At 40.5% G+C, this 288,358-nt stretch overlaps 1 protein-coding gene across 2 annotated transcripts; it reads right to left on the bottom strand.

The window, feature by feature from the left end:
• Window positions 1-50,426: 50,426 nt before the first annotated feature.
• FAT4 (FAT atypical cadherin 4) lies at window positions 50,427-198,575 on the bottom strand. 2 transcript variants are annotated; one of them, XR_001602480.2, is made up of 18 exons: window positions 192,735-198,575; window positions 132,477-132,608; window positions 119,733-119,994; window positions 118,088-118,438; window positions 111,638-112,560; window positions 110,388-110,562; window positions 93,441-93,621; window positions 86,758-87,008; window positions 80,468-84,817; window positions 72,216-72,320; window positions 67,676-67,983; window positions 64,710-64,795; window positions 63,797-63,976; window positions 62,619-62,743; window positions 60,853-61,070; window positions 56,363-56,624; window positions 51,382-54,247; window positions 50,427-50,693 (listed from the first exon to the last, which is right to left on the bottom strand). XR_001602480.2 is itself a non-coding variant. In XM_016203322.2 (17 exons), the coding sequence occupies exons 1-17, from the start codon at window positions 197,910-197,912 to the stop codon at window positions 52,383-52,385; spliced, it is 14,952 nt and encodes a 4,983-aa protein (XP_016058808.2). In that variant the 5' UTR covers window positions 197,913-198,575; the 3' UTR covers window positions 51,251-52,382. The 2 variants fall into 2 exon arrangements, 1 of the variants encoding a protein (XP_016058808.2); XM_016203322.2 differs by lacking the exon at window positions 50,427-50,693 and having other exon boundaries at window positions 51,251-54,247.
• Between the last annotated feature and the right edge of the window lie 89,783 nt (window positions 198,576-288,358).

The following is a 288,358-nucleotide window of genomic DNA, read 5'->3' as shown; positions in this document are numbered from 1 at the left end:
CTTTTTAAATGTCTTCTAGATTGTCAACAGATTGCATAAGAAAAAAATAGCATGAAGTGCAGTTATTAGCATTTTGGGTTGTTTGCGGTCTTAACAAGACTAAATAAAAACATCAAATGACTCTTAAATTACTACCCCTCAATTTAAATTAATTTAATTCAATATAATACCAATTACATATCAAACAACATATTCTACTGGCTGTGCAGCCCCAGCAAGCAAGAGGCAGCCCCTTATTAATCATGCAGCCTTCTCGTGCTCTGACCAGTCTGGGCGTCAAGCCGTTCACTGACTCAGTGCGTGGCCATCCAGCTCTGTGTGCCAGGCACTGTGCCCGCCGGGGATCCGGGGACCGCTGGCATAGACACGGGCGTTTCTCTCGCAGTGTTTTCTGTCTGCAAGGAGGACCGACATTCAGAATGTCTCTTTACATGTTTGGAGACACATTTTTCTATCATTCATGTTAAAATATCTAATAGCTAATATTTGTTAAAAGTTTAGGTCCCAAGAATCATACTGAGGATTTTCCCCGCATTAATTTGTTTATTCTTTAAGATGGTACAATGTGGGGCTGTAACATAATTCACATATTATAGAGGAGGAAACTGAGGAACAGAGGTCTATTGTGGGAATGTTTAAGGTCCCAGAAAATCACCTGTGTTAATTTACATGCAACACATAAAAGCATAAATTAATCTGTGGATAAAGAAATCATAAAATTACAATAATAATAATGGAGGTTTTTTGACTATTAAAAGTTCACGCAAAAGTGTTGTATTTTTAAAACAAAGAGTTAACTGTTCCCACTTGGAATAGTCACTAAGATATATAAAATCCAATTTTTAAATGAAGAACAAAAATTATGATTCTAAAATTGAATGTTTAAATTTTATTCTATAAGAACTGAAAACTAGGTTTTTGTACTTATACTAACAGTATATGATCATCAACCTTCTGACTCATCTTAGTAGATTTAAGTTGAAAAATAATAAATTATAAGGAAATCTTTATTTCTGAGGCATTAACTGCTATAAAATATTACATAAGAAAATCATTTAAAAATAAAATTTAGTTTTTCCCACAACAAATTTCCTTCATATGATCATACATTCATTTAATTATTCTTGGTTATTCAACTCTATATTTCATTGCCAAAATAGTGATAGAAAATTGTCATTTTTTCTGTTAGCTGCATACCATGTAAATGAAAGTATAAATTATAAATCAATATTTTTTTAAGATTTTTTATTGATTTTTAGGTAGAAAGGAAGGGAGAGGGAGAGAGAAGCATTGATGTGAGAGCAAAACATCAATCAGCTGCCTCTTGCATGTCCCCTACCAGGGATTGAGCTTACAGCCCAGGCAGGTGTCCTGAACTGGAAATTAGACCAGCAGCCTTTCAGTGCATGGCCAACCAACTGAGCCACACTGGCTGGGGCTATAAATCAATATTTTTATTCTTGAAAGGCTTTGGCAGACGGAGGGAAGGAAGGAAGGAAGGGGGGGGGAGAGAGAGAGAGAGAGAGAGAGAGAGAGAGAGAGAGAGAGAGAGAGAGAGAGAGAGAGAGAGAGAGAAAGAAAGAAAGAAAGAAAGAAAGAAAGAAAGAAAGAAAGAAAGAAAGAAAGAAAGAAAGAAAGAAAGAAAGAAAGAAAGAAAGAAAGAAAGAAAAAGAAAGAGAACCTAAAGGTTTTTGCACACATGTTATATAACAAAGTTAATGTGACACTGTGAGTAGAAAGATATTTCTCATGGGTGGAAAATTACTAAAATATATGAAAGAACAAACATAAATAAGAACTTGTCTTGATATATGGTCCTCAAATATCTTCCACACTTGGCTAATAGAGCTGGTTTTATCTAAGATTTGTATAAGTACTCTGGAAGAAAGAGCCCTCCAGAAAATCTTCCCATCTGTAGATAGTGCCTTCCCGGTAGTTAAATACATGCCAATGTAATGAAATGATAGACTTTGATCAAATGAGTCACTTCTCCAGTTATGCCGTCTCACTAGCAAAGTTTCTATAAATGTGATGAGAATATGACAAATATATTTAATACTTATTCAATGTTATTAGTAAACATTATTAAATAATATATATCAACTACTATGCATTATACTTTTCGAATTACGTTAAGAAATTACAAAAAAATAAGGCACGGTCTTTACCTTGAAGGAATATACAGCCTAAGTAGAGAATATTTTCCTAGTAGAGAATGGGCCATAATGTTAAAATGAGTGGTGTTAAAACCTAGATCGGGACCTTCAAAACCTCAGAGATGCCCCTGGGCTGTTGGGAGGAAAAGGGAGGTGCTGATGAGAAGATACTATAAGGAAACGACCCATACTTCAACCCAGATAATCAGGTAATTAAATGAAAAATAATAGAATAGTTTGAAGTTTGACTCAGAACTGGAAGGCAGATTTTAAATCCCACCGTTGTGCTGTTAGAACCCTAAAATATAATCAAGAGGGACATAGTGCGTACACTGCTCCTACTAGCACTAGACCTACCACCACCCTGCTGCAGTCGGCCCTCAGGGTCCCCGGTTTTTCGCACCCACCCAACCTCACATCCAAAACAGGATTTTTGGCCGGCTGATACAGAAGGCCAACAGTACACGTCGCTCCATGCCCGTTTATAGAAGGGACTTCAGCGTCCGTGGATTTTGGTATGCGCGGGGGGTCCTGGAACCAATCCCCCGTGGGTAACAAGGGGTGACTGTGTACTATCCGATACTGCTACTAATAATAATGAAAGTGGAACCAAATGCTTCAGTAGTCCTCACTATACTATAACAGGAATATAAGTAGGAGCTTCTTGGATGTCAGGATTAGTGGGTTTTGTGCTTAAATCAATTAACTTGGCCAGATGTTATGGGATTTTGAACAGAGAACTGATGTTCACTTAAGAAAAGATTAAGCCAAAAGATTTGAGTAACAAATTAAAGTTGGGGGAAAGCAGGGGAGGGACTAGATAGGCATTTCTTGCAACAAATAACCATATATATCTGAAAGAGATTGTTGGCAGTCACAATAAGGCAGATATAATATACATGAGAAACACTGGAATTTCCATCTGTACCATCTGACCGTGAATTAGATGTGGGAATCAGAAGGGAAAGTCGGGATTCCTTGGTTGCTCTGGGTTTTCTTGCCTGAGAAGTGGATGAGACAGAGTCAGGGTAGAGCTGATTCTGGCAGGAACACGCTTCCTTTAGAGTCACTTTTGGAAACTAAAACCTCAGTGATGCCTGGAGCCATCACAGCAGAGGGTTCCATGAAGGGGATCATTTAGATAGGGAACCGAGGAAGGAGAAAAATTGGACCAATGCTCAACTTCATGGTCTAAGAGAGAAACGCAAGCCAAGTGCTGCAGAGAGCAGATGAGTGTTTCGAACTGAGCCAAGAACGTTTTTGACTTTTGAAAGAGCAAGCTCATTTGCCAGAGGGAAAAGTCATTATAAGGCAGTAGAAATAATGATATACTTTTCCCAAGCACTCAGGAATGCCTGTATTCTGTGAAGCCCAAACTGCTTGAATATTTTAGGACTTCATTATCTGGACCTAAAATGCACATCTGTACTTATCTCCAATTAGTCTCAAGTATTACACAAGCACAACTACTTTAAATTCCTAAAACTCTCTTTCAATAACCTATCAGTGAAATACCTTGCTCAGCATCTTGTCATGTCTTTAAAAGCTCACTTAGACAACCCCAAAATAGTCTCCATTTCATCTCTTTTTCCTTTTTAACTTACTTTCTAATTATATCATTAATAAATGATTAGGTATTATCATGTCATTTTAATCATAAACATATATTTAGTGGACATAATACTTTAAAGATTATCTCGCCCCCCAAAATTTAAAATAGTCTCTTAATATCATTGTATAGCTATTCTGTTTTTATTTTTCCATAATTGTCTCAAAAATACCTTTGTACAGTAATATTTTTGCATCACCACCTCAATCATTTCTATTTTGCAATTGATTGGTATATCTCCAAAATCTATTTTAAGTTTTTTTTGGGTTTGGGTTGTTTGGGGTTTGTTTGTTTTTTGTAATTGTATCATTTGTTCTGGAAATTTTTGACATTCTGCATTTTTGTTTGGCTGAATGTGTCCCCTTGGTGTCATTTAATGTATTTTTCCATCACCTGTAATTCCTGCACATTGGTAGTTAACTCTAAAGTCTTGACCATATTTAGGTCTTTTTTTCTATTCTCTTTTTTTTTTTTTTTTGGCAAGACTATTCCAAAGGTAGTGCTGTGTACTTCCCATAGTATTTCCATAGGGAAAAATACAGTGTCTGTTTGAGTCACTTCAACTCACTTTTTGAGGCCCACTCCTCATATTACTTCTCCAGGAAACTTTTCTGAACTCTCTTACTGCTCCTCTGGACATACATGGCCCTTATCAATAATAGTTCTTTCTACCAAAAACTAAAGCTGTTTTTATGTGCGCGTATTCTGATGTCCTTGATTGTAAATTTCTCCCCCATAGTGACCATGCATTCCCCACCTTTGTATCTCCCGTGTCTAATATTGAGCATTATGTGCCACAGGGCCTGATTTGCTTGGGATGAAAAAATTGGGCTATATCCATATAATGCTTAACACAACTGCGCAGTCAACCAATGCTTAACAATTGCATCCTGATTACATTATATATGCTTTGACTTGTTTACTACTAACCATCCATCTTTCCAATATTGTTTCAGACTACACCTCTTTGCCCAGGAAGCTCTGTTCCCTAAGTAGTCTCTGATCAGGCTCTAGAGCTTTGTAATAGGTGTGGTTTTTCTTGTTGCAGGTGTAGCAAGTTACCACAACTTAGTGACTTAAACTAATACATTATTATCTCACATTTTCCACTGGTCAAGAATACTGTACAGTTCAGCCGGTCCCTCCCTTCAGGTCTCGCAGCTGGAATCAAGGTGGTGCCAGGGCTGTGACTCTTTCCCCAGCTCACCGGTGAATGGCAAAATTCATTCCCTCATGGTTGCAGGACCAGGCTCTCTGTTTTCTTGCTGGCTGCAGACAGCAGGTAACTCTCAGTTCAGCATTTTCCTTTTGTGTTTTCTTACTGGAGGCCAGCAGGAGCCCATCCTCTGCTGTTTGCCGCCAGCCAGAGACAACTCTGCTTTTAAAGGGCTCACCTGATGGCCTCAGGCCCACCCAGATGATTTCTGTATTTTAAGATTTGCTGACTTGGAACTTCATCTCCCCAGCAGCACCTTCATTAGTGTTCAGTTGTATACACAGGGGACGGGAGTCTTGGCACTGGGCCATCTTAGAATCTGCCATCCACAAGCCTTTCCAACAGGACCTTCTCCTTGGGGCTCCTTTGCTACCATCACATCTCCTTGAGCTCTTACCCAAGCTCTTCTCCTGTTTGGTTCCTTCTCTTCCTTCCCACCCCAGTAAAAAGATCACCTCCTCAGAGGCCTTCCTTGATTACCCTCTCTAAGTAGCTACCCCGCCTCACTCTTTCTCTTCCCACCACCACATTTTTGTTTCCTTCATAGCACACATCCCAGTCTCTGTTGAGTTAAATGACTTTGGGCCTGGTGGGTGTTCCTGCTTCCCTGCTAGAACATGGGATCTACGAGACTAGGACACCTCTAGACCTCCTTGTAACTAGGATACCTCTAGGCCTCCTTATAACCCCCAAGGCCAGCTTCCTGAGTGCCCGGCACCTAGTAGGTGCTTGCGAATGATCTTTTATTGAGTAAGTGAAGAATACCACTCTGGCTTTAAGTTTCATTTTATGCTCTGAAAAATAGCCAATTGCTGCTCACAATGTAAAACCCTCACGTGAATGGAATTGTGAAATCCTCAAAATTGAATTTCACCTTCCTTTACCGCACATACATCAAACCCAGCATTCGTTTTTAACTATAAAAGTAAACGCCGTTTCGGGATAAAGACTAATCAGGTAAAAAGCAGAAAAGCACTAAGCGGTCTATGTCCCCTGGATAAACCGCCCCGGGCGTGACTCGCTGCTGCTTGCACACGCGTGTCCTTCCGGGCCTGCCTCTGCTTGGGAACAGGATAGATTAAGTCAGCGCTGCTTATTGGGGGGTTAGGAAAGGAAGTCATACTTTTCAAAACTGGTGACCGGAACTTATTTCCCCTTTCAACCAGAGGCTGGGATCTTCACACTCCCATAATCTTGTTTTTTAAAAATACTGCAGCACTTAGAGTTTTGCAGAGCGGAGTGCCGGGAGCAGGCGCCCCTCTGTGCATCTTTGGTCTTCTAGCCCAGGAAGCGGCTATATTGGGGGTCTAGCTTTGGGTTGTGTCCCATGCACTGTTTTTCTCCCCCCCCCCCCCCCTTTTGGAGAATTAAGCCAGAGTGATCTGCTATCCTTCGCAATGAGCAGGAAAGCTTACCTCGTTTGATGCAATGTCACATTTATTTAACAAACCGTATCTTCAAGGCCGAGGAATCGAGGGCATGGATTCCTGGCCCATTTACTCCTGACTCTTCATCATCAGCTTCCTGACGCTCACAAGTCTTTTATTGGGTCCTTCCTTTCATGGGGACATTTGAAGAGGCAACGGGGTGGCTGCTCCTTTGTTTGGGCCCTGGGCGGCCTCCTGTGCGGCTCGGGCAGCCCGGCTCCTTCCCAGTCCGCTTCCCACCCCGACGGCAGGAGGCCCGGTGGCTGCGAGAGGCTGACTGTGTCCCCCAAGCCCTCTGTTATGAGCTGACTCTTCATAATGACAAGCACCAGGTATTTGCCCTCTTTGTCTTATTTAGTTATTTTTACCCATATTACTACCAAAGTTTCACCTCTAACGCTTCTTTCTCCCTTATTTTAAATGCTCCTTTCCTCGCTCCCATCCCCCTGAGAGGAGAGGTCCTTTTCTCTGACTCTCTGCCTCCAGTGGGGTGCAGCCGCCAGGTGCTCCCAGAGAAGGGGAGTCATCCTGGCGCGCCCGAAACGGCAAAACGATCGGCCGAAATGTTGCAGATGTGGCGCTTTTCATAAACTCATAGCTGCCTTTCAACGTCTGAGGTTTCCTTGTTTTCGTTATGAAGAAATACACACATATCAAATGCAGCATGCATATTTTTAATTATGTGATAATAGGTGTGATAAAATTAGCACAAGATATCCATTTGTTGATTTCAAAAGAAATCTCCTTATGGGTTGGGTATGGAAGGGAAAATATAAGAAAAGCCACATGCTATTTGAAGATTTCCTGATCACTCAATTATAGTGAGTTTGATTGAAGCTAAAATGAGAGCCATTAACCTCAATGACAAGAGTTCCGGAGAATTAACCACAGAGACCTGACCCTCGCATACGTTCCTTACCTCTCAGCTCACAGAGGCCATAAAGGCAACTTAAATTTTGATGAAGGCTATTTCTCAGAGTACAAAATGGTAAAATAATGAATTAATATTCCACATTAGCTCTATCGGTTGCTTTACTCAGCTCATATATAATAGTAAAGCACCTTATATTCCCAGGTTTGTGCTACATCTATAAACTGGCATGTGAGCCAGAATAAACAGACTTAATGTATTGATGATGGATCATTCAAATTAAAATGGAAAATTCTGAATGGAGAAAGAGAATCTCTGTAAAAATTAAGCATCATTTACACCTTCTTTAGCGGTGGTGAAGTATGTGTGCACATTAGGTCCGTACAAAGCTCCAGGCACTTTACAAATGGATTACATTTATATAATTGCTTTATCAACAAAGCAATATCATGAAATAGATCTTATAATTAGCACCATTTTTTAAAGAATAAAACTGAGGCACAGAGAAGTTAAATAACTTGTCCAAGTTTACAAATCCAGAAAACAGTCACCCCAGAAAATAAGCATAGAGAATTTGACTCCAAAGAGGTGTATGTGTTCCTCACCCCCCAACACACACGCACACACTCACACACACTCTCACACACACACTCAGTTATTTTTAATAACATTTGCCACCATACTTGCTACTATACCTTGTATATCCATTGTATTTTTATTTTCCAGTAACATTGTAAAATAGGTATTATTTTCATTCCCATTTTACAGCTGTGAAAACTAATATGTAGAGGGGTTAATTAATTCTTTTAGAATCACTAAGTGAGTAAACGCAGTTAGGATCTGAGCCCAGCACTTTTTCCTAGATGCCACTGTCTCATTCGTGACCAGATTTGGAGGCCGTCTCTGGAAATTTTTAAATGAAACTATGCAGGACTCCACTAATGGGATTTCAAAAACTGGTATGCCAAAGTATAATTGTGTAATTCTAATCCATTCTATTATAATTGTATAATTCATACCAGTTTCTGGTGGCTGATGTAACAAATCACCATAAACATTGTATCTGAAAACAACAGAAATTTATCATCTCACAGTTTTGGAGGCCAAGGGGCCAAAACCATGGTGTTGGCAGGGCAGCACTCCCCACAGAGGCCCTGGAGAAACTTTTCCTTGACATTTCCAGCTTCCGGTGGCTGTCGGCATCCCTTGGTTCATGGCTTCATCGCTCCAATCTTCAAGGTCACCCTCTTCAAATCTCTGTTCCGTCTTTGCATTGCCTGCTCCTCTGCGCAGAGCAAAATCTCCCTGTGCCCCAGCTTGTATGGATGTGAAGGCCCACCTGTATGATCCAGGGTAATCGCCTCGCCTCAAGATCCTCCATTTAATCACAGCTGCCAACACTCTGTTTTGTCATATAAAGTAACATTCACAGGCTCTGGGGATTAGGAAATGAATAAATTTTTCAATATATATAATATACTCCAAATCAAAATTATTAATAGTTTAGCCATGATTACCACATTCTTTTGGACCCTAGGAAAAGAGCAAGCTTATTTCTTTGCAAAACTCATCCTGTCACCTGGTACTAGAGATCCCATTTCCTCTGGTTTCACCCCAGGACCTGATCCTGTCAGTTATCCCCTTACTCTCATCATCTCCCAAACAGGTGCCTTCCCTAATGTCTAAAATCATGCATAAAGCTGTCCTACTGTTAAAAACAAACAAACAAATAAACTGTCAACCTCCATTCGAATTTACCTTTCTGTCAGGACTCTGCCCCATTTCTCTTTCCTTTCACCATCAAATTTCTTAATTATATCAGCACTTACAATTCGCGAACAGTAAGATATCTGATACTCCCTCATTGCTTTTAGGATTAACATTCAAGTTCTTTTTCCTGACAGTCAAGACTGCTGCGATTCCGATGTCCACCTGCTGTGCGAATCTCATCTCCTACTCACTGTACACTCCTGTCACCTCATTTTCAAAATATGCATATGATGGATTAAACAGAAATGCTAATCCCTTTACAAATACCCCCCCCCCACACACACACACACACACACACACACATCTTTCATCTGGATAGGCCCTGTGACTGTTTCCATCATTGCAAAATGATGAAATGACACTGTGTCCAGGCTCAGGCCACAGCGGATCGGCCGCTTCCACGTCAGCCTCTGGGGGACTTCTCCCCCAGCAGTCCTAATCCACCATGTAAGCGGCCGGACTTCCCTGACAACCGCGCTTGAAGGCCAGGCGTTGTCACTGTGATTAATAGCCTACGCCGGGTCTCCCTTTCCTGCCATCTTCGACAAGGCCTCGGGCACATGAGTGACGCTGCTCTGTGCCCTCCAGATTAGCCCGGCCACCAGCTGGATACTATTGAGGGGCCTCGATCAGTACCACATGGAACAGAAGATTTGGCCTGCTTGAATTTCCGACTCACAAAATCATGAGATAAAATAAAATTCTTATTGCTTTAAACCTCTCCTTTTAGAGGCAACTTGTTGTGCAACAAGATGGAATTTGGAATCTGGAATTATCCCTGACTTTTGGGCCAACAAGCAAAGTTGGACGAGCCTAGAGGAGATTCTTAACAAAAATCTGGAAGGTTCCCGATGAGATTGTCGGTGAGGGCTGCAAGGACAGAGAGGAATTTGCAGTTGGTGGTCAGAGAAGATGATTTCCTGCGATGTGTGGCAGAAAACTTGACAATACTGTAGAAAACAGAAAGGGTACCTAGGTAACCTATGGGTCTGGCTCTGAAGATTTCCAAGCCGAAGGTAGAAGGTGCCAACTCATTTCTCTTCAACGCCTATAAGAAAATAGGAAAGGCGGCTGTGAACCTGAGCAGGAACTACTCAGCTTGTGACAAGCAATGTAAATGAGCAAGGGCTCCCTGGGCTGCAAAATCAATCCGTTTCTCTCCATAATCTCCACCAGCAAAAAGATACTCGAAGTAGGAAATGGCTTTCGGATAAATACCAAATCCAGCAGAGAGCTGCAAGATCCTTTGTTAAGGCCTCAGGACAATCTGCGGTGATGCCACAGTTACTGTTCCAGGGAGCCAAAGCCAAAGGGATCGCCAGCCGCATTCATCTCCTACAGCAGCGCCTCTAAAGACGCTGCCTCAAGAAGCCTCACGCAGCAACGCCTTTCACAAAACAGAGACGGGTCTATCTAATCGAGTGATGGAACAATACTCATTCAAGGCCTGTAACGCTTTTAAGAGAATTACATCCTCAGAAGCAACAACAGCTTGGACGAAAAGGGACAGAGACTGTACGAAACGAAGACCCCTCCCAGCCCTGCTGCCTTCTAATCAGGCGTAGGAGGCCATGTGGTCGCAAACGTGGGCCAAGAAGGATAGTTCAGAGGACGGAACCGAACACCCAGGGGACAGAGCTGAGAGCCAGAGAAAATATTCCCAGAACACAGGACTCAGCCCTAATCAGGGAATTGGTGACATCTTCCAGGCTGAGCTGCAGAGCTGCTATGAAACAGGGACTTCCATATGCCTCAGAATTTCCTTCTTTTTGATTAGAAATGTCTGTGGTGGTTATCTCATCTCGGTTTTATCGCCAAGCAGCGGGTTTTCAGGGAGAAGGGGTACAGCAAACAGCTTACCAAATGAATTCCCACACATTTAGAATGAGAAGCTTCATCCTCAAGAAATGACCCCAACACCTGTGTCTCACTTTCGTGATAAGATCCAGAACTTCGAGCTGATGCCGTATTGGGATGACACTCTCAAGGCCTTGGAATGTAGTGACTGTATTTCTTAGGGGCAGGAGGTCAGAATGTAAATAATATGTGACCGGGGGGAGAGCTACAGTGTACTAAAGACGACCAAACAGGCGGGGCCTGCTTTCCCTACCCCTCAACTACGGGAGGCCTCTCACTGCTTTGACCGACAGAATAAGACGGAAGGGAGACTGCTAGGTTTTTGTCTCAGCCCTTAAGACAATGACAATATGTACATCCTATCCTTCCAAAGACTAGCTTTTAGATCCCAGTTGCCATGTTGCAAGAAGCTAAAGCCACTTGGAGTGCCACAGGCAGGCGCCCGAGCAGACATCCCTGGGTTGCCAAAGGGCAGCCAGGGTCCGCTGCCAGCTCCGGGAGTGAGCCGTCCTGGAAACCCATCCAGCCCAGCTGAGTTTTCAGATGCCTTCGTCCCCAGTCCCCAACGGACTGTAACCATGAAAGATTCTAAGTAAGGAAGACCCATCTGCTCCTAGCCCATCCTCAGTACCAGGGGAAATAACTACAAATTCTACTTTTAAGCCACTGTTTTGCGGAGGTATGTCGCACAGCAGTAAGCAAATGGAAAAATGAATGAACTGATTTTGTTGCCATTGAACAATTTCCACAGTGTCTCCAAAACTGCCTGTTGTTTTTGCTAGAAGGAGTTGTGCAGACATGGGCTATCTTTCGCAGACCTTCTTATAGTCAGAAGTGTCCATGAGATGATTTTACCAAATTGAAGGTGAACAGAAATGAATTACCTAGTCCACCATGTCTCTGCTCCAAATTTCATTTCTGCTTGGAATAGTTCATTATCATTTTTTTAATCAAGAAAAACATTCAGGTTTTTTAGGATCAATTGAAATCTCACCACCTTCTGGAAGATCCCGTCTCCCCCCCCTCCAAGCAGACTCTTATCGCCTCTGTCACATTGGAATAGTGCCTCTTCCCCTGTTCTCCCATCACAATTTAATATTGTTATTGTTATTTACTTCTTTATACGTAGTTTAATATATCTCCTCATTATTGTTTGTTTTTGGGGGCTACTGTAACCAAATACCACAGACTGGGTGGCTTATAAATAACAGAAATTCATTTCTCACAGTTCTGGAGGCTGGGAGTCCAAGATCAGGGTGCCAGCATAGTCAGATGATGGCTCTAACTTATATCCTCAGATCACCAAAGGGGCTGGGATGCTCTATGGGATCTCTTTTATAAAAGCGCTAATCCATTAATGAGGGTGGAGCCTCTCAAAGGCCCCACCTACTAATTCTATTACCTTTGAGGGTTAGGATTTCCACAAGATTTGGAGGTGGGGAGCAGCAGGGACACAAACATTTTGACATCAAGGAACTAAGTTTCAATGACTACTTAGTCCAAGGCCAGATGCATAGTAAGTATTTTAGCCATGTTGAGGAGAAGATGAATATATTAATTAGCTAATTAGCTACAGTTTTTATTTAAATTCCTTAGAATATATTAAATTTTAAAAGCCAAATTTTAGATATTACATTTTATATCCTTTTAGTCCAAATAAGTAATACCTTTCAAGGAGCTCCTTGGCGGTTTCTTCCATAAAATGAGGTCTGAAACAAATGTTTACATTATTGTTTTGAGTAGATACAAGTGAAGGGATGAAGAAACATATTGAGAAATTTACTTGAATATGAATCCATTTCAATTATCTCCCTCCACAGAAAACTTTCACCAAAGTTGCAAAACATTTAAAATTGTACCAAGTAAATTGATAAATTATTACACTTGAACTTACAATGTTATATCGGCCATGCTTCTGTAAGTTTTAGGATGTAGAAGCTATTAAGATTTTGACACTAACTCTTAGCAAAGAGTATCTCCCTGGTTTTATCACAGCTTCCCGCTGAATAATCTTCACTTCTTCCGAGCTAATTAGATCTTCTCTTTCATATACTTTGGGAACGTCAGTGCCGTTTTAGAGAGAAAACAGAGAGAGAAAGTTCCAAGCTTGAGGTAAATTATTTATTTTGTATTTACCATAGAGTAGCATTCATCAGTTCAATCTGTACTGGCATGTGTCCTTAAAATTTTCCTAACAGAAAACATACACTGATTCCAAAGGCCGCCTCTTCCCTTAAAGCCACACACGAATAGCATATGTTTGGAGAAAATTCCGTGTTCCTAAGATAATAACTTCAAATGAGAGACAAGATGTGTTCAGTCTCTCTAGTGCCTCCTGGTGCTTTCGTTACAGGGCGGAACGTGGACTCGGAATTATCTTTATTTTGTGGGGAAGTGGACTGCTGAGTCTCCGGCCTTCCACTGGAATGGTAACCCTGTATCATTTCAAGTCTGCACTTGGGACCAAGGCAAGGAAGGAAGATCTTGTCAGCGCTGTGAACTTGATGTTAGATGAGGGAAAACAGTCTCAGGGAACTCTTTTTGCATTTTTTTTCTTTCCAAAGTTTCTTTGCATTTCAACATTTTTAGGTCTGAGGAAAACAATGTGCTCTGTGACCTGCACAGAATAAAATATCACCCCTGTGACTACCATCGGAGCAATGCTTTTTAAAACATACCATTAAAAGAAGCGGTGTTCTCGAACACGAAGTCTATGTGAGCTTATGCCTGGGAGTCTTCCTGCCAGAAGGTGCAAGATGCTTGGGCACCGAAGTGATTACGGAACAACGTGCTGAGAAGTAGAGTTGAGACTTTCATGCTCCTAATAGCCTGACACTCTTGGCAGATATCACTAATTCTGCTTTGAAATTCTACTCTTCTTAGGAGTGGCTAGTTTGGCACTTTACTTGTCTGCAGAGCTAAATAATCTAAACTCACTTCCTTGCACTTTACCCCAGTGGAACATATTTTTCTTTATTTTCTTTTTTCTCATCAAGTCTTAACATGTTCTTAATGTGTGATTCTGGTCTCAATTTTTTTATCCATGCCTGATGTACACATATACATTCATTTTTTTGAAAGTAAAGGGGTAATATTTTTCCTGTGGGACATAAGGTGTATATATGTCCAAATGAACTCGATGAACCCAAATACTGTCCTGGGTGGTTGTCCCTATGTACATTCCCTTAGACATGATGACGAAATTATTAATGAAGCCAAACACCACCGTTTTCTTATGTTAATTGTTCAAGTAGATAACTTGAGTGAATGCCTAGTCAAGTCCCGTGCCCACTTATTACTGGATTTTCTCTTTTCCCCCATTGATTTGTTTATATGAGATTTTTTTTGTTACATGTGTTGCAAATTTTTATTCCATTTTTTATTTTCTTAAAGCCATTTTTTGATGTACAGGATCCCTCATCTTTAATGTAGTTCTTTTAATCAGTCATTCCTTTATTGTCAATGAGTGCAGTTTGAATGCAGTTTAAGAAATCTTTCCCGCCCAGCCGGGTGTGGCTCAGCGGTTGAGCATGGACCTGGGATCCAGGCCATCCGGATTTGATTCCCAGTCAGGGCACATGCCCAGGTTGTGGGCTTGATCAATGACTCTCTCATCATTGATGTTTCTGTCTCTCTCTCTCCCTCTCCTTTCCTCTCTCTGAAATCAATAAAGATATATTAAAAAAAAGAAAAAAAGAAAGTAATCTTTCCGGGCTCAGAATTCATGAAAATATTCTTGTCCCTTATTAATTTTGAGGATCTAATTGTTATACCACCTGTGTTTATCTCTGTAACCCAGCAGAAATGATTTTGAGTACAGTGTGAAAAATGTAACCAAATTTTATTTATTTTCATATCTGTACCCTTCATTCTGGGAGTATTTATAAAACTATAATCCTTCTCACTGTTTTGCAGTTCGAGTGTTGTTAAAGATCAAGTGTCCAAATAAGAATGGGTCCATTCCTGGACTCTACTGTGATCTGTGAATCTGTCATCCCATCAGTGCTGCAGTCATCATTCCTGTTGCTTTAGAAAAGGTGTGGCCCTGGCCGCTTTTGCTCAGCGGTTAGAGCATCAGCCCTCGGCCTGAAGGGTCCTGGGTTCGATTCCAGCCAAGGGCATGTACCTTGGTTGCAGGCTCGATCCCCAGCCGCAGTTGGGGTGAGTGTGGAAGGCAGCCAATTGGTGTGTCTCTCTTACATCGATGTTTCTCTCTCTCTCTCGCCCACGCTCTCTGAAAAGCAATGGAAAAAATATCCTAGGTGATGATTAAGAAAAACAAATAAAGGTGTGATATACAGTAGAGGAAGCTCTCCTGTTCTGCAGCTCTTAGAAAGTCTTATCTAATTTGATCCTCTGACTTTCTACGTGCAATTTAGAATTAATTAATTTTACAATTGGAAGAGTGGTTTCCACACTCCTCCAGGCTCTGAAAGAAAGACTTGCGCTCCTTCAGAAATACTCTTCCATTCTCTTTCCACTGATAAAGACGGGGAAGCCTGCGAACGACGGCTTGCTGTAATTGCATATCACGTGCTGCGTACCCGTTGCTACCAAGGGAAAGGATATTTCCATGACATTTTATAATTGTATTCAAAAAATGTGCCCTGAGTAGAAAGATGATGCATTCACGTGTGGATCATTTCTAGTCTTCTCTGGTCTTAAAGCAAAAGGGTAATATGCATCCAGTTGTTGCTTTGGAAACATCTCAGCTTTTACATCTTGCTAATCCTGTGTAGAACTGTGGCACGGTGCCCAGAACCTCAAGTAAAAACAAAACAAAACAAAAACCAATTTGATTATAAAGATAGTTGTTAAATATGGATATTGTTTCAGGGTTTGACAGTAGTTTGATAAATTATCTAGGATGCTTTTTCCTGAAGAAAAAAAAAATTCAAATTGCATAGAACTTTAAAATATAAAGTGGCTTCAGGATGTTTATTTATCTCCTAAGCAAATGGTTAGGGTTTGGTATTTTTAAAAATAAGTGGAAAAAATCTTCACCTAGTTGGAAGGTTCAGTTGAAAAATTGTCAGGTTTTATCCAAGTTTAAAATCCAAGTGTTCTTTATTATATACTGAGAGATAATCTGGTTTGAAACCGTTATTCCCCACAGTGTAATGTTGAATCAGCAGGCCTTGATTACTTACACAGTAGGATGCCTTTGAATCGGTTAAATCAAATAACTGTCATGTTGGACAATTCATGGAGGACTGATGCAGTGGATAGAAACTGGGAAAAAGCCAGAAGAGACTTTTGAAAAGAAAACAACGATGACCATGAAAATTATAGATCATTCGGTTTAGGGATAAACATCTACCTATTAAGTTATAATAGTTTATTATTCAAATGCTTTCTTTAAAGAAAGAGTCTGAACTGATAAGCAATTGGTTTAGATTCTAATAAACACCAAAAAAAAAAAAGAGAGATAAACATTTTAGTCTTGTACAAACCATCTGTGTTTGATTAAACTGAAAAATTGGAGCGAAGACACTTATAAGAACAAGCTTCTATTAAAATTTTCCATTTGTAATAAAACATCGCCAGTCCCCCAAACAAAAGTTTATTTTACATTTAATTGCTTGCTACTGGGATAAACATCAATTAAAAGTAAAATTTCAAAATATTTTGGACATTATAAAATTTTTGCACACATAATATTAAGGGGACACAAATTTATAGGAAGTGTCCACGCTATTCAAAAAGAAGACTGTCTTTATGACAGGGGAAGCCATTTCTGGATTAAATTAGTGAGCTCAATAATTCAATTTAGCATCTCGAAATCAAATTAATGGATTTGATTCAACTGACTATTCCATATAACATTATTTTATTTTTATTATTTTTATTATTTTTTACCTTTCTGAATTTACGTTGAAGCTCAGTGAAATTTTCTGAGTAATCTTTGGGGTTTTTGTTGCTGCTGTTAGGCTTCTGATTATAAGCCCTTAATTAAAAAGACATTGATCTTTCTAAACCCTTGTAGTTAAAAATGACTCAAAATTGCAGTAGGGGGAGAAGTTAAAGATGCTTAATGTTTTAAGCTCAGAGTTACTGAAATCTAAAAAGTAAAAAAATAATTAAAACCTTGAATTTTTGTTAATTCTTTCATGGTATCTTTCAGTTTTTTCACTTTTAAACATTTTCACCATCACTAGCTAAACGCCATTTCACTGAATACTTGGACAGTTGCTATGTTTTCTCATTGTCTCTCTATCCTGATACAAATTACATAGTCTGAGGAGAATACGCCTTTAAAAAAATTCCAATAACTCTTTAATATCTAGCAGATCAAGTCCATAGCTTTAAGTCTCATATTAAAACTTTCTCAAATTAGTCTTCATTTATGTTACTAAATTTATTTTGAGTATTTTCTGAACAAACTCTTCATTCTTAGACTTTATCTGACCCCATTTGTACGTTCAGTTTTAAGCCTCTTGATACCTGTGGCCAAATTTTTCCTGACGTACTGTAGCAAATGATATTCCTGCCAGCTGTAGAGGTGTCTCCATATGTCATTGCCAATACTGCATAATTTTGTGTGTTTTCAATATCATCTTCTAATTGTGTGTTCATGTTGTAGTTGTCCTCAGAAACTGCTTAGTTTGCAAGAAGGTTAAGAATAAAATTAAGTACTAGAAAATAGATGTAAAGATAATTATTAATATAATTAAAAGGCAGTTTGCCATTTCCGAACCACTCTGCTAAGGAGTTTCCATGTATGGATGCATTAACTATGCTCAACGACACTGTTTCATGATTTAAATGAGATCTAACAATGGAAGTAATGGGCCCAAATTCACAAAACTGGAGAGCGGTGTGGGTGCAACTCATGCCGATGCTTTTGAGAAGATGTAATGGGATTCTGTAAGGAAAATAGCTGCATTCTGGACATGCCTGAGATGTGCACAAAATAGTAAACTTAAAAATATGAATTCTGAACCACTTGTGCAAAGAAGCACCGCTTATTAACTTTCATACCTGTTGCCTCAAAGGAAAAGACTTGGGACATGCAAGTATTCAATAAATATTGGCTTCATTAAATTGTTTTCCTGGTATATATATACACACAGATACATACATAAATATTTTTCTTTTTTAATTTCTCAGTTCTCTCCCCCAAACTGAAAAACAGAGCACTTATTTCAATAAGAGATACTATTATATCACCAATTATCTGGATTTATTCAAGGAATTATCATTAACTTGTTCATGATTTAATAGATATTTATTGAACACCTATTATATGCCATACACTGTTCTAGATGCTGGGGAGACGGCGGGTAATAAAACAAACAAAAAAATCCTTGGCTTCATAGATGCTAGATTCGAACACAGGACATAGACAATAAACAACCTAACAAGCAAAATGCACATTGTGTTAAGTAAAGGACAGTGACAGTGACCAGGAGAGCAGAGCAGGGAGAAAGGGGGGTGTGTGGAGGTGTGGGGCTGTGGGCTCCCGGGGGACTTCATGAAGAGAACTCTGAGGAAGGGCCTGAAGGATGCGAGAAACATAGGCACGTGGATTCCTTTGGATATTTCAAACAGAGGAAAAAGAAACACCAAAGACTAAGATGGTGTGTGCCTGGACTACTCAAGAAACAGTAAGAGGCCGGAGCAGGGAAAGCGAGAGGAGGGGGCAGGAGGCGAGGCGGGAGGCATGGGGGCCTTGGAGCCCCTCAGCGAGCCTTGGGTGCCCACCCCCAGTGAAGGGGGACGCTGAGGAAAGGACCGAGACAATCCGATATGTCTAAACAGGCTTGCTCTCTCTCTCCATATTTTTCTATTGAGGAGGGACTGAAGGGAGAGCGTGGCAGGGGAGAGGCGCTGGGAGGGTGTTCTGCTGGGCGGGCGGGCAGGGGGCAGCTCGGGCTCGGCGGGCGGGCGGCTTCCAGATACTGGGGCTGGACACCCGAAGGAAGGGGTCCCCCTTTCCCGAGACGGGGAAGATCACTACAGGAATTATTAGAAAGGGAGGGCAGTGGGAACCCTGAGAAGTTCCGCTTGGGGCCTTTAAGTTTAAAGCAGGAGAGTATCCTAGAGCCCAACCGTTTCCCCACTTCCCCCAGCAACACGCCAGCTCAGGCCGCCTCCCCTTTCCGCAGATTGATGTAGTAATTCATTGCTTTCCTGGGGCTTGAGCTCAACTAATTGATACATAAAAACCGAGTCCCTCAAACTGCAGTATGCACATTTTTTTTCAAGTACATCTAAAATAAAAGCAAACCAGTGACCATATGCCAGATCTAAAGCTTGTTTCAATAAATTTCAAAGTTGGAATCATACGGGAGATTTAATCTGACAACAATATAATAAAACAAGAAATCAATAGAAAAAGCTAACTACAAAACGCCATATGTTCTTAAATAAGACAATGCATTCCTAAATAACTCAGAAGTCAAATAAGAAATCATAGCCAATATTGGAAATTATTCATAAACAATAGTAGTACAGAAAATGCTACATATCAATACTTTTATCATGTTTGAAGAGAATTATTGCTTTAAATACCTGAGCTAGGGAAGAAGAGACCGTAAAAATCAAATTTACACAAAGGAAACCACATGCTTACATAACTTCACCAAAATTTGCTACTAAACTCTTAAAAAATAAATAATAACATTTTCTACTAACTCTTCCAGACAGGAGAAAAATCCCCAAGTCATGTTTACGAAGCCGTGCTTTCATACCAAAATCTGAAAAGTATTATTTAAAAAATGTTTACACAGCAATTCATCCATTAATTGGATGTAAATGATTTAGACATATGTGTATTATCAAATCCAGTAAATATTTTAAAGGATACTATTGCTTTACTTTTGAGGATTTATTCCAAAAAACAAGTTTAATTATTTTGAAAAACCAATTTATGAAATTAATTACATTCACGGAACAAAAGGGAAATTCATGCAATCAACAAAAAAAGCATGTGATAAATTCTCATGATAAAGAAAGAATTACAAAACAAATAATACACAGAAACTTTGGCATTTTACAAGCATCGTATTTAATGGCTAAAAAATTTTTTTTTTTTAAAAAAGGATGTTTTATTTTTTTAATACATCTTTATTGATTACAGAGAGAGAAAGGGAGAGAGAGAGATAGAAACATCAACGATGAGTCATTGATCGGCTGCCCCCTGCAAGCCCTCCACGGGGGATCGAGCCCACAACCCAGGCGTGTGCTCTGACTGGGAATCGAACCCCTATCGCCTGGATCCTGGGTCGATGCTCAGCCACTGAGCTATGCCCAGCCAGGCAGTTAAAAACTTCTTGGAGAGCAGAAAAAAGACAGGCTTGTCCACATTGCTCCACCTGCATTTACAGATGCAAGGAATGTTCTTGCCCGTGCAGTAAAGCAAGAACAAGAAATAAAATGTAGATAATTGAAAGAAAAAATTAAATTATCATTATTTGAAGATTTTATAATTGCATGCCTTGACTATCCAAAAGTCTACAAATAAATTATTAGAATTAACATGAAATTTGCAAAGTGTGGCTCAATATAATGTTCTATTGTGTTTCTAAATACAATCCATGAATATTTAGAAAATTAAATATGGCCCGGCCGGGCATGGCTCAGCGGTTGAGCGTCGACCTAGGATCCAGGTGATCGGGGTTCAATTCCCAGTCAGGGCACATGCCCGAGTTGTGGGCTCAATCAATGACTCTCTCATCATTGATGTTTCTCTCTCTCTCTCTCTCCCTCCCCTTTCCTCTCTCTGAAATCAATAAAGATATATTTTTTTTAAAAATTTAAAAAGAAAATTAAATATCAATTTATATATATATATATATATATATATATATATATATACACACACACATACATATATACCTTTGCAGTAGTTTTAAAATATCTCAAATAAGTAGGAATTAATGTGATTGAAATTATAGAAAACCTCTGACACTACTATGCAAAGGGATAAAATGTTATTAATAGAAATTTTAAAAGACCTAAGCAACTGGAAAGATACAACAGTTATCCTTCAAAAGACTGAGTAGGGTAAAGGTGCCACTCTCCGCATGGTTTATAACCCATGCAATCCCAATCAAACCGAAATGCTGACCTAAAATCATATAGCAAAGCACTAAGAACAACCAGGAAAAAATATATATATATGTGCATATATATATACATATATATATGTTATATGTAAAGAACTTACCCTAATCAATTTAAGACACTAATTTAAATTCCAATGAAAAAGAATTGTTGAGGAGGGTCTTCAAAAATAAAGAGGAAGCCAGCGATTGAGAGCAAAGTTCAATAACGCCCGAGACGAGGAATGAGGGACCGGAACGAGGAGAATGGATGTAGAAACAGAAAGAAGGGAACCATTGCAGAGATATTTAGGGGACAGCTATGCACAAGCCTTGGCCACGACTGAAGATGAGACGTGGCAAAGGGAAGAACTGCTTTAGAATGATCCATCGGGCTTGAGTGTATGACTAGACAATAATTTTTTTTTTTAATGTTTTTACTGATTTCAGAGAGAGAAAGGGAAAGAGACAGAAACATCAATGATGAGAGTCATTGATCGACTGCCTCCTGCACTCGCCCGACTGGGGGTGGAGCCCTCAGCCCGGGCCTGTGCCCTGACTGGGAGTCAAACCCTGACCTCCTGCTTCATAGGTCGATGCTCAACTGCTGAGCCACACAGGCCGGGCTAGACAATCATTCTTAATTGCTGGAAATATTAATAAATAGACATTTGTGTCCTGGTATGAATACAGAGAGAGAACTAGAGAACTAGAAGCTGAGAAACCTACATTTTCTTTGCAAACTGTGGCACTTGAACTTAAAGGCTGAAGTCGTCAGAATAGAGCTTCTCAACCAGAAATATCATGTAGACCGGACTGGAAACGAAAGGAGTGGTACCAGTGCTGTAGAAAGACATTCCGATTCCGCTTGCAACTTGGGTCTTATCGGTAATCAAGTTTCTTTACAGCACCAATAGAAAGAGAGCACAAAAAGAGTAACAATGATTCTTCGTGGAGACCATTGTGTTGAATTAGCTCTTTATAAGCAGTGTAATAATTGGCAGCATTCAAATTGCTGACAGCTTCTCTTTCTCACTTCTTTCTTTTACTCCTTTCTTTTTTTCTCATAGTTTCTTTTAAAGGAAGATCAAAGCCTTCATAGCTGAGTGAATGCTAATGGTGCATACATTTATTTGAAAAGCTCTAAGTCCTTGAAAAGCTGCACATAACATTTTTTAATTCCCAAATGTCTGTCTGTAAGTGTATTTGATACTATGAGAGGAATTATCCCTACTTTTTTCCCCCATTCTTAAAAAAAAAAAAAAAAAAAAGTCTACTTTAACATTTTGGAAAAGTTGCTTAAAATGAGAGTTCCATAACCTTTTCTGACCCCGTACAAAAGAGATACTTTGAGCCACACACTTGCCATGGAGTTAATAAGCCTCTTCCTCAAGCGGCGGCGCTGGCTGCCACGCTGCAGGCGGGGTGCGGGGGCCTGCGCCCACCTCGCGGGCTCGGGCAAAGGACTGAGCCCCTTGCTGGCCACAGATGCAGCTCTGACAGGTGGAATATATTTCAGTCGAACAAAAACATTTCCCGGATTCTTAAAAGAACAAAATGCCTTTCCACTCCTCTCGAAATAATAAGAATTACCCATGGCAGCTTTGCCAAACTGGCCCAAAATTCTTGCGGAAAATGAGAGCTGAGAAATACTAGTGCTGATAGGATGGGTTCAGAGGGATCGAGGCAAAATCTGAAATGTTTATTTCGGGGGGGGGGGTCGCTCTCTGGATATGCATTACAGTGGGACATTCGGAGTTGCTGAGTGTTGTGCTTGGCCAGATCCCAGGGGATACTTTGTGCACCTGGACACTTTCTCTGAGACACGGGAAGCCTTACTTTTCTAGTTGTTGTTTTTGTTACTTTTGTTGAAAAAAGAAAAGAGGGGGGAGACAGGAAAAGATGTAGACTTACTGCAACGCTCAGTGAGCTGGGGAAGCCGTATCCATCTTCCTCGCAACATCTCACCTTTTCTGGTAACATTACAGCGGAAAGAAAGGCCTCATTGTGTTAAAATGATATTTTACTAATTAGAAACACAAACAAAAATTAGCACGGCTAACCTGAATGCTCCAGAATTTCAAAACCTGGGGGAAAAAATACAAGTACGTGGCCTTGGTGCTATCTAAGAAGACGGACCTCACAGCACACCCTTCCACACTAGAGAGCACTGAAAAGGAAAGTTTTCAACTAAGACCCCCAAACATTAAACACCAGCATCTCCCAAGTTCCCAGATGAGGTTCAGTAACACCCTGTGCAGGACACACGGAGGAAGGGGGCAACTCGGTTTTGTCTCACGGCTCTTGATGCCTCACCTGCTTAGAGTATTGCAGAGGGTGAAACACGGGGGGCGGGCGGGGGTGAAGGGAATTTGGAGTATTTTTTTACGGTAAGAGTATCATTCATCTTAGACTCCCACTGACCACACACACCCAAAGCCAGCAGAGAACAGGAGGAATTCTTTTGAAAAGGGGTGCAGAATTATAACAATTTTTCAGTTCTAAACTCAGTACTTAACTCATTATTACAAATTCAGATTGGTTGGGGGATGAGAGTCACCAGAGGGTCATTCATTATCTGAGAGCATCCAGAAAAAAATCTCTCAGTTGTATTCAAAAAGGTGGGCAAGAACTTTCCCAGAAAAATGGCTATTGTAGGAGCAATCGTTAGAGAAGAAAATGTCGTTTCTGATTGCAACCAGTGAGTCCCACATGGTCAATGTACTGATTATACTGTATTCCAAGGACCAAAATTTGTTTTATAATTAAACTCGCAGAATCCTTCGTATGTTCAAATCTCCTTCATGACCATTGTTTGGCAAAATTAAGTCTAATTCAGGAATTTAAACAGGAGTGTCTCGTCTTCTGTTCTTGCTAAGCCATGTTTGTTATTTAATACGTGGATATCTCTGTAGGTCTCTATGGTAACAAAGAAGTGTTTTGGCAGTGACTGGGGGGGTTCAGATGATGGAAAGGGCGATAAGAATTATTATTTCTAAAAATTCCAGGCCCCTTGCCAATGTTTTAGAAACCTGTCCCTCTCCAAGCTTGTGATATTATTTAACTGAACGTTTTTTGAAAGGAAGAGCTTCCTTACTGGAAAAGGCTACTTTGTCCCAGGGGCAGTTCTAAAGCATTTTGTAATATGTTGGCAAAGAATGAATGTTAAGGTGTTTATTTTTTTGTTAAGCTTAGATTGAGAACTAATTGCTAAAAAACAGAATAATGAATTCTTAGTAAGTACCCTGAGCTTTTTACATGAATCATCTCATTTAACCCTCAGAAGCAGAGTGACTGAAGGTTCCCTCACCGTCGTCACCCCGCTCTCTTAGACGTGAACTGTACTGCGTGCATGTAGCAGGGTGGATATTACAGAGGCATTTCCATAGGGCAAGGTCGGGTCCCGGCTTGTGCTGTCACAAGTCAGGGGGCTTTCTGAGCTTGTTTCTTTTCCTGCGGTGGCCGCGGTCTCCCGGCCTCCTCTGGCCTCCGGAGCCCAGGCGAGCGTGGCTGCTGACCGGGTGTGACATCCATGTCTGAGTGCCCAAGGCCAGGCTGGACCTGCTGTTTGCTTTGAGACAGGGCGTGTAGGTTGGAGCAAGGGCACCTTCCCTTGGCGAACCCAATGGCCTGATTGACCGCATGAGTCTTTCCAGGTCCGCCACTATCCTGAGCAGCATCGTTGTATGAATTAGAAAAGGGTCATCCTTGCCCTGGGAAGAAAAGTCCTGCATCAGGGTGCAGCCTGAACGGGGGAGCACAGGTCAGATTTCATCACCAAATGGGTGTCCTTGTGCAGTAAACACCCTGCACCCGCGTGTGCAGAGGAAAGCAGCTCCAAAAAAACGGACCCTCGTGTCTCAGATGCTTTATATTTCTGGTTAACAGCAATGCTCAGCAGTAATAGCCCATAGTTAGAGGAACCCTACACGGAAAATATGAAACCAGGCTGGATGATGGAACTATCTGGGGACAAAAATAGAGCTTGCTTCTTTCTGTTCCTCCTGCCCATTGCTAGCCAGGGCATTCCACTTCGAGACCTGGTAGCCTTCCTCTCGCTTAATGGTTCTCAGCTCTGGCTGGATAGTAGGATCGCCTGGAGAACGGGGACAACAGGTCACCCTCAGGAGCGACTTCAAACCAGCGAGATCAGCAAGGCTAAAGGTAGGACCCAGGCGTGTGTGTGTGTGTGTTTCACGTGATTCCAGTGGGCCAAGTTGAGAATCAGAGCTATGTATCAGGATAAGACTATGTCTAAGAATGAAACTATGAAACCTGCTCTCTTCCTTCGGACCAACCCTCATTCTAATGGGTCTCTGTGACTGACATTATGTAAAACATAACAGATCCATTCTGTTATTTCAAAATTCTTCACTATAGAATTTCAACTCACGCCTTTCCTCAACAAGATTATCTAAATGGCTAGTTCCACGATATTGCCAATCAATTAAACATTGAACTGTAGGCATTGATAATTTTCTTTCTAGAAAGGTCTAGCAGAGTAGCAGCAAATGAATGTGACCTGGGTATAAAAATGCAGCTTCCACCGCAAGAATATTCCTGAAGAAATTATGCATCCTAGAACAGTCTTCTTTTAACCTTTAACTGTAAGAATTACCAAAAAAGAAAGAGAAAGTTTAGCACCAAATCGATAGTTCTCTTTGAGAATGACTGTTTAAATAACCCAGCAGGGACCCATCTGCAGAAGATATAGCGGTACCAATAACAGCGCCATCACTAGGCCCGGTGCTATCATAGCGTATCACAAACCACAGTTAACAGAACAAATATTTTTGGCTGTGGAGAGGTAGCTCTCCAAACACAAATTAATCTCCTTAATGGATTTTCCTTACCTTCATGAAAAATGCATTATGGTCTCTTAAGTCACACTCAACACATTGTTAGGGTTTTATATGATGTGGGGTTGGCACAAAGATGATTTTTCTTTCACACTGTGGGTAAAAAAAACAATGAGCTGGGTGGTTTGGAGCCAGACTATTTAATCACTAGGTAAAGACTGGTTACCAAGAGGAGCTGTGTTATTCTTAAGCTCCCTCTTTCTGTAAGAGCCCCTTCAAGCTTGTTGAGAGGTGAAAAGGAATTGCATTAATGGGCTTAATACTTGTCGAATTTTGAAAGTATCAAAAAACTTGTCCCAGTTGACCTTTTTATTAATTGTTCTGATTTTCTTAAAAGCTGATTAAAGGAAAATTGTCCAGAGCTAACTACCATCGCTTCTGTCACGCCCAGCCTTCCTTTTATAAGTATAATTATTTCTAAATCATCACTTCCTAGGCGTGTGTTTACTGATGTGGACGTGTATGCGGAGGGATATCCTCTCAAGGCTGACTGCCCATGTTAGCCAGGTCACATGCATTAAAGAACTAAGTTTATACTGCCTCGGATACCCCAAGATGGGCAAAAGGACTTCAATGCCATGATCCTAAAAGGGCTCGATCAGACACTCAGCCAGCAAGTATTTGGTGAGGACTTTTAGAGGACAGATGAGTGGCGCCCGTGAGCTTAAGGACACACTTGAGTTTTACGGCAGAACTTGCCTTGCCTTTCCTTTCGCTTTCTCAGTTGCAATTGTGTAAAACTGTTTTAAGAAGAGGTCAATAATCAGCCTTCAGGTGGTTCAAATTAGTCAACAAAAATCAGAGGTGACCCGTGCCCTAGAAGTGACCATAACTTGTCCTGGGAGAAATCACCTGGGGCCAGAGCCATGAGACGAGAGACTGTGACAGCTGCGGGCGCTTTCCTCCCTCACACGGCAGGACCACACCTGGCTGGCAACACAGTGCCTCTCGGTAACCATGGCTGCTGCCCTGCAGTGCTTCCCAAAAGACCTGGGTGGAGAATCATCCAGAACAACGTCAAGGATTCATAGCAACCCTGAATTTCAGACAAAGTGTTTTCCAAACACATCCCACAAATAAATCAATGACCTAGATACTTGGCTTTGTCAACCTGATGACTATAGTTCATCACAAACCCAGTGAAGAATTGTTCGGATGGCATTACAGAATTTTATGAGCATGGACTAAGGAATGGGGCTGGAACCATCCTATTCATACTTAAGTTCTGGTGAGAACTATTGCTGTGATTATTGTGTCTTAGATTAATTGTTCTCAGTTACATAATGCTGAAACTATTTTTTTCAATTAACTGTGTGCAGTAAACCATGGGTTTTCTGAGAGTTTACTGCTGAACTCTAAACTCATGTAAAATCTAATGTGTTGTATGACTTTAATTTCCCAAATTTCACAGTTAATGACTTTTCTCACATAGAGGCTAAAAATCACTGCTCCTTTTTACAGTGAACTAAGCTAGTAAAATAAAGTATTTTATCTTGCAAACACCAGCCTAATTGTTACTTATTTTATTTTCCAAAGGAATATATGAAAATATAGAAAACAAAAAAGCCTTTATTTTTACTCTCACTGGACTCTAACCATTGCTCACGGAACAGGTGAGATAAATTAGGTAATATAATTTTCTTGCTTAAAAAAATAAAACTTCAGCCTGGCTGGCGGGGCGCGGTGGTTGAGCCTTGACCTAGGATCCAGGAGATTGTGGTTCGATTCCAGGTCAGGGCACATGCCTGGGTTGTAGGCTCAATCCCCAGTCAGGGATGTGCAGGAGGCGGCCGATCAATGACTGTCTTATCATTGATGTTTCTCTATCTCTCTCTCCCTCTTCCTTTTTCTCTGAAATCAATAAAGACATATTTTCAAAAAACCAACAAACTTCACAGATTCTTCCTGGTATAAATAATAAATTCAAACTGAATAAAGGAGCCTAAAAAACGTAGAACCGATCCCTCCCTCACTTGCCAACCTCTGCTTGTACAACTGTTTGCCCCTCAATCTCGGATCATTCATTGGTCACTACAGGAGGTTCAATAGCAGTCCCCCAAAATAGTCACATCCTAATTCCTGGAAACCTATATGTTACCTGACTTGTAAAAGTAACTTTTCGAATGCAATGGAGTTAAGGATCTTGAGATAGAAGGTCATTCTGCATGACCCAGTTGGGCCCAATATAATTACATATGTCCTTAGAACAGGGAGCCAGGAGGTTCAGAGCCAGAAGGAGAAGTGTAAGGATGGAAGCAGAAATCAAAGAAGAAAGAGGATTCTGTGATGCTGTCTGGGACCATGGAGGAACAGGCCGCAAGCTAAGGAATGCAGGAGGCCTCCAGAAGCTAGAAAAGCTGAGGAAACGAATTCTCCCTTTAGATTCTCTAGAAGGAAGCCGCCCTCCTGACCTTTATTTTAGCTTGTTAGATAGGAAACTACCCAGGAGCCGCTGGAGTGAGGCCTGCCCTGGGGTCTTGACAGGGACCCGACCAGCGCTGCCTTCAAGACCAGCTCCACATGGGCGGCCCTGCAGCCAGCAGTTCCTGAAGCAGACGCCAAGGGGCAGATTCAGAAGAAGCCAGTTCTCCAAGCAAGGGCAGAGGACAGGACCTCAATGGGACCTTACTAGGGCCCCGGAAAAATTATAATAAAATTTGCATTTTGGTTTTGACAGCCCCCCACCCTGGGTTTTTCTATATGTATTATGGGTAAGGGCATGCGGAAAGAAATATAGTTAGTTATATAACCCTTTTCTCAATCATCCCTGGATGCAAATAAAAGTCCCCACTCAGAAAATCCCTCATTTAAACCAAATAACTCATGGAGTTCGGGGCATTGTTTCCCTTTTGTTTTGTTTTTTAATCCTTACCTGAGGATATTTTTTCCATTGCTTTTCAGAGAGAGTGGAAGGGAGAGAGAGTGAGAGAGAGAAGAGAGAAACATCGATGTGAGAGAGACACATCGACCGGTTGCCTCCCTCATGCGCCCCACCAGGGCCTGAGACTGAACCTGCCCTTGGCAGGAATCAAACCCAGGACCCACTGAACCAAACCGGATAGGATGCCATTGTCTCTCTTGACTGGCCCGCCCTGTGCTTGGAGTGTATTTTTAATAAATCCCACTTTGCTTTACTTTCATTTTCCTTGGCCTTTAACTCTTTTCTGTGCCTACGAGAAGAACCAAGGTCCCAGCCAGTAACTCCAGTCAGGAACAAGCCCACTGAAACTGGTTTTGGATTTCTGACCTCCAGAAATGCCTGATGATAAACTGAGGGTGTTTTAAGCCCCTGCGGTTGTGGTCATTTGTTCCAGCGGCAGTAGGGAACCAAGGACGCTGCATGCGCGTCCTTCCTTCTCTAACACCCGGGAGCCTTCCCGGGCTCGGAGACGTGCTGTGTCTCTAGGCTCCAGGACGGACGCAGGAGAGGCTCTGTCCCTCCTCCATCCTCGGCTCCTTCATAGGGAGGCGCTGACTAGGAATGCATTCAATCAGTGAGTGATAGGTTGCATTAGAATATCAAAACGTAAACGTGTTTACTTGAGAACTGCTTCAGGGGTGTCATTTTTCTTGTTCCAACAGGATCCTTTGGAAGAGCGTAAACAGGAACCCACCAAGTGCTCAGGGCACCTGCTTCACTGGACGCTTTCTCATCTCTTATTCACCCAGCTCTGTTTCCACGTAGGATGTCCTTTACCGAAGGCCCTAGAAACGAACCGGTGAGAGCAGTGGGGTATGAATCACTCACCTTCCTTCAAAAGTGCTAATTGAGTCCCTGATTACTACAAACGCAAGCGGCCCACCCATTCTGCGAGAATCTGATATCGCCTGCTGGTGAGCTCAGGCGGAGAGGGGTCCTCTCCCGGCAGACACGCCTTCCATCAGGAAAATTACTGCAAGGAGGTGTTACTTCGTGATTTCAGAGAGGCTGCAAATTGGTTGTATGGCCTGCTGACCAGCTCGTGCTAAGGGTCTTCTCTTGTACCTACTCCTCTCTTGTACCCACTCCTACTATCTTATTATATCTGATCAAATAACTTTCTGTTGTTCAGTTGGGTCCAGCAGACAAAACATTGGCCTTCTTTATTAATTTTTTTATACAAAATTCTCTGTAGAGACATTCTAACATGTATGATCACTGTCAGAAGGTGATGGATGTGAGCTTGTTTTACAAACCGTATTTTAACATATCCAAGTATGAGCACCTATATGAAAATGTTCTTTTCCGTGCTATTGGGAAAAGCCAAGTTTTTGGATCTTGAGTATTTGTTATTAAATATCCTGACATATAGTTTATATTTGCTGTTGTGTTTTAAACTATGATTTTAAAGTTTCATATGGTTCTTTTAAAAATGTGAACTACATTTTGTACGTGCAAAGAAACAATTTTAATCTTTATATATATATATTGAGCAATGTATGAATATAGTGAAGTCACATTATTTTATTTGATTAGGAAGACTTATGCCAGGTTTGAAAATGTAGGTTGTTTTTCTTTCACAATGATTTATGAAACTATGTCCTCTTTTGAAAGGAATGCTTATATTACATTTTTACAAAAAATACACTTATTTGGCTTTAAATTTTCTTATATTTATTAAAGTCACACTATAGTATTTCTTACTGATGAACTAAAAGTTAGGAATCACTTTCTTTGGGATCATTTATGGAAACTGTTGTGAAATCATGATAAGACTCCAGAACCTCGTTTTGCTTGATCTAGGTTTACAAAAATAAAGCTTACAGAAATTCCCTACCTAAAAATAAGATAGCATAATCTTTTAGATATATTTTATTAAGAGTTCAAGGGAACTTGTATTATTGACTTGTGGTTTTTTTTCCCTTAAGTTCTTATTTATTGGTTTGAGAGAGAGGGGGAATGAGAGAGAGAAAGAGAGAGAGAGAGAGAGAGAGAGATCTATTTGTTTTTCCACTTATTTATACATTCTTTTGTTGATTCTTGTATGTGCCCAGACCAGGGATAGAACCCGAAACCCTGGGTATCGGGACTGGTCTTAAAATTTAGATCCCATGACCTTTCCTCTGAAGAGATAACTTCTAGGCCTCAGTTGTATTTCAGCTCCAGGCCCAGAAAAACAGCAAAACCTGACAAGAGATGCTTCAGCTGACCTCAAGACCAGCTGCATTGGGTAATAACCCCCTGCCCTGGCGCAACCTATCAATCAATGGAGACCTAGACTCTGACAGGACACACCTGGAAAGCTGCTGAATATTCTATTGAGGTCTTCCCCTGGAACCGCCCCTAAAAACCCCACCCTTAAAACCCTTAGGACCGAGGACCCTGGTGCTCTCCCTCCCGAGAGCATGCCCGCACCTACCTTTCCCTTGCCCCCTTCCCCCAGGTGCTTCACCTTAACCTTCCTCGCTTCTAAGCCCCAAGGGCCCTTCCTTTGCCCCTATAATGTGTTTCCTAAGCCTATTTCTTCTACAAATTACTTCTTCTACCTCTGTGATTTTATAAATAGTTTGAGTCTTGGCTCTGAATTCTTTCCTAGCCAGAACTCCAGAACCGCGGTTGCTAAACCCAGGTCCGTCCGACCCCACTCGTCTAACGCCTGGTGCTGCCAACAGGAATGATGCTCTGACCAATCGAACTATGCAGCCAGGGCTATGTTGGCTTTTTGATAAGGGAAGGTGACTATAAAACAAAGGAAAACAAAAAAATAAATACACACACACAAAAACAACAACAAAATACTCAAGTCCAAACTTCTCTACCTGAGGAGGGTAATGATAAAGAGCGAACAAATGTTTTCTTTGAGTAGCTTAATGAACATAGAGAACATAGAGAACCATCTTACTGTTAAAAACAAAATACTCATCCCCCAAAAACTGTAACGGAAAAACTTCTGCTGAGTGGCTAAGACTAGCAATGGTTGTCCCCTGGGAAACGGAACATTTAATGATTTTCAGCTCTGTTCTCAACTTTTTTCTGTGCTCCATCAGTGTTAAGCAGAAGGCCAGGTTTTTCCAGCTTTCTTTTTCCTTAGAAACTCTTGGCCTTTGTAAATTGTTTAAAGGAAGAAAAGATTACATCTTTCTACAAGAAGTCCACTTTAGTTAAAGAGACTAGAATCCAAAACCTGCAAAGATCATATCAAATGTACAACTCTGCATTAAAAAATTATCTAGTTTGCTACCAAGCTACACAACTGCAGCTGACTCAAATTATATCCATGCCTTGGAAATAAAATAGTCAGGAGATTAATTTGCCACTAGAGGGGAAAAGAGATCAGCTGGCACCAGGATTAAACTTGTCTTTTGTTCCAAGTACTCCCTTTTTTAAAAGTTAGGCAGACACCAGTTAATCAAAATTTTTGAAGTCACTCTTTCAGGAAGTTTTCTTTTGCACCTTTTAGTTTTGATAACTTAATGTCCCAGGCTTTTTATTTTATTTATTTTATTTTTTGTCCCAGGCTTTTTAAATAACAAAATTAATTAGCAATTTAATTTTCGTTTTTAATGTGTTGTTATTAATCATCACCTGAGAATACTTTTTTCCATTGATTTTTAGAGAGAGTGGAAGGGAGGGAGGGGGAGAGAGAGAGAGAGAGACATCTATGTGAGGGAGACACATCCACTGGTTGCCTCCCACACATGCTGCACCCAGATATGTGCCCTTGACCAGGAATCAAACCCGTGACCGACCCTTCAGTCCACAGGCTGACTCTAACCACTGAGCACACCAGCCAGGGCAATTAGCAATTTTAAATTCCGTTCTGTTGAATCCACACTATCGTTAGATTTCTGGAGGCTTGCTGATCGCTCTGCCCTTTAGTGAGCACCACCGGGGAAATTTAAATCTCCACAAAAGAAAAGTCTGTAATTTTGATTGTTATTGATTAGAAGACTGAGCAGCATGGGAGCTGGGAGAAAACAGAAATGTCTACAGGGGCTGTAAGTCACGTGGCTCGTCTGCGTTAACTGCTAACTTCAGACACCAGCTTGTTCTGCGGCAGCCTGGGCCTGCGTCCTTAATTTCGACGCGGTTTCAAGCATTATTACTACATATACCACACAGACAGCTAACTGCCCTCGGCTGAATATTTTAATGCGTTCCTCTGTAATATGATTTTTAATGATAGAGAATAAATTAAACTTATATTGCAGGAAGAAAGAGAATCTACAAACTGGTGCTTCTTAATTGTTACCAAAGGAGAAGTAACGACGACACGGGGCTTCGGTGAGGGTGTTAATAATTCAATCAACAGATGGCTAACTGTACCTCTGAAAAACGTAAATTCTCATTTGCTCTCAGCAGTTGGAAGATAAAAGTAGAATTATGGCTTTCTATCTTAATATAATTGCATTATTTATATGCCAAGATATTTCAGTGCCATAATCTGATATAAGGAATAAAAGAGTGTGGAGGGTCCTTGTGCGAGTTCCACACCGCCTATTTCACCGCAACTTAGTTCTGAGAACATCTTACATTATTAAATTTGAAGCTCAGAGGTACTGAAGTCTTTGTTTGATGAGCTTTCCATAGGCCGTGTACCGTAACAGATCACCCACCTTTCCCCGCCGACAAGGCAGGTTGCTCTCCCCTCGGTCAAGCCCCTTGCAGCGCAGGGTCCCGGCCCCCGGGAGCGCAGCCTCGGCCTCCCGCACGCTGTTCTCACGCAGAGCGGCGCCAGAGGAAGGGCGGTGGGTCCAGAGGACGCCTTTAAACGGCGCAGAGCTGTCACACACAAGACTGAGGCGTGACAGAAAAGAGAGGAAGTAATACAACGGACTATAAAATGCGTTGCCATGTATTTGCAAGTTTCTAGACTGGCTGGAAGTCAGAAGAACCTGCTATTATTATCACTCAAATATCTCCCCCAAAAGGATAGATGCTTTTGTTAAACTATCATTCTGGTTGTGGGTGTCGTTGAAGACTTATGTGGCCGTATCAAAAGACTGTAAGTAGAATTCATTCACTTCCTATTCTGAGTTTTTAATCAGTAACATGCATAAATACATAAGAAGTTGATGTAGCATGTATTAATGGGGTGAACAATTTTAGAAATGGGAACAGTCATACGGATGACTTGTTATTGCAAATAAAGAGATAGTGATAAGAAATCTCTCTATTAAACCCACATTTTAATGCTAGGAGTAGGCTCCTTTATAATCATTGGCAATATTTTAAGAACAGCTCACAGTTTACTAAATACCAAAGCAATGTCAGAGCAGAAAGATATTGCTCCAACTATGAAGTCATCCGCAGAGCCTACAAATTCATCACCCAAAGCAATCAAGTGGAGCTCCAAGCCAGAGAAATGGGGTTGGCAGCTAACTTGCTGAAGTCAGGATGCGGCCCCAGGAGCTCACTCCCAATGCCTGAGAGAAATGTCTCCTGCCTTTAAACTCACAAGAAGAATAAAATTTATTGGTGTTTTAATTGATATCACATCATGAACAACAAAGATATTTTAATACCCCACTAAATCTTGGTCCTCATACTATATATCTCCATCTGCCTTATTTCTTGTCTGAGAACCCCAGTCATCTATATTCCTTAGGCAAAAACAGAAAGAAAAAAAATACAGTAACTACACCTCCAAATGTCTTCTTATTCTTGTATTTAAGGATTCAATGTTATGTACCTTGAAAACTAGAGTTCACTCAGAATTGTATCATACGTTTTCTATATTAATCTTCGTTCTTTATACACACAACAAATCCAAAGTAGAAAAATATAGCTTACAACGTTGAAGCAAATTCTAATTAGATGTCTGAAATGATTCTCTTTTCCATTGAGAAATGATTTATTCAGTCTTCAGAAAGATTTAAAGGAAAACATCACAGGTGCAAGAATGGGGTGCTTCGTGCAAATGTTCAATATATATTTGCATTTTTGCATTGCAGTTTACATGTGTGTTTTCCTATATTTTATTTCATTAATAAAATATTATTGGAAAGACTGAGGGCACTGTCATTCAGGATACTTGAACAACTAGAGACAGGCCATGATGTGGTTTTTCAAGGAAGATGTGAGATGAGAAGGAACTTCCAGTTGAGGGTGTGCTCACAGCCCTGCCCCTCGGGCCGTATTCAATAGGCCCAGTCAGCCTCCCACTCACGGTGTGACCCCCACTCAGGTCCCGGCCTCAGCAGGAGGAGCTCTGGCCTTCTTTGTTACTGTGTTTTATACATTGCATTTCCAATAGCACTTTCCTCTTTCTTCCCCAATGGTGGACTTTCTAACAATACAGTTTCCTAAGTAAGTATGCTCTTTCTGTTGGTTTCTAGGCCACAGTTATTTTCGCTGTAACGTCCTCTGACACTCAAGAGAAAGCAGATTACACAAAGTAATTCACAGAACTCACAGAAACAGGAAATTTATGTCTAAACTATAGCAGCCAGCTAATGCTAACTGAGTATTTGAATACCAGTTATCCTTCACCATGTGGCTACTGACGGGCAGTTAGAGCGCCAGTGCTATAATTTAGCATTGCTTAAGAGAACTGAATCAAAATAAACACTTTTGAACAAAGTGTGAAAAATGTTTAATCTTTATTAATTTTTCTGTTTTGGGACTTGCCTGAAAATGTACCTTTGTGGTAGGCAGTTAGAGGGACTTGAGCGGAGCAAAGACAATGGGGTAGGTACAGAAGGTCACCAGGGCACAAAGCCCTGGGCGCCTAACAAAGGGTAATTGTTGGGTGGGACCATGACCCCAGGGTGTCCTTTCCTCCCCTAGCATATGGCTGGACCCCCTGACCTTTCCTCCCTAGAGATAACATCTAGGCCTCAGTTGTATTGCAGCTCCAGGCCCAGAAAAGCAACAAAACCAGCCACAGCCGACCTCAGGACCAGCTGCATTGAATGATGGCGGCCAATCAATCAGTGGAGACCTAGACCCTGAAAGGACTCACCTGGAAAATGCTGAATATTCTATTGAGATCTTCCCCTGGGACCGCCCCTAAAAACGCCACCCTTAAAACCCTTAGGACGGAGAACCCAGAATTCTCTCCTCCCGCAGGCGCGTTACCATTACCTTCCTCACTCCTAGGCCCTTTATAACTTATTTCCTAAGCCCATTTCTTCTACAAATTACTTTTACCTCTGTGATTTCATAAATAAATATTCTCTTGTAGTTGGAATCTTGGCTCTGAATTCTTTCCTAGCCAGAACTCAAGTATCAAGGTTGCTGAGCCCAGGTCCCTTCTGACCCCACCGGGCTAACACCTGGTGCCATCCCTGCCACCTACAACACAGCGGTGCCGCGACCCGGATCGTTCCTCCTGAGACCTGGATTGCTTCATCACTGGTAAGCCAGTTGTCCTCGCCACCTTGGCTTGAAGGACATGACTAACTGTGCCCTCTTTTCTCCCTACATCTTTTCCTCTGGCCTTGGGGTCTCCCCCACCCCCCACCCCCCGTGGATTGCTGCACTGTGGGGCATAGGTCCAGCATTGAGCATTTAAAAGCCATTGGGGCGCTCGCTGCTAGAAGGCTCCCCAGACAGGATGAGTCGGCCTTGGACCAGGGAAGTGTGCACTAGGCACCCTGCCAACTGTGGGGCAAGGCCCCTGCACCAGGACCCTGTACAATCACATAAGGCCCTTCCCCACAGCTTTTTCCAACCAGGTTAGCAGTCTCAATGGAGAGAGATCCTTGCCCTTTGGTTGGAAGGACATTCTTTTCTTCCCTTTGTCTTCCTTCCTTGGTGTGTGGAGTTAAATTCAGGTGGAGTTTCTTTGAGCTTTTTAAAAATCCTCAAGGTGGAGCTAAAGGTTAAGGGTTGAGAGACCCCAGGCCAGGGGTGGGGAACATCCTGGGAAATAATTTGATCCGGCTCTGCCAAGTCAACCGAAGGTGGGACTCAAAATTCAATAAATCTAGGAGCTCTTTTCATAGTTAATTTTTAAGTTGATAATTTTGTATGACTCTCCAATGTTGTTATAAATATCCAAATGGCCCTTGGCAGAAAAAAAGTTTCCCAGCCCTGCCCTAGGCTATAGATAAGAATCCACAACCTTTCAGTGCTTGAACTGATGCTCCCACCAACCGGGCCCCCGGGCCCCCGGGCCAGGGCTGTACCACTGCTTTTTTATTCACTCTGTTGATGGGCCCTTGCACTGCTTCCAGAGCCTGGGTATTGGCAACAGCGCTGCAGTGAACAGGGGTGCACATGGTCTTTCAAATTTGTATTTGGGGTTTCTCAGGATATACTTCTAGGAGTGGGATCACTGGGTCAAATGGCAGGTCCATTTTTAATATTTTGAGGAAACTCCATACTGCTTTCCATAGTGGCTGCCCCAGTCTGCATTCCCACCAGCAGTGTGCTAGGGTTCCCCTTTCCCCACACCCTCGCCTGCACTTGTTGTTTGTTGACTTGTTGATGGAGCCATTCTGACAGCTGTGAGGTGATACCTCATTGTGGTTTTAATTTGCATCTCTGATGATTAGTGACCTTGAGAATCTTGTCGCGTATGTCTATCGGCCTTCAGTATGTTCTCTTTGGAGAAGTGTCTATTCAGGTCCTCTACCCAGTTTTTAATGTTATTTTTAATTGATTTCAGAGAGGAAGGGAGAGGGAGAGAATGACAGAAACCTGTGAGAAAGAAACACCCACCAGCTGCCTCGTACACGCCCCCTACTGGGGATTGAGCCCGAAACCCCGGCTGTGTGTCAGCCGGGAACTGAACCAGTGACGGTGACCTCCTGGTGCTTGGGAGGACTCTCAACCAACGGAGCCACACCTGCCAGGTCTCTGCCCATTTTTTAATCGGATTGTTTGGCTTTTTTGGTGTTGAATTCTCTGAGTTCTTTATAGCTTTTCGATATTAAGCATTTATCAAATGTATCAGCGAATGTGTTCTCCCATTCAGTAGGTTGCCTTTCTGTTTTGTGGATGGTTTCCTTTGTTGTGCAAAAACTTGTTATTTTGATGTAGTCTGATTTGTTTATTTTTCTTTTGTTCTCCTTGCCCGAGGAGATATATCAGAAAAAATATTGCCAAGAGAAATGTCCTAGATTTTACTGCCTATGTTTGCTTCTAGGAGTTTTATGATTTCAAATCTTACATTTAAATCTTCAATCCATTTTGAGGTTATGCTTGTATATGGTGTAAAAATGATTGCTTCTTGTGGTAGTTGTGAGACAATGAAAGTCAATTCACTAAATTAGAATGAAGTACAAATGTGCTTAGCATGTCCTGATGTTCTTCTCCATACATTGCTCTTTATTTTTAACTTTTTGATGTTATATTTTAATAGCTTCTTTAATATTGGTTTCTAATTTTCAAAAACATTAACTATTACCAGATTAATATTTGGACATCATTATTTTCAGCATGACAATTCCTGGCCCAGTGTTCCTCAGATGTCTGCAGTTTAATGTCAAAGATGTCATACTGGCATTTCACTCTTTCCACATTTATTATATTATATCATGCTTTATTATTATATCATATTATTATATTATAATTTACTTGGAAAAAAGCCACTTCCAATGGGTTAATAAGTCTAGAGAAAAGCACTAACTCCACCAGTTATTAACTGTGACTTTGAGCAAGTTTCTTTAAGTCTGTATTTTCCTCTCAGTAAATTGTGATAATCATTTTTGTCTGATCAACCCCACAAATGTGATATAATGTTCAAATTAGATAGCACATTTGAAAATTCTTTGCAAGTTGAAAAGACATATACAAGTATGAGGTAGTAGTGGGAAGAGAAGGGACTTTGAAACCCAGTTCAATCTTATCCCCGGCCTTTATCAACCTGGTGGTGGCTAGAAGTCACGGTCCCTGATCTTCAGAATTTATAGCTCAAATTGGGCAGTATACTATCTACTTTCAAAGAACTAAATCTTATTGCCAAATATTTTTCATTTTTGACAAAAATATATCTGATCTATCAAGTTGTGACTAGGACATTGTTCTATACTGTCCTCATGACCAGCACAAGCCAACACATGCAAAACCAAAACATAAAAACCAAACCCACACTAACGGGTAGAATAGTGATTTTTTTTCTCCAAACTTTTAGTCAACACCTGCCCTGATTCTGGTTTTTTGGGCCTTGTTTTGTGTTTAATTTATCTTTATTGTTGAAAGTATTATAGATGTTCCACTTTTCCTCCCTTGGTCCTCTCCACACCAAATCCGCCCCACCCTCAGGCCTTCCCCATACTATTGTGTGTGTCCATGGGTTATGCATTTACGTATATAAGTTCTTTGATTAATCTCTCCCCACCACTTCCCCACTCCCGCCTTCCCTCTGAGATCCCTCAGCCTGATCTATGCTTCTATGTTCTCTGGATCTATTTTGTTAATTCCTTTATTTTGCCTGTTATATTCCACATATGAGTGAGATCATGTGGTACTTGTCTTTCTCTGACTGGCTTATTTCACTTAGCATAATACTCTCCAGGTCCCTCCATGCTGTTCCAAAGGATAAAAGATCTTTTTCTTTCTTACAGCTGTGTAGTATTCCACAGTGCAAATGACCCACAGCTTTTTTATCGAACCTACTGATGGGCCCTTGGGCTGTTTCCAGATCTTAGCTATTGTAAATTGCGCTGCTATGAACATAGGGGTGCATAAGTTCTTTCCAATTGGTGTTTTGGGTTTCTTAGGCTATATTCCTAAAAGTGGGATCACTGGGTCAAAAGGCAACTCCATTTTTTATTTTTTGAGGAACCTCCATACCGTTTTCCATAGTGGGTGCCCCAGTCTGCATTCCCACCAGCAGTGCACTAGGGTTCCCCTTTCTCCACACCCTCGTCAGCACTTGTTGTTTGTTGATTTGTTGATGGAGCCATTCTGACAGGTGTGAGGTGGTACCTCATTGTGGTTTTAATGTGCCTCTCTCATGATTAGTGACTTTGAGCATTTTTTCATGTCTCTTGGCCTCTTTGGAGAAGTGTCTACTTAGGTCCTTTGCCCATTTTTTAATTGGATTGTTTGTCTTCCTTTTGTTAAATTGTATGAGTTTGTTATACCTTTTGGAAATTAACCCTATTTCAGATGTGTTATTGGCAAAAATACTCTCCCACACACAGTGGGCTCCCTTTTGATTTTGATGTAGTTCCATTTGTTTGTTTTCTCCTTTGTTTCTTTGGCCCTAGGAGATGTATCGGCAAACATCTCCCGCCCTAAGAGATGTCTGAGATTTTGCTGCCTATGTTTTCTTCTAGAATTTTTATGGTTTTACATCTTACATTAAGTCTTTTATCCGTTTTGAGTTTATTTTTGTGTATGGTGTAAGTTGGTGGTCTCATTTCATTTTTTTGCATGTATCTGTCCAATTTTCCCAGCACCATTTATTGAAGAGACTGTCTTTACTCCATTGTATGCTCTTGCCTCCTTTGTCAAATATTAATTGAGCATAACGGCTTGGGTCAATTTCTGGGGTCTCTGTTCTGTTCTGTTGATCAATATGCCTGTTCTTGTGTCAGTACCAGGCTGTTTTGCTTGCAGTGGCTTTATAGTATAACTTGATATCTGGTATTGTGCTCCCTCCAACTTTGCTCTTCTTTCTCAAGATTGCCGTGGTTATTTGGGGTCTTTTTTTGGTTCCATTTAATTTTTGAAGTGTTTGTTCTAGATCTGTGAAATATGCTGTTGATATTTTAATAGGGATTGCATTGAATTTATAGATTGCTTTGGGTTCTGTGGACATTTTAATGATAATTCTTCCAATCCATGAACACAGTATTCTTCCACTTGTTTATATCTTCCTCTCTCTCTTTTTGCAACGTCCTGTAGTTTTCTGAGCACAGGTCTTTTACCTCCTTGGTTAAGTTTATTCCTAAGTATCTTAATTGTTTTGTTGCAATGGTAAATAGGATTATTTTTTAATTTTTATTTTTTAGTTTCTCTTTCTGAGAGTTCATTACTGGTGTATAAAAATGCCATCCATTTCTGGGTATTAATTTTGTATCCTGCTACCTTGCCAAATTCATTTATTAAATCTAGTAGTTCTTTGCTGGAATCTTTAGGATTCTCTATGTACAATATCATGTCATCTGCAAATAATGATAGTTTTATTTCCTCCTTTCCAATTTGGATGCCTTTTATGTTTTCTTATCTGATCGCTATGCCTAGGCCTTATGTACTATGTTGAATCAGAGTGGTGAAAGTGAACACTCCTGTCTTGCTCCTGTTCTTAGGGGAAGTGCTTTTAGTTTCTGCCTATTGAGTATGACGTTGGAATCTAATAGATTCCTGATTCGAAGGGAACCCAATTCATTGGTGACTTCATAGAAAAGTGCAAGGAAAATTCTTTCATAGTCCATGATGATGTAATTATATAGCACAACTCTAAGGAATGAAAATGTGCTTGTGGTGACACAATTTCATTTCATTCAAATGGTGTAGAGAGTGGACGACAGCCGGGCCTGGGCTGCTCTCAGGATGGGTTGAAATGAGTTGGCTGCCGGCAGTGAGCACACAGGCATGGACCCCAGAGAAAAAGTGAGCTGACACGCTAGGAAGCAGGAAGGCTTTAGCTGGCCACTTTGAACCAAACAGTAAGGATGCTGAATGCAAAAGGCAGGGTCATGGATGATGATGATGATGACAGTAAGAGGACAGACTTGAAGACAATGGCTTACAATTGCACATCAAAGAAACAGCTTAAGGTAAACTGTGTGAGGAAGTTATTATTTTTTTTAACTACCACACTGGTACATCTATGGCAATTACTGAGAAGATTTAGTTTGACTCTTGCAAGAATTAAATTCCAAAAGCAAATGAAAAACTGAATATAATTTCATAGCTATTTTAATTTCATGTGAGTGCTGGGTAATAAGTCCTTATTCGGACTGTGCGGCCTGAGGGTGCGTCGCTTACAGAGACTGTGGGCTCTGCTCGGGGACCGCTCAGGGAGCGCAGGCCAGCAGCTTGCAGCAGGCCCCCAGGACTTTCTTCCAAAGGGCAGACTCGACCAGCTGAGTCGGGCCCTGCCTGCTGGTCACTCTTCAAGTCTAATGCCCTAAGTCACTGTTATCGAAATCTTTCATGTATCTTCTAAAATTTTAAAAAATGTTACTTTGAGCCACTAGAGATATCGTTGAGATTAAGCGGACTGTTATGTGAAGACTCTGAGATAGTTTAGAACCCGATCCAAATGCATGAGCACAGGCCTGTGTGGCTTGAACGCGCTCACCCTGGGCTCTCATCTTGAGCTACCCTCCGTCTGTCCCCACAGGACAGACACCGGCCAGGCCAGTCAGCCCTGCAGCAGCCACCCCTCCCGCCCGGAGCCTCTGCTCAGCCTCCCTCCGTGAAGATGCTCTTCCCCAGCCTCCCGCTGACCTAAAGCTCAGCTTCCAAGTCTCCGCGGGGGGGCTTCCCCCGCCCCCCACCAGGGGCTCCTAGTCCCACACAGCCTTTAGAAGTAAGGGAACAGTCAATATACTAACTGCAGATTCACGCGCTTTATTTTATTATTATTATTTTTTATATATATCTTTATTGATTTCAGAGAGAGGAAGGGAGAGGGAGAGTCAGAGATAGAAACATCAGTGATGAGAGAGTCATTGATCCGCTGCCTCCTGCATGCCCCTGACTGGGGATCGAGCCCGCAACCCGGGCATGTGCCCTGACTGGGAATCGAACCCCAATTGCCTGGATCCCAGGTCGACGCTCAACCGTTGAGCCACGCCCGGCTGGGCAGATTCATGCTCTTTAAATCCTGATGCTAAGATTAGAAAATTTCCTCCAGTCTCAATAGTATCAAATTGTAAAAAATACTCAAGAAGCTTCCATTTTAAAAAAGGTTACGGTTCCCTTTGTTGCGGGGATGTGAATGTGTCCGTATCAGAGTCGCAGTCACAGGATAGCGTATCTGAACTGTTAGCTGCTGCTTGTCTCACTTCCTTTATTAACTCATTGAGTCTGTATATAATATTTTTAAAAATTATATTAGAAATATTAAAGAGGTCACCTTAGCTTAATGAACCCTATAATATTTTTGCCCTTGTCTTTGAAATCACTCCAAAATTCTCAACTATCTAAAAAGTTAATAGACTTTGCTAGGACACATCATGAGAGCCAATATTTTAAGTACTTCAAAACTTTTCCATCGTTTGATATTATATGCGAAATATTTTCTTCAAAATGTTTTCTTACTCCAGGTGACCCAAGGGCACTGCATTCATTATTCTCTGTGTTTTTGGCACAGACCGTTATTAGTAAAACTTTGCTAGTATTTTACTTTGTTATTGGCCTTTGCTACTTTTATTTGATTTACTTATTTTTAAATTGATTTGAGAGAGAGGAAGGGGAGAGAAAGACATCAGTGTGCATCAATGTGAGAGAGAAACATGGATCGATTGCCTCTCTGTGGCCTGTGGATCAGACCTGAATCCTGGGCATGTGCCCTGACTGGAAATCGAACCTGCAACCACTGGCCTTTATTACCCTTTTTTTTAAATCCTCACTAGAGGTTTTTTCTGTTGAGTGGTAGAGTGGAAGAGAGGGAGAGGGAGAGGGAGAGAGAGAGCGAGAGAAACATTGATGTGAGAGAGACACATCCATTGGTTACATCGGGGCTGGGGATCGAACCTTCAACCCAGGTACATGCCCTCGACTGGGACTCAAACCCATGACCCTTCGGCACTGGGGCTCAGGCTGAAGCTCTAACTACTGAGACACGTCCGCCAGGGTTGCCTTTTGCTACTTTTAAAGAATCTATAACTAGGGCCATAAAACAAAGTTCTCCGACCTTATGAAAAATGTAGTAATGACTTGTCATTCTAAAATGCATTCACAGTAGAATTCAAAATATAATTGAGATATTTTGTTTTGTGATATTAATGATAACAATAGCATTTGTACTCTGACAATATTAGATTCTACTTTTCAATGAACTCATGATTATTGAGGCTACAAAAAGTATTTTGCCAGTTATTTAACGCAGCGCCTTTAGGAGACAGGTCATTGCTTAAATATAAGTCTTAACATGTAATATAAAATTATATTGACTACTCCAGAGGAAATTTACAGAAAAAAAAAAAAAAACACACAAAAAAACCAAACAGGACACAGAGAGGTATTTTATTGTTTTCCCAGAACAATGAGAAAAATACAAGGTTTGGGAAAAGTAAGTTTACAGTTATTCATATGGAAAAGTACAAGTTAACAAACAATAATACGAAAATAAACTCTGTGGTTTGCACACTCACAACTGTAAACCTCCTTTTGCCCCACCCTGCACATGGTTGGAAAAACAAAAATGTCGGCGGGGCGGGGATCACTTGGTTACTCTTTTCCTTCAACAACTTGAATGGGGCCTAGAGAAGGGAAAGTAGAAAAGCAAGAGCATCGCGGTGAGCTCGCCTGCAAAGCTCCAGAGGCCATGATGCAGTAATTTCCCCAAATTGCACTTCAGTCCTGTTCACCCCAACCTCGGCCGCACATGAGGAATCGGGTAGCCTCACGTCCTTTTTACCGAGGATGACACCAAATTCTGAGAAAACAGAGTCCGGTACAAATGAAGCGGCTTCAGAATGAGCTGTAGACGCCAGGACCGCGCTGACCGTAGCTCAGGGCGGCGGCTTTCACACCAGGGATTTTAACCAAGTCCCACGCGGTTGGGCCACGCAGCTGGTTTATTGCCTAAAACGGCCTTTGAAACTCACTAAACCTGTTATTTCGTTACCGTAAAACCTCGATGTCATGGACTACTTCGGGTCAGGGGGTGTCCGTTACACCCGAAAGTCCTTGTATAAAGTAGGTTTTCCTAACGCGTGTGTTAAAGGACTGACAGGTTATTTAGTTTATCTGTTTTTCTTATGTAGACACATTTGTGGAATTAAAATTAACTGTATGAAAAGTTTAATTTCACAGAAAAGTCCTCTATACGTTACAGTAATTTTAAATTATACTGCATAGGTCTAGGAAACGCGAGCGCTCACCGCCGGGCGAGCAGGCAGGCGGGCGGGCGGGGCCCAGCAGGAGTTAAAGCTGCGGCGGGAGTCAGGCTGCGGGCAACAGAGCCAGTCACTGAGCCGCTGCTGTGCGGTCACGGGCTAACCACTCACCAAACATGCTTAGGAGCGTGACTCTTAGATTGAAATATGTAGTCTATAGCTGTAGATATGTAATATTTATTTACAACAGCAAAATTACTAGTGTTTTCTCCAACATATGGCCTATTTGCTAAAATTTGTCAAAAATAACAGTAAATTAATAAATAACCTGTTAATTTAATTATAAACCAATCTTAGTTAAAAGAGTTTTAAGAACAGGGTGTTAATTTTCACATATGACGTACAGACCAGAAATTTTATCCGTTAAATTCGAAGTCCTTAAATCAAGGTCTGCGAAATCGAGGGCTTACTGTCATTTGAATCTGCAGTTGGCTCCCAAGGCTGAGGAAGTCACTGATGAGATATTGTCCAGGTACCGCATGTGGCCACACATGAATACAAATATAATTTTATTTGGAAATATTAAAGTAATTCTCTAAAAACAGAGCTCTGCAAATTTGGAAGGATTTTGGAGAAGAGTCTAGTAGCTAGAAAATTGCAAGCTCCGCCCTGGCCAGTGTGGCTCAGTTGGTTGGGCATCGTCCTGGGCACCAAGAGGTTGCTGTGTTCAATTCCCAGTCGGGGCATGTGCCAGGTGAGGGACATGCAGGAGGCAGCCGATCATGTGTCCTTCTCACATGGGTGTTTCTCCCTGTCTCTCTCCCCTCCTCTCTCTTCAAAAATCAATAAAAACTCCTTAAAAAAAAATAAACTGAAAGCTCCTTAAAAGCAAGAGTCGACTTCATGGGCCTGGTTCACCCCAGTGCCAGGCACACTGTGCTGAGCAAATTAAAAAAAACGAGTGAAGGCATCACCTAGACCTGCTTACAGGCTGATTTGTTACAGGCTATCTGGAGAGTTATGCTTTTAATTTGATATCCCACAAACATCTGTTTAAGAATGGCCGTTAAATGCAGAGTGGCCAGGACTCGTGCTCTAATTTGGATGGAAAGCTCTCTATAAATTAGAGATAATTGACTTTGCCACTTTAAAATCCGTTGAGCGTTGAGTGTTTCTTGGACTCATTCTCTTCTCGATGTGAAGCTGCGTAAATTAAGACCGTTTCACATGCAAATGTACTTTTTTCTATGTCATAACGCTGACGGCCCAGCCTTCCTCTTTCAGGGGGACACTATCCTGCGCTCCCTGTCCGTAAAGCCTAACAGAAAAGGAAATGCTGGTTTTGATTTGCTCCCCGGGCCCGTGGATGTGTAAGCAGCACGTGTTACCCTCAGCTCTGTGCGTGGGTTAGAAGAAATATTTTTTAGACATGAATGGTTTCCTGTTAAATAGGAGAGGATTGCCAACTCAAGTTTCTTGTTGACAGTTCTGCCAAAGCGAAATTTTCTATTTATCTAAAGCCCTCTCCCAAACCCATGCGTCCCGTGGAGGCCCTCTCCTCCTCGGAGCAGCATCAGCCCAGGCCCGGCACAGGGCCGCTTTCTCTTCCCTCAGACTCCAGCTGTTAAAAGAATCGGCCCATTGCTGCAGAAGGTTACGCTGTGCTGTTACCTTCCCCAGGCTGTTTTTCTAAAGGAACGTTTCTCTGGAGCTCTCGAATGTCTCACTCCTTGACTTCGAACTCAAGTGTCAATAACCCTGTTTTCGGCAGCGTTCGGGCCTAAGCCTGTGCGCAGTGTCAGGAAAGGGTGACTCGGGCGTGGAGGCCGCTCCGGCAAAACGGAATCTTAGTTTGATCAGCGTCTGTACCGCAGAAAATGTGGTTTTAATCTGAAACGGGGAACGCAGTGACATTGCCAAAGAACTTTGCACATTGTTGGTTCTTTTACTTGGGCTAGAAGGGTGCCCTGATTGAGGTCCCGACTTTCTGCCAGAAAACCGTGAGGATCACACTTTGTACTTAGCAACCTGATTTGGGGGTTTGGCAAATGGATCCGTAAACGAATAAAATTGGAAGTGTCCAAATGGGTCACCTGGAAATTATCTGCCTTTATGCAGCGTGTGTTAAATGCTCTGTGGGTCTTTCCATTTTAATGATACGTCTGCAGATAAGGAGACTCACTCACAAATGGTTTCGGTGTATCTACCTGGAATATGTCACAGGTTACGTAAGGGCTTGAGGAGTCCGACATTCGTCAGCACATTCCTTTAATAAGTTCAGAGTCCTTAGGTTACCCGCGTGATGTCAACTACACATTTGTCCGGCTTGCCCGTGTGAATTCTAACATAATTATGATTCTGACACAGACACATTATACAGCACATAAAAGACTTCCTCCAGGAGTTTTCATGGAGGAATGAAATGCCAGAAGTACTTCTTTATGGCATAATCCTTAATTCGTCACACCGGACTCGGATCCTTACTAAAATTTGAACATACTTTGACCAGGGTTTATTAGTGATGCAAAGGTGAAGGTTAACTACACTCATCATGAACAAACCAACAAAAACTCATTAAAATATGTTTGGACAGGTCTTAGTTGCGTTGAATTCAGACATAGATTTACGCTGGTGTCTTACAGACACACGTTTGCCGCCACTCTTTCCTACCAATACACATCTGTCGCCTTCCATTCAAAAATTTTTCCTTTCACATGATCCACTTTATTTTTTAATAAGTCAGTTTTTTAAAATGAAAACTTCTGCAACTTCCTAATCGGTAATATCTCATACTTTGGATACATAAATGCCTCAGCAATAAGGAAATAGACTGACGATTATATATCTTAACATGCTTTCTGTTACTATGCCTTCAGGTCTGGCTTGGTCCTGGGGGACAGTATGGCTCGATCAGTGTTCGCACAGGATCCGTTTCCAGCGCACACCTCTCTTTCTGTCTCCTGGCCCTTACACACGAGTGCACAGCACAGTGTGTGTCTGCATTCTTGGGATTTACTTCGCATTTGGAAATGCTCTTATCTCGCAAGATAACGCACATAAATAAAGATGTGCTTCAACAATACTTCTGTGTCTGGGCCTGTTCTGAATTACCATTCTTGCTCTTTACCTTCGCATTCATTCATCCCCAAGGCTTTCGTGGTGCAGTATTGGCTGATGTGTTGGCAGTGATCCAGCTCACTGACCTCCTTCCCCTTCCTCTAACGTGGAGTGTTTTCGCGCCCCCTGCCTCCCCATGCCAGTGCCTCTGCCCGCCACAGTCACCTCTCGTGCCTCATTCAGCAGTCGGCTCAAATGTCACCTCCCCAGAAAGGCTGCCCTGATGAGTCATCTGAACTGGCATATGCACCCCCAAATCGCCACCTCCCCCTGCCCCGCTTCAGCTGGCTCGCTAGCACCTGCCTCCGCGAGCTGTTATGGTGCGTAATTATCACTGTCTTCCCTACTGAAATGTAAGCTCCATTGAGGAAGGTACTTTTTCTTCACTGTTTTATCCCAGGATCCAAATGAGTGCCTGGCATGGAAAGTGTGCTAATTATTGTTTGTGATCAAATGGGTTTAGCCAAGATCTGGAAACAGCCCAAGTGCCCATCAGTAAATAAGTGGATAAAAAAAGCTGTAGTACATTTACACCATGGAATAATATGTAGCTGTAAAAAAAAAAAAAAAAAATCTCTTACCCTTTGGGACAGCACGGAGGGACCTAGAGAGGATTATGCAAAGCAAAATAAGCCAGTCAGAGAAAGACGAGTATCACATGATAGCACTTATCTGTAGAATCTAATGAACAAAATAAACTGACAAAAATTGATCCAGAGACATGGAAGCATGGAATAGACTGACAGATCTCAGGGGGTAGTGGGGAGAGATTAACCAAAGAACTTACATGCATATCTGCGTGATCTGTGGACATAGCCAGGGGTGGGGAACCTCTAGACCGTGGGCCGTGTACGGCCCAAGAAATCATTTGGTCTGGTCCTGACAAGGCAACCGCAGGTGGGACTCAAAATTCAATAGAAGTAGGAGCTTTTTTCATAGCTAACTTTTAAGTTGATATTTTGTATGTTATAAATATCCAAATGGCCCTTTGGCAGAAAAAAGATTCCCCACCCCTGAGACAGTAGGGTGGTGGTGGCCTGGGGTGGGGTGGGTAAGGGGTGGAGGGGGTCAATGGGGGGCAAAGGGGGACATCTGTAATACTTTCAATAAAGATAATTTTTTTAAAGTGAATAAAACTTCCAACAAAGAGGAAAAAAAGAAATATATATTAGATTAATCAGACTTTAATATTTTATTTCATACTAAAAGCTTTAATAGTGTATGCTAAAATACATTATATTGCTAGGCTTATTTTTCCTAGGGGAATGCAAATTTAGTCACCTAGAAATGTTAGTCCCTTAAAATTAGATCTATAACATAAATAAGGGCATTGCTGAACTATTGATTTAAAATTTAAAAATTATTTTCACCTTTTACAGACTAATTTTACCATGATGTTGAATTTAAATAAGTAAAAATGAATTTTCATGAAAATAGGGGTTTGTTCTTAGATGGAGTGTCTGGAAGTAATAAACTCACATGGTTATATATTTTTCCTTATAAAAAAATGTTTACAAAGGACATAACTTTCAGTGGTTTGTCAGTTACTCATCGACGGTGTGGGTAAACATTTTCATAACATGTAAGTGAGAAGTGCTCCAAGCCCTTCTGATGGCTCCCTATCTTAAGATAGTTTTAATTTATTTGAATAAGCGATCAATAAAATTAGTAATTTAGAGAATTCCAGAAGCAGTCTTGCAAGCAGCGGCAGTGTGCCCCTCGGGCGAGTGACGCGTCCTGTGCCATGCTGCCAGCCTCGGCCTGCGGGCCGGGGCCCCGGGACCTGCTTCCCCCGCTGGCCGCGCGGTCACTGAGCCGCTCTCAGTGCGCGCCTGAGACACGCTTCACAGCACAGGCGAGACGCAGGAGCCCCAAGGGACTGATGCAGGCGGGGGCCGGCCAGTGACCCCTTAAAGGGCTGCATTAAGGTCCCGAGGCCATGACTCTGTGTGCGAACACGCAGGCCGCTATTAACCATTTGTCTGAGGGAATTGCTGCCTCGTCAGTTTGTCTATAATCCTGGCAACCGTAACACGCCGAGTCACGTCCTCTTTCGGTGAGTGAAGTGGTCGTCTCCACTCGAAGGAAGATTTCATCCCATACAGCTCTGATTGATTTTGTTCCAAGTATTGTTTTTGCTTCAGTGAAAGATTTCCGAGAAAAACCAAAGACAAGACATTGTCTAGATAAGTCTCCTCTTATTCCTGAACTGGGGCTGATTAATCAAGGAGACTGCACTTCTCTGCCTCACAGAGGATTCTTAGAGAATTAGAACAGAGTCTTGGCGTCAGGTCCGTCCCCTTAACCCTTTGCTATAATCATGTTTATCGTTTTCCTTTCGCTCTGTTCTCAATTACAGAGTTTATGTTCTTGAAGACATTGAGATGCTTGAGTTTCTGGAGAAAAAAACGTATTCTGTTTTGAGTTATATGAAGCAATCAACAGGCTCCCATATTTGGCTCACAAATTCATACCAAAATTCATAGGGAAATACTAAAACATGTTTGCTCATCACAGGTGACCCAAAATTTAGTGTCTTACACTGTCTAAACCACATTGTGGGAGTGTTATGATTTAGATTAAACCCACATCTGGCTTTCTATTCTGAAACAAAAAATATATATATAATCGCAACATTATTAGATGACAAAATAATTCTGGACTAAATTTCAATTTGTTGGTATTAATTTAAAAAATTTTATTGACTAAAAACTTTTACATATTAAAATCCCTATTCAATGTAGGACAGTCAATGGTACAGTTGGAGGGTAATATTCTCAGCAAATATTAGGTCTGGGGCAGAGGCTTAATGACAAGTTCTGAGACTGAGGTGACTGGCAGGAGCCCTGTTTTTCAGATGTGACTGCTGATGCACAGGTGGATCGTGTCCTGGGTGGACTCTTCTCTTGAACTGTTTCACTCCTAGGGGACTACCTGAAAATAGAAGTTCGTCTTGGCTAAGGCAGCATAAAATTTGTTTAGAATTTATCAGCACAGGGATCAAGGACGTAGGTGTGGGGAGGTGAGCTTTCACTCTTTCTGTACCACTGGATTTAAAGGAAATTCGGGAGAAAATGAGACCCAGACATTTTTCTATAATTAGCTTTAAGTCAGTGCTGTTCCTATGACTAACTATAAGCCTGGTCCAAAGCTGGCCTTCGGCGAATAGGCTCTACTGGGAACTTCCAAGCGTTTATTGCCAGAATGCTTACCCCAAGTTCAGGGCCAAGTCAGTCCCCTAAGACCCAGTCTAGTCGAGACTCATTATGCTCTAGGGAAGTCCAGGGACTCTGACAGATAGGAATGCACTAAATAGACCTTAAAATATCTGTTCTGGCAATATTCATACTCATGTTTGTTTTTAAAGAAAAAGAAGTTGCCCATTTTGTAGTTCAACTTGCCACACCCTCCTTGACAAGTAGAGATTGTTTTCAACAGGGGAAGAAAATAATTTAGAGATGAAAATTTGACATTACACTATGAATGCAACATATTTTAAATAAATATTTTAATTCTATTGTTGGCATTTACAAGTAGAAAGCATACAGTATGTTACAAATATCAAAATGTGAAAAATATGAACGTTACATAAGTAACAAATGTAAAAAAAGTATTTTCTTACCTTCCCGGAAAGTAAGAAAACTATTCAGCATAGGAAAATATCAGTATCAAAAACACTGCTTAGGTGTAAAAAAAAACCAAAAAAAAAACGGTTTTTACACGGTATTAAAAAATGACCTACAAAATGACAGAAAAGAAAGAAGTGCTGAAATTTGACTTTATATAAATTATAAAAACTGGGTACTTGGGGTAATTGCTAAATGGTCAAGAAGTAAGTCCAATCACAGGCTTTGCTTAGGTCGATTCTTAAAAAATTTAAAAGCATAGAACATTTTTCAATAAATAACTTTCACAAGTGTCTCTGGAGGCGCGGCTGGCGGCCTGACTCCGCAGTAGCAGGTGGCAGTGTTCTGGGACAGAATTGCAGTCGCTTTTTTCCTTAGTGGAAGCCTGGTGAGAACAAGACCATCACTGTTTACACACAAAAAAAGATTCAGAAGTTTTAACACAATTTCGTAAGAAAGTTCTAAAGTGCTGAACAAAATGACTTAAGTTTAGTACCCATGGTCGCGTGCGGCGTATTCAAATCTCCAGACATTTCCGAGCAACGCCGAATGCGGAATCTAAGATTCTGAGACGTGTTAATGCTTAGTCTTTCACTCAAGGGCGGGAGGGCTCTTTTCTACACGTTACAAGGACAGGTTCAACCTCACGGGTCTTGCAAGCAAAACAACGTCTCACAGCGGCAACAGCACACAAGCCCACTGGGAGAGCCACGAGTTCATTTCTGCAACGGCATTAATTTTTAAAATCACAAAGCGGACCCCGGTAGGTAAGAAGAACCTCCCCGAAGGCTGCACCCACGTCACTAGTCGCACAGTACGAAGCATGCAGGACACTGAGTCCACCCGAGCGCATTTCGAGCAGAGCTGTCCGGAGCCGGTCAGCGGCACCGTGGTTACTGCTGAAGGCTTTCCTCTGCGGCGTGCCCGCCCTGTGGGCGACCGAGGGCAGCCGGGGCGCTCCTGGCCGCCTCTTGGTCCCCCCGCGGGCACACAGCGCTCACACGTACTGTTCCGCTTCCCCGTCTTTGGGGACCGGCTGACCTGTCCCACTTTTGCTGTCTTCGTTTGCTGCTGCTGCTGCTGCTTTTTCGGGGAGAGAGGCCAAATCTTTAAAAACATCCACATAGTGTCCAAAGCCAGGGCCCCAGTTCAAGAGGTTGTCCCAGTTGAAGCTCCCCGCCTGCTGCCCCAGCTTCAAGGGCAGCGCGCCCTCGGCCCCCGCGGGCGCCTGGGTGCCCCCCGGCGCGCCCTCGGCCCTGCGCCCGTGGTACCTTCGGGGCTTCAGCCTGGCGCCGTAATTGTCTTCGTCGTCCGCGTCCGACTCGTTGACTTGAGATAACTTGGGCATCCTGGAAGTGTAGACCATGGGCTTTTCCCTGTCGTATTCCATCTCCGAGCAGGTGAAGGACTCGTGCGAGTCGCTGTCGGAAGACGACTCCGGGGCGGGGATGCCGTCGGCGGGGTTCCTGGTCCTGGACAGCGGCCTCCGACAGTCCTCTTCCGAGGACGACCTTCCGTGGTCTGCGCTGCAGATGCTGGGGTTCCTGGGCCGCGGGGTGTTCAGCCTCTCCACCTCCTCGATGGACAGTCCCACGGGCGGAGAAGATTCCAGGGGGATCTGCCCAGCCGGCTGCTTCAGGCGGCTCCCCGGCCTGGACCCGTGCGGGGCCAGCGCCTGGGGGCTCTTGCTCCGTCTTCCCAGCCTGGTGGAGCAGCTGAAGATGCCCGGCTGGCAGGGGTCCCCGTGCAGCTCCACCGCGCTCCCGTCCCGCACAGGGAGGTGCAGCTCGCGGGCCGGGCTGTTCCTGTAGAAGGTGGAGGCCTTGGAGAAAGGCGCGGGGCTGTGCCGGGACAGGGGGTTGGGCGTGGGGCAGGCCGAGTGGCTCAGGGAGCTGGTTCTCAAACCCTGGCCGTAGGAAGGCTGGTAGGTCAGGCTGCTGGCTCCTAGGGGCATGGGGGACTGCCTCGCAAAGCCCAGGGGGCTGTGCCTCTGGATGGAGAACTTCGGGGTGTGGCTGCGGAACTGCTTGTAGTGCTGGATGATGTCTGCGTCCGAGGGGGCGATGCTGCTGGCGTTGTCGATGTCATAGTGCTCGATCTCCTGCTCCGGGGAGGCCAGGGGCGCGCTGGGGATGGTCTCGGCGTTGTGGGGGATGTCGGTCTCATCGTAGATGAGGTAGGGGTTCTCCCTCTCAATGATGTCTGGCTTGGGGTTCCCTTCCGGCTGCTTCCTCACAGTCATGTCGTCCCCGTAGGGGGGAATGTTGTCTGGGTCGTCAAAGGCGACGTTCTCGCTTCCCTTCTTCTTCTTCTCCTTCGGTTTCTTCTCCTTGGGGTTTTTGGTCTTCTTGCCCCTGCACTGGTTACAGAGGATCAGGCTGAGGACCAGGAGGGCCAGGACCGTGGCACAACTGCCCACGATGGCAGGCACAGCCCACAGAGGCAGGGAGATCTCTTCGGGGCCCTGACTCAGAACACAGACATGCCCTCCGGGGCTTCCAGCTTTGCAGACTCTCCCCTGAGGACAGACGACGCCAAGACAGGCCACCACCGTCTCACAGGTCCTCCCCGTGTGCGACTCCGGGCAGCTGCAGGTGAAGCCCGAGTGCAGGCCTGGCTCGCAGCTGCCGCCGTTCTGGCAGGGGTGGGAGGCGCAGTCCCCAGGGGGCACGCACTTGTAGGCGTACCACTGGTTGATGCACAGCAGGTCGCCCCAGCAGGGGTTGCTGGCGCAGATGTTGGGCCCGCGGCAGCCGATCTTCACCGAGGGATCCGTCTTGGAGATGGAGGCCAAGCTGTGCTTCCCGCTGAAAGGCAGGCTGTCCCCACCGTACAGCATGGACGCGATGCAGCCATCGAAACCTGCGGGCAGAAGGGGCAGGGGGCGGTTTAGAGAAAACCAAAGGCTGATGGAATCTGGTCAAGAGAAGCTTCAGAATCACATCACAGCAGCTGAGAGCCCACCGCCTGGGAGCCATCATCCAGCTCCAAGGCCATACGTCTGTGCCTCTGACCCGCTGGCTAACTTCTTAGCAACACGGGGAAGATTTCCACCACCAAACTGGGGGGAGGAGCGCTCAGATCCCACCCACCCTTCCCGACCATTTACGAATGACTCAGACAGGCTGGGTTTGCTTTTTCTCTGTCTTTTTATTTCATTAGTTATCTATTTGTTTTATTTTTATAGTCTATATGTCAAGAATTGCATACATAGAAATAAAACTTAAGTTCTCATCAAGAACACAAAATAGGCCAGAGGCTTCCATCACTAGATCTGCTTTCTCAAGGGAGATGATATTGCTCCCAAGGAGTTGAGCATAGGTCTTGGGGAGCAAAAGAAAAACCTTAGCAATTACAGTGGTTTGTGGGTCTTGAAAGGGCAGCTATAGAGTATAACTCTGTATTTCATGACGTGGGGATAGTGGGGGTTAGAAAAAAAGATCTAAAGTGGCTCCTTAGAGGGTGATGGTTATTTTTTTAAGAAGTTGACACTTTGTTAGACCAGTGTGTGCTTATATTGCTAATGCTCCTGTCCCAGAGCCCGGGACTCTGCCACTAACAAAATGCATGATTTACATTGAGTTGTTTTCCTAAAACATCCCAATGAGTTAACATCCACATTCTCAAATAAGCTAAATATAAATGACTTATGACCTGGACTTGAACTTTGATGCCCTAGCTCCATTCCTCTCCCATGCATTTTTCAATTTTCCTCTTACTGATGCATCGTTCCATCCCAGTGACCTTTCCATCCCCAAATCCTCTTTTTTCCATGAGCTGTGGCATCTCCTACATTTGCTCCTACTCTCCCAGTTTTCTTTCTATGGCATAGGCTCCTGTCTTTCTCATTCAATCATAGTCATACCCAGTACTTCAGTTACCTGCTCGACACTGATAACTCCTACTACGCGTTTCCAGCGGAAGTCCACTCCTGAGTCTAGTCCATCTACCAAAAGGTCTTTCTCAAAGGTGCTCCACAACCAAAATCTTGATGCTTCCCATAGACCTGTTTCTTCTTGGACTGCTCTGTTCTGCACTTGCCTTTCTCAGTGGCACTACCCCGCTTCTAGTGGAAAAGTCAGGAACGTCCCTGAATTTTACCAAAATCACCAGCAGTTTGGTTGACTTCAATTTTTTAAAGTACTTCTCCTCTGCCACCACAGGAGCCAAAGTTCACACAATACCGTGCCTGCATCGCTGCGGTGTCTTCCCAGCTAATTCATGCGAGGTCGCCGGTGCCCTCCTCTAATGCATTCTCCATGGCGGAGCCTGAAAGATCTTCTGACATCACTGGACATGCCTAAGACTAATTTTTCAGTAACTCCTCACTGTTCTGAAAATAAGACCAAGACTGTATGATGGTCTACGAGGCCCTGCTTCATTCTCCAACTTCATCCTTAACTTTTGACATCAGCTCCCAAGGTGCTTGGTTCTGTCTACTTTTTGTTTTTAGCTCCTATCAAAGAGATTGCCCAAGAGAGGAGAAAGGGAAACTTTCCTGGAAAATGGACATTTGTACTTAAATCTGACCTTTCTTGGGCAATCTCTTAGAATTCTATGTTCTTCCTTCACATCATTTGTTGTAGCTCAAAAATAATATATTTACTTGTATAATGATTTGATTAATGTTTGTCTCTCTTACTGGGCCTTGTGTTCTATGAGGAAAATACTTATTAAGTTCACCACTGCACTCCCAGTGCCCATACAGGGCCCAGAAATATGTTGTGTGAATGAACAAATGAATAAATGTATAAATAAATGCTTGGTGGACATGGGAAAAGCACCATGGGCTGAACTGTGACTTGGCAGAACAAACGCAAACGCCCAAAGTAAGGGATGGCCAATAATTCATTATAAACTTCCTAAAGATAGTTATGACAGTCTTAGAATATTCATAATAGGAATTGTCAGAAATCCAACTACTTCTAGAAAAACAACTTTACCTTTCCTTTGTGACTACCCAACACAAGCATTTACCTGTTTGAGTATCTCGATGAGCTTGATTGGGTGGAATTCCTCCAAGGGATATAGTGAGCACATCGAGTCCACCAAAATCCTGAGTAGGGTGGACGATATCCCTGTTGTATATCCTGTCGATCGACAGTACTGTGGCTGTTCCGTTTTTTCCGATTAGAAAAGTGTGCCAGTGGCCATCGGCAACATACACTTCAGGAATATTTCTCTCCACTTTCCCAGCAATTCCTGCATCTGATGTAAAATGTACTTTGCCATTCTTAATCTATAAACATATTAAAATAATGTACAATTAAACTATAATATACTTGAATAAAAATGAAATAAAACCGTAAGATGTTGATCAACTTAAGCAGATAGAATAGCTGAAGAGACTAGCTATATTATACTTAACCATTTACGTCTGATTTTGGGTAACAATATACCTTCACATTCAACAGTTTCAATAGTTTTCAAGGTGCTATTGTATTTGTACCTAATGATTCAAGATGCATAGAATTATCTTCCAAAACACAATTGAGATAATCGGGTGAATGTCCCTTTAAGATAAGTAAATTAAAACTATTTTGTGATTTATAATTTTTTTAAAATTTGTTTTTAATTTTAGAGAGAAGGAAAAGGGATAGAGAAACATCGATGGCTGCCTCCTGCACATGTTCCGACCAGGGATTGAACTTGCAACCTGGGTATGTGCCCTGACCAGGAATCGAACAGGCAACCTTTTGATTCACGGTACAACGCTCAACCAACTGAGCAACACCGGCCAGGGCATGATTGCCTATAATTTAACGGCAATGGTGAGTGTAAAAAAAAATTGGACAGTTTAGCAAATGGCCCATAATGGTCAAAAACATTAAAACTACTTGCAAAAAATATATCAATGCTTAGATAAAAATGAAGCATAGTTGGAAAAATAAAGACAAAAATTGTTTTACCTGTCATCTATAACACACTGGAGTCTTACCAAAAAATCACGTCTATTATTTACATCAGTTATTGAGATTAAAAAACAACTATGATGAATAAAGGGTGAGTTCTTAATAATGAGGTGTCTGGGCAAGTCTGCACTTTGGCTCTCTCCCAATCTATCTAAGGGATATTTGGTTTCTGTTACTTCGCCCAGTAGACCATTGGGTAACAGGATGCTCCTACTCCCATTTCCAACTACCAAGTTTCCAGTATTCTGAGGAGACACTTTAGAAAATAAAATAATTTATGAGGCAGATGAACATTTGGTTCAGAGAGCATCATCCCATCAGACTCCCAGACAGAGCTGGTGCCGGCAGGGGGATGAAGTGACACTGTGTCTCAAATGACAGGCATGAGAGGATGGATCAGTTTATGTTGTCACTCAGATCAAATGCCATTTCTCCATGCAACAAACACATCTGGTGGAACTAAAAATCAGTACATCTGTACTGTGGAAAATATGCCTAACACATTTACATATGTTATTCATATTGTAATATTTTATTAAAGCAGTCTCTCTAGATAATAAATTTCAGTACCAAACTCAGATAGAAAAAAAAAGAGAGTTGTGGTTAAATGACAATAACATTTCATCAAACGGGCAGCGTCTCATGACATGTGGTAAAAACAGCAACTCGTCTTTGGTTATAGCCAGAGTCCTGTTTGGAAACAAGCCTTGGGAAGAGCCCTCTCCCAGCTCTGTGCCGCTCGCCTGATGGTTTTATCTGAAGAGGGAGGCTTTGGAATATACCACGGAGTGGATTCAATAAGAACATTCTTAACGGTTTCCTTTTCCCTAGTAACACTACCGAACGCCTGTGTTCTTTTTAACTTTCCAAACATCATGCTAATGTTTTGCTTTGTTCATTTATTTTTCTAATCTACAGAGCTCTGAGTCCCTCGTCCCAAGTCTGTGCCATATACCTAAGCCTCACTTTAAAACAAAAACGAAGAAACCGGTGAGCTATGCACCAAACCGCAGACCTGACTGGAGCGGGTCTGTCATCGCTTCGTGCAGAACTCCAACGCGCGACACAGCGCGAAGGCAGGGAGGCCTGGGGACATGTCAGAGTCCACGCTGTGCAGGAGCGTGCTTTCCTCTGCTTTTGTCTCTCAGATGGGCCTGCCCTCGTTTCTGTATCCACAGACCCTATCTGTTGACAGTCTCACCTCTTCCCACACCGCCATCGCTACCCACCATGGTGCTCTCCCCACACCGTACACAATCCCGTTGCCCATTTTTATTCCATTTTCACAAAACGTATGTATGAGAGGGAGAGAGAAAAAAAAAATTGACTGATTTAGAGTATGCAAACAAAGCCCCAACAAAACTGTCAGAAAGAGAGCCAAAAGAAGGAAGCCAGCCAGGGGCCTTGGCCGCTGATACGCTGGCCGATAAGGAACAGTCCCCTGGGCCCGCGCCCCGTATTCCTGTGGCCCGCAGAGCCTGCCTGCCCCCCCTTCCTGTCCATCGAGTTCTCTCCACTCACTGCTTCTGGTGGTGGTGTTTTTAATCTACTTATTTCGCCTGCCCAGCCCCTTTAATCTCTGAAAAGATGCTTTTCAAAATTCGATGCAAAAGAAATGTGCCTTTTGGTCTCCTCAGTCGTCCTTTTTATTCGCAGCGCCCGCTGCCCTTCTCTCCGAGGCGCTCGCCGCCCGCGCCACCCCGAGTGGCCTGCTGCGGGCTGCGGGCAACAGGCCTCACGGGGACAAACGGATGCTGACATTCGGCCCCTCCCTCCAGGAAGAAAAAATTCCGCCTTGATGTCTTGGCTTGAGGAGAGACTACAGAGTGTTTCACGCGTCATTTAAGTGGCACGAGGACCTGGGAGCAGCTTCCCAGGCGGCGCACATCAGGCCCTGCCCGTGTGCCGCGGGGTCTACTTCTCTCCGCTGCTTGATTTTCTCGGCTTCTAACACCTTTCAATGAAAATGACGAACACCGACTAATAACATGACGCAGTGGCTTACGTGCTGTTTTGTAGTTGCGCTGTTAATTCAGGGAATGGCTTTTTGTTTCCATAGTGGAGGTGCAGTTATAGGCTAAAGAGGTTCTCTAGGCCGGGATTAGGGCAGTTTCTCAGGCTGGCACTATGGTCACTTCAGACTATTGAATAATAATTTTTCTGTGGGGTGCTGTGTGGTGCACTGTAGGATGTTTAGAGATATACCACCCCTCCCCAAACCATGACAGTGAAAAATGTCTCTGGACATTGCAAGTGTCCATTCAGGGTAACATCACCCTCTAGTTGGGTGACTAGACTGGGGGGATTATAATATGAGAATTTTTAGAAGACTGATATTTTTTACTTCTTATTAAAGCTATGTATATAGAACATAACCAGAGTTGGCTTGGATAAAAAGAAATTTTGAGAATAAAGAGGCTGAAGTTTAAAGGTGAACATCTGTTTTTACTTTTAGTAAAAAGTGAATTAAACCTAGCACTTTTCTATGCATTTTGCTCTTTGCTTGATTAACTAAACTTTTAGTAATTTTCAAAATATTACTTTATAGGTAGAAAAAGTCAGGAAATTTGGGTTTATTTTCTTAAAGAATTTACCAAAACTCATAAAATTGAGTAGAATCGTAATATATTGACTGCTTTCTACATTATTTTGTATAACTAAACTGAAGAAAATTATTATCCAAGAGATGTATTATTTGTGGGATAGAAAGCAGAATAATAGTTTCAGAAATAAAGACTGCTGAGCAGATGGAAAATGCATGTTGAATAAAATTACCAGCGTAGTGTCTCAATTACAGCTGAGGAAAAAAATAACAAATTATATAAAAGCCTAATAGTACATAAATCTACCGTTTTCCTGAAATATGATATTTAAAATTTATTTAGAAACGATTTGTAGAATTTAGCTGTAATTTTACTTATAATTCCAAAGACACTTCATTTCACAGGGTTTACCTAGATAGTAAATTGAATATATGCTCCAGGGTTAAAGCTAGATAATTTCAAATGTTTCTTATTCCATTCCTGCCCTTTAATATACAGGGTGGGGCAAAGGTAGGTTTACAGTTGTGTACATGAAACAGTGTATTCTTGTATTTATTTATTATTGTATTAGTTTCCATACAAACAACTGTAAACCTACTTTTGCCCCACCCTGTATCAGTGTTTGAAATAATTCTTGGAGAAAAGTATTTTTCCATTTCAAAGACACATTATCATTTTGTTTTCCTTTGTTTAGAAGTAGGGAGGGGGAGCAATATAAATTTTTATCAGACAAAATAGATCACAACAAATTCTTTCCATGCCAGCCTACCTAGCAGTGGTCTCAACTCTAAACCAACACAAAAGTGTTTAGAAACCAAACCCTGCAGGTCTTTGTTGCTCTGGCCAGTGCCTGGGAAATGGTTAAGATAGATGATATTGGAATGGTGCCCAGCATCAGTCGGAACCCTAACGGGCTGTAAAAGCAAAGGACAGGAATTGTGGGAGAAGTGATTTAAACCCTGACGCAGCAGGCGGTCTACTCGAATGAAGTCAGCATTAGCTTTTATCTTACCTTCACAGTAGTGTAATTGCTGCTTTCTTGGATATGGATTAAAATGCCATTCTCGCTTCTTGTCCTGAATTTCACTTCCAGGCTGTTCACGCCGAAAGGCTCCACCGTGGCACCGCGGAGGCTCTGCCGCAGCAGGTACTCCCGCTTCTGGTTCTGACTCATGTGGTAGTCCAGGCGCCCTCTGCCTTCCAAGGACAAGGCCGTGTCGGGAGTGAGAGCTGCGGGCCAGCAGAGGGGACAATGAGTGCACCGTGATTTCTTAGAGTGTCTATCGGTGACAAAACATTACTAAAAGGGGCAAGGAAAATATTAGGTTCTTAGAATTAATGTCTCCCAATTCTCCTATTGAAAACATAATTCCATGTGTGAATTATTATGTGAGTTGATTTCCAATGCTTAAATCCACTTCAGAACTATGAAATGTAAAACTTTTTATGGCAGGCATTAATCATTTGGGAAATGATACTTGATATAAATTATGAATATCTGAAGAGATAGCCACCTGTTAAAATCTGGGGGAAACGCAGTGAATTATTATTTGTTTATAATGGTTCTCTGATTCCAAAATTCATAAATGAATATATGTGTTCATAGTTAAAGTGATTTGCAATCTTTAAAGTCTCTAGCAATTAGAAATTTGAAGAAAAAGTTATATAATCATGTATTTATATTTGTAGCTAACTTTATGATTAGTAATAATCATGTAGAATTTAATTTTTCATCACGTATAATTATGATTTATCATAATTTGACAAAATTTCCACACTACTGAAGTATGGAAGTTTGTTATAGCACTATAGCTAAAGAAAAGACATCAAATGAGCACAAAAGGGCTTCAGCATTAAATGGTACACTTTAAAAACGCAAACTTTATAGTACGTAAATATGTTTTTAAAACCACACATTTCTAAAGCCAATGACTCATTTCATATTCCAGATATAATTGGGTTCCTACTTATTAAATACTCATTACTTTAAAAAAAGTGTGTCAAAGTGCTTTTTCTGTTTTGATTTTATCTTAAATAATTGAGCACAATTTTATTTTAGCATCCTTAATTAAATCACAAATTTCTTTTCATTCTCATATTATAATAGAACTAAATGACTCTGAAAAAGTAGTCATTAAATGCAGTGATTTAAGTACTAACCACTTATTTGCAAATGAAGCAATTTTTATAAAAAAGCCCATTAGGGTTAGATGGTGAGAGAATGCCACAGTCTAATGATGGCTGGAACATCATTAATGTCTCAACAGTAGCATTAGGGTTTAGAAAAATAAAATAAAAGGATTTAAAAAGTAATATTCAAAACCAATTCTAATCATTGAAAGTTAAAATTCAAGTATCATTTTAATTATAATAGGTTATAATGCATCGTATGATGTTTTGTGCTCCGTGTTGAGTGATTTATCATTTACACCTTTCTACCAAATACAAAATATTCACCAGAGAAGTATAACCTGAAGGCAGATACTAATATGAAGCCCCTGGCCTTGTAAACTGCCTCGCATTCCTAAAGGTGAACCAAAAATGTGACACATTTATAAAATGGAAACTAATGACGTATTTAGTAAATAATTCTACAAGGATACCACTCTTTCTTGAGCTCAAAATATAAATTTTTAAATGTCACTATTTCACCAGTGATTACCCATTTAATATTTTCAATATTTAGAATGGAAACAATGTAATTCCATACTTAGGCACGCATATCTATACTTGTCATGGTTACTAGAATGTCCGGCGGAAGGGGCGACGCTCACGTACATTTTTCACAGTATTTGCCCGTCAGTCCATCCGTGCAGTGACACTGCTGCCACGACCAGTAATCCGTGCACGTGCCGCCGTGCTGGCAGGGGCTGCGAGTGCAAGCGCCTTCCAGTCGGGGGCACCTGAAACCAAGTCACAACAGAGACTCAGAAAACAGAACAACGTGGGGGGAACCGTGTTTAAATGAAAGACAAATGGTGCCCTGGGCGGTCTTGCCCAGTGGTTAGAGTCGGCCCAGCGACACCCCGAGAGCGGTTTGGGCGTGGGGGCCCCTGCGGGACAGGGCCCGGTCCTTGCGGGAGCAGGGAGAGGTCAGTCACAGGCGGCTACAAGCTGTGCTGCAGGAGACGTGGGCGACGCGGAGCAAGAGTTTGGGGTTTTCTTTTGATTGCTTCAATTTTCTGAACTTTGGAAGCACGTTCATTAGCTGAGCAAAGGATGCAGGGGATGGCTGAGGTCTGGAAAGAGGAGGCATGATCTAGTCGCTGAAGAGAGTGTGAAAATGATCAGCCTCGGGGAACATAACATATGGCCACACTGGAGGTCAGGAACTAGGAATTTCAAGAGGCTACGAACTCCTCAGGACCAAGTATCTGCTTGGTCCTTTGTTTTGCTCAATTTTCAAATTTTCAATATAAATTAATTTTTAAAATAAAATGTTATTTTTACAATTCCTAAATCATTGTTAAGAACCTAACCAATAATCAGCTAGGGAAAAAAACTGTTTTACTGTGTGCAATTAATCCAATTATTACCTGTTAAAGATGTATCAAATTTTGCAGAATATATAGGCTTACATGTAAAGCTTTAATTTCAAGTAGGTTTTTGTATACACTATTGCTAACACTTATGCATCATGATGTGCCAGTTCCCTTTCTATGAGATTTAACTACTTAACATATCTTTACCATAGCTCTGTAAGGTAGAGTATATACATACATACATGCATACGTGTGTTTTTTCTTAGACTCCAGAAAATAAGAATTAACTTTCTAATCAAATATTACATGCAATGTCAAACAAAATTTCACAGCTATGAATAAATATTTAAAATTCAAAAAAATGTAAAACATTTGGTATTTTTAGGGTTTTGGACACAATTTCACCATCTGATGGTCAATTATCATACACTTTTTGCATTTTCTTTAGAAGAGTAAGAAATAAAATTGCCATACTGGTCTAGGATGCCTTGTGCGGCCAGAGCCTGGCTGGGTTCCAGAGGCCTCCCATTCACTGCAAACTCCATGATGCACCCGACGAAGTCGTGGCTTTCCACGTGTCCTCTCCTCTGAAGAACTGGGTCCAGGGATCTGATACCTCCAACTGTGACTCGATTTGGCTGAACATCAAGAGTCCTCCATAAGAGAGAAAAGCACATTAGTATTGACATGATAGATTTCAGTAGAATGTTTCATTTAAGGAAGAGTGAAGATAACTTTTCCTGGCACGTGTTATAGCATGGGGCATTTGAGGGGCAGCGCTACCTCTGAAGGACTCCACCAGACGGATACCTACAGGATTATTTACGGTCTGAAGAATAAAAATTATGGAGATGGTATTTTCATTTAGTCAAATAGGATGTATATAACAATGCTGAATTAGGAAGGAGCACACTATCAGAAGATAAAACGCATTTGGAGTGGTGGCCACTCTAATGACATTACGGTTCCCCTTCACTGCAAAGATAAGGAATGCCAGGGGTATTACTGCAATGGATTATGTGCCACTGTTTATTTTTCCATTTGTTACTATTTCTACTAAAATTACTGTTTTCGATGGGGTACTGCTATGTTCCAATTTGAAGTGCTACTGAATAATATCTGGCAGTACTTGTCACATACAACGTTCAGAGAATGTGTTTAAAAGGGGAGGGGTCCTTGTCCTTATCCTAGCCTTGCAGCACCCAAGTCACATGCACCCATTTCAGGAAGCTTCTCAGAGGACAGGCTATGCTCACCTCCCCTTTCTGGAGCTATATTCTCATCACTACCACTTCATTTCGCACCTTTTTTCGTTACACATTTTGTACAGGAATTATTAGCTTTAATGTCAAGTAGTAACAAAGATCAAGCTAATAGTTTTACTTACCAGTCATCTGAGATGGCCACGTTACTGACAGTGCAGTACCCTGGCTCTTGGTCCTCGGAACAGGAGTCCACAGTTAAGGAGGCTGCCTGCACAGCAAGAGAAGAAATGGTCACTGGGGTTCTATGGCCCCTTTTGTCGTTTTCAGCCAATCCACCCAGGCTGGTTTCTATGTGGACGTGATTTTGAAATTGTGATAACATTTTGATTTAGTATGATCAATACAATAGTAAATTATGGACACATTTCTTTGATATGTCTAAATCTAAAATTGTGAAGTAATTAAGGTGTGGGAAAGTGCTTTGAAAAATCTTCTCCAGCCCCCTTGTTTTATAGATGAAAGAATCAAAATGCTATTAACGTCTCTTAGAATATTATACAGTTTGTCTGAGACAGCTTCCTGGGGTTACAATTATAATAAACCTGCTTATTCTATTAGCCAGCTGGTCTAACAAATGGGAAAAAACCCATTAGATTTCTGATTTTCAAAAGTCGTCTTCCAATAATAATTCATGCATATATACAAAAAGATTTTGAAAATACAATGTAAATATTACAGCAACCTATGAAGATTATACTTGCATTAGAAATATGTTAGATGTTCTTTTCATTTATAAGAATCATTTATAAACAGCATATTACAGCATATCTATATATAATCAGAGTTTATTATTATATATTGCTCTACAGTAGAAACTCCCCAATAATATTTAAATCACAATTAATATTAGCTGTTTTTGCATCCAAAGGGATGAATTACCCCAAGACAAAGCTTTCTATCTAGGAGAACATATGAATACTCCATGTGATCAATAAACAAAGTCATCAAGTCATGGTCACAAAGCCTCTAAATTGTGCAAATGGCAACTGGGATTGTCTGCAGTCCATTTGAGACCAAGGTTGTTGCGTATCCATGTTAGTCTAGCTCTACAATGCAGGTGTGATGCCTCTCCTGTGCCCCCCAAGCTGCAGAAAGTTCTGCAAATGACAAAGCTTTGCATGTTTTATTTGGTGAAATTATAAGGATGATATTCAGAGTGTGGTATCTCAGAATACGGTAAGTTGCAAGAAGAGGCATAACCCCAAATCTAGTAGGACTGAGGGTTTCTCCCAATGCAAACAACAAAGGTTCTACCTAAATTTATTTGAGTACCGGAGAACAGGACTAACCCAGCTTTGTCCCTTTGTATAAATACAGTTGACCTCTGAACAGTGCAAGGGGTGCCGACTCCCATAAGGTCGAAAATCCGTGTATAACTTTTGACTCTCGAAAACAAAAGTCGTCCCTCAGTATCTGGGGGGGTTAATTCAGGACCCCCATGGATACCAAGATAGGCGGATGCGCCCTATATCAAATGGCACAGACCAACGGGTACTGTGACCCTCTGCATACCTCAAACAGAACAGGATATTTAGTGGAAATATCCATGTATAAGTGGACCCACACAGTTCAAACCTGTGGTGTTCAAGGGCCAACTGTCTACACAAGTATTAACTTATAAGAATGGGTATCAGTTGAGGTTAATTTCAATAAAAGCAGAGCAAGTATAAGAAACAGCACAGGGAGGTCATGCAGGTTGACCAACATTACCTGTTACCTACATGCAAAAATATCTCTCTGGGTTTCCGTCTTTCTGAATCAGGTCACTTTCATTATATATTGAAATTATTCATTTTTTAATATTCCATTTTCAACAATACTGCATATGACTTTGAGGAACTGTCCATAAAAATGTATACTTAGATGGGAGATTTGTAAAAGGTATATCTTAAATACCTTACATTTCAGAAATAATGAATGGAGTCAATATATAGTTATTGTGCATCAAATATTACTGGCTAATGTATTTTAAATTATTTCCATCAGTTAATTATTATAACTTATTATAAGCTCCATACAATGAACTCTCATGAGCCATGTAAATTTTTTTCTTGCCACCTTCTCAAGGAAATTGTAATAAATACATTTTTAGGAAACATTTACACTTACAATTCTATGTCATGATTTTTTTCAGTGCCCCACTTAGCTAACTCTTTTAATAATATTTTTTTCCAGTGCTCTATAACATTGAGTGATATTAATCTCAAAGGCAGTATTAGGGTTTCATAATACAATTTATGTTGCTTATGTAGGCTATTTGATTTATTTCTAAAAGAAACTGTTAACACATCTATCTCTGTTTATAAGATGCAGAGCATTCATTCTAGAGATCCCTAAGGCAATAATAAACTCGGGAGATTCGCATGCATATTTATGAATGCATCGGCTAGAAAAAAACAACTTAGATAGTGGTATCACATTTTAGTCAAACTTAATATTTAATACATTTTTTCTTATTTTCTACAAGTTCGCTGGTACAACTCAAAGAAATATACCTGAGGGAAAGTTTTACTTGAATAGTAGCTCATGTAATTTAATCTTCAGAGTTAAATGCACCTTCTTAATTGTTGAATTTTTCTACCACTACCACTGTGAATTGAGAAGTTTCTATCCTGGCAACGAAATGATTCAAAGCTGAGAAGTTAATGATTTTGCCAGTTTCCAACAAAATCCTTCTGAACTGTAGAAAACAGATTCAAAACCCTGTAGAGGCCTTATTTGGGATGTTTTCTGAAATAAGGAGAGACTTTTCCTCTGACTGAAAGAGCAGTGACATTTCTTCAAAAGCTGATGGCTCTGGCTACATGTTACAAACACTGAAAGAATTCTTTACCCCTTGGGGCATACCCCGCAGTACCTTTTTCTTTGTTCTCTCTCTTGCTCCCAAGCCCTTCTGTGATAGAATCAAAATGTTCATGAAGTTGAAAGGGAACCTGGAGGTCAGCAGGCAAAATCATCTACCCCACATTAGACTCCACCATCATCTTAGCTACAGAGTTATCTTCCATATGCTCTGAGAACGGGGGTGAAGGGGTCCCCCTCCCCCATTGGGGTCACCTGTTAGTGCAGGCCACCCTCAGTGCCTTACCATTCCAGCTCTGCGGGCAATCACGGTGTGGAAGTGCCCGTCCGACACCTTCTTCATGGTGGTGAGCTTGTAGGTGCCGCTGCCTAAGTTGTAAGAGAATCTTAGTCTTTCTTCAGCAATTTCAAGGGCCAAAAATTCAGCCCGGTCCCCTGTCTGGTTGTCATAGTTGTAAAGCAATAAAGCATGACTTTTGATCGTTGCAAACTTGACATAAATATAGTTGTTATTGGGGTCCAAGCTGGGAAATTCCATGTATGATAACTCCTCAAATCCATAGCTATTCAACTCGCAGTGTTTTCCAAAGACACCTGGAGGTGGGAAAACGGACAAATAGACACATCAAATTCTAGTGAAGTTTTGTTTGTTTTTTTAAATGTATCTTTATTGACTTCAGAGAGAGGAAAGGAGAGGGAGAGAGAGAGACAGAAACATCAATGATGAGAGAGTCATTGATCGGCTGCAGCCCGCAACCCGGGCATGTGCCCTGACCGGGAATCGAACCCCGATCGCCTGGATCCCAGGTCGACACTTAACCGCTGAGCCACGCCCGGCCGGGTGTCTAGTGAAGTTTTATTAAATGACTTTGATTAAGATGCAAAAATTAGTCACACAACACTTTTATTTCCAAATACTATCTAAATTAAATTGAAAAAGAATGAATTGATGATCTTTAAAACATATAACAGAGATGATAAACTGGTTTAATTGCTTTTCTTTGGCCAATTAGGAAATGTATCTAAGTATGCCCCATTTCTAAAAAATTAGAATTAGTGGAATGAAGTATGTCTGAAAAGCTTTCTTTGCTGGAAAATTTTCAAAATTGGTCAATCTTTTTAAAGTTTTAATATTCTGTAATTTTCAAACAAGATACTTCATTTATAACATATAATTATTTTTCTTCCTGCCTCATAAATTCTTAAAAACAATTTTAATTGAGCACGGTAAATTTTGTTTTGACTTAAAAAAAAATCAGTCTTTCTATTTGTGGTATTTTCAAGAATCAGAAAATTAGGGAAGGGAATAACTGCTTTTAGGGAAATAACTGTCTTAGTTTTTATCTCTTTCTTGTTTCATACCCACTTTGGGTATGATTTATACCAGGCTACTTGGAAATAGCTTTCTGTTTTCCAAAATCCAGCATTCTCATTTGTTTGTGCTGGTTCTTTTTCAAACTTGAAAAATGAGTTTTATTGATGTTACAATGCCATGCCAAAATTCTTTTCCCACAAATATTAGTAGACTGTAGCAAATGATTGGAAAATTAACCCATGCCAATACATCATAACTCTTATTAACTTGCAAAGGTTTCACTCCTTAATTTTGGCTGCACATCTCTTGTAAATGCGTTGCATTTAGAGTCAGGGAGTTGTTCAGCCAGAAGGAACCAATGCCATCATTTTACAAAATATTTAAAAACTGCCCAAGGCCACAGAACCATGGGATTCAGAGCCAACATTAGAGGCCAGATCTACTGATTGTCTAGTTGTTTATCCAAATGTTCTTTAAGTTAAAACAGCCTAGTAGCTGCTATAAAAGTGTGTGTCTACTACCTTTTCTGCTTCTGTAAGGCGAAATCATATCAACTGTAATGAGTACAAATATATATAATTTCTTTTTAATCATTAACTGAAGTTAAAAAAAAATTATTGGAATTGTATATTATAAATCATATACATGGCATACATTTATATCATAAATATATCATATAGTATTTATATTGTGTTATATTTATATACAACAAGATTTTAGTTTATTTTTTTAATGTGTTTTTATTGATTTTAGAGAGAGAGGAAGGGAGAAGAAGAGAGAAATAGAAACATCATCTATTGGCTGCCTCCTGCAGGCCCCCTACAGGGGACTGGCCAAAACCCAGGCAGGTACCCTGACCAGGAATCAAACCAGCAACCTCTTGGTGCATGGGTAGGCGCTCAACCACTGAGCAACACTGTCAGGCAATAAGACTTTAAAATTTATTTATATTAAACATTTATTATATATACCTTACATATGCAGAAGGAGTAACCAAAATTAAAAAGCAAAGCTGAAGCATACAAATTAAATAGGTTATTGCATAAAAATCTTCACTATGTGTCTCCTCAGGTCTCTTCCAATTAAATTTTAATAAGTCTATGGAAATGTGCTTAGAATTGTATATTTATATATGTAAAAAGTATACAGATCCCAGGAAGATGTTCTACATTTTAACTGAAGTCAATACTATATATTCAAACATAAAAACATATCCTTATGGAATATCTTTTTTTTTTCTTTTTAAGGAGTTTTGTTATTATTTCTAGAGAAAAGTAAATTTCTGTTTTTAAAATAAAATAAAATTTAATGAGGATTTTAAAACTGCCCTCCAACTGAAATGCCACAAAAACCTACATAAAAGTCAGGAGAAATTATTAAAATTACTCTAATATGGAATATTACGTGTGTGTGTATATGAAATTATACATATATACATTTACACAGGCTCTCTTTATAAAAGTCTTACGCATTTTTTTTTTTCCTAAAATATAATCTTAAAAAAATCTAAATTAAAAAAAAAAAAATCAAATCCAAACAAATCTTTCACTGTTGAGAAGGTAAACAGTGCCAAGTTTTTTCCAACTTCAAAATTATGGTTAAGATGTTCTATAGGATGCAAGTGTAACTACCCCCAGCTATTTGTTTGAGAATTTCCATCTGCCATGTTTATTTGTGTGTTTCACCTACATTCAATTTGAAAAGGAAAATACTTTTTCCTTCAAATTCTGTCTAAAATCATGTATTACTGCTTCAAAGTGTTTTGTTTTGTAAGTACTTCTGTTGTCTGACAATATCTAAGTTTAATTTTTTTGTCTTTGCACACTGTTAGGAACAGGGAGAGAAATTTGTACTGCCAGCCACATATGATCTGTCTCTATTTTAATTTATGTGGTTGTGCTGGTTCCCACTCCCTGGGGAGCTCTAGTAGGGTGAGGACCCCGAAATACTTCCACCCGATAGGCAATGATTGTTGTATCAGCTACACCACAGCAACAATTTGTTCCGATTTACTATCAATTATCTTAAATCCTCGTATTTGCAATTGGTATGCAAAGGAACCTCTAAAAATGTAAACAACCTTTGTTCAGTTACTTGAAATCATTTTTCCACTTTCCACTCTAATCCCCTTATCTTTTATTCCAAAACTTAAGTTAAACCATGAAACCTGGTTGTGGTTATGTGCAGAAAGCAGCACCCTTTGGGATTATAAGATATCACTGAAAGAAAGAAGTTGTAGGAGATCTAAAGTTGTGGTCATTTTGACCTTGATCTACCTTTCTCTGTTTCATGAGCCTTGTTTGGGATAATCTCAAATAAATTTGAAAAAGGAGGGATACTGTGAATGCCATACTGGGCTGAAAATAAAACTTTCTAGTCGCTACATCAGCTTGGGGTAGTTTGGTCTTGTTTTCATTTTTTGCCTTTAGACAAAACCCTCAATGTCTGAGCCTCAGAACCATTGGTAAAATGCATGGCTCACAGTGAGATATTTTTATATTCTGTTTTTCATTATCATTTTATTGCTGTGCTTTACAGAAACAAAACTAGATGGAGTCATGGACTTATTTGAAAATGAATTAACAGTACATTTCACTGGTTACTAGAAACCTCAGATTATTTTTAAGTTCTATTCTCTACTCTACATTAAGATTCACTTTTCAGGTCCACAGCAATATGTCCAAGGAAAGACCAGAACAATGTCCTTCCCCTCTTTTGCTTGTAGAGGGTCTCTAACTCCTGCAGGGCATCTGGAGATGAATACTACAGTGTGGGCCAAGTCAGTCTTTAAGTTAGTGGAATGATCACAAACCTATGAGACAAACCAAGTTCAAATGAAAGCTTCCTGCAAAGCTTTTCTCGTAGTCTTTGGCTGTCTCAGGGCTGGGAAACATGTGAGTGACACCTGGAAGGGATCTTTCAGTTCATTTCACTAAGGTGAATATATATGCATGTGTACAAAAAAACTGTAACAACTCTCTTCCTCAGAAGAACACGTTGGCCTGAATTTTGATTAGTTATGTTGCTACTATCCACAAAAAGTTCATCACAAAAACTGCCTGATGAGTTGCTAAATCCTTCTAACACAAGTGTCTGAATTAATGTAGGAAACAAAAATCATTTTGACAGATTATCTTTAAAGATTTAAAACAGAGAATGAGGTCAAATAGTGCCTGAAAGGTTTTTTATTTGATAGGTTCTAGGCTAAAAAAAATCAAAATTTAAAAAAAGCATCCATAAATATTTGAGGGGAACTGTCCTGAGAACACAACCTCAGATTCAATTATCTGCAGTTAATTATTTTTGTAGTGATGATCACAGCAATATATTCAATGGGATTTTCATAAATAACTTTTAAGAATATTAAACCTTTGAGATTTTATTTTGCCCAAATCTCCCGTGTAAAACGTTTAATATTTTCTTACTCACTCAGGCCCACAGTAAAACAAAACTGCTAAACTGTGAGTCAGAATAGACGGATGTTTCATACGGCCGGCAGAGCGGTACTCACCAAAGGGACAGTGACAATAGTAGGACTCCACACCGCTCTGGCAGGACCCGCCATTGAAGCAGGGGTTGCATTCACAGTAATTGACCGGAGATTCACACATTTTCCCTGAAAAGCATCAAACTCATTAAAAAAACCCCTTACGCATACATATATTAACACCACCACTGCACAAGCATATGTAGAAATCTCTCTTGAGAGGTTATGTCTTGAAGAAGAGAAATGCACGACTATTCTACTTGACAAGAGGAAACTGGAAAACTATCTCGGAGTTCAAAATCTTATTTAGTTGTCCTACTGTAAAGATACGCACCAGAGTATTTAGGAAATAATTTACCTAGACATCTTGAAAGGAACTACTGTTTTCAGGGAAATCACAAACGGTGAACATATTTAGATGTTTTCACTAAATTTTGTTTTCTCGATGTTGCTACATTTTTCACCTTATAACGGGAGAGGTGAAACTTTTTCAGGATAGTTTTCACTGTAGAGATTTTCTTGACTCAGATTTGTTAAAAGTAATAATTCTCATTTAGCTTATTTGTCAAACTACAATCCTTTCGCTCTCAAGAAATATCCCTTAAGGCCTGCCTAACTGTTGGAAAGCAGAATGGGACATAAGAAAACACATCAAATGTATTTTCAAATACTTAGCAAGATTTATTCTCGACTACAAATTATGAATACTTCGTCTTTTTTCAAAACCAATACCTAACCACCATATTTTTCAGTTTATAAAGAATTTTCTCATATAGCATCTTGTTAAGTTGAATCAACTAATTTTGACTGAGTGCCTCTCACAAACCGGGCGTGCTGGAAGGTGGGGCTGCTGTGTCAAGGTAGGGGACAAGTGTCTGAACGGGGTGGTTCCATTTTAATGGAGGAAAATGACGCAGAATAAACATTTACATTCACAGGTGGAGAAGAGGTCCTTGGAGGCTAATATAAAACCAAAGAAATGATTCAACTACAGTACAGGCCAATGTAGATCTGCTCTCATACCCAGGTTTCACAAAGTTATAACTGAATAATCATTTGGTAGGCAAAATTTAGGGTACAAGGCCGGTCCCATTTGTTTTCCTATGTAAACTTAAATGTTTTAATATCACTAAATCACTATTTGATAACTTACATATTATTATTAGGTGTATATTATATGTAATACAAGAGTTTCTAGTTTTCTGATCCAAGAAACAATGTGTTGTTATTGAGTTCTTAATTTCCATTCATGGACAGGAGGGTTTAATTATTTAATTAAATAGATTTTGTGTCTATAAAGCTCTTTTCTACTTCCCAGCGTGACTAATGCTTTTATTAACTGTCTTGTGAAAACATGTAAGTTTTATGCGCACATTTAGACTCAATGTTGAGCAGCAATCATCCACTTCATCATAATAGCTGCGTAACACAGTCAACGTTTTGTTTAATTTCGTTCTGTTTTTGTGGCTTGATCATGTAGCCACAGTCATTCTGGTTTGAAATGACAAGTGTGAGTCAGACCTCATGACACTGCTAACAGACATGTTCCTCTACGTCATGGGGTCATAAACACATTTTTTCTTTTATAAATAAAATTGAAAACCTCCTTACAAGGCACAACACTAACAGTTTCCGAATACCTTCCTATTCTAAGGGGAAGTAATGAAAATAAACAAGTTACCAATATAGAAGCACAGAAATTGCGTTTTAAGTGCTGCAGTGAAGTGTTACAGGGAGAAGCAGGCAGGACATGACCCTGAGCCTGTGCAAAATATCCTGCCAGAGACGCTGGGCCGCAGGACAATCCTCTCGCATGGCATTTTCCAACTGGGTTCCAGACAGATTATTCTAAAGACGGGGATTTTTTCCTGAATATCAGCATTGCCCATAGAGAATAAATAAGACCTATTGGCTATGCTTTTGATTATTTGTTTGCCATGAGGAAAGCCACAACTTATTCTATCATTTTTCCCCCTCTGTAAGAGCATATGGAATCCTCCCAGGTGTTACTGGACTCAGTGAGGTTTCAGGTTCTTTTTTAAAAAATTCTCTTAGAGTTCTGTTAAAGTAGCATGCATTTAATACACAGATTAATATACTTTATAGATGTGGTCAGTATAACCTTTATATTGTGAAAACATATGAGTGGTTACAAAATTACGGACTTCACTTTAAGAAGACTGGAAATGGGAGAACAAAGGGGCACTTTAGGGGCACTGTCATTATATTTTACTCAAATATTTGGATAAAGTGTCCCTACGAAAAATATGTAAGATTATAAAAACCCAAGTCATTAATCCTATAAATTTCAACTATATCCTTCCTGGATCCTGTTTGGAAAAACTAATGTTTTGAATGTTGATTTAAACAACAACAAAATAAATTTTAAGGTTTGGGGGGGAAATTTTAAAAAATTTTCTTATTAAGCCCTTACAAGATGAGATTTTAACACAGACATCTGAGTTTAATTTAAATATCAACTAAAGGCTATTACAGTTAATCCAAAGTGAGGGGTGGAAAGAAACCCAATAATCCCAGAAATACTCTGTATCAAAACATATAGCAACTATGGAAACATCAGAAGAAGCTATAGTCTAAGAAAATATTAGTTTGAGAATGAGTTTCTCTTAAAGGTTAAAATAAGTTCCAATAGAATCTGCTTCTTTGAGTATACAACAATATTCATTGTAAGAGAAAAAAAATCAAATTTTCATTTAATTTTTTAATTTAAAAGTGTTATATTTTCTTATTTTTCCTTGGTAGATAATTATAAAAAATGCAAATGACTTTGGTAGGAGTCAAATAAATGAGTTTATTGTTAAGTTTGGGGAAAAACAGTCTTATTTGTAGGGTGTTGGAATATGTAAATTATTTACTATGCAAAAGTTTAGTTTGAGTACTCCACTTAATTAGTAATTTTTTTTTTACAATTAGTAAATTTGAAAGGGTTGCCATACTAGAACTTGAGATTCAAAGATACAGTTTGAAGACTCAATGTAATTTAAATTATTACTTTAAAAAACCTTTATTATGTGAGGGAAAGATGTCATAATTTTACGTCAAATCAAGAGAAATCTCATAAAGGCATCTTTCTCAGGTTTGGAACATTCATGCATGCTCATTTCCCCAATTAGAAGTCAGCAACAAATTCTATATTGTTCTGCACAGGTCCACCTACTTCAGTTCTAGCGTTAACAGCATAGTGATTATAAGGGAATGCGGCAGTCTGATTTACTTTAACGTGCTTCTGGTAAAAATAATTTGATGTGTTGAGCCACCATGAAACAAAATCTTGGATCATTAACTTAATTACTGCTGCAAGTCAGCTAACAATATTTGTCAGTGCCTTGAGGCTTGAAAAAGACTGATAGGACTCGCTCAGAGAAAGGCATCCCTGTCTCTGGAATTCAAGAAGCCTTTTTCTATAAAGATATGTTAACTGTCATAGTAGCTGTTTAGAAGAATAAACTGATCCCACCACTTTGACATCCATCAGTTAACTGTGTTGATATGCATTATTTATCACAGGTAGGAGTCCTGCTTCCAGAAGTGCAAGCTCTTATAGCTCATGAGAATGGGATTTGCTGACAATGAAAATGGATAGGAGGCCAGGGTGTCCAAACAAGTTCCAAGATTACCGTAAACTCACTGAAGAAATTTAGCAAATGTCTTCATGTTCAGAGGTCGGTGTGACAAAGTGCTGAGCACGCATTGAGTCTTTTGTGATCACCTATGGTCTTTTCAACAGGATGTATAATGGAGTTCCACTTGTTCTGATGGCACATTTTAATATTAGATCACGTAGAGTGAGCTAAATTTATTCTCACTTGTTAAATTCGGCCATCCTGTGGGAATATGTTGATTTCTGATATCCTGTAGTTCATGCCCAAGGGTGGGGTATTCAGCCCTCAAAATCATTTGGTCTGGCCCTGCCAAGGCTTCACCAAAGAGAAGCAGTTCCAGCCATCACATTAGGCATGAGTTAATTAAATATTTGACCAGATATAGCAGGTTAATTTTCAAGTTGATAATTTTGTCTGGACTGAAAACGATGTTATAAATATGTGAATGGCTCTTGGCAAAGTATAGGTTTCCCACCCCTGATGTAGACTTTAATTTAATATTATATACACATATATAAAATATGTTGGTATTAGGTCACCACAAGTATTTTTGCATCTCCTATATTTATACACAGAGAAGGGAGATTATGTGCAACTATCAAAGCCTATTTATATATACATTAATTTTATTAAAAATATAACTCCATAATACATATGTGCTATTTATTCTGAATATTTGTGCTTATGAGCTTTTAGTTATTTTAGCAGAAAGTAGCTGTTTTTTGCACACTATGTAAATGTTTCCTCTTATTGTAAAATGCACTAGAAAGATAGCTCATCTAAATACCCTGATCAAATAGCATTATGTTTTTTATATCAAAACAAAGCAAAAACATACTTAAATAGGGTTGTTAGTGAAAAAAGCAAAGAGGAAAAAACTGTTCTGCCTTTGGTGCCCTTGTATTTTAAAGCACACACCAATACCATCTCAGCGAGACCACAGGTGATTATGCATAATGACACACACAACCTCCACGAGAAGCTTACAAATACATGCTTATTTTCTGCAGAAATAAGAAGCATTTAGCTACCAGAAACCTGTTTATAATGCTTTAATAGGTCAATGTATCACTCAAGGTAAACAGTCTAATTCCCTTCTTGGAGATAAAATCAAAACAAGAATCGAGACTTTTACCCTCTCTTATCCATATGAACCACTCACTCCCCTTTATCTCGCAGAAAATGTCATTTCATATCACAACGGTTTCCTGGTCACATGGTCACTGACAACATTAATATATGACTATTGTGATTTTAAGAGAGTTACTCTTAGTTATCACTCCCATTGTCATGAATGCAAATGTTTGCCAAGTTTCACAGTAAAATGACTATGCACAAGCTGTATCTAACTTTATATATCTGGAAAAATATCCTATTTATACTGTCAGATGACATAAGAGTGATGAATGGACCAATCTCCTCCTCCCTAAAATGTCAGGGCTTGCTCACACCACAGCTAAAATGCCTCCAGATGTGTGGAAATGAGCGGGAAAGGTTAAAGGGGCTATGAACTAATTCTTTCTACCTGCTGCATTTTATAACACCATCCCTTCCTATGAAGGACTTCATGCTAGGCCATGCTATAAACAGTGAAAACCTGAGGGCTGGAGCACAAAATGCTGGGTGGTTACTGACTATAATTGTGCTGTCTAATTAGTGTTCTGTTAAATGCAAGAAAATTTCATTTGTCTAGGGAAAGAAATACTGGACTTGTTGTTTTTTTCCTCCAGGATCCCCTGAGCTTTGAGGCATGAAAAATATAAAAGGTATTTTCTTTTGATTTACTAAGGCATGTTGACAGCTGATATAATTTTTGATACTATGAAACTTTGTGAAAATCTGGAAATTAATTTCTCACATACCCTATACTGTATTAAAATGTATTCATTTTTTCCAATTCCCTATAACTAATCAAAGCTCCATTTAGTGACAGAAAAATTAAATTATAGTAAACTTTTCTTAATAATGACACATGAAGTGATTATAACTGGATCTGAAGCCTCTACAATTTTTACAACTTCCTTTTGGTTCTTTATTCAGTAACTTAAAAAAAGATCAGAAATACAAGCTACACAAACAAATCCATTCCCTCTAAATCACTCATTTATTCAAAAATATCTATTCCATATTTATTATGTGACCCTATGGTCACAAATTTGAAAATCAACTTTAAAAAACATACCTATATATCAGAAATAAACTGGTACCAGTATAATAGTAACTATATCCCTTCATACTTTCATCCTCACAGGACGTTCTCCACATGAAATCCCTGTTCAGTGAACAATCACTCCCTGTGAGAGTCTTAGGATTAAGTCTCCTGGTCTGCATCAATTCCTACACAAACCACTCACTTATCATCTTTAGCACGATTTCCAATTTCACACAAAATATGCAGTGGTATGTTTGTGTGTGTGCGCGTGTATGCATGTGTGCATGTGCATGTGCGTGTGCATGCACATGATGGGGGTTAAGGCTGAGAATTATTTTAGGCAGAAATTCTCACAGCTCCAATTCCTAATGCCACAGACTTTAAAAATCATTGAAAAAATGCAGGTGGAAATCCACTAAAGCAAATCAAGTATGAAAATATAGGTGCTTTGAAATAATCCTGATGATCCAAAAAATATCTGAATACATACAGGCTTTGAGGGAGGCTTCATTAAGGCCCTAGTACTTGGTTAATGTTAATAGACGTAAAATCTAGCTAAAACGAGTATTTTTAAAAAATTCATTCTCTGAGGCACACGTATGGGTAAGTATGAATTTCGTCTTATGGAGCAGCATGTAAAATTAACACATAATTTCAACTGAGTTTTTGGATAGAAAGAGCTGATAATCTAGTCTTTGACAGTTTACCTTAGAGTCACCAGTGTGGGCTCAGTTTTTACAACATAAAATAGGAATAGCAGTATCTTTCTAAGCCAGACATTATCTGTTGACTCTCAGCACCATTTCTATCTTTCTGGACTACAGGGCCTGGAAGTCGGAAAACTACCCTTTCTAGACTCCCTTCCAGCCAGGCTCAGGTTTGGATTCTGCCAGTGAATTTTCCTGACCTTCACTCTTAGCCAGTTTGAAGATTTTGTAAGCTATTCCCCTGTATTATACACCATCCTACCTGAAAATCCTAAAGTAATTTCAGTTCCTGAGCAGTCTCAGACTAACATATGATCTCATGGGCTTTTTGTGAGGACCAAGTAGAGAATGCAGAGAAAATTCTTAGATGATGTCAAGGACTTGCCAGCACACCTATAGCAAGTACACATGGAAGTGTCAGGGAGAGTGGCATGCATACAAGCAGCAGAAGGTCTGGGTCAAGCTTATAGCCAAAACCCAGCGAGATCATTTGTGTGCCATGCTGGAGACAAGTTATTTAATCTTTTCCGATCCCTCTAAGACCCATTTTACTTTATTTTTTGCCTGTGAGAAGGGAATAATAATAATATCCATTTCCCAGAGTAATGAGAACTAAATGAGTAACCCAGTGAATGATAGTGTCTGTGATGCATGGAGCTTTAAGCAGTGCTTAGATAGCTGCTTGGTAAATGCTATTCATAGCTCCTAATGAAAAGAAGGGCATTCCCAAAATTTCCAACCACTACATTTAGAAAAGTTTGCAAAGTACATAAAATGAAACAAGAAACAAACAAATGGGAGAGAGGCGATATGAAAGGGCGAGTTCCATGACCAGTCACGAAGTTGGCCCCGTTTATGCTGAAATCTGAATACGGTGCCTTGGCTCGTGCCCATGGGACTTTCCCTGATCCCTGTCACCCATAAAATGCATTCGCACTTTCTTCATGCTAAGGCTAAGCGTAAACTCACTCTAAATCTAAGTGTGAAGGAGTCTGTTATACTAAAGTGGGACAGAGAAACAATCTTTATTGTTGAATTCCCAGCAGAAGCTGCAACTTTTTTGAGATGGGGGTGGGGGGGCGGATTATAGGGGGATTGGGGGGGTGAGGAAGTTTGTTTTTTAGAAATCCTAAACTCATAATATGTATATAGCTCTATTATTCATGACCCTAAGACTACGGCTCTCATAAGACTCACACTTACCTGGTACTGTTGGTTTCCTGTCGTCTTAGCGATTCTGGGGCTCCCCTCTATTACCACCACTACTACACTAACACCACTATGAATCCTGCTAATTGTCACTGCTGCTTAATGAGTGCTGGACTCGGTGCTAAGTGTTTTACAAACATTATTTTTACTCATTACAACAGCCCTAAGAGATGAGATAAGTAAGTCTGATGATTCCCATTTTAAAGATGGGAAAATGGAAAGCCAGCAGAGTTAGGTGACTTCCCAAAAGCTTAAACTCTGGAATTGAACGTTACTTATGTTCCGACTCTGTAACAAATTCACTGGGTCACCTTGGAAAACTCTCTACTTCAGGCTCCTTGTCCATAAAAACTGGAAAATAATTATCCCTACCACATAGGTTTCTTATGAGAAGTAAATAAAATAAATACGGATAAAGGTCTTAGAACAGTATCTGGCCAATAGGAAATGCTGGAAGCATTTGCTAGGCTTATACCCTTTTTTTTTTTTAAAATAGAAAATCACTTACAAATAACAACATTCATTCCTTTCTATCACACCTGACATGGCTAAAGTCTTAGTGAAAAGGGCCAAACGTAATCCTACCTGTGTATCCAGTTTTGCAAACACAGTTGAAGCTCCCTGGGAAGTTCTGGCAGATGGCCCCGTTCTTGCAAGGACTAGGCAGGCACTCGTTGACGTCCCTCTCGCAGGCCCTCCCCGTGAAGCCATCCGTGCAGCTGCAGGAGAACCCCCCCACCAGGTTGTGGCAGGTGCCGCCGTTGTGGCAAGGGGACGGCAGGCACTCGTCTATGTCCGTTTCACACCAGCTCCCGGCATAGCCCGGCAGACACCGGCACAAGAAGGGCGGCAGCGGTTCGTTGGCCACGATGACGACGGGCAGGCTCTCGTGGCTCCTGACCGCGGGGCTCACGGCCAGCCTCCTGAGGCAGCTGCCCCCGTTCTGACACGGGCCGGGGGCGCACGAGTCGTGATCCACAGACTCCACCTTCACCCCGCTCTGCCGCAGGAGGATCTCCTTGATGCTTTCAAAGAAGGTGGCCACCCCGCTGGGATTCACATACTGATTACTGCCCCGCTTCACGGCCGCCAGGAGGAACGTCCGGTTGTTCTCCTCGTAGGCACCGTAGAGCTGCACGGCCGTGCCCAGGCCCGTGAGCTGCGCGCCCGCGATGCGCAGGAAGGGGAGGTAGTGGTTGGTGAGGAAGTCCCTCACCGTGGGGACACTGAGCCGCAGGAGGATGCTGCTGTCTATCGTGGCGTTGGAAAACCCGGCGAAGAAGACGCGGATGTTGCTGGTGACTGCGCCGTGGACTCCGTCACTGCTGAGGACGGTCAGATCGAACGTGCCATCCGTGGACCTCGGCTGGGAGTTCAGGTCACAAGTGCCCCTGGGAACACTGAAGAGGCTCGTCACCCCCGAGGTAAGGGAGCAGTGGAACGTGTCCAACACGTCCGGATCCTGCGGCTTCACAGAGCCCAAGATCCCACCAGGGAATAAGTTGCCGTAATAGTTAACAAATATCTCCACCGTCCGAGACTGTGAAGGGTTGTCATTTTGGTCTATCACGGTGATGTGCACAGTTCCCGTGGAAGACATCTGAGGAACACCCGAATCCCTCGTAACCACCGACAGGTAGAAGTCTGCGATCTGCTCTCTGTCAATCTCTCTGGTGGTGCTCAGGACTCCAGCAGTGTTCAGACTAAAATAATTGGTCGCAGGACCCGTGCTCAGCAAGTAATAGGTAAAGGGGCCTTGATTTGGAGGGAGATCAGGGTCGGTGGACTGAAGGGTCATCACCAGAGTTCCTGGGCGTTTGTTTTCCATAACTTCTCCTTCGCTGATGGTCAGCACCGGCCCATTGTCGTTTATATCTTCCAGGGTGACTAATAAAGAGGCACTTCCTGTAGCTGAGGGTGTCCCCGAATCAACAGCCAGCACTGTGAGATTGTAGATGGGGAGGGTTTCTCGATCTAATTCTGCAGTTACGGTGATCTGTCCTGTCTGTGGGTTGATGGAAAAGGCACCATTTTCATTCCCTGACCCGATGAAGTAAGAGAACCTGCTCCAGCTGGGGACGGAGTCTGAGTCAAAGGCACTGACAAAGGTCACATGAGTTCCTGTCGGGACCCCTTCGCTGATCTGAACGCTGTAGGTGCTCAAACTAAAAATGGGTGGGTCATTGGCATCGAGCACGGTGATATTTACGGTGACCTCATCTATGTCTGCACCCCTAATGCTGCCAAAATTCTTGGCCAGTACCTTCAAAGACACCCTTTCTTCTTTTTCTCTGTCAAGAATTCCAGAAACATAAATCTGTCCAGTCTTCTTATTGATTTGGAAACCCTTCTTCCTACTGTTACCAAAAATCAAGTAGTGTACCTCCCCATCGGCGCCCAAATCCCGGTCACTGGCAAACACTTCTCCGACAATCGTACCTCTAGAAGCTGCTTCTGAGATTTCAAAATAGTAAAGTTTGGAAACAAAACGAGGCACATATTCATTTGTCCCTTTCAACTGTATATTAACCGTGGCAAAACTGCACCTTTCTTCATCGGGGACATTGAAAGCTTTCACAGTGAGGTGGTAGCTCTGCTTGGTTTCAAAATCCAAGAAGCCTTGAGTGGTGAGGACTCCCGTGTTGGGGTCAATGACAAAGAGGTCACTGTCAGAGGACTGCACAGTGTATGCAATCACAGCATTGGTGCCGGAGTCAGCATCTGTTGCATTTAGGTGGATGACTGTGGTCCCGCTTGGGGCATTTTCCAAAACAGTGGGGAAATATTCCTCGGGGAGGAATACTGGAGAATTGTCATTCACATCAAGCACATTGACCGTCACACTGCAGTAACCAGTCCTTGCCACCCATCCGCCATCGGTAGCACTAACAGTCATTTCATGTTTCTGGCATAGCTCGTAGTCAAGAGCTCTGGCTAGTGTCAACACCCCGGTGGAGGAATTGATGGCAAACGTGCCTTCTTCGTTTCCTGAAGAAATGCTGTACCTAATCAGGCCGTTCATCGCCGCGTCTCTATCTCTCGCAGAAACCGTCCTGACAATGGCCCCGACGCTGTGGCTTTCAGGGATGGTGGCACTCATGTGGCTTTGAGAGAATTCCGGGGTATGGTAGTTCTCCTCAGTGACAATGATTTGAACAGTGGCCTGGGATGAAAGTGGAGGGTTTCCTTTATCCTTTGCAGTGACAGTGATCAAAAAGTTTTGATTCAAGTCAGAGATGAGGGAAGATGCCACTGAAATCCACCCTGTGCTGTTGTCCAACGTAAATTTCCCCAAATGATTTTCACTAGAAACGAAATACTCCACTTCGGAATTCAGTCCGAAATCTTTATCATCTACTGCAGTAACTTTGATTAACTTTGTACCAACTTTCACATTTTTGGTGACTGGGGTGAAATATTTACTCTTAAGAAATTGGGGTGCATTGTCATTACTGTCCACTATGTTGATGGTAACGGTTGTCTCACTAAGTAGGGAAGGATTACCTCTATCTGAAGATGTCACTATAAAACTGTGTCTGTTGATGTTCACATTACTGAAGCCACTGACGTTTTGGTATTTCAAGATCTGTTTATTGAAAATCTCTCCTGTGGTGGCATTAATCCTGAAATACTCTGATTGAGATTTTATAAAATAAACCACTTGTCCATTTGACCCCTCGTCGGGATCGGTTGCAGACACCTGAGTCACTTTGGAGCCGATTTCTGCAAGTTCAGGGCAATCTAAATAATAGGAGGGTCTGCTAAATCTGGGAGCATTGTCATTGACATCTGTCACAAATATCGTGACGTCTGTACTTACAGTCCACCCGGAATCATGTGCTGAAACTCGGATTCTGTAACGGTCTGTATCTTCTCTATTTAAAGGCCTACTAATGACAATATCCCCTGTGCTGGGATTAATGGTGAATGGAAGACTTGTGTCCATTATAGCGTATCTACTAATTGCATTTACACCAACGTCTTCATCAGAAGTCGTGACACGTGTAACAGTGAATCCCAACGGGGAGTTTTCAGGAACATGGGCACTGAAGATCTGAGAGAACCTAGGGGCATTATCATTTTCATCTAAAATGTGAATGATGACTTTCACCGAGCTGCTCTGTGAAGGGGAGCCTTTGTCCGAGGACTTTATGGTGAGCACATACTGAGATACCTTTTCCCTGTCTAGAGGCCAAATGCTTCTAATTTCACCAGTGGTGCGATTGATGCTGAAACTGTGTTCCTTGTTGCCACTGACAATTTCATAATCTAACTGTCCATTGGGTCCACTGTCCTTGTCTGTGGCTGAGACAGTAAGTATTTTTCGAGGGGAAAGATTTTCCAATATTTCAGATACAAATGGATCTTCCTTAAAAATCGGGGCATTGTCGTTGACATCTAATACGGCTATGTCAAGTTTCTCATACGAGGAGAAAGGAGGGAAACCTCCGTCTCTGGCCTCTATCCATACAACATACTTCTGCATCTTTTCAAAGTCCAGAGGCTGACTTATGGACACCTGCCCTGTTAACTGATCAATCTGGAACGTGTTGCCAAGGTTCCCGCTTGCAATATAATAGGACAAAGGTTCTCCTCTCATGGAAGACCCTGTAACAGTGGTGACGTGAGTGCCCACTGGCTGGTTCTCAGGAAACATGAAAGTGTGTTCTTTGGCTCTGACTTTGGGGAAATCTGCCTTGTTCACAAAGCGAACAGTCACTGTTGTGGAATCTGTCTTTGGGAACGGGCCACCGTCTTTCACATGGACAGAGAATGTCACCTCCGCAGCTCCGTTTAACGGCCCGGCTGCCATAATTGCTCCCCGCAGCGGGTCAATGTGGAACTTCTCAGAGTTTCTCCCCGAGAGAGAGTAATGCAGTTCAGAATTGGGTCCAATATCAGCATCCGTGACGGTCACCGCGAAGACGAAGGCACCTATGAAAGGGGGCGTGCAGTTAGAATCTCAGGGAGCCCAAGCAGAACACTGGGTAGTAGGTTAATGCATATAAAAGACTATATTGCTACCTGATGTAATTTTATTTTCTCACAATTACCGGGGGAGGACGGCATCCCCTCTATTGTCCCTAAAGTCTCAAAATCAAATCTACTTAACAATATTCTTCAGGGACTGACCTGCTGTTTTCCGGAGCCCCTGCAGTCTACTGGATTTAATATTTTGCAGTATGCCCTTGAGAGGAGCACGGGAAGAGCAATGGCTAATCATTCTGAATTGTAGTTCCTGAGAGAAAAATCTGTACATCAGACAACTTCCAATCCACATGACTCTAACGTGCTCTCTGCTAATAGCTGTGCTGCTGCCCCATGTAAAAGATAGCTGCTCTTTTATGTCTTAAAACATTCCTCAATTACCATATATGTGATCACGTCCACAAAAATAATATGCTTAAAAAAATTATTGTTGATTCCTTAAGCCCACTGTTTCATAGCAAAATTCCTTTATTGGTGAGCTATTATCCCATGGACACGAAACATAAGCATAGATATACATATAAATCTATAAATCAACTCATACAATTATAAAATAGTGAGAAATGAGAACTGAGAAAGAATGGACCCAATGTGAATTCCAAAAGTTAGTGCTTGGGATGAGTGCCAATAAAACAGATTGTAGTAGAAATATGCAGAGGGGCTGCCAGAAGGACATGTTTTTGATATACCCATTCAGAAACCTTTCCCAAACCTGCACTTCCAGCCCTACCAAAGAGTCTGTGACAAAACTGTAAAGTCTTTTATTTTAAAAAAAAAGAGGCCAGTGATTCTGATTAATTATGTCTAATGAGGAAAAGATGCTCGCGTATCCCTCACTTTGCGTAGGAGAAGCGATGTTGCATCACCGCATCCTGGATATGCTGGATGTGATTAGAGCCATGCCTGCCAGCATCTTTTCAGCTGAGGGCCTTCATCAGGGAGTTATGACTTTGATATCGACGTTTCCTTTTGATAGAAAGTTGGCAAAAATTTATGGATATTATACCTTCAATTGGTATTAATTAGACATTCTCGAGCGCATAAAAGATCAAAGATCACAGAGAGGAGGAATCCTGGATCCATTTATTTTTTTCTTCTAATTAAAAATATTTTAAAGCAAGGAAGATGAAATGAATCATGGTCTTTAGTTGTGTTTATTCCCATTTGAAAATTCAACTCAAAAACTGCAGATGGCGAATGATTTGTGCAGTTCTGGAGAGTATGCCATTCTTTGCAAAAAAAGCAAATGCAACCAAATTAAATCTAAAAGGGATGCAGAATGAAAAATACATGCTGTCAACATGAAAGGGGTTCATTAATGGCTCCATAAACTTACTAACAAACCTGCATCTCTCAAAACTGGAATAAGTAATATTAATGATAATTAGAATTATTCATTTATTAAACATTTTTAAAAAAATCTATCTATGAAGCACTGAAATAAAATGTTCATGTTCTATCCACAAATATGGCTGAATTCCTATTAATTCCAGATAATGTTTCAGGTGCTAGGATATGGCATGAAAAAAAGAGAGACAGTGTCCCTCCTCTCAGGGAACTTACACACAAATTACATCTCCAGGCAGAACCCTACTGACTACAAAGTCATATCTATTTTAATCACTTAAGAATATTTAAGTCATACTAAGAAATACTACTAGGAAAGATGTGGCCATTAAAAACTCTCAAACACAATTGGTCAAGGGAGAAAGAATTAATTTATGAGATTCAGTGTTCCTTTAATTTTGTTAGGCATAAGTTGAATTTCAGAGGATGCGCAAACACAGGCCATATCAAAGCTATACATGCAAAAATAATTGCATTTTCTAGAACATGTCCAATGTATCATTTCTGTTTACCCATGACCTCAGAGTCGGTTTGATTACCTGGAGGAGTAGGCGACGGGATGTGTGTGACATACGGGTGATGCTGAAATCTTGGTGGGTTGTCATTGACATCAGTCACGGTGACGAGCACGCTTGTGGAACTGGAAAGAGGCCCTGGGGACCCAGCATCACTGGAAACCACCACTAATGTATAATTCTCTCTTGTTTCCCTGTCTAGCAGTGCACTGGTGATGATCTGTCCCGTGGATGGGTTGATGGTGAACTGAGAGTTTCCACCAGTGATCCTATAACTAAAGCAGAGAGCAGAGACGGCAGATTCCTTTTAGGTATGATATTGTTAGCACCTATTTACTGCAGTTTAAAAACCGAGTCAGAGATGTAACGAAAGACATTACAAGTCCAATCACACAATAGTGAAAGGAGATGACTAGAAGATAAATATTTCAAATGTTATGTGACTGTCACACTGACAGTCTTTATTGTGAGACATACAATGACCTCAAGCAGGTCCTCGCAAGCTTTGTGGGCTTCTTAAATCACGCAAGACCCCAAAATGTACCCAGAAGGCCACTGTGTTTTAAACAGACGAGCCAGAAAGCATAAATCAGGGCACTGCTCTAATATTGCGGTTAATGGCCAGGATCACAGATGAACATCTGTTAAACGAATCTAAAAATTACTTTTCTGCTGTGTGCCATAATATCCCAGAGAAGAGCAGTTGAAGATTTTATTCCTTCAAGACAAAACACTGCATTTGATACACACTGACGATCCACAACAACTGAAGAGCTGATTATTTACACAGAGACATTCCTAGTTACTAATTCTCTCATTTGTCATTCCTCACATGGCCATGCCGCTCTGCTCTCTCGCAGTCGGCAGAGGCAGGGCATCCCCGTGGATATTCTGATGCTAACCAGACTGGTTAACGGACAGGAGTTTCCACTGAGAATAGCGCGCTCTCCTTTCTGGAGAGGAAAGCTATCTGTGTATATTCCCGAGAGATCGGCCAGGAAAGAAGTTCCTAAGCTTGAAGGTTCACAAATTGGCTGAGGTCCCTCATTTTTAAAGTTGGAGGTAGCAAAGAAGTGGATGTCTTTAAAAGCTTTCTCCTTTAGACCAACAGAGAAATGCCCTTGCCGGAGCTAAGCGCACGTTTCTGTAGTTTGGTTTGCGCTCAGAAAAACATAGCAACAGCATGTGTCTCCCAGAAACAGCAGGGAAAACCCACGTCGCAGCCGGCAGAGTGCACATTCCTCCCGGTCAGTCACAGTTTCAAAGGCACATTTCAGCACTTTCATCCTTCTTTAGAGAAATAGTAAACTGTTGGAGAGCTGGTATTAAAAAAAAAATAAAGGCAAAAACGGAGGCAGAAAATGATAGCAGCTGGTGTGGCTGGTGTGGCTCAGTGGTTGAGCGTCGACCCAGGATCCAGGAGATCACAGTTCGATTCCCGGTCAGGACACTGCCTGGGTTGCGGGCTCAATCCCCAGTTGGGGGAGTGCAGGAGGCGGCCGATCAATGACTCTCTCATCACTGATGTTTCTATCTGCCTCTCCCTGGCCTTTCCTCTCACTGAAATCAATTAAAAAAATATTTAAAAAATTAGAGCAAAAGGAAAAAAACAGAGAAAGGGTATTTTGTTGAGAAATCATTTCAATATTGATAAAGTATTTGGTCTCACTCAGATTTTTAAGGCCTCCTGAGACACCCACATACCAGGATCAGGGGTGAATGTGAACAGCTCCGGCTCTATTTCCTGGGCCAGAAGTGACTCTTTATAAAGTATTATCACAGTAGAGGATATCTATTCCCCTTATCAAAATAAAAATATTCGAGGTTTGTAAATGAACTCTTAAAGTTAGAAATTCAGCACTCATAAAATAATCAAATCGCCTTACCTTTGAGAGAAAGTCTGTAGGAACCTGGATTATGAAAATTGTGTAACTTTACTTTGGGAAACCTCATTTCTATCAGTGAATTTAGAAACCACTAATAGCTTGCTAAGGAAGAGAAGGGATTCATACTGCCACAGGCTTTCTTACAGCTTTATGACAACAAATATCAGGGTTCGATCAAATATGTGTTCTTTTATTCACAAATAAAAATAAGGATGATGAAAAATGCACGCAAATTTGGATTTGGATGTGTTGTGTATGACAAGGCTGTGGCGTATTAGAAAACAGAACATGGTGTTGAACGGCAAATGATGTGAGCTCAGGTCCAGGCCCAAATACATAATCCATAAAGGAATCTTCTCCTGTAAATTCTTAGTCTGTTTTATGCCGTTGTACATGCTACAGTCCATATGATTGTCTGTATAAAAGTAGGTAATAATATATTTATTACTTTAAAACAATTAAAGTAGTTAATAAGTGATTATTTTTTTTAGACTTTATTTGATTCTGAAGTGTATGAAAAGTGTATTTTAAATATGAGGCATTCCATAATATCCCATGATATCTATAATAGCAGTTTCAAGCAAATTTATACTTGTAAGTTAAAAAAAAAATAGAGACAGAAGAAACACAAGTGGCAATATACATGGGTAAACTGCGGAGTTAACTTGCCCAGGCTCTCCTACCTCTGTTACCTGAGTCTGGCTTTGGTTCTCATCTTTTCGTGGAAATCTCTCCTGCTTCTCTGCTCCACATTAATTTCTTTTAAAATTATAAACTATCAGATTGTGTCTTGTGTTACTTTCTTAACATCCAAACGTCTATGCTGTTCTTTCACGTTCTGCAGCAACCCCTTAGTGTCCACACACAAGACATCTGATGTGTGCATCCCTTAACCTCAGGACAACCCTAAGAGTCTGCTTTTGTTTGGGGTTTTGTTATAGATGAGGAACCTGAATCTCAGGGAGACAACAGAATTGCACCAAGAAGAATACAATCTATAAATGGTAGATCTAGAGTTTGAACTTTGTCTTTATGACTCCAACAGGCACCTTTTCCATTACACTACAGTATAAAGAAAATTAAACAGCCTGAGGGAATGCAGTGAAGACTACAATCCATACCTTCCCTGCTAAGGCCATAAGCGCCTCTCGCTCAAGCTGTGTCAGTGTGGAGTTGGCTTATGATGATTCCGTCCAATGCAAATCAACAAATGTGTTCATTTATTTTTCAGTTCAAGAATACGAAAATACTGTCTCAAATTACTGGCATAAACTGAGATCATTGTTACCTAATATCTAAATCCATCACTGCTGTGATTATAAAACTAAAATATCCCCATTTGATTTTTTAAACTTTTTTGCCTCTCCCCGAGATTTACTGGCATCATAAGGCACTGCACCCTGTGCCGCCAGAACACGGTAACTTAGGAATAGTTCACTTGGGCATGACTTAGACCTCACTCATGGCACTTACATTCATAAAATCTCTTAACTTTTCAAAGCCTTTTCTTGCCATCTATAAAATGTTGATCACATATGGATTCCTTTCATTTGGTAGTTCTGGGTATTAAATGTGATTTCATATAATCACTTGTCAATATAATTAACACATGACAATAAATCAAAGTGTAGGCTTACATAAACATAGACTATATACATATATAATTATAATAATCTATTCTAGATACAGTAATTCCTCATTTAACATCATCAACAGGTTCTTGGAAACTGTGACTTTCAGCAAAACAATGAAGAACAAAACTATTTTACCGCAGGCTACCTGACATAAACAGGAGTTAGGTTCCTAGGACATCTCATCAACGCTATAATGAAATGACCTTGAACAAAACGATGCTATTTGAGGACCTGTTATAATTTATTATAATCCATCTATATATTTAGTTAAGTAGATAGATGGACTAATAGAGACATGGGTAAGTAGGTAAAAAATTCTGTCCTCAAGCTTACATCCTAAATGGAAGAAAGGTACATAGGAAAGGAAATACAAACCAAGGTGGTATGTGTAAGTGCTAAGGAACTGTGCAGAAGCACTGCTCTAGGTATTCAGGAGACAGAGACCACCTTTGACTGGAATGGTTAAAATAAAGTCTTTTTTGGAGTAGAGCAACTTCGAGCTCCGTTTTAAGGGGGTTACCCATCTTACAACAATGCTGAAGAGGGAGAGAAACGGTGTTCTAGGCCAGGAGTCAGCAGATTTTCTCTATAAAGGGCCAGTTAGTAAATCTGTTCAGCTTTGCAGGCCGTAAGATCTCTGTTGCAATACTCAGTTTAGTACAAAGCTGCCTCAGACAGTAAGTGCGTGAATGGGCGTGGCTATGCTCCAATAACACTTTATTTACAAAAGCAGACACAGAGCTGAATTTGGCCTGCAGGCTGCAGTTTGCAGAACCCTGGTCTAGGATCTAGAAGGACTTGAACAAAGCCATAAGGCCGGGGGAAGCATGGATCCTTTTCCCAGGGTGAGAAAGCATCCAGTGAGGCTGAAAGTTCGGCTATACGTGGGCGATTTGTGCAGAATAAGCTTGGGAAGATGCTGAGGCAGGCTGTTGAATTATGCAGTGAGTGCAATATGGAGACTGAGATTTGCCTTAGTACCTGTTATTGCCTCTGTCTAGAATGCCTTGCATCCCTTATTTGTCCATTAACTATGTCTCTGTCTTTCCCCAAAATCATCAGTTACTTGAGCTTCTATTGATTTCCTTAGGTCACATTGACTACGCTGTTCTTTCCACCCTCTGTGCTTAAACTGTGCTTGCTATAAAGTACAACAATTACAAGATTAAAAAACTACCTTCTCCTTAAGGGATCTGGAGTGCCTAATTCCTCAGAACTTAACAAAGTGCCTGGGACATAGTAAGAGCTCCAAAATTATACAGTATAGTGTAGTATATAGATTGGAGGGATTAGAAACAGAGTCAGGAAAGTAAGTTAATTTTTATTGTAATAGTCCAGGCATGATGTAATTATGGACTGAACCAGAATCTTGGCAGGAGGAATGCACAGAAAAGAATGGGTGCCAGAGGCATTAGAAAGGGGGAAACATGAGAACTTGTCCACTGAGCATAGGGGAGAGGAAGACCCTTAGCCATCAAGTGTCGATGAAGAAGGCAAGGCAACATCATTAAGAGAAAGATTAAAGCCAAGATGAGAAACAGGATTGGTGAGAAGTTTCTGGTATTTTGTGATTATGATGCCAACAGATGCCAGGTAGAAGTGTCTTCTAGAGAGTTATAAATATGGGTGGGAATGTCTGGGATAGAGTCAGAGTTGATAGTATAAATTTAGAAGTTGTCTACATTTCTGAGTAGTGTTCTGCCCAGCTGCAGTGATGGAAATGTGTTCTCATTCTGAGAGAGAGAGAGAGAAAGGGAGAAAAAGACTAAAAAAATGCTCTGGGGGATGTCCAAATTACTTTGTAAAAAGAGAAAGAGGAGATTTAGAAGGCAACTTAGAAGATACCGTCAGAGACCCAAAGTGAGAAATAAGAAGTAACAGTTACATAGACATTGAGGAGGAAAACAATGCCAAAAAGGAAAGGCAGACCTGCAGTGCAAATATTGCAATAGGTAAAGAGAAAAAAGACTCAGAAAAAGTCACTGCTCCTGGTAAATTTCAGTAGAATCTTCAGAGGGAGTCTTTTTTCAGTAAAGCAATGGAGGGAAGTCATATTGAAAGATTTTCAGAAAAAAATGGCTGGAGAAAATGTGAGGTAGTGATCTACCCTCTCAAAAATGTTGAGGAAAAAAGTGAGTAAATGCAGAAGTTCCCAAAAATATTAGAATCACCCATTCAACACATTCATTTAGGTGCCAGTTGCTATTACGCTTCAGACACTGTGCAAGGAAGACCTGTACTAAGAACAAAACAGTCCTGGCTGGTGTGGCTCAGGGGGTTGAGCACCGGACCATGCCCCAGAAGGTCGCCGGTTCCATTCCCTGTCAGAGCACAAGCCCGGGTTGTGGGTTAGATCCCCATTCTGTCTGAATCACTATGATTCTTAGCACCTAAATGTTCTCACTGGTCTCTCTCTGAAGCCTCTCTCTGCAGTCCTGCCTCCTCCAATCCAATCCAAATACAGATCAGTGTATGTTGTTCCCTGATGGGAATCCATCAATAGTTTCCCATCTGAAAATACAATTTAAAATCGCAATTCTTCACCATGACCTAAAGGTCCTTATGTGGTCTACATGGTCCAGCCCCTGCCCACCTCCCTGACCCCTTCCTCACTCTGGTCCAGACGCACAAGCCTCCCCAATTAAACACACCAGGCTGACTTCCAGCCAACAGCCCCGTACCTCTAGCCCAAAGGCCACCTCCCGAGAGGCCATCCACAATACTTATACTGAAAAGTCCCTTGTCACTCTCTCATTACCATCCTGTTTTATTTTCAAGGCTGTCCTCACTATATGAAGTAATCTTATTTATTTTACATTTACTTGTACATCTACCTAAAAAAATGCAGGCTCAAAGAAAATGGAAACTTTATCTTGTTATTCATACTAGTGACCCAATGTTTACTTAATGAAAAATACCTTGAGGCCTCATACCTGACTCAATCATCTCTGCCAGCAGAAAGAGACTAATTACGGCCAGTTTCCCAAAGTGAGTTCTTAAATAGGAAATTAGTAACAAACAAAATAAACCATTCACCGAATCATCGCCAGGCATAACTGGTTATCCAACAGAGAGCCGCGTTAATATGATGACACTCCCGGCAAAATGAAGCATCGTGCTCATTCAGTGCAAAGACTAATGTTTAACGAGAAAAATAATCAGAATTTACAGAGGAAAAGGTACTGACCTGATGACCGCATTGGTTGAGGCGTCGGCATCCGAAGCATTGACCAACAGGACGTCCGTTCCCGTCGGTGCATCTTCGGGAATTGTGGTGAAATACAACTTACTGGCAAAAGTGGGGACATTGTCATTGACATCATCTACTATGACATTGATTGTTCCAGTTCCAGTCAGGGCGGGGGATCCTAGAGGGGGAAAAAAAAAATCAGGTTTTGATGTTTATCAATAACAAAAGTAACAACAACTTTAATCACTAGCTGTAGGCAGCGCTACTAGAGAGACTTGAGAAACATCTCCAAGTTAAATTTCTGAACAGAGACAAGTGATTCATTTTTAATTTTGTGGCAAAAAAATATGTTCATGTATGAACTGGTATTTCAGCTCTTTCCTAGTGACACTGCACAGAAAGAGTTTCAGCTTCTATTTTGAAGGTGCTGATTCGACAGTATTGAGCACAACAATATCATTAAACCACCACAAGAGAGGCATCGCTGGTTTCTCTGAAATCACATTAAAATAACCCAAACCAGATTTGGAGAATACCCATGGGCACGGAATAGCTGGCCCACTTAGTGTAAACAAAGGCAGTGTTGAGAACTGTATTCCTAGCTGTGACTATCAACGTTAATGTCAAAAAGGCTGTCACCCGGGTGCTGAGGTCCTTAGACCCCGTTACTGGACTAGCTGGTATTTGTTTGGGGGGGGGGGGGGGGGGAGGCTTCCGGTTCTATTTCAAAACTGTAATCTCCCACTTTCTGGAAATAACATTATGTCAGTGAGCTGACTTGGAATCATCTTTATTGCATTTATTTAATATTTAACATAAATGTGAAGCAATTCATGTTTATTTCCTGTTCCAGCTCTGATATCAACACACAGTGAAAACCCGACATTTACCAGAACCTTGGATACACTGTCTGTATTACACAAAGTTGGCAGACTCTCATGGTGAAGGTCAGATGTCCTATTTGGTTAGATTCTGTGATTTGTCCCCCAACTCAAAGGCAAGTCTTCAGCCTTTAGTTGTGTTTTCAAAATCATTTTCAAACTTTCAGTTCTGCTGGGCTCTGGACAAGCTGAGCCCGGAGCACGGCGTCAGGCGCGAGCTGCAGGAAAAGCCCACTGCCAGGGACACCAGCTATTTGCCAGCTGAAGGTTTTGGGTCAACTGAAGACAATAATCTTGTTACAGATCTTGAATTCCTCACACGAGGGATACGTTAAAGCTAAAATAAATATTTTCAGGGGTATTATTGATGGCCAATGTTTGGCCTAAATCTCTTAAATGTGTGTTTAATTATATACAATATGGCAAAATGGAAATTAATGAGCTGAATAATGTTAGTGTTTCTCCCGCTGGTTGAATTAGAAAAATTTAACCAAAGGATATCTGTGCATTTGTGTGGGCAATATGGAGTGTCATGGGAAGGAGAGGCACACACAGTGACCTGGGAGAGGGGATAAGTAAATCCAGGTCCCCGAGGCAAAGGATGGGAGGAGAGGTAGAGCTCTTCTGTCTCTATTACTGACACTGTATTGTACTCACTGAATCTCAGTCTCCTCATCTGTAAAATGGGAATAATGAGAACAGAACCTACCCCAGAGAAGTTCTGAGGGAATGTAACGTGCTTAGGATCATGTGGGCGCAGAGTTAAAATACATTCTATATTGTTCTCAGGATGTTTGCTGCCCACAAGACATCTGACTTGATGCTCTAATACTATTTATTATTCAAGGAAACATCTTGAATCATCCTTTTTCCTAATGATTCCCTCGTAGTAGAAATATGTGAACACTTAGCTCTCAACAATTCCACAGCTTCGTGGAAGACACGTTGAATTGGAAATTATAAAGTGCACAGTTTTTAAATTTACACTGAGAGTTTAAAGGAGATGTGAATATTTCTAATCAATGGCACTTCGACTTGTTAGGAAATAAGTAACTGCCAAGCAGAGGTTTTTCTCTTTGGTATTCTAAAGTGTCTGATGACACATAAATGGAAAACCACATAAAATGGTGACTAACTCATTTGGTCAGGAACATGTGATTTCTTTTTTTGTCTATAAACTATATAAATATTGTTGGTGATGTGTTTTCTGAATCAGTAAGCAAAAAAGAAAATTGTTTACCCCAGAAAATATTCAGCAAGTTCAGTGTCACTGTCTTCGTACCAGAGGCTCGCTCATATTCCCAGGTTTTAAAAGCGCACCAGTGACAACAGACAGTTCTGGCTGGAGAAGCTGCTGCTAGGTGACCCTGTGTCCACACGGGGCCTCCTCTCAAGCACAGAACAATCGCCAGCGTCCCCTCCTCCCCTTACCAGCCGCCACAGCCCACAGTACAAGCAGGAGGGCCCTTCAACTCCTGCATCCCTCCCACTTCAAGAATGGATAACTCGAGGCAAAATCTCGCCTCCTGCCTCACAGTCTTGTTGCCTGAGGAGGTATGGAGCCAGGTTTATTTTTTGTTTTCAGTTTTACAAAGAAAACCTAACAAAGACATTGTTCCAAATTGCTAACTCTTTTACTGAGATTTAACTAATCTCAAATTTGAATTCTGCCTGCAAGGTTTTTCACTTTTATTACTGGGGGCAGAGCCAACCACCCACACCCTGCTCCAGCCTCCTACTTGTCCACTGGCAGCAAGAGCTCCAAAGTCACTGCCTCTCAGCCAGAGGTGGGAAGACGAAGTCAGGGAGAAAATGGGGAGGCCCCCTGATTTCTAGAGAGTCAGTCTCATTTCCGCAGCACTCTTCGCAGACAAAGGACTTCCTCTTATGTGATAGTTGAGTGATGAAGCCTCCCCTTGTTGTTTTTCTGTTTGCCTCTATTTGGACCTTTCCTCTTAACTACATGAAGAAACAGGTCCTAAGGTGCTTTGTTCCTGGTTCCCAACATTTTTTTGTTATATCCCATGTGAAATGCGGCATAATATTTACTGTTTCTCTGTCTTCACTCCAGAACTTTCTGCTGGCTCCAAGCTGATACATCCTGGTGACTATTTGTTGTCTCTTCTCGCAAGTTACCAAAGGGCTCAACATTTGTATGTCAAAAACTGAAATCATAATTATTCCCTGTAAACTTAGTCCATATATTTATATATAAATTGAAATACATTTGTACATATACATGTATACATACATATTTATATATACCTATACATATATTCATACATACTTATAAATACATAGTATTGAACACTTATGATACCATATGTATTTTTTAGATGTGTTACTCATTCAATATGCAGATCCCATGAAGTAGGTATTATTATTTAATTTTTAAAGGAAGAACTTGAGACAAAGAAATTAAGCAATTTATTTGCATTCAGACAAAGTGGACAGAGAGAGATCCAATTCTGAACTAAAAAACAAAATCTCTTCTCCGTTCATTAGGGTCCAATAACACTATGCCAATCATTGTAGGTGTTTTCTCTATATTATTATTATTATTCCAATGCACTTCTGCCATATCTTCTGCCATATCCTTGTAAACTAATTGAGAGCAGGAATAATTCTGTTTAATTCATTTCCCTATAAACCCATAATGCATTCCATTAGGCCCTGTCCTCGATCTATATTAACTTTTCCTTTGATTCTATATATGGGAATCTGGTCTCATAACTACATGGCTCAAAGTTCAAAGAGCTGAACACTTCTGGAATATGCATCTGGGAATATAGCCCTTAGCCTAAGCTTGGAGTTGGAGAACAGGACTGCAGACAAAGGTCAACATTTTGGAGATAGTTGACTACTTATAAACAGAGGGTCCCAATTAATCTTGAATCCCATGAGAAGAATCTAAATACTAGGGGCCAATGCTGAGCGTGGATAGAGCTGATAATGATGAATTATATAGGTAGTGGCGTAACAGGGCAAGATTGTTCAGTTTCATCTGGAACTATTTATGAGAACCAGATGCAGTCGGAAAAAAGAGGCAGGATGCAAACACAGACTCCTGGTAGAGGACAGTGAGCCAATAAAAAGGGTAGAAGATACAAATGAAATAAAAGAACAAGGTCTCAGAAATGTAGAATTGTAGAGGCTAGGAGCACGCAGTGGACATTCGAAATACAAGTCAGAAGATAAAAAGAAATTTAAATTTTCAATTTATAAAATTATATGTATTGTATATATACATATGTGTATATATGCATATGTTATATATAAATATAAAATAAACACGGGTAAATTAATAGGAACCTTCTGAAATTTTTAGAAATAGCAAAGAATACATATGATTCTGAAGAGCATTTTTTAAGTGTTCAAAAACAAATCACACACACACACATACAGATACACACAGAGACAGACAGTTCACAGCTTAACCTTCCAACTGTCCATGATATTGCGGGTAGTTCCAAGCTCTGCCAGAGTTTTATTTTATATTCTTGAATTTGAGAAGTAATCAAACTAGCAATGACTTTTAATGGTGACTTAATAAGCTCAAATACATCAGTGAAACAGTTCAAGGAAATTTAAAATAAAATTTTAAAAAGAAAAATGTTTCAGTCAACTGCTCTATCAAAAAATACATCTTTAATAAATACAGTGAAAGAGTCTAAATGACTAAAGTTCAAACTGTAGGCAAATTACATGCTTTTATGTTAGCTCCTATAAATTAAACATACTGTCCTAAAGCATGAAAAACTATTCAGCAGAAATAGGAATTTTACTTAACTGAAATCTGTTGCTCTGCAACAAGGCCAGTTTCATTCTTGGCATCAAACTTCTGGTGAATGGGTGCCCTCGCTGGCTGTGTTTGCTGTAATAAAGTATTAGTTTCTTGCCTTGGCAGGCGCGGCTCAGTTGGCGGGGCATCATTCCCTGCACCTAAAGGTTGCTGGTTTGATACCCCCTGGTCGGGGCACATGCCCAGGATGCAGGCTGGATTCCCCGTCACGGCGTGGAGGAGGCAGCCGATTGATGTTTTACTCTCATATCGATGTTTCTCTCTCTCTCTCCCTCTCCCTTCCTCTCTCTCTAAAAAAAAAAAATCAATGAAAAAATTGTTTTTGTTTAAAGTATTAGTTTCTTCTTCCCCATGAAGTATATGTGCTTTCTCACAGTAAGCCACCCACTGAAAATGCACTGAAATTTATATTTCAGTACATTCTATATTAACACTGAAGATTATGTGGTTATATTTAAACCTGAATCTGGAAAATGTACAAAGCAAATAAGTATGGAATATTTTCAATATAACCAACAGTTTTGTATTTTAAAAATTCCATTTTATAATATCATAGCTTATTACTACTATTTAGTTCTATAAATGTTTATATAAATTAGGTAGAGCCCTAGCCAGTTTTTCTCAGTGGTTAGAGCATCAGCCCACAGACTGAAGGGTCCCGGGTTCAATTCCGGCCAAGGGCATGTACCTTGGTTGCAGGCTTGGCTCAGTTCTGGGTGTGCCGGAGGCAACCAATCGGTGGCTTTTTCTCCTACATCGATGCTTCTCTCTCTCTCTCTCCCCCTTCCACTTTCTCTGAAAAGCAATGGAAAAAAATATCCTCAGGTGGGGATTAAAAAATAATAAAAAAAAATTAGGTAAAAACACATTTAAGAAACACTTGATTGTTTACTTCTGAAAGAAGCTTTACAAAAACACTGTATGTCCTTACTATACATTCTTATGTAAAATAGAGGCGACTAGTAAAACTACAGAAACTATTTAGTGATGTTATGAAAGTAATACTGAAATGCTGCACAACAATGTATACTTAAAATAGGTACTTAAAATGTATAAACTGTATACTTAAACTGTACACTTAAAATGGATAAATTGGTACATTTTATGTTACATATATTTTACAATTTTAGAAAGTTTATAAAGTAAAATATAATGTTAACTAAATATTTTATTTCCACAAAAAAATGTCACAAGGAATTACTCTTAAGAGGACATAAAAAAAAAAAACCTCAACACACTGAAACTCTGAAACCCTAGAGGGAACCCCAGATTCTAAACACAACCTGCCTCCTGCCTATTTAGTGAAAATACCAAATTATATATTTATGCAGTCCTTATCGAAATAGGCTACAAAAATGATAAAGGTTTACCAGGATAAAATTAGAGGACTTTTGAAAAGAAATCCTTCGCTATGAAACTAAGTTACTTTCTATAATATTTAATATTTATCTTTTAGGTAATATAAGTGTTTTTTTAAATATTGCAAATTGTTTATTTCCATTTCAAAGCTGGGTTTCCTTGGTGTACTCAGATTCATAGCTTATATGAAGTAAATGAATAAAATGAAATTAACTTATCAACTTTTAATTCTATGCAATATAATGGCAATTCTAGCTCTTTTTTTAAAATATGTTTTTATTGATTTCAGAGAGAGGAAGGGAGAAGGATAGAGGGAGACAGAAACATCAATGATGAGAATCGTCCATGGGCTGCCTCCTGCACGCCCCCTACTGGGGATCGAGCCCACAACCTGGACGTGTACCCTGACTAGGAATCGAACAGCGACCTCCAGGGTCATGGGTCTACGCTCAACCACTTAGCAACACTGGCCCGGTGGAATTCTAGCTCTTATTTAATAGAATTTTGGAAGTTAAATCTTTTATTGTATTTTTATCTGAATATACAAATAAAATTCTATGTAGAAAACATTTTTTCCTACTACAGAGTAGCTGATTTAAAGACAATCATTTTAAAAAATGATTCATAATACTTATATCACTAATAGATATGGCACAAAGTCTTACTCGAAATAAGAGAAGGTGAAATAATCACCAGTTATCAACCTTGGAAACAGAATTCTCATCTAAGACAAACATTCTCTACTACACTAACCAGATGAGGCCCACCATGGAGTTGCTCATGCTAAGCCCCACGTCAGCAAAGCAGAATCTAACAGTTTCTATCCTCAGCTCTCCCAGAAAAGGAAGCCAGGGTCAAGCCATCAGCACTTGCTTGCTCAGCACAAGTTACCGGACCTGCTGCAAGCCTTCCCTTTGCTCACATAGGAAAGGAGCCCCGCTTTCATCAATCAGCAGATGCCCCATATAACTTCTCTGTCCCTACTCATTTTGGTCTATAAAAATCTCTTGCCTTGTACAGCTCTTCAAAGCTCCTTTCTATCTGCTAGATTGGATACTGCTTGAATCATGAATCCCTGAATAAAAAGCCTACTACCCCAGTAAAGTGTGTAACATTTGTCTTTTCCAACTCCATTGGAAATAAGCAAAACTGCTCTAGACTCATATAGAAGCAAGTTAAATGCATTTAATTTTCAGTAATTGAAAGTAACCCTAACATTATATGATTTATGGGATCACTGGTGGCTATGAAACGTTTTCAAGCAATATTTCTTATTAAAAATGTTCATCAAAATAGACAAGGCAAGCTTCTCGCCAACATTTCCCCACAAATAATAGTGACAAATGCAATCTTAGTGACAAAAGCCAACTGTCTTCAGATGTAAAATGTCGTATCCCACACTGCTGACCTCTCTTTTGATTATAGAACTATTTGTAGTGCAGTGACCCTCTGGGCTAAACAACGTGACAGATAGCATTAATTCAAAATGTCATCATATACTCACCAAAAAAATAAAGCATGATGGTCAGCCCTTTTAGCTTTCAGAATTCACTTTTGCAAAAGCATCATGTTTCCCCTCCATTAAAAAGTAATTTCCAATTCCTACATAAGAATGAAGTTTATTCTCTCTTTCAGTCAGATGATAAATGCCCTTAATTAGAAATGCTAATAACTGAACTTTTCCCCTCAGACCAATTAATTATGCTGACACATAGACACTTCATAACTAAACCTTTTGGCCAAATTTATAGCCAGAATATTGCTACACCCATTTAGCATATTAGACTGAGAACAGATAAAGAATAATGTATTTATTATGTGCACAAATTAATCTCCCATCCCCAAATTCAATGCAAACACACACAGATCAACTGACTCACTGTGCATGTGTGAGTATATCATACATACTGGCTGCATACTTTAGTATAACTTCTAATATTGCTTTGCACTCTGTGTGCTCTAAAACCCTTGGATATTCATTTCCATTTCCTCATCTGATGAGGAGAGCAATCCTTTGATTTCAAATGTATGCATATTCTTTTTTACGTTTTAATGGCAGTTTAAAGTACAAGGTGGTCGTTTTGCTTCATAAATCAATGCTCTTTTTAATATAAAAATATTTAATCCAAAAAGAAGATAGTCTTATGAACATGGTCTATAAAAACCATAGCATGGTGGACAAACCCATAGGTGGGAAGCAGTGAGTAGTGGTTAAGAGACTGTCCCCGAACCAGGCTGACTGGCTCCACGTCCTGTTTTCGCTGATAAACAGCTGCCTGCCTGTCGGGTTGCTTACCTTGCCTAACACTCAGTTTTGTTTTTGTTTTTCTTTTAATCTATACAATTGGAATAACAGTACCTAATTTACAGGACTGCTGTGAGATTAAGTGAGATAATACAGTACACATTCTGGCACATACAAGCACTCGGTGCTCACAGAATAAGTATCATCTAAAGGTCATGACTTTCCAAGTTGTATCTCTGCTCACATGTCTTCCCTGGAAACTAAACTTTCCCATCTAAATATCTACCTGACAGCTCCTCTGCATAGTCATATTATCTAAAATACAACATAGGCGAAAAGTAATTACTGAATAACCTGCCCTACAATCTTTTCTCTCCCCATCTCCTAATTTCTCAGGCCAAAAACCAAGGACTCACAGTGATTCGTCTCATTTCCTAACTTCCTATTCCTCCAATTCCACCATCGAGTCCAACGGGCTCCCCTTCCAATGGACAAAATACATAACTACCTCACACCACCTCCTGTCACCTAATTTCACACACTAGCATGGCTCAGGGACTGCTGGCATAGCCTCTCAGTCCTCAGCTCTGTGTCCACCCTTGTTCTCAACTGGCCCCAAACAGATCTGTCCAAAATCCCCTGTCACGCCTCTGTTCAAAGCCCCCCCCAAGGCTTTTCCTCACTCTCAGGATGAAATGAAAGCTCCTGATGCTGCTTTAAAGGCCACTGGTCTAGCCTCTGTCTGCCCCTCCTCCCAGCCCCTTCCTCTCTCTAACTCTCACCCCCCTTGCTGGTGTCTGGATGTGACAAGCTCAGTCCCATTTCAGGGCTGTTTTCATCTGCAATACTCTTTACCTTGAGCTTCACGGTTCCCTTTCCTAACTCTGGTGCTGTCGAAACTAACCCCGCTCATTCCTCACTCTCTAGCCACTAACCTGCTTTACTTATCACAGTATCTCATATCAATCACTCCTGGCCTGTGCATTATATTTTGTTTACTGTCCATCTTGTTGCCTAGGACATAACCTGAGGACAGAGATGTGCACTTTCACCACCGTATCTGGTATCTAGGGGACACCTGGAAGAGACTGCTCTGTAAATGTTGTCTAACGAAGCAATATCAAGACTCTTGCTATGTATTGATACAGCCCATAGAGTCTCACTGACTATAATCAAATTTCACTTATAGGGTCTATTCAATTGGCATCATAATTTGATTTTAATAAATGCAAAATGACAACTGGCAGTGACAGCGGACACTGTTACCATCTTCCACCTGTAAAGCCTGATGGATTTTTAATGTCTTCTCCTACTTAGCATTTCATCTGAACAATGCCTAAATTTAAGCTTATTTGCAAAAGATCAAAATTGAAATCACTGGTTCCAATTAATTTGGCTTTCCTTAAAAATATTTTGAAACATTTATTCATTTGCAGAAAGAAAAATAACTGTTGAATGTTTTGGTCATTAAAGCACGGTGAAGAGCAATCAGAAAAATAGGTTTCTTGAAACTGCGCTTTTGGAAATGCTCTCTATGCAGAGAGTCAGCAAACCCTGACGTGTAAATACGGCCCAGGGAAGCAAGAACGCAGCCGCGAGGCAGGAATCCTGGATTCTGTTCTGACTCTGCCACTCTCCGGGTCTGCGAGCTCTGGCAAGCTGCCTAATTATTCCAGGCCTCAATTCCCTTATCTGCAAAATAAAGGAAATGAACTGGCTTTTCGCCAAGAAGTCTTCTGGTTATAAAATTATCATTTTAAATCAGCTTTCTCTAACTTGTAATATTTTTCATATGCAGTTCTCTTTAAAAGCGGCTCCACGTTACACGCTGAATTATAACTGTAACATCCTCGGTTGTCCTATCGGCTTGTTTTACTGCTTTCAGGCACACTCACCCAGTTCCCTGAAAGGGTAGTGGCAGATATTAATGGCTCACAGATTTTGAATTTACTGGGGAGGGCATGGGACTTCTCAAGTTAAAAAAAAACAACCACACACAAAAAAATTTTTTTCCTGAGAGACCAGGAAAAATAACTTGTATAGATGTCTACTTACTGAAATAGTTTCTTAAACACCAAAATTTGCCTAACAAAAATCACAACAAGCAAAAAAATGTCCATAGTATGTTTATGTAAAGAGTCTTAGGCCCTTAAACTATGCGAAGCCAAAAGCACACGTAGGGCATGTTTTTTGTAGCTAAATGGCGCTTGGGTAGTTGGTAGATATGGGAGGTAAACAGCGCGGCACAGAGCAGAGGCAAGATTTACCTAGAAACGTCTAACAGATAACAGAATTGAGTGAGAGCCAAAGGTTCAGAGGAGAGTCATGAAAATATAGCTCAGACAGTATTTTAAGCACTTGAAACTGAATTAAAGCCATAAAATGCTTCAGTGAGGCCTTACATATGACTGCAATTTATCACAGCACCGCAGAGCCTGAAATACCCGTGCTGCTTTCAAAGCAGGGGTCAGTGTGGATGACCACCACCAATGTGGCAAGAACTTACAGCATTTCAGCCGTGAGTTTAAAAAGACTGGCATTTTTCCTTTTGGTAGGTCCTTTGAAAAATCTGCAAGTGATGAATATATAACAATAAGCTAAATAGAAGTGTGGTAAATGAATCTGAATTAACAGTTGCATGTAGAAATAGCAGGGTGGTGAGTAATTGATAAATAATTATCATAATTTTTCACTCACTGAACCCTTCATCCATTCAACTAATGTTTATTAAGCACCTGCTATGGTGCAGGTTCTCTTTTGGGTGTTTCTGGAAATTCAGTTTTGAACAAGACAGTTTTTATATTCTATTGGAAGAATGATAAATATTGATGGGGTAAACACATCATACATATATTATATCCTATTATATCTAAGCACATAATTTTAGGTAGCAATTCGTGTTAGGGAGAATGTGACAAGGTAAAGTGATGGAAAGTGATACTAGAGAGAGAAGGGACCATTAGAGTGATGGTCAGATAAGTCTTTTCTGTCACTAGATATAATGACAAATAACCAGGACATGAATGTCTCCCCCTTAAAACAACAACAAAACAACTGGCTACAGAGTAAAACACGTAACTACAAGTGCAAAGGGCCACGAGCAGGAAAAGGTTGGCATATATAAAGAGGCCAGGTGAGTGGCTAGAGGCCAGGTCATTTAATGCCATGTGGTCACTGGTAAGAAATTTAGGTTTTATTCTTGGAAACCACTGAAGGGTTTTTAAGCGAGTCCTGGGACATGATGCTCTAATGATGCTCTAATGTATAGTTTCAGAGCTCCTGCACTGCCTGCCGGAGGTGCGGGAGGAAAGCCAGGCAGTTAGGAAGCTGTCGCATCAGCCCTGGCTCAGGCTCCGGTGGTAGTAATAGGAATGAAAAGTGGGTACACCCAGGACATTCTTTTATATTATTAGAAGCACAGTCTACTTGTCAACGAACTTGCTGAATGTAGGGCACAGAGAAAGGAATGAGAAGTGATAACAAGGTTGGCCTTCAGCAACTGTGAAATCGCAGATTATGGAGGTTAGGGAGGTGGCTAGAAGTCCAAAAGTTTTATTTGGCCTTACTAAGCTTGAGTTGACCAGCAAACGTGTTGACTAATATTAATAACTACAATAAGTCATTATCTTATTTATTCCTGCCAATAAGTTTTTCATGTAGGAATCAGTGTTTCCATTCTATAGATATGAACATGAAGGTAATTTGTCCAAGGTCACGTAGCTAGAAATGGCCGGGGAGGGGGAGGGTTGAACCTTCTTTTTTTTAAAACTATAAAGCTATATATTTATCTCTAGGATATACTTCCATTTTGTAAATTAGCTCTTTGAGTTAATTTTTATAAAGCAAACTGCTGGTACCCTGACTATTTCCTGCAACTTACTCTATTAGTAACATTATCTTATTTATTGCACATATGAGAAAATGGTAAGAAACAGTCATGTGAGGAAGGCTTCTTGGGAACCGAACGCCAAACCACTAGTGGATTAGAGCCAGCTTCCCCTCTGAGAGGAACCCGAGTGCTGGGTTCCCTGCAGTACCTGCCTGACTGCACCAGGTTGAAGCCTTAGCCTCCTAGGAACTTCTACTTGGTACGGTCCACATTTCTAGAAGAAATAACAGTTCAGTAATGTAGGCAAACTAGCATACTCTAAATTATAGTTAAACAAAATAGCTTTAATTGAGTCGTAGTCTCAACTCATTAAGTTGTTGCTTAGTGATTTAATCCTACAGGAAAAAACAAATAAACGAGGTAGAATTATGGTACGCTGTTCTGGCTTGGATATTTAGCAACGCAGCCTTCAGTCCCACACACATAGGGTAGTGTGGTTGTAGCTCACTGGAGGCTGCAGTCAGGAGTAGCTAGAGAGTTTCCAGATGTGCTACTCCGGAGCCATGGAGTCAGTAAATAACAATATGATGATAGTGCAACGCTAATATTTTCTCCAAAAAGTATTCAAAGATTTAGAGGTTTGCTGATAAAAAGAAAAAACCACCACCACCACAACAAAAACTCCTGCGTCAGTTTGTGCCATATTAGCAAAGCTGACCCATCTTTGGCCTGACACCAGGTAAGAATTTGAAAAGAGCAAAGGAAAAGTGATTTGTGAGCTAAGGAACAAAACTGTCAAACTTTTCTGTTTAGACCGCTTTGATATTTGCCTGGTTCTTAGAACAGTGCAAATTTGAGAAAAACGTGGCATCTGGGATTTAAAAGCTGCCATATTTTTCCTGAATTTTCTCATGTCATCTACCAATTTGACTTTTAAATCATAGCAGTGAATATGTATTTTACATCCTGTGTCAGAGACTTCATTCCTGGAATATAAGATTAAACGGCAGATTCTGAAGCCTGATATCTGAACCCCTCGCAGTCTCCCATAAAATGGTTATTCATGCTTGGACCAAAACCATGCAACAGAATTGAACATAAAATCGCGGGCACATAGGAGTTCTCTTGACTTTACCGTCATCTAGCCCAACTTCCCTCACAACCTCTAGTTGCTTTCTACATGATCCATAGTCAATGATCTTCAGATACTTAATTGAATACTTCGCCCCCGTGCCTCAGAAACACCAGTCCATTTCAGGGCACCTCGAAAAAAAGCGGCACTCATAAAAACCTGTACTTTGGGACAAAATTCAATCAACTCTCTAATTTCCAGGGCTGCCAAAATACTGTGACCAAAGGCACCGGTGCCACTGAATCTCGAGCGCGCTCCTTAGCACCACACCTAAGTGAGCGACAAACATCAAATGCCTTCATTTTACTGATAATCTGAATTTTCACGCTCCAGAATTCATAGCTCTCCTATCTCAAGACTGGGCAGAACGCACACAAACCTGGTCTTCACATTTCTCATGTAATAGCAACGGTCCTTCGCAGAAGTCGGGGCTGTACCTCTCTTACTCGCCCTTGTACTAAGGGTCCTAGGACCCGATTTTCCTCGGGACCAAGGTGATGGCTGCAGGAGCTCAGGCTGCTCCCTGAAGCGGCGCTTGGCCCTTGCGTGGGGCCCGTTCAGGCCGATGCTTCATGGAATCTCTTTGGGCAAGTTCCTCCTAACCGCAGGCTCATCCCCGTCTATCACAAGGGAATACCTTTAGCTCTAAAACTTCAAGTTCTCTTTCTTTCTTTTCCTTTTCCTAATAAAATGTCCCTTTTGTGTTGTCATTTTGATGGAGAAACAGAGTTAGAAGGGCTGGTTAAGTCTGCTGGCTGGCCCGCAAAATCTTCCCTAACCATAATTTGGCTGAACTACAATTTTCATAATTTGTGGCCTTTTTCTTTTAAAATAATTAAACATTCACTATGCATTATATCCTTTGGAAGTTTGAAAAGAAATATCCGGCACACAAAACAAATCCCTAATATAGTAACATATAAAGTGAAACTTAAACTGCGAGTTTTAAACATGTTTTTTAAACCAGTCCTTAACGTTTGAACAAGAATACTTGTGTAGTAAGGTGCAGGGAAAATAGTTCTAAGGATTTTAAAATATTTAAAGTGCATGAATCACAATTCTTATTGAAATCATTGTCTCCACTACGTGATAGGCCTGTTTAACCTTATGATAAACTACTCTGTAAGTATCGCTACCCCCGTCCCTGAGGCGGGTACAGAGGAGGCTGAGAGGTGAAGCCCCGCGTCTGAACCAGAGGAAATGACGACAGAGCCAGAATCCAAATCAGGGGCAATTCGACGGGACCGGGGGCGTTCAGGGTGGTGGGCTGCAGACTCAAAGGCGACTCAAAGTCAAATCTTTCGTAATCGTATACAGCTCATTACTGTGTTTCCTTTCCAAATAAAATAATTTTGGAAATAACAACTTTTTCTTCAAATTCCCCTTTCCCTACACACTAAAACCTTCCGTGTACTCTGAACTTGGAAGTCAGATGCGCTGGGGTCTGAATCCTACTCTGTTACTTCTTAGCTGTGTAATCCCGGGCAAATTATCTGATGGCTCTGAGCCTGGGTTTACTGTAAGTGAAGTAGAACTAAAAATACCTAAGTCTCTGAGAGGATGAGAAGAACTAATGTGTAGAAACGGGTTAGTGTCTGTAAAACCTGGTGCACTGCGCGGCAGACGGCCGTGCATCAGAGAAACCACATTCCCTTTACTTCACAATATCCCGCCGGCTGCACAGGCGCACGGAAGGTTTTAAAGGTCTCTGAGTCATTCGGTTGAGGACGGGCACTCTTGTCAACGTGGTCACATCGTGTCTCTGCCACGGGCTGGACTTAGAGTGTCCTAGAGTCAAAACCTAGAGCGGAGAGCTGCGGGCCGCGCCCGGCCGGCCCGGTCACCCACACTGCACCCTGACTTCCAAAGTCACATCCCGCCGCCACTGGGATGGCCTGCAGGTGACACACCCTCTGGGCAGCAAGTCTTACTGTCGCCGACGCTTTTGTGAGCGCGATTCCTGGTCCTGGTTCCTCCCAGCCACCCCAGCCTCCACAAAGGTCCTGAACTGGTGTGTGCCTCGTACTGGCCACGTTTCCAGTTGTAACTGGAGAGGAAAGCTGAGGCTGAGACGTTTCGGTAACAAAACCTTGACTTTAGATATCTGAATCTCTACCAGTTTCTCCTCATTTTCATGCCCCGTTCTCTCCAGGTGACGGTTGACACGCTGGATTGATTTAGCCGTGTGGCAGTGCCGGCATTTTCCACGAGAAGGCTGCCCTGGGTGCCTGCTGACTGCGAGGCACACGCCGACTGCACACGCAGTGAGCCACACTGCGGTCGGCGTGGCTTAGGTTTTAGGTGGTTACCAGGCTACACTCTGTTCATCATTCTTCGGGATTTTATTGTTTGCATAAAATGTAGCCTGGTCGTTCACACACATTACAAAATACAAAGAGAATATGGTTTTCTTTCATAAAGCAAGTCTCAGAAAATTAAACTCCCAAAAGTAAATGCAAATAACAGAGAGAGAGAGAGCCACCTCAGTTAATCATCAGTGGCACTGTCGTTTGAACACTTACCATAAGTCATTATACATAATCTCAAAATCTCCTCTTTTAGGAGAAGTGGTAAAATTAAACAATATTATACTCTGAAATCAGTCATATATAACAAAAATATTAATTCATTATATTTGGAAAAAACATTTCGACAGTAGTAAAAATAACTCATTTGAAAACTCAGAATTATCCTTTGTCAGTATCCACACATCAACCTGAGGAGATACACACACACACAATATATAATTTCAGTCATTTTATGTTCCAACAAATTTGCCATGTCATAAGACAATTTCAACACAATTTTTAAAAAAATACGGCAACATTATTAAAGTTCTTCAATATTAAGTTGTGATGATTTTTATAAACAAATGTTACATAAGGACAATATTCCACAATTTAATAACATTTTGGAAATCAACGATTCATTCACTTAATCATTCACTTATTCAACAAATATTTAAGCAATACCTACTTTCTTCAAGGCATAAAAATTCTTTGAAAATCCTTAATTGTTTCATTTGTGAATGAGAAGTGTTTCATACTTATGAAAAGTCAATATATACAACACAAAATAATGGTAAACAATATTACTATTTAAAAATAGATTTTTTTAATGCTACTTGCTACACAACCCCATGCGCTCCCCGTCTCCAGCACGGAAGCTGAGGCACTGCCTCCACTGTGCCTGTGCTAGTTCATTACTCCAGGATCTGGATGAGAGCCGGGGCTCTCGCTGACACTCTTTCTGGAGCTCTGTGGGGCTTCATCAAATGCCTATTACAGCTACTTCGAGTTGTGCAGAACCCAAGGACCAATTAAGTAGAACTCTGCACCCACTCCCTTGTCTCCATAACCGGTTAGAACCATCTGGATGTTTTCAACGCTACTTGAAATGCCTCCTGGCTCAAGTGGCAGAGTATCCGATCAGCCCGAGGCACCCAGGCGGCTCACCCAGCAAGGACACATTTTGTCCTAAGGGAATAGAGCTTTGTTTGTGACGTGCTTAAGCCCTTACCACTTGCATTTAATTTCATGAAGTGATAAACGCGCTATAAATTATATAGCTACGATTGGAGTTCCAAACATTAGTAAACCTCAACAAATAGGTAACATAATAGCAGACACAAATACTTGCTTTTACTCAGAGTATGAAGATATTCTTCACAACCGAGCAAGGTTAAAACAGACTTACCTGAATCCGTAGCTGTGACCATCAAGACAAAGTGCTCCTTGGTCTCACGGTCCAGACTCTGTGTCACTCGAAGCTCTCCACTATTTGAGAGAGTAAAAGCACTGTCCTCGTTACCGCCGAACAGGACATAGGAGAGTTTGCTGTTAGAACCCTGGTCGTCATCTCTCGCCACCACCTGTGGGAGAGCATAATACACGCCACGGATGTGACTAACGCTGACACAATGCACACCAGAAATGAAATGTAGCATTAAAAATAATGAGACAGAGCCCAGCCGGCATGGCTCAGCAGCTGAGCATCAACCTGTGACCCAGGAGACTGAGGTTCGATTCTCCGTCAGGGCACAAGCCCGGGTTGTGGGCTCGATCCCCAGTCGGGGGCGTGCAGGAGGCACCCCATCAATGACTCTCATTATTGATGTTTCTATCTCTCTCTCCCTCCCCCTTCCTCTCTCTGAAATCAATAAAGATATATTTAAAAAAAAGATAAAGTCATATACGTCAACAACTTTCAACTATTTTCATCTCAGTGCACACATAAACTAATTACTAAAATTCTACAGCACTACATTTTTTTGCCAATTGGACAAAAAAAAAAAAAAAGGGATAATTTTGATTCATTCACACCAGAAGACTATTGTGTTTGCTGTTGTCATTTTTTTATTTGACCATCTAAGGGAAAAGGGGTCATAGTCAGGTATTGCATGTTTTAAGAATTCTTATGGCACACCGGCTGAAAATCATTGATATATACCAGTAATAAAAGGTTTCAAAGACATAGTTTTAAGTTTCAAGTAAAAAATTCAAGTGGTACAGAGTAGTATGTATTACTGATGTGAAAACAGGCATAAAATCAATGCATAGCATTTTTGGAAGGCTTCTAAAAAATGTTAACAGCCCTTTCATCGGGGTAGTCGAATTTGTAAAGAGGGGAGGAAGACTCATGTTTGCAACCAAGTTTTCAAACTTTGACAACACTGTATTTTCTTACTCTGTGCAGATACTCCTGCTATAGTGAAAATTCAAAAATACACAAATACCTGAATGTGTGCAACATGAGTATACGTGAGAGAACAGAACTGAAATGTAATGTTCCGTCTACAAGGAGGCCAACAGGTATAATCTGCATAAACCTTTCAGGATTTGCTGTATCTGCAGTTAAGCACCCAAGGCAGAGGGATGGGTAGCAGGAACGCTGTAAGTAAACCAGAGGCCTTACAGAGAACGCACTATTTGCTTCAATATACTGACCTGAAGGATGGTTCTGGGCAGCGCCCCTAAATTCTCGGGGACGTGGACGGAATATGGGGAGAGCTCAAATATGGGGACAAAATCATTAGTATCCAGGAGGACGATGCTGACAGCGGAGGTATCGGTCCTGGGGGTGCTGCCGCGATCTGTCGCCTGGACGGTTAGCAGGTAAGCGGGGGTCCTCTCTCTATCGAGCGGCTTGGCCACGGTGACGGCGCCGGTGACAGAGTCGATGCGGAACTCCTGGCCGGCGTTGCCGCCGACGAGGCCGTAGCGCACCTGCCCGTTGGTGCCCTCGTCGCCGTCTGCGGCCTGCACCTGCACGATGTCTGTCCCCGTGAGCACGTTTTCGTGGATCTCCACGCTGTACAAAGCCTGCGCGAACACGGGGTTGTTGTCGTTGACGTCCAGCACCACGACCACGACCTCGGCAGACGAAGAGAGAGGCGGGTGGCCTTTGTCGGTGGCCACCACGGCGAGGGTGTAATTGGACACCGCCTCCCTGTCCAGCTCGCCCGTGAGCCTCACTTCGCCGTCAATGGTCCCGATGCTGAACTTGTTTCCCGAGGGGTTCAGCAGCGTGTACTCAATGTAGCTGTTGGGGCCGCTGTCCGGGTCCGTGGCTTGCGCTTTGAAAACAACGGTATCAATGGGTGTGTTTTCTGGAATGTACGTCAATCGAGGCGAAAGAAATGCTGGGGGGTTGTCATTCACGTCCAGCAAAATGATGGAGACTTGAGCAGTACTGGTGAACCTGGGGGCCGGAGGCGGGGGCAGGTCCTGCACCTGCACCACCAGGTTGTAAAAGGACTGGCTTTCCCGGTCCAGAGTTTTTAGGATGGTCAGCACACCATTCTTGTCAACGGTAAACTGCCCGAGGCTGTCGCCTGAAGCAATGCTATAAGCCAACTGGGAGTTGATGCCTGAAATGAAAGGGGGGAAATTAAATGTTCTTCAGGGTGCGCCGATTGCCAGCTAAGGTGTACCGAAAGTTTTATAATATGAAACTGCATATTTGATATATGATGCCTCCAAACACGCCTTATGGATGATTTAGCTGCAGTTAATTCTCTTTGTCAGTAACACATATGCGTAATTCTTCTCCTGTTAACATCTGATCTGAAAAGATGTTTACAACCTGGTGAACAAGTGATATATATACTGTTTGCTATTTACTACGGTGTTGAAATGTTAAATTACACAAGTAAAGAGGAAAAAAATATTCCAGAGAGTGTATATTTTTCTATACACTTCCTTGTTTCTATCACATAATTCCTGAGGGCTGAACCTTAACAGTGCCACACTCTATACTGTTAGGACAAAATTTATAACTTCGGTAATTTACTGAGGCCGACACCAATTTTCAGAGAAGGGTAATAAAATTTTCTAATGTACGGCATTAGTCATGGATACTTGAAGTCTACTTTTACATTTCTTGTCAGACCAATAAATACTTTTTAATTCCTATTAGGCACCTGGCTAATGGCCTTTGTGAAAATAATTCTCTCTCAATTTTATTATGTACATTTAATGTGTTTTAAAAATATTATTTAAAGGAAATGTCAGCAGTAAAATTATACATGAGAGGCTCCAAATATAAATGTTCACACTATTATTGGGTTATATTTAGGTAAAGTATTTTATCTATTTTTCCTAGAAACGTGTTATTTTTTTTTAATTTAAAAAATGATATATAAATCCCCATTTCAGAAACTGAGTGCAGAAATTTTTCTAAAAAAGATTGTTTTAGTAAATAACTTACAGGCAAAAAACAGATGAGCAATGAAAACAAAGAAAAATAAGGTTTCCTGACCTAAAGTAGTATTTTCTTCACTGATCATACCATTTCCATTTCCATATTTTATCATAAAGATATTGGGATATTGTAGGATATTAAAAGACTTGCCAAGAAATATGTTGTGTACCTAGAAAACCCATCCTTAATATTTTATATTCTGGGATTTTATACCAGGGAAAATCTATTGAGTTAATAAATTGCTTACAAATAGCTCCTATATTTCTGAAATTAATTTCAACTATTCAGGTGTCAGAAGTGATGTTCACTGTTTCCAAGAGTCTTCTAGAAAAAATTGTTCACCCTTTTTCTCCCTTATTTCCCCTTGAAAAATACCTTCTCAGGCTTCTATGAATACCTGAGTTACTCTTTTGCCGTCAAGTTCATAACAAAAGCAAGTTTTAGCTGAGTAACAGGATTTTTTTTCCTACTTGGTAAGGCCTGCCTGTTCTTCTTAAAAAAATGCTAGAATTACTTTTTTCTGGTGATTTTATGGTCTCTACCTAATGTTCTTTATCTATATATTGATGCAGAGAAAAATATGTTTATGAAGAAACTTTCAGGCACTGACTTATTTACAAAAATGTCTAAGATAAACAAGGGTTCAGGGGAACTTTGAAAAGGTAGGTTTTCCTCCTCATTATGAGTTGTGGCTTTTAATCTTTATAGTTTATGACTAGTCACAAGTGAACAAAGCAGAGGTTATAAAGCTCAGAATACTTAAAACGCTGAGGACCAGGGAAAATGTGAATAAATAAAGCTAATGGAGGCCACAGTCAATTCAAGAGCAGGAGATAAAGAGAATTTTAAGATCTGCGTAGAACAAGGTCAACAGCTACTTCAGCTCCTTGATTTAGAATTCCACAGGTTTGGGGGAAGAAAAGCACCATGATATATGGTCCAAAAACATCTAAGGACGGATATATATATCCATCTATACACACACACACACGCATATATATGTATGTGCATATATATGAATAATTAAAATTAAAGTCATTTAATATATTAATATGTATGTTTTAAAGATCATATATATATATTTAATATGTATTTTTAAATCAAATTACTCTCTAAGGAAATTTTCTCCATCTCCTATATCTAAATCCATCAGTGAACACCAAATTCTTATTCTCTGAGGCACAAATTCAGACACAATTATTATCGAGAAAAGTTGTGAAAACATCTGGATAAAGAAAATACCAACAGGCAAAGATTTAAAATTGAGTTCTATGCAAGCCTATAAAATCTTTCATGCCCAAAAGAAATGAAAACTATGGAAAAACTGCACACGGCTACGAAGTGCCGGCCCAGCACGTCCACGGGAACGACCCGCGCCGGGCCCTGTGCACGGCGCTGCCGCGGGCAAACCGCATCGCCCAGGCCACGGGGACCTGAGACCAGGACTTCACCGCCACCATGTAAACAGCAGAACAGCTTCTTTTTTAGGGAAAGAGTTTGGCGGGGTAGGTTGGTGGAGTAACTTTAAATAGAATTATGAAAAAGAAAAATTTGATTAGTGACTTTCATAATGACAAGTATATTAGATAATATTAAAAATACACTGATAACTATCATCTTTGAGAAAATAAATATAATATAATGACTTCTGCACAAAACACTGAGCCACCACCCAAAAACCAGCTCTCAGCGCCAGGACTGGAACCTTCCTGCTGCAATCCCAGGCCCGGGGAGCCTTCTCCGTGTCCTTCCCGGGAAGGAAAGCGCCTGCCGCCCGCGACAGGCCTCAGTGACGTCGGGCATGCCCTCTCCATCTAGGAAACCTATGTGGACGTCCTGAAACTCTGAACTCTCCCCTGAACGTTTGCAGTTTTCTGAAAAAGAGCTCAGGCCATTTTTCTCTGTTTTTTTTGCATCAAATATTAGTATCGTGAAACAGTAAATACATTATTTTAAGTGTCCATAATTTATTCAAAGCATTGAAGCTTGAATCTAGTGGGCTTTTATGGCCCACCAGATCCTCAAACTTAAAACAGTCTGTATTTCCAACATTTGTGTTCAATGTTCTGAGACTGGTTTAGTTACATGATTCTTTCTGGCAGTTTTATTGTGTATGTGTGGTTGCGTTGCATTTTGGGGGATTTGGGGTTTTTATTTCAGTCTCATGAACAGTTCAGTTCCGGGAAACGTAGCACGTCACTCTAGGTAAATAGTTCTGTTACAAAATGTGTGCATTTATTCGCAATGTGAAAACCACTCAGAGGTCAAATCACCCCAATTGTGTACCATGCACACAGAGGTGAATTTATTCGGCAATAATTACAATCATTTTATTCTCAAAACACCCTGTGACTCCCCAAGATTTTGAAGAATGTAAGGTTTATTCCTAAAGTAATGAAATAATTATCAAAGCCAGAATGTTTCCATAAAGCTTCAATTTATAAGTTTGCCTCAAAATAGTTTAACTGTGTGCATGGAAGCCTTGAGACTAATATGTACACTAAGTACCTTGTGAAAACAGTAAAATATTTGATTTTTATTAAATGATCATATAACCTAAAATTTTAGGTTAATAAACCTCTTGGAAAATGTAGATACTGATAACAAAATATCTTAAATTTATTATCATATGAAATTTTTTCATCTAAGAAGATGACAATATTACCTCCTCAGGAACATTTTGAGCAGAGAGTAAGAAGAATGTTAATTTTAGAAAGTCTAAACAATATTGTTGGCAAAATACTTTGAGAACTATTTAATGTAACTGAGTTGGCAATTTTAAACAAACAAGGTTACCCTTGTCTTATCATGATCCTTGGGATTCAGAGAGAGTAGGAACTATGTCTTACATTTTAGGTCAAGGTACAGGAAATTACACTGATAAAAGTATTCAAAACTAAAACAATGGGGAAATGTAGCTTGAATTATTTTTTTTTTTTTTCCAACACAATTAAAGGGGATAAAAAAAAAAAATCTATGAAAAGCAACTTGAAGTCAATGGTTAATGGATGTTTGTGTGTACATGTGCATGGACTATCCCAGCATATTTTTACAAAGAAAGTTTCTTATTTGTTATTTTCCCAGTTTCCTACATTTTAAGGCATGAGAATACATGAACTGTATCCCAGAAGAGTGCACAATCCTATGAAACAATGGGCCCTCTCTAACCCATAAGAAATAAATCACAAAGAAACGTGGCAGAAAACCCTTCACCACAGAACAAAATGGACCAGTCAGTCACAAGGACAAATAAGAAAATATTCATAGCCAGGGGGCAGGTAAACGAATTAAGGTTATAATAGAGAAATCAACTTCCAAAACAGAGAGTAACCTCACTTGTTTATAAATGTCTATTTGGAGCCAATTCACAGAGCGGGGCTGATATGCAGGAAATAGAGTCCGCAGTGTTCCTAGGCCAGGCCTGGTGCATATTAAACGCTACACTTGACAAATGTGGGTTACAGTTGTTCATATGACTAGCAATAGTGGCGGTATTAGTATTATAGCCACTTCTTTTTCTTTTCTTTTTTTTTTACTTTCCATCTTTTATTTTCTATCACAGATGCAGTCATATGTCCAATATTAACTGCTTGAATAAGAGGAGACAGCTTCGAAAAGGACTTCATAATTTCTAAAGAAGGCATTTCCAATTTTGTGAATCGAAACCTAAAATGCTATGTTTTTGCCTCCCACATCTCCTTAGGGGACATTTCTAGGTGCTCCTGAAAGGAAACTAAGTATAGAGCAGAATGTTGAAACAGAATGATACCGTGATTACATAAATCATCCAGGTCAGAGAGAACCAGGAAATTCTAAATTAAGGCTGAGATGCCCGTGTCACTAGGCATATCCTCCGGCGAGGGACCGATTTCCTCTTCAAAGTATGTCCCTTGTTTTTCTCTGCTGACAGGACCTTTAGTTGCATCCAATGGATGGGAAAACATGGTAATAACTTTCCAAACAGTTCAGTTAAAGACTGATAATCTGCACAATGTTATCACTAATATAGTGTCTGATCTGTGTCCTTACAAAACAGGTCTTAGAAGGAAGGCCAGGGGAGTCATATTAAAAAAAAAAAAAAAAAAAGTTTATCGAATGCTTTTGCAATATATGACTCAAACACATGTGACATCTAGATTTAATGAAAAATCTCAACTTGATTTTACAGCGTAAGTTAAAGAGCCCTGAGACTGTCCTTTGAGGGGAAGCGTGAAAGCTTGCCAGAATAGGATTAGCAGTTTTCAGTTAGAAATATAAAACTAATCATACATTTCTAAGTATGTTTTGAAGACTTTGGTTTTACTTTTGCTTCCAAATTTTATTCATTTTACATGAACATAATATATGTAAGTCAATATTTTTATTTTTCTAACAAAAACCTACCAAAAAGCTGTTTTATGACTTCTGCATTACTAAACTGCAAGACTGCCACGCACGGGGGAGGGAGGCAGATAAAGATGGTAAAGTTTATAAAGTAATAACAATGCATGCTGCCTAACTCTTATAAATAATTTAACTGATAAATTATTGAATTTGTTTCATCCTCTGTAAGCTACATTGTAGACTATTTCTCAACTTTGGACCTATATTCACAAAAGGCAATTTTGTGACAGATGAACAATGTAAATAAATATACTATGAATCCGGTAACATTTTTAACCAAGTTTTTTAAGTACATAAAACAAAATACATACCGTCGTCTGCGTCGGTAACATTGAACACGAGAACAGTAGATCCTAGAGGTAGATTCTCCATTAAAGATGTGCTGTATGAACTCAAGCTGAAAATAGGTGGGTTGTCATTTACATCTAGTACATTGAAATAAACCCTGATGGTAGTAAATTGTCCCCCACCGTCTTCAGCTCGAACAGTAAGGATATAATACTGCTGTGCTTCATAATCCAATATGCGAGTCAAATTAAAGACTCCAGTGACTGGATTCAGGAAAAATATGCCATCTTCATCATCTTCACTCACACTGTATGTAATTTCTCCGTTCACCCCAGAGTCATCATCCGTAGCTAAAATAGCTGCCACCAAAGAACCTATCAAAAAGAATAAATTAACAGCCTGAATTAACGGAACATAGGTATTACTAAAAGAACACATACACAACACCAAAAAATTATTTGCGCACTGAAATATTTTAATTAGAGAATCACAATGAAAATATAGTGAATGCAACATTCAGCCAGTCTCTGTGTTAACACAGATGCCAACATTCCCAAATATCAACAAAACATACAGCGTACTGGGTGTGCAGCAGATCTCACGCTGCAGTGTAACAACCCTGCGTATTAACACTACTTCTGACATCAGTTTTCTACCTGGCACTACCAATTCATAACCACATATTGATGGATTCAGGGAACTTAGTGTCAGGAACTGGGGATTCCAAGTAATGATACAGACGTATGCCCAGGAGGTACCACTTGACAGCTCAGATGGCCAACGCTATAATTAAGCAAGAAAAAAATGTGACGCGGGTTTTACGACGAACACGCACAACTCATCTGGGGGAGGGGGGGGAACTGCAGTGAGGAGTCTCCCATAAATGTTTCCTTCCTTGTCAAATGCGCTTCCAAAACAAATGCCTTATTACGCAAACACATTCCAAATGTGATTCAGAACCAAACTGCCATTTTAGATAAGAATTTCCAATAATGGGAATGAAGCAAACACATAGACACCGCGTACCCAAACCCAGCAATCACGGCATAATATGTTGCAAGAGGCAAGATGATAATTCAGGATTCTTACTCTACTCACATTTATTGAGCACCTGCTACAGCTCAAGCCCCACATTAGCAAACTCACACACACATTCTAAATTAACCTTTACCCTAATTCTAACAGGCATTATCGTTTCTGTGTTACAGCAAGAGGCACTGAGGCTAAGAGAAATGAGTTAACTTGTCCTGGGACACACAGCTAGTAAGGGTTAGAACCACTTTTCACAGGTTTTCTTGTGCTTTTTTTCTTTGCTCTTTTTATACATAGCAGCTTAATCACAATTGACATTTCTTAAGTGGGAAAATAAAATAAAAACTGTGGCTGCCAGAAAAATTAACAATCCATGTCACAGATACATTCAGAAACAGAAATATCTGTAACTAGTCATCAGATGAAGGGCCTCATTTGCTCTCTCAAAAGTCCAGCAATTTGCTTGGGAATTATAGCAAAGATGGTGAATTAAAAGATTCAAAATTCCAGCATATATATTTTTATTCCTAGTAGCATAGGGTAAAAACTCGTCACTAATCAAGGGTAGTTAAAGCATAGTCCGTAACTGTAGTCAAAGATGATCCTTGCAAAATACACCAAAGGGCACGCCCCTACCTGGGGTTGTGTCTTCTGGGATGTCGAAAGAGTACACAGGCCTGGAGAACTTGGGCGAGTGGTCGTTGACATCACTGACAGTGATGTTGATTCTCATATCGGAGGACTGGAGGCCGTCATCTGCACGAACCAGCAGGGAGTATTTGGAACGGCGTTCTCTGTCCAACCTCTTGGTCGCTATCAGATCTCCAGACTCAGGGTCAATGCGGAAACTGTCATCAGCTCCACTGATGATCGTGTATGTGACAAGAGCATTCGCGCCCTAAGAAGAGACCAGCATCGGAACGGTTAGAAGGGGAAAGTCAGAGCACCGCTCCTTGTGCTGAGTATTTGACAGTGTGAGGCTCTGGGCTTAATTTCATAGGATACGACAAGATTTCAAAAGGTCACAGGCCAGTGTATGTTCCATAGCCAGTCCAGCCTTTCACCATTCACTCCATTAAATAGCACAACAAATCTCAGCCCTCAGGATTAGCTATATATATATTTTGACTTATAAAATATACACATGGAAAGGAGTAAAGCTGTCGCTGTGATATTAAAAATGATGATACTACCAGATGGTGTGCTAAAGGCTTGCCCTTTGCCAGGCACTGTGACAACTCCATGAGGTACGAGTTCCCGAATGACGTGCTTGGCTTATTCGCTGTTGAACAGGTTGGTTGTACGAAAAACTTTAATGCAGAACAAAAGCAGAAAGTCAAGCTAAAATATTAGGTTATAGGTCTAAGTTGGGGAATCACGATTGTAACACACATCGGCTTGAATTCTATGGCCAAGAAACCCCTGAGCTTGTCTGAGTTGGAAACCACCTCTAAGGCTATCGATAGAGTCGAATGGACAAGGGTGGGGGAGGCCAGGGAAGGGAGATAGTGAGGAGCTGAGTCCAAAAGACTGGAGCTCCGTGTCCTCGAGGTGAAACTGTTCGCAATCGGTATTCTTGGCAGGTTCCAAGTCCCTGTTCTGTAAAATGAAAGCAGGGATGACTTCTTGTGTTCTCTCAAGTCTTTGGGCCGTGGCCCTCAAAAACTTTAAAGTATGAACTAGGAAGTTGGCAGAAGGAATGGAAAGTTGAGAGAAAGAGCACATTCATTAAGTGTTTATTACGTGCTAAGCACTGCTCTGAGCATATCACTTCATGGGCACTAAATGACTTAATCCTTAAAGGCCATCCCCTTAGGTATGGACAGTTATTATCCCCATTTTGATGATAAAGAGACTGAGATGTAGGAATTTAAACCCTGGCCATCTTACTCCAGAACTTAGACTCTAAATCTTCACGTAGCATAATACACAGGACAAATCAGTAATATCTGATAGGTTATTGGATATAGAAATTACAGTAACAATACTCTCATTTGTTCGGCATTCCCATATAGTCTCATGTCCTTTGAACAAGGCTATGTGATGGGTAAAAGTGAAAGAAAAAATTTTTTAAAAATATCAAATTACTTTAGCTAGAAATTAAGAAACTACTCTTGCTCAAGACATTTCAGGATAAGATCTGCTTTGATGCAGGAGAAATTATGCTGTGAGCTGTTAGGTACAGTATGTTAAGAGATGAAGGACAGCGTCATAGAAATGGTTGTGTGGCAGTTGGAGAATTGAGAAAAGGTTTGAAAAAATATCTGAAGGTCAATATCGTATGTGACAGCGGAAGTCACAGGGAATTAAAATTAGACGAGCTCAGGGGTGAGGAAACGCCCGGCCCTCGGGCCATGTACGACCTGCAAAATCATTTGGTCGGGCCCTGCCAAGGCAACTACAGGTGGGACTCACATTCAATCAATCTAGGAGCTTTTCTCATAGCTAATGTTTAAGTTGATAATTCTGTATAGCCCTCGAATGATGTTACGAATATCTAAATGGCCCTTGGCAGAAAAAAGTCTCCCCACCCCTGGATAAGATCAAGGAAGAGCAGTGTAAGGACTGAAAAAAGCAACAGTTTAGAGACGTTTTAAGAGTGGAAAGGAGCAGATATATCTGCAAAACACACAGACACAAACAGTGTGGCGATAGCCAGAGGGAAGGGGGATGGGGGAGCTGGAAGCAAACAAAGGAGGGAATAAATGGGGATGGTAAGACACTTTACTTTGGGCCACAGTGCACGATGCAGGGTGCAGATGATGTTTTGTTGAGCTGTGCACTTGAAACCTGTATTGTTTTGTTAACCAGTCACCTGAATGAGCTCAATAAAAAACAAGAGGGGGAGGCAGCAGCAGAGGCCAGGGCTGAGGGCTGAGGGCTGAGGGCTGAGGGCTGAGGGCTGAGGGCTGAGGGCTGAGGGCTGAGGGCGGGGCCTAGGAGGAGACCAGAGGAACAGCCGGCCACAGGGGTTAACGGAAGGTTTCAAAGAAGAGGTTTTAACAAAGTCAAAATAAAGAAATTAAGGAGAATTACAATTAAAGTACCCATCTAGATTTGATGATGTTAACTCCAGAGTATTTTAAAATCTATTATAAACTTATCTGTATGTTGTTGAAATTATAAACAGTTTGACTTAGATATTTCAAATTATGTATATTAGAATTAAAATACTGAGTTAAATATCCTGCAATGTACTGGTTGAGATCCCATGCCCTGGAGCCACGCTTTGGGGTGGAATCTCTGCTCCACTACTTACTAATTGTGTGTCACTGTGTGTTAGGCAGTTAGTTAGACAAGAGCAGAGCAAGGACGATGGGCCAGGTACAGAAGGTCACCGGGGCACAAAGCCCTGGGCGCCTAGCAAAGGACAACGGTAGGGTGGGAGCTCGTCCCCAGGGTGACCTTTCCTCCTATCGCTGGTCCTGTGGTTTGGACCCTCTAACCCCTCTTCCCTAGAGATACCATCTAGGCCTCAGTTGTATTTCAGCTCCAGGCCCAGAAAAGCAGCAAAACCAGACAAGGACCCCAAGGCTGACCTCAGGACCAGCTGCACCGGATAATGGCCCCCCGCCCTGATGCCGGCCAATCAACCAGTGGAGGCCCAGACCCCAAAAGGACACACCTGGGAAGCTGCTGAATATTCTATTGAGATCTTCCCCTGGGATCCCCCTAAAATCTCCCCCTTAAAACCCTTAGGACAGAGGACGCAGGGCCTTGCCCCCCACACCGTGGCACACAGTGTATGACCGCAGCAGGCCCAGGCCTCTGCCTTTCCCTTTTCTTCCCACTGCTTCACCCGCCCCGCCCCCCGCCCCAGGCCTGTTAGCTTCCTCACACCCAAGCTCCAAGGGCCCTTCCTTTTCCTCTATAACTAGTTTCCTAAGCCCACTTCTTCTAGGAATTACTTTTTCTACCTCTGTGATTTATCAAATAAATGTTCTCTTATAGTTGGGTCTTGGCTCTGAATTCTTTCCCAGCCAGAACTCAAGTACCCGGTTGCCGAGGCCAGGCCTGGCTGACCCCAGGTCTAACAGCTGGTGCGGGTCTGCAGCCGACGGCAACCGGGCTGCTACTCAGCCCCTCTGAGCCTGTTTCTTTACCTGGACTATAAAGATGGTATTACCTGCCACGCCGCGGGGACTGCTCTGAGGATTCAGTGAGCTAGTACATGTGAAGCACCGAGTACCATCTTTGAGAAACAGTTCAGTATATGCTGATACTAGTTATTTTATTCCTATTTTTAATATTTTCTGAAAAGAGCACTATAACACCCCCTGCTCCCCACACCATCCTGCACACTGGACACATTAAATACATGCAGTTTTTTGTACATCAATGACACCTCAATAAAGTTGCTTAAAAAAATGGAGAAAAAAAAGAAATATAATGGGTCAAGTATATTTGATGACTAAAATGTCTGCAAATGAATAAATTAAACTACAATTAGAACTGCTATATATCCCAAGGAAAATATGTTTCCTGGTTTCCTATTACATATAATTATTGAGGGTTGACACTAAGGTGTAAGTAATGCTGGGATTGTTGACTTCAAAAACTACATTTTGATTTAAAAATACTCACATAGGACAAATACATCTTTTACTCTGCTGTTAATCTCTAGAAATTTATTTATTTAACATGCAGGCTAAGAGCTCTCGAGAAGGATGTTAGAAAGAACATCCATTCAGGGTGCGTAGGGACAGGAGGCTGATGTGACAAGAGATGACAGCGATCACAGTTCCTATGCATTTGTTCCATCAGAATTAAATATGATTTATCCTTGTCAAATACGCAAGGCAACAATTTCTAACAATTGCAGGCAAAAACACTCTTTCAAAATGTATGTTTGGTGGCATCTGCTATATTTGGTAGTGCACTCTCCACGCCAATCTTAGCGAATGCCTGAGAGCACACTTTAACTCAGACATGAAATGGCCGAGTTTAACGTGCTGCCTGCCTACGTTTATCTTGTATATCCAGGTGTACGCTGGAGTATCTAACCTATTCATTGTAATTGTATGGTCTAACAAAAACAGCCTGTAAGAATCTGAGGCTTCTAATCTGACCACATTCTGGACTATTTGTTGCATTTCACCAGGAATTTTGTTATGTTATTCTAGTAAAACAGTCCAGGTATGAAAAGAGCTATTTTCAATTCTGACTTCTTAAAATGGTATTTGGAAATTAGGGGAGAGCAAAGAAACAAAAACACATTTAAAGCTATTATTACACAAACGGTCTAAAGTTCAGAAATGTCCCGCCTCCTCAATAATTCTTCCGAACAGAAGCAAAGGTATCAGTCTATCGATGAAACAATCTTTTTCAGATTCAGAAATCAGCTGATGTGTCGAATGAATTGTTCTAGTGAATATCTGAAAATGTCTGGCCAAAAGTCATGATTTAATTGGGTCTTTTGAAAAGTCTATTTATTTATTTAATATCCAAAATATGCGGTATCGGCAATACCACAAGAAACAAATATCGCATTTCAGCTGCAGCACAGTGGAAATAATGCTGTTTAAAAATCTTTTATCCCCCTGAGGAACCACAGAGACAAAGGCACGTGAAAGGAATTCTGAAAGTAAATAGCTATAAATTGCAAATGCATTTTACAACTTTAAGTAGTATTTTCAGAAACAAGTATGGTACCGTGAAACAAAGCACGAGTATCCTGGCCCATTACAGGCATAATAATTCTGTTTATGGAAGGAAACAAGAGACTCAGAAAGTCACGTGCTTCTGACAGATGTGTATCTTGATGCAGCACATGTTTCAAATGATATTTAAATTAAGTTTAACATGTACATGTTGCTTTCAAAAACCAATTCCCTGACCCAAGCATAATTCACCAGTGCCCGACTAGAGTTTCTCTCACATACTGGTACTGTTATGTGCGATTTAATTAAGGAAATATGTACAAACAATAAAATAGTACATCACATAATTTGCTGATGACCTACATAACCTTAGTCTTTTAAAGAATTCTATTACTCTCTCAAAATCAATCCACCGTGACAATTTAATGCTGATGTGAAAATGCTATAAATAGAGCCCTTTGAAAAGGGTGTCGGAACTGCCATCCCAGAGAAACTACCTTGCAAGTCTTACTCCGTGAACATTTGAAATGTTTGAACTGGGCAAAGTAACCTTCAGATGGGCCAAACCAACAATGTCTTATAAACTGTTATAAGGCTAAAAGGACAGCAGACCTCCTGCCCACAAGGACCGATGTTCTGGACGTTCTTGAGACTCGTGTATTACTAAGGGGTGACCTAGTTTGTTAGCACCAAAAAAAATTCCTCCTTTCTATTCATGCAATTATTTCCCTTCCTTTTCTCATTAAAAACTCCTTGCCCAGCAGTGTGGCTCAGCGGTTGGGCACCCACCTAGGATCCAGGAGATCGAGGTTTGATTCCCGGTCAGGGCACGTGCCTGGGTTGCCGGCTCGATCCCCAGTGGGGGGGGGTGTGCAGGAGGCAGCCAATCGGTGACTCTCTCATCATTGATGTTTCTGTCTCTCCCTCTCCCTTCCTCTCTCTGAAATCAAAAAAAATATATTTAAAAAAAGAAAAACAAAAAATACCTCCTTGCCTTCACCTCATGATCAGGACATAATTTAAGTTTCTGCCTGCACCTATGCCCGGGATTGCATTTTTTTTAAAAATCTCAAAGGCTCCTTGTGTCTCACACTTTGGCTTTTCACTTTTAAGTGAACACTGACCCCAGATTCCAGCCCCCATTGATACCCCTGCAGATACACAATTCATGGGGAGCTTTGACTTGCAAATACTTACAGAAATGGGAAGATTTAACCGGAAGTGGTATCAACTACAGATGGCTAAAATGGAGCTCTTCTGACACCTACATTATTATTATTAGTTGCATGCACTATAGGGGGGAAAAGCCAGCTCTAAAATCGAACAATGAAGGAGAGGCTTACCTCAACTGGCAAGTAGAAGCCTCTGAAATGGAGCAGGAAGTTAATAAGAAAATTTTAGAGACTCCCTCTTAACTCAAGAAGATTTCTGAAACTGCTCAATGTCCACACCCCGTTCTTACCTCTCCTCCAACTGCCCACTACCCTAGCCTCCGTCGTCCAGGCTTAATCTCCTTTCCTCCTTTCTCTCTCTCCTACACCACAGCTCCTTACTGACTTAGGGGACGCCCAGAATAGAAAACCAGACCAAGATAGACTAGGAAAAAACAAACACAAATTCTGGCAGCTGCCCCTGGAGAAAAGACAGTCGCGGGGGCGGGGGAGGGGGGGAACCAGCGAATGTGTACGTCCCTTGGACTAGAACAGAATTAAGAAATCTACCTAAAGATTTCCTTGACCCTCTCTGGCACCCTGATCAGTTTGCAAAAAAATTTAACTGTGAGGACATACAATCCTGGCTCTTCTGACCTATGCCAATTAATACACCTACTGGTTTCGGAGAAGTTCCTAAGGCTCACTGGAAAGCTCCTAAAGAGGACTTTTTAAAACAGAGACAGACAGGCCAGGAAAATGCAAGGAGTTAGCTTTACCAAGCCATACCTGAGGACTTTCCCGGAAAACGGACCGGACCAAGATCCATCAGCGTGAGAGAAAGCCTGGTGAACCAGGCCTTGATTTCTTTGAGCGCTTCAAAAAAAAACTTCCAAACTGTGGTAGGCTGTTAGGCAGACACGAGCAGGGCAAGGCCGATGAGTCTTTCCTCTCCTAGCGTATCACTGGCCCTGCGGTTTGGAACCCCTGACCTTCCCTCCCTAGAGAGGGCATCTAGGCCTCAGTTGTATTTCAGCTCCAAGCCCAGAAAAGCAACAAAAACAGCCACAGCTGACCTCAGGACCAGCTGCATTGGATAATGACACCCCCATGGCGCCAACCAGTCAATCAACGGAGACCTAGACCCTGAAAAGACACACCTGGAAAACTGCTAAATATTCTATTAAGATCTTCCCCTGGGACCTCCCTCAAAATCCTTAGGAAGAAGGACCCAGAACCTGTCCCTCAAGGAACACACGGGAGCTTTTCTCTTTTGCTTCCCCCTCCCCCTCCCCTCCCTCTTCCCCCGGGGGTCTGTTACCTTCCTCACTCCCAAGCTCAAGGGCCCTCCCTTTGCCTCTATAACTTGTTTCCTAAGCCCCCATTTTTTTTTCTAGGAAATGCGTCTTCTACCTCTGTGATTTTATAAATAAATGTTCTCTTACAGTTTGGGTCTTGGCTCTGATTTCTTTCCTAGCCAGTACCCAAGTGCAGAGGTTGCTGAACCCAGGTCCTGGGTGACCCCACCGGGCTAACACCTGGTGTCGTCCCAGCTGCCTACTACAAAACAACGCACAGGTCTGTCTCCAGACCGTTTTAAGGGTCATCCAAACGATCCCTTACTAAATTTGGCATTTTGGGAAGGACTAAATGAAGAGCTTATAACTCTGATTAGACAACATAAATTAAACTGGCCGACCATGCGTACTAATGAGCTGGAGATTCTGGCTGATCATCTATCTAAAACTATTTGAAAGAGAGAAAAAGATGAAGCTGTTCAAATCATGAACTTACAGCTCCAGCAATTAAGCAGTGAGGTCAGCCCTCCCCAAAGGCCTCTTAGAGGAGGGGAGAGAGAAGCCTGTTCTTACTTTAAAAAGGCAACTCACCTTAAGGAGGATTGTAGAAAACGTCCTTGGAGCTAGGGCTGCTCCAAGCACGGTGAGAGGGCATTTTCCCTTCTCTTTACTAACACTTTAAGAGAAATCGAAATTACCATAAAAGGGGGAATTACTAAGGCCCTCCTAGAGCCTGGGGCTACTCTATCTGTTCTTAACCACGCCCAGCTAAGTTGCCCTCACCCTCAGCGTAAAGCTCCGGTACAGAGGGTGGGAATATCTAATCAACGAGTCAGAGCCAGCTCCTTCCAAGCAGGGAATGAGCGGGGCAACAGGTATTTTCACTAGTCAAATCCGCCCCAATTCACCACGTAGGGTGAGACTGTCTGGAAAGCACTGGCACCCACATATCCCTTTCCCAGAAGGGTGAACGGTATTTAGAACTAAATCAGATTCTGAACCCGTTGAGAGAATAATGATTTTTAAAGGAAACTCAACAGAAGGAAACTAATCTTGAGACCAACTGAATGTTCGTTGCAGGATGTTTCAGTGCAACTCGGGGCCTTTGCCAGCATAGATACTGGCAAGACTAAGTCAGTCACTCCTATTAAAATAACGATCGACGGCATTTTGCCTCTACCTAATAGTCACCAATATCCTTAAGACCCGATGCACAAGCTGGAATGAGGCCCATTATGTAAGTTTACTTTAGAGGGCGGTTTATAATTCCATGCACGAGCACCTATAATTCTCTTCCCAGTAAAGAAAGCCAGCGGGAATGACAGAGACTTACACAGGATCGCAAAGCTATAAATAAAACAATGATCCATAGACACCCGGTGGGCTCCAAATCCACATACCCTGTTATCAGCTATCCCTACGGACTGCCAATATTTTTCAGTAATAGAGTTATGTACTGCCTTTTTCAGTATTCCTGGCTGTTGGTTTTGTGTGTTTTGGGGAGAGGGGCGGTAAATACCTCTTTGTTTTCACTTGGGAAGAGGGGAGTTTACTTGGACAGTTATGTCTGAGGGATATATGAGATTTCCACCTATTTCTCTCAGATATTAAAAGTTGATCTGAACGATATTGAATTTTCCAGAAATTCCGCTCTAATCCAATATGTGGATGATTTACTTTTATGCTCTAGGACATATCAGACTCCCACGGGGATGGACCCAATTTACCTTTTACAACAGCTAGCCATAAAGGGAACTTAGGGGTCTCAGAGGACAAGCTTCTCTGTTTACCCCCAGTAAAATACTTTGGTTATCTAATATCTAAAGATGGGCTACAATTAACCCTTGAAAGACTGAAAGGAATAATATCCTTTACTCTTCTGAAAACAAATGACCAAACAAAAAAACAGTTTATTCAGGATCTGACTAGATATGTCACGACTGGATTCCAGATTTTTCATTAATGGTTCATCTTCTATACATCTGATTAAAATCAGATCGACCTGATCCAATCCAATGGAACCCTGAAGGGAAACAAGTTGTAAAAGCTCCAAAGAAACAAATATTTAAAGATCCAGCTCTGGGATACCTTATTTATAATGCCTTTTATACACGAAAATAAAGGAAATGCTTTGGTAGTTTTAACTCAAAAACGGAGATCATCTGTCAGAGGGCAGGGGTTTGCATGAAAAAGGGGAAGGGATTAAGCAAAAAAAAACCCCAAAACCTCATAGACACAGACAACAACAGTGTGGTGATCACCAGAGGGAAAGGGGGTTGGGGGAGGTAGAAGAGGGTATAAGTGGGGATAAATGAGGACGGACGGAGACTTGACTCGGGGAGCGGAACACATAATACAATATACATGGATTATAGGATTGTGCACCTGAAACCTATATAATTTTATTAACCAATGCCACCCTAATAAGTTCAATAAAGAAGAAAAAAAAGACCTATAGGATATTATGGTGAGTAATTAGAGTTAGCAGCCAAAGGGCTCCCACCCTGCATGGGGCCGTCTCTGCTGCTGAGGTGTTATGCAAACAGAAGAGAGTCATGGGCTCTCCTTCCTTTATGTTCCTCATTCTGTTCACCCTCCACTGAGCCCTCATCACACTCAACACTCCCGTCTTTCCTGTGACGTACTCTTGCTTTCTGCGCCTGATCATGCCGACTTAATTTGGTTTACAGATGGATGTTATCTGAAAGATGAACAGGGGCATTACTGAGTCGGATATGCAATCACTTCCATGGTGGACACAACTGAAGGTACTTATTTACCTGAAAGATCTGCCCAAAACGCTGAGTTAATTGCTCTAACTCAAGCTTGTCAACTGGCCAAAGATCAAACAGCCAGTATGTACACTGATGGCAGCTATGCCTTCGGTGTAGCTCAGGCCTTTGGAATGTGGTGGAAGCAGCAAGGCTTCTTAAGCTCCTCAGGGCAGCCCATAAAGAATGGAAAACAGGTTGCAGAACTGTTAGATGACATACAGTAACGGAAACAATTGGCAATTATCAAAATTCCAGGACATTTAATGCTGCCACCATGGAAACAAAAGGAAATCATTTAGCTGGTGCTGCAGCTAGACAGGCAGCACTAAGCAATCAAATTATCCAGACCTGGGAATACTCCTTGCTTCCTATTAAATCAATAAAAGACTCTCTTTTACAGTTCCAACGGACAGCTATAGTAAGTGGGAACATTTGACCCAGACAAACAGATATGGTTTGGACCCAATCAAAACTGATCTTACCTATAGGGACTCAATTACCTATTCTTCAACATATACACGAACTGACACATTTATGAGTTCATGAAGTAAACAATATTACTGGAAACCTCCTACTGCAGCTCATAAAATGTATAGCAAATGTTCTATCTGTCCAAAATATAACCCTGGAAAATCACTCCATGAGTCCCAAGGACATGTCTCACTCCCTTTAGGTTCATTTGAGATATGGTAACTGGATTGTATTCTAAATACCACCATCTGAAGGATATAAATATGTGTTAGTTACACTTTGTAAGTTTTCTCACCGGGTTGAGGTTTTCCCTTGCAAGAGTGCAACGGCATTAATAGTTAGTAAATTGTTATTGGAAAAACAAATCCTGATTGGGGAATTCCAGTTACATAGTGACCAAGATGTGGTAGGTAGACAGACATGAGCTGAGCTAGGACGATGGGCCAGGTGCAGAAGGTCACCAGGGCACAAAGCCCTGGGCACCCAGCAAAGGACAGCTTTAGGGAGGAAATTCGCCCTAGGGTGACCTTTCCTCCACTAGCAAATCACTGGTCCTGTGGTTTGGACTCCCAGACCTTTCATTCCTAGAGATACCATCTAGGCCTCAGTTGTATTTCAGCTCCAGGACCAGAAAAGCAGCAAAATCATACAAGCAACACCAAGGCTGACCTCAGGACCAGCTGCCCATCATTGGATAATAACTCCCTGTCCTGATGCTGGCCAATCAATCAGTGGAGACCTAGACCCTGAAAGGACACACCTGGAATGCTACTGAATATTCTATTGAGATCTTCCCCTGGGACCTCCCCTAAGATGTCCATCCTTAAAACCCTTAGGACCAAGGAACCAGTATGATCTCCCTCCTGGGAGCATTCTCTTTCCCTTCCCCTTCCTCCTCACCTGCCTCCTCTGGCAGGTTACTATTAGCTACCTCACTCCCAAGCTCCAAGGGCCCTTCTTTTGCCTCTTTACCTTGTTTCCTAAGCCCATTTCTTCTAGGAATTACTTTTTCTACCTCTGTAATTTACCAAATAAATGTTCTCTTATAGTTTGGGTCTTGTCTCTGAATTCTTTCCTATCCAGAACTCAAGTACCCAGGCTGCTGAGCCCAGGTCCGTTCTGACCCCATGGGTCATCCCATACACCAAAAGGTTGCAGGTTCATTCGATTCCCACTCAGAGCACGTACCTATGTTTCGGGTTCAATCCCTGGTCGGGCCTCGGACTTTCTTCATGGGGAAAAATATAAATTACAAATTATATAAGTTGCCGTGACATTTGGAGCATGACGATTACATAGCTAAACTAAAATATAAATATAGAAGATAGTAATTTATCTTGCCCTCAAATTTCACATTCACCACTAGGCAAGAAATTTCTGCTCCATAACAAAATTGAAAAATTCATTAGAGTGACTAGATAATTTCCTTAATACATAAGGCTATTATTGAATTATATATTGTTTTTATGTAAATTAAATAAAAATTATAAAATAGCCTTAAAATTTTTAAATTGTAAATAATTTGCTGTGTTTTTTTTTAATCCTGACTTGAGGACACATTTTTATTGATTTTTAGAGTTAGAGGAAGGGAGAAAGAGAAAAAACATCGATGTGATAGAAATATCCATCGGTTGACTCCAGTATGTGGCCTGACTGGGAATCGGACCTGCAACCTTTTGGGTGTAAGGGTACAATGCTTCAACCAACTGAGCCACCCAGCCAGGGCGATAATTTGCTTTTTTATATTACAAATAAAAATCAATCCTTAGTTTCTGTAAGATAGCAAATTAGAATAATAAAAGCATAAAATGGGGATATTTTTATTATCAAGAATTAAAAGAATTTGGCTAATATAAAATGCAACTAGAAACGGAGTTGCGAATTGCTGATCCAAGAAAAATTACCTTTCGATAGTCTCTATATTTGCATTCTTACAACTCAGGTCAACAATCAACGTTCTCTTTGGAAAACAGCACACACTGCTTAGCCTTAGTTACTGGGTAATAAAAGTTGAGGAAATATGGAGAAATTGGATAGATCACCAGAACACTAGGTTTTGAAAATTCAGACACAGACTCTGAGCTACCTCGTCTGCATCCATGGCTGTGAGCTGCATGATCTTCGAGCCATCTCCAATGTTCTCCTCCACGGTGAGATCCAGCATGTCCGTTGGAAACACCGGTGGATTGTCATTGATATCCTGAAGTGTTATTTCTACCTGCAAGGAGAGACAGGAACGAGGCGTGAATGATCTGCATGTCTGCAAGGTACAAATTCAAAGGTAAACAAGAGTCCACTCAACTAGGCCTTCCCAAAGGAGTCAGGACCTTGACATTCAACATCCAAACAACAGAAAGTTCCCTAGAGAAAGCTGTGGAATCTTTACAGAAACATAGAAATCCAAGTAAAAATTGTCTGACTCGTTGACAGTAACTGATTTTAAATGGTCGCCTTGGTGTTTATACTAGAAAAGGTCCACTGATCAACTGTCATTTTAACCCCCAGGTTTGTGCACCAGTGTGCCTGTCACCCGGCCATTAAATGTCACTTGTCACACAGATGAGGTGGTACACAATTTCCTCCTGAAATGCTTACCGATTGGCAACTAACGTCTGGGGGAAATAAAGTTCCCATTTTGTTTTAAGAAACACTCAGCATTTTCCCTCTTAAAGTCACCCTTCAAACCTGTGGGGGAAAACAAATACATGCACCTTCTTTTCTAGTTTCACTCCTATCAGCGCTTCTTAGTGTGACGAAAGCTAAACGGGCCTTCTTTTCAGATGCCCTGTTTACAGAGGTTGCAAATATTGCAGCTCTGTTTGAAAGATCCTAGGCAGAGTTATTTGTTTGTTTCTCTACCTAAGAAAAATTGTTGGGAAGGATCCGTGACATCTAACTAATAACTTCAAGCCATCTGTTTCCTCTTTTGAGCGAGGTGCTAAAAGCTGAATATCTGATAAGAAAAGAGACAGCTGCTAATAAAAGTGAACGTTGCACCCCAGTTGGGTCACAAAAATTAAGTCATGGAGAAAAATCCACCCATCCATTTAGCTGGGATATAACCAAGGCGTTTTTCTCAGAGGATGAAATGTCATCTTTTATAGTTATAGTGTGAAAACTCCACCAGATCCAAGAGAGGCGAGGAGACAGCAAAAGGACCCTGATCTCTCCTCTCCGGGGAGCGGGTGGGGGCGGGCGGAGGGAGACGCAGCAGCTGAGACTGCCGTTCCTCTGCGCCAGGGACTGAGCGGGACACAGGACAGCACAGGACAGCAAGACACAGAAATGGACGAGCAATGGACAGAAAGAAAACCAGAGACAGTACACAAAATTAGGGATTAAATAACTATTACACCTTAAGTCCACACTTAGTAGGAGGGTTTGGGTCACGGTCAACGCCTGGGATTTTCCCAGGGCACAGCGACACAGGCGGTCCCAGCAGGTGGAGCCCCGCCGGCCTGCTCTGGCTAGCACCATGCGCCGCACCACTCCCTTCAAGACAGGTCCAGGGTGGCACCGCCGCAGCGCCAGGGGTGTGCCCAGCTTCCCTGCACGCTGGTAAACAGCAGGGGGGTTTTGCTGGCTCTGCGACTTACTATAAACTGAGTAAATTTGAGCACTCAGTTTTTCTTTTTTTAATATGTTTGTATTGATTTCACAGAGAGGAAGGCAGAGAGAGAGAGAGAAACATCAGTGATGAGAAGAGTCATTGACCGCCGCCTCCTGCACGCCCGCTACTGGGGATCCAGCCCCGAGCCCAGGCACGTGCCCTGACCGGGAATCGGGCTGTGATCTACTGGTTCATAGGTCTACGCTCAACTACTGAGCCACGCCAGCTGGGCAGCACTTAATTTCTTAAGCTCATTCTCTTCTTCTTAACATTGGGATAATATGAGTATTTTATGATGGCTAGACTTTGGTGATGTCAGAAAAATGCTTAGCACAGAGGGCAGTGTTTGAGGATTTTCTATGTACATATGGGTCCCCCCCACACTGGATAATCTTTGAACTGCCTTACATCTTGCCCTTGGCAGATGCCATCCTGGTAATTCCAGGTCCTACCATGTGCTTGGCTCACTCCTGGATCTACCTGAGTCTTTGATTACTATGCCCTCTTTGGACTAAGACTGGTATGATTCATTTTGAAATGTTAACATATAAAACATAGGAATTAAATACTAAAAGTTTAAAGAAGGTACCGAGAAACCAAAATTAAGACATTATCATTTTTAAAGACTCCTTTCTTTCTGTACAAATTAGACCACTTTAAATAATACAGCCGCTATGGAAAGCAGTATGGAGTTTCCCCAAAAAAACTAAAAATTGAACTGCCTTTTGACCCAGTGATGCCACTTCTAGGAATATATCCTAAAAAATCCAAAACACCAATCACAAAGAGCTTATGCACCCCTATGTTCATAGCAGTGCAATTTACAATATTTTAAGTGAAATAAGCCAGTCAGAGGACGACAAGTACCACATGATCTCACTTATATGTGGAATATAATAAACAAAATAAACTGATGAACAAAATGGATCCAGAGTCACAGAAGAATGAAACAGACTGAGGGATCTCAGGGGGAAGGTGGGGGTGGGGGAGTGGGTGGGGAGAGCTTAATCAAGGAACTTAGATATTTATAAGCATAACCCATGGACACAGACATTGGTCTGGGGAAGGCATGGGGGTGGGGTGGATGCAGGGTGGAGGGGATCAATGGGGGTAAAAAGGGTACATCTGTAATATTTTCAACAATAAAGATAAAGAAACTTTCAAAAATAAAAATAAATAAATAAATAGTAATAGAGGCAGTGGCTATTAGTGGTTTATTTTAAAATTCTGAAATTTTAAAATAATCTACAATATTATTCCTACACTAAAAAAATGTATACATTGAAAAATACATTCTATTCTTTTAAAAATCACTACATAGCTAAGCTTTCAGTGATAGCATTGCCCTGTTAGTGTGTTATATTTATCTTTACATTAATTTAGACCTGAAATAAGTAAAATAATTGCATTTAAATACTCATTTTGCAATATATATATATATATACACATATATATACACACACACACACATATATCACATTGTACATTCAGAAGCTTCCCTTCCCAAATGGCTGTATTTTAAATAAAAGCAAAACAAATAAAAACTGCCAACAGTTTCCATAATTTAAGTGCAGGGGGCATTTTTAAGGAATCAATTCTGAAAGTTGTGAAAACTGACCCTCAAAGATGGAAGAAATGTTACACCATGAAGATAAGGCACTTGCATATTTTATGCCTGCCTATCAAATGTTGACCTCTGTGCCCTCTGGGAACATATGTGGTTTCACCAGCTGCAATTACAATGGCAGTTGGTAGCTTTTTGGTTGACTTATTAATAACAAAAACATCAATTGTAGCTAATGGTTGAGCCACAGGTATTGTCCATGGCCACCACCTCTGTCACCATTTAGGGACCTTCAGAATAATGTCTTTCTTGGCTGAGACACCTGATCCCTAGGAAATAAATCCCTGGTAAATGAAGGATCATATTTAGAGACAGAAACACGGTTGAGAAAAAGGGGGCTGGTGAGCAATTAATTCAAAAGTGGTCTGTTTTTTGGTAGTTTAACAAAGGTGAAAGTTAAACTAAAAATATGGCTTTAAATATTGTCACCAGATTTCTTTATTTTGAAGGAATAGAGTCCTTGATATTCAGCTGGCTGAACAGTTAAACCGATATTAAACCCCAAAATCTTATTTTGCAAATAGTTGCTATGAAGTGAGTAGAACACTTTCCTCTTTAAATAGTGCTCTGTAATATGCAGTGTATACTTTTATCCTGCACTGCATCAAGAATGATATCACATCTTGGGGATTTATTTTGAATTTTTTAAGTAAATAAATCAAAATAGAACTACATAATCAATGAGCAATTGTAAATTAACAACATCAATTATTACATACATGTAGATATAACTATAAAACATGTCATTTCACTGATTTAAATTGATATTATGAAAGTAATATATTATAGTCAAGCTAAGGGATTGACTAAAATAGCAAAGTCCATTATAAGCTTATTCTTAAGTCAATAAACTGATAATTGCATTGTGGTCACTATCTCAACCACAATTAAAAGCATGCTCTTAAACTCATAACCTCTCTGCAAGCTAAGTGGTTCTTAGTGAATCAGAATGAAAAAAAAAATCTAAACATATTTTTAATTCACAACATTCCTGCAACCTACATAATGACTCCTAATAAATAAGAATGAAAGCCCTGGCCAGTTTGGCTCAGTGGTCAGAGTGCCGGCCTCTGAATGAAGGGTTCCAGGTTCGATTCTGGCCAAGGGCATGTGCCTCGGTTGCAGGCTCAATCCCCGGCCCCAGTCGGGGTGCGCGGTAAGGGAGGAAACAGATAGATGTGTCTCTCTCACATCAATCTCTTTCTCTCTCTCTCTCCTCCCCCTTCCACTCTCTCTGAAAAGCAATGGGAAAAATATCCTTGGGTGAGTATTAAAAAAACCCTGCATTAATCAAAGTTGTCCTCTATGATGATGATATTTAGAAACAATTCAATCCTACTAATTTCCTAGTTCATGTCTGCCAACTAGGATATGAAATCATAATTGATAATAATTCAATAACTTTATACTCAGGATGACGACTTCAAATGAAAAGAGCTTCGGAAAAATGTCAGGTATGCTTTGTTCAGAAAAGCCCCCGCTTCCGAGACTGGAATGGAAGTTGCTCAACGATGCCCACCGCTGCGCCAGCCGCAGCTGCACCCAGCCCCACGCGAGTCACGAATAAACCTGGAGAACGACTGAGCTTGTTCGAACGCGCCTTCCCCTTCCTAGGTCATTATGATGTCACTCCACTAAATGACACTGCACTAAGTGACGCCCTAGCTTGCACTGTGTAGGTGCTACCGGAATTCGGGGAGAAAAACATCTAATCTTACACTCAAAACAATTTTTATTTCATCAGGGTGAAACAAGATGCTGAGACCGACCCTTTAATTTCTGTATGGAGGCTCAAGTAAGGAGTCGAAACCGAAAGGAAATGAACCAAATTGAAATCCACACCAGGATCAGTGCAGCCACCGTGCCCCAGGGGTCACTTCCTTTGACCCTGAAAAAGGAAAACTCCACCTTTCCTGCCTGCCAGGAGGAGTCTGCGTGGAGTGTGACTGTGCCTGCTCGCAGTGGGGGGCTGCGGGACAACTGGAAATCACTGCCTCGGAGTGGAGTGTGCAGGGGAACACTCTGCGACTTGACATTAAACTTGGGAATCAAGAGCAGCATTGACTAAACAAAGACAGCAGGACTGAAATATCAGAACCATGGCTCAAATAAATAATCAGATTTGTACTTCAAATGTTTGACAAAAGCTTCACATGCTCTCTTTTCAAATGAAGCCAGATACTACATGATTTGGTTAATTCAATGGGATTGACACATTTTGCATGCTTTTAGGCTTCTGATAAAAAGTCTTTATTTAGTAAATTTATGTGGAAGTTGGTATATACTGAGGTTCCATAGCAGAAGGTCTAATTAAATTCTAAATTTCAGCAGGAAGTTTGAAACTCTACATTAGTTGTTTTGTTTTGTTTTTAGAAGAACTAACCACATGATTTCACTTGGTAGAACACATACCTGATCCTTTTTATAATTTCAAGTTTCATGTTAAATTTAGCCATTAGGAAAAAGAAAATTCAACAGCAACTTGTACTTTCATTCATGGATTTAGACTCTAAGCACTTTCATTTCTTACCCACAGCAGTAAAGAGCCCTACTGCCATGAAAGGACGGTGCCAGGGGTTGCACAGCTCCTTTAATTTCGCTCTTCGTTTCTTTCCCTATTTGGGGTGACCACTGGGGATACTCCGCTGCCATGAGTCTGGGTGAAATGTTTCACTCTATCCAGAACACTTCATCATGCTGGACAGCCAAAATCTATTATGGTTTACAAGTGACTCATATTTTAGTTATGAGAAGGCCCTAGCAAAGAGCAGTCTACATTTAAAAGTCCTAAACGTCAGGAATGTAGTGTTTGGACTACACAGGCGTGCGAGGCCTGATCATACGCCGTGAACAATGCTTTTAGGTATTTCCTTATTTATGATGCACAGCCGACCAAATGCAAAAGACTCTGTGGTGGCTGTCTCATCTTGATGGTATTTCTGAACTTTGAAACTGAAATCTTAAAGAAAATGGGAAACATCAAACTTTGGAGAAAAGGCCTCTGATCCCATAATAGGAAAGCCTGGCAGGGGCGAGGTGCGACCTATTAGGGAAAACCAACAGCCACCAGGGCACGAAAGAGGGAGGCAGGGACGCCTGAGAACACAGGTCTGCTGCAGGCCCAAAGTCCACTGAAGTCCAGGGTTCATCACAAAGTAAGTCTATGCATTTAGCTCTGGTTTTTTATTTTTTGGAATGACAAGAAAAAAATTGAAAAATAATTGCATTTTACTAGAAGATGAGCACAAAATTATCTTCTTATATACTGAACACTATTCTACTATATTTTTTTAATAGAAAACACTTTAGTAAAAGGCACATGTTGCAATGGTAATATTTGAGGAAGCAACATTTAACTTTGGGATAGGAATATTCTTTTTGGAGTTTTAGGCTAATCAGTATTTTTGCCACTTCAAACTTTATACCTTAAATTTAAAGTATGCAATGTGTAAGTTTAGATATCTATGCATGTAACTCACACAAATTTGTATTGTTTTCCTTCCAAGTATTCTGGAATATCAGGAAAGAAGAGAGTATACACATTTTAGATTCTTTTTAATTTTAAAAATCAAAGCAAAAATAAACATAATGAGTTTTAAAACGGAACATATTTCTCATATAAACTACATGTATACAACTGTGACCAATTATGTTTCTCAAACAGAAGCAAATGCATGAATCTCTCACAACTGAAATTCTCCTAGCAGTCAGCAGAGCATGTTCTTAGGTTTTCAATGCATGTCTTACTGGGAAACAAATATGCGTGAGTAACAGGCAGGCTTGGAGAGCAGCCAGAAATGGCTAGAAGTGCGGACAAGACATAGTTAACTCCATTCTTGAGACAAAATGCTTTCCATAACTCGCTAAATGTGTGGTGATATAATAAAAAGCTAGTTTTGTTGTGCTTTCAATATTGTTCAAATTAGATCCAAATAAGGATTTCTTTTAAGGCAAAGGCAATCATGTGTAACCACTTCAACTTTTCCTGAAATCAATACTGCATAATTTCTGCATTTTAACAGATTCTTAAGGACTCCCAAAAGTAAATGCAGCAGAAAAGATCAAGTTAAAATATGTGTGGTTGTATATGAAACTTAGGGAAATTTTTATACTATTCTGCAAAACAAACACCCTGCAAAAGCAGCCTGTAGCACACTTTCCAGTAGATGTGAATCTGGACATGGGAGACACATATCAAAAGGAAAGTGTAGCATAAAACAAACAAATAAAAATAGTCTATCATTTTTCTCTTCACTTTTCTTTTGGCCCAATAGATACTGAATTTTGTAAAACACATAAGGCTTCTATTAAGACCACTGAAAAACAGAAAAGTAGTTTGATTCACATTAAGGATACAAGCTGTGATGGATTGAATCACTGACCCCAATTCTTCACTCCCCCCCATAAGCAACCTCACAGTCCCTCCCACTAAAGATGGAGTTTCTTTCTCTGCCTCTTGACTTGGAGCTCATCTGTGATCATTATTTTGGTTAGTGGGATATTTTTGAATCTAACACAAGTAGACTTGAAATGTATTTGCTTGGTCTCTTGTACCTTTGTCATAGTCAGTAGAACAACGTCCCTACTAGTCCACTAGTATGAGAAGGAAGACAACAGGTACTGAGTAGGGTACTCCCAGCTAACTCACTCAGAGACTAGTTGAGCCCAGCCCAGGTCAGGCCAACTCTAACCTAGCCACAGATGAATGAGAATAAATGTGTATTGATTGCTCCAAGTCTTTGAGATTTTGTGGTTCTTTGCTATGCAACAATATTGTGGCAATAGTTAACAAATACACAAGTTAAAATAATGGATTCATCCACTGAGTATTTTATTTAATTTTCAGGTTCTAAATAATGGGTTACTGTTCTGTTCAAAATAAGAGGCAAAAAGGAGAGAAAAAAAAGTTAATGCATACTGATATCTGTGATATCCCTTGTCCTGTGAGATAAGTTTTAGTACTATGAACCTATTAATAAATTTTCCTACCCTTTATAACTTCCCATTCTCACTTAACATGCCATACTCCTATTTTTTAGAAGAGCAACTTAAAATAAGACCTAACTTCGCCCCAGCCGGTTTGCTCAGGGGTTAGAATGTCAGCCTGCAGACAGAAGGGCCCGGGTTCGATTCCGACCTCGGCTGTAGGCTCGCTCCCCGGCCCCGGCCCCGGCCCGGCCCCGGCCCCGGCCCGCTGAGTGTGGGCCTGTGTGGGAGGCGGCCAACCCACACATCTCTCTCACAGGGACGGTTCCCTCTCTCTCTCTATCTCTCTCCCCCCCTCCCTCCCTCCCACTCGCTCTGAAAAGCAATGCGAAAAATATCCTCAGGTGAGGATTAGATAAATAAATAAAGGAATAAGGCGAGGCTGCAGGTTCCCTCGCCCCTCCCAGGCCAAAGCCCAGGAAGGGCGCAGGAGCACCTGAGCCACGGGGGCGACTCGCTGGGCTGACTCAATCAGGCTCTTTCTTAAGAGCAGAAAATGATGAAAAATGAACACACAGGGGAGCATGCAGCCCCAGAATATGCAGTAGACTCCGTCTGTAGTGGCTTTTTCGCACCAGTACAAAGCTTGGCTGGACTTTCTTTATGAAATTACTACAACACCAAAATAATCCCTTGGCCCCATCTCACCTCTGCACATTAGTCTTTAACTTGGGAGAAATTTCTATCACTTTATACAAAAAACAAAGTTTTGACTTATAGCTCTTCTATTTTATTTTAGTAGCTTATTAGTATAAGACTTATATTTCCTCATATATTTTAAACAACTATCTCTAACTGTAAGGTCAAAGTCTCATCTTAGAGTTTTATGGATTTTTTTTTTTTTAAAGAGAAACCCATGTTTGATTCACAGCATTTTGGCTATCTGTGCCACAATGGATTTTTATTTTTAACCTCAAAACTATAACAATTTTCATTTCTATATAACAGCATTAGCGCATTAATAAATAAAAATATAGTTCTTATCTGATGTAAAATGTAAAATATTTCTCCTGAAAATCTTGAGCTCACTCTCAGAATAAAATACTTGACAGTGCATTGTGCTTTAGTGGTGAATCATTACTTAGAAATCCTGTTTCAATGAATTCAGAAAGACTGCCTCTCTTCTAAGGGTCAGCGGAACCTAGTGTCCAGCATTCAGGAGGCACTTGCTATATGTCTATTCAATGACTTAAAAGCCAACATGTTCATTGTAGCAGAACGTTTTGTTACAAACAACCAGATGAAGAGGATGGTGTTTTATATGCAAAATTAAGAGCACAGAACACGGTTAGTGAACCATCAACTATTATAGTAACATGGAGTAATGAAGGTCCTAAGAATGATGCCCTGATGATTATCAAAGTAAAACTAATTAATAGGAGAAAATTTTTTAAATGTCAAAAAATAAAGAAATGACAAATTTTCGTTGAAAAGATGTTTCAGTATGGAAGGCTGTTTGACTACTATTTCTCACTGTCGAAGTCAAAGTACCAAAGTTTTTTAGTGAAATAACAATAACAAAAGAAACTTAACCAACTTTTAAAAAATAATTCACTTTCAAGAAATTTCTGAACTGCTATAAAAGGTATTCTCCCAATAGAAAGAAAAAAATTGTGCAAAATATGACAAAACATCTGCATACTTATGAAACTTATAAGACTCAAGAGTATTGGAAAAGACATGCCCATTATAACTGACTCACTACAACTAACCATCTCCATAAAATAGCATAGTTTGATTATTTTGTCCAATACAGTCACACTCCTTAATTTGTGACTATATAACTAAGAGTAGAATGATATCAATGGATGCTTTGATTTTATTTTTCAAAGGTATATTCTCTTCACTGAAATAAAAAAGACAGAAACATGTTTTGTGTAAGCTATTACTAATTAGTTTTTTCTGCACTCCTATTTTTAAAAGTGTCGCATTTTTAAAGCACCTAATAAGTATGCAAAAATTAAACTGTTGCTGAGTAGGGGATTCACGGAAACCAAAACTGCAAGCACTTCAAATCTGTCAAAATTAATAAGGAAGACAAAAGAAACACTGCAGTTCTCCTGTCTGGACTAGCAGAGTTCTCACAGGCTGCATATGTTAATAAATGTTATAGGAAATCTATCTCTTTCCTCTAGTGGTTATATTGAGATATTAGAGGCCATGATTGTTGGCTTAATCAGAAAGTAGTTTTTAATAAGGGAACAAACTACAGTTTTAATAGTTTTAACTTTTTTACTAATACGAAAGAGTGATTAAGCATTATCAACTTGTTTTTATTGGCAATTTTTAATATTCTATGTATTATATATGAAAAAGCACTATTCAAATTTTCACATGAAATTCTTCATAAGGTACCAAAAATGTGTACATTACTTTGTATTGGTCCTCACTTTTAAAAGTATTTTGTAAAAAAACACACCCCTCAACCTAGACTACTCATTGTGACAAAAAGGACTTGATTTTGGCAGATTAATAATATTATTTCATTGTATTAATAAGTTCCAAAATAGCCAAAGTTTAGCTCTTTCAATTTATGTCTTTTTAGTAGATAACCATCTTCACCCACCTAATTTCCCTAAGAATAAAGTTCATAAAAGCATGGGAAGTACAAGTTAGAAATCTGGTTCTTTAAAATACAGCAAGCATGAAATGAGTTCAAAATGTGAAGAGAAAGATGAAACACATACAATTTATTTACTAGAAAATATCAGTGTGTTTCCTATAGAGTTCTACAATCTATTACTTTCACTCTTCAAAAGTTAGCTTAGCATGTTAATGTTTCTCATTTAACAACATGGTTTTAATCATGTCAATAAAAGAAAATCTGTTCTATTTTTTAAAGTGTATTTTTTGACAAGACTAAAGCGTTATGCTTCCATATAACTGCAAACTCAAATGGAATGAGCCTCTAACCAATTTTTACACTTCATTTAATCGAGAGTTTCCTGTTGGCCAGTGTGTAAGTACATTTCTTGTTCACAAGATGCCTCGCTTTTCTGTGCAGACTGAACTTTCACTACAACCAATGAGGTTGCAAGTCAAGCAATTTTCATAAACATTTTGTACAGAGGATACAGTCCCTAGTTACTCCATAACCAATGAAACTCTCCTTTAGAAAAACTTAAGCTTAGTTCAGTTTACTCTTACATTTTATTTTTTTATTTTATTTTATTTTTAAAAAAATATATCTTTATTGATTTCAGAGAGAGGAAAGGAGAGGGAGAGAGAGAGAGAGAGATAGAAACATCACTGATGAGAGGGTCATTGATCGAGCCCGCAACCAGGCATGTGCCCTGACCGGGAATCAAACCCCGATCACCTGGATCCTAGGTTGATGCTCAACCGCTGAGCCACACCCGGCAGGGCTACTCTTACATTTTAAATTTTCAGAACAGAAATTGAGAAAGTAATCTAAGTTATATTACAATGGTGATTACTGAACATAAAATTTTTCTCTTGGTTTACTGGATAGTGTTTTAATGTTAAATTTAGAGGGTATGTTCATAATCTATTTGAGAAATTGCATTGCACATTTGGGGTAACAGGAATAACAAATATTTATTTAGTCATATGAAAAAATAAGTTCACAAAACCAAAGACTAGAAGATATGTATAAAATTCTCAAAGGCAAGAATCTAAAGTTTAAAAGACTATAGTCCTAAACGCATTGGTCTATTTGTCCAACTCAATCCAATACATGCAACCAATAATGCTCCTAGGTTTTGTTACAATGCTTGTGGAGCAGAGTTGGCAGAATTTTAACCTGGTAACATATCTCCTCTGTCTATAATTTTTTTTTTTTAATTGTAAGAGTTTGAGTAGGGCAGTGATCATGTCTTGTTCTCCAGGTCTCAAGCTATTACAACCCTGCGTATGTATAGCTGCAATGTTCTTTCAGGTTTTCTGCTTGAGCAACTGTTTATTAAACGAACCAACAACATATAATTTACACTCAGGTACCTACTAGAAAGAATAGTTGTGTGAGTAAATGAACAAGGTTTTCTCTACTTTTAATGAATATTTTTAAAACATCTAAGTTCTTATTTTTCTATTTGTTGAGGCAATATCAAAATCAATTAAAATGTCTTAATTTTGCTTTGGCTGTGAGGATTTTCTAACATTTTCAAATCTGTTCATTCATGATTGGAGTAGATTTTTATTCTTACAAGTTCACTGCTCTAGAAAAGCAAATGTTATCTATAAAAATCCAAAATTTAAAAGTTTAATTGGGTTAATAATTTGTCTTTTAAGATATGCATAATTACTCAGAACATATGTAACAAAAGAATAAATAACTACTCAAGTATGTACTTGTTAATATTCATAAAATAATATATTTAAGAGTTTCTAGAGCTTGTAGTTAAGAAAATCTTAGAAAACCTAAAATTAACTTGTTTTGGGTATAGTTTCAGAAAAAATATTAATTGTAAAGCAGGAAAACATAAGGGTGGGAGAAGCAGCAGCATCTGGAGTTGAAACAATGTATACTTAAATATGTAAAAATATAAACTTGGTAAACGTTTTGTAAACATAAGTTCTTATACAAATGATAAAGCAATGAAAATTTTCAAATTAAATGTATACCCAATACAATTCAAAATAATAGCAATAACTGGATGTAACAGAGGTGTTTTGCTGCAAATAAGTTTTGAATTAGCACACAGCTACCTACCTACCTCTACGTGATCTGGGTTCGAGTCCTGATGTCATTATGCAGTCACCTATTAGCTGTTCTAAGCCTCAACCTCTGCATATATAAAATGGAGCTCCCAAATGCAAAAAAAGATGCAGTTTTGCTTAATGTCAGGCAAATATACACAAATCATAAAATAGGTTTCGTATTAATGTAGTGCAGGTGAGTGTAAATCTAAGTAATTACTTATTAAAATGAAAAGTTTACTATAAATTATCACACATTGAAACATTTGTTAATAAAATCTTATAATTGGTTTAAAATAGTAATTAAGTTGTCTCTTAAAATGCTTTTCTGGATGGCATCACAAGTCAGGAAAATCTTTTGAGCCAAGTTACAAAGACATCTATTGGAAAATGAAAACCACTGAACCCAGGGCAGAGATCTAAGAGCTTCCTTACTTCCAGTGCCATGGTTTTATACTAGGTTTGCAAATTAGAATCACACATTTGCAGGGCAAAACCTCACTCGTTAGGGCACCCAAGTAGGTTGCCAAGGCCTGAGCAGCTACATAAAAATGGTCATTCAGTGAGATGAACACTCAAGAGAAAGCTCACTGGAGCTAGCTACGGGCAAAACAGGGTAGGAAACAAAATCTTCATTATTTTTATCTTTTCCGTAGTAATAACTGCCTCAATCAAACATATGCATGAGAAAGAATTTAGCTGCTTTGCCAAATGTGTCATGTCATTAAATTTTAAGACAAAGGAGATTGTCAGTTGAAACATTCTTGCTATAATTTCAACATAGAATCACCAGGAAGGAACCTAAAATAGGGATCAAACTTTCTTCCTTTTTTAAATCTACGGCTAATGTACTGTTTTATTTTCAAAGTATAAGTTTGATATTGTACACGTATCGTAAATCATTATGCTGTACACCTTACAATTATACAGCTGTATGTTGATTATTTCTCAAAAAAACTGAAAAATAATTAGCTAGATGCACATATCAAACATATAATTTGATCGCACTTTCTTCTGCTGGGCTTTATTACTTTATCACAAGGCCCATAGAAAAACTTCAAACTTTACCACCGAATGTTACGACCCTGCCTTTTCTCAAATGATAATCTTTTCTTTTAAATTAAAAACCTCCTGAATGTTAATTCATCTTGTTTGAAGATGCCAAGATGTCTCTGGCTTTAAGTCCTACATAAAGTTACTCAAGACACAGGACAAATGTCACTGACAACTCATCTGATGCCAACAAGCCTAGAGTGTTTTTCTAGGTGCTAAGGTTACAAATAACTGTGTTCTTTTAACCACCTATTTGCATGCTACTGGGAATCTATATCTGAATACCTAACCACCCCTTGTGTTTTCACCAGTGATTTCACCTGGTTCAGCCAGGATTACCGGGGCGCCTCTTCTCTACCCCTCTAAGTGGTTTTTTCAGCAAACACTGATGGGATGCTGGGACCGACGCTTCACTGCGATAGATGCTCCCGAACAAGCGAAAAGAGAAAATAAAGGTCAATCTGGACAGTTCTGTGAACTTACTAAAAACCACTGAACTGTACCCTTTAAAACGGTGGACTTCATGGTGTGTAAGTTTCATCTTGCTGAAGCTCTTAGGAAGAAGACAAGAGGCCTTTTGAAATCAGTGCATCGACGGAAGAAAGAAGCGATGCTTAGTTCACGCCACCCATCGGTACGGAGCCGGCACGTCTGCCTGAGCGTCTCGTTTTCGGTAACCGGCTATGAAATACCGTCAGGCTCACCAGCTTACACTGATGTCTCATCGCCTTGAAAACGGGGGCTCGTCGCTAACTTCTGGACTACTGCAGGAGCTTCCAAGACAACCAACCGCGACCATGGGTTCCCATTCTTCCTTTACCCTCATGTGTGCTTTTGCAAGGAAACATGCGGGAGAAACCTGGAGAGGACCGAAGCCGCCACTGCTCCGAATGACACACATATAGAAGGCGACGACGGAACTTTTGAGTTGGTAAAGATCGCCTCGTGTGATTCCTTTGAATAAAGAATCTGAGGCCAAAGAGTGAGCACTGCCTCGGGGTTCGCAGGGGTCTGTGCCCGGGACGGAGATTTTTCCAACAATTTCACCCTTCGGCCAACACGCCACTTATCCTAAGGTGAAGTGGAAGGACTAGACTGACAGCAAATGCATGTGCTCTGCACTCTTTTCTAGTATGTTTAGTATCTTCATCTGGATGGTGTATGAAATCAGATATTAAACAAGGGCTGTTTCTTGTCCTCCATTAATTTCTAAAGGAGGGCGTGGGTGCCAGAGCCCTGCGGGTGGGTTTGAACCCGGGCGCTGCCAGTTAGACCCACGTGACTCTGGAAAGTCGTTTCACCCGCACGGGCGCCTGTTTCCTCCTCAGTAACCTTGAGATGATAAAAGCGCGTCGCTCACGGGGCTGTGGCGACGATTAAATGAGATGAAGGCTGTGACGCAGAGGACAGCGTCCGGCTCATTAAGACAGCTATGCGACCCCAGCGTCACCGGACAGCGTGCTGCTGAGGGTCGCTCAGGGGCCACCGCGCACAGATGTCCCACAGGCACATGCACGCAGATTCCGGTACCAGGAGGACAGCTCCGTTTGTTACAAGAAACGCTTACTTCTTAGGCACAGTCATAAATGTCGACCATTTTTAGAAATCGGACCCTTATTCTGGTCTCTAAACCTCCTTTTCAATAAAATATGCCTTTGTTAAAGCAATTAAGATAAAATCAAGATAAAAAGTAGAGGGAAATATTCCTCATGTTAACTCCCTTCTATACATGAGGCTGCATCGTACGAATTCTGATTCAAACAACTCACTGAATTATTATTGCTTCGCAAAAATAAATTTAAATAACAGAGTAAATCAAGCCATCCCTTGATTCTTACACAAATTTTAAAACATTTCAAATATGCAATTTTTTTAGGGAAAAAAAGTTGTTATTCATACCAGATTATTAATGGTGGTGATGTCTGATTTGTTCCTTGGTGTATTTTCTAAAATCAGTACAATAAAAAGCTTACTTTTTGTAAAAAGGAAAAAGAACAACATATATTATTTTTAAAAGTTAGGTGTACTATATATATATATACATATATATATAAATATATACTTAATAATTATATATTATATATTATATTATATATTTAATGTATATTTAATATACATTTAATATATTATATTATATATTTAATAATTATATATATAATTATATACATATAATATATATAATTAAATATATAAATATACAAATATATATATATATTGTGATTACATAAAGAATCCATAAGAACACAGATTCCTAGCATTCTCTTAGATTAAAAGCACAGACTTCTCACTTGCTATTGTATATGATATTGATCAAGACAACTTTTCTCAATTTCTATTTCCATGTCTGTAAATGTGAGTATAACAGTGTCTTTCTCACTGGACCACTGCAGGGATACAAGCATATACCAAAACAGTCCACTGCTATCACATAAATGGGTGGGTGTGATCTGCATTCTTATAAAAACTCCACACTCCACACTAATACCTCCAGGTTAGAAGAGGACTATTTGAGAAGCCCCTGCCCGTTCTTTCTTTTAAATCCACTCTGCCATTCACTCTTTGTGTGACCTAAGCGTCTCAAACTCATCCAGTATAGTTCACCATTCCTGTCACACTATCTCAGATGGTCCTAAAGATTAAGTAACATATCTAATAAAATATTTAATAGTGATTTACACTTATAATGCACTGTCCCTTAGCATAATGCTCTCCAGATCCATCCATGCTGTCACAAAGGGTAAGATTTCCTTCCTTTTTATGGCTGAGTAGTATTCCATTGTGTGAATAAGCCAGTCAGAGAAAGACAAGTACCATGTGATTTCACCATGTGGAATCTAATGAACAAAATGAATTAACAAGCAAAACAGTGACAGACTCACAGAAAGCAGGCTGACAGTTGTCGGGGGAGGGTTTGAGGGGGGTTGTGTGGAGGGATTGAGCAAGAAAAAAAAGAAAAACTCATGGACACGGACAGCAATGTGGTGGTTGCTGGGGGAGGGGAAGGGGGGAGGTGGAAGAGGGTATTGGTGGGATAAATGGTGATGGACAGAGGCTTGACTTGGGGTAGTGAACACACAATATAGTGTGCAGATGATGTCGTGTAGGACTGTGCACAGATACCTGTATAATTTTGTAAAACAATGTCACCCCAATAAATACAATAAAAGAAAAAAATTAGCAAAACTAAAAACTAAAGTACTGGCATACTTTTTGTTATCTGTGTCATTACTATTGATATCACTTTTGTTGGCCCATAATTCTTTTTGTCTCATTAATACGGCATTTATTTATCGCCAGACCCTGAGCCTCCCACTTTCCCCTGCTGCCTGGGGAGCTGCAGGGAAAGGGAGAGAGCAGGTGAGACGGGAAGGAGACCCGTGAGAGGAGGGGGCCCCTCACATGCAGAAGGCCTGCTCACTGTCACGCCACTTCTCCCTCCTCACATTCAACAAGTATTTAGTGAATGTCTTCACACGAGGCACCACAGATACACGAGCCAACAAGGAAAGCAAGGCTCTGACCCTGATTAAGTAGATTTGTGGAAAGATTGACATCTACGACGTCCCCTTCTGGGGAAGGCATTTCCTAAATGACACTATCTAAAGGGGAGTCTCCATATACCTCCCTCATTGTCCATTACAGCACTATGGTTTGTTTTGTTCATAAAATATTTACTGTCCATAACGATCCAATGTATACACTTGTTTGATGATCTTCCATCTCTCCCCACAACTGATCCTCCCAAAGAGAGACACTGTTCATCTTACTCACTTCTATGTCCCCTTTTAAAGGATCATATAATATTAAAACTCGATCAAAAAGATGGAAGCAGATTGTGTCCATCAACGGGTGAGTGGATAAATAAAATGTAGTAATACATACAATGAAATATTACTCAGCCTTAAAAAAGGAAGGGAATTCTGACACATTACAATATGGATGAAGCTTGAAGACATTAGGCTAAGTGAAGGAAGCCAGTCACAAAAAGAAAACTATTGTATGATTCTCTTTATTTGAGGTGTCTAAAGCAGTCAGATTCATAGAGAGACAGAAAGCAGAATAGAATGATGATGCCACAGCCTACGGGCAGGGGGGAGTGAGTGGACAGTTAGTGTTTAATGGATAAAGGGTTTCGGTTCTGGAGATAGATGGTGGGGACAGACCTGCACACTTAAAAAACAAAAAAAAACCCAAAAGACCCTCTATGTTATGCCACATTTTCACTATTTATATTAAGCAACAGAATAAGTTAATTAATAGAGGGGATAGTAGTCTCCCAAATAGTTTCAGGAAAGTTAGGGATTTTCCCCCTTGTTCCTTTAGGACTATAGACAGTTGTTCCCTCTTCCTTAAAGCACTACAGTGGTAAGACTTATGTCATCAAGGTTAGATGAGATATCTGCTGACTTTACATTATGTACCTGATAAACTCACTCACGCCCTCTAACCGTGTATCAGGTATCTGATGTGCATTTATTTTAATGGAAAAAGAAGCTGTTATAGGTTTGTCTAACCTAAGGAGATTTACATATCACACATGAAAAATATAATCCAAGCTATACAATATGGCTCTCTTGGCATATTTGTTCTTAAAATATTCTAGGGTCGTGTGGTGCCAAACGCAATATATTCTTTTGTCATCTCGCCAAAGTGAAACCTGACCACTGAAGTCTTCAGGATGTACAACAACAAGGCACAAACAGATGAGGCTTTAAATTCACCCGAGTAACATTTGGGGCCATGTAAGCATGGAGAACATGATTACCTCCAAAAGTACAGTTTCCAGAAATTCTCAGAAGAATTCCTCAGCAGGCATTTGGCCAGAATCCAACGTGCCCCTTTTCTCAAAAAAAAAAAAAAAAAAAAAAAAGTCTTGGATATTTTCCTATCTTGACATTTTAGAGATCTAAGGCGTTGCCAAATGTCACGTATGCATGTGGCTGCGTTTTCAATCATGCTTTTAAAAAATCTTAATTTGCATTCAGTTTGAGTTTCAGAATCAGGAAAGTCTCAAATTCAATGGAAAGAGTTAACATTTTTTTATCGAGTACCACATATATATATCCTAACTAGAGAAATATCACAGACATCCTGGCTTCCCTCCAAAGACTCTACCAGTCGGGCTCATTGGCTCAACTCCCATTCTACTCTAAAACGTCTTTTTAGTTTGCTTTTCTTTGTCTTTTTCATATTTTAACTGCATAAATTGTTTACTACTAAAGCTATGGCGTTTTCCTCCAAGCCATTCCGAGGAAAAAACACAGCTATTTAATAATCACTAAGTCATAGTGGAAAAACCGGCTTTTTTTTCACCCTAAGCTTAACTTCCACGAACCCACATTGCTCTCTACAGATCTGGATTTGCACTTGAGTCTGCTCAGGCTCCTCGGCCACAGTGAAAGGGGTGAAAGGCCACTTTGAGATTCTCTATAGTCTTTGCCAGAGTTTCTGTCTATAAATACTTAACACTTCATACCGGCTCCAGAAAAAATAATCTCCAAACTAGTAACAAATACTAAATTGACTATTTAGGCCGTATAAAATGTAAAACAGAAGGGGGAAAAAGCTGGACTGGCAGATTTAGAGAGTTCCACACCATCAGGTAGGAAATTGCCTTTTCCCTTTTGTTCATAATATCCACCTACCTGAGACAGTGTGGAATTTCCACACACGTACGGAGGCACTGGCCTGATTTCTGTATGTACTAGTTAGCAGAAGCTCCGTATGCAGTACTTAAGGAAACATGAATGTCGTGAATGTCTGATTATAAATGGTAATGGTCACCCTTGAATTTCTCCCAAAAAAACACACCCACCTTTTCATTTCAACCATCTCGTATTGAACTCAACTCACTTCGAATTTCTAATATCTCCCCTAGTTTTAATCAAATATTCATGTTCCAGTCCCACTTCCCAAAGCCTACATTGGACTCTATCGGTTTTTCTCCGATCCCACAGCTACTACCCTTGTTCAAATGACAGTCATGTCTCTCCTAGCTTATGGTGATAGTCTATGAATCTCCCGGCACCCACTCTGCTGCCCTCAAATCTGTAATAGTTCTGGTGAGGAATAAAAATAACCCAATTAAACTGCTGGAAATAGAGCCTGGCCGGCGTGGCTCAGTGGCTGAACATCAACCTATGATCTCGGAGGTCAGGGTTCGATTCCCCATCAGGGCACATGCCCAGGTTTCCGGCTCGATCCCCAGCAAGGGGCGTGCAGGAGGCAGCCGATCAATGACTCTCGCTCATCGTTGATGTTCCTCTCTCTCTCTCCCTCTCCCTTCCTCTCTCTGAAATCAATAAAAATATATTTAAGAAAAAAACAAAAATAAAAAAAAACTGTTGGAAGTAGAAATGTGGTATAAATAAGGAACAAAATAGAGACCAAACTGATAAGACTTGATGACTGACTCATACACAGGGAGCTGGAAAGAAAGAGGGAGGGGGTCAGAGGTGCAGCTGAGGTTTCGAGCTGCAGAGATGGCATTTCCTATCCAAAGGGAGCTCACTTTGGAAACACATCTACTCTTGGGCCTACTTTTCTGATGCTGAACTTCAGATCTAAATTCTAACCTAGACCGCTCTGCTGTGCTCCAGATGCGGATATCCACTGGCCTGACTCACCCACTGGGCGCCTCAGAGTGTCCTCACATGCAGCAGGACCTGCCACATTCCCTGCCTCCCCGTCGCTGCCCCTCCCTCGTGCTCCCTAACTCACCACCCACTTATCGGGTCGAGGCAGAAACACAGCCAGCATGTAGCGCCTTCAGTCAGCCTCCGCTCTCACATTCAGGTCACCAGGCAACACCGGTACCACCTCGCCACGGCACCTGAAGTCAGCGCCGGGTCCCCACCCCCACGGCCACCATCTCACCCAGGGCTCCAGCTCTCTGTGTGAACTACTCTGCCCCCAGTGCCTCCAACTTCTAGCTGGTCTCTCTGCAGCCACCCAGGGTGCTATTCAGCTAGAAGGCTTTTTAGAAAACGACAACAATGATCAGATCAATAATTTGATAGAAACCCTTCAATGACTAATCCTTTTGGTATGAGAAGCACCAAAGACTGACGCTCACTCGGGGGTTCCTCACACACGCACCCACCCCGGCTACGTCCCCGGAGTCCTGGCTCACTTCATTCCTTTCAACGCTCAAGGGCTAACTCAATAAACTTCTTTCCCTTTATTCAGTCGGAGTCCCCCACCTCCGGGCATGTATGGAAGCTATCCTTTCTGCTTGGAGCACTGCCTCCTGACCACTGAGCTCTGCCTAATTAACTTCAACCGATCCTGCAGTTTAAATATCATCTCCATAGCGACACCTTTAGTGACCCATGGTCCAGTTTCAGTTCCCTTCCAATATAGGCTTAAAGGGTCCTGTCGTTTTCCTTTTCATACACGTATCATAACTTATTGGAATATCTAGTTAATAACTTTTTTTGCCATTGGACAGGGTGGACTTCAACTGGTTTGGCGGCTAAATAACCAGGTAGAAATTTCCAGCCAACAGTTGGAAAGTGAGGCTGAAGAAAAAGAAAGGGGGGAAAAAACTGCTCCACATAAATGTGACAGTCGGCACCGTGAGATTGCTACGGAGACCCTGCGGGGGGGGGGGGGGGGGGGGGGAGTCCAGAAGAAGGTCTTTGAGGGAACCTCCATTAATTTGTAGCAGGAGGGAGGCTGGAAGAGAGGGAAGAAGTGAGAGAGAGGAGAATGTGGATTTGAACAGTCAGAGGAGTAGCCCCGGTACCAGCGGGCATGAGAATCCAGAGCCGCGCAACAACCCAGATAACAGCAGCGGCGACCGGGTATCGGGGACCTGCTGAGGTCCCGCAGCCAGAAGGCCTGGTCCCAAATCCAGCAGGAAAGTAACAGAAGGTGAACCCCGGCGCAAACAGGGCAGTGGCATCCTACCCAAGCGGCCGAGGCCCAGGCGCCCCTGACCGCCCCGCTCTCTCGCGGCCCGTGGGAGTCCCTGCGCTTCACGGGCGATGAAGTCTCCCCCCGGGAGCCTGGACTTGCACGTGAGGAGGAACGAACGGAGCCCGCGACTCTGTGATGCAGGGCACAGAGGGACAGGGGCTCAGCAACCACGGCAGGAGAAAGCGACCGCCTTTCTATATGGATGTTCCCGGCTGCGCATGTCCTACTTTACTTCCCAGCTCTCCACCGCAAAACTCGGGTCCCACAGAGCCTTCCCCGCCCCATCCTGTCCTACCAACAGCGTCAGTAACCCCTTCTCTAGGTGGCTTTGGTAGCTTATGCTATCCCAAAGTTTGCAAAGGTCACAATTTTAAAATCAGCCGTTCAGTTGCCTGTCCTCCTAACAGGGCAGTTCATGTCCTTTTCTGTCATCTCACACAGGCCCTAGCTTAGGGCAGCAGGTTGTCCACAAACATTTGTTAGGTCACCCCCCCCCCCCCCCCCAGCGCCACCGCCTGCCTGCAGGCCACCCTAGGTTTAAAACAAGGGCAAGGACTTCATGTTTCCCAAACCTCTCCTGGGCACGCAGGCCCCTGCTCATCAGCTGTTGAAGGCGCACCCTCCTTTGTTTGCTCTGTCAAATGCCGGCTCCCTCACGATGTCTTCCCTGTCGCCACAATTAGACGGACCCCATTCCCTTTACTCCCACTGTACCTCGTTTCATCTGTTTCATCCCATGTGTTATGCTGAACGGCTTCGTCTGAGTAACCGCTTCACATGCTTAGCTGACAAATGACTGAACTCCCAAGGAACACAGACACTGTTTTATTATCTTTGAATTCCCTCCAGCATCTATCAATGTACCTCTCTGGGAGAGTTGAGGTCTAATACATATTCATGGCAGCTAATTGAATTAAACTTTGCCCCCTGGGGGGGAAAATGTAATATTTAGCCTATCCAGTAACCAGCAATCTGACACTGAATTTAATGAAAAGTATGTGAAACAATACACATTAGTGTACTCATATCCATAAATATTTATTCCAGAATTAAGCAAAACCATATTTTACATGTTTATAATCTTTACTTCAGTAAATTGAAGTTTTAATGAAGTAAAGATGACTGTACCTCCCATATTAGACCTGATATCCATCTCCCTCCCCCAAAGATATGCCGAGTTCTCCAAGCACCGTCAGGGAGGGGGCGAGGCACCATTAAGCGCATGTGTATTGCTTTTTCCATGCAAACGGCACAATTGCATTGAATTATCCCTCCGCTGGTCAGCCTCCCCTTCCAGACTGCGAGCTCCTTGAGGGCAGGAGCTGTTTCCTCAGGTCCCTGGGCAGGAGATGCTTGAATAAAACGTCCCTGAATTAATTAACTGATTGGGAAACAGTGGCCGAACAGTGGAGTTGTTAGGTCAGCAGGGAACAAGAGTAACAGCAAGTGTGTGATCTCCCTGCCGGGCTCTCTGCTCGGCACTTTGTATTCATGACATAATTTTATCTTCCTTACAAGCCTAAGAGGGAAGTGCTATTATTTAAGTTTTCAAGACGGAGAAATGGAAGCTTAATGAAGCTCACTGGCTGGCTAAGGTCCCAAAGCCAGTGAGCTGTGAGGGTGGAGTACGAAGGCAGACATCAAGCCTCCAGGTCCCTGGCCGGTCAGGGAAGGGGAAGGAGGATCATGCCCCAGGACGGAAGGGCTGGTGCTGGTTCTGTGTCCATGAGAAACACACAGAAAGACATGAGCTTCTACACTGTCCGAGGGTTAATAGAAAAGCATAAAAAACAAGCTAAATTCGAGGGGAGAAACTGATGAAAAGGCGATGGCAGGAGGGACAGAAAGAGAAGAAGGCTTCAGGACACTTGAATTTAGGGCACTGCACGATGCTTGTGTGAAAACCCACGTAGGGAATGTGGGTGGGTGGACTCCAGGGGTCAGTGAGAAGTGTTTTCAGGTTTTGAGAATAAAGTTAAGGAGTGTAAATTTTGGAATTATTTCTCCCCAGAGATCCAGGCTAGGACCTATGAGTAAGAGAAAGATAAATGAGCAAGGAAACAAAGAAAAACAAAACAAAAAAAGCCACGAAACTCAAAACGTTGATTTCCTGAATGCTGGTATCACAGTCGTATTTCAGTATTAACTTATATGCAAGTATGATTTTCCACTACTTCCCTTTTCCCTTTGAAGCTTCTAGTTTTCTTCTGGGTCCCTATACCAATACCAACTAGAAAGTACATGTTTTTTATCTAAAAGGAAAATTAGAAAACCATAGAATTATAAATAATGATCACATAGTAATACATTCAAGACTGATAAATCTTATATAGCTCATTAGTCAATTTATTCAATGTAATATTGAGACAAGCCACAGTGAAAAGAATGATTTGCATTTGAATATGTAGGTAGTGTGTTGTCTAAAACTATCCCATTTAGCAAAGATATATGAACACAGTGTATTTCCGGAATGTATTGGCCTTCAGCATGGATGGCCAGCTTAGCAATCTAATACAGGCAACTCCCTCACTAGGCAAATAATAATATCCCCCAAACCAAGGATACTTAACAAAAAACCTAATCTACCACAGTAAGATTTTTTTTTCACTTGGCCTTATTGATATCGGGTGGGTTACCTCCACCTGTCCGTGACACTTTTCTCATCAGGAAAATGAAGACAGCAGGGGGCTCTGCCTCCCAGGACTGTGAGGGACATGAAAGGTGCTGCCATGTGTCAAGGTGCTAGAGCAGAGCCCATACGTGCTACATAGATGTTCCTGCTGCTGTTTTTATTACTTGTTCAACGTTCAGCTACTAAGACTTGATCATAAATCAGCATAGGCCAATCAACAATGGTGATTATTACTCATGTGCAATTAACTTCTTTTAAAAAAAAAAGGTAAAATACGCCATTGTATTTTGTACAGAGGAAAAGGTTGCGTGATTTGTAATACCTAGGGTGCGGGTTCTCATGAAAGTGCGATGTAAGTGGTCATACTTTCCACTCCTAGTTGCCTTCTTTCTTCTAACAGGTATCATTTTGGGCTCCTAAATCCGTAATCCCACACCAAATACTCACAAAAGACGGAGTATGTAGATGTAAAAGATACTAGCAAAATCATATATCTCAACGTAACAGGTGACTTGTCCATAATAAGTCCCAATGATTTCAAAATATAGAGACTTAAAATAAAAATTTTCTTTTAAAGAAAAAAAAAAAGGCTAGATCAGTCAACTGAGGTCGGTTTTGTCCCCCTTGTTGACTTACTTCAAAGAACCCTACTTGCACTTATGTATTTCAAGATTAAATAGTTATAGAAGAAACTGATACCCAAGGTCAAAAGGAAACAATCTTACAGCTCTACCCAGAGGTTAGCTATTCCTTTCATAAATGAAGGGGAAGAATACATGGCCCAGTTCATTAACCGATAGGCTCTGACAATGTGGAGAGGTGCTCTGAGGCCATTTCCCACAATGAACAAAAGCGTCTATGGTCAATGACAGCCCCCAGGAGGAAGGTCTGAGCTCTTTGTAAAGTCCCTTGATTCACACATCCACAGAGCACATGCCAGCTGTGTTCAACAACTTATGCTTTAGTTGTTACCCTTTAAATCTGGGCTGCAAAGAGGAGATTAAAAAAAAAAATGTTTCTCTTTAGTGAAAGGAGTAAAATCCACAAGAACGAGCAGTAAAATACCATCTCCTGTGTCTTTGTGGGAAGATCCAATGTCACCAAACATAGCTGAAATGTTAAATATATTTCTTTTAGTTAAATGCTAGTGGGCATATGAGCAAAATAATTTCTATTAAAATTCCATTTGATGCTTTTGTTTTGTGATTACTACTTAAAGGTCCCAAGTCGTCTGGGTTATCCCAGATCTTGTTTTGTAGGTCTTTGCGGCGCTGGAGGAATCTGTATCAATTTAAGTGAGCAAAGGACAATTTTTATTATAGATCAAGAGATTGTCTGATCTGCCTGAATTTATCATAAAAACTGGAATGAAGAACATCTTATTCAGACATACTTAATCTCTAGTAACAAATTTAGCATTTTCCTCTACAATCGCCTGTGATAACCTGAGAGGTCTTAATGCTTCTTTTATGTACGGATGCTCAGCTCACAGGCTTTGCCACTTGAGCTCACTTATGATCAATTGTTCCAACCATTCAAAGAGAGCTTTACATTGCACTTTGCATAGTACGCCATATGGTTACTCGCTTTTGATTTTAGTCACTCATCATTATTGCCCTGTGCTGTGTACGACAGGGGGCACCTGAGAAGTTGAGGGGTTATGGTGAGATTTAAAAGGAAAAGAAATGCAAAGGCATAGTCATACGCTCAGGGAACTTAATTTTCCTATTTTTAAATTCATGATTGTTTCAACGCAGAACTACTGGAGATTCAAGGCGGTGTGCCACCATCTGTGTATTGGCGAACGACCCTGGCTTGTTAGGTGCATTGTATTAGGCAAAATTATATAAAACATTCTCTAGTTCAGTGATATCCTACTTACATTATCTGATCTTACCACTTGTATTATACAGTCCCTTTTGAAAATAACTCTCACATAGGATACTTTCAAATATGTAAACATGGCTCATGACCTATAAAATGGCCAAAAAAAAGCGCAATTTTAGAGCAGAATATTATAATGATCTACACATGTAGAAGACTTTTCCCCCCCTTTTCTTATCCCTTTAACCGAATTTTTTAAAAATCCAATCTGTTATATATTAGTTCAAAAATTTGTATAAAATAAATATTGATTCAGACGTGCAATGAATCCATAAACAGCCTTCCTGTACATTTACTTTGAAGACAAATTACCCAGGGAGGGAACGATGTCCTTCCCTTTATCACAAATCCAACTTTAAGACATGTCAGGGGATAAAAATGCATGACTCTTAGGCGACTTTGCGCCTCCCAAGCCGGGTGTGCGAGCCGGGGTGCACTATTACTGTTACGCTACAAAGATAGGACCACCCGAGCGGCTCCTGTGAACACTGTCACAGCGGCTGCTTTTCCTCTTTGAAATCGTTCAAAGTGATGCATGGAGATGAGGCTGCTTTTATCGGCCTCCCACTCGGGGTCTGGTCAGCCCACTGAGGAAAATGCTTGTGACACACTGCTGACAGAAAGCAAAACACGATCCAAACAGCGGGCTGCGACCATAGGATATTAGAGTGTCAACCGAGGGCTGCGGCTGGGACACATACCCCGGGCGGGGGTGGGGGGGAGACTCTGTGCTTCCCTACGTCCGTCAGGCAAACTGGCAGTGGCCCTGCACCTAGAGGCTCTGGAATGGCCTTCCTCACCCTCACCGTCATTACCATGCATTTTCCCCTCTCCCACGAAGCACCCCCCATTCCAATTCACGGAGTCCACTGATTAGCCGAGGGGGGAAATGAACCATCCTCTCCACATCGCCAGAAACAAATGAGAGAGAAATGTAAAATATTTCACCTGTACCATAACAGGCATCGTTTTATGCATAATACGTAAGTTACATCCTTCAATCTTTATGAAACCCTAAATGTGGTTTCCCCACCTCACAGATAAGGAAACTGAAGTCCACAAAAGTGAAGAACTTGACCAGGAGCACGACGCTGCTAAAAAGACCTGAGATTCAAATCACACCTGTGGCAACGCTTCCATCCTATCACCACAACACCGGGCTCAGTTGTGTTTTTTTTTTCTTTGCATTTACCTAAATGCACTGGGAATCAGATCTGGAATACATTCCGTAATGAGATGGATGCAAGAAATTTCTATGTTCACTATCTTTTGTTATGTTTTAAAATATGGGGAGGCTATTGATTCACTGAGCGTACTCTCCAAATACTCTGTTACAGCGAACCAACTCTAATAGAAATCATAGAAGCCTATTTAATTTTACTGTAGAGAAGTACATATGTTTTAGGATTAGAGAAAAGTAATAAATGCATTTATAAATCATTTGCTTGGAAATGAATATTTCTTTAAAAAGGTCTTTAACTCTCTTATCAGTATCGATAACACCGCGTGAAGGTCCCCTAAAACTACATAGGACACAAACATAAATTGTTGATGATATGCAGGGAATTATTTGGGAAAAGTGAGTTATTGAAATGAATAATAAGTAGAGGCTGTATTAAATTTCTTTCTATGCATATCTAAATGAAAAAAATATGTGGATTTTAGGAAAGCAGCCATGATATAAATGTACAGTTAAACTATTACGCGTTTGTCCCACATTCCTGAATCCCAAGATTCAGAAAGTCTCAGAAACCATTCTAAGAACACGGCACTGAGCAGTTCCTGTAGGATACCATGTCTGATCCAGGACTCTCATCAAGTCAAAACCTAAACTTTAGATCTGTTCTCCCTCTTACCTAATTGTTCCATTTAGCTCTCTCATTATTTTCCTATCTACCAACCTTCCCTTCACTCTGAAGTCTATGCACATGTCCCTGTGGGATCTGAGGCTCTAGATGGTGTTTTAATTTCTCTCCTTGAACTGGCCTTGGGGCACTGGGAAGGGTGAACTCCTTCACTGTTTCAATGACCCTGAGACTCTCTTCCCTAACTTGCCGCACACGATTACTATATACTGGGTAAGAAAAGGGGGTGATCATTTACGCAACATTCCATCAGCAAAGGCCTAATCAACAATTCGAATAAAAGAGTCTATGTGTTTAATTTTGAATGTTGACTCTATCTACATGTAACATCAATGCTTCTTAGTTTTTCCTTTCTGCACCGGGACAACAAACTGCATCCAAAAGGAGATGAAATATACATTAAGTGCTACAAATAGAAAATGTTCATTAATAAAAAATCCCTTATAAATAAATAATTCTATTAACTTTAACTTCAGCTCCTTAGAGAAAATGATTATTTATTTGCCCATTCATTCCCCATGGATATCTGCAGCAAAACTTTTTAAAAACACCTTAGTAATAGTGGCGTATAGGATTTTTTCTAAAATATTCAACTTATAAATTGGAAAGATTTGCTGAATGACAGCATAGACATTTTTGCCTATGATGATTAAAACTGAGTTAAGCCTGAAAAAAAATGATGACGGATTATCTAACATTTCTGAGACCTCTGGGTCAAACCCAATGATGGGTTTGCAAAGTTTCAAGTGCAACCATCTAACCAAAGCATAACTTACTTAGTACTCATCTGAAACTTTTCAGTCATTAAATATATTACCCTAAAGATTAAAATGTAACAAATGTTCATTTATAAGTAAAAATGCCTGTAAGTCATATTATAGAAACAACAGACCTCCTTTATAATACAAAACCATCCCTGAGACTTTTTAATATATATAACTAAGTAAAGAGACCCCATCACCACTTACCCATCTGGGGAAGTGATCTGAAGAAATACTCTTTGAAATCAGGGACTCTTCAAAAAAAATTAAATTAAAAATTAAAAAAAAAAAAAGTATATATATCATTTGATGCATGGCCCTTCCAAATGTGTGTCTCTGTTAGAGCATTATTTTATTCTAAAGACAAATATTAAATTCTCCTTGTAAAGCCACTATCAAATCTTAGACCAACTAACAAATCGACAAAAATAATATAAACAGATTATCAAATGGGTTTATTTTAAAACATATTTATCTCACCTTTGGGACAAATCCAATGGGGTCAAATGCTATTTTAAACAAAAAAGAAAACAATAAAATTTTTAATTTATATCATATTCTCCAACAATATAAAAGTGGACAAGTCAATAGTGGACAGATGTTGAGATGATGCCGAACAGGCAATGAATAGTTTCTTTGTTTGTGATGAAGTAATGTTTTCTTGAAACTTCTGTAGACTATCATCACTAAATGCTGGCTGGTTTTCATTTTCAAATGATTGTAGAACTGCTTGAATAAAGAAGTCATTCTAACTGAATGCCAAACTTTCTATAGGACTGGACATTTTGTGAAAAATGAGATCTGGTTTGGGTCATTTAAAATCTTTATTAGTTGTTAAGAATGCACCTTTTGCATCCTTCTAAACTTTGCCAACTTCTAAAATTTCAGAAGGATTTAAAAACGTCTTCAAATTAGAGTGAAATCATACTTTAACATTAGGATACCAAAGAAGACTAATTATGAATTAAAAACACATTCCTCAAGGGCCTATTACGTGCAAAGCACTCTGCTAGGGACAGAGCAATATGGAAATGATTCCTTTTTCTAATACCACCACTGCGACAACAGAATTTAATATAGTCCTATGGCCTATACAGTGGATGCTAGCTTTTCTCCCCCTCTCATGCCAAGGTTACAGTGTTCTGGAGAAGCATAGGAAAGCCTCAGTTCATTGCACAGGACAACTGATGTGACACTCAGAGGAAAGTGACTCCATCACTAGTGACTCCATCTAGGGACATGTTCTGAAGAAACACTCTTCGAAATCAGGGACTTTTCAAAATCCAACTTAAAAAATACCCTTCCTGTAATGTGCACAAATGGAGTACTTGCAAATGCTGACAGAGAGGTTTAAAAAGCAACAGTTGAAAAAGAACTCTTTATTCAAGAGGAACAGTCAAGCACAGCAGAGGTATTTCCCGAATCTGCTGGCACCCTGCATGCTGGTACATTTTCAAACAAAACTCTCAGTGATTACCTATTCTGTTCAAACTTCTTCTTAGTCATGAAAAATGAATTATATTAAAAATAAATGTTAGGTGGAAGAAAACATTTGAAACATTTCAACTTAGAACTGCTCTGGTTGAAACAGTGAAGAGGGAGAGAAGTCCTGGTGACAGTTTCCCCTGGCCCCGAGGCCTCTTCAATTCTAGTTTGCATTGAGTGATCAAAGGTGCTTCCAAAATATTTTAATTGCCCGTCATGTAATCACTTAGAGTTATACTACAGACGAGCACATCAATTCAATGCATGATAGTGTTCATAATTGCTACTATATATGGTACACCCATGATGAAAATTAAAGTAACAACTATTTGCAACAATCTAAATTCCATTATAAAAATAAGTGTTTGTTGGAGGAAACAGGAGTTATATTCTAATAAAGCTAAAAGCTTAATATATCAACTGTCGAAATTTCAATATAAAATGCTTCAAAAGAAAGTATTTATCTTTCTGAAGTGATTTGAATTCCTGCACTAAATCCTGTTTCTAAAGTGAGGGACCCCGTCAGAACCAAGTTTATCCCGAGAGGGGGAAAGTCTAGGATTCTGCAGGAAGAGGGGGGCACTGTGAACAATTCTAAAGAATCCATCTTGCTCAGAATGAAGACTCTCAGGGTTGGAAGAATTGTGAATACATGATCAAGAGGAAATTTGTACAGATATTTCTGATGTTCACTGACAAACTGTGAAAAACTGTAACAAACGATGCCCTTTGCTGATTATGTATTAGCTTCCTGACTTCACAGGCAGTTCAGTTCTGTGGGTTAGCACAGTCAAGTCACCACCTGACACAGCTTAGCTGTGGTGTGAACCGAAGCTCTTGCACATACAATGAAATTGAACTCATTCTGATAAAAAAGAGAAATGTAAAGATTCCCAGGATTACAGACAGGCTGGTACAAATAATATGAGTAGACAAGAATAGCATCTTTTGTTTGTTTATAAATTTATCTTTCTTGTTGAAAGTTTTGCACATATCTCCCCCCCCCCCATTGACCCCTCTACAACACAACACAACCCCCCCCCCCAGGCCTAGCACACTGTGGTCTGTGTCCATGGGTTATGCATATATGCATATAAGTTCTTGGTTAATCTTTCTGCCCCCCCTCCCCCCTTTCCTCTGAGATTTGTCAGTCTGTTCCATGCTTCCATGTCTCTAGAACTATTTTGTGCACCAGCTAATTTTGTTCATTATATTCCACATATAAGTGAGATCATGTGATATTTCTTTCTTTGACTGGCTTATTTCACTTAGCATAATACTCCCTCCATGCTGTCTGAAAGGGTAAGATATCCTTCTTTTTTACAGCTACATAGTATTCCATGGTGTAAGAATAAACTCAAAATGGATAAAAGACTTAAATGTAAGCCATGAAATCATAAAAATCTTAGCAGAAACCATAGGCAGCAAAATACCAGACATCTCTCGTAGCAGTATGTTTGCCGATGCATCCCTAGGGCAAGGGAAGCAAAGGAGAAAGTAAACAAATGGGACCACATCAAAATAAAAAGCTTCTCCACAGCAAAAGAAACCATCAACAAAGTGAAAAGGGAGCCCACTGCATGGGAGAACATATTTGCCAATGAAACATCTGATAAAGGGTTAATATGCAAAACATATAAAGAACTCGTACAACTTAACAAAAGGAAGACAATCCAATTAAAAAATGGGCAAAGGACCTAAATAGACACTTCTCCAAAGAGGACATACAGATGGCCAAGAGACATATGAAAAAATGCTCAAAGTCACTAATCATCAGAGAGATGCAAATTAAAACCACAATGAGGCATCACTTCTCACCTGTCAGAATGGCTCCATCAACAAGTCAACAAATGACACATGCTGGCGAGGGTGTGGAGAAAGGGGAGCCCTGGGACACTGCTGGTGGGAATGCAGACTGGGGCAGCCACTATGGAAAACAGTATGGAGGTTCCTCAAAAGATTAAAAATGGAGCTGTCTTTTGACCCAGTGATCCCCTTCTAGGAATATATCCTAAGAAACCTGAAACATTAATCAGAAAGAACTTATGCTCCCCGATGTTCATAGCAGCGCAATTCACAATAGCTAAGACCTGGAAACAGCCCAAGTGCCCATCAGTAGATGAGTGGACAGAATAGTTTCTAAACGAGAGAGCAGAGATCAACAGAAGGAAAAGCATGACGTTATCCCTGGTTTCTCTAAAATCTGAGAGTGTTTCGCTCATTTACTTACGCTTCGTACTCCTGGAACTGGAAGTTGTAAAAATAAGTGTTAAAAAAGCACACTGACCAAAATCAACACGAAAATAAAACGTATGAAGCATTTTAAAGTCGTCACTGTCGGAGCAATGGTTCTCGTGTTCCATCTGTGCGTCTTAATTCCAAATTGGTGGCACCACACTTATATTCATAAAATATCCAATCCTAAAATCACCCATTCATAAGATTCATTGTCCTTCAATATAAGGCCACTAAATAGAGATGGAGCGAAACAGAATTTTGATAACAAGGTTTACTCCAATATGACCAATCTGACCAAGCCCAGGAGGAGCTGGCTCTCTGGTTGGCTCCTGAGTGGTTCCTGGAGTCAGGAATCTCCTACTGAGAAACCTGTCACTACACCCAGGCCTCTAACCCGATAATAATAATGATGAATTTAAGAGTCCTTTCATTCTAACCTGTCAGAATGGGAAGTATGGTGAACAGCCTGCCTTAAGGTCAGGGATTCTTCTTCAAATGCAAGGGACAGATGAACAGATACCTCAGACGTTTTTCTGCTTAGTGTCTGTCCCCAGGGACATTAAGCGGCTCACTGCAGAGCCTGAGGGGAGAGGCCCTTCCAGGGAATCAGCGGGAGCTCTGCTTTCCTGTGGATGCCAGCCAGTGCCCATTTCTCCAAACTTGTACCGATCCAAGCCTTCCTGGAGGCCGGCTCTGGGGACAAAGGTGCTTCTCCAAAGCTGTTACGGATAGAGACATTCGGGCTGAATGAGAAACACAGCAAACAAAAGTAAAAACCACCAACTCGAAAGACTGGCTATAGAACACATCCTTCCCAGCCTTTCACTCCTCACAAAGACCAAACTGGATTCTTTCTGTGGTATACAGAAACTAAGTCACTGAAACGGATTTTTTTTTTTAAATCAGCATTAAGGAACAGGGCTTTGAAAGAACACCCAAATAAAGTAGGTTGAAGTTTTGATTTTTGTCCTTGGAAAATAAAGATAAAACTACAGTGATTATAGGGCCACGGTTTTCTCAGCCTTTGAATTTACATGACCCATGTACAGAAAAAGCTTCAAACCTCTCATCGTGTGGAAGAGAAAGATAGAGAACACAAACTGTGACCAAGATAAAGGCCGCCAAGTTACCTCGGCATCCGACTGGCTCTGCAGCACGTGGAATGCTGGAAGCAAAGTGACTGTCCCTTTGTGTTCCTCCAATGTGCTGTCCTACCCAAGCAGAGCCATAATGAAGTGACTCACTCATTCTGTGAAATGTGCATTTTTATAAAGTACCAGACACCAGGCTCCACCAGGTAGAAATCGAATTTAATGGACTCACACAATAAAAACCTGAGCCTGGTAACAAAATAAATTTAATGTAGTCAGCAACTGTCAGTTCACTATGCATGTCTGAAATTTCGCATTGAGTTTGGGGTCCTCGGAAAACGCTCTGTAAATGGTAGTAAGCCAGATTTTAATCAGTTCTTATGGTCTTTTGTCTTTGTAGAAATTAATAAGTTATTTGTTGTTTATTTCTGAACTGAGCTGTTGTGCTTCTTTATAGAATTTGAATCTAGTTTACGTGACATGTGAATGTCAAACAAAATTACATTATTTATTACAATGACTTTATTATGATGTTCCAAAATGCACCACTGGCATATTTAAAAGTTTAAAAGTGGACATATATGCTCGATCATGCCATGGCATATATTACAGACATGCTTCTGTCTGTTACTCACCTGCTGAGGTCCCTGCCAGTCCCCCTGGGAGTGAACCTAACGTGGAGCCCAAGAACTGCAGTGCACTAGGCCCAGTACAGCCTCTCCGACTGTGTGAGCTTAGGGCCATTAGTGGAAGGGTGTGCAAGCCATTCCCAGACTAATTTAAACCTCTTTTAAAATTACCGTGCAATGCATTTTACCTCCTGTGCTATTGATGTAATTCAATCCGTAACATGTGTTAATATAGAATAGAATATTACAGAATATTGTTTTTCCTAAATACATCTCTTTCAAGCTATAAGTGTTAGCCATTACCTTTAATATACTGGGGAATTGTGGGAAAGAGAAAAAAAAGCCAGCATACACAATACTTTACATCATTTTTATAAACTTCACCAAAAAAATGCCTCTTTTATTTTCTTCTCTCGATTTAAAAGCCCTAATTTTTATATTTTCATTATACTCATCTGAACTCCTCTGGATAATTTATGTTCCTTTCTCAGCATCATTGCAACTTTAACAATTAAAGCAACCAAAACTATGTACAATATTACTAATGCAGAGGTTCATTACTACCTATGTGATGATTTATTCAGTTTCTCATCTTCCTGAATATGGTTGGAATTTTGGAAAATAACTATTTTCAGAAAATTATTTATATAGAACTCCCAGGTTCTACCATATTCTTTAGCATCACAAAATATGTCTGCAGTTTTCTCTTAGATGTGATAACTTTGATACAAATTATCCTTATTTTTATAATAAATTTAGCACAGCCTTTTTTTGTTTGTTTAATGCCTTACTTCAATTGCAGGTAAAATACAGCATTATCCACATGAGTTTGGCTGAGTTTTTCCAGATAGACAGCATTATATGGTTCCAAGCTTGAATATTTACTCAGATCATCTGTACATATTCTGTGGGATTATTATTTTATGGACCCATACAAAAGAAAGGGAGCCCCTCCAGTGTGCAACTAGCTTAAGAACATAATTTTCACATTAATTCATTTTCTTCCACTCTAGTCCTGTGATATTTATTCATTTCCTCAATAAATTATTACTGATTCTCTCAAGACTCAGCTCAGGGGATACAGTGATATGCAGGACAAATAAGGGCAGAAAGGACCCTCAGCTTTCCCAAGTACACACCCCAGGCAGAGAGCTTCGTTCTCCTGCAGATGTGGGTACCTGACATTTTGTTGTGATGTTCTCTGGCCGTTGAAGTTCCGTATTTATTGGGCCATTTTATAATAGCAGAGGATATGTTCCAATTTATGTGATAAATAATTATTATTGTGTACAGCATAGAAAACACTATATTAGATGTCTTGCTATATTGACTAATTAGGGTGCGCGGTGAATAAATAAGGTAGGTACTAACATAATTATTTTATGGATAAAGAAAAGGAAGGTCAGAAATATTTAACAACTTTCTTAGAGTCACAGAGGTAGGTGAGGAGCCGAGAGATGTGAAATTTGATTCCTGATTCCGCAGACTCCAAAATTTATGATCTTTCTAGATCGTGAACATGGTTGTGTTGTAATTCTTCTCAACTCTAAAATTTCCAAGTAGTACATGCAGAGGTTATTGTGCATCAATATACAATAATGATAAAATTGCTAACTCTTAACAGCTGATAAATTCAATTAAAATGGCTAAATGAATGAATTGGTTATATACCCAAATCCAAAAGTCAATAAATTCTCAGTCACATCTCCCACAGGTTCAGTGATTATAAAGTTAAGGTCTTTTCAAAATTTTAAGAAGTATGTATTAAAATCAGCTCAGCACTTAAGTAAGTCATACTTATTTGAGAAAAATAAATGTGATTATTATTTTAGTCTGGTGGACAATGTGTTCAAACCCCAATGGAAATATAACAAAGTGAGCACTCTTACAAATTGTATTTATTAATAGTATTTATTCAAGACTTATCTTAATGCTATATACTTCATATATGTACATATATATGTTCAAATTATATATCAAATATATTTCAAACATATAAATTTATTTATCTTTTCTGAAATAAATGTTTTTGGTTGAGTGTGAGAAGATATGTCTTTTAATATCAAAAAAACTGAAGAGTTACTGGTAAAAGAGATAGTTCTAGAAAATTAAGTGTGTTTTCACTAGAAGTATAATTGACATTTACTTCTAAAAATATCTGTATATGTTACTATACTGGCTTTTATCTTTCTTCTTCTACCTTTTTTTTGGTATCATTTAATTAGTATCATTAATTAGCTGATCTTTCTTATCTATATGTCTATTTCTTCATATATAAATTAGTTAGGTCACATGATTGAAATAGACAGAGATAATATGTGCTATGTATATTATGTATCTATGTGATATAAACTATATTTAGTTGGTAATATAAATCTATGGTTAATGTTCATTAATTAAAACTATAGGAACCAAAAGTAAAGCATTCCTTACCAGCTATTCTCACAAAACATTAATTCAAATAAAACCTTTATTCTTTTATCACTTTTTAGAAGACTGCTTCATTAAAAATATTCATTTTCATCATGGCACAATATACATTGTTTCTCATTAAAAATGCAACATATCTCTCTGTTCACTGTCAGCCACTTGTTTCTCCATTACCTTGTCATAATTTATTGATGTTCTCATTTGTTAATCAAAAGCATTTATTAAGCTCCCAGTGGATATATTGATATTTTTGGTGTTAGATCCTGCCTACATAATAACATCTCTGTTGGGTTTCCTTAAAATTAATTCACAGAAAATATCCATGGATTATATTTTTTAAAATGCCTTCTAAAATTCACCAAGCAATAACTAAATGCTGAGCCATATTTTGTTAAATAATTGAATATGTAAGACAAATACACATATTTATTGATATTAAGATTTTAAAAAACAAAACAAAAACCATGAAAGGCTACAAATGCATTTTGTTAGCTGGTATTTTTTATACGCCAGGACTAACAGTGACACACCTCTCCAGCTCATGCTTTCTTGGTGGATTTGCAATTAATTGCTCTCACCTTATTTTCATCAGAGTCTAAATGCTTCTACTCATGAGAGTCACTGAAATATTTTAACTTAAATATTTCCCTTAGCACAGCAGAGACATGACTTAGAGGAGAGGGCGACACTCTCATGAAGCACTGCAGAGGGGAAGTCAGTCAGCTTCAAAACACAAGGACCACTGTTCCTATTCACGGCTTTGTTTTAAATCTTCCCTTGTTTTTCCCCAACAAACCAGGGCACAATGCTGCTCCCCTCCCAAACTCGCCTGTCAATACAAGGTTGTGGGGCCGCTGAATATGCGAGCAGGCTAGAGTCAGGCTTCCCATGAAAATCAAGTCAATGACCTGCCTCCTTGGCTTCTTGTGAACCAAAAGACAACCATAATTTTTCATCCTTTCCATTCTCACGTGTTGTAAATGTTCACTCAAGTCCACAATCTAATACAAAATGCATTAATTCCTCCAAAGTGAGTTCACCGTGCATGATTTAATTATAGCCAATTGGACATACTTTTCCTTTATTTAAAAAAAAAAAAAATCAACGATATAGCTCTAAAGGAATTCTTCATTCAATAGTTTTGCATTACCCTCATTATCTAATCATATGGAAGAAAATGAGGTTTTGTTCTACTGGTCTGTTAAAAAATAAAAATAAAAAAATTATAGCCATAAAAGTTTTATCCACAAGATTTTATCCTCGAAGTCCCAAGTTGAGCCAAGTGACTTCTCTATTTCTTAACACTCACTGTACCCCAACTTGAGAAACAAAAAAAGAAGGGAAACACTGCTACCACTTTTATCTTAATCCCTCACATTTGCAGTCAGCATTAAGTCAGATTTACAAAATTACACACAGTTTTCCAAGATTTGCATTTAAAAGATTGTATACAAGCTTCAATACAGGTTGCTTTTCCGTGACCATAGAAACATCAGAAAAGTTGGAAAATTCAGTCCACTGAACTTCAAATGACTTTATTAAAGTGTCACTAATCAGAGTTAAAAGACACAAGGTTTTAGTGTTTGGGCTAACAAAGTGAATAACTCTCAAAGTCTAATGACCTACTAACAGCATTACTTAAAATTAAAAAAAAAAAGAAGTAGTCTGGTTGAAAGCACATTAAATAAGAAAACCTCCATTGCCTTCCCCCGAAGATTGATCTCATCCAGATAACGGCGGCTCCGCTGACCTGTGACACGGAACCCAGCTCTCCGGCTAGGCCGCTGGGAAAATCTGCCTGGTTAACATTTAAAGCACAATGTGTATAGAGTTGCTTAAAATACAGATGCTGGTCATTCTTTAAGGGTGAATCTATAACTCCATTTATAGCTAGCAACGTAAGCTATAGGAACCACAATCCTTCTAAAACTCTAAGTGCACTCTAACTTGACTATAAGCCAAAACGAAATTCCAACATGCAAATGCCAATCAATGCTCATTAATCATGCATGCCAGAACAATATTTAGGAGAAAGAAAAATCATTAGGTGCTACTAAAAGTCTACACCCTAGTTATAGGATTCAGAGATAAGTTTTTTTAAAGTTATGCTTTCTCTCCTACTACGAGGAAAAATAACACATACATTATGTATTACTTTTCTTTTTTGTGGTATCAAAGGCAATCTTTAAGATTAGCTATATTTCAATGATTATAATAACAATATTAACAAAATAACAGAAAAATCAGAAGGGGAACCGAGGAAGAAGCCTAAAGCGTACTGGCGTCATTTCAGATCCCCAAGTCAAAATAGAGAAAAGGCAAACATCACCTTCACTGCCCAATTTCCTTCTTTTAGAGATTTTCCCCCCACTGTTCGCTTTTCCAATGTAAAAGATACACCGTGGTGATGAATGAAGGACGGTGACCTGCTCCATTCGCTGTTTCGGCCGGGAGACACCTGGATATCTCGCCAGCCCACCAATTTCATGAACACCTGTTGATCCCATCTAATGTGTAAAAGAAAGTGTCAGCTGCTATGGGACCTGTAAATAAAGGATGGCCTTTTTTCTATCAGCAAGGCAGACTGTGACCAAATTAAAAATGCACCTTCTAAAAGTAAAAGAGGGAAATAATCTGAAAACAAGTTACAGCAGCTCCAGAAAAGCTAAGCCCAGTTAGTGCAACAATTCCCTTCGGCGAATTCGTTCTCTCCGCGTTTATGATCACTGCCAGGCCCGGGGCGCCACTACGGGCGCCGGGGCGTGGGGACGGGGGAGAGAGGGACCAAGCCCAAGGAAGTCAGAGTCAGGGGGCGAGGCAGTTAGAAACGCAAGTAAGTGTAAGTCTTTGTGGGAAGCGTGACACTGTGGTGTGAACATGTGAAGGAATGGGGGGGGGTGTAATGAATTCTACCCAGAAGGCAACCGAGGACTGTTTTCCCCACGGGGTTGTCCTAAACCTAAAGGTAAGGCTGTCCATGGGCTTGAGCACACAAAGAACAACAGTAGCAATTAGGTTTTCCCAAACTGGGGACTGGTGTCTGGGGTATGCTCTGGAAGTTTCTGGAGATGAAAACCCTAATGGAGTATCTCACATCGAGGGAAAATGAATTAAACGGGCCCCAGGCCGCCTACTTTCCCTATGCTCATGCTGCTTGTTCCATGAGAACAAAAATAAAATAATTTACCTGATAAATTGGCTTCTAATTTTTCAAGGGGGAATCGAGAGTATGCTATATTAAAACAATGCATTGATAAAGCAGGTAATCATTCAAAATCCACACGCAAGGCGTCTTGGCTTTGCGCCGGCAGGGTTTACAGCACGCTGGGCATGCGTGGGGAACGCTCTGCACCGTCGGGCTGAGCCGTGAGAGGTCCCTACGACTTCCAAAATGCGAATGGATTTACACCCTCTCCTAAGCACTCCTCCTCCCCTCCCCGACGCTCATCACACGCCAGATCCGGCTCCCACAGTCTCTTACAGCACGACGCGGTCCTGTCACGGGCTCAGTTACTGTTCGTGGTCCCCATCTGACACAGTCCTGGGTTGAATCCACCTTGGACAATGGCCGGTGTTTCCTCCCTGCCCCCTTATGTAGAGCAATTCATGGAAGCCCAAGATCAAACCTCTCTTCAGGAAGCCCTTTCAAATTAACCTACCTATGAATGCAGTTAACTAACTTGCTTTGTATCATCTCACACGATTTTTGCTATGTTTCTTCTTTTTCCCCACAGCGTGGCTTCTCAAATTTTCTATCGGAGCAGGGCCAATAGTTAATTTATTTTCTTCAGCAGTGAAGTTCTTCACATATTAGGCAGTCAATACTCAAACTAAGATTTTAAAAAATGTATTCAAAAGTCTGAGATAAATAAAATGGAGAATCGCTATTAATATTATATTAAGAAATAAAATTAAAATTCTGTCAATTTTTGAACCAACTGGAATATAAATCTGCTCAAAATTCTTGACTGATTTGGAGGTCAAGGTGGAACAGTAAGTGGATGGGAGCACGCACTGGTGGAGACATGGGTTCCAGCCCTGTCGCTGGAAAGTACCCAGCCCCATGAACTGAGGCTGCTTAATTCATCAGTGCTTTTAAACCAGTGGAGATACTATTCAATTTAACTGGGATAAAATGTCTTGCTTCTGAAAATGTCTGCCTTGACTGGAGGAGAGTAAGCTATCAGTGTGCAGAATTGCAGACAGAAAATATGATTGATTGCTTAAAGCTTACGTAGCTTCTACATAAAGTCATGTTCAAATTGGGCAGAACTTTTCCTATCTAGTTACTAAAAATCTCACACAATGCATACTGGCCAGTACAGTTAACTAAAACTCAATGTATAGTTTCAAAATTATATAGCACTGATTTATCTGCTTTAGACTATCCAAAAGAATTGTACATAGTTGGAACATTTCTCTGTTTCAAAACTCCAATTTAATATAATAACTAAGAAGTATAAACAGCACTGAAAATGAATGAACAAAGCTTTGCACAGTGGCATTTTAGATCTCATTTTAATGTTCTTAGCTATGGAGTAATATAAAATTGTGTTTCTCCAGCTAATTGTTCTTGCTATGAAGCATAAAATTGTATGTAGATGATGACTTCTAGAAAAGTTTTAAGTGCTAGCCATTAAGTTTAGAAAACTCATCTTTAGGAATTTATTAATATTTAAAGGAATATTCAGAGTAAATAAGAAAATAGGAGGAAAATCTTTTAAAGAAGTAATTTTTCCAATTCAGGAGCCTAAGCTAAAATAAAATATACTGCCAAACATAATTATTTGGATTCAAATATAAACTATTAACAAAGAACTCACCACATTTTAAACACTAATGGATATATGTATATATGTTTGTGTGTGTGTGTGAGAGAGAGAGAAAACAATTTGACTAACAAATCTTGGACACTGCCCTTGTTACTGGTAGCAGCAGCCTAAATAAACTTCCTAAGAAAAGAAATATTTTGCAAGTGTAATGAGATGATTTATAACACAGATCAAAATGTATTGCCTGATACAAGAAGCAGAAAACCAAAAAAATGTTACTATGGCCATCATTCAGTAATAACAATCTAATGGGCACAGATGAAACTTAGCAACGTAAAACATAATAGGAGCCATAAAATGTAAAAACACAAAAACCTAATTTTTTAGTATGAAAAAAACTATGAGAAATTTTTTGTAGATTAAATTAAAATTGGTGTATGAAGAACTCTTCTAAATATATATAACATACTTCATGCTCTCAATATTAAAAATACAATTTTAGTTTGTTTTTAAAAATTTAGACATATTTACATTAAAACTCAAAGCACACTATAAAATTATATAAAATAATCATGTAACTATTTAATAAATTACTTAAATATTTTAATTAGAAGCCTACTCTTAGTCAATGCATTTACTATAGATAAAAAACAATGAAATATAAAAGTATCTTTTATTTTTTAAAATTGTATTTGTTAATTTTTCTACCAAATCGATCTGTTCGTCATGAAAACATAATTAAAGTAACTCAGAAATTCTCATACCATTTTGTTTTAGAATGATAAACCAACTATAAAATCTCACTACACTTACAATTATTGGGAAACTTAATGGATGCCCTTCATAAGGTAAGCTATTAATTACTGCAGACACCATACAGTAGGTTTTGTGAACGCATAACATGGCATTTTTAAAATATGTGGTTTTACTTTTGTATTCAGAATATATGTGTCAGTCAGTGAAAGGGAGCTCAGATAAGCCAATAAAGAGCTAACTGATTACATTCATTCACTTTCTGGTGGGTTTTCAGAGTTTTGCTTGTGATCCTAAAATTGTTTTTTTCCTGTTTCTGTTGGTGTGACCATTTTGCCTAACCCTGTGTGTATAAAACCATCTAATTTAGTTGACTGTGGAGATTTGCATGTGTCCTGGACAATTAATAACAAAAATGCATCTTTCTGTTGACTATGGTTTTCATTTTGACTGTGAATAATAAATTTATAATTTTAGTTATAAATAACAATGTCATATTTCATAACATAAAAGCTGTTTTTTAATCCATTGAATGGTAGAACTGTTTGAGCTTAATAAAAACATTACTCTCAAAAATATCTTTATATAAACTACTTTGTATTGGTAAGACCAGATCTGCTTGATGTCTTAAGTTGATCAACACCAATCACGACGTTGAAATTTTAGAAGTCGATAGGTCAAAAGCAAGAATTATCTTACAGTTCCCTGTAATGTGTTTCATAAAATTACTCATGTTATACTAAGGTAATCAAATGTTTACCCATTCGTCATTCATTCAACAATATTCAATAATGCGAAGATCGGTTCTTACTTTAAGAACATTTACATTTTGTATCATTTGATGAATTAGTGAAACAGGCTTTGCAGTATTTCCCGTCACCTTTGATCACAGAACCTCCAAGATTTCATTTTGCTTGACAGTATGTATTCATTTTATAAAACGAAGGGATGAACGGACATTTGGGAAATCATTAATCTTCTGTATATGAGGGAAAGCCACACGTAGTCTCAATAAATCAATGTCTTTGGAAGACACAAAAGATTTCTGGCTTAATTCAAAATGCTTTATTTAAAATGCCAAATGTCTTTATATTGGGCAGAAGCGCTCCAGATGGCTAGGCACATGTTTCAATTAAGCTGAATTATAATTTCTTGAAGGTTTCCCTTACTCTGCTAGAGACTGCTACACCCATGGCCACCGACTGTCTCAAGCGCTGCAGGTACGGTGATCCTGCTTTGTAAACGTCAGTGCTTCTTAGGTAAAGGGAAGATATACATGAACCAAAACACGTTGCACATGACATTAAGCCAGAACTTTAAAATGATATTGAACACCTGAGGGATCCAGAATTTTCTTTTAAGTTCTATTAATTACTTATCAATTTTCTCGTAAGTGAATACTAGTATACCTCCCCTGATTTTACTTCTCAGAAGGCTACAGAAATAAGCAACACTGTGGGACTCTACACTGATAGTAATTCCACAGTTACAGAGCCACAGTAAGAAAACTAAGAGGCCTTACTCAAATCAATGAAGTCCGTAATATTTCACATACTATTAAACACAAGTCGCTAATATTAGCACAATTTCCTATATATCCACTGCCTCGGGTCACCTCATGGACTCTTAAAAACAAACAAACAAACAAACACCATACATTCTGTTCTAAGCAAAAGATCCTTATTTTAGTTCCCTTCAATAAGCTCTCCTAGGAATGACTCGTAGAGCCACTCCTTGTACTTGGAGCATTACACAGTTCTTTCATATTGTCCCCTTTTCCTGCACATCTCTCAGAAATATTGCTTTTCCTAAGAAGACTTAAACACTTAAAGTTTGACTGATACCAACAAAAATCGGTTGTTCTCCTCTTTTTTCTAAATATAAAATAAATGTAAAAATAAAGTTACCCTGTGAAAGGTAATTTCTGGGAAGACAGTGTGGGGTTCTGAAGCCTGTATAGTAGCTGCATACAACACGCTTATCTGAGCTTAATTAATCCATAAATAGGACAGTGTACCTTTTTATTTATTTCAATTTATATTTCATTATTTCACTGGTTACTACAGATATTTGCCATAGCTGGTCAACTATTGCCAAAGTATCCCAGTATTTTTTAGTAGCTATCAGATTAGAAAAGATAACTGTGCATGTGGGCTCCATGCACTGATCCCACTGCTACTGCTACCACCGTTACTACTTCAGAGAAGGGACTGGAAATTTGCAAGTGTGTAATTAATCTCATATAAAACCTAGCCTAGTAAAGAAGGTTTCTTGCAGTGAGGTCTGCGGGCCCTTTGCGTGAGAATCCTTGAGGGACTTGTTAAAATGACAGGTTCCAAGGACCTTTCCTGAATCGTCTGAAAAATAATCTGCATTTTAAATAAGCATCAACACAAGGGATTCTCCCAGGCATTAAGTTTTGAGAACTAATTAAACTCTAATATGTTGCCATATGAAAACTGAATATTTTTAAAACTTTAAATTGTACTTAAATATCTACAAAATAGGAACAATAAAAGCCCCTGAAAAAATATGTTTAAAAAAATGATGACTTCATACATTCTCATATTTTGTATGGGTCAGTGATATATATATATATATATATTTTAATATATCTTTATTGATTTCAGAGAGAGGAAAGGAGAGGGAGAGAGAGAGATAGAAACATCAATGATGAGAGAGTCACTGATCGAGCCCACAACCCGGGCATGTGCCCTGAACAGGAATCGAACCCTGATCGCCTGGATCCTAGGTCGATGCTCAAGCCCTGAGCCACGCCCGGCCGGGCTGGGTCAGTGATATTTTAACACATATTTCTCCAGACTCATTGGATTAAAATCCTGCTTTTTAAGTATTTTTTATGACTCACCCTAAAAAGGACTTAAATTGATACCTATAAAACTGTCTGTGCTATATACACATATAAAATTATACCAATACTATATCATGCACAGTGAAAGTATTAATTACTGTATTAAAAGTTCTCAAACTGACATCTTTATCAGAAACTTTGGCCAGAATGTGCTATTGGTAGGCATGAGATTTGGAGTTAAGGCCTGGGCTCCAGTCCAGGCTCTATGCCTTGCTAATTGTATGACCCAAGGGAGCAAATTTATACTCCCTAAGCCCGAGTTTTCTCACCTGTGAAATGGTAATAACTTCTATTTCATAGCACTATTTTGAGATTTGATTAAAAAGCACAAGTAGCCATCTGTTCTTAATAAATAGACTGTATAGTGTTAGGGGTAATTGCTATTATTGTTTAAAAATTATTATTTAATAACCATGCTGTTATTGTTTAGTAACTATTACCAAAGACGGAAATAATGCTGAAGACAGATGAACAAATCATTTCCTGACCAAGATGTACAAATACGTCATCCAAAGGAAACATGACTGGAGGGCAAAGGGAGCTTTCAGGGAGGAAGGCCCAGTGCGACTGAGCCGCAGCCTCGGAGCTGGTGCTCTAGCTTACCTCTGGGATGAGCCCGCGGTGGGCTTACGTGGAACCAAACTCCACTTAGTCACACAGTGACTTCTCATATCCGCCATTCTAAAATCAGGGAGACAATAAGGGGAGGTATTGTTCTACAGATGGTTTTTCAGAATATAGACCAAGAAAATGATTTCACTTCAAATCCTTTAAAATATGCAGACAGCCCCTTGGGAAGCACAAAGGGAGTGCTTGAGTGGGATAAGTAATCTCAATGGTGTAAAACCAGTTACTATAACCAACTGGTGAAGTTTTTATCAGCCTAGCGATCTTCTACATTTTCTGATAAATGATTTGTGTGATGTTTGTCATCATCTTAGACGACCTCCTGAAGGCACGAATCTGGAAAATGCGAATTTGAGTCCCCACTCCTCAACACCGTGTCTGGCGCGCTGAACACCGGGAGGAAAGCTGAGGATGGGGAGTCCATACAAAGGCAAATAAATCGCTCACAACAGAAAATAATGACAAGGTCCTAGGACTTATCCCTCCTAATCTAGAAGTCCCTGGTTACTGCCTAAGTGACAATGTGCAGAAACAAGATTTGAGCGAGGGGAACATAAACATCTGGGCAAGTGGCCACGAGAAAGATTAACGACACCTCTTCTGCTTCCATGTCCGTCTTCTATCTCGGAAGAAAACTGGAAATCCTAGGTAGGCTGAATTCTCTATTGGGAAACACTGCAAGAAACCTCTCAAACTTGTTCTCATTTAAAGGCAGGTTGAAAAGATGAGGGATTTTTATGCGGCGCTCAGGGTTGTATCCTTGCTATCCTGCCTGATCAAAGACACCATTGGCATCTATGCCTATGACAAAGGTGAGAGAAAAGTGAACTAATGCTTGCTGTGCATAAATTCTCAATGCTGCCAATGATCAGACATTAGTTAGACTATTTAAAGGTCTGTCTATACTGTGTTTCTAATATGATATTGAATTGAAATAAAGATCTTTTAGAGCCTAAGTATGCTGAAGTCTACTTTCTAGCATACTTATTAACAAATCACGCACCCTATCTTTCAATAAAGTTTTCTTTTTTATTGCTTTCTCTAGGAAAGCCGCCTATGTTTTAAATGACTTCAGTGTTTGATACTCTTATCAGGATACAGTCTATAAATTGCATAATACTTATCTGGCTTTGCATTACATTAAAATTGAAAATAGGATCCTGCAACTTTCTTAAATCATATGCAAAATCAGTATGTTGAAAACTACATCCATTCCCCAGTCTAAGCTAATTAATAACCTGTCTTTTCTTCATTATGTCTTTTGGCTCACCAGTCACTCTCATTTAAAAATTATTTTTCTACCTGATACAGTATAATAAGGAAAATTACCTCAGAGGCATTTTGTTAATCTGCTTCCTCAGTAATTTCCCTAAAACCAGGAAACAGAATTTGTAAGTGGTTTTGTTTCCCATCTACATGGTATTATTAGAAATGTCATCACAATTTTGCATGAACAGTAGCTATTTACATGCCCAGTAACTGTTTACATTTTTTTAAAATCATTGCCTTCTGGACCACACATGGAGTAACTGGATGCAGCATCAATAAAAGTAAACCAAATGCCCTTTCCAGAAAACGTGCACTGGGTATGTGTACTGAACATTTTCGTCACGACACTTACTAAGTGGTTGGCATTCCCTCCTGGAACAGGTAAAGGCTCTGAAGCTAAGAGAAGTTTAGCTTATGCTTCAAGGTCACACAGTGTGAAAGGGTAGAGCCAGGATTTGAACAGTTATTCTGACTTCCAAATTTCTGTTTAACTCAGTAGTTAACTATGCAGTGCACAACTGCACTCAAATTATGAACAACAGAGCTCCTTCAGACAGTGAAATACACATTAAATCCTGTCAGTGATGTGCGAGAAAAATTGTGTTTGGAATAAATTAAGTTCATGAAAATAAAATTTAATTTATGGTTCACTTCTTCAAATGTTTACCCTGTGCATCATAACATATAATTGACTAACATAATGCATTTACTTAGGCCATTTTTTCCCCAAATAGCATTTGAGGTAGAAGGTAGAGACGAGCTAAGATGTAAATGTACAGTGAGATTTGTTCCCTTTTAAACACGCAGAGCTAACACCTCTCTCCTGGAAAATCGCCTCTGCCTGATGTTAACACTGCCCAACAGCAACCCTGACCCATCCTCCACTCCACTCTCTGGTATCTACAACCACCAATTATTTTCTTAACAAAAATGGATTCTCTGAATGGTTGCTAAGCAACAAAAATTCTTCATCCAAGTGTAAACACACACAGAAAAGTGCTGAGGAGAAAATACAATAATAGACACCTCTGTGAGCTTCGGCCATCTGTGTTCGGTCTGTCCCAAAATTTTGGCAAGCGTATGTCATCCCTCCCATCACAAACTACCTTGTCCTATAAAGAAAATTTCTACTCCCACTTCCTTCATTTTCCAGCAAATCAGGGGTCATGTGATGCTCTAAAGCTGCCAGGCTCTGGACCTGAAATACTAAGGATTCATTACTAACTCGTAACTGATTACAACCTCAATGAACAAACAACTTTCCCTATTTTGTTATGCCAAGTCATAAAATAGTAAGGGGGCTTGCATCACAGGCAGGTCTGCCCACTTAGTCATACCTGTGAATTAGGATGTTAATCTTTTTAGTAGAGAATTTACCATCTTAAAAAGAAAAACAGACTATGAGTCAAATTTTGGTAGCAATTAAAGGGCTGCCATACAGTTACTGGGGAGGGAAAACACCACAATAAAGCAATGTAATCAATCCAAGTAATATTTAGGAACTCCAAATTACATTTCTAAGAGATGGTCACAATCTAAGACACAGATTGCTAGATTTGGGCCAAGTGTTTTAGCCAATTGCCTTAAATTAGCCAATTTTGCCTCTAAAAATTCAAGTGGAGTCTCCTCATGGATTAAGCTAAAATTTTACTAAAAACCCCTATAGTCTGGTTTTCCCTGTGATGTGCTGCAGATATGCTAATGTGAAAACCTCAACAGGAATGTTCTTTGTGTGGTTATAAAATATTAACCTGCCACATGAAATAAAGCCAAGCTTGAGCACTTTACCATGGGGAATCTCTTTTGATCCATAAATAAATTATTCGCTAGAACTGCAATTTTACAATTTGCCATAAACCCACACTAAAAGACATCACAAAAAAGAGATGTTGAAAGTCTGTCATTGTACTAGTGAGAGTGCCCCTGAAAGAATCATCAGTTGAGAATACATCTCTTTTTGAGCATCTGTGAGACAAATTCCTCTTAGGTCCCTGGGTTTAGAAAGTCTGTGTCTTTTGTTAACTTGCGTGTGCATGGATGTGTTTTAGTCTTAGGACATCATGATGTACATACCTGCTCTGTTTTTCCTCTGTTTGATTTGGTCTTTAGAAAGCCAAACATGAACTCCGAGGGCTGCTTACGCCATACCTTTCTGTACACTCATATATCCAGGATTATTTTACGGCTACTTTTATTCTTACTTCCCAGAGATTCATTTAACTATTCTATCCTTTCATGACATATATACTTTTGAAACCTGTTTTAAATCCACTGTAGAATGAAGTGGATGTATATATAATACAAATGGTAAGCATTTGGACTAAAGAACAAATTGTTACATACTACAGAACACTAGAGCAAGCAGAAGGGAAGCCCGTCCTCTTCCCGTGTTTGCTTACTATGAAATTTTCAGTAAGTAATAAAACATTTTCCAGGGAATGTTTTAATCACAAATTACAAAGCTCTTACTGAAGAAGTTACCATAATTTACATGTTTTGTAAAAAGTAAAGTCGTTTGGCAGAAAACGTAGTTTTACCTTCGTTTCATTAAGCCATCTGACTTCAGTTGGAAGTATATTAAATAGTGGAAAAATACAAAAAAAAATATTTCAAAATAGGTTCACAGATAAACACACAACTTGGCGGTAGTCATTATTTCACTACCATCACTGGGGACTGAGAGAACATTCCCCACGTAAATCGGAGGCAAGGCTTCAACATGAAACAACTGGAAAACCTAGTATTTTAATTTGCTTGTTCCGTAAGCGACTAAGCTTTCAGCAGAGTAGTCTCTGGATTAATAAGTTACCTTCCTTAAGGAACTATAACTACTATTGAATTATCTCAACAATAATAAAATGGTGCAAAATGATGCATAAAAAGCATTAGCTTTAATCACAGAATGGGCAGTGTGGGTTAACGTCAAGTATGTTGACCCAAGTCAGAGAAAACTGGATGCTAGTCTAGATGTGTGACCACGTACAGGTCACGAAATTCTCGGTGCCTTTTTCTTAAAGCGAAGAGAAAAACACCTGACTTACCTCCTTACAGACTTAGGGAAATAAACTTTAAAAAAGAAGTAAAACAGAGCTCTAAAGTACTTTGGAAACAGGAAGTGTTTTAATGTTAGTTCAGGGCCTGTCTGCACCTTGGAGAAAAGAGAAGGGAGCTAATAAACTCCACTGACTACCTTTTCCTCTCAATCAGTTATGGAATTGGGACTATCACTCCCATTTCACAGACCAGCAAACTGAGATTCTGCGAGTAGCTGCACCGTGTTTGAATCAAGCTTCTTCCAAACCAAAACCATACACTCTTCCAACTAAACCTTCGTCAGGGTGAATTTTTAAGCAGTATTTTCTTTGCTGCATTTTACTAATCAAGTTTACTACTATTATGGATGTTAAACGCTGAGCAAAGATGGTAAATTTGAAAAAAGGAATGACAGTACTTCAACTTACCAATCTTGAAAGTAGTAATTTTTTAATAAGTGTCTATATACTCACCTTTTAGCTGAAGAGAAACATGGTTTACAAGAAGTTGAGACTTGTTCTCTAAAGCAAAATTAGGTAGGTTCTAAGGAAATGAGAAGACAGGGTCAGAGTGTAACGCATGTTGTGATATATACGCTGAATGTTCTACTTTACCAAAATAGCTATACAGTGAGCATTAGCGACCTCGCAGTGCTTGAGACACTGAAGATTTCTGGAGATTGGGTCACTAGGCTGTTAGCCAGTGAAGTCACGCAGCCACCGTCACTTTATCCAGGAAAATCAGTCCTTGCCAATTAACTAGCTTCACTAATTTCAGAAGAAGCGCCGCAGCTTGGCTTGAGAAGTGACAAATGACTCTTTTCCTCCAGCCAGCATCACTGCCTGAGCTCCGGGCCCCCGGGCCTCTCCGTGGTGCATTCACCGGTGACTCCTAACCTACAAGGCAAGCTTGCGGAGCGCGGCCGAGCCAGCCCATGGGACCGGCTGGGGGACAGCGGGTAAGCGGATGGGCCCGGCTCCCCTCGCGGAGCCTGCATTTCAGAGGGCAGGCGGCCCACAAGCGAAATAAAGGGGTGACAGGGGTGTGATGGTGGCTGACGTCAGAGAGTAAGGAGAAACGAAAAGGAAGCAAGAGGAAAAGGGAAGCAGAGGCAGGGACTCTGCAAGGTGGCTCTGAGGAAAGGTGAGGGGGCAGGAAGGGAGCAGCCCCGGCCGGGAGCACCGCCAGCTTGCAGAGACCCTGCGCGGGAGCCTCCTGTGTTCTGAGCAGACAAGGGACAGCCAGGAGGAAGGAAGTCAGAAAAGTAGCTCACAAGAGAGGTCGCAGTGGGCCTTACAGGTCACCGTAAAGATCTGGCTGCTACCATGAGGAAAATGGAAAGCCGTGGGCAAGTGAGTGCCATGAGCCGAGTCCAGCTGCTGGGCTAGACTGAAGGGGTCAGGACAGGGGAGAGGAGTCATTTCACTCATTCACTCATGCATGCAATCAATCATCCAACCAAAATTTACTCTGTGCCTACTATGCTCCAAGTAATCTTCTGGGCCCTTGAGGTACAGCAGTGAACAAAGCAGATAAGTCTCCCTGTCCTTGGGAATTTCATTCCAGTGGAAGACGAAGGAAACATAATCAGAATTACAGATGGGTAAATTGTAACACACACTGATATATGTATAATGTGTATATATTATTTAAAGAGATGAGATCGCTGGAGCCCTTCAGTGGAATCGTGTAAATGAAAATGAGAAGAATTTCAAGAACTGATTTCAGGGGCGTTCCAACATTTAGCATTTGGGGAGATGAGGAGGACCCGAAGGAGGCCGGTAAACATCATTGGGGAGGAATATGAAAAACTGTACCCCATGCCCTCGTCCGCCCCGATCTCCATTTCCTTGTTACAGGAAAGAGTGATTCTCACTTAGAATACGAGACATAAACAAATACTTGAAGCACAGGAAGAAATTATCCCAGAAGATACTTAGAGGAAAGAGAGTTTTATTAGAGGCAAAAGCCAGGAGCAAGAGCTCTGAGGCTTGGGGGGGGGGGGAGCAGCAAGTTCTGGAAAAAGCAAGAGGCCAGTGTGGGTAAACCAGAATAGTGAGAAAGGATGCTGGAATCCATATGACAAGGAATTCAATAATTCAAGGAAGGATGATGATGTCTTAGACCAAGACAGTAACAGCAGAAGTGATGAGAAATTATCATTTTCTGATTATAGTTTTAAGACAGAGCCGAGATTCACTCACGGATTGTACATAGCATGTGAAAGGGAGGAGTCAGAGAGGAGTCCAAGTTTTTGGCCTGTGCAATCTGAAGACTGTAACTGCCATCAAGGAAGAAGGAGATGGCTGAGGGGCGGTAGGTTTTTATTGGGGAAGATATCAGAAGCCCAGATTTGGGAATGTCAATGCAAAATACCTACGAAGAAGCTCATGAAACATACCGAGTAAGTAGTTAGTTGTATGAATATGAAATTTAGGAGAGATACATGGGCCAGAGACAAAATTTTAGTCATCTGTGTATATGTTATTTAAAACCATAAGATTGATTGAGACCCTCAAGGGAATAAATAAAGGTTAAAAAGAAGAGTTTTAAGAACTGATTCTAGGGATAGTCCAACATTTAGAATTTGAGGAGATATGGAGAAGCTGGTGAAGGAGACCGAGAAGAAATTGGTCCAAGAAATAAGATAAAAATCCTGAGTATGAGGACTTAGAAGTGTGTGTCCAATGGGCACTAAGAACTGACCCTGGAGAGAGAAGCGTGGCTGTCAGGGTGGTCTTGACCAGGCAAATCCACTGGAACCACAGAAGCTAAGCCTGGCGGGGGTGGATTTCAGAGATAATGAGAAGAAAGGAGGCAGGGATGGGCAACTCTTTCAAGAAATTTTGCTGAAAAGTAAAGAAAATAAATGAGGCAGTAACTGGAAGCATGGAAATATATTTCCACCTCATGTTTAAGAAATTAAATGAAGAACTGACAGATTATAGGAGCACTTATCCAAGCCTAACCTAACTAAATACTGATATGGCCCTAACGCAACCCTACCACTGGGTCATTGCCTACGTTTTACTTGACCCTATATTTCTTTAGTCACCAGTATGAAGAAACACAGAAATACAAAAACAGCATTTTACACACTATAAACTGTATGACTGTGGGAATACAGAAAGTATCAACCACTCTTATAATAGGTAGTGCTACTCAGCGCTGTGTTGGGATCAAATGTACATACTCCGGAGTCAGACCACTGGGTTCAAATATTGCGTCCAACATAAAGCAGGCCCACAAACTTGACCTCCATGAACCTCATTTGTTAGAGGATGCGAGGTCGTGCGTACCTCCAGGACTATTGTGAAGACAAGTCAATGCCAACGTAATGGAAGCACTTTAAATATGTCAGAATCCACAAATGATAAAAACATGCCAGAAAAATGTCAAATAATCTGAAACAAATAATCAGTCACAATGCCACTGGCTACCAACTGCCAGTCGCCACGTGTGGCTTGTAAATGTCTTTCAACATTTCTTCAATACCTATAGAGTTGGTTTTTTTCTCCCTGGTTGTTTCTTAATTACATGTCTGGAAACTAGAAAAGACTGTGTTTCGAGAGTCAAATTTTGATGAACACTGATACACTATATGGCAATTATGTTATATTTCGTATTCATAACTTTATCTTCCAATTTTTTCTCAGAATATTAGCACCAGGGATAATCTAGCAGTCTCTGTATAATGGATGTATACATTTTAATATATGGTATTATACATATTAATTTGTAACATATTACATGTGCTTTATAAAGGATGTTTGTCTAATAGGGTTTTTGTTATTTTTCACTTGTCTGAATTCCTCATACTCTCTCCTTATTTAATGTGTGACTGAAACTGGTCACTGTTGTCACAGATTACTTAAAGCCTGAAAGCATTAGACAATATTGACCATATTCTGCATTTAAGGAACTTTTTAATTCATCTTGCCCATATAATTGGCCAATTATTCTTTTCCTGTTTCCTCTCACAAGCTCTAATTCAGAATACTACCCACTTTCATGGGTATTGGAAAGAGCTGGGCCCTAGATTTATTAATTCTTGGGCCAGAGGATCCACCTCAGGGTCTGTGGAATCCTTCAGAGTCACTAACTCAACAGTCCTCACAATTAATGAGGTTCTGGGGCAGTTTTTCACTGTAATGATGACAAAGTGCAAGATGCAGACAATGCGATGAAGAATCGATTCCACAAAAAGTGCCAAGTATGTAAATATTTCTCAAACCTTCCAAGAGTAGTTGCCTCAACATCAAATGGAACGATGCAGGATTTAAATTCTTATGGCTTTAGCAAAGGCCAAAAAACAAACAAACCCATAAGTTCATCAGAAAATAAATTATGTCTATGGAATCTATTACCAAACCGAGAGACCAAATCAAGCATCCCGAGCCGTTTACAAGACACTCAGTGTGAGTGTAATTGGCCATCAATAGCCGTGTTTGTAGTACACATTTGTACATGTCTTGAAAGCTTATAGAGCCCTTTAAGTCATTTAAGTGTTTTTGTTTAATACATTTTAAAACACACCAATAGGAAAAAATATCAGAGATAATCAAAGATCGTTTTTTAAAAAATTTTACTTGAGAGATCAAGAGGAGAAGAGATAAAATGTTTCGCCTTTTAATATAACCTTCACACTCCATCCACTCCAACTGCATCATTATGTCTTAAAAGGGTAAGATTTATCATCTGAAAATCCAAAATTGAGTACTCCCCCTTCATAAATTACAGTTCCCAAACTGCACAGCATCATGGAGCAGGGGAGGCTCTATGCACACCTGTGCTCTTCACCTGCCTCCCCTCCTCCTGGTCTCACCCTCTTCTCTGCTCCAGAACCACACCCCACAGACCCCCCCCCATGGGGATGGGCCCTGCTACCACTAACTGACTCACAGGTGTGCCCAGCATCTGCCACTGACCTTGACTGAGGCAGGCAACACTCATGCGTCTGTTAGTTCAGGTAATGCATAATGCTACTTGTCAAAGACTTTTCAACAGCCAATAAGGGTGTGAAAACAAGATTGGTAAAAGTATACAGATACGCTCATATCTACAGACTGAAGAGACCTGCTTGTAATAAAGCCACAGGTGGCCCTGGATTTCTGGAATAGTAGCTATGAGTATAAATAATGCACTTATATAAATCTGTGTGTGGTTTTCCTTTCTATCTATCCAAACCTAAGCAAATCATTTTTTAAAAATTTTATTAAATTTATTAGGGTGACATTTGTAATAAAATTATATAGGTGTCAAGTGTGCATTTCTATGATACACCATCTGTATATTGCATTGTATGTACACCACCCAAAGTCAAGTCTCCTTCCGTCACCATATATTTGACCCCTGTACCCTTTAACTTTTCTGTTCTATTGCTTATATTTTGCCTGTGAGTGATGATACACAAGGTACACAGACATTTAATCCAAGATGCACTAACTCTGACTCTAAACCCTCTGGAAGAAAATCATTTCCAAACTTGGTAGTCAGCAATGATCTTACAAAAGTCCCCATCACTCCTCTTGGAAACCTTGATGTTTTCATTGTGAAAATAAATTATTATCCAACTGCTAAAACTCAATTCTGCTCCTTAATGAATCATATTCCACTCACCAAGTATTCTAAACACACTTTTAATAGAGTATTTCTAGTGGCCTTTTTTTTTTTTTTACTGAATTGCAAAATTCTGATTACCTAGGCCAACAGTTCTCGCACTGTGTAACATGGGTTCCAGGCATACTAGACTGCCATTAAAGAAGGCTGGGAAATCAAGCCTGTCCTCATCAGAATGAAAAACATTGTTTGTCTCTTTCACTGTGTTGACACTGACACTAGAGGTGCAAGCGCCATGGTGGGTAAGTCTGTTGCCTTAGAACAAATCAAAACAGTAGCTCCCACGAATTCCAGCAATAACTGTATTCTGCACTGCTAGGCACTCACAGTAAAAATAACGTGCCAATTTCACTTAAACACTGGAGAAATCTTGAAGACATAGTAAAATTATTAATTTTATTAATTCTAGACCCTTAAACCTCAAGGTCTTTTCACTGTTCTTGTGACAAACACTGAAATGTACACAAAGAACCAGTAATCTGTCCTTAAGCACTGCAGCTGTCTCAAAGCAAAGCACACGTGCAGTTGCTTGAGTTGCAAGCTGAACTAGCTGCTTTATTTATGGAATATGATTTTTCATATTCACGCGGAATATGAAACTGAACAAAGGGAACCTGACACTTCAAGGAAAGCAACTAACAATATATGTTACTAATGATAAAATTTGAGCTCTCAAGTGAAAATTCAAATTTTGGAAAACTTCTTACCATCACCATTAGGTTGAAAGCTAATACACTTAAAGACTTTTACATTAAGATCCTTATTATTTATACCAATATTTCCCAAATGACCAATGCCTGATATTTCCAAGTCATGCATAGGTAAACATCCATTCAGAATACAAAGTAGATCGAGATATATATATATGTATATTTGGTAACAAAATATGAATAGTTCATTGATAGGGTTTCAGATTCCACATTGCAACTAAGTTTAACAAACTGCCACTTGTGGAGTTCTAGTGTATTATCAAAAGAAATTTGACAGTTAATCTCAAAAGAATATCAAAGTATCTCTCCATTATCCAAATCCTTATCTCTGAGTAAGGATCGATTCTTTTCATATACTTTAACCAAAACAACATTTTTGCAATAGACTGAAGGAAATCTGAGCCTTAAGCCAGATATTAAAGAGATTTATGAAAATGATGCCTCTTTTTTTATTATTTTTTGGGTTGGCAAAATAAAATTTTATTTAATACAGCAAAATTAAAATGTTACAGGTTTAATGTGACTTATAAATGAATTAATATTTTAACTTTTTCTCCATTTTAATGTTCAAAATGGTAAAGATCAATAAATAAGACACACCTAAGCAAATGCTCTTTGGGATCCTTGACAATTTCTAAGAGTGAAAAGGGGTGCTGAGACCAACAAATTTGAGAACTGGGACCTGGACATGTACAGTATTCCTTCCATTTAAATCCTAAGCTCCAAGTGAGATCACCTGCCTACAGTTCCTCTTTACCTTTTTGAGTTTCCTGACAATTCTCAATTCATTTGTAGAACAGAGATAATTGGTATGCCCTTAGGTCCTTAGTTCAATTCATGATTAAGATCAAATTTACTAACTTCCTCCATTCCCCCAGCTCACCTCGGTTCATTTATTTCTGAGGCAGAAGAACGCGTGTTTTGGTCTCAGCCTTCCACCATCTCATTCAGCAAACATGTACGCAGCACCTGCTATTCGTCAGGCACCACAGAAGGCTCTGAGATGATGAAGGTCAATGAAACAAAGCCTCTGACCTCGATGAGGCCCAACCCAGCCCCTCAGCTGCATGTTCCCATACAACCATACTTAAAAAAGAAATGCTTATTGATGTATTAATCTCCATTGTTTTGTTGAACCTAGAAAAATGCTTCAAAACTTATATGAGCTATTTTAACCTAATCAAAACTCTTCTGAGACTAGAAAGACACAAAATAAGAGAATAATAAACCTTATGTCTGCAACCCAAAGTGATCCTTCAAAGGCACTCCTATTCAGACCAAAATTTTAGCTGTGAGATTAGGGTAACTGAAGGCACACAACTGGACAGATCTCTGGAGTGAGCAATATTAGAGCCACTGTCCCCAGGCCTGCTCCACATGCATCAGAGATGGACAAAGAACTTAGATGAAATCATTTCTCTTTTACCCACTGACCCTCTGCTTGCCATGGAATGTGGTCAGCCATGACTCTAGCCAGAAACCCGAGTAAGCAACCCAGAGGCCTATCAGTGTACATGAGTAAATGTTTAAAAATGCATTGGAGCAAAGTTTGCACTTGGAAACAAACAGCTGAAAAATCACCTCTGACAACCAGAAGTAATTTATAACTTCTCTTTGCAGAATCATGGCAAATTAATTGTTTCAGCAGAAGGAAGAACGTATTTTATTGTATATACTTAAAAGATACAACCAATAATAATATGAAATTCTAGCTCCCAACTACTGCTTTCAATATTCTTTGGGGAAGCACATTTGCTTTTAATTTCAGGAGTGGTTGGACCTTGGGAACTCAAACTTGGTTTACAATTCCAGCACTTTAGTTCACAGAAGACACCCTGACAAGCAACTTTTTTTTATATAGATCACCATAATGACTTCTCCCAAATTTTTAAATAAATAGGGTACAGTAAATATGAATAATTTTCATATGGGTGTTATTTGAGGTTTAAAAAAGTAATAAACATGTTATCCCCTATTACTAACAAAATGATTTCTAATTATTGTTTTTTAATCTGCAGGGCTATTACAAAGACAGCACTACTTAATAAATTTAATCTAAGACAATCTTTGCAAATCCACTGAGTAAACAGCAAGACAAACTTTCTAATGAATAACAATGGACATTTATTCTAATTCTCCATATTTTCTAAAAAATGTAATACACTGAACCAGCCAACAACCAATAATATAATTTGTCCTTCAGTTTAACAAGTTCATCTAAAGTCTGGAACGACTTAATTGCCTGTCTTTAATAATAACTATTTCAGTCTTCAAACTAATGCAATCTCTTCATCTAAGAAATGATTCCAGAGAAGGAAGGTAGAGACAGGGAGAGGGTTTAGGGGAGGAATGCACCACATCAAAATAAAATTACATAAATCAAGGCCTGAGTTCAACCCAGTAGTTCTACATGTAAGACCTATGTTAAGATCTTGAGAAAACTAATTAGGCAAAAGAGGACATGTGGGTTAGAAATCCCTTCAGGGCTATGTATAAACTGAGTTCCACTTAGGATTATATCCCTGAGAATTATCTCTCTATTAAGAAGTATATCTCTAATTATATCTCTAATATCCTCTAGGCCATGAATTTGCTGTTCCATCCATTGAACAGACATAGCTAGCTATTATGGAAAAAAAAAAAATCCCTGAGAATTAAAAAAGACAATAATAATAAATGAGCGTTTTAAATGAAGAAAACCCTTCACCTCCCCAAATAGAAAAGCAAGAAAACAAACACATGAGCCTCAATCTCACAAGCATGTTATGTCTGGGTTACTGCCAAATATCACAAACCACATTTGATACTTTGTGTTTTTGGCTGAGTGACACCAGAACGACTTTGAGGGGAGTAGGGAGGGACAGAAAGCACTTAGAAAATGGCAAACAAGAGCTTTCCAGAGCACAGCTATATCATTTCTGGTTGATATCAGGACAACATTGGCAGGAGTTCAATTAAAAAACAAATCAGTGATACACAGAGGTAGCATCCTAAAATATAACCCAGGGAAGGCCAAGCTTGGAATTCTCTTGGCTTATGCTGTGAAACACTAACTTCTCACCATCAGCAGATAGAACAACGTGTACCTAACCTATACCATGGTATTGAACAGCACCGTCTCGTCTCAAGAAACCGCTTCCAATCTCTGATCATGCGCAGCACATTACATGCTTTAAGTCAAGAGGGAAGAGAAAGGATTACCGTAAGTCAGAGGACAGTGCCTAACATGCCAAGGCAGACGAAATCAGGCATCTCCCTAAACTTGGCTCCGCACATTGAAATTAGTCATTGTCTACAAAGAAACTGCCAAGGCTGCTGAGGGTGTGAAAGTTAATACTGTCCGAACGTAAACTGTCAGTCTGTCCTCCATGGTCACACCCCCTAAGACAGCTAGGCTGTAAGGCTGATTTCTACCAAAGTTCTTCATTTTGGAACAGACATTTCTGAGGTCTGAAATCACCCATTCTCTAGCAGACCTCCTTACTGAGAGGTGTTTAGTTCAGTGCTGGGGTTCAGCCTACGTAACTGGACGTGGGTTGTTTTGTTATGGGGGGGGCATTTCAGACATGGCTAAAGATTTCTGCCTCACCTTATACACGTGACTGCTATGAGGTGAACTATAAAGTAAGAACTGTTCACTGTTTAGTTTTGACCAGGGTTAAACCTAACTTTATGTAATTCTTGCTTGCCTTTGTGCCAAAACATTTTCATATACTCCCATAGGTAAAAATCAATCACCAACAATACAGGTAAACAATTATAAAGAGAATGATCTTTCTAAAAGCATAACAAGTAATTCAGAAACAATGACAAAATCATTACCTCTGCTCGCTGCGTCCTGGGAAAAGCAGTTGATTTTTCGATGGCGTAAACCTCCACCAGGTAAAGGCAGGCCCCTTGCTCCCGGTCCAGAATGGCTGCCGTCTGAATCATGCCAGTTTGTCGTCCAATAGTAAAGAGACGTCCAACGGTTTTTTCTTCACATCGAACTGAAACAATATAATACTCCACTGGGGCTTCCGATCCTCTAGGGCTCGCTGCTTCTATTGATATCACATTGGTACCGATGGGTTCCCCTTCCTTCAAAATAGTTATATATTTGGGTTGAGTAAAAACAGGTCCATCGAGGCCCTGAAGAATGACGGTCAGTTCGGTGGTGGATTTCCTCCTTTCAGGGCCAAGGTCCGTTGCTGAAACGATGAGGTTATAGATCAGCTGTGAAGGCACCAGTGCTGATGCCACTCTCAAGTCTCCACTGAAACGGTCCACGACGAAGGTGTCTGTGTCCCCGTTGATGATCTCGTACTCCACCTCTCCGTTGGCACCTTCGTCAGGGTCAGCAGCCATGACCGTGGTCAGCACAGAGCCAATCACGGCTGAAGGGTCTGCAGCGAGGGCGTTCTGTGATATGAACACTGGAACGTTGTCATTGAGGTCTGTGACCAAAATGGTCACGTTTTTCAACGCATACCGTCTAGTTTCTATAGGCACAGCTTGATCGTTGGCTTTTACCGTTAACTCAAAGAGGTTAGCAAATTCCCGATCTATTTCAGCACTGGTGTATATAGTGCCTTTGACTTCATCTATGCCAAAGTGGTTGCCCCTTGGCATCTGTTGGATGATCGTGTAGGCTAGTTGTCCATTAATGTCTGCATCAGGGTCATGGGCAGTCACTGAAATGACAGACGTTCCAATGGGAACGTTCTCAACAATAGACTTGAAAATATCCCCAGGAGGAAAGCTAGGAGGGTTGTCATTGAAGTCCCTCACCTGTATAACCACTGACATTGTAGATGAACGAGGAGGCCTTCCTTGGTCTTTTGCTGTTATATTTAATTTGTACAAAGACTGTGTTTCAAAGTCCAATTTCTTGGCAAGAAAAATACTCCCAGTGTTTGGGCTAATGCTAAAAGTTCCATGGTTATTAGTCCCAGTAATGCTGTAGTGCAAATCAGCATTGTCACCGGAATCTGAATCAGTTGCGGTAACAGACGACACGAGTTCACCAATTCTCATGTTTTCCAAAACATCAACAAAGAGTGTTGATTTAGGGAATGAAGGGGTATTGTCATTTTCATCTAAAATATCAATATTTAAGGTACAGGTTGAGTTGAGGGAGATTACCCCTGAATCCACTGCTTGAATGACAAGGGAATAGGCAGATGTTGCTTCGTAGTCTAATTTGCCAATTAGTGTCACCTGGCCAGAGGAACTATCTATAGCAAACTGTCTTTCTTCATTCCCTTTTATTACAGAATAATGAATAAGTCCATTATTACCTTCATCAACATCTGAGGCAGATACTCTTAAAACCTGTGTCAGGTTGGCTGCGGACTCCGATATTGTAGCTTGGTAAAAGTCTTTTACAAACTTGGGAGCATTATCGTTTATATCTTTCATGTAAACATGTACAGTGGCCTGATCCTTGAGAGGCTGCGGGAGCCCCTGGTCTGTTGCAATGACTGTAAAGGTAAACACTGCAGTCCCTCTGCGCCTCATAAGAGACTCCCTGTCAAACTGATGAGTATTTGTAATTTCCCCACTAAGAGCATGCAACTCAAAGTCTGGCTGAACCATTTCAAAAGAATACCTGACTTCTCCATTTGGCCCAAAGTCTTTATCTACAGCACTTACTTTGCCCACAAATGACCCAGCTTTCTGCTCCTCTTCAAAATAAAACGAGTAATTGGTACTGTTAAAAAGAGGTCTGTTATCATTTACATCTTCTAAAATTACAGTAACATTCACAGTAGCACTAAGGGGTTCCACCGCTCTGTCAGAAGCAACCACCAGTAAAACATATCTGTCTTGAAGTTCACGGTCCAGCTCACTTTTTATATACAACTGACCATCTGGGAATATGCCAAAAGCATCCCCTGTATTTCCTTCAGCAATGCTATATGCAATTTCACCATTTGCTCCTGAATCCTTATCAGAAGCTTGCACTTTAAAGAATCGAGAATTCACAGGTTCTGACTCAGAGAGGGTGACCTCATAAGAGAGCTGGTCAAATACAGGTGGGTTGTCATTTACATCATGGACATACACTGTTAAGATGACACTAGAGGAGAGCTGTGGAACACCCATATCCGACGCCAAGATCTCTATCTGGTAGGAACCGGCATGGACATCCAGGGGCCCCAGCAGACTCACATGACCATTCTTTTCATTGATAGTAAATAGGTTCTTGGGGTTCTGCTTCAGGCTATAGAGCACCATGCCATTGACACCCTCGTCAGGGTCCACAGCTTTGGCTTGGAAAATGCTGTGCCCTGCCTGCCAATTCTCCACCACATTCACGCTCTCTACTGCCTGAAGGAAATGGGGAGAGTTGTCATTCAAATCCTTAACCGTGATGTTAACCATAGTGTCTCCAGTCACTGTGCCCCCACTGGCCACTACTTTCAGCTGATAAAAGGACTGCTCTTCTCTGTCAATCACACTAGCTGTGGTAAGCTGCCCAGTGACCTGGTTGATAGCAAACATACCTTTCTGATCCCCAGTAGTAATCAGATAACTGATGTTGGAATTGAGATCCATGGTGGATGCAGACACACTACCCACATGATATCCCAGAGCCACATTCTCAAAGACCACGAAGCTGTAGGCAGCCTGGCTGAATACAGGTGGGTTGTCTTGAGTGTCCAATACAGTGATGGTTACTACTGCCTGGTTGGGGGACTGTAAATTGCCACCGTCAGTAGCCACTATTTGCAACTGGTAAGCTGTTTTTTCTTCTCTGTCTAGGGCCATCCTTGTAGAAATCACCCCACTCTGAGCATCGACCTGAAACCGAGACCTGTCCCCAGCTGATATGCTATATTTGACAGTTCCATTGAGACCCAAGTCGGGGTCAGTGGCAGACACCGTGGTAATGTAGCTCCCTCCAGGCTCATTCTCCTGGATATGAGCAAAGTATTGGACTGGGTAGAACACAGGACTGTTGTCATTCATGTCCAGGAGAGTCACATTTATGCGTGCCACTGAGGACTGGGGAGGGGAGCCCAGGTCTGTGGCCAGAACCAACAGGGAGTAGAAAGCTTGCTCCTCTCTGTCCAGAGAGGAGATGGTACTCAACCTCCCAGACACGGGATCCAGACGGAAAGACCTCTGGTCAGTCTCCGCCTCTTGTAGGGAGAAGCGCACTGTCCCATTGTCACCCAGGTCCCCGTCAGTTGCCCCCAGCACCAGCAGTTCTGTTCCCGCCGGGGCGTTCTCCACCACAGACACATCGTACCCGGCCGGCTGGCTGAACACTGGCTTTTCATCATTCACATCCAGCAGAGTTACTACGAGCTGGGCGTAGGAGACCTTGGGGTGAACGCCCTGGTCCCGAGCACTGATGTTCAGTACAATTTGGGAAGCAAGTTCACGGTCCAGGCCCCCGGCAGCCCCGGTGGTCACCAGGCCGCTATGCTCGCTGATATGGAACCAGCCCAGGCCATTGCCAGAGACGATGCTGTAACGCAGGTTCGCATTGAGGCCGGAGTCGCCATCCGTGGCAGACACTCCGCTCACGTAGCTTCCCGGGGGCGCCTCCTCGCTCAGGTTCACTCTGTACACCTGCTGCGCAAAGACAGGAGGGTGGTCGTTGATGTCATTGACAAAAATCACCAGGCTGGCCACCGAGGAGCGCGCCCGCACCGCCGCAGCAGGGGGCGCCCCGTAGTTATCCGAGACGGACACCGTCAGGTTGTAGGAAGGAATGCGCTCCCGGTCCAGGGCGCTGGCCACTTTGATGAGGCTCAGGTTCGGCACTTTGCTGCTCTGCACCTCAAAGTGGCGCTGCTCGTTGCCCGCAAGAATCTGCACGGAAATGTTCCCGTTGGCCGCGGGGGAGTCTGCGTCCGTCACGGTGAGCAGAGCCACCACGGTGCCCACCTGCGCGTTCTCGTCTACCGAGGCGTAGCGCGAGGTGGCGGGGAAGTAGCGGAACTTCACCACCGGGTCGTTGTCGTTGACGTCCAGCAGCTGAATGAGCGCCTCGGCGCGCCCGGTGAGGGACGGCGCGCCCCGGTCCAGAGCCTGCACCGTCAGCGAGTACTGGCGCCGCGCCTCGAAGTCCAGGGGCTCCCTCACCGTGATAAGCCCCGTTTCGGGGTCCATCTGGAAGGGGGTCCCCTCGTCCTGCAACCGGTAGCGGATGTCGGCGTTGGTGCCCTCGTCGGCGTCCGCCGCCGCCACCTGGAGGACGCTGGAGCCCACGGCCGCGTCCTCGGGCACCCCCGCCTGGTAGTGGGAACTGCCGAACACCGGGGGGTTGTCATTAATGTCCTGCACGGTCACGTTCACCTGAAGGTAGCCCCGCCGCTTGGGCTCGCCCTTGTCCTTCACCTCCACCAGCAGCTGGTACTGCGGCGTGACCTCGCGGTCCAGCCCGCCCTCGGACACCAGGTGCAGGAAGGCGCCCTCGCCGCTCGGGTTCAGCGTGATGTCCAGGCGGAAGCGGCCCTCCTCGTTGCCCTGCACGATTTGGTAGGAGTGGTGGTCCACGCCGTTGGAGCCGATGTCCGCGTCGGTGGCCGTGTCCAAGATGACTTGGCGCCCGCTGCTGCTGTCCTCCTTGAAGGTGACGACGATGGAGGGGTCCGGGAAGACGGGGGCGTTGTCGTTCAGGTCCCACACCAGCACGCGCACCTCGGTGGGGTAGGTGGGCGAGCTGGAGAGGACCACCAGGTTGATCACGTCGCTAGGCAGGCTCTCGCGGTCGATGGTGGCCGTGGTGTACAGGGTGCCGGTGCTGCTGTTGATGGCAAACAGGGCGTGGTTTTCGCTGAGCCGGTAGGTGAAGCCGGGGCGCGTGGGGATGGTGCCCACCAGCGTGCCGGGGGGCTGCTCCTCCAGCACCTGGAACACCTGGCGCTGCTCGGCCCCGCCGACCCGGGCCGGCCCCGGCAGCAGGGACAGCAGCCCGAAGACGCGCAGGAGCTGGAGTACCGAGGGGCCGGGCAGCGGGAGCCACGCGCGGCCAGGAGCCCCGCCTGCGCAGGCCAAGTCCATGGTCCCGGCTCCCTAGAATGGCGTGGTCAACAGAAGGAATAGGTGAAGCAAAAAGAATGCAACGACCGGGATTAAGTATCCTGGCAAATGCCACTGACGGTCCTGCTGAGAGCTCAGCTATTTCAAAGGACAGCCTGCCCGGCAGAAGCAAGTGGCCGCGGCGAAAGGTTCCATCCAGGTAGCCATTTGGACGCGGCGTAGCCAGAGCGCAGCGGGGACGAGGGGCTGCCGGGCGTTCCGCGGGGCGCTGCCGGGCGCCGACGAGTTCCGAGAAAAGTTTCTCAAACCTCCAGTGTTCCCACCCTCGCCCTCTCCCCCCTCCACGTTGGTTCGGAATCCGGAGAGTCTGAGCGTTTGCGCGAGGGTGGCCGAGGGCTGGGGAGAGGTGGCCTGTGTTTAAGGTGTGTGAGCAATCCTTGCAAATAACTCTTCAGAAACTTTGGAAGTTGCCCGCGGCCAAGACACGGAGGAGGGCAGGACCGGCGCGGGCGGCGCTGCGGGCAGAGGACGGCTGCGCGCAGGGAGGGGCGGGAGGGAGCCCGGAGGTGAGCGAATTCTTTCCCTAAAGGCTGGAGACCCGGGGTCTCCTGCAGTCCCCACCCGTCGGGAACTGGCTGCGACGCCCCTCCGCGGAGCTGTGCGAGTGGCCGCGAGGCCCAGGCGGCGGCGGCGGCGGCGCGCGGGCCGCCGGCGAACTGCGCTCCCGGCGCGGGCGCTAGGGCTCCAGTGCCCCCGAGCGCTCCGCCGCCTCCTCCTCCGGCAGCCGCCGCCGCCGCCCCTGCTGCGGGCGCGGGCAGCATCCAGCGCTCCTCGGCATGTTTTTATTTTACTTCAGCCGGGGCGCCTGCCGACCCGTTATTTGTACATCCACAGCGAGCGCAGGTCCCCCGTTCTTCTCGGCCTCGCGGGGCTCGGGTAGCAGCGGCGCGCAGTCCCCGCGTCCCCTCCCCTCAGCATGCCGCGGGGGGTGGGGGGAGGCCGTTCTCGGGCGGCCCCGGCAGAGCCCACTCTAGTGCGCTTCGCCCCTGCCCGGGTGAATCTCTGCTTTTATGGTCCCGGGTCAGTTTCACTTTGTAATCCACAAGGCTTTAGGTTTGGGGGCGGCTGGCCCCGTTTCTCCTGCGCCGTCGGCGGGGGAGGCGGGCACGCGGCGCCGGGCAGTGGCGGCGCCCGCGGCGGCTCGGGACGGCGCCTGTCAGCGCTCTGCTGCTCGGCCGCCGGGCTCGAGGTTGTGCGGCAGCGCAGCCGGAGCTCGGGAGCCCCTCTCCGCCCCAGCGAGTCCCCACTCTCCCCGCCCCTTCCCCTCCGCACGCGCGCGCGCACACGCCCCGCGCGCGGCCGAAACACAAACAGAGGGGCGGGCAGACCGCGGGGCGAGCCGGACTCCCAAACTTTGCTCGCCACTCATTGACCCGCTGTGGGTTCGCGCGGACGCCCCCGCGCTCGGGGCCTGTCACCCGCGGCCCCGCCCCCGCCCTGCCCATTGGGCCCGCAGCTGCCCCCGCCCGCGCGCCCGGCCGCCTCGGCCGCCGACTGGCTGCTCCCGACGCTCATCACTCCCGGGGCCTCCGGGGGACTGTGGGCGGTCGGGGTGGGACCCCCGCTAGTCGGAGGCGCTGGGAAGGGGGCGATTTTTTTCTTTTTTTTTTCTCTTTTGGTTAAATCTTGGCCGGCGTCAGAGCAATAACAGCAAAAAGCTGCCGCAGAATAGATGGGGGTTAGGTCAGGTTTGCAGATAAATAACTTTAGTGGCGGGGTCTGAGGGAAGACCGTTCGGTTGTTATGTTAGTAATAACTCAGGGGTAAGGGGGTCGAGAGAAAGAAAAGAAAGGCGGGGGGGCGAGGGGCTGCTCGAGCGGGGAGGAAGGATTAAGCAAAGCCTGTCTGGGAATGCGCAGCGCAGAGTGGCTTTAACCGTTTCCTGCCCCTTTCGACGGATCCGGCGAAACGCAAGCCGACCCTCCCCTTTCCTTCTGGAGCCGCCGAGCGCTCGCCCCGCGCTCCCGGGCTCGCTGCGCTCTCGGCCTGCGCCCAGCTCCCCTCCCCAGCTCCCGGGCGACGGGGGGCACCGCGGCCTCGGTACCCCGGGCCCTTCGCACTTCCTATAGGAAAAGCCAGGGGAACCTGGTGTTTGTTTTGTTTCCCTTCCCAAATGGATCCCAGGTGCCAGTAGCCAAACCTTAGAGTTTCAACAATAACAATGGTAGCCCTTGGGAAAGACGGAGCCCTTTTCCTGTTGCAGAGTTTGGAATTTTAGATCTCTGTTGGAATATTTCCCCCTTGACATCCTGTGGCCAAAGGAATCATGACCAATTTTTTTTTGGACGAGAGGGGGCAGGGGGAGGGTCTGGGGAAGAAATAAATATGAAAAATATAAATAAATAGAATGAACTTTAAATTTTAAAAATGCTCACCTGCCACGTGCTGCACTCAGATTAACTCCCCTGCTCTTTTACTGTAGCGAGTTTTTGTAGACGCATGCAATCGCTTCTATAAAAGAAAAAAATAAAGCGACTAGGAATCAGGTCAGTATTCCTTTCCCTTTAAGGGAAACCGGTTCGAAAATAAGAATTTAAACCAAGCAATGCAAATACAAGATAGGGCATATATCATGCATTTCTGCCACAGTGACCCCCTCCAGATGTAAAACTTTCCTGAGCCCGGAGTGGATTCAGCCACGAGTAAATGCTGCCCTCTGCCGTTCAGTCGGTCTTAACGTCTTTGGTTGCCTGGTTTCTTGATTAAAATTAAATGCAGAGACTTAAAAGGATCAGATTACAAGGCTAATTCCTCCTCCATGCCTGGGGATAGTGGCAAAGAAAAAAGATTTTTTAGGAATCTCCTACCACCTTTCTTTCTTTAGGGTAAAAAAAAAAAAAAAAAAAAAATGCAATAGAGCAGGCAGCAAATTCAAGTCCTGTGATATAGACAGCCTGTGACCCAAAGCATCTACGGAAACCTGGACGCTAAAAATGCTCTCCCCAGTTCCTTTGTTTAGGTTAGAACACTCACTTCTGCATGTTGCTCTGCTCTCTGTGCCACTGGGTACATACGGTGTGTCCACATGGCAGTATATATGCAGGGTATATATTGAGTGAGTTGGAAACAGACAAGAAAGTTAAATTTTACCATTTGTGTAGTTTTAGTTCTTGAAAACTTTGTAAAGCATTGGAAGCTGTTCTTTTAAAAGAGAGACATCTTTAAGCTTTTTCTCAAAACTTCCTCTGCCAAAAAGGTTACAATCTCAACACCACTATTTTGGAGTAATTTAGCTGACGAAGATTTGTAGGTTAACGTAGAACCAAAAATGTTTACAAACCGTGGCTATGATGTGCGCTTTTAAGAGAATAATAGGGGTTTTTCTTTTGCTGTTTGCTAATGCTCCACAATTCAGTGATTCAAGTGCAAAGAGTAGAAGGAAAACACTTAGGTACTTGTAGGACATCAAGAACTTTGTCTGGAGAGCCTGTGGGATACCTTCATATTTAGTATCAATACTGTTGTATTTGCATCATTTAGGAGTGAATTTAATTTGGGGGAACAGCTGAAAATCCTTCATTTTGTGGAATGGGACGTGTTTATTCTGTGTAATCTATATTTTATATTATATATACTCATTTTAAAAAACAAGATATGGCAAAATTGAATAATACAGAAAATGTGTACGTATTCAGTACGTAAAATAAATTTTGAACAATTCTGAAAAAGGATTATAAAAAATTATTTAGATAATGGTACAGTTATTTGAATAAATGGAAGCTTTCCCTGATAGCTACTTTAAAGCAACACATTCATTTATAGATAAAACCTACAAGTAGAATTACAAGTTATGTATACCAGGTACATAATTTAAAGTATGGTATGGAGAATGGTTTTACTGAAAGACAAGGAACAGGGCCTTCATTTTATCTTATTTTTCTCCCTTGGGTTTCAAGAGTTGTGGTAATATAATGCATGACAAAAAGTAAGGATGCTCCTCTTAATAAATAAAAATTTAAGTGAAGATGCTCCCCAAAAGGTAAGATGAAAGAAAGTAAAGACATATAGAGATTGTATACAAGAAGAAACAAGATTTAGGTTATTTTTGCTCTTCCACTAAAAGCTTAATGATTTTAAAAGGATTACTTAGTGAAAGCTTTCACTAAACATGAAATTAGATACTTCTAAGAGAGAAGATATTCAGCAATTTTAATAGACTGAAGGGAAAATTATATATTTATGTCCAGCCATGAAAGAAACTAGAGCATATAGTTCATTTGAACTTCAGGGCGTACATCAAAACAAATAGTTTTTATAACAGTTTGTCATCCTGATCTGTATTCATTTGCCCTCATTACTTCATTAAATGTCCAAAATTATTTTGTTCACGTTTTAGACGCCAGGGGAAGATGCGGAGGAGGGATCTTTATTCTACTCACTCCCCTCTCCATCTCTGTCATTTTCTCTCCCTTTACAGGCGCCCCAGAGGCAAACACTCTAACATGAGCGGTTTTCATCTTCTAGACTTTATGGTAATTCCTAACTATTGTATCATGTCAGCTCTTTGATCTTTTATGAAAACATTGCAAAATGAAGTAATCTTAGTGTTTTTTAGTGGTAATAACAGCCTGGCATAGTAACAGAACTGGAAACCTATCTCCATTATTTCTTCAAATATTACTTATCCATAAGCCAGGTCAGTTTAGTTTCTCTTGCTGTCTTCTGGAAATTTCCACAGTCTGATATTCTAATTCACTCATTCATTTTTTCAGCTGTATCCTATCTACCACTGATTAATCTTTTATTCTCTTCATGTCAACTCATATTTTTCATACTTAATATTTCTATTTCATTTTTAAATAAATTTTAGTTCTGCTTTCTATTGACAATATCTATCCATCAATCATCTATCTTTAAAAAAAAATATGTTTTTATTGATTTCAGAGAGAGGAAGGGAGATGGAGAGAGAGAGAAACATCAATGAAGAGAAAGAATCATTGACTGGCAGCCTTCTGCACGCCTCCTATGGGGGACCAAGGCTGCAACCTGGGCATGTGACCAGACCAGGGAATCGAACCAAACCATGAGCCACCCCAGCTGGGAATCATCTATCTATCTGTCTGTCTGTCTGTCTATCTGTCTATCATCTATCATCATCTTTAACACACATTTTAGATTCTGTTCCATCTGTTAAAATTCTCTCCTTATTATGAGTTGCCTAGGTTGTCCAGTTCGTCTTACTCTGAGGTCTTGTTTTCCTTAGGTGTTCAGTTAGTTCGGCTTGGGAGCTCTTGCTCGGGTGGTGTCAGCTGCGCTGGTAATGTGTGCTGAGGAGGGATCTTTAAAGGCCAGGCCTCAGTCTGTGAGTTTAGAGCAGGAGTTGGTAAATTTTTTCTATAAAAAGCGAGAACATAAATATTTTAGGTTTGGAAGGCCAGTCTCTTTCACACTGCTACTTAACCTTGTCCTTGTCATGTGGCAGCAGCTATAGTTAATATAGAAATTATTGGGTCTGTATGGCTATGTTCCAATAAAACTTTATTTATGAAAACAGGAAGCAGGTCCAATTTGACTTACGGGCTGTCACTTGCAGCTGACCTCTGTTCTCCAGCATAGGAGATGAGCCTTGTACTGAAAACCCTGCCAGATAACCATTGTTGATCATTTCCATTTGTAATCCCTCTCTTTTTTTTTTTTTTATTACATATATGTATAAAAAGGGGTTGGCAAAAGGAGGTTTATAGTTGTGAGTACACAGAAACAGTGTTTATTCCTGTCTTATTTACTTATTAAATACTGTATAATGATTATATTGTATTAACTGTAAACCTACTTTTGCCCACCCCCATACAGTAAGTGTGTTGAACATGAGTCAAAATTTCTGTGTCTGTTTCACATCAATTGCATTTTTTTTCCCTTTTTACCTTTTAACCTTCTGTAATCTTGCATTTTGAACTGTGCAGTGTGGTATGATTGGGAAGTGCCAATCTCCCTGAACTGTAACCCACAGCCCCGGGGATTTTTAGAGAGTTGGATGGGACATTCAATGCCTAAGGGCAACTGGTTGCTTATTTCCTGAGGACACTGCTGTCTTGACTGCAGAGAAGCGGGCAATAACTGCCTCAAGGCAACGCAGGGCAGAGGCAAACGCTATCTTTTTCCTAAATAGTCATCCTTTCTAGTCTTTTATGAAAAGTTTCTGACCTTTATTATTTGGTACTTGGCTTAGCTTTCTCCTTCCATAGGCCTATCAGAAGTGTAATGTATATATTTATATATTTAACCATTTATTTTCTGGCCAGTGTTCAATTTCCAAAGGTTATGTGGAAACACCAGTGTATGTAAATAAATCTGAAGCTACAAGATGGAAACTAAAATCATATTTTTTAACATCACACTTATGGGAGAAACAAAATAAAGGGTTAGGGTTACGCTCCTTCATAATATAGTACATGTGAGTATGTGAGCAAAGCCACTGGAATGGAAATTGCTTACACTAAATGTGAGGCTAGGTCTCTGGATATTGTGGCATTTGCCACAAACTAGTAATTACCTACCATAATTTGGAGAAACTGCCCAGTCCAACAACTGTTTGTGACAATCTACCCTTTTGTTGAAATATATACTATGTGAATAGTTGGTCATATTTTGATCTGTATTAGGTATAAGTATCCAGTTTATCTCAAACTAAAAATATATTAATATGGATAATAGTCAAAGACTGTATTAACATTAAAATAAAACTGACATTGAATTTTATGCTACAATAAAGAGAATAAAGAAAATAGACGCCTTTACTTTCTATGTAATACATAAGTCGTGTCAGAAAAGTATTAAGAAGGATATATTCAGTCTAGGTTTACTACTTTTTACACAGGAAACATTTTGAAAGTACAGAATAATTTGAACTGTAATTTTTGTCATGTATAGCAAGTGAAGAATTAAGAGAATCCTACCAGAGGGTTGATTCTAAAAACACAAATACCCTTGACCCACAGTTAATATTTTTATTTTAAATTCATTTGAGATAAAGAAGTATAGGCTACAATAAGACTACTTGATGTTGTATTATTGTTTAATGAGCATTCCCTTGCTATTAAATAATTTAACTACTTTATTGGCTAAATATCTTGTCATATGAATTGGCCAAAATTTTTTAATTGTTCCTTTAATGTTGACATTCAGGGTTTTTCTAGGTTATATTGCTATGAAAATTCATGCTTTTATTATCATTCATTCATTCATCCAACAAAATTTATTGAAAAGTTACTGTGTCAAGTACTTTAAAATCTGCAGAGAACACAGTGGCAAACAAAACAGACACAGCGCCCAGCCGGGCGTAGCTCAGCGGTTGAGCATCGACCTAGGATCCAGGTGATCAGGGTTCGATTCCCGGTCAGGGCACAGGCCCGGGTTGCGGGCTTGATCCCCAGTTGGGGGGGTGCAGGAGGCAGCCGATCAATGACTCTCTCACCATTGATGTTTCTATCCCTTTCTCCCTCTCCTTTCCTCTCTCTCTGAAATCAATAAAGATATATTTCAGACAAACAAAAACAGACACAGCTTCTGCCATCTTTAGCCAAATTACAGAAATTTTAAAAAAGAATTCTAACTTTTAATGATCCTTATTAGTTACTGCCAAATTGCTTTCCAGAAACGATATCCCAATAATCAAAACCAAAGTTATCTCCTTCTAGCAAAACAAAGAAACACAAATATTTGAATATAGCACATCTTAAATCCTGACCCATTTTAAAAGGATAAAAAGGGGTGTCTAAACATACATTTTTATTATATTTTTCATATACTAGCTATTCATTTTGCTTTTTTAAAAATAAATATTCATGTTTGTTGCCATTTTAATCAATTGAGGTCTCAGACAATTTTTTGGTTGTTGCTGCTATTGTTGTTAAATCTATTTGTTTTCCTTTATAAACATCTATCTGTCCTTTAAATGTGTAATTTCTTTCTTTTACCCAGGGACTAAATAAGTATGCAGAAAACTTTAATTCTAGTTTCTTCTTTCTGTTTTTCCCTCTACTTCTCTGTTTTAATTATGTTGTATCAATTAGCATGATGCTGCAGAGGCAGGGAAAATAAATAACTGATCTTCTCTGAATCTAGCACGAGCCTAACAGTTCCTGCAACTGGGCCTTGACTGATACAATCACAGGCGGAAAAAAATTATTCCATTTGGTCTGACTGGGCGTGGCTCAGCGGTGGAGCATCGGCCTAGGATCCAGGAGACTGTGGTTCGATTCCCTGTCAGGGCACAGGCCCAGGTTTTGGGCTCGATCCCCAGTGGAGGCCGTGCAGGATGCAAACGATCAATGACTCTCTCATCATTGATGTTTCTCTCTCTCTCCTTTCCTCTCTGAAATCAAAAAAGATATATATTTTAAAAATATATTAATCCACTTGCATGTATCTTTCAAATAAAGGAGAAATTCTATGGTTGGTATCAGAATATCTACTTCCTTTTTTATTTTTATTTTTTAAATATGTTTTTTTTTTACTTCAGAGAGAGGGAGAGAGAGAAACATCAATGATGAGAGAGTCATTGATCGGCTGCCTCCTGCACGCCCCCTGCTGGGGATCGAGCCTGCAACCTGGGCATGTGCCCTGACCAGGAATCGAACCTCAATCTCCTGGTTCCTATTTAACACCATATATCTTCCTTTGGAACAGAGAGTGGTCTAAGTGAATAGTCATATACGACAAGCATAATTCATCAAGATTTGATTAAAAGAATGCTGTTTGGACACAAATAGATTATCTCTAATAAAGAAGATTAAAATTGAATGAATCAGAAGCAGTGAACACAATACGCATTAGAATGAAGACGAAACTCAGAACTTGGTGTATATTAGAAGACAAAGGACAAACAACAGAGGCCCTTGGTAGTACTTTAGCATTTTGATATTTTACAGCACTCAAAGCTGTTATTAAAAGAAAGAGTGCATTATCTGTACTATTTAGTTGGAATATTCCAGATGTCTCTAGTCTTTATAAACATATCACAACATCTTAATTCTTTGTTTATTTGAATTGCCCCTTAGTCGTGTCTCTTTTTCATTCCATTCTTAATCACCGAGTCTGTGATTAAAAATGGCAAACATGTATTTTGAGAAGAAACTAAGCTATGATTTTGGTTGTGGGTAGTAATTTTGGAGTGGCAGAATAGATTAACCCCTTCCTTTCCACCCTTCTCCTGAAGTTACAAGACACAAGGAAACAGTAAACACAAAATAAGCGAACAACGCATAGAAAATGAAACGACTTTTAGTTTGAGTACTTGTATGTGGTTATACTAAGTAGATGTTTCTGGAGAAACAAATTAATAAAAAGTGACAATTTAATATTTAAAGACAATGTTAATCTAAAATAAGATAGGCAATCATATTATTGTGGTTAAGGCTCTTAATTTTTGCTCTTAAAAAAGATCAGTTTTAGAATCTGACAATCATTGAATCCGATCTAGATTCTGCTTCCTGTTCTCCATGTACAGGGTCACATGTAAGTCATTCCAACATCCCATGATTGAGTTCTCTACACTTAAAAATGAGAGAAATCAGATCATACGCTAACTGTGACTTCATAACCATCTGTCAGAGCATGAGATATACTTCAATTTATGAAAAAGTTCTAGATAAATATTAAATACTGATCACTGTACCTATATTAGGAAAATACTGAAAATATAATTTCAATTTTTATGGAGGGAAACAGTTTTATTTATTTAAAAACAGCCCTGCATAGTTGCATACATAGAATTTCAAGACTTACAGTAAATTTCTACACAAATTGGAACAAAACAAGAAAAATAATATAAATATATTGAAATATTTATGGGTAAATAAAGTCAAATGCCATATGACCATGTAAAAGGAAATACTAAGAGTGTATTTATTTTAAAATAAATTTGGATAAATTCCAACAGAGTAGGTTCAGACAGGACAATGTATCCATAAAATTTAATTCAAAGAAAGCAATAAGCCATGTAAAGTTGAACCAAAGCCTATGTAGGTAGTCATAGACTAATATTTCAGAAAAGCTAAAACTTTTATTGGCTCCAAATTAAAAAATACGATTGAAGAAATTCTAATGTCATGTTAATATGTCACTGAATATTACTGTAATTGCAACCAAAATATTATTCTACAGTCCTATCACCAGGTTCTCTTGGAGATGCACATGTTAAATTTAAGCAATATTTTATAAAATTGTTTTGTTGCTTTCGAGTCAGGAAATTGGTAGTAATAAGTTTATAACGAACATGTTAAAGGAGTTGTCCAAACTCTTTCTGATCTCCAGTGGGCCTGTGACACATTATTTTTTATATTTTTTAAGTACTTTCTTTAAAACAACACTAGGATCTTTGCTTCGATAATCGCGTTTCATCTTTGCCTCTGGGAGGATGATTTGTGATTCCTGCCTTCGTGCGGACTGCTGCTTGCAAGTGGTGAATCTGTCTCTCTCTCTTTCATCGCTTTTGATGACTGCATTTATCATCTAATTACATAACTCAAGACATTTGATGCTGTCAAGAAGGTTGAATGAGATGATATACATGTCATACTCATTCAAGCCAATCGTTCGTATCTTTAATAATTTTGCCAAATTGGTGATAATTTTTTGCTTGTTCTCAAGTGTGTGCTCAGGAAACTCTACGCCTTACTCTCCACCAGGTATCTCTTAGAATTAAGTGCCGTCGTTTCTGCCTGTACTGGAAGTGCATTGTGATTTGCAGATTGCTTGACTGATTTAATGGATGATGATGGAGAGGTATATTTTTCATGCTGGAAAATAGTAAGAGAAAAGCAGGAGCTCAATAAATGTTAGCTGTTTCTCCCACTCATGTAGCAGAATTCAACAGGAATGCTCATTGAGAGCAAAGGACTGAAATCACCCATAGGAGTCATGTTCTGTCTTTAAAAGGAAGGTCGTAAACTCAGTGAATTGGTTATCTGTTGCTGCTTAACAATAGTATTACAAAGTCAGTGGCTTCAAACGGTACAGTTACTAGTGGCCAGCTTCTCTGGGTCAGGGGTCTGAGCACAGCTTAGCTGAGTCCTGAGAACAGCTTCGGGGCCTCACAAAGCTACAGTCAAGGTGTTGGCCAAATGGAACCTCCTCTGCGGCTGGACTGGGGAGGAATCAGTCTCCTGACTCACAGTGCTGTTGGGGCCTTCAGGCCCTTCCAGTTTGCCAGTCTGAAGGCTTCAGCTTCCTGGTCATCCTGAGCCAGAGGCCACCCTCCGCTCCAGGCCACATGCCCTGTCCACGCGGCAGCTCACAAATGGCAGTCTTTTCAAATCCAGCAAAGGAGAGTCTCCTAGCAAGATGGGTCACCATCTTTTATAACACATACAGGTAAAAATCTAGTCCATCGTGTGACCTTTGCCATATTCTGATGGTTAGAAGCAATTCATAAGTCCCACCCGTGCTTGAGGGGAAGAGTGTCAGACAAAGCATGAATGTCAGGGGCCATGGGTGAAGGGGGAACCCTAGAGTCTGCGGACCACACTCCATAAAAACAAAAATTATAAAGCAGCCCGGCTGGTGTTGCTCAGTGGTTGGGCATCCATCTGGAAGCAGGAGGTCCTGGTTCGATTCCCGGTCAGGGCACAGGCCCGGGGTTGTGGGCTGGATCCCCAGTCGGGGGCGTGCAGGAGGCAGCCGATCAATGACTCTCTCATCACTGATGTTTCTGTCTCTCTCTCTCCCTCTCCCTTCCTCTCTCTGAAATCAATAAAAAACATAAAAATAAAAAACATATAAATAGACTCTTGTATATATGAGAATTTAATATTTGATAAAAATGGTATTTAAAAAGAAAAAAGCATAAAGCAGAAGCTGTATTTCATTGTTTAAATTCATTAATATCCTTCCTGGTACCCTTTGCATAATGAAAGATAATATTTTATAATTAAAACACTTGAGGAATGAAAGCTCTACTATAACTTTCTAAGTACTAAAGCACTGGCAGGAGACAATATCTTGGGTCAGCAAATCACTTTAGAGTTCACAACATATTAATATTCACGGACATCAATACTTTCGACTAGAAAATGGAGGGCAGAAATAATATCGATTTCAAGATTTAGGCTCCAAGTGAAGACATAATTTAGCATGTTATTGTGTATTTGTTGATGAAGTCTATATACACCCCCAACTTTGAGCATTCTTTTAAATAACTTTCTTCATTGAAAATAATTCATACTGGAGGGCACGGTGAGTGGGGGACTTGCACCGTGGCCAGGTAAGTGTTGGGTCAGGACAGTCAAGTACCCAGAGCACCATACTGAAGACGCGGAGAGGAGGTGTGCCACGGTCAGCCGGAAAAACGGACGCTAAGGATGAGTTAAATTGGTGACACAGATCATTTAATTTCTTTGCTTGAAATGCATGTTATGAACCATTTTCTGGAGCATGTTTACAAGATCTGTGTGCAAACAATCTGGTGGTTAAGAGAATATTTTAACAAGGGACACAAAAGCCAGAACTCCACGCACAGCTCCAAAAACACAGCTGCCGCCTCGTCTCAAAATTGCTTTGCTCGGAACAAAGTCATCTCTCCCGCCCCAGCAGTGGGCGGATAGCACACACGTTCTGACAGACCCTTCCTCTGGGGGGCCATCTCCCTGCAGCGTTTCACCGTGGCGGTGAAGCTAAGTTACCTGGTGTCCTTGTCAGGTACGCCAGACGCCAGGCATTATGTCATTTCATTCATAAGAATTCAATGCACATCTCAGCCTCTGAAGGACTATTTACTTTTACATGCCCAGCATGCTGTTACTGCACTTAACAGAATTAAAATAACTCTTTAATATCTTCAGATACCCAGTAGCCAATGGCCCAGTGCTGTCCATGTACTTCCTTTATGCCAGACATTTTCCTGGTCACTTTACCTAGATCACCTCAGTTACTCCTCACATAAGATTTAGGGGGTGGCCATGCTCTCATTTTACTGCCGAGACTATCGAGAGAGTACAGCAGAGAGTTCAGCCTTCACACACTTAGCACAGCTCGTGGGTTTGTCTGCTTCTAAAATCCGTGCTCCTATTAATTCCGCTGTACCTTTGGGCTACTTGTCTCCAGACTGTGACATCCTTGAGGGCAAGAGCCACCTAGCAATATTTATTGGGTGGATATTCAATAAATATTATTTAATGAATATTCACTGGGACAGGCAGGGACCGGCAGGCGCCAACAGGTCCTTCATGTCCATAGCCAAATGTTTCTGAGAACAAATATCATACAAAAGGAAAATCAGAGTCTATGTTGTTCAGTTCTGTACCCTCCACAACACTGTGTATGGACCGTGTTCATCAGAATTCCTGGGATTCTTTGCCAAAATACATATCTCTGCACCTTACAGAATCGGGAACACAGAAGCAGGAGCCCAGAACTTCACTTCGAGCAGGTGCACAGGAAAGACCGGGGGCCACAGAAGCCTGCAGTGCTGCTCATCGAAGGGGATGCACAGGGCCGCAGCTCTGGCTTCAAAGAGGACTTGGTTCAAACAACAGAATCCCAGACCCCCCCACTTGAGTATCAGAATTGACTGAATCAAAACTGCATTTTTACAAAATGCTATGTACATTCAAGTTTGAGAAAAACTTTGAGAAGTACTTTGAAATTTACTAGCCCTAGATCAACATTAATAAGCGATAGTACATCTTTCAACATCAGATTTCTTAAAACGGTTAGCCGAGTGACCAGTGAAACAAAAAAGCCGACAAACAAAACGAAACAAAAATCACAGATTATCCAGCCGGTGCCCTTCTCACTTCTTTGATCCAATCACCCTGCGCTTCTTCGCTCGCTCGCTCGCGCGTTCCCCCCTCTCCACGCCAGGGCCTTCCTCTGGGCCTTTTAACTACTTCTTTCTAGCATCACGCTCTTCTCTCAGGCGTCTGCACGGTTCGCTCTTGCCTTCCAGCAGCACTCACTCTTAGAGTGTTTTGCTTAATTTTCCTTAATGCACTTGTCACCATCTGAAGTTACGTTAATAATTTGTGTACTTGTGGATTCTCTGTCTGCTCCACGGAAATATAAGTTTCACATGGGTGGGAGCCTTGACTTATGGAAGCTTTATCCCTGGTACTTATAACAAAACCTATCAGACAGTAAATATTTGACAAACACGTCAAGTGAATACATTCAAGGCATATTATTACTGGTTATATACTCCCCATCTGAATGCCGGCAGCTTCCTTTTCCCGCAGCACCAGCACCTGTCAAGGTCCTTTTCCTGTGACAGCTGCAGATAGTAACAGAGACCGTCTGTTACTGAATATAAGCAGAGGTGCAACAATGATGCATTTTTTAAATATAAAAAGTGAGGGGAATGTATCCCTCTAGTGCCAAACTAACATAAATCCCTTGTATAGCAAACACTAACAGCACTGTACCTTACCTTTTTGAGAGCGTATTCTAGGCTTTCAGGAATTGTAGGAAGATCAAACCAGAACAGTCAGTCTCAAATGGTGATTTTTTTGTTGTGGTTTGTGAAAAAAATGTATTCAAATTTCCCCAAACTTCCCTGGAGATGTAGCCCACAGTTCTTGCCAATAAATTGTGTGTATGGGGGGTGGAGTGTAACAAAAAGATTCGCCTCTTATTTAAGAAGTTTTGGACTTTCCTCTACCTATAATTTTTAGGAGGGAGTGAAAGAGGGTGGTTAGCCGTTTCCCTTTCTGGCATAGCCTTATAAAGAAAAAAAAACAAAAACATTTGAAATAATAAATTAACTTTTCCTTGAATGATACTTTACCTAACTTATAAATTTAAAATAGTTTTGCAATGAAAGTAAAGCATATAGGATTAGCTTTTATAGAAACAGATTCTTTTCATCCTGTGATTCTGTGAAAGGAAGAACCACTGTGGTCCACAGCACGAATAACTCTGAAGATAAAAAATAGGCGACCTCACCTTATAAAATTTGTTTTGGGCTCCAAAACATAAATTTTAACAGTTAGCCCGGCCAGGCGTGGCTCAGCGGTTGAGCGTCGACCTAGGATCCAGGAGATCGCGGTTTGATTCCTGGTCAGGGCACATGCCCGGGTGTGGGCTTGATCAATGACTCTCTCATCATTGATGATGCTATCTCTCTCTCTCTCTCTCTCTCTCTCTCTCCTTTCCTCTCTCTGAAATCAATAAAGATATATTAAAAAATAATAATAATAAATTAAATAAAATTTTGAACAGTTAATACTAATCTTCAAGTATATTGCTGTAGGTTATTATTACATAATATTATAATACGTCCTTGTACAGTGATAGTAATTTCTTATTTCAGTAGGAAGTTCATGACATAAGCACAGGATGTGTACTTACTAATACCACATTGATAATAGGTGTTATATGAATTCTCTGTGGTTTGTTTGGCATAATGTGAAAAAAACCTTTGAAATCCTTAGGTACTAATTGCTAATAAGATGACAGTTACTTGTTCTTACACTGTTAATACTATACTATACTAATACTAGTACCACTATTAATGTTATGTCAGATTTGCACAGTGAAGCTTCGACATTTTGGTTACTTGATGAATATAATTAATATATTTTTAAAAAGCTAGAGACTTCAAGGCATGAAGAATAAAAGCATAGACCCTGATAAATCTAATTTCAGACGGCGGTGCATTAAGATCCAGCTAGCACATGGTAGTCAGGTGGTGCTGCAGTGACTCAGCTCACTGACGTTAGAGACCAGTCTAGAATCTGAGGATTTCCGGCCATAAGGGAGGAAAGGTAAAAGTGCTTGCAACCATAAAGATGTCAGTTGTATCTACCTCGAAGGCTGATAGTGAGGAATAAATAAATAAGTCATAGGGAGCGCTTTGCATAGTAACACGAGTACCAGAAACAGGCTCTCCGCATCGATGAGAGCAGGTCACAGTGACGGACGCGCACGTCCCTAGCTTGTGTCTGCCTGCTGTCCGCCCTTCCACATCTAAACGCTTAAGAAAAAAAAATCACTTCTAAATGTTGTTTTACAAAGTAGCCACATGGTGGCAGACTTTACCCAGAAAAAGACCAAGTTTCTAAGAAATCATTTGCAACATTTTCATTGGAAGATTTGTAAAAGGACAAAGTTTACAAAATTACACCGAGGACAGGCACCGTGTCTCACTCATCTTTATAGTCTAGAAACCTAAACCCAGCATTTCATGTATGAAGGGCGTTCTGTTTGGTATCAGATGAGGGCTTCTTTCTCCTGCCCCAAAGGTTGCTCCATCAGGAGATACACCTTCCCTGGCACTGGACGGCTTTTCTCCTCTGAAGGTCTTGTTTTGACCAGGTAGAGACAGGTTCTGACTAATAGGAAAAACCTATTGTGTTATGAGAGTTTAAGAACATGAACATGAATTGGGGGCGAAATCACAAATGTTAGTAGGTTCTTATTCTGGCTTTACTACTTACATTCTTGGGTGACCTTGGGCAGTTTCTTAATGTTCCTTGCCTCAATTTTCTTACCTGTGAAGTGGGAATAATAAAAACATTGACCTTGAAGGTTCCTTGTGAGAATCGAATGTGCGCGCAGGGCACTTGGACGAGGCTGTTATTGTTACTATTACTTATCATAAACAGAAGGAAGGAAGGAAGGGCTATGAAGCTTATCACCCACATCTGAAAGTTAGGAAGCTATCACAGTGTAAATTTGATTTGCAGAATTTGGGGGGATAGCTCAGAGTCTGGAAACCGTACACTAGCACGCTCACACTCTCCTCCCCGGGACCCTTTTGCTCCTCGGTTCGTTGTCCTCAGCCCCCCCACCCCCGCCAGTCCCTCACCCGTGAACACACAGACTCACACACACACCACAGCTGAAATACCGGTAATAGGGGGAGTATTGCACCTGGAAACATCAAAGAATGAGAGCACTGCGGCGAGAATCTAAAACAAAGACAGCTGCAGCCCAGAGATAGGGAACTGCGTGTCTGCGACATAAATGAAGGTGGAAGAGGGCCACCCTATCAGCCCTCGTCCCTTAGCTTCAGCTCAACATCCCCAAGGCAGCGGGAGAGATGCAGAGCAGGGATATGTGCATACCGGCTTCTACTTTCTCTCTGTCTCAATTCACGGTGCATGGTAAAATAAGATAGCTGTTTAAACAATCATAAAAATAATAATAAAAACCCAATTCCTATAATTAAGCTGATTATGTGGCACCAATGAATTAACAGGGGTGGGTGGGTGGGAAGAGATTAACCACAGAACTTATACCCATGTATGCATAACCCATAACACAGACAGTGTGCGGTGCAGGCCTGGGGTCGAAGGGGTCGGTGGGAAGGAAAAGAGAACCTCTGTAATACTTTCAACAATAAAGATACATTTTAAATAAATAAGTAAATAAATTACATTTATTTATAAAGACCATCACTTTCTCCATGGTTCCAGCACTTAATTATCACTGAAAACTGAAAAACTCCCTAGAGCATAAAATGTTTGCCTTCTTTCCCTTAATACGTTTTATTAAAATTCACTATTACCTAATATTATTTTTAAAAAAGCTTGTCTTTTTTTCATTACAGATTTTATTTGAAGGCTAAACTCACACGTGAGTATGTATATGTCATATAATCTGCAACTAGTCCAGATTTTGCCTTTTGCTGCGTAATTTCCCTAGCAGCCAACTCTTCCTTCCCCACGTGGAGACCAACCTGTCTTCCTCTCCCTGCCACAGAGACCCCCCCCCCCCATTTCATGGGGATTGTTACAATAGGTTAACTTTCAAAGTGGGATCACAATGTCCGAACTCCTATTAATTTCAGTCTTATCTTTTAAAGATGTGTATTATTTGTGCCTGACTATGTGTTAGCACAGTTTTGAAAGAACCGGAGAAGCAGCTACAATGGAACTAAACGTATTCGCTAGTGCACTGGTCTGGGGGCGCTGGAGGAAAGCAGCTTTCTCTCTCTCAAGCCTGTTTACTCAGTGGGCCTCCTGTTCAGTCTCCTCTCTCTCCAATCGTCGGGACACAGTCTAGGTGAACTGCAGAGGGGTGAGGACGTTCAAGCCCAACGCAGGTTAACTATAAATCTGCAGATTCTCCCCGATTTAGAGCATTTCTTGCTGCCCCACCGTGGGCCCGGCTCGCACACGCACCCTGGCAGTGAGGTGGTGGCGTTGCGGCTGACAGCTCCTCTATCCTGCGTTTCACCGGGTGACTCAGTCTCTGGGCTGGGAGAGCGGGAGGAGCCCCAGGGAAGGACACAACCTTCTGGAGGGGTAGAATTGTCATCAGAGGCGACATGTCCAGAGCCGCCCCTGCTCCTGGCTTCCCCGAGGCTCGCTGCCGTCGTGGGCCTCCTGCTGAAGTTCTGGGGGCGAGCACTGCTTTTTTTCACCTGCTCGCTTACCACTCGCCACTCGGGTACCACGGTCAGCGTTGACCTTCACGCCTCCTCTGCTGAGGTCCCTCCCTGCCGTCAGGGAAAGGCTTTTTGAAGCATCTTTTTCAAGGAAAGGCTTTTCAAGCATGGTGACTTCCCTCCAGGTGCCTACCTGCGACCGTGGAGAGCCTGCCTCTGGCTCTCTGTGGGTAGACGTGTCAGTCAGAGCTCTCCCGAAACTGTCGCTCTAGAAACAATCCTTGAATTCACACTCTCTCCATCTGTCCCTTTCTTACTCAAATTCCAGAGCACACGCGCGATGCTCTCCTTTGGGCTTAGGGGACTGCGGACACTACCAGGCTCTTCAAAATTCGACTTTCAATTCACTCTTGGTTCTCTCTGTGCGGGCTGGGAGTGGGTGATGGGCCGAGGCTGAGGAAGCTACATATTCACCATGTTTCGTGGGAGTGGGCTATTATCTTACTTTAGAATCTGAAAGTTTGGGGGGTGGGTTATTATATTGATTGATCTCAGCATTTGGGACTTGGGTGAAGTGATGATAGAATAGAAATTTCATATTTAAACGTTATGCCATACATATTTGGATTTTATTAAACTAAATGTGATATGCAATAAAAAAAAAAAAATTAGACCGGTGATGTGATAGTTAAAATGTAAACTTTGTAGCTGATCTTGGTTTGAACGCAGAATGGGATTATTATTAGCTGTGTGACCTTAGGCAAGTTACTTAACTTTTCTGAGCCATACTTTCCTCATCTTTAAGAAGGAATAATTAAAAAATCGCCTCCCATGTTTATTGCGTAGAATTAAATGAGACAAAGTATAGAAGTTTTTAACATAGTATTGATCACAATAAGTACATTTAATAGACGGTAGTTTTTAAAACATTTACATTTTATTTTTCTTCTGTAACCGTGCACTCAGTCCTCACAGAGGTTCTGTAGCCCCTGTCAAATGGAAGCTATAAATATCTCACGTTCCTCACATGCCTGGCCTGCCCGGGACTTAGCAAGGCCTTGTGGCCTGAGTCAAGTGCAAAGGTTTTCTTCTGACACTCTGTATTGTTCCAACTCTCCACAAAACCCCTTGTCCAGTTGTGTCTTTGTCTAAAACGTTCTCTACTCTACTCGGTGTGTTTATAACATTCCATGTGCATTCTTTTCTCTTCTACCAAGAGCTTTCTCTCTTTTCCTTAATTATCCAAATTTTACCCACCCCGTAGCCAAACCTTATGCCCACAGATTTTCTCTGACCTTTCAAACCTGTTGTGTTCTCAGACTTATTTCCCACAGCCTCCTTTTCTCTTTCTTAGTCGGCGCACCACCCGAGCTGAATCACCCTTTCTCACGGACATGATGGAATACACCCCTAAGGGTTCGGGATGTTAGGAGCTGAGGGCTTTCAGGGGCCGTATGACACACGACCCAGAAATGTGAGGACTTGGCTCCCCATAGGATGACCTTGGCATGGGAAACAGGAAAATACATCAATTTTATTTCCTTTCTCTCTCCTGTGGCCCACTCCGAGGAGTAGCTGCACGTCCCAGCCCTTCGAGCAGTGTTACCTGCGCTGCGGGGAACATGCCCGCCGGCAGCCTGCTGGGTCCGAGACTCCTCGAGAAAGGGCCAGCACGGCAATGCTTCTTGTCGCACTGCATGGCATTTCATCTTTCTGTTCCTTATGGGGTTTTTTGTTTGTTTTTTTTCCTTTTTTCATCATTCTCACTTGTCTGGGCTTACAATTCCCAAATAAATGGTCAGCATTTCATTTAAAACTCAGGGCCTACTTTGTAAGGCACCTGGACCACACAGCTGTGCAAAGCTCCTCTCCCACGCCTAAGGTCATGTAATACCTACCACGCTCACTCAGTACTTAATACTCATTTCTCTTCTTGATCTTGGATGCACTGCTATTTAGCTTTTTTTAAGAATGCCTCCATCAACAAGCCAGATTATGTATTTATTTATTTTTTTTCTAATCCTCACACAAGGATATTTTTTCCGTTGCTTTTTAGGGAGACTGGAAGGGACAGAAAGAGAGAGAGAGAAACCGATGTGACAGAGCACATGCCCAGACCAGGGCCTGGGATCAAGTCTGCAACAGGGGTACATGCCCTTGACTGGACTCGAACCCGAGACCCTTCATTCCATGGGCCAATGCTCTAACTAACCACCGAGCCAAAGGGGCTAGGGCCAGACTACATATTCTTTACAGGTAGAGTTCAGATTGTTTTCCTCTCTTTTAGTACATTGTCAAGGAACATTGTGCCCCAGAAAGCAGCTCACTAGATATTTTTTGCTACAAAATATGTGAATGGATGCTGTTTACATCCATTCAGTTATACCAGTTACACTAGATTTTTCCCTATTATAAATAGGTTTTTTAAATAAAAAATTTACTACACTGAAAAGGATTTCTTTCTCTCTATTTATAGGCTCACAATTTATACAGATTTTTAAGGCTCAAATATCCTTAAAGACAAAGGCAAACATCTTTATTTAAAACACACTTTGTGTTTCTCGAATTCTTACATTTAGGGTCCCAAAATGAACCAGCAAAAATTTTAAAAAAGCAACATTTATTAAAAGTAATGATAGCAAACCAGGGATAGAGGGATTAGGGTTTCTCTGTTATAAAAGAGAAAAATGAAGCTCTCAGCAACACAAACAAACACAAGCCTCGGATGACAATGGCGCAGTGACAAGGCACTTTAGAAATTTCTCTGGCCTTGTTTTTACATGGCTGTAGGCCAAATTTGTGAGTTCTGGAAAGTTATAAAAGAAAAGAAAATGATTTTTGTAAACACTTGGGATGTTTAAACCTAGTGAATACATATGATCACACTGGGCAGATGGTATCTGACATTGTTTGCAAGTTCGTACCTAGAAATATCAATTATCTTATACTGGAATAGTTAGCATGGGCAGGAGCCTAAGAAATAACCTATTCCAGCCCACACATGGGGGCCCGAAAGCAGAGCGAAGGAGAAAGATGAATTAAAAGCACACAGCCAGAAGTGGAAGGACAGGTTTTAGAATTCACAGGTCCCGAGCTCAGTACAGTGTCCTGTACAGGAAAACATTATTTCGCAGTGGCTCAATTAAAATGAAATGAATGTGACGTGTTCTAGTCACAATATTATATCACTATAGAATTAGGGGTGTCTTAAAAATCATGTAGTGCAACCTTGGAGTTGGTGATGTCGAATTTTAGAATGAAATCTAAAAAATTTAAGCATATATATAGGAGCTAGCCAATAGAGCACATCCATGGATATACCATCTCTATTGGAGATAACCAATATATGATATTTACATGGACATATTATACATAGGATATCTCCAATCTATCATATTTATCCAGTCATATTTGCAATAAGGAATCGGTTTACCAGGGACTTGCTGTCAGCAAGCTGGAGGCTCAGGGGAGGAGGGGTATAGTTCAAGTCCGAAGGCCTGCAGCCTCCAGACCCTGGGGTGCCCGAGGTTTCGGTTTGAGTCTGAAGGCAGAAAGAAACAACGTCCCAGCTCTAAGGCAGTCAGGCATAAGGAATTTTCTCTTCTTCAGCCTGTTTGTTCTCCTCTGGCCTTCGACTCATTTGAAGGTGAACCCACATTAGGGAGGGGGGCCTTCTGTTTTATTCATTCTACCGATTCGAATGTTATTCTCACTCAGAGATACCCTCGCGGACCCAGCCCGGGTAAAGTTTCACCAAACGTCTGGGCTTCCCGTGGCCCAGTCAAGTTGACACATAAAATTAACCACCGCAAGTGTTATTCCTTATGGATATTTCTCTATCTAAATAATCATTTAGAAGAAATGAGTAGGTACAAATATTGTCATTTCATAATTTCTGGATAAGGTATTCTATGTTTTATGTACCTGATTAAGAATCATGTACCACCCTGGCTGGTGTGGCTCAGTTGGTTGGAGCATTGTGCGTCCCAGAGGGTCACCAGTTCGATTCCCGGGCAGGGCACAGACCTAGGTTGTGGGTTCAGTCCTAGGTCAGGGCGCGGAAGGAGGCAATCGATCCATGTATCTCTCACATCAATGTTTCTATTTCCCTTCCTTCCTCTATAAAATCAATAAAAATAAAATACATTTAAAAAAAGAATTACGTACCAATACTCTTAAACATTTTACCTGAATTCTAAGTCATGACTCTACCGATACTACTTTAAAGATCTAAGCAAGTGGAACTTTACTTTTAGTTGTTTATATGACAGCATTTCTTTTCTTTCCTACCCTACTTTACTCTATAGAAGAAACCGATGTTCATTGTGGAGAAACTGACTGACATTCTTCAGAGCTTTATAAGCAACAGTCTAAGAAATCAGAGCTTCGAAAATGCTTTTGAAATGACACGCTCTCTACGTGCTCACTGCTGAGTCCTGTGACCAGAAGTGCATTATTATCTCAAAGGAACCACTTTTTAAAACCTCTGAACATAGTTAATTACCCTGACTTTTTAGATAGATGCAATTATATTTAATAATTATAGTTACTTATTTGTTTTTATTAAAAAGATAACCCCTGGTCTAAAAATTATATTTGTATACTAAAATGTAATCAACTTAATTAAAATCATGTTGTTTGTACTTGTTTGTTTCATGTGTATTTTTCCCCTTTTTAATGAACACATCTAAAACATTTTAGCACTGGCATTTATATTTCTGCTTTAAAATGAACTTCATCGTCTCTGGGGTTACTGAGTTATCTTTCCAAAGGGCACTGGAGCCAGCCTGCGCGGGCTCCCGAGAGCAATTACACTCAGCTCAGTGCAACCCCGTCCGTGGCGGTGTTGGGAGAGCTGGAAATCAACCACTGCAGGGGTGTTTGTGCTACATCAACGGACAAATGCAACATATCCAGCTTCCCTCCCCTTCTCCTTCCTCTCTCCCACCCTACAAACTGGTTGTTAAACATTACTAATTATTTCTCATATTTATGAATATTTTGTAATAAATATACTAAGGAAAATCTAGTGTACTTTAAATATGGACTCTTTTTTTAAGTAGCTTAAATTAATTAACCATTAAAAAAATTGTATGCCATCAAATGGAAATCCCTGCCACTTTTTAGGTTCTGTGCGTTTTGGTCATCTTTAAAAGATTCAGAGAGTAAAAAGTGTATTAAATTAAATGTGAATAATAAGAGCAGCTATTCCAAAAAGTTGTATTGGATATTAAATAATCAGTGCAAATGCGTATTTTACTGTCCATCTTATAGTAAGTGCTTCTTAAATGTTTTTGCTAATAGAATTAGAAATAATTATATTTGTAGTAAAAGAATTTATATAACTGCCTCCTCCCACATGAACTCCCCCTCGACCCACACACACATGCACCTTATCCAACTGCTCAGGGAAACTTTGTGTACTTTCATCTGGAGACATTGATTTCTATCAAACAACAGAAAACACAATATATAATAGAATAACATATTTCTAGTCATCTCTACTCATGCTTATATTTAAACACACAATCTATGCATACAAACACATCTATTTGTTTTAAATGGGATTATGCCATATTTTTAAAAAACATTTTAAAACTTAATATACCACTGCAATCTTTCTAGGGGAGTACACAGATGTAACTCAGTATATATTTATAGATCCACACTTCCCTACTTAAAACCTTGGGACTAGATGGATTTTGAAATACAGATTTTTTATTTTTTTTAATTCAGAAAGGTAATACAATACACATATTATATATTATAGAATTTCCAGTTATGTCTTGGGTGGCATAGTCAAACACATTAATATTTCCAAAGGGATCTGAATGTATAGGATAAGGATTATGAATGACCTTGTCTAGTCAGGATAGGTTTTATCTCCAAATAAGTTCATGTTCGGTTTGCAGAAGAGATTATGAATATTTATAACCCTGTGAATTTTTAAAAAGTTGTTAAGAAGCAACATATCTAAAAATGCACCGAGGAACAATGGTGTGGATGAAGCACAGAGGAAATCAGTGTAAAGGCCAGCGAGTTCTCCAGAACCAGTGACCTGAGCGGTGCCGTGACACTCCAGGCCAGCCAAGGGCCTGCAGAATGGAGGTAGTTTTGCCCAGTGTCTTCTGTGAGTCTAAAATGCAGACCAGGCACAGAGCCATGTTCAGATTCTTGGTCAAATCCCGACATGTCTACACCACAGACGTGCAGGGCTCGGAAGGGGCTGGTGTGGAGAGAGCGTTACTGATGAGCTGAAAGATTTACTGACTCATCTGAAGAAAGCCAGCGTGGGAAAATTCTGTCCTGCCAACACCGGGAAGAAGCCAGAAAGAACCGCAGGCTGATGGATGTGTCCCCACATGTAGGGACAGGCACAGTGACGTCTGCCAGTCCCACCTTTCAGGAATATTGTGAAATACAAAAAGGTTGTATCCGTGATTGATTTTGACGTCTTTGAAAGAGTTCAAAGAACTGCTTATAACTCATATGTATGGTGAAAATACAGCAGCAGTCCTTTGCAGTCTCATGCTGCGTACAGTAAAATATACGGTGAGATGCTACGCAGGCGACAGGCACGCAAGGCATCACCATCTGGCTCAGAGGGCTTGTTGCTGCCTTTGATTTCCAGTGACAACGGCTGTAAGTGAAAAATGGATTTTAGAATGCACGCTCACATACACACATTTATCTGTTTATACATTTTAAGTAATAATTTTAAGTGTTTCACAGGGTATTTAGTATTCCAGCATGGTTTTATATTTTTTTACAATGTTAAACACATTAAACAGCTAGAGTATGACCAAAAGAAATTAATGTGTCACTTAAATTTTTTTTTTAATTTTATTTTTAAAATCTAAGTATCGCTGGCATACAATATTATATTAGTTTCGGGTGTACAATACAGTGATTTGACATTTGTAGACCTTACAATATGAGCAAGCAAACAAACGAAAGAGATAATAAAAAACAATGTGTACTTTATAAACGTGAATAAATAAAGGGGTCCTCAGTTAAAATGCACACAAGGAAATCGATACAGATATAGATGTAAAACCAGAAGACTTGATTTTATTCTTGATTCTGCCATATTTGAGTCTTACTCCCTTTTTCAAGCTGCTTAACTTCTTTGAAACTATTCCACCTTTGTCAAAAAATTATTGTGATTTGTGTTTTACCACTGGACGATGACTCTGAAAGGTTTTACGAAAGTTTAAAGCATTTATCAAGCATTCCTTGAGTCCCTTACATGCCAAGCACTGGTAGCTCCTGGAGCGCGCGGGATGTAAAACGGGCCTTTCGAGAAGGCACACGGTGGGGGAAAGGCGGGTACAAAACTCCTGTGGAATATTCCAGGAGCGTGTGTGGGGCACGTTCTGCAGCGCTGTGCTGGGAAGCAGGGAGAAGAGTGTGGAGAGTAAGCGCGGAATTATGAGCGGGGTATGAGGGGTGGGAATGCTCACGCGGGGGGAGCCTGGGGAGCGAGCGGAGGTCGCCAGGAGTCCAGGCGAGTCCCGAAGGCCCCTCTCCAGACGCCCTGGGCGCGCAGGAGGGAAGGCAGGCGGGGCACAGGCTGGCATGGGGCGCCACTCAATTTTACACTGGACAGACACAGAGAGGGTGGCGATCCAGGGTAGAGAACAAATGAAATGAGGTCGTGAGCAGATGTGACAAACGTTAGAAGGAAGCACTTTGAAACGTAGCTGCCAAAACAAGTGCTGCGTCCTGCCGTGCGCGCCCTCAGCGGCCTCCCCTAAACTGCCCCGGCCCCGGCTTTTGGTGAATGTGTGCGGGGATCCTGCCTCCACAGGCGCGCCCTCGGAAATGTCAGTGTAAAGATCAAGGCGGCCTGCAGAGTTGTATTAGAAGTTTGCCTAGGTGCTTTGCTGCTGGGACCGTGAGAAACAGAAGCGCGGTAACACATATTTGATGGAAGAGTGAATTAAAGCATTTCTGAAAGCAATTTAAGAATGAAGGAGGTATTCCCTGACCCAATTCCACTTCTAGAAATCTAACTGATAAAAACAGAAGTCCTAGTTTTCCAATTGTATGGGTAAGGGGGTGCCTCTGGGAGCATTCTTTATGCAGGTCTACAAACCACTTACTGAAACCCTTGGAGCCAGGTGTGTTTCAGAATTTTGATGTTTGGGATTTTTATAGCAATAATAGAAATCATATTGTTTTAAATACTTCTAAGGGGCTTCAGGCAGCACCTCATAATCAAACCCACTCATATTTCTGCAGCAAAATATGTGAACATTCAAATGAAGGAGGCTAAATAAAGATTATAAATAGCCTCATATTGCTTCAGGTCAGGTTTCCTAACAAATGAACTAGAGAAAATTTTAAATTTTGAAACTTCAAGTAAGTTATTGTGGACCTATAATTAAATTAAATTTTTAACAGGGAATAAGCTGAATGTCCACAGAAAATGTTTTACTTCTATTTAAAATATCAGGTTAGATTTCTATGTACTCACCTGGAAAAATGACTACAATAAATTGTGTAATGGGAAAGAATAATTTTTTAGATTAACATGAATAAATATCTTATTTCTGTTAAAAAAAATCACGTCTGTATCTATATTTATATTTTGTTGTAAGCATGAGAAGTATGTTTTCACAGAAAATGGCCATGTAATGTAATTTTTAAACACAAAAATCTATTAGAAAAATTTAAACGTCAATCAGGACTCATTAGGTGCATCCTGAACTTGGATCTCATATGCTTGGTTTGTAGCAATACGGCTATTTATAGTTTGCAGCCAAGAGTATGGATAGTGTTGCCTCAGATTCTCCGGTGAGGCAAGCAAGTCACTGATGGAAGATTAACATGTAGGTGTAAGAATGTATTAATATTTTTCCTGACAATCAAGATCATTACCTCTAACTAAATGCAGAAATTATATTTAGATCAAGAAAACTGTAACCTGTAAATACTTAATCTTCTTTATCTAAAATAATTAAGATCATGGTATATAATGAATATAGTGTGTATTAAAATTCTCAACTATTTAATCACATATATATGATTTTATACATATAATAGTATATGGCATAATAAATTACTGAAAGTAAATATTAAATAGCTATTTAGTATAAGATTCCAATTCTGTTCTGATGAATGTTTTTAATTGATTTGAGAGAGACACTGACTAGTTGTTCTACTTATTTATGCATTCATTGATTGATTCTTGTATGTGCCCTGACCAGAGATTGAACCCACACCCTTAACATATTCAGATGATGCTCTAACCAAATGAGCAACCTGGCCAGGGCATGACTGATGAATTTTAAAAATTAGTGATGTGCTGCTCGGGTGGTGTGGCTCAGTGGTTGAGCGTCACCCTATGAACCAGGAAGTCACAGTTCAATCCCGGTCAGGGCACATGCCCGGGTTGCGGGCTCGATCCCCAGCAGGGGGCATGCAGGAGGCAGCCGATCAATGACTCTCATCATTAATGTTTCTTTTGTCTCTCTCTCTCTTCCTCTCTCTGAAATCAATAAAAAATTTTTAAAAAACATTAAAAAATTAGTGATTTGCTAAATGCCCTGCCTCTTGTTATGATTCTTTTAGCATATATTGAACGTTTAAACTTCTGGAAATTTTAAAATTGTTTTGGAAGTTCAATTTAAGGCAATGAACTGAGGTGGACTCTCTCTTATAAGGCCCTACAAGAAAACTATTTTAATAAGTATTACAGAGTAGGAGCCCCAGTCTCTTGTTGGGGAGACCATGCATTCCAAGTGTCCCTTTCAGCCATGCTGGGCTGAACGCACTCGTTTGCATGGGCTTGAGCTTGGATCTGTTAGGGGACAGCAACTGGGACTCTTACAGTGGGTAAGGGTTTGTGACTTGCTCTTTATTAAATATTTTAAGGATTTCTTCACCAAGAATCTTGAAAAATAGTATCTCTTCCAAAAAGTTAAAGAAAGCAAACTATTTAAAATTCAGACTATTGTAGTAGCTCTCAAACTCATCTTTCTGATTATACCATTGCCCTCATACAGGCTCTTCTCAAAGAGAGTACGGAGTAATTCTGTTAAAAGAGAAGCCACATTATGCTTCTCTGCTCAGAATCCTTCAGTGGTTTCCTATCCCACTCTGTAAAAACTAAAGTCTTTGCAAGGGCCTGCGAGTCCCAACTTGATCTGGCCTTAAGCTGACGTGTTACCCCTACTTCCTCATGAGCCCACCGCTCCAAGCAAACTGGCCTCCGCGCTGTTTCAGGAACACCTATGGCCTGCGCTTGCCTGACGGTGTTTGCACTTAGCATTTCTCCTGGCTGAAATGCTCTTCGCCTAAATACCCGTATGACTCAGTCTTACACATCTTTCAAGTTTTGCTCGGTTGTTACCTACGTGGTGAAGCCTTCCATAGTGTCCTATTTGAAATTTCAAACTACACCCATAGCACTCTTTGTCCCCCACCCTGGCTCATTTTCTCACCACTAGTAACATTACAAGGTAGCCTATAGCTTGCATTTTAACTTTATTTATTGTCTGACTCCGCCCACTCGTATATATATATGCTCCAGGAAACCAGGATGCTTTTTTGTCTAATGTGTTCAATATTGTAGTTTCCAGCACATAGAAAAATGCATAGATAGCACTTAGTAGGCTCACAGTACAAATACTTATTGAATGAGAGAAATACAAAGAGAGGAGTCGAAGATGACAAAGTTTTGAGTGAGCACGTATTAATAGGCTGACATTTAGGTGAGTTTTCAGTACTAGCATTTACAAAAAATTTTCAAATCATTGCCAATCAAATGTGTTTGAAAACTAAGTTAGGATTCTTGCGAATGTACATGTGCATGTATGAAATGATAAATGATTGTCTGTGCACCTGCAGCGCCACACATACGGTAGTCATGAAGACGTCAGTTCCTGTTTGAGTTACAAACTGTGTACATCAACTTACTAACCTGTACAGAGTCATTTTTTGAGGTAGGGTGCTTCCTGTGAGAGGCTGTATTAATCTCTCATCTGCTGGGGCAAATCACTGAAATTCATTTTCCCTGGAATAATTTAGAAATTTCCATTCTGCTATTTCAGTCTTCACATCACTAGAGGCCACTGTTGTCTTTTATATATATGTCCCAACTATAAAAGTCTTTACGTACTGTCTGAATAACCTCAAAAGTGATCAATTTTTAAAATAGAAGAAAAAATGCTTGGCTGGCGTTGCTCAGTGGTTGAGTCACATGAACCAGGAGGCCGCTGGTTCTGTTCCCGGTCAGGGCACGTGCCTGGGCTCTGGGCTCGATCTCCAGTGCGGGGCGTGCAGAAGGTGGCAGATTGGTGTTTCCCTCGCATCGATGTTTCTATCTCCCTAACCCTCTCCCTTCCTGTCTCTCTCGAATCAATAAAAACATGTTTTAAAAAAATAGGAGGCAAACTATTTGAATATTATCCTTTGTACAATCAGCTTACTTGAAATAAAAAATGATTTTTAAGTTAACTCTTAAAGCAAAATGTGAAATTTTCCTTAAAAAACTGAGTCATACTTATATACAAATACAGATATTACTCCTCAGGTGGCATTTATTTTCCCCAAAGCCTATGTTCTTCAATGGTTTAATAAAAGATCATAAACCTACTTTCAATGAAATATCTTTGCAAAATGATGGATTCTGAAAGATACTAATAGAAATCAAAGATGAAGTAGAATAGTTACAGTTATGAAATGCCAAAGGTTGTTCTAAGAATGTTACATTTGTTATGCCATTTAATTCTGTAACAGTTCTATGAGTTACCTACCAGTGGTATTTTCAATGTAGGTGAGGAAACTAAGGGATAGAGAATTTAAATAAACGGCCCAAGATTGTATACCACTAACGCAATGTTACAAGAGCTTCCCCCCAAATGTAGATATGCATATGTGAATATAAAATGATACGTACAGAATCATACATGTACACACACATGTGTTAGCAGTGATGCCACTGTCCAGAGCTGCGCAGGGTCTGAGAGCTCACCCTACCTTCAAGCTAGAAGATTAGCTTGTTACTGTTTCACATATGCCGATAGAATACACGAAATTCCCGAGTCAGAGACAAAAGACTGTATCACTCACAGCAAAGCAGTAGCCAGAGCTTCGTGTTTGTGCCAGCTCACCCCTGTCCTCCAAAGCCCACAGATGCTTGGACATGCAGCAGACTGCATTATACCAGAGGGACACTGAGCTTGGGGGATTTACTGCTTTTATAGCAAGTAAGAACAAGCCTGCTCTCTGTCCAGGAAGAGATGATATCTCATCTCTCAAGGTTGCTAACCACAGGCACAACCTTGAGAGATGGCTCAGGAAAAGAGTGGTCAGGGTTTTGCATTCTTGTAATATCCAGCAAGAACATGCAGGGCCCCATGGCAGATTGCCTCTCCCGTCAGTCACCATTTGTTGTTGATATAAAGGCTTCACCCAACTCCCTGCTCATGGGTGCAAGAGGGCTGCTTTATCTCCAGGCATCTATTCTATATTCCAGGTTGAAAGTGGATTCCAAATGGTGATATTTGCTAGATGGAATGGTCACTTCTTTAACATAAAAAAAGTAATTTTTTTCAAAACAATCCATCTCGTGGACTTCAGCTTCGATCTCGTTGGTCAGATTTGTGGCATAAAGTTATATTTACACACAAGGAGACTTAGGGAATAAATAAATTTTAACAGGATACAATGCAACCTAAATAAAACCATGTCTATCATTAATACAGAAAAAAGAGAGAATGGATATTCAGTATAAAACTAGCAGAGAAAAGGCAAAACAAAATAAATCTATGTATCTATACTGATTACCTGTACCTATGCCTATTACCTAATACTTAGCTATATGTAAACCCTGGCAAAGCCGGGCTCATATCTTGTTCCTCTTTAATTCATAATAATGTTATGCACAGACAGAGGTCTGTTAAATTAATATCTGGCATCTTATATTTGGAAATGGCTTACACGAGTTGTGTAAGATTCATGTAAGGAAACTGACTTGCTCACAACATACAGCAACTTAGTCTCCTGGTTCCCATCCTTCCAAATCAGCCATGTACTCTTTTATTTTATTTTATTATTTTTCTTAAGCTCACTCTGCCTTCAAAGCAAGGGACTCACAGCCTAGTAGAGTTTGGGAGTCTAGATGCAGTGAGGCTTCTGAATAGTTCTTATTCTGAATGTTCTTACCACGGATACATCTAGTAGGTAGGGAGCTGAAGAGAGGCTATGCAGAGGGTTAGAAAAAGCCCATTTTACTGAAATAGAAAACTTGCTTGGCAGAGGCGAAAGGACACAGGTGTTAAGCCGATACTGAAATGGAACTATGGTCACACATGTCTAGAAGTGGGGGAGTGGAGTGAAAGCACAGGAAGTGCGTGTAAGTAGTGTGTGCGATGTGGAAATGGTCAGGACAGCACGTGGAAATGTCTGGGGAACAGCAAAGGGACAGAAAATGGGGAGAAGGTCTCTCCTCCTGGGGGCGCCGGACACAGACGGAGCAAAACCAAAACAATGTGAAAGCAGACGTCTCTGTGGGTAATGCTTTTATTTAAGTTGGTGCTTAAAGCTTTAAGAGATGTGATGTTTTAAATTATAGTGATTATTATAAGCACATTTCATCTCTTTTACAGCACTCGGTCTTTTGTATCACAAACATGCCACACATGGAGCTGGACAGAGATGAGTCATCCCAAGCTGACCTAATTCCTGACGTTATTGACGAGAATTCTTACTGTAATACCAAAGGGTGCTGTAAAACTCCCCCCCTTTTTATTGTTTGTCATTATGACTTTCCTCCTTTTTAAGTGGCTAGGATGATTTTCTCATATACTTGCTCCTCTTAAATTGGAACCAGTGCTCAAAGAATGATATTTAAAGAGATGCAATTAAAATAATAAGAAGAAATTGCTTTCTAAATGATGTGCTTCCTTGGCCCAGGCTCTCTATCCACATGGTTTCTTTTTAACTTTTTCACTTATATATCAATTTTTATTCCTTCCTATATATTTTAGATTGGTATTCCTCCTACTCAAAAATGGATTAGAATTGGTTTTTACAGTATATGTTCTTTAATCTGATGTCACAGTCAGTTAATTGAAAAAAATTGGTTAAAGAAGGAAATTGCAAATGAAAGACATATATCTTAATCATTCCATTTTTCTTAAATATACAAATATTCACCAATATTTGGATATAGGGTTAAAGATATTTTCTTTGAATATTGGCCACACTCATAATCCACCACTCAATTTGCAATATCAAGTTTTGGTTTCCTTAAAATGAAAGAACTTAAAGATATTTTCAAAGCAGTCAGAATGTGGACTCACACAGTTTCTTAACTTAGTTCAGATCAGTCTATAGAAACCGTGCTTATCCAGGGGTCTCATGTTGAAATGCACAGTCTCAATTTTATTTACGTTGTAAAGCAGGAGTTTTGACTGAGTTTCTCAGCAAGCAAACATGTATTTGTTTCAGTCTTATAATATCTCCACCAGTTGTCTGCTTCAGTATAGTCACTATGAGGAGGGAGGGGAAAAAAACTGTAGCTGCCACACTTACTCCACTGCGAGGAATGCCGAGATGCTATCAGGCAGGATCGGCAGACAGGAGTCTGGCGTGGCTCAGGGAAACCTTATAGCCCACCTGGGTCATGGCTACTTTTGTAGCACTTAAACTTGAATCCTCTCCAGCACTACAGATGCATGATCTGGCAATAATCTGGAATCAGTCACTTTTGTTTTTTTGTGGCGAGATGGTTTCTCAACCAAATTGATGCCTAGCAGCTGTGAATATCAAATTTTGCATGAGCTTCTGAAAACAAAAGAAATAATTGTAGCACATGCTTCTAAAACCATATAGCCAGTCAGCAGGAGTTCCTGTCATATAGTTACAGAGACTCTTAGGTCAAACTGATAAGGTCTGTTTGCTAAATTATCAACAGCTAACATTCCACTCTTAAAGGGACCGAGTCACCGTCGTCCATCTATCCCGTTGGGTGGTGACCTGCCTGCGAAACACTGAGCTATACAGAAAAGGAGGAATGAACAGAAGAGTTGGCTTGGCTCACTTAGACACTGTAATTGTTAAGTTACTCTACAAATATTAGGGGGGAAACGATTAAACAAAGATGTTTATTAGTTACAGTCCGTGATATTAAAGAATTGTTATTATCACGCCAAGTAACAAAAAAGGCAACACCGTAAACTCCAGGCTGGACCTTCAGGAAGGGTTCGTTTTGACCTGCCTTCCCGCTGCCCTTCCTGAAGGTCTCAGCGAGGCACCGCACAGGGTGCCAGTGTGTGTGTGAGCACAGTTCCTTAGGCCCCAATGCTCTGCTGCTTCGCAAGGCCAGACCCCCAGCTCTGTAAGTGTGGACAATGGTGCATTATTTGTTCAGGACCCTGACATGTGACACTGGGAGATGGAGCCAGTGGAGGGAGCAGCTGCTGCTTGCTCAGCCATTTCGTCTGAAATCCCCTCTCTCCCTGCCCCAGTGCAGAAATGACTGTCTCCATTCAGAGACAGAGATGAATCCCTGATTTTCAGTAAAAGTAGCTGGAAAGGAAATGTTCCACACAGCATGCAAACGCTTTGCCAAAGCAACACAAGGGGATTATTTTTAGTATTCATTTAACAGCCCATTTAGGGGATTCGGTAAACTTGTATCAATGGTGATAGCTAACATTTTAAATAACTGATGGGTATTTTTGCAATTGTATACTCTAGTTTTATAGAATGTGCTATATACCGAATTATTTTTATTTGGAAAAAGTTTACATAGTAACACAATAACATGTCCATGGGAGTATTATAATTCCCAAGATTATAGTCTTCTTCATTTTAAATCCTAAAATTTTTATTTTTTTTAAAAAAATTAGAATCCTATTTTTAAAAGATCAGTTTAATTCCTAAAACAATAAAATACTATTTCTCCATGAGTAATATGCAATAGCGTTTCTTCATTGTAGTACTGAGCTGTTTCGACACGTAAGCTGCTTAAGCATGAAAAGACACTGAATTGAATTTGAACAATTTGAACAAAGAGGAAGAGAGGATGTGATGCATCTAAAGCAGGCACCACCTGAACATTATGTCCTTAAAGAAACAGGATTGCTTATAATCATTCAACCAAAAAAAAAAAAAAATGCAAAACACAGTGCAGCAAAACAAAAGCTTTACAGGATGCAGCATCCGTAGCCTTTTGCAGCAATTTCCATTATGTGTCCCACTGAAGTGGCCGTCAACTGATACTTTGGGCACTGATCTACCCACATTAAAACTCCCTCAATAAAAATGAGGAGACTCGAGGTCTGTGCCCTTTCTCTTCAATGATCTCCAACTAATTAGCAGTTTGTCACCCTGAGTATGTTGCTAAGCCTTTCAAACCTTCCTATAAAAGGTCTAGCTAGCTGATCTTTTGCGGTCCTTTTTAACTTTAGGATCAGTAATTTTATGCTAATTACCCATAGTTTTGTAACACACGCTTCAAGTGGGTCAATTTTTGTGGTGCAAACTGGATGGTGTGTGAGGTCACCGCTTTTCTTCCATAAGACAGGGGTTCCCAAGTGCTTGCAATTTTTGCAGATCTGAAATGAATCCACTGCTCATTGTTTTGAAAAGTGCTTTATAAATCAATGCTTTGAAAATATGAATATTCTCAGTAAAGTTCCTTAATCACCACTTTTAACTTTCATTCATTTAAATCTGGATATTTATCCATGAAGTCAACTAAAAACAAGCTGTTCTGGCATTTGCCTTAAAGTCCCATGAAGCTCTTAAACGGAATCTTTATATTTTGGACTCAATTACCAAAAATAAAAATAAAAAATGATGAACTGGTTGGCATGGGTTACAGGTGCAGTGAACTGGGCAGCTTAGGAACAAACATACACTAGCACGTCCCATTGCTTCCCTGCCCCTTTTTATCACGGCGCCCTTCATTCCGTTCTTGCCTATGTCTGGTTCAACATACGACCGCGTGGCGTTTTATTTTACACACATTTATCTCCTATTGCTTAGGCAAGCTCCACGGGGGAGGGACTTGGCCTACCCTCCACCACATGCTTCATCTCTTAAACTAGAAGGGCCCCTCTGGAAGGATGTCGTCGCTGCTCCATGAGGGACCTGGCGGGCACAGCCTGCAGCCCAGCCCCGCTTCGTGAACTCAAGTTAGCTACTTCGCTTCTCCACGACCAGTGAGCGCAAAGTGGAGATCGAAACCCCTGGAGGTTTACACCAACCAATATTCTAATATTTCATTGAAAGCTTACTCCATGCCAGGCCCTGTCCTGAAGAATACCCGAGGGCCCTGCCCTAAAGGAGCTTCCTTTAAAATGGAAAAGATAAAATGATCAAAAAGTAATTCCTGTGCGAGGGCGGGAGCCTGGAACCACGTTAGATCATTCAACGGTCACTGGTGCCCCATTAGCATCGCTACTCCACAGATTCGGTGCTTTACCGGGACTCCATGGGGACTTATTAGGCTGAACCTGGTTCCTAACCGAGAACACCAATGGTGATAAAAGCAGCCCAGGAGAAAGATGAATCCAAAACGCCAACAGAAGTGTCAAGAGGAGCGTGTGGAGGGGGGAATAGAGACAAATACACTCAGGGTTAAAATCCGGATTCTGGAGAGGGAAGAATGAAGATAAGCTGGGGTGAAATCAGTCGGGAGGGTTAGAAAAGATCGCTGAGAGATGTTATGGGGCGGCCTGAGCATAACGTTCAGGAGGACCCCCCAGGGGCCCAGGGCCATGAACAGGGGAATGGAACAGGAATTCCCCAGGGACTTAGTGTCTGTTTTGACATCACATAGAAACAAAAAATTGGCATATTAACAGAGTATACTTTTCAAAGCATAGGTTTGTGACTGGAAAAATGCAGATTTCAGTTTATTTAGTTTCTGATCTTCCATAAATCATATAGTTTATTTACATCTTTGGTGCTGTATTTTGAAATGAAGGGTTATCATGTTTTATGAAAACCTACACCATACTCTATGAGCCATCCTCTTATCTCATAATGGCCTTATGCTATTCATTTTGTAAAGAAATGATTTCCCACAATTTAAAATATATTTTGAATAAAATCTTACATTTATGAAATCATAAAATATACTTAATAAATTTTATAGCTGACAGATTTTTACACATGACTTCAAAGACACTCTCAGTGCATGAAATCTGACTGTGTTTATTTAGGGGAAAATGAACTAAAGAGAGACATTTTCAGTTAGTGAATTAATTTTATGGATTTTATAGAGTACACAGATATTTTTGGCAGGAGAGTGTGATTATACAGAATGTTTAACTTTTAAGGTAAAAATTTTTCAGCTCACCTTCGTGAAAGCTGGCTGCTCCAGCTCTAGGTCAAAGGTATAATCTCAAACAGTAACTTTCACTCAGTGCAGGTGTCCGTTCTATTAGCACTTAAATCGGTCTAGGCATGCAGCTTCCATCCACCCCCCACCAGTGCCTGCTGTGTGGAAATGCTAGGAACCAAATCTTAATGCTTTCGGGTACTCCACATTTTGGTTTGGTTCTCACTAGCCGTTGCTAACCTTCAATATCACACTATTTTTGATAATTAGTTGGTGTCCAGAGGCTAGTGGTCTGGAATCCTAGGGGTAAATCTTGGTGGATCATATCCCAAGTGAGTGTGGCTTTTCATTGCCTCTGAGAATTTCAACAATTTTGAGCGCACACCTAAAAGCAAAAACTGAATCCCAAGGTGCTTTTAGGCTTGGAATATATTTCAAATGCTGTATTTCTAACTTTTGAGTCAGTGCAGCGCCTCCTAAATACTTTTAGGCTGTACTTTGCTGAGAGGAATTGTTTTGCACACTGCTATTTTGTCTCTTCTTAAGTAGCTTAAGCCTTCACTCAGCCTTAAGGCCATTAACTGCACAAGTGTTCTGGCAATAAGCTATTATTTGCACGCCATTGGGATGAGTTATAAGGAAAGATCATATATCTCTCCTCGCCCCTTGAATTTGGAAACAAATTGGCTCTTTGAACAGAGTCTGACTTGGATGCCTCTGGTTAGCACGGTTGCCTGGGATGCTAGATCTCCATCATTGTCAGGTGACAGGGAATAATATTTATGAACTTAGACACACTAACGGCTTTGCCTCCTATATACTAACGTGAATTTTGTCTTTGTGACTTCAACTCTCCATTCCCCTGAAGGGAAGGCCTATTCCTGCCAGCTTAAGTCCGAACCTTTTGGTGACAAAAAAAAGTAAAAAAAAAAAAAGAATGAAAGCATGGAAAGATAAGATCAAAGAAATAGTTGGAAAGACTGTCATAGTGTTGTTTGTTGGGATATTTCCTAAGCTTTCCTTTATTGCCAAAAATGTGAACACAGAACAAAGAATAAGGGAAAGTAAAGTTCTATTTTTTCAAAACAGAGAGTAGAGAAAATAAACTGAACAAAAGCAACCACCAAAAAACAAAACAAAAACACAACAGAGATGCAGAGATTTTTAACTTTTCTATTAAAATAAAAATAGAACTGAGAGAGTTGGAGAAGGTGAGCAGCAGAGGTGAGGGTTTGGAGGAGGTGAGAAGGTTCGGGTGCGTGGGAGCGTGGAAGCGGAGAGAAGATGGGATTTCAAGGACTTTCATTTCGGGTTATGAACTGCATACCCTTTAATATTCTTAGGTGCATGCACTTCAAGAGTTGTAGTTAATGATGGCTGGCAACTTGACTATGTCTTTAATTGGGTCATGAAAATGAGCCTGAGCCACATTGGGAGTCCATCTGGAGTCCTCTGTGTCTTGGCCACGTCACCACTGCTTCGCCAGTTGCCAAATTCAGTGGGAATGTTTCTCGTTCTGTCCTTATATTTCGTGATCCCTGACGGAATTTGGCAGGATTCGCCTCTCCCTCCTAGCGGAGCTCTGTCCCCTCTCAGATTCTATAGCAACGTTTTCGTCTCGTTTTTCTTCCCACTCGCTGGCCACGCTTTACCCTTGACCTGTCCCTTGTGCCTACTCCGTCCCTCCCCCAGGACTGAGTCCGGGGCCGCCTCCAGCCACCCTGTCCCGTGCGGAGCTCTCCCAGGCCTGTGGTTTCAGACGCCATCTGTAGTTCAGTGATCCCAAAGTTCATTTCTGCCGCCTGGATCATTATTTACTTGGAATTTTCCTTGGATATCAGACCAGGGTTTCAAAATTAAAATTCTAAAACTGAATTTCTGCATTCGCCCTTACAGCCTCATCTGCTGTGTGTGAGCAAATGGCACCACCACCCATTCGGTTCCAAACCCTGTATTCCTGGGATCGGGCCTCTGAGCTTTTCACGTTCATCCTCGGGTCCAGCCCATCAGTCCCGCCGCTTCTCCCCCTAAAGCGATCTCACCTCCCCGCTTCTTTTCCTCCCCCGCAGCGCGCCCCAGTCACGTCTACAGTCTCTGCCTCCTTCCTCTGTTGCTTATTCCACTCGCTCTCCAAACAGTTACGGAATATTAATTTTTACAAACACAAACAGGGCCACTTGATATCCTAGTAAAATTCTCCAGCGGCTTCCTATTTTCTTTCAAAGAGAATCCAAACCTTCTAATATTGGCATACAGGGCCCTGAAGGTCCTGGCCCACCTTTTTCGCCCGGTTTCATAACATTTTCCCTGTCCCCACATTCCAGTTAAATGGGCCTCATCGACCTCTTAAAATGTGCTAGTGAGTTCTCCTGCTAGAGTCTTTGAACACACAATTTTTGCTTTTATGCAAGTTTTTATTTCAATGAACTATTGTGAGACAATTGTCAAATTACTAGATGTGGTGAAATGTCACCTCCTCCGAGACTTTCCTTGATCACACTTAATATAAACAACCTCCTTCTAGTCCTGTCTCGGGGACTCTGTGTCCTTCATGGCACTTGGCACTGGTGACGGGCCCGTTGGGTGCTTACTGTCTTCCTCACTGAGTGGAAAGCTCCAACAGGGAAGGAGGGAAGGAAATTTGTTTCACTTATCAAGTGCACTCCTTGGAATAAAGAAGTCATTCAATAAATATTAGATAAATGAATACCTTTTAAAAAATAAATTTATTTTCTTCGGTCTACATTGGGGTATTGGATGAGTCTTTAACACACAGATTTTAAAAATAGATATGTCTTTAAGAGCACAGCCTTTCATAAAGAACATATTAATTACTCCTATAATGACCACAACCACGTATTTAGTGGGACTGTCTTCTAGCCACTGCATGAAGTTCTTTTCCATACTCTATGCCATTAACTGCAGTGCTATTTCTATCTCCATATAATTTAAAAAATAAAGCTTGGGCCCAGCTGGTGTGGCTAAGTCACTGAGTGTCGATCCAGGAACCCAGAGGTGGCCTGTTCAATTCCCAGTGGGGGGCAGGAGACAGCTGATTGATGTTTCTCTCTATATATCTTTCTCCCTTCCTCTCTCTCTAAAATCAATAAAAACATATTTAAGAAACAAATGAAGCTTGGAAAGGTTAAGTTCATAACCTCCTATGGAGAATTAGGGAAATGGAGCTCCACGATACCATGAAGTCTCATAGCATTCACCCCTCTCATGTCAGAGCTCTTACCCTGGCATCGTGGTGACTGAATGCCTCCATTTCTCTGGATGGACCCCACAGTATTCAACTGTGGAGCTCATCACTTCCTCCCGTAAGGGTCCACATCCAAGGATCAAGAGGACTTAGAAAGACTCTCCAGGCTCCAAATTTTCCACCCCTCATAACATATATATAAATTGAGGCTCACTATTTATCATGTCTCTTTGATAACCTCTGATTTCCTGAAGGGGGAAATTTTTTAAAACGACTAACTCTACCATTTACTCTGCCTGTCAAAACTTGTTACAATTTTTACTTCACTTAAGCTTTTGAATCTTCTGCCGAGCTCTCTCAGGACACTCACTCCCTTTGGGAGAATTTAGCTGACAGCGTGTAATAATTCTTACTACCCTGAAACTGTCGTGCCGTGGAGAAGGTCAAGCTGGCCACCTGGAGAGGCCACTGAGAAAGAGAGGTGCCTGGCCGGCCTCCAACTCTCCCGGCTCTCCCAGACCTGCGCTGCACTTTTGAATGAAGACGACGACTTGGATGTTTAATGAGGTACAACCTCCCAGGACTTCCAGCCACACCCTCCGCCTGAGTGCGACTCCATGAGAGACCTTGGGAACTCTCAGTTGAGCCCCATCAACTCTCCAAGTAGGAACCTTTGGGATGGTTTATTATACAAGCACCTTGATACTAAATATGAAAGCAATAATAGATTTTTTTAGGAACCACTTACTGTAAATAGACATAAGTAAATAAACAATGATTGGAAATGGATCTTATTCTATCTCTAAAATTATGCACATTTTTGGTTTCTTGGTCATGAAGTACAGATGGAATATGTACATGTAACGCAGGGAGGCACAGAGACAAAATGAGATGATATTTCATAAATAATTGAAAGAAAAATCAACAAAAATACTAAGATTCAGGAGTTATAAAAGAAAGGCCATGGAATTTTTCACTTTGCTAGGCTGCCAGAGAAGGAAACATTTTCTTATCCCTTCCTTTTTCTAATTAAAAGTTTGTGGAGGCTACGTGCTTTACAGCTGGGAGATATACTTAAATAAAGGTACCTGACTATTAGGATGAGCAGACACCCCACAGCACTCCGTGTTCCAAGCCGGCGGGTAACTATGGCACAATAGTGATGACGCATTTCTCTATGGAAGCATTGCCCAGAGTCCTAATAGGAAAATTCTCTTCTCCTCAGGAGAAATTTTCTTATACAGAATAACAAAAGATAGAACAGAATTCACAGCCTGTATTTTAGCATTACATTTCTCCTGATGAATAATGAATATGCATAAAAACTTCAGCATAAAGAAAAATATAAGTATATGTGATGAAATAAGTTTTAAGAACAATTTCATTGAATTCAGTTTTAAAAATTTTAAAGAAAGTAAATCTATTTTTATACTTAAAATAAACATATTTATTTCCCCAAAATATGTCATTTCTATTTTAACAATATTACTTTTAACTCTATAAAAGTATTTCCAAATCTCTCAGGGTCTATATTGTTAGATTTATAGCATCTGTTCACATATTAATATTGTAAGTGTTGGGCTGGCTTAAAATTGAAGACATATTCCAAATTCCAAAGAGTATTCCAACATGTAACAAATATTGTCTTAGAATTTTGGCTGGTGGGTTGGGAAAATTTGGATTTTGAAATCAAGTGTACTTCGTTGATTTACAACAGTTGCTTTTTTACTCAACTTGGCTTTCTGCTTCTAATGCAAGAACAGATGATGTGGACAAAAATTACTCCCCTCCCCCCAGCAAGTGGAAGTTTCAGAAGTTTATTTTTAAAGGATATGTTCAGGATCTTTAACCTTAGTGTACTCAACAAAATAGCACCCTAGTACACTGCTGGTGGGAATGCAGACTGGTGCAGCCACTATGGAAACCAGTATGGAGGTTCCTCAAAAAATTAGAAATGGAGCTGCCTTTGGACCCAGTGATCCCACTTCTAGGAATATATCCTAAGAAACCTGAAACACCAATCAGAAAGAATATATGCACCCCAATCTTCATAGCAGCGGAATTTACAATAGCCAAGATCTGGAAACAGCCCAAGTGCCCATCAGTAGATGAGTGGACAAAAAAGCTGTGAGACATTCACACCATGGAATACTATGCAGCTGTAAAGAAGAAGGATCTCATACCCTTTGGGACAGTATGGATGGACCTGGAGAATATTATGCTAAGTGAAATAAGCCAGGCAGAGAAAGACAAACATCACATGATCTTGCTTATATGTGGAATCTAAAGAACTTAGTAAACTGATGAACAGAATAGATTCAGTGACATAGAAGCATAGATGAGACTGACGAATGTCAGAGGGATGGAGGAGGGTGGGTGGGTGGAGGGGGAGAGAGTAACCAAAGAATTTATATGCATATATGCACAACCCAAGGACACGGACATTGGTGGGGAGAAGGCCTGGGGAGGGGGATAGGATGGGGAGGGGGATAGGACGGGGTGGATTGGGTCATTGGGGAGGAAAAGGGACGTCTGTAATATTTTAAACAAAAAAAAAAATTTAAAAAATAGCACTCCTGAAATGACAGTGTTTCTTTATACACACTGCTTGGAATTATCTTCAGAACGAGACTGGCCTTGGAGAAAACAATGCATTATTGTTGCAATTAATACTCTGGACTAACCACACTAAAAACTCTGCAGCTCAGAAAATAACCCACAGGCCAAACAAACCAAACCAAATAACAAACAACTAAACATGACACAAAACAAAGAAGAGCTCCAGCTGTAAAGCCCTGAAATGGTGCAGTAAGTTTATGTTTCCGCTTAGCTAAGCAAACTCTTTAAACATTTGCAAACCATTTCTTTGTTATAAATAGTAGATGATAGAAATCAAGGAGCTGTTTTCAGAATTTGCCCCAGAGTTAGAAGAGAAAAAACAGTTCTTTTGCAAACACGGCAGCATGCATAATCAAAAGCCTTACCAGTGTCCTCAGATAGATTTCTAAGGGATTTATATTTATCCAATCATCCTGAAAATATCCCATTACATAGCCACTGACTTGAATTTACTTGTCTGCTATTGTGAATGTTTTGTGCCCCCAATTATAACTGCAAGCATCCATCTCTATGCAATGCATAATTTCAGTAAAAGCTACTTCTGCAATAACAACGAAAAAAGATGACTTGAGGTAAAGCCATGTCCTTATTGAATCTCTTTTAGTTTTCTAGATGTTCTTGACTCAGTATAAATGGGGACCATGTATCACACTGTCATGTGAACAGCAAGACAGAATCGATCTCTCGTGCTGGTTTGGAAGGACACGGAGCCCACCCAGTCTTGCGCACTGGCTGTTCCATGTAGACTACACCCTCCATAAACTTTAGTTCTTAGAGAGGAGTGCAGCACACTTGTGAAGGTTTGGGTAAGATTCATATTCACAAGTTTCTCAAGCTCAGTTGAGGCAGATAAAGGTCCATTTTAAGACAGTGCAATATATTTGAAGTAACCACTACTAATACGTGTCTTTTGAAGCTTGTATTAGAAATTCTTTAAGTCATATTGAGAAGGTTTTTATTATCCAGAATACTTTCCCCTTAGAATAGCCTACCCCAAGGTATGAGTCAAGATAGTTTTGAAACCGCAGAATTGCCAAAAGAGATGGTATGTCATAGCTTGGATAGGTTGTCATACGTGACCTAAGGAATTCCTTGCTACCTTCCAAGCCTGTGTGTGGACACACTCAATCCTTAAGAATCTGACGTTGTGTATCTGGAAACAGTCACGTTACCAACTTTAGAAGAAAGTTACAAAAACACAAGTCAGGGATGGCTGTAAAGATTGATAAGAAACTGCTTGACTCCCATGAAAATGTCAAGGAACTTAGCTTTTATGTAGCTCAGTTTTCTGCATGACATTGGTTCTATGAAATAAGCCATTAGTGCCTCGAGAGCTTCCAGCATCTAGTGAACAAAGAGCCCCCCACCGACTGCAATGGACACTGTGATGGAGCAGCCATTCAATATTCTCACCATTTTCTGAGACACAGGAGACTTTGTTCTTCAGGGAAATGAAACGCAATACTCTTTGGGTCAGTGTGAAGAAAACTCTCATTCTCTCCTGAAACAAACAGAACGAAGGCCCTGAAGAGAAATATGGAATAATTTATGACAAAATACAAAACTCACAAATGTGCTGCAGTGAAGCCTTTCAAAGCCCCAATTTCATCAGGGTAGATAAAAAGATCTAATGATGGTGTGGGTCTTTTGAAAGTGCACTTATGAACAATATATTTAGTCTGTGTCCTAATTACACATTTACAAGTATAAAAGGACATGAATTCATATTACAGAGTTGTACCATCTGTTGCAACATTGCAATTTTTGGAATTATTTAGATAATTAGGTCTTTGATGGGAACATACTTTATTGCTCTAAAAACTACATTAGGTTTAATCCATTTGAACTCCCCTCACTAGGATCAAACAGGACAGTGGCGAGGGCACAGGATCTGGCGAAGGCAGCCTGAAGGCCCAGTTCCCCGGCTCTAAGCTGTGTGATCTCGGGGAAAGTGCTAAATTTGTGCAGGTCTGTTTCCTCACTTGTAAAAGAGGAATAATAAATTCCTAAACACTTGGCATGAAGTGAGAGTGCAATAAGTAAGAGTACTACTATATACTCAAAGCAATACACTCAAAATGAGCAACACTTATCAGCACTCACTTATTCTTTTATCATTAGATCTCTTAAAAATTAATAACATTTTCCAGCCATAATGGCAAAAAAAAAAAAAAGTGGAAGGAAAAGACACTTGGGTAGTGGAGAGATATTCCAGAATTACCTTTGGTAGATATGAGTAGATGGCTGCAAACTAATAAAGGCATGGATATGGAGCCCGGCCGGGCGTGGCTCAGCGGCTGAGCGTCGACCTGGGATCCAGGCGATCGGGGTTCGATTCCCGGTCAGGGCACATGCCTGGTTGTGGGCTCGATCAATGACTCTCTCATCATTGATGCTTCTGTCTCTCTCTGTCCCTCTCCTTTCCTCTCTCTGAAATCAATAAAGATATATTTTTTTTAAAAAAGATATGGATATGGAGAGATAAGACATTCTTTCTGCCTGAACCTCTCAATGATTAGGAGGTACGCCCCTCTCTTTAGAAAAATCAGGGTCAATCTAACTTAATAACCTGAAAATTACTTTAGAGGACTCATGAATATGAATTAAATTGCTAGTGGTCAAAAGAACGCTGTTTGATTTCCCTCTTTCAAAAAACATAGCATGCACAGAAAATGGTATTTAAATGACAAGTTACAAGATAATTTGTGGTGGTCAGAATACCTCATAGCCTTTCCCAGCTAACCCACCAGGGGGAGAGAAATACATATACTCCATGATCCCTTACACCCACTTTCTAGAATCTTACCTCAACAGCCATCAGAAATTGACCTTCTTACACGGAAAAAATATTTTGTAACAACAATACCACGGGGCCAAAGAAATAACAAAGGCTTATTTATAGGAAAAACAATTGTTGATAGTTTATGAATATTATCCAAAGATAATTTAACAGGGGATTTTCCCACAAAGTTAATTGCTACAAAAAGTAAAGCTGCATTCAAACAGCTAATTGCTATAAACCAAAAAGAGATTCCAAGAGTTTCTTGCCTAATGAGCTTTCTGCAACCTTATAATAAAGCCTTAGCTTTGCTTAGAAAAAAACAATTTTCTACCAACTGTAGGCGAGCATGTAAACCTCTCAATCTATTTTATTTAGCCTAGTTTATTTCATTTCTTCTTATTTTGGATTTCTACAAAGTAGCAATTTTCAACCCTTTTCATCTCATGGCACACATAAACTAATTACTAAAATCCTGCAGCACACCAAAAAATATATTTTTTTTAATCTATCTGACAAAAAATAGGTACAATCAACATTGATTTACAAAAAAATAATGATCATAGTAATTACCTACTCTTTTTGCTCCAAAGTGACTTTTTTAAAAAAATCAGGTGCCTATGCTTGCGTATAAGGATTTCTGGTACCAAGAATTAACCAATCAGATGCAATCTTATTATGCAATGTAACCAATAAGATGCAGCTCTATTATATGACATGTATTTATGGTTCAAGTCAGGGCATTCACACCAGGATGGCTATTGTTGTGCTGGCTGTTGTCTTTTTTTTTTTTTTTTTGACAATCTAAGGGAAAAGAGGCCAGTACCTCTGACTAAATAGACAAGCACTGCATATTTTAAAATTTTTTACAGCACACCGGTTGAAAATTACTGCTATAGAACCTCGAAGAGCAATGTGTTATTAATCAAATATAGAGTCTATCTTGGAATTCCACCAAAGCAGAAGAGACTGACAAATACCTTCATTCCTCCTTTTTTCTCCCCCATCTAAACTGGTGATTACTGGCCCATACATAGTCGAGAGCAAATTTCCAATTACTTACAAGAAGCAAGCATAGAGTGTCTAACTCGAAATGTAAGCAAGAATAATAATAAAAAAATGAAATAAAAAATTAGTAGGTAAAATTCCCTTTCTTTTAGTTGACTTCTAGCTTAATTCTGATAAAAAGAACAGGAAGAATAGAATAATAGTGAAAATATGAAAATCATCCCAGAGAAAAACGCCAAATATATACTTAAGCGCATCCCTTTATGTGTGTAAGTTTAAGAAAAAAAAAAATGCTTCTTAAAATAAAAATAAATTAGGATTCCGTCTCTGTATGCTTTTTAGTCTCAGAATCTACTGTCTTCAAAGAGGCAAGACATTTTCTTCAGGATTCCATTGTTTTAGAATAATGCTCTTGACAAAATAATGAAACTGATCCATGAAACATGTCAAAGTTGTCATTACTGAGTGTGCCTCCAGGGATTCTCTGTTTCTTAAACACACCAGGCATAAATGACGGAAGAGACGCCTACCTCCTTACGCTGTCGGCGGGGGGAGGAAAGTGAATATTGCAGAGTAATTTTTGTGAATGTGTGTTTGAATAACTGAATTCTTGGCTGCTTTCAATTTCTAATATTTGAATGACAGAACATGACAAAAGTGAAGGGTAGTGCTAAATATCTAATAAGAGTAATAAATGACAGTGTGAAACACAAATATATATATATACTAAATTTATATACTAAATATAATAAATTTATAATTATAGAAATATAATTATTCTAAACATCTACATGTACACATAATGTACTACATATTATTTATACATGATATATATTGTATATATATATCTATACAACATATATATGTATATATGTGAGATTTAATATATGTTATATGTATATTATGTATATGTACATATAACACATTTTACATGTCTGCATATAACATATCATGTAGATACATGTGTTACATATCATGTAGCTATGTGTACATATAATTTACATGTATATAATATTAATGTACGTGTATATAGAACTACATGCATATGAAATATACATTTACATAAAAAATTCTGGCACACTAGGTTCTGTTTCTCACAGTAAACATTTGTCTTCCTTCAGATTTTAGATCGATTGCTTCCCCTAAAAGATCATCTTTCTAAAGGGTGCAAGTAAAATTGTTAATATTTGCAGGTTTTTAGTTTTTTTCTTTATGTAAAGATAGAAGTGGTGTTCTTTCAAACTCCGTATCAGTCCCCTGAAATAGGAATTCTCAAGTGTGAGCATTTTAAACACTGAATTTATACATATTTTGTAAGCAGAACTAAGAAAAGGGAATTCTGTTGCCTATGAATTATCAGAAATGTCAGAGGTCACTGCTGAATTTTCATCCACAGACAAGGAAAGAGCCAACTAGGCCACTGGAAACAAGCAAACAAAGGGCGCTTTATCATGGCATCCCTCAGGTCGCTCGTTTAATGTGATAGGCATGTTGGTTAATTCATGCCACAACTGAACACATTCCATTTGTTCACTCGGCACTTTGAGGGAGAGGGAAGAATCTGATGAGGTTCTAGTTCACTAATCTAATGAATCCGGGGAAGTTCATTAAAATATGAAAGTGGTGAATTAGCAGTGGTGCAACAAAAAAATATTCCAGGGAGGACATATTTAAAAGAATTAAAGTGAAAACGATCCCAGTCAGAAAATGGAGCTCGTGGCATCACTGACGTGATGAGCTCCTTGGCCGGCGTGAAGCTGAGCTGCCGCGAAAGCACCCCGGCAGCAATAGAAGGTGACGTCGGTGGAGACGCTGGACTCGCAAGGCCACTGCTGGACGCACAGCGGCTGCACGGCCCTGTCCCGGCGGCGTGCCTCTAGCTGGCCTGTGCGCGGTCGCTGAGGCCTCCGCGAGGACGCTGCCCCTGCTGCACGCACGAGGAGGACTGGCGTCCCCCCCTTCTGGTGTTTGCTTTCACCTGCCTGGTTTTGCGTGGACGCACCCTCCTTGCTTGCATGTCTTGCTTTCAGCCAGCTCTGTGTGTCAGAGGACCCCCTCCTGCCTTCGCAAGTACAGGCTTTTTCTTCTTGTGCTGCCCTGTCGGCAACGAACTGAAAAGCGACCTTCGGTGCAGCCGTAACGATGCACTGATCGGCTGCACTGATCACACAAAGCCTTTTCCACGCTTTCTCTGTCACCTGTGTGGCCTGCTCGGGTCCAGCTCAGACTAAACATCACCCCCACTATCCACCCACTCTCTGAGACCCTCCCAAGCAAAGTTGGCATGGAAAAGAGCTCCTAAAGGGACATTTGCCAAGTACAGCCCTAAAGGAATGGCTGAACTATTTTCCAGATGGTCGGACTGGCATTTTGGGGATGTGTGAAGTGAGGGGTGTTTATGATTCTCCCAGCTCCACCGAGATGCTGATCCTTCCCTCAAAGTTTCCATTGTGGTTTTGGGTATCCTGGATACTTGAGATATAAAAAACTCTGGACAGACTTTACGGCTTACTTCAGATCTGAAGGACGTGAGGTGACTCCTCGGATATGCTGCTATATTATAGAGAAATCACGGCCTACGATTCCCAAACACCTACCTAACATCCCAGCTCTGTCACGCACAGCTCAGCTGCCTGGAGCAATCACATCTCCTCTGTGAACTTCATTTTCCTCTCAGGTGAAACAGGAGTAAAAAGAACTATCTCAAAACAATCATTAAAACCTGATATGAGAATGCCTATAAAATGCCTATTACAATGCCTAGTATACCAGGTGCACGCAATACGCTAAGTATTATTGTTAATCATATGGATACCACATGATTCTATTTCACTCAGGAATCACTCAGGCCCATCCCCAGCGTACAACTTGGGGAGTTTTAGTTCTAGCACAAAACACTGATACCTGTGATGTGCCTCCAAGCCCCCCTCTTAAGCAAGATGAATTCTGTACACACACTCCTGTGCACACACATACCTGTGTGCGCGCATGTGCACCCCCCCCCACACACACACACACCTTGTCAGGAAGGTAGTTTTGATGTTCAAGAGAATTATCTTCATTCCTCTAAAAAGGCTTCACAATATTTTAATCTGAAACTCTTCATATTCTTTGGGTGATCCCATCAAAGATAAAAAAAAATCAAGAGAAAGCAATAAATGTCAACTGTTGTGTGTCACTGCCAAGACGCCACCAGGCCACCACCGTTGCATGCATGAGTGGACTGAAAATTAGCTCTACGTGAGAGGGCTCATTAATAGAATTAGGAGTATTTTCTTCTTTGATGCTTTCCAGTCTCTGGTTAAGTTTTCCTCGGTCCTGAGCTGCATCCTCAGATCTGTATTTGACACTGTTCCACATTCAGTTTCTAGGCTCTCCCTCCAAATCCTTAATATCCCTCCTTACCCTGCTTCATGTGGGTACCATGAGTTTTAAACTCTTCATTGTGTGTGGATTCATGTCCCTCTCCCTGGACCAGCTTTCATTCCCTCCTTTCCAGAGAGGTCCTCCAATGTAACCTTTGTTTTCCCCGGAGTCCATGCTCTGGTTGTTTTGATGTAGCGCCTGGAGGGAGGGCTCCAAAGCATTAGCAGAGACACACATTCCCTGCATACTTGGCCTCCGGAAAGAAAGACAGGGAGTGAGTGCAACTGGCAGAGCCTCTTACCCCTGCTTCTTTGTGTTTTATTTGTAAATAAAACAGCCATTAATTTATTTGGCGATGAAGGACAGGTTAAAATCTATGCAGTGAGAAATAAGTTAATCACATTTCAGATTGTGAAGGTGTTTATGCAGATAAATCAGGCTGAAAGATCATCCCTCTATTGCTTCTGTAGGAAGAGTCATTACCGATTTCCCCTGACAACCTGTGTGTTGGCCTTCGGCTGTGGAAATCTGCGCAAGTAATTCTGCAGGCCGTGACCTTAACTGCCTCTGCTCACACTGACAGGGAAAGCCGCACGGTGAAGTCTCCAGTGCTCACTTTGTGCTGGTTTGCCTTTCGGCTGTTAGTCACAGCTCTTGGTCCCGTAAGGTACATCCTGGGAGCAGCATGGATACCTCTGCCTACTTCCCGCTGCCCTCTGAGCCATGACTGCACACCTAGGGAAATTTAGTTTTTAACCTATCTTTGAGTAGGTCTTTGTATTTAGCGAACAATGGGAAGAGGCACACAGGGTGACTAAGGACACTGGCATTTGCTAAATGCCACCACGAGGGCACCATGGCGCTTCCTGCTTTCCACAGTGCTCTCTCCTCTGGTCTCAAGTCAACTAGGGGCTTCTGCCAACATCTGGGAAGCTACCGTGAAACAGGGATTGAAATCTCACCTCCTTACTCTCTCCCAGCACTGGGCACCAACCATCTCCTTCCTGTGCACCAAGGGCCAGGGGAAGGGCTTTGAAACACGATGCATCGGTCATCCTCGTGGCATGAATAAATAGTAGCAAGCCAAGTTCTAACAGGAGCTAATAAAAAATTTCAACTGATATATAAGAAGGCATTATGAATGAGACATGCGGCAGAGAGCAGCAAAATGGTACTGACTCAGAGGAAGGTCCTCCCCCGACAGGAATTAGCTCAGGACACAAAAGGAAATGCAGAGCGCATCGGGGTCTTGTTCTCAGGAATACAGCCGAAAGCCTTCCTTCTGTTAAACAAGGGCCGAAGGTATGAAATCCAATGGGAAATAATTGCCCAATAAAACAGTCACTGGAAAGAGTAAAAAGCAGATTTAAGTAGAAGAAATTCAAATCAACAATAAATAAAATAGACTTACAAAGCATTTCCAGAATCTACAAGAAAAATAGGAATGAAAATTATGGAAGAAGTGTGTGTACAGAGAAAACTAACCGTAGAAATGTGACTCAGCTTGAGGAAAAGCCAGAAAACTTAAATATCATGGTCAGAACTAATAACCAAAGAAGTGCATGAAGAAGCCTTCTTCGATCATATTGGAACCTGGGCCAACTCTGACAGCCTGGAGGTTGTACCCTGTGCAACTCTGGAGCGTGTCATTCATATCGCATTGGGGAAGGTGTGGGAACATTCAAGAAAGCAAATCATTTATCAAAAATAAGTAAGAGAGAATAACTACGTGAAACTGCTAAGAAATGATTGCCTATAGATCACTAAAATCAAGTAAAATTCACATCTTTCCTTTGGTCTAATAGTTGCCTAAAGAAAATCATATAATATTTATAAAACTTTCACTGGAAAGAGAAATGTCATTTCAGATACTGTCAAGTATTTGAAAATACAAATGTTCAGATATAAAAGCCTTTGGGAAAATGCTCAGAGACTCGCTAGATCACAAGAGAAATCAGGGGAAGAAAATTCTCTTTCTAAACAATAATTGGTTTTAAAATGAGGATTAAAAGATAAATATGTAAATAAGTTTTTATGTAGCTAATAATTACAAGAATTAAAGATCCATGATGGTAAATCTGCACTTTAAACCACAGAAAAAGAAATAGTTTAAAGTATAAGGCAGGGAAGGGAAAGCTTTCTGAAACTGAGAAGACCACCCAGATGCAGGTTTGCCAGTGAAGGTTTTATTTAGTTCATAGTTTTATTTGATTGAGGGGCCTTCACTCAAACTCAGAGACACCACTCTTGATCAGAAAGGAGCCCACTGAGGGCAAGAGCAACGCAGTTTGGAGGAACACACATGCTTGGTGGGGTTGTTTATTTCTGTCTTTATCTACCGGGTTTGATTTCCAATGCCTCCTTTGGCTTAGATTCATGTCTACCTAGGACACTGGGTGTCCACACCTGAAGGAGGGACATCTTGCCCTGAAAGAAACATAAAAAAAGAGAGAAATTGAAAAAAAAAAGATCGGTGACCTCAGATGATCATAAAAACAAATTAGAAAGTTGAAAGGGCTGAGGATCAGAAGAAGAAAACAGAACTATAACGTCCTTTGTCAGAAGGATCAGACACTATTATTCTGTTTTATATTGAGGTGATTAAATGAATGAAAATTAGGAATGCTTGTGAAAACTTTAATTGTGAAACTGAAAGCACCTTAACGTCCAGATTATCATAACATACACGTAACTGTTCGTGGCAGGCTGTTCGCTCATTGTTTCCTAATCTCTTCCCCCGCTGGCCTCAGTAGTTGTGCCTCAAAATTATAGCTGCGCACATAACTGTCCCCTTTCAATCTGGCTGTGAGAATATAACTAAGGGACATTAGGGGACAGATGAAAGAGGTGAGGGAAACTTACGGGGAGTGTTTTAAAGAGAGGGCCTGTGCCTTTGTTTCCTCTTTCTCTTTTTTGGCTGGCTGGAATGAATACGGTACATGTACGCGCACACATGCACACCTACACACACGCGCACACATGCACACACACGCACACCTACACACACATGCACACATGCGCCCACACACTCCTCTCGTCCTTACACATGCCCCAAACAACCAAAGAGATCATCTGTATTGCAAAAGATTCAAAGCAAATAAAATACTAAAGACTGAAATAATAATGTGATGACTAAAGTGAGCCCAAATATTGCTATTAATCCATAAACTAATTATCAAATAAAAAGGTGTCAAAATTAAATAAAAATTGAACTATTATAGTTATTAATAAATTTTTACTTTAGGAAAACAGTATAAATACTTTATTTTTCACCCACCTCATTAAAAGGGGCCAAATCTGTACGTTTGACTTCAGCCAGTTACCTCCTCCCCTAATTAATTGGTTTTTAGGGGTTTTGTGTTTATCACGGACCCTTCAGCAGATTTTCCTATTGATTCCTCAGATCATCCCTCATCTCTTCAAATTCCTATTTTTTTTTTAATGATTTTATGTTATTGAGTTTCTGTAACCATCACCTTTTCAAAAAATATCATATACTTTTAAGGAATTAAAATTTGTTTTGTTCAAAATGTCCACAGAGACATTTGGTCCACGCCAACCCATTTACCTAACTAACCTTATGTTCATGACCTGCCAGCTTCCCAGGCGAGAAGGGTTATTACTGGCAATGCAGCCACAAGACAGTATTGGACCAAGGAGGCATGATCATTTTATTTTAATGTATTAATCCAGTAAACCAAAAGCATAAAACATCCATGCTTAGGACCCAATGTCCATTAATCAATTAAACCTTGAAATAGTAATATACGAAAATGCAAATACGCACATACTGATTTTTTTTAACATTTCTCAGTCTTTTATGTTAAGAACTTCTGAAAATGTAGCAGGCAGTGGCAAATCTGGCGCAAAAATAAGTCTAGGCAGATATAAAGGGAGGTTGGAAAGAGTTGAGACCATAAATTCAGAAAAAGAAATGTGCTCAGTTTGCAACAGTGACCATTAAAGGTTAGGGAAGAAAGCACAGTTCTCAGAAATAGGAGAAAATCAAGTACAGCATATTTTTCTGTGGAAGCAGAACATGAAACCCATGCTGTTGGGAAAATGGAGAGGATATGAGAATAAACAATTTGTCAGTATCACGTATTGCATATAAAATACCCAGAGGGAAAAAAGCAACCATCATAGCATAATAAAAAATTTAAACCTTCCCCAATAAGTTTTCAAAACACACACGCACGCACACATCACAACATACACCCACACCACACCACACTCAGACCACCACGTCATAAAAATCCATGCCCCAAACAAGGCTGTTGGAAAATTCACCAAAGAGAAAGAAGATATTAAGACAGATATTTTAATAGACCTTTCTAATTTAATCTATTTTTAATTTTAATATAGTAAGTATTTATTTCATCTTTTGGCCCTTGTTGACTCTCTATTGCTGCTTATGGAATAAATAGCTTTATTCCAAGTGACGCGTTGTCATTTATTTTTCTGAGACAGAGAAGATTAAGGATCTTGCCAATGAAGATAATCTAATTATATTTAAAATGATTGGATTACCTCCCAAGACTGAGAGATATATTTAATTAAAGTTTAATTTTTAAATTTCTTAATAGTTGTGCTACTAGCTTATAAATAAATAGTTTTAAATTAGATTTGTTATCAGATTTACATCAAAATATTAAAATACAGTTACTACAGAAGACATACTTCTTTACAAAGTAAAAACCTCAAATAATATCCTACATAATATATTGCATTTCATTAAACAATTGAATTGTTTGTAAAACAACAAAATTTTACCCCTGGGAAGGGAAGTCAAGATCATTTTCTCAAAATTATCATGCTCAATTTTATTGGCCTGGGCATACCGGCCTTGGCCTATTCAAACATCCTCAGCTCGTCACAGTTGTACTATTGCCAAAGCTACATCTTTTGGAGCATCCCCGAATTCCAAAATACCTGCCTGCCTGTAACACCCCTTTCCTCTAAGGTGAGGGGACATTTTTGTGTGGCTTCCCCATAAGGCCTACATTGTTCCCTGGGGCTCTCACAGGAAGCACTGGGCTGGTTATCTAAGTATAGAAAACCATGCTGACATTTTATCAGATAAACATGATATGTTCCCCTGAGTCCTTCACCTGCATTTTGAGCACAGCACATGCACAGAGAAACCCTGCGAGGCCGGGCAGCCGGGCAGCCGGTCCCGTCAGCAGCAGCGGAGCAGGAGAGCCTGGCAGACCTCGGGTGCTGCCTCCGTCCCTTCCTCTGGGATGGCTCAGCACCCCTCCTCTCCGCCCTGGACACCAGGGCATCCAGGTTCCCCCCGGCCCTTCTGCAGGGTGCTTGGGGGCTACAGTTCCCTTCCTGGGAATTTCTAGAAAGCAGGGGTAAAGGTCCCTTATATTTCAGAAGAATGGGAGGACCTTGCTATATAGGAAAGGATAGGAATGTATCACCTCGTAGTTTATTCCTGGCTCCCTCTGGAATCCACAAGAGCCAGAAATGTAGACCCTGAGTAATTCTGAAAGATATACTTCTACCAGGTTTCATCTTCCATGCCAATTCTGAGTATTTGATATTGTTTTGTGTTTTTTTGTTTTGTTTTGGGGGTGTTTTTTGAGGCTATTTCTGATGTTAGTAGAGAATAGTAGATTTTGTAAATTCAGTTGCCATAATGCAGGAGGAATTGTCATGCAGGGTTTAGTAATTGGAATCTCTAATATAAAATATTGGTCTGTGGGACTCCATATGATAACATCATTTTTAATAATGATGTTACTATAAAATGGCAAGTGAATTTATTTTGTTCATAAAATGAAAATGTAAGTCATTTTTACAAACTGTCATAATTTCTCCTCCTGGTCTTCATTTTTAGCCATTTAAATAATAAATTTGGATGAAACTGACATAAACTTTATGTGTCCAATAACTGGGTTTTACATTTAATATTATCATTTTAAAAATAATGAAGCATTTTAGTATTTAATGATATTTCTAAAATACAGAGGTAAATCTAACTTGTACTCTCTGTTGATTAGTTTTATGAAAGAAGGCTGCCCTTTCTCTATAACATTCTAATTTTCTTATTTTTTTTCCATGATTCTAAGCCAGAAATACAGTTCGGAAAAGTGACTTTAATACAATAACTTAGAAACATGTGCCCTTCACTCTGGTTAAAAACAAATTGCCTGGCTGGATGTAAATGCTCTGAATAATAAAGAAATATTTCAGAGTACAAAGCCACCTAAATGAAGAGCGCACAGAGGACATCCTGCTTTGACGGTGACCAAAGAAAGAATACAGTGCGCTTTCAAGCATATCCCATTGCTTTGAACTGAATGTGTCGAAAAAAAAGTAATGAGTATTTGGTAATTTCCTATCTATTAAAAACAAAGTAAAACAAAATTAGGCTTTGAGCAAGATTTCAAGAGCGAAATAATCATAAAATCACCAAAAAAATGCAGCTAATGAAGGAGGAATTGAGAATGGGATCTTCATTAGTAGCAAGACATGGATACACCTTCTGGATGTTTTTTTTTATTGTGTAAAGTGATGACGACAAGCCTGAGAGCTGACCTCTGTGTTTGTCGTGCCGCTGGCCTTCCCCTGCTCTCTTTTGCACTGTTCCTAAGCGCTCGTTTACACACGCACGGCCAGACTGGGACTGCTGGCTTGACACGCACACGACTCCTTGCGGGCAGCGAGCAGCATGTTTCTTTCGTGACCGCTTCCCCGAGCAGAGTCTGGCGACACACTGTACTCACTGGATGCTTGTTAAAGAAGTGGTTTAGTGCAGAGGTAGCTAGGGAGAGCTGGTATCTTCTGGGATGGCATATAACTCACTGCCCATACACTGCTGACCAGACAATGTATTTTTCATTTTAATCCTCACCTGAGGATATGTTTTATTAATTTTTACCGAGACAGAAAGAGAGAGAAACATCGATCAGTTGCCTCCAGCATGCACCCCAACAAGGGATCAAACTTGCAACCTAGGTATGTACCCTGACTGGAATCTAACTTCAACCAACTGAGCCACCCGGCCAGGGCTGGCTAGAGAATTTTTAAAATTCTAATTTACTGGCCCTGGCTGAGTAGCTCAGTTGGTTAGAGGTTCATCTCAATACACCGGGCACACACAAGAATCAACCAATGAATGCATAAATAAGACAAATTAACATCTCTCTCTCTCTGTCAAAAATCAATAAATAAAAAAATTAAAATTCTAATTTACTTAATCAAAAATATAGGAAATACCTACATTCCTCTGACAGAAGCATCTTTTTAAAAAAAAAAAAAAGTTTTTATTAATTTCAGAGAGAGGAAAGGAGAGAGAGAGAGATAGAAACATCAATGATGAGAGAGTCACTGATCAGCTGCCTCCTGCACGCCCCCCACTGGGGATCAAGCCCGCAACCCGGGCACGGGCCCTGACCGGGAATCCAACTGTTATCTCCTAGTTCATGGGTCGATGCTCCACCACTGAGCCAGGCCTGCCAGGCTGACAGAAGCATCTACACTTTTGATAATATATTTTGGAAAATGCCGTTATTTGTATTCCCATACTTTTATAAACTATAATTTAGTACGAGCAACATGTATGTTATGGAGGTTGACTGTCTTAATAGGAATGTAATTTCTCAGATAAATGAACACGATGAATATAAGATAAACAATCTGCAATCATTCAGTAACATCAGCTTTCATCATCTGAAAAATTATCGCCATTACAACATTAGAGTAATATATTTTGTGTCAAAATTCTTTACAACTGTTTTGGTAACCACGTACAAAGATTAGTATTTCAACCTGTTTTGGTCTACACTAAAGAGCATTTTCTATTGTTCTCATTATGACTAAGTCTGCTGTCATTCAGCTAGGTTATCACCAGGGAAGACAAAACAGAAAACAAACAAAATATTGCAAAACTAACCACCAAAAACTGACTTGACATTGCTAAATTTTTGTTATGTTTATGATTTCAAGTGTTGTTTTCTCTGGCGTGTAGCAAGAACTTCAAGATGTCTGTGAGAATCCTCAGAGATTTTTATAATTTTCCTGCTGATATTTTAAGGTTGTCTCACTCCTACATGTTTTAGCAGCAATTTATTTTCAAGAAAACATCTATTAGTATTTCCATGGTATTCAAATGAATTTTTATGAAAGCAGTTCTCTTCTGACAACCACATATCATTGTTTTGTTTGATATTGAATCACATCGCAAAGTTGCAATGTTAAGAAACTCTGCCACAAACAGGTTTGAGAATGAAGCCATGTTCAGCAAACTCCAGTAAACAAACCATTCCGATGGCTTGGCGCCTACTAGCCTTGAGCATTCAGCATTTTAGAGAGGCAATGGAGCCTTGTTACTGAGATAGTGTGATTCATAAGAAATATATTTTGGTCATTCATCACCCATGGCCATCTGATGCTATTTCTGGGTAGATGGTAACAGAGTTTAGTTGGATGCTCAGACACTCTGCTAGTTTCAGAGAACGGCTTGTTGGTGATGAGGGAAACCACTTCCCCCTCTCTCCCCCACACCCACTGGAAATTGGTTTCAGAACACAAAAGAATTACACTTGGCAATCAGTTAAGCAGGACTCAGTAAGACAGAGTTGCTGTGATGTTTTCCAAATTCTTCACAGCTAATATATACTATTTTGGTGATAAGAAACCAGCAGAGCTTGTCTATCATGAATGATAAATGATATTTTCTTTAATAACTATTAGAATAAAACATATAAAAGTCATAGATTAAATGTGTTTGATGAATATCAAATAACCTATATCCAAACTATTTGAAGCATGTGTTAAATGTATAGAAATAACATGCACACAATCATATCAACCAGGCTTATTTTAAGTATTTTATACCTAACCAATAAAAATTACTGTTTTCAGTGACTTTGTGATCATATGATATATTGAAATATTAGTCAAAAGGAAAGTTAATAAGATATGTACATATGAAATGCATCGATAAGGAAAGTAAGAAGTTATTATAGAGAATCAGTGTTTTGTGTCCCAAAGATTTTCAGCACTTAAAAAGTTTATAAAAGTGGCGAATACATTTTAATATTCTGCCTCATCTGTTACAAGGTTGCCAAAGCCTACCCAATTTCAGTACTGTGAAATGTTCTTGGAGTTCTTTTGAGAAGTCATAAAATTTCTAACAAACTTTTTAGTGCTGAAATGCAAGATGGAAGTCTCAGAGGAAATCAATCTAAGGTCAGTAAAAATGACCTGAGAAGGTTGTTTCTGACTCTGAAAAAAATGAAGGCAAGAACATATAAAAGTGCTTTATAGTTCTATTCATAGCTAATCAATAGATTCATTTGATTTCTGTTTACTTTATTTGGATAGCATGCAGGCTATCTTTACAAAATAATTTAAAATGTTTGTTATTCTCTGCTAAAAAATAATTTTGGTGCACCTAATATTAATTCTACATACATTATCAAGACTATTGCTAGATTTTTATCTTTTGTGAGAAATACCCATGAGAAGAAATAGATAATAAAGTCCTCTCACTTCCCACTTCCCTCAAAGTTGTAATTTAGTAGGATTTAAATCTAATATTTACTCACTTCATAATATTTTCATTTTATAAACTATAGATTTTTGGAAGGCTTCACCACTGATTTTTTAATGAATGAATAAGAAAAGGGAATATTTTAAACATCATGAAATGAACATGATCTTCAAACACAAAGAAATGAACAGAAAAAATGTGCTTATTCCTGTGAAAGTCTTAACTGTTCAGTTCTTGAATCACCTCATAACACACAATGATACTTCCAACAAACCGACATATATGATAGAAATATATATGGAAATTACATATGTAGTACATATTTTCATAAACATACATGCACATAGGAATATCCAATAAGATGTCGTTTTTCTCAGAACAAGGACATGCACTTTAATTATGTTTAAACAAACGACATGACTGGCCAGGTGTCAGGACCGTGGGCCGGACGTCTTCCTAGGCTGCATGTATTCCTGGTGCGATGGGGAGAGGGCTGTGACGAGCACAGCCTACTTCTCCCTCGCGTACCCAAGGACAGCTCTCTGGGGCGACTTCCGGTAGCTAAGATGATGTCTGACTCGCTTTCACTCTCCCATTCAAATATTCGTAAAATCGCACAAAACGACAAATGTCTGAAACAGCACCAGAAACTCACTCACTTGGTCAATGTACTGTTCTATGCACCACGATAGGTTCTGCGTTTGGATGGCCAGTCTGAGGCAGTTCCTCTGCTCTCGTGGGATTTCCATTCTAGGGGAGAGGCAGATGAGAAATGAGCAAACCCCTCTACAGAACGGAGCCACTCTGTAAAACGAGGATTATGTGATATCAAAATCAATGGCTTAGCCTGCCTCAAAACATACAAAACTAAAAGCAGTGACAGGCCGTGTCTTTCCATTGCGGCCATTCAAGGCATGGTTTTGCCCTTCAAACCTAGTATTTTTCCAGTTCTATAGATCCAATGACAGTCGTGTGGGCTGCCCATCTGGTCCATTCCTAGACCCCAAGGTCACTTCATCTCCGTCAAACCTCTGATTGCCATCTACCTCTCCCCTTATGGTGATTGTACCCACCCCGTCTCTTACTTTACCAGCCTCCGTGCTGACCCAGGATTCCAGAGGCCCACTGCAATGGTGTCCTCGCCCACTACCATCCGTCTTCAGAGGACAGCCACTGCAGAGCCTTTTCAAGAAGCTGGGGCTCTCCCACCCAGGTTCCCAATGCTCTGTGGTAGGCATTCTCCTCTTGACACTTCCCACAGTGCTTTTCACTGGCCAGAATTCCTCAGCAAACAGTTGGCAAGAGACTCTGGTTCATGTATTTTCAGAAGTCAGTTCCCTAAGATATAACCAATGCCGAGGAAGTTCAGAGAATTGATTACAGAGCAAAGAGATAAAAGAACACCACTGTCATGCATAGGTCTTCAGTGTGTTTTGGTGGGAAATGAGAGCCAAAAGTAGTTAGAAGTGGGTGAGGGTTAGCAGTTCCTCCATAATCTCAGTGCCAGCTAATAACAAAATCAGATCTCAAGGCCAAATTTGTCACAAATTCCAATATTGTTGTACTCCTTCGTCTCTTATAATGAGGAACCAAATCATTCATGCATCTCTTCTGTGAGCTCCATTATGTTTCAGCTTTCTTCTGGTGTACTCTAAACACAGCTTGGGTCACTTGTAGGTGACAATACTGCAAGTTCTATGGCACTTCGAGTTGATAGCAGGCAGCCTTCTGGACACAGGGTCATATGTGATTCAAATTACAGGTAAGTACAACAAGGATTCTATGATGTTATCCATATCCATGCAAGGGAGAAATGTCTTCTCGGAAATGTTTTAGCTGGCCCACCTACTACCTATTTCTAATACAACCTCAAATAAGAGTTATTTTTAATATAACAGCTATTAAGCTAATTAAAAAAACAACAACTACAATTCCACTAATGAATTTCCCACCTCTAAGATTCATTACACCAAGTTAACAAAGTCTCTCATGTTAAGGACAGTGACAATGCTTATAGTCGTGACTCTGAAGTGTGGCCTTTGAGAATAATTCCAGCTGACCACCTCTTGAGTGTGAATTCCTCATTAGGTCAGAGGATTGTTTCCAGAATGGAGCTAAACTAAGGAACACACGCATTTCAACTACTCTGTGTACTGAAGAATTTTAAAATAAATTACAGTCACTGTGATGAATTTTTTTTTTTTTGCTTTTGTTGGGGTGTGTGGATGGACTTAGCTAACTTTTCTAACTGAATTCAAATAGCCCTCCCCTTTCCCTCCCACTATGGAGGCATTTGTCCGCTGGTGTTTAAGAGCACAGGTTTGGATTCTTTGGTTGAAATACTGGCTGTATGACTTGCAGCCATTGGACCTTGGACAAGTCCTTTCCCCTGCCTGGGCCTTCGTTTCCTCCTCTGTGAAGTGAGGAAAAGAACAGTAGGTACGTCTGGGGACTCTGTGAAGGCTACTGGGCACAGTGCAAGTGCTCTGTGAGCACTTGCTACTGTTACAGTTATAACAGCCTTGGGTTGATCATATAAACTACTTTCCTGCCGGCAACTTTAACTTAATTGTGCTTTGATTTTAATACACTATTTACTTATTACTTACTTATGGTATTCATTCTAGTGTTTATTTAAAATACATTTCTAGTATAGTCACCCAGAAAAACCCACCTCTAAATGTACATTGCAAAATACCTTCTCTAGCCCAGCGCCCTGCTCAGCGCTGGCAAGGAAGCCTCATATGGAAGGGGCCCACTTGCTGCAGGGTCAAATGAGAACTCATTTGGGACTTTATCATTCACTGCCATTCATCCTGGGTCAAAACCCTCTTTTAGTCCCTGAAATGACTATTTCAGAGCATCGTCCACATGCACCTCGTATTATTTTGAGATAATTTAGGCGACTTGATATCATTTACTTCAAAATCTTGCCCGTCGCATTTCTCCAGTGTGTGACTTCCATGCTCTGTCTCTACCTCCTTAACTCACCATCTGCAACATCTCTTGTGACTTCACTGTACTGAGATCATTCTCATTGAAGTCACCAAAAATCCCCCATGTGCCAGATTCAAAAGATAATTTCAGCCCTTATCACACCATAACTCCCTGTACCATGCGACAGCATTGCGTTGCACACTTGGTCCTCAGAACTCCTTCCCTTTTGCTTCCACTAGCACGAGCTTTCCAGGCGATTTTCACCTGCCTGTGGCTCTCTCGGGCAGGCCCGCATACTCAGTGTCCCACTCCTCGGCCAGGCCCCTAGCTCCGAGGACCACGGCACGCCGCTGTCTCTCACATCGACCTCCATAGTCCAGACCTCCGTCTGAGCTTCATCGTGTGGTCCAGACTTTGGACAACTTGCTTAAAAGCTTATGTGTATATGGTTATTTTTAGGTAACTGGGATAGATACCAGGCTTTGTACTCAGTGGAGACAGAGTCTAAAAGCGGTAGACACAATTATTAAAGAAATGCTGTAAATGTCCTGAATAGAAGAGGGTCAGAAAGTTGAGAAATATGAAAAGAGAAATGCCTAGTAACTGACAACCTAACATCTTTGTTCATGAATCTCCCGCTTTAGTGTCTAACAATGAAATAAGCATGCACCTTTGAAGGTCAGGATTTATGAGTGAGAGAAAAATGATAGTGAGGCTGAAATGATTAGGTAGAAATGTGCCCTGCAGCCAGAGGACATTGTTTGATGCTATTGAACACAGAGGGTTGAATCCTATTATTTCTGCCTGGTGGACGATCTGATTTTAGCTCAGAGTCCATGAGGAAGTCATTTCCTCTACCATAAGGAACAGAATACAATAAACTTCTCTCTCAGTCTGTGTGGCAGAGTGTCAAAGGCACCAGTGACTACACACCTGAGTCTGTGAGAAACACCATTCCCTGGTGCCTGGAATTAGGGGTGGGCACTTGCTCACGGCATTTGGGGGAGATGCAGTGTCTTTAGCAGCACAGTTGGCGCTCTCATTCAAAATCTGACAACAGAGTAAGTGCGGTAGCATAGCCTGAGGAATCGCTGTGCCGACACAAGAAAGACAAATTGGAACGGGACATCATGTGTCATCAGAAAAGGAGCCGACATTGTGCAAAGAGAGAAGCAGAGAGATTTGGACCAGAACTGAGATACTATGTCACCCTTCACCATCGGCTTCACTGGATCCTCAGTAAAGAAAAAAAATAGAGACTATGAAAATACTGTACATAATTTATATATTTTCCATATTGTTATGACTAAGTTTCTATAAAGTGCATATTTTCCATCTCAGAATTTGGGTAAAACGTAAAAAGAGAAATTTTTCTTGTTTTCATAAAAGATGAATGAAATGATCACTTCAGGGATTGAGATATGGACTGTGCAAGACATTTCCTAAGTAATGCACGAAAGTTCACAAACTCAGAATAGGCAAAGCCAGGTCTGGCAAGCAGCAATAGGAAGTGTAATAATATGTGTAAGTCAGATGACTTTCATCTGGAAATTCTTTTCTGTGAGCTTGACCTGTAAGGATATCATTGAATTAAATACTGTCTCCTGTGATGCTATTTTATTATAATTTTTATAAGTGTAAATGTTTCATGAATATATTTTTATGCTAAATTTAAAATAATGGTTCATAAATACATAATTTATATATGAGATTAATTTATCATCCCTTTTTATATAAACAAAAATGTATTGAAATACCACTAATTGTATAACCTATTTGGGGCAATGTGGATGTCTCCATCATTAAAACAGATGAAGCTCTTGCTTTCTTGAAGTTTTTATTCTAGCTGAGAGGAGAGTAAATTAATACACCAGTCAAAATCACAATATGTTGTAAAGCCAACAGTGACAGGGGTGGTAACAGCAGTCCGGCTAAGGGTAGGGGGTCAAGACTGTCCACAGGCCTTTGACCTGAACTACTAGATAAATGAAGATCTTAGTTACAGAGACCAAAAAAACTTGGAGAGGACAAGGCTAAGGGTAAATTAGTCAACGTACAGTCAGAGAAATAGATGCTCTTCTACTACTTACAAGAGAGCAAAAGAGGGGTATTTCAGACAGAGAACTAGAGAAGACAAAACCACTGGAAAGGCCAAGGGAGCCAAGACGAGGGAAAGCTGCCATCAGCTGGAAGACCTCAAGGAGAGCAGAAATCACAGGAAATTGCCACCAGTGATCTCAGTTTCCTGAGGCACCAAAATGAGTGACTCAGAAGAGTATGTGCAAACAGCACCTCCAAGGAAACCTAGCTTTTGTCACCTGCTGAAGCCCATGGCTCTTTATTTATTGCTGGGCCAACAATGACTTTGGATCAATTGCCACATGCCAGGGTCAAGGCATTCTGCTGGTTGCTGATACCGGAGTGTCTTCCATTAATTATATTTATAACAACCCCCTTCATTCTTCAAGTCGCATTGAAGCATATTGAAGAGATGAGGGAAAAGAAGGCCTGTCACAAATCAACGTCCATCCGCATTTCAGGTCTTTCATGGTGGCGCTAAATTCTGTCATTCCTCCAGGTACCCAGTTTATTAAAACATAAATTAGTAGTGGGGGGAGACCAGTTCCAAGAACTTCTACCGGTCCTTCCTAATGTACCACACATTTCAGATGTTAATTCAAGGGGCCACTAGCCAAAGGAAGAATTCTGCAAGTTTCCAAATAAGGAGAAATACTCACGCTTAAATCCACAAGCACAGAGTACACTCGAAATGGGCTCCATCCAGAGCTCCACTCATCACCACACTGACACAGTCCCCTCTCGGATTCAGGGCCTGTGGTGATTTTCTTTTTTTTTTTTTTATCTTTAAAGGTAATTTTCACTTCAAGCTTAGGGTTCATTAATTTTTTAAAATCTCTGATATTTTCTTTTCCTCAGACCACAGTTACCCTCTTAGATGGCCACGGGACTATTTTAGGCAAAATGGAAGGATTTAGGGTACACGGGCTTGGCCGTGTCTCTGGTCCAGGATTTAGGGTACACGGGCTTGGCCGTGTCTCTGGTCCAGGATTTAGGGTACACAGGCTTGGCCGTGTCTCTGGTCCAGGATTTAGGGTACATGGGGGCTTGGCGGTGTCTCTGGTCCAGGATTTAGGGTACATGGGGGCTTGGCGGTGTCTCTGGTCCAGGATTTAGGGTACATGGGCTTGGCCATGTCTCTGGTCCAGGATTTAGGGTACACGGGCTTGGCGGTGTCTCTGGTCCAGGATTTAGGGTACACGGGCTTGGCGGTGTCTGTGGTCCAGGATTTAGGGTACACGGGCTTGGCGGTGTCTCTGGTCCAGGATTTAGGGTACACGGGCTTGGCCGTGTCTCTGGTCCAGGATTTAGGGTACACGGGCTTGGCCGTGTCTCTGGTCCAGGATTTAGGGTACATGGGCTTGGCCGTGTCTCTGGTCCAGGATTTAGGGTACATGGGCTTGGCCGTGTCTCTGGTCCTTCTGTAAACAGATCCATTACCCTTTTCTTATGAGAGTTAAGAGGCTGTAAACTGTCTCAAGTCTGGAAATGGGTGAGGATTCATGATGGTCCATTGTACTGACTCAAGTCAGGTATAAATTCACCAACCAAGAGATTATTTTTTTGTATTACTCAAATTAAGAAGGAACGAATTAGCCTGCCGTCTAGTTCAGTTCCGCGGCCCCTGTGAGCGATTCCTCACGGCCGGTGTTGCTGCGTGCCCAGCGTGCTGGCTCCAGCTCGGCCCTGCTTCCCACGCAGCTGCCATGCTCGCTGTGTCTCCAGCAACTACGCCTGCGCATGGCCTCTGCCCCCCTACAGCCTTGCTTTTCACATAAATGTCAGTGAGCACGTATGGCTGGCAGCATTTCTCACCTTCACTCCCGCTTGCTGAGTACAGTCCAGAGGATTTTAGGAATGCCCTCACACCAGGGCGCTCCCAGGGGACAGAGTTGGGTAAGCAATTCACTATCATTAATTCACACTAACACACCTCTCTCTAATTCCTGCTCTGCAAGATACCAAAGGATTTCTGGCATCTCACCTCTTTCTAGTAAAGGTGACAATGGTGTCGAGGTTTTGGTTAACCAACTGAGCACATTGTTATTGCCACTCCTAGGAGCTTGTGCTAATGTGCAATTCTGAATGTACAGCAAATATTCCTGAATTGATAAATGTGGCTCGATCTAATGTTATATTCTTTCCTCCCTGTTCTCACACGTTTAGAATCCATTCTAATTTGTATTTCCTGGATTTCAACTAATATGTCTTTGTAAAATTTTGTAACTCTTTTGATATACAAGCCACCTTAATCTATGTAGGATCTCATTCACTTGACTGCTAAGTCTAGAAATAAAAAGAGGTCATATATGTGGAACTTAAAAAGAATGGGAATAGCCCAGCCGGTGTGACTCAGTGGTTAAGCGTTGACCTATGAACCAGTTTCATTCCCAGGGTTGTGGGCTGGATCCCCAGCAGGGGGTGTGCAGGAGGCAGCAGATCAATGACTCTCATTCTATCTCTCTCTCCCTCTCCTTTCCTCTCTCTGAAATTGGTGAAAACATTTTTTAAAAAAGAAAGTAAAAGAATGGATATGTCCTTATAAATTAAGTACATTAGGTAAGAACATTAGAGTTATTTGAGCAACAGAGATGACGTCAGGAGGTTAGAACTGAAAATGAATTGAAGGTTTAAGGTACTCAGATTCGTTGGCATGCACCCAAATTTGCCCCACTCCAATTCACAGGGCCCTAAATGGAACCTGAAGTTTCGTATAGGGTTATTTGCCGCCAATACTGTGAATGAACTTGTGCTATAATTCAACAGCCCATGCGCAGTTGGTTGCCCTCCACTGAGGGGCCTGGGAGGAAGGGGGGGGCCATCGGTCATGGGCTCTCATTAGTCCTCCGGAGCACGCCTTGACCTAAGGGTGCAGACTGAACTTGTCACTTTCACTCTGCTGCCCTTCAGTGTGGTGAGAAGCGCTCAGTACTCCCCAGATCCTTTATACTAAGTGTTTCCAGATAATATTTTATAGCAACAGCTAATTTATCACCCTACACCTGCTTTTGATAGGAACTTCATCCCAGGTAAGTATGGGACATGATATATGTAATTAATTTGCTACCAAATACCATGGAAAAAGTTTCTCCTTTCCATCTGTGATGGGATCATTACTGCCTTCATATCTAACCAGAAGAAGTGATCCATTAATTAATTCTGTCTTTCAGCTTCTATTTCCTGACTGATGGAAAAGTTAAGGTTTGGTCAAAACATAGGAACTAATCTTATATCCTAAGAAGGAGGACATTTACTTCATAAATGAAATCATCTTAGAAAGAAACCCTTGGATGGCTGAGGACAGATCAGGGAGTCACCGCCAGCCTTAGGAAATCAGTAAGTACAGGCATGGTGGAAACTACATTTATCTCAGCTGCCTGCAGCAGCAATTGAGCAATTCATGAGCATGCAAACAAGCTGCCGATCAGACGTCACATCTGCCACGTCCTTAGCACTGCCACAGAAATAATTGCTTTTCCCTCTGGACAATCTCTCCAGTTCCAGACAGGTGCTTCTCATTGGCAGAATCTACAGGGGAACTGTGGGGAGGGATTCTGCGAAATACACTTCTTTTCTTTTTTTTTTTTTTCAATAGCATTCATTTCCTCTAATTTCTTCCAGGCTCTGATATACAAGGGGCGAAAAAAAGAAATTAGTGGGAATGGATATTAGTTGAAAAAAAGAAAAGAGTGAAAAAGACAAGAAAAAACAAAAGGTAGCCACAGAGTCAAAATCAAGTGTTGTTCAGTTTGGGATACCTGTTCAGCATGGGTGAGGTGATGATGGTAGGCAGCGCGCATACGACTCTGAAATCAGGAGAAAGGTCCCAGAGAGGAGCCTGCAGTTTCAAGTACATTATATACATACAATTTAAAGGCTTAGTTGCTTCAAAGGAGAACCCCTATTGATACCGTTGTGATTAGCTAGTTCTAACTGGGAAGGAGCATGGGGAAGTCAGACATCATAGGCATGTCCTTTGGGCAGCTTCACTAGGAAGCTGCAGTTTTACTCCTCAGGGATCCAACAAAGGAGAGATGGATACATGCCCAGTAAAGGAGGGGGGACTAGGGAAGGTGCTTGCTGTCAGTCACACCTGGGAACAGAAATCATTGGCCAGAAAAGGCATGGCCATTGCAAGCTTGAGGTAATTTGGGGATATATAACCCCCTAAACAAAAGAATTTGCTCTTTTGGGACTCCTATTGCTTGCAGTGTACTCTCTTGGTTCTCTTGCACTGGCCTGTATGGCACACACAGGGATCCACTGGTGAACTGCAGTGGGAAAATACAACCTAAGCTAGCCTGTGCTGGGCCGAACCTGGCTCCCACATGGGAAGGACACTCTGGACACTGGCTCGGATTTTAGCTCTACTGAAATCCCAGCTACACTTCTGTGACTTGACTAAGGGAAATGGGACTTTGGAAACTCAAGGGTGTAATTCCACGGAAATAAAGCTTTCTACCATGTCTCATCCTCCTGTGGGGACCTCAGAAATGCTTATTCCAGCAGTACCCCAAGAACCCCACTCCCACGAGCAGCGGTGGGAGACAAGGCACGCTCCCCTCCGATAACACCATGAAGTCCAGGCAGGTAGGCCGACCATGCCGCCGCCATTCCAACATTACAGATTAGGAAAAGAAGCATGAATTAGTTACTCCACCCAAGGGTTAGAGAAAAACTAGGGATTGATGGGAGAGGAAAACTAAGTGGATCCCAAATTCAAGAAAAGAACGTTTCAAGAGGTAAGACGACATCAATTCCATTAAATGCAGCTAAGGGACTGGGTAAGAGGAGGTCTCTGAAATGACCATGGGCTTTAGAAAAGCAGTTGTTTATTCTGACAGAGCACTTATGGGGGAATACTGGCAGAATTAGGATATTTTATATAAATTAACATTGATTTTAAAGGTGAGCACTAATCATAATGTAAGACACAGGTGATTGTATGATCAGTGGACATTTTCCTTTTGTGGTCATCAAAACTAACTAACTAACTAACTAACTAACTAACTAACTAACTAACTAAGTAATCCTGTATTCCCATTATGACTGTGACCAACTATCTTAGAAATGGAAGACTTTCAATAATTTAGTTGATAGATGATGGGGTCTTTGACTCTTCTGGAAGATATAAAGAAAAGTAGGCAAGTCAAGAGATAGGGAGACAAAACACGTTGGTGAATAAATCCATTGACAAAGACAACATATAAATAACCTAAATGAGTCCCTGTGAGGCACCAAAAGTAAACTCTAAATAGTTTTCATGGTAGAATTACTCCAGATGCCTATATTATTCATGCAATACCCTCTAACCGAATGATGTATTTGAAAGAAAATAAGACAGAGTCAAAGTGAAGGAAATGCCATTTCGAGTCCTGCTATGTATTAGGTTGATGCATATTAGGCCCGCCCAGTTCTTCTTTGATGTTAATCCCATTTCTCAGATGAACAAGCTGAGGTTTAGAGAGATTATATGATTTGTCCCTGATTGTTTAGCTAGTAAATGCCATAACTGGAATTCAGACAATAAGCCTGAGTCAATTCCTTCCACTTTCAATACCCTTGATTTTAGTTTCTTCCTCTTCTTGGTCAAATGACAGGCGCATATGCTGTACAGGTGATAAAATATACGTATTACTTTAAAATGTAGATGAGATAAAACATCTTTCCCTACTACATCCTCAGCTTTATGACAGGATTAGATCAGGCAGCTATGGAATAGCATTTTATAAACCACAGAACTGTAGATCTTTAGAGACACAACACGATTTACAGATAATTTTTTTTTACATTTTAAAAATAATGACATTGAATTACATATATCACTCTTCAAATGGTAGTTTTTGACAAAGTCAGATATAAAACAAACAAAAACAAGAATGCTAGAAATTATGACCACATAGTGAATTTTATGCGAATAGGTTCATTAATCTAGGAAAACTTTAGGAGACGCTCAACAATGTATTTTCAACAAAAAAGTCTCCCAGGTCTGTGAAATCATACAGAGAGATGAATACATCCTCATAAGTGTAAAGCAAAGAGCTGGAGAGAGTGAAGAAGACTGAATGAGGGTAATGATACCAACAAAAGATTCTGATGACATTCTGATCATTTACACATGATTTCATTGGGAAGTTAAAAGCAAAATGCCTGTATTCTTAACTCATTTAGAGAGGAAGCCTTATGTGGTGTTTTTGTGTGTGTGTTTTCAATAGGCCTTTGGGAGAAAGGTCTTCTGAAAGGCCAATAGGTTCAGCAATTTAAAATGTCATTTAAAAACTTACTTTAAAATTAGTCAAAAATTAGTCATAGTGAAAACTATTGATCTGGTAGCTAAACCACTAAAATTTATAGATAAGGTAATATCACTATCTAACTTTCAATATATTTTCTTTCATTCTTAAAAATAATTGCACAAAGTTCAGACCTGTTATTTCAAATTGAAAATATAAGACTATAAAATGATGACCTGATATCTACCATCTCCAAAAATTTAAATAGCACAAATTAAATATTCAATGCTAAAATTTGGCACTTTTATTTCTAATTATTCTGCTAAAATCAATATTATTTTTGTTCAAAATATATTATTTCAAATACAAGAGTATGTTACAAAAAAAAAAAAAAAAAGACCTGGTAAATTTAAAGTCAGTATTTGATTTGCTTATAAGTTTTCTATGGCTCACTTTTCTCTTTCACCTTAATCTGAAACATACATCCATTTTTCTATTTACATTTTAAATGTTTAGTCCAGAACAGAATGACAATAAACATGGACCAGTAAGCCCATGTCATTAAACCTCTTTGTAATTTAAAAAATTTAATATTATGTTCCATGCATAAGTGTCAATGGCTCCTTTATAAAATAAGAAATAGAAAACTATTAAAAAGTATTTTAGTTTAAACCACATGTCACCAGTAAAACACTCCCATGACTGGAAGCTAATCAGTAACAGAGTAACCAAATTAATATAAAGAGTAGGGGACACATCTGTATTATAATACAACTGATAGGAGTACATTAGACATATTAATGATTGATTTTCCATGAGATGCAAAAGCAATGACTTCCCTATAGTCATTTTCTTATACATTCACCAAATTTGTTATCTCCAAATCCTCCAGCTTTGTCTCGTTACATTTTCCCAATCGTCAGCACTAAGTTTAAGGCACTGTCCTGAGCCTGGGTTTACAACAGTCTGCACAAAGGATGAGTCAGAACTCTTCCAAGTAAATATCTGCAGCAAGTCTTTTAGCCAAACTCATAGTGGGTTAGTCACCCGACTTGAATTTTATGGTCTGAGCCATGGAAAAGAGAAATAAAACAATCCTCTGGAATGTGTTAAGAAATAGAGAGAACCTAATTGTTTAAACAATCCAAAACATTTCAAGAATTAGAATTCAATTCTGATGTGCAGCCTTCTCACTAAGGCACATATAACATATGAGCATATTTATGGCCAAACTGTGATTTTTTTCTCTTTTTATGGTTTTATCGTATTTATTTCTATATGTGAACTGCTATATAGCATAGAGCCAGAGAAATCCCTGAACCTTTGGGGAGACACAGCAACCTCCACACATAAATCTCAGTGCCTCTGTCTTGATGGCTAGTGTATGTATATCGGTAGTAATGATAATTTGTGTGAAGCTCGCCTCTTTATTTTCATTCCTTTCAGAGTCCATAATGGCCACCAAACAGTAAATGCTGTGGAGCATTCTAATGGCCTCTAGTTCCAGAGACTGATCACTTGGCTGATTAGGCATAAGCCAGTTTCAGTTATGAAGTTACTTTCCAGCTCTTAAATAGCCTTTCCTCATCACAAGCAAGCAAAGGAAGCAATGAAAACTTTAAAAAAATATAGGGTCAGAGGATGGAAAAGAAGCACATAGTAAAGGGCAAATAGTTACCATTATGATTTTAAACTGTTTATAAAAATGTACTTATTACATTTTATATTTATATAGACATAAAATTAAGCAAGATTATGTGTATTTGACACCTATAATATGTAATACCAATATCACACATATAATATATCAGTACAATGAATCTCACTCATATAGAGACTAGCAGTAGAAGATATAATCTAGATTAACCAACGATGCTAAACAATGAAGGGACATTACTTCTAACCAGGGTGCCTCAGCTGAGGATTCACGGCAACCTGGCCTCCAGACCTAACTCTTTTCACCTAAGTCAGAGAAGATGAGGAAATCTGATGACATTACAGTCAGGGGGGAAAAAAGTTGAAAAAGTCATAAAATCCCAGTAAAATAGCTTGATTCTATTGCTGCAGTCCCCCCCCCCCAATAACAAATACAAAATTCATTACAAAAAAAGTCTGTTTCCCACAGATTTGCTTTCTATTTTTCTTTTAATTTTCCTAATTTCTGGGTTTTGACATGACCATGAAAATAAACTTGGTGCCCATCTTTAACTTGGCACTGAAGAGCACTACACATCGAATTAGCACTAATTTCCTAGTGATTTTATGTTAGTCACTTCAAAATGACAAACTGTATTTTACAGTTGGTAGGTAGACACTGGGATCATCTGCCATGGCCATGACTATTTTGACATATGCTCCTCCCCAGCTGCCAGAAGTAGCATTGAAAAGTGAACATGACTTTTCTCATCAGATACACTCGCAAGTCTAATCGTTTCCTAAACTTTGCAAAGGTTTCCTATGCAACTAATATCAACAAATATAAAATTCTTAATTGTTGATGAACAGCTACCAGGTTAAAGTCCTTTTTTATTTCCCTAGAAAATGCAGACATCAGCTTCATTCAGAGTGATACCCTGGGGCTCCGCAACCACAGGCCTGAGTTTCAATCCAGACTCAGCCACCTAAACTGTCATGTCATGTCAACCGTCCAGCCTCCGATTTCTATAAAATGAGAATATGTGTAATGATGTCTACCCAAGAGTTATCATAGTGGATAGAGACAGCCTATGTTCTTAACATACATAGTGCCTGCTGCTTGCTGGGCACCCATTCAAAGGCAAAGGTACTATTTTTAAGTGCTTTCCAAACAAGAGCAATAGATATTTGAAAATCTCCAGATATCTATTCATTTGATGCTGTAAAACAGGACAGTTGAATAGAGTGTCTTTGGTATCAGTTTCTTACATTTTTTCTATTCTTACTGACCCTTCTCCTCACTATAATCTATTCAAGTGTTGGGTTTTTTTTGTGTGTGTTTTTCCTTGGCTCTAACTATATGCTAGGCCTTGTATTTATCTAAGTGCCCGTAGAGGCTTGGGTTTGTAGCTGGTCTAGGTGGAAGGCACAAATAGTGGCAGTAAAGAGGAAACCCTGGTCTCTCACTGTCCAGCAGAAAGGCATGACCCAGAGGGGTTCCCCTGGGCTCTCTCTGGGAGAGGAGTTCCATTCCCCATTTTGAGCACAATTACAGGAATGGATTTGTGATGGGCATGGTAAATGTTTGGGGGCAAGAAAAAAGAAGACTGAATTTTGGTGCCAACACTTGGAGGAGAATGTTCCAGCCCCATGAGTGTTGAACTTAGGGACAGCGCCTCCTGCTGGGGGGGTGGGGCTTAGATAAACCCTGGAGAGCTCTGGTGGATCACACCAGATAGCACTTCTGGTCTGCACAATAGAGTGGGTGATGACAGTTTCCTCTAGAGGTCTGTCTTAGTTTCCTCTTCACGACTAATCCTTTAGTTTAGTAAGAAAATCTTAACATCCTAGAATGTGTATGCAAATGTCCTGTGAAACAGATATCCTCCAACCACCTTCGAGGGACAAAAATTATAATTTCCACAAACCAGTGGTACAAATCTAGATAAGGTCACTGCAGTATTCTGTATTAAGGTGAAATTCTCTGTGTGTCCGAGTATTATATCAAATAAGATTGGACAGTTGGAGCTGTGGGCAGTTGGCACTAGGAGCTTCTCTGTGTTCTTGGCAAAGGGCTGCCATAGACAAAAGCTTCAGGGCCTATGTGCAGCTCCGCCCCGGAAGTGCTCTGTAGGTTGGTTACATGTAAATTTCACAGCTGCCACTGAGACTATATACAAGAAATAAATGTTTAATAGTGCTTCCACAGATTTTGAAAAAGAGGCATAAACCTCAGTATCTGAGATAATGTTCCCAAGGCTTTGAAAAAACAAATATAATTAAGAATGAATAGTAATAGTAATAATAATTGCTATTATTTGCATTATACTATTAGTAGTAGTAGGAAATTTGAATTTGTTGTAAATTTTGCTTTCAGTTACTTCCAACAACACAAGTAATAAATACTATTTTGTTTGCCCTGTTAGATTGTTTTTATAACATTGAGAAATATGCTGATAAGTTAAGTAAAAAACAGAGCAAACTGTTCAAAACCAAAAATATGAATGGTGGTTATCTCTGGTAAGAGGACTTACACAGATTTTATTTACTTCTTTTAAATTTTAATATATTTGTACATTTTCTACAAGGTTCTATTTGTTATTTTTATGATAAAGTATCTATAAAAATATAAAATGTAATACTACTTTTATATTCTCAAATATTCAAAGCCCATTTTGCTTACCGTGACTCTTGTCCTCTTCAGTGATTGTCTGTAGAGGCCACCATTCATCCCTGTGATTTCAAAGATTGAGTTATTTTATCACATCAGTTTTCAAGGATTTATGAAACATAATATTTTTAAAAAATCATACAAACTGTTAGTATCATCTGTTCTTTACCCTTAAGTATATTAAGGTTTAAGAAATATTTCCAAACCCATTGCTTAATCATAGTGTTACCAAAGAGGCTCTTCCCCACCAGATCCGTAACTTCAATCTTTCATTTTAACTCATCTTATTATTGGTTCAACTATAATGACAACCTAAATACTGAGGTTTATCCAAATACACAAGTGGAATAATGTTCTCTTTTCTCGATGCTGTCTTATTGCTCCTGCAATAATACTTAATATTCCTGAGTAATTTCTGACTTGCTATTCCTACTACTAGTTTTATAAAAATGAAAACAAAATTGAATGTTGCTTAAAAGCTTTTTTATGAACCCCCTCCCCCCCTCCACCCCCCACACACACAGAGCAGATCCTGGAACAACATCACTTTGTTACATGTCATTTCTCTTAATGTTGCAGGCAGGATGCTTTCAGTCCCCTGGACTCTACCTGACACTTACAGAGGAGCGTTGGAGCCACACAGAGCAAGAAGCATTATGGGCTGTGCTCCAGGGCAGGGACCTAGAGCCTTTGCTGCCTCACATATTGACTTTGGGCGGTGGGCACACAATGCAATATACAGATGATGTACTGTAGACTTGTACAGTTGAAACCTATGTAATTTTATCAATCAATGTCACCTCAATAAGCTGAATTTTTTGAAAAGGAGCTGGAAGGTGGCAGGGCCTCCCTAACTGATTCAGAAGACTTTGTATTTGCAACTGGGCCTCCAGAGCTGCTGGAATGGGAAAAACACCCGTTCGTGGGACGTCTCCAGAGAAGCTGCTGACACCCTGGGTTTCAGTTGGAAGCCTCGAAGGCCCTCTGCTTAGCATGTTAATGCTGAATTTACACAATGGCAGATAGAGAGACCATCACCCTGAATTTAGTAGGGACCCTAAAAATGATGTCTGTTCTTAAATTACCGAAGGCTAATATAAAGAAATGTCATCAAGATCTAACTTGATGAACTGTGTAGAACGGAACTTCTTTTCCTTTTTAGTATGAATGACACTTTATATTAACATATTGTCACAAGTAAAAGATGGAAGAAAACTGCATCACTTCAGACACTAAGTGGTGTGATTTTATGTTTTACAGGCTATCTTAGACCCACAGACCCCCATTATTACCTTATGGCTACATTTCATTCCATTTAAAATGAGCACTTAGTAGTACTTAAACTCTATTTATCAATGCAAAAGAAGTTGTAACAGTGAGAAGTACACATAAATAAATGCCAGAATGTTTACAGAAGACATTCTACAGTGTTACTGTAGATCTTGGCTATGGTTATGTCGTGACAGTTGCTCTTACATGGTTTAATGATTTCTCTTTTCAGCCTGTCCAAGATATTAGGCTGTAAAGGACTGAAAAGCACTGGAACATAAATAATAGGAAGTAAGGAGACATTAACTTTAAAATTTAATAGCCTTAAATACTAATTTATCCTTTGAATTCTGTCATCTTCACTGGATGGCTCCATGGCTTCATTTCCTCAAGTCTAAAATGATGACTTCTTTGTAAGCCTAGAACTTACTATCGTTCACATCTTTCCTAAGACGTCGCTACATAATAGCATCATTTCTTATCATGGAAACCTGCAGCTATGTTGCTAGGCAACAATGTAATAGAGACAGCCATCACTTGATGCTATTATTCATTTTTCCCAGCTGAAAGCTCTCAATCATTGACATTCTGATTCAAAACTTATTTTATCCAAGTGGGTATTGGGACAAAGGATGGTAACATCATCAAAAGCAGTTTCACTCACGGTAAAGACAAAGTAAAATGGGCAAGTCTATAAAAAAGTGCACCAGAATACACTCGGGAGGGAAGGTCTGGTCATGCTACTTACGTAGTACCCTAATCAGGATTCTCTAGTTGCAAAACAGAGAAAAAAAACATTGAAATTAGAGAAAGAATTCTATATTCAATTAATATGTTTGTCCCTGTTTTAATTAGTAGTGAGTCTCTTGAAGCAATAGCATTCAGTAATTTAGTTGGTCAGCAGCAAGGGTCCTTGTAAGACAAGATAAAAAGGTGAAAGGAAGAAGAGAGTGTGATGTCAGAAGCTGGAGGGCAAGAGGTGCTGTGATGATGGGCTATGACCTCAGGAACGTAGGCGGCCTCTAGAAGCTGGACAAGGTAAGGCAATGCCTTCTCTATAGCTTCAGAAGGAACTAGCCCTGGCGACATCTCGATCTCAGTCCCATGAGATACATTTCAGAGTTCTAACCTCTGGAACTATAAGAGAATAAACTTGAACTGTTTTAAGCCACATGGGTTTTGATAATTTGTTACAGCAGCAATAGAAAATCAACACATAGTCCGGCCAGCGCGGCTCAGTGGCTGAGCGTAGCCCTATGAATCAAGGGTCAGGGTTCGATTCCCAGTCAGGGCACATGCCCGGGTTGCGGGCTCCATCCCCAGTAGGGGGCATGCAGGAGGCAGCCCATCAAGGACTCTCTCATCATTGATGTTTCTATCTTTCTCCCTCTCCCTTCCTCTCTCTGAAATTAATAAAAATATATTTTAAAAAAGAACAGAAAAAAATACATATTCCTTTGGTATCTACTGCTTCTAAACCCTGGCAATTAGAGCTCAGTGCCCGTGTGTTCACGCCTCCTCCCTCACTCGTGGTCCTCCCACCCCCACCCGCAAAGCTCTGAGGAGGCGGAGACTTCTCTTCTATATTTATGACATAAAGGAAGGCTAGATTACCCAGTTCAGTGGCGGGCAGAAGATAGCAAATCTATCGTCAGATTATCTATACTCATATAGCAATTAGCAATTGAATAAGCATTAAAATGACTAATTAATGTTTTAACCAAACTCATATATCCTTGCATTTAAACATACAAAAAAACTTAGAATTATTTTTTTAAATGATAACACCTTCCATTTGTACAGCACAAAATTTCCAAGTGTTCGGAAGTACAAGGTCTCATTTGCTTCTAAAATAACTTTGTAGGTAGGCTCCCCGGGCACCAGTATCCCCACTAAAAGGTAAAATTTACAAAGAAAAGGTAAGTCAGCTGTGCACACTACAAACCAATCAAACAAGAACCCAGATCCAAGGCTTCTAATAATACAATCTAGCCTTCCTTTCATAATCTGATTAAAAGTCCACTTTCTTTGTCCCCCTGTGATAGATTTCCCTTATTTTTTGCCCATCCTCGCAAGAAAGCACAGAGGCAGCATTTTATCAAAAGGACTAGCCTCCCATGATACACAGTTAATTACTCAGAATCAAAACATTATAAACTAAATTTTATAATTTAAGAAAAACTGAGTTAAGACTGAATCACTCATCACAGGAAACGAATCTTGTGTGCTGGTTTTGGGTTGTTGTCAAAGACAAGATATATCCCCCAGCACGACTACACAAAAGATGTAAAATGTCACACTGCAGGTAAGGTAAGCAATGCACAACAGTGGCACAACATCTCCAAGGTGATAAAATAGAATTTTTCATCCATAAATCCAGAAACAGATGGAGAGTCTTAATGCATAAGCCAAGAAATATTCAATAATTTTAAAACCGCACACCGTCAGCACCAGTCCTGCTGTGATGCACGAAATTAACGAGTGAGTCATTTCGGTAGCAATGAAGGGCCTATCCATACTCATGTACACATTCTTAAAATATATATATTGTAGCCTTATATTTATAATATACAGAGTCAAACTATGGCACTCAGTTAAAGATTCCTGGGGGAGCTGGAGCATGGACATTGTGAGCAAGGAGCAGGGCCAGGACAGCCAGTCACAGCGGGGAAAGGGCAGGGTCACTTCAGACAACGGCGCGGTTGGGAGAGGCCTGAACGTGAGTGCCAGGCTAAGAGCTCTATGCATCCGTGTTTTGTGGACAGCGGACGCTCTCAATGTGTTGGGTATGACATGAACAAGGCCGTATTTTACAAAGACTTTTCTGAGCGGAGTGCGTGTAGGATGACCTGAGAGGGAAAGGACTGCAGATGGGGAGAACATGACAGCAGTTCAGATGAGATCAAATAAAGGTGTGGTGTTATTTCCATTTGTTATGGTATAATAAATAATAGCTAATATGAATATAGAGCTGATGATGGACCAAGCACCCCTCTAAACACTTCTATGCCATAATTTATTTAATCTTCACAACTAACTTATGAGTAGCTATTACATTCATTCCCATTTTACAGGCAAGGAAACTAAGGCATCCGGAAGTTAAAAGATTTGCCCAGTGCCACACGATAGTAACTGGTACGGCCACCAATTGTGAGTAGTGGCGGCCTCACTTTGGAAATCAAAGCTCTTTACAATACTTCTAGATAATAAAGAATACAAAATTCACTCTGGCCAGTGTTGCTCAGTGGTTGGAGTGTCAGCCCACATACCAAGGGGTTGGGGCTCAGGGAGCATGCAGGAGGCAACCAATGAATGTGTCTCTCTTACATTGATACATCGATGTTTCTCTCTCTTTCTCTCTCTCTGTCTCTCCTTCCCCCCCTTCCCTTCTACTCTATCTAAAATCAATGGAAAAATATCCTTGAGTGAGGGTTAACAACAACAATAAAAGAATATAAAATTTTATAAACATAAAAAGAATCCCTTTTGATAGTTAAGCAATCATTTCATTCTATATATGCATATGTGTGTTATATATTATATTTATTTTTATTACTGCTCTGGAAGATGCATCTAGGTTCACTTAGAAAGAAAAAAATACTCTAGCATGAAACCACATTCCTCTACTGATGGTCATTATTATGGTATTGAAATGGAGCTGCCTAAAACTATTGTGTCCTTATATTACTGCCTGGGCTGCCATGTACATTCAGCTTTTATTGGATGAGTCATTACTTCTTGATCTTTCTTTTTCCTATAACCAACATACACTTAGGGACATGGGACAATATGACTTACTGAGCATTTTTTGCACACATGATAAAAGTTATGAAATTTTCACACCCTACTCGGTATATTCATCTCAATTGTAAATTTTTTTCCTAATTGAATATCCCTAATTGAATATCTATGTGAAAGATATTTTTCATTTATATAGTCTTTATGTTCATTCTTTCCATTCAGGGCATACAGAAAGCATTTCATGAAAATGGTTAAAAAAACGTAAATGACAGATGTTTCAGGAAATGTTCTGAATAAACATAAACACTTAAAGCTCCAGTATGCACACATCCCAATCCTGACGATGTCATTTGTTTCATAAAATTTTAGTATGTCATGCTGCTGACGTGCACATTCAGTAAGAAAAATCTCATAGCTCAAAAGTAGGAGTGAAAATTACTCGACAGAACTAGGCAGTCCCTGAGCCTTAATATACAAATAACTTTTCCCGGTGACCGTATCAGCTCCCTGGGACTCCTCAGTTATGAGAGAAACCAGGACTATTTTGCCTCCCAGAATTGCTTTTTTACAATAGAAAATAAGATATAAGTAATTTTCCCTCATCATCTTTCCTTACACTGTCTTGATTTGCATAGGGCTAGGGCATCATTTAACCACCTTAATTGGATCATCCTTTTGTTCGCCTAAAAATAGCTACTGAAACCCTGTACGCCATCCTTTTGTACCAGGCCAGGCGAGTCCTCTGTGGGAGAGCAGACCCCCCCGTAAGCGAGGCCACGCAGCCAGTGCCACGGCCCGCTGCGAGTGACAGGCCCGCAGAGAAGCTGCACGTGCTTGTAACTCTAGAAAGAAGAGTAAGAAGAACTGCAGGCGTCCGGCACATTCATTTTTCAAGAGAATACTGAAATACATATTTTGTTTGGAGGATAATTTTCACCCTGTGAATATTTTACATTACCTTCACTGGACTCCTTACCGCCGACAGCGGCAAGAGGAGACATTATATCATGAAACCACAGGGAGGTTCCCATTTCATAGTCATTTCAAAGATGGGAGGAGGTGAACGTTTCTTTCACTTTATAGTCCCATTTCTGATCACTAACTTCTGCAGTCAGGTATGAGGGCGATGGACTGTGGAGTCGGGAGACCCCACCTTCCAGCTGCCTGCTCACATGAAGCTTCCCAAAGAAATGCATTAGCCTCTCCTGGGAAGCGGCAGGAGGACCCGGCCTTCTGTCCCCGTGGCAGCCGCATGGGACGGGCTCAGGAAGCACAAACCCAGGGTCTCCTCGCCCAGTCAGCGATCTCAGGGAACAGAAGGTGTGCGTTTTGGAAAATTTTCCATACGGGCCCACTGTCCACAGGAAATGACTTGCATTGGAGCTGCCTTAAAGGCGTGAATAATTATTATGAACAATTAGCACTTGGTTTCATTTGATTCTCTCCCAAGATGAGTTTCCCACTGAGCCGTGTACCTTGAAGCTATGTACCTCCCTTCACTTCTTTAGGACTCGAGTGGGGCGTCAGCTCCCACTCAGTGCTGGCTCTGACTCATCCAGCTTCTCCCAGGATCCTAGGCCCTTCCTCTGGGCCCTCTGCCAGCATCTTGTTCTTAGGACTATCATGGTTCTTACCTCGCTGTATTGATTCCTTTATGTCTCAGTATTGAATTCCAAAAATATTAATTTCCCCAGGCATGGGCACTAGCTTCTATTCATGTATCCCCCTATCGAGCATAGTGTATTATTTGGGGTTTGAAAAACACACACAAAAGTCAACTTTGAGTCAAGGAGTCAAGGGCAAGTAGTTTATTTGGGAAGTGCGGAGAGCTCTGGTAGGAAAATGGGGTAACTGATACAGAATAGAGGGAGCTATTAAGTGCTGAACGATTAAGTGGACTGCTCTGTTAAATGCTGGGGGGAAAATAGCCCAGAAACTAACTAGCTTTCAGAGTGATCCTGAGGAGGGAGGGAGGGAGGGAGGGGGGGAGGGGGGGAGGGAGGGAGGGGGGGAGGGAATTGGGTAGCTGAACATCAACTACTGAGGGTAACTGGTGGAGAGCTGCCGATTCCTTGCCACCTCCAGCCAGCTGCCTTGTCATCATGGGGACCACAGCTTTCCGGAGTTTAAAGAAACAGAGCCCCCAGGCTCATCTCTGCGGATATCGGCACTTGGAGGCTCAAGGGCTATGAAAAAGGCGGTGGATGCTAGAGTCTACGTTTTATGCTTCCCAGAGCCACTCATGACTCCTGTTTAACTCACTCTCGCCCATTACTGCTGCTGTAATATGCTTGCCAGTCAGTTACTGGAGAAGGGGAGGCATCACAAGGGGGGTTTCGTGAGACAGTCACGGTTCCCGCTACGGCAACTGATGTTCAGCTCCTTCCTCTGCTACCCATTCCAGCTCCCCTCACTGGAGCCAGCCCTTCTGGTCAGCAAGGCTTGCCTGATGGCAGGACTCAGGCTTCATGCCTGGGGAGTCGTAGCCCCTTGTCATCATGGCCTCGCCAGGCTGAGGTTGCTACAGGTGCCCATTTATGATTACTGCTAAGCACAGATGCACAGAGTCTCCCAAGTGACTCTCCCTTCCCATATTTTATAGCAGCAATCTTTCCTCACGATGACCAGGATCAGTTTCCTCTCCCTTTTAACCAATCAGGTGCAGCTATAACTTTGTTTTAGTGTGATGAAATTGGGGGTGCCCATCTCTACCAGACAACCTATCCTTTCCATTTTCCTTTAACCTGCCTCCTCTGCCGTGGGTGTTCTTTAGTATCAGCATGAGACATGGAGATCCATCATCTCTGTGCCTAATTCCATAGGTACAGCCACATATTTTCTCCCCAAGAACATCTTGTCTCATACTTGAATGTTACTTCCAATCCCTGACCAATCTGCTAAGCCATTTGCTGCTGCTGCTGCTCGAGATTCCCTGTATGTCTTTCTCCCAGGCCAGCACTTCCCTTACACACACCTCACAGTTTGGAGCTGTGCTGCTGAGATGCACTTCTCTCCTCACTGTCACTGAGAGCCACACTTTCATGGGACTTCCCTGCAGCAGCCGTGCCTCTTGAGTTTATGTCTACCCAGTAACCAGGCCTTAGCTTCTCTCTTTTTCCATGGGGAGGCCCCTGGGAGGCCATAGGTATAAGCTGTGGAGGAGGCATCCCTGAGATAGGAGTAGAAGGCATGTGCCTTCTCAATCTGATTGGGCCTGATTCGAAACATTTAGTTAGGATGATGGATTGCTCTGCATATGGTGGCCTCCAGGAGTAGGTGCTGTGGATAATACCCAGCCTATGATGGGCAGGTGTCTCTAGCTGCACAGCCACTACTGCATTGGCTCAGTTGCCCGGCATCTACCAGGGCTGAAGAGCAAGGTAGGCTCTGCTTTTACAACAGCGAATTCTTCTTTGCTGAGGTGGCACGTTCCTGCCTTAAAAAATTAGGGTCCTTGACATGACACTTTTATTGGGGTGTACCACATTTTATTGTGCCAGATAACTTAAAATGGACAGTTTTTCAAGCCATGTGTTAAGTGGAGAGGAACTGTATCTGCAAGCGTGGCACATGCTATCTTCAAAATAAGAAAAGGCCTACCTAGTTCTGTGTCTTTTTCTTAGTGGCAATAGCTCATCCTTCTTCCTGGAGGAGATATCTTGTCATTCCCCTAATCTCTGGGCACCTAAAACTACCCCTGTGTGACACACCCCTGGACCTCTTTTGTGACTTCTGTTATACCCTATGATACATACACTCTTACCTGGGCATCTAGTGTGCTTGCCACTTGCTTTTGTCCAGGTCAGATTAATAGGGTGCTCTCAATACAGAATAGCTGGATATAATGTGAAATGTCCAGACGACCAAGGTCCCATCTGGCTTTACTGTGACAGAGGACAGGAGAGTTAACAGAGTCATGTGACAATCACTGTGAGTCTGTAATGCTGTTCATTGCAGGCAAATGTAAATGATCCTGGTTGTTTACGGCAGGATTTGAAAGAATAAACTTGCAGATCAATAGCCAGATACTAAGCCCCAGAGTTTATGTAGAACCTTAAAGATGCCACATGTAATACACTAGCTGTGATTAGGACCACCACCCAGAATCTTCTTGATATTAAGCATTCATCCAAACATCGCAGAGAGGAAATCATTAATACATACTTTTGTAATATTTAACAAACATCAAAACCCTCCATAATTAAAATGACTGATATTAAAACTATAGGCCTATTTTCAATGTTTATAGAAATGTTAATGATAACGAAGATTTCTGACAAATGGATAAAAAGATAAAAATTCCTGAGAAAACTAGCTGAAGACCATATATAGCTAATTCACAGAAGAAGAATGGCCAATAACTAAACGCATATAAAAAGTAAACAACCTCAATAACATCGAAGAAATATTTTTTAAAAAATACAAATCAGCCCGGCTGGGCGTGTCTCAGCAGTTGAGCGTCGACCTAGGATCCAGGCGATCAGGGTTCGATTCCCGGTCAGGGCACATGCCCGGGTTGCGGGCTCCATCCCCAGTCAGGGCCTGCAGGAGGCAGCCGATCAATGACTCTCTCATCACTGATGTTTCTGTCTCTCTTCTCCTTTCCTCTCTCTCTAAATCAATAAAGATATATTTAAAAAAACAAAAACAAATCAGAGGTAATATTTTTCTTGTGACAAAATGGCACAGATTTACAAAAAAATTAGGTTAGGTGGTGAGCCTAAGAAATGGCACTCTCGTCAGCTATTGATGAAAGTTGTGATGGTAAATCTAGAAGATGGAAAAAAAATTACTTTGTGCAGATCACATAATCTGGATTTGCCTTTTAAAGGTTACTGTAATTTCTCTCTTGTTCCTGTAAGTTAACGGTAAGCATTGGTATAATTATTTGAGGGTGTCAAGTAATAATAAATTGATTCTGCAGGAAAAATAGAATAGTGCTAATAACACAAAAGTCGTACGAAAATGAATTTAAACCACTTTTTCCCCCTTTTTTCCCCTTGGTTCTTGGAACTGTGCATCTTGCTTTACACTGCATATTTTCCAGCTTTCATGAAGTGAAATAAAATTAATGGGAAGACGTTGTACCAGCGGAGCCCAAGCTAAAGTCTGTGAAAATCATTATTGGTGCCCTAATTATTGACACGTGCCACATCCCCAGGCCAAGTGTGTAACTAAGACTGTCCTAAACAATGAATCATTAATTCCATAGAAATACAAATTAAGCCCCAAAAGACAATACATATGAAAAGGTGAAACATTTTCCATCCTTAATAGCAATTTGAGGAATGAGGGTTTTCAAAAATAAGCTAAGTAAAATATATTGCTATATTTCTGGTGATTCTGTGATCTATAAAACGGATTTTTCTTGTATGAAAAATTGCAGCCCTATAGGTTCTTCAGAAAAAAATGTCGACATCCACATGGAGGTGAAATATTTTAAAACTAAGAAACGTTTTATCTTTATAAAGCTTCTTATTCACAGGAATGCTTTGCAGTCTTGGTTATCAATTACCTTGCTTCTCATTTGAATATTTATTGATTTCATTTAACAGTTGCATAACTTCCTATTCGTGCTGTATGATACGGGATGGAAGATTAACAAAATCAATAATGGATGTAGCAGAGGAAGAAATAGAAAAAAAAATGCACCTCCTCAGCAAGATTGCTCATGAGTGTCAAAACAAATCAGCAGGAGCACAGAGGCACTGTTTCAATTATATTTCAAGTGAGGGCAGCAGGATGGGGAGGGAATTAGTTTCCTCTCTTTTACTGCTTCAACTATAAAACTATGAAGCATTCAATGTCTTCTGGGAGCTCACCCAACTTTCGGAAAAATAAGGCTTGATTCTCTGGAATCCGATGCATTCCTTTCCAAAATATAAGTTCATCCGGCGTTAGTGTGTTAAAAAAAAAAAAAAAAAAAAAAATGCTGGAAACAGGGTACAAGAGAAAGGGGAGAAAAACCAATAAAATAAATGATGATGAGAAGACAATGCACAGTGCCAGACGCATCACTAACACTGGTTTTGAAGGGTAATTTTTAAGTGAGCATGAAAAGTGAGCCACTGGAGATTTGAGATTAAAATTAACTCACAGGCTTGTTTAAGAATTATTTGAATAGAAGCTAAACACATTTATTAGCAAATGCAAATGATTCTTTTAATTAGACATCTACAAATGAGGGCCAGTGGCAGAAGCCCAGCTGTTTGGTCCTGACAGATCTTATTACAGAGCTCCAACATTTCAGCGATTTTTCCATGATTTTCCTCCATAGTCACTCACGAGGAATATAAGTTTCAAACTACTTTTAAAACTACACTTTCTCATTGCCCCAATTGAATATTTTATGCATTTTACCTTATTTTTTATTACCATCAAAGGCAACACGATGTTTATCAATTACCCAATAAATTTAATCAATATAAAGTAAAACTAGAGTCTGAATATCCCATGCTATCAGTGGTGACATATTTTAAGGTGAACACACTGATAGTGAAAAATATTTTATGGAAAATTCCTCACCCCTGGAAATTGGTGATGAGTTTATTTCAAAGCAAAGAAAGATTTGTGGGCATTTTGTGGTAACCCGTTGAATTTGCATCCCACAGAGGAACGGGAAAATAATATTTTATCTATATATAATTGATGTAGCACCTTTTGTATCATTTGTTTCATTAAAATTTCCCAATAATGACACATTAGTGATATTATCATATTTTATGGCTGAATCAATAGTGGTTCATGAGGCTAAAGTGCTCCAGTTTACACAGCTAACTGGCAGAGCTGGGATTTAAAGGACTATATGATTATGGATCTTGTATTACTTATCCTGAAACAGTCTAACAAGCAGATAGAGAACACTGTTGTTTTTTGATCCATAATGATAAGTTCTAAGCCTGTTTATTCAACTTCCTACTGTAGGTCATAATTGGATGCCTCACCCTCAATAGGTACCAAGGTGAATTGTCTCTACCAACACATCTAAAACTGTCTCTTCTGCAACATCTGCCTCAGGAAGTGGCACCACATTGCATCCAACTGAGAAAATCTGAAATTTCACTCTCACCTCCTCTTTCTGAATTCCCAGTGAAAACAACTCTAGTTATTTCTGTCTCTAAAAATCTTTAAATATCTTAACTCCTCCCTGTTCCCCATTTCTACCCCTAGAGTGTACAAAATAAATGGCATTATTTACAATTACAAATTTCAAAGTCTGGTGAAATATCAACCCTAGACAAGTTGATCATTCCTTTAATCTATTAAAATATTTCTTAACTTTTGATTCCTAAGTCATTGGTTTCACTAAATGCTAAAGCTATTAAAATATTTCTAGGCATAGATGTAAGTTTGAATTAAGAACTAAATTACCTTTAATTTCAATAATAAAATAACAACTTATGATCATTTAAACTGTCATCTATAAAGACATTTAAGGACACTCCTTTTGTCTGAAACTAAAATTTATTTCAATATTTAAAATTCTATTTTAAATTTATAATAGAAAATCTGACTTGTGTTTCTTTGGGTGTATAAAAGAAAGGTGAACAAATTAACTTAATACATCTATAGATTAATTTAACCTCTACCACAATCAAGGTCAAATGGAAAAGTTTATTCATTGTTATTTCTCATTTGCATTCCATTGTGCAGGTACACCAGAGTTTGTTTATCCATTCACCTATCAAAGGACATTTTATAAATAGAGTTATAATAAATATTCATGGACAGGTCTTTTTATGAACATAACCCAGGAGTGGGATTGCTGGGTCATATGGTAAGTATGTTTAACTTTGTAAGAAATTGTTAAACGTTTTATCAGAATAGCTGTACTATTTTGCACTCTCAGCAGCAATGTATGAGAGTTCCAGCTGCTGCAAACCCTAGCTATCACTTGGTATTATCGTTTCTGATACGTCAAGTTTCTCTCTCTGAAAAACTTTCTTTAGTAGTTCCTCTAGATAAAGTCTACTGCCAAGAAATTCTCTCAGTTTTTCTTCATGAAGATGCTTTAATTTCATCTCAACTCTTGAAGAATATTTTCCCTGGATATAGAATTCTGGCTCTATTTTAGCACTTGAAAAATATATTATTTGGCTTGAAAAATAGTTAAAGAAAGGTAGAGTCATAATAGTGTAATATTAGGAAGTTAATTTCTGAAATGGAGCTTAAAAACTTTAATCAGAAAAAAAGGCAGATGATAGATTAAAAGGATGGGGACAAGTTATTTCATACATAATTTTCAGGATTTATAAAAAATCTATTCAATAAAAAATAAATAAATAACCAAGAGAAAAAACAAACAATTAAAAGAGACCCACAGGTTATCTGCATATTACAATTACCAGTCACTAAAATAACTATAAATAATAATAATATATTCAAGAAAATGTATGACAAAATTAAATATAAAAAATATGCAGAAATAGAACAAAAGTATAAGGAATCATTAAGAATTCAACAGATGGATTAAAGCAGATTGGACTCAACAAATGCATATTAGTGAATCTGAAGTTGGATCAGAGAAAGTCAGATTGAAGCAAAGATACTTTAAGAAGGAAAATAAGAAAGTAATGTAAGAGACATGTGGGTCACAAAGTAAAAAAAGTCTAAGAAATGTGATTAGTTTCCCACAAAGCCACCTAGCCAAAGAGCCACAGCTTTAGGGAACCCAATATTTTATAATGAGCTGAAAGCAAATCTGTTGAAACTTTCCCCTGAAAGGAAACATTTATCTCTGTTACACATGACAGTAAAACATCTGCCCTTGACTCAATAAGAAGACACGATCTACATACAAAGATTATGTAAAATGGACATGAAGCAAATGAAAAGGTTATTATTTTCATCAGTCTTTACAGAAATGCAAGACAAAAAATGAGATTTCACTACACAGTCTCCAGGATGGCTAAAGTTAAAATGAAAACAACAATAATAGGTCATGTAGGTGAAATGAGAACCAAGTCTATCTCAAAGCTGGTGAAAATGTCATTTGGCAGCATCACCTGGGCCCACTACTGGACAGTGTCTACTAAAACTGGACATCCGCAGAGCAGCCCTTCTACCCTTCATATGGCCTCCCGGGAGCAATGTTTCCATATGTGTACCAACAGCTGTGTGTAGGAATGTTCATAGCCACATTACTTGTAATATTCAAATACTGGAAAAATCTAGATTTCTGTCAATTCTAGAAGAAAATAAATTACATATTCATGCAATAGAATATCATACAGCAATGTAATAAATGAACTAGGGCTACACACAACTACATGGAAAGAATTTAGCACCAGTTAAAATATTTATTCTCCCTTTGCTTAGAGAAAGAAAACCGTAAATTTGACATTTGTTTTTAATTACGATGTCCTTCACATCAAGTATGTCAGAGATTGGGTAGGGCGGTATTGCAATGAATCCTTCACAGCTCATAATTCCCAGAATCAACATTCCCACACAGCCCTTACTTTAGGATTTGTAGATATGACTCAGAAGATTTACTTCAAAGTATTCTTAGTGGGGGAAACCGTTAGATGACGTCATCTTGTTAGGAAGGATATCTTTGATGCTGTACTCTGGAGGTGACAGAAAAACTGGTAAGGAAACTTTGTTTCTGTTATTTCTCCCTTGATCTTGAGCACTTGAAACTCTGCTTTTATAAGAAAGAATTAGAAGTTATTGTTATATTTTGCTTTCTTTTATACAATTTTGTTTATTCATTTATTTACTGCTACTTTCATAAAAATTAGTAATGCAAGGATATGGGTTTTGTTGTTGCACAAACACTTTTAATTTATAGGACACTAAAGCTATGCCATATTATATGTATATTTAATAGATCCAATTACAGGAATGGTTTATGCTGATTTATCATGTTTACTACTATGTTTCTCATGGTGAATGGCATATAAATTGGTAATATATTCTACTAAAAACACTGAACTAATTAAGATTGCTTGGTTACTGTCTCAGGTAATCTATTTTTACTTATTACTCCTACATATAATTTTAGATTACCTTCTGCAAAGCAGAATTTGAAGCATAAAAGTAAACATTTTCATTCCAAACTAAGAGTGCAGTAAAAAACATTTTGATTAAACAATTATAATGGAAGTATTAATCACAGGTCTAGAGTGACTGACCAAATATCAAAGTGTAGCTTTCAGCTTTAAATCTAAAATGTAAAGGAACATGGACTGTAGGTGGAGTGGAAAATAAAAACACAAGCAAATCAACCTGGTAAGTTTCTATGGTAACTTCCTCAAAGATATGTATTGTATTTCTTATATTTTGGGAGTTCATTTAAAATAATTAATTTGTTAATTCATTGGGAAATAACTTGCAGTGAACTCTTAAACAATTAAATTTAGCAAGAATCAGATTAAAAATAGCTACAATCATGAAAATACATATACTATATGTACATGCAGTATAGATATAGGGAGGCACTGATAGAGATATATAAATATATCTGTAAGTCATTGTATGCATGTAAATGTACATCTCTCCATCTATGTATCTTCTTGTTGCTTGCATCTGAGATGTTCAAATCATTGTGTTGTTTAAAGGACTTCAAATACTTGTAAAAAAAAATAGACCTTTTGAAAGAAATAGTATTTAACCATATTTTCCATGATAATTTTTATTGGATGGAACATATCCTGCCTTAAGTCTCCCTGAAATTAAAATTCCTAAGTCACCTTTCATCAGCAAAACTGGGCATCATGATCACCCAACACTAACAATTGCTGATGTTTATTGGGGTCTTGCTGTTCATCTCTGCCTCTGCTCCTG

This window comes from Miniopterus natalensis, chromosome 4 (genome assembly GCF_054644295.1).
Source record: "Miniopterus natalensis isolate mMinNat1 chromosome 4, mMinNat1.hap1, whole genome shotgun sequence".
Classification (NCBI taxonomy): Eukaryota; Metazoa; Chordata; class Mammalia; order Chiroptera; family Miniopteridae; genus Miniopterus; species Miniopterus natalensis.
This window is presented reverse-complemented; position numbering and strand designations above follow the sequence as displayed.

Coding starts and splice junctions, on each gene's coding strand:
- FAT4 (XM_016203322.2), bottom strand. CDS start 197,912: ATGGACTTGGCCTGCGCAGGCGGGGCTCCTGGCCGCGCGTGGCTCCCG. Junction 87,009..93,440: donor TCAACCAATGCGGTCATCAG/GTCAGTACCTTT, acceptor TCTCTGCTTTAG/TTATAGGATCACTGGTGGAA. Junction 56,625..60,852: donor GCAATTACACTACTGTGAAG/GTAAGATAAAAG, acceptor ATATGTTTATAG/ATTAAGAATGGCAAAGTACA.